Source organism: Dromaius novaehollandiae, chromosome 1 (genome assembly GCF_036370855.1).
Source record: "Dromaius novaehollandiae isolate bDroNov1 chromosome 1, bDroNov1.hap1, whole genome shotgun sequence".
Classification (NCBI taxonomy): domain Eukaryota; kingdom Metazoa; phylum Chordata; class Aves; order Casuariiformes; family Dromaiidae; genus Dromaius; species Dromaius novaehollandiae.
This window is the reverse complement of record NC_088098.1, coordinates 43,811,476-44,099,833: the sequence shown is the minus strand read 5'-3', so window position 1 is coordinate 44,099,833 and position 288,358 is coordinate 43,811,476. Positions and strand designations below refer to the sequence as shown.

At 35.7% G+C, this 288,358-nt stretch overlaps 1 long non-coding RNA gene across 1 annotated transcript; it reads left to right on the top strand.

The window, feature by feature from the left end:
* Nucleotides 1-71,948: 71,948 nt before the first annotated feature.
* Nucleotides 71,949-282,372, top strand: LOC135328489 (uncharacterized). Its single transcript, XR_010389410.1, has 3 exons — nt 71,949-72,177; nt 172,882-172,981; nt 282,304-282,372. It is a non-coding gene; the product is annotated as an uncharacterized LOC135328489 (long non-coding RNA).
* The last annotated feature ends 5,986 nt before the right edge of the window (nt 282,373-288,358 follow it).

Sequence of the window (288,358 nt, the reverse complement as noted above, 5' to 3'; positions counted from 1 at the left end):
CATGTTAATACAGGAAGGGGTTGGTATCAGGAAAATTCACCTTAAATTTGTAAGCAACAATTTATCGTACGTGTGGCCACTTTGTACAAGTCGATGTTTCCAAAACGCTCTGGCTATTTCACGTGGGGGGCAAGAGAAAGCAATTTTGCATTAGAACATCTGAATACAGCTCAGATGTGGTTACCTGTGAAGGAAAAACATGTTTAAAAGGTGCCGGTGAAACCATCAGGCACCGACAGCTTTTACATTTGCCTCTACCCAGCCTCCCTGAGACGGAGAGCTTTGCTGATGACAAAACCTGCTGCCCCGATTCAGCCTCCGATCTTTAACATCTCGGGCCTCGGAGCAGACCTGGCCTTTACCTTCATCAGCCTCTTGCGGCTCCTTGCATATGCCTCCAGCTTGTTATGGGGCTTGCTTCTAAGACCCATCATCCAGGGTATAAAAGACTATTTGTACGACACAAAATAATTTTGAATCATTCTCCTTAACAATCGGAATGACTACCTATGAAACCTATTTCGTCGCTTGGTTTTTAAAAAGTATACCTGGGAAACTTTGGAATCTGGACTTTGCAACAGAGCTTTGCTTGCAAATTTCTGGTTTCAGACTAACATCCGTGGGAGTATGATGACATTTTTGTCAGTAGAAGGTTTACAAATAGATATTTTAATGTAGTGTTGATAGTCAAAATATTAATATGAGTGTCTAAATATAATGTAAAAGAATTATATATACTGAAAGTATACTTGAAATATAGGGAAGTTAAATACAAAGAGCACTTCCTAGATTGTAAGAAAATATTCATTTCAGCAAAAGAGAATAAGAATTGGAATGAATGTAATTTTCTTTACCTATTAGTTCCTATAAATATGAAAATATTTTTCTCCAGTTTACTTCTATAATGACTAAAACTCTTTTAACCTGATTATCTACTGTATATCAGGAATACTAGATATTTCTGTATATAAAGCTAAATACTTCATTCTTCAGAGAAGCATCTAAGCTTATGTTTAATTCCTATTGTAACTAACAGAGTTAAGTTACTGTATAAGTTCAGAATATGCTTATGTGCCCTGTAAGTTTTACGGTCTGAGAGAAGCAACACTGAAAAGCACATGCAGAATCTTCTGAGAAACACCCAGTGAGGCAAAATCTGCTTTATTTACATTTCCGGAAAAACATAATTATGTTTCTTGTAAAGTTCGTACTCAATATCTTATGAGTGAAAAGTTATTTCAAATTACTTTGAAAAAGATTAGCTTGAATAAGGCATAGGAATAAAGCAGGATATTGAGGCATATGTAGAATGAGTGGAATTAAAAAATTAATAGAAGTATTTCTAGAAATTTAATAGAGATTATACTTCTAATATGTTCGATATTAGAGATGAAAAGAAAACAACCGAAAAAATGATAAATAAATAACAAGCTAAGTAGCAAACTTTTGCATCTGGTTAGATAAAAATAATGTTCAGAAGCACAGATGACTTGCAAGAGTAAATTTTACATTTCTGTATGGGTATTTCAAAGGTTGCATGAAATGAAGTTTCTCCTCTGATCCATATCAATTTGTAAAGGTACGCAATTCAGCTTGCTTCATGAAATATATTCTTATGAAGCATAACAAAATCCAATTTACCAGCAAAATCCATTTAAATTAAAATCAAAGTGTAATCTTCATACGATTCACTACTTGTATCATAATGATGAAATGAGATCAGATACCTATGCCGTACATTTCTATATACTGATTATTTTCAGGCCTATTCAGCAGAAATTATCCACAGTGAAAAAGCTGCAGAAAGGTCACAGTTCTTGGTTTTTCACTCTGCCAAACTGTTCAAGCAAGGAACTATACCAGGGGCTCTTTGACAGATTTGCCTGAAAACTGCTAGTGTTTGTGTACCCATTAGTGACAGGAATTTAACTCTTTCCCTTGAAGAGAGAATTTACCCCTCTTCCTTCATTTCAGTATCACTGAAAAATAATTAGAAAAGCTGTTCTTCACATTGCTGCAAGAAACTCTTTGGGATGTTCTCTAGTTGTTTCATGTTTGGTTGGGAATATCTTCTATATTAAGTCTTTGCATTAGTATTATCCAATAGAAATATTTTCACCCCAGTCGGACCTGATTTTTCAGGCGCACTGGGAACTTACAGCTTCGAGTAAACTAACAGAAGCTGAAAATCCTCCTGAAAGTCAGTTCAGGCCCAGAATTGAGTCAGGAACCAGTTTCTGGTTACCTTTTGGGCTGCGTTTCAGTTTTAATTTGACATGACTGCTAATAAATGTCAGTAAATGTGGACTGTAACGTGACATTTTCTGCAATAGGATCATACTTGATAAAAACTGGATATAACAAAACTTCAGTCCTGGTTCAGCAAAGTGGTTAAGCATATGCTTAGTATTAATATCTGTGGTCATAAGAAAGATTCACATGCTTGCTTTTACACATGTGCTTAAAAATTTTGCAAGAGTTTTAAGCAAGTGTTTGTGATGATCATCAGTTGTGTGCTCAAAATGAAGTACAGAAAGAACATTCTTTTCATTGAAATAGGATACACAGTTATAGATAGGCTAGCACAGTGTAGCAATGTAGAAGTGTTCAAATTTAGATGGATCCTCGCAACTTCTACCTGGATTAAATTTCATGTTGGGCATTCTAAAACATTTTACAAAGTCACTAATGCCCATCAGACATTCATTACTGGATCCCTATGCACAGCTTTACAATTTTATTCTGATCATGGTCAATCAGAAAGAGGAAATTCAGGTAATTACCTACAGTGAGAACATACTTGAGGGTACTTTAAGGGATCAAAAATTTTCAGAATAAAGCAGTTACAACATACCTGATTTAGGACTGCAAATGTTTTTTTAGAAGGAGATAGAAGGAAAGTACTCTTTCCACTTTTTAATCAGAAAGTAGAAGCAGAGTAAAGAACCTAACTTATGCAATGCTTGATATTGTAAGATATGAAGGTTTGCTAGAAGAAAAAGTGTTTTTTTTCCCCATTCTTTAACATTTTCATTGTATTTTAAAAATCCTGTATTAAAACAGGGTTTTTAAACAATAATCACACATTAGCATGTTTATTCTAAGTTATAAAGAGCTGTGTTTTTTTCTTTTCTAAATTTTAACAACTGTTTACAATTTGCAAATGAAAGAAAAGGCATATAATCTAAAAGAAATGTGCAGTTTCAAAAACATTAATATAATCAGGTCATTGTTTGGAGTTACAAAGCAGTTAAGGATTTGAACCTGCATGTCAATTAAATTTAGGAACACTAAACAGCTTGAAAAATGGAACTCTTCTTGATTTCCATGTGACTGCACTTTGGTATAGATACCTTGTTTAGCGCAACACTGTAAAGGTTATTAATTGTTTTTGTCTTAATTTAGGAAGTCAATTACCTGGTTTTATAGAACCAAATTAAGGAATGCAACCAACACATTTGTCTAAAGGCACTTATTCAACTAGAGTCCCTCAGAAGCCTGAAAGAGTTTCTGACAATGGATAATCCATCATGAGATAATATTTCATGGAGGAAAAAAACCCTTATCTCCAAACTGGCAAACTCTCTGCCTCGGTTGGTTGTGTGCTAAACACCATATAGGACTGCACTGATTCAGTGTCTCCCCTTATAGAAGTAGCAGGTAAACGTAATTCCTTGAGTCATCTAACTGGTTTCAATATTCAGAAGAAAGCAGAGTTTAAGTCTTGAGAAGTCATATGGGGGGGGGGGGGGACACAAAAGTAAAAAGGAGTTGTGTGAATCTCAGAATAGACTCACTTTGAATTTTAACTTTCCTGACATTTTACTTCAACTCTGAGAGTTCTTAGGTCTGCAATAACTGGTACACCATTGACAGTGCAGCCCCGGCTAAGGAACCCCAAATCTATCAGTAGGTTCAGAGGCTTGTCTTTAAATATTGTAGGGACAAAGGGGTAGTAAATTTTGGAAGAATGTATTTTTCCACTAAATTGAGGGTACTTCTATTTGCATATGGTTCAGGAGTATCTTCTTTGTTCTGTGTTTTTGTGATTTCCATTTTGAGTATGACTGGAGTCATAACCATGATGAAAAATAACAGGACTGGAGACAGACATTTTCTCCAACTGTGCTGATCATTTGCAAGATATTAACTGATGTTATGATTTCATCATGGTTTCTTGTAGAGAGAGATTTCATTTTTCATGAGCATTCAATGGTAAGCCTACTTGTACTGTCAAATCTTTCAATCAAATAGGTGGAATATCTATTTATGCTTATTCTTCCAGCAAACAGGAAATAAAGTGAATGCGTCAGAAAATAAATTTATTGAGAGCTATTTGAACAGCCATAACTGGAGTTTTCTCCAGCCAGGCCTTCTTTTAGAAAACATTGAACTACTGTGTGTAACACAAGATAAATGGACTGAATTTGAGCTCAGTCAGGTTTCACGTGACTATCCATGTCAGTAAGGATTGTGTCATAACATTTATCATGAACTCTAATGTTTTTAAAGTCAACTATGTTTTAGTTAGCACTTGTGAGAGGAACTCATTTTTATTATGCTTGTGAAGTTTTCTCTGTATATGATTATCAAATTCTGTGCATTCTCAGAGCCTTAGAAATTATTATAAGTGTTTTTAAGTGTAGCTAAGAGATTACCTTTTTTTTCTCTTGATAGAAGTACACCATATAAGGATTTTAAAATTATTTTTAATGTTTTTATAATCTAAAATGTCATTAGCCAGGATAATCTTTTGCTTCAGTGGTCATGTTTTTCCCCTGTTCAGTGTAAGGATTTATCATCATCACCTGCAATTTGCAATTTTTTCTATTTCACAGCCAAGTATGTCCGCCAGACAGACATACCTGTTCTCTCTAAACTGACTGTAAATTAATTTGGGTCAGTCTTTTCACAGTGCAATTCACCAGTCTGTATCTATGCAAAACCTGGTAGTTTAGCCGAACCTCCTAAGCTCTGCTATAAACAATGGAAAGCAGTAAGCATCTCCAGAGAGAGATTCTTCTCATCAATTTTTCTCTGTGGGAAGAAGTATAGATGACTGTCTTGGATTTTTCGATGTACAGAAGTTAACAAGCGAATCTCTCTTTTCAAATATGGTGGACTTCTGTCCTGAGATAACGGGATAATTCAGGCTGGAAGGGAGCTCAGGAGGTCTCTAGTCCAACTTCCTTCTTCAAAGCAGGGTCAGCAATGAGATCAGACCAGTTTGCTTAGGGCTTTCTCCAGCTGGATTTTGAAAATCTGCAAGGGTGGAGATTGCACAACCTCTCTGGACAGCCTGATTCCCTACTTGACTGTCCTCATGGGGAAAAACTTCTTCCTTATATCCAGTCAGAATCTCTCCTGTTTCAACTTATGACCATTGCTTCTTGTCCTCCACAGTGCACCTCAGTAATAGTTTGGTCTTTTCGGTCACTTCTTCTTAGGTATTGGGAGGCTTGAACTGACACCTACCAAAAAGAGTCCCAGCTATGGCAACCTCTTGTCTGCAACAAGAAAAAGTAAAATTACAGTTTGTGCAAGATTTCAGATAATAACGCAATACATTTTTAACACAACTTCAAGGGAGCATCAAGAGGGGGCTGCTCTGTAAGGGCAGGTGAGCCAGGAGCTGAGGGTGACAGCAAGGCAGGTAGGGCAGTGCCCTCTCTGAGTCCCAAAGTGCCTGAGCAAGAAGAGCAGAGCAGGCTGTGCCATATCGGAGCTGGTTTTGAACACCAGCAGCCAAAGCCCAGGTGCTGCAGAGCCTCTTGGTGTTCTCAGGGCCCTGGCAATAACATATTTACTGCTTTAAGTGTTTTTCCTGCCTACCATGAATTGCCTTCTTTGCTGATGAATCTGTTTCTCAAAGACTGAGGAAAAAAATATGTTCATCCAAGTAAAGCGCAATGAGTTGAATGTGTCACAAGCTGCTTCGCTGCTGCCAGGTGTACACTGAGGTACATATTGTTTACATTTCACTCAGAAGCAGGTTTGCAGTGGAGAAAATTGTATTCATTCTGATCTGAAGACTGCAAGAGAAAATCAATTTTGTTGGCTTTGCTTTGTCTGAATGGGCTCACACAACTCTAACAATTAAGTAGCTAGATATTAGTTCAATAAAGGAACCATTTCATTACCCCTAAAATACAGGCTGAAATGTATTTTGAAGATTCTTACATAGACTAATTTAAATCACCCCTAGGCAGCTTGTATTAGATGAATGACAAAGAAGTATGTTATTTCAATGAATGATTGATCTGAGGATTTGGTAAGGCCTTTCATTTAATGTTCCAACCAATACCCATTTCCATTAGTCACCTAAGAATAAATGTTCCTTTTCAATTTATTAGCATTTAAAGGTTATTACTTGCCACAGTAAAAAGTGACAACCTGTGCCAAAGAGAGAATACATAGTTTGTTCTCTGTGATTTCTTGTCCCAACCTTTTTTATTTTGTGGCTGTTAAATAATCCAGAGAGCATGCAAAGTCATAGCCTTTTAGGGTGGGGTTTTTTTTCATTAAACTCTACACTTTTTCATGACAAAAAGTATCCTGTTTCGACCTGTCCTCTATTCTGATGATAAGCTCAGTTTTACTTTGAGGTATGTTTAAAAAAGAAAAAAAGTGGGAAATTGTGTCAGATCGTTTTGACATAATATGTTTGAGACTGAATAGGAATTTCAAGTTAAAAGTTCTGAAAGGTGGATAAATCTTGTGTGTGCTTGTTGGAACTATGAAACAATATGTTTTATAGAATGTTCCCTAGAAATTAGTTAGCTGACTAGTGATTTAACCTTAGAAAGAAATTACAAGAAATTAAATAAATTATATTTTCTGTTCTTCTAAATTACTTTTCATGTAAAATTGAATGCTAATTCAAATTTTAATCTATTCAGAATACTGTGTATTTGGAAAAATAGTTATGAACACTAAAGTAAAAGAAACAGATATCTTTCTACTCGTGCTCACATGCCTATTGTTTGATTTGCTTCTTGGGATCTTTTGGATTTGTAGCTTGTTTAGTTTTGGAAGTCTTGGAAGTTTTGTCTCCTTGTCATCATTCTAATAACTCAATCAGGGAGGTCAAAAGCAGTATACAATATCATCACAGTAATTTAATGCACTGGGATTAAAATAAGCAAGAAGATTAATGATAATAAAGGCCTAGACTTATATTTTGGGGAAAAAAAGTGTGTGTGGGGGTGAGGTGGTCCTGCTGAGAATTTCTTCACTTTGTATCCTGAAATAAGTTTTTAAGCAATACTCTGATGATAACTTTAGATATTTTAATGATATTGAGTATGATTCATTAAGCCTAGCTGCCTTAAAATTAGCTACCTTTTTCTCTTGGTTCCCTCTACAGACAACTGACGGACAGATGGACACAGACCTCTAAGACAATTACATCCCAGTGTAACAGAGGTATCTGCAATTGCTAGGATATTGCTTGTATCTCTCCCCTGATTACAGAAGGAGCCTAAATGACTAGCTTAATCTTGATCATTACTGGTGGGTAAAAAGTTAAACATGATTAATCCTTCCTAACATACACATTTGACTCATTTCTGCTCTGCTTCCAATTCTTCACCCCCCCACCCCCCAAAAAAGTAAAAATTCTAGTATACGTTAAATGGAAGCAGGGTAAGGACTTACATGCTTTGACATTCAAACTTTACCATCTCATGTCAATTTTGTATTTTTAAATCTTCTAATGTATATTTCATCAAAAAGAACTGAAAATCAATTTCAAACAGACTGTCAGTGATTTCATAACCACAGGCTTCTTTTTTACAGCAAAAAATAGACCTTTGTTTAAACTCAGACACTGGACAGAGCCCAGAGATCAATACCAATGAGAGTACAGCGTGTCTTGTCACAGGCTGTTTTAGCAGAGATGAAACTTTATGGTAGCTTTGGTTTTTATATGAATTTGTATGTGTCTTCATGAGTAAAGTTTATCAGATTAGAAAGTTAGACTTGAAAAAGGTTATTTGATCTTGGGTCAAAAATTGCTGAAAATATATAGAAGTACAGGTGCTTGTAGAACTAAAAATGTTTGGAAAGTCTTCTCCATTTCTGCATATTTGAAACTTGATTTTTTTCTTCTTCCATTTCTCTCTTTATCCTATAGATGAGTATACATTTGCTTTTGCACTAGAAATATTCTCTTCGGTCATATGGCCCTTTAGGAACTACTAGGTCCACCACCACTGTAAAGAAAAGAGACTTTCAAATAAGGAAATGTATGCTGCTGATAAATGGTGAAGGAAAAGATGAAAGAAGGAAGGAAATACATGCAGTTACTACAAAGTCTATGTCTGCTAAACCAAATTTGTCACAACATTGAACTGTACTTAACATATCAATTGTCGAAAGATCTTCAGAGGACACTCTTCTGACCCACCACTTCATGGTACACTTATTGATCATCATAGTTCTCTCTTGAGCTTGATTAAAGAGATGTTAATAATTTTTTTTTTGTACATGTCTGCAAAAAATGGGAAAAAAAACGTGATAGTGAGTGGTAATGTATGATGAGGCAGACTATACAGAGTTGCAAGTGAAAAAGTATATACAGAAAATAATAAGAAATAGATCAGATTTAATATTTCTGTGCAGCTCATGGTTTTCTGAGACTTTAAATATTTGTAATTGTCTTTGGCAACTTTGAACTTTGTCACCTTATTGAACTTCAAAATTCAAGCCATAGTCTCTCTTAAATCGTTACTCTTTGTTCCCATTGAAAGTTCTTTCAGGAAAATAAAATAATGCGTACAGTGTTTAGGTCTAGAAAGTTGTGTATTATTGGCTAAACATCCTTCTTAGGACGTTAGTCATCTTACAACACTGAGTAGTATTTTGCCATCTCAGTTAATCCAAAGATAACTCCAAAGCTGTAGCAACACTCTCCACTCCAAACCTGGTAACTTTAGCAGCCATTTTGTCCTTCCTTTTACACATTGTTTTAAACTAAATGCATAATAGTTGTATTTCAAATGATTCAATGTACTTTTCATACATGTTTCAATGTACTTTTTTATAGCATTTTGCTAAACAGAAAAGATAGCAGGTAGATACTTATTCCAGAGTGTGCTGTTCTGTATTACAAATTTGAATGAGTGTTTTCAGTAGTGATACCTACAGGAGTTGATACTATACTCCAGTTTACTTGTGATGTCTTAACAAGATTGTGTGGGATTTTACCTTTGTGGCCAAATTTATTTTGTAAACATTAGCAGCAAAGTTTGATTTTGAGAATTTTATATATAATTTCTATATATAAAAATAACAATAAAATGCTATGCTTCAGAATTTAGCTGTAACTGTAACATCTAAGGAAAAAATGTTGTAATGGTAGGTTATTCACTGATAATATGTACTGATATCAGAAAGGCTACATAGGAGTTTTCCAGAGACAAATTATGAGATGTTTTTCCTTTAGAGCCTGGATATTTTTAAAGCACTAGAGCTCTCAGGGAACAGATCTGGCGTTTTACTTCTTTTCTAGTATATTTTGGCAACAGTTAAAAGTCAAGTAACAACACTGAATGGTTATTGCTCTTATACTAAACTGGACACAATGAGAAAGATGGAGCCAGCTGAAGGTTTAGAGAATGCATTTCACCATTTCATTCAAAAGGAGTAAAAAACTCCGGCAAGCCTACCAAGTCCTCACAGGTGTATAGGTGTACATTAAGTTCCAAACCACCCCTAAGAAAAGAATGAAGATCAGATCATCAGCTACGAAGCTTAGATACCCTGAGTACAAGAGGTATGAAAAGCTATGGATAACAGGAATAGGGGGAAGAAATAAGGATATAAATATTTTGGAAAGAAAACCAGAAGACTTTGCTTCCTTCAGTCTGCAAAGAATGGACATTTTCAAGAAAAAGACACCCTGCCACACTGCCTCAAGGGAAAAGTACTGGAAACAAGAGACTCTGTATGAAAGGCCTGAGAATAGAGCAGTTGTTCCGGAGGTGAGATTAAAACTACATTTATGCAGATGTGCCTCTAAGTCATTGAGCTCACGTGCTCTCTTAGAGGGGAATCAGAGAAGCAATTCAGTACCTAAAGCATGTGTTCCAAAACAAATTAAATTAATCTAACCAGTAGGCAAATAATTCTACAGTTAAGCTAATTTTCTCACTCTTTTTACACAAAGTAAGCTGCTGACTTTTGAAAATGAAAGAAATGAAATACAGTGAATCTCAAAAAATTGAGCTGTTAGAAAAATCCTGTAACCTAAGTATTATTGCAGAATGTGTAGAATTTGTTAGTTTCTAAACCGTGCTGCTTTCTCCTGTGACACTGTCTTTTTAGCATTTTTATCATTCCAACAGCCAATTGCAGGCAAAGTTTTAAATAACTTTATTGTCCTAGTGATAATGTGGAAACTTCTCACAGCAGGTGATAGAAAAATGAAAAATTCAGAGATGTTAAGTTATGGATTTGGACATGTATAACAGATGGTGAAAGGAGTGTAGTTCCATAGTACAGGGTAGTTTGGGCCTGGTTTATTAAGAAATCCAGATTTCCACAACTGCACACATCTGTCCATCTGTGAGCTGTGTCAATTACCCTTTCAGCAAATTTCAACCTAGATTTCACCCAGGTGCAGAGATTTGAAGTTGTAAGACTTCAAAGACTTGAAGTCTCTATAGATTTCAGGAAAGCCAATTATCTTGGGGAAAGGAAAAAAACGGTGAAACTACTACCCCATAGGGAATTACCAAAGGACAAGTCAATACCTGAATCATTCCTGGGAACAGCAGTTTGCTAACAGATGTATCGTTAAAGCCAAATCAGCTGCAGCAGGTGTTGCTCCTTTCTCAAGCAGTCAGGTACAGTTGGGAAAAAATAACAGGCAGCAGCTGTGAACAAGCGGGTTGGGCACTGGGAGAGGCTGAAGGCGGGTATATGTGGAGGGCATAAGAACAACCTTACTGAGTGTGAAGAAAAAAACATCTAGACCAGTATCCTTTTTCTGAAGTGGGGCTCCAGCAGTTTGGAGGGGAAAAAATAAGAGCAAGGCTAGCATATATAGCATATAAGCATATATTTCCTTGGGTATTCTCCCAGCTTCCAACCATTTCCAGCTCAGGGCATTTCCTGAATTGGATATGTGGATTTTGTCTAATGTGGATCTCAATGGATCTCTTCCAAAATCTCACCTGATCTCTCTTGAACTCATGTAAAATTTTAATACTCAAATATCCTTTGGCAAGGAATTTCCCAGGTCTTTCCCTGTAGCTCTAGCTCTTTTGCTTGTTTTTTACCTGGTTCCTCCTACATGATGATAGCAAATTATTATATTGGAAAAGACAAAGGGCAATATATCCTGTTTCATTCTCCTATGTATAGACTGTGGACCTTTAGCATATTATAGAATCGTAGAATAATTAATGTGAGAATTTTGGTCTTTGTCAGTCAGTTGTTAGTCTCTGTCAATCTGAAGAATCATAGTTTATTTTCTTATTCCTTGTACAGATGCTATTTCACACCTTTGATCATTGTTACTGATGCTCTCTTGGCCTTTTCCAGTTCTACTGTAACCTTCTTGAGACAAAGGGACAAGAACTGCATACTATCTTTAAGGCATGGATGAACCATGGATTGATACAGTGATATAATTATGTATTTATTTATTCTTTATTCTTTCCTACTTATTCATAATATTTGTTTTGCTTTCTTTGATACTGACTGAAGACTAAGATGATGATTTCATGGAAATATCTCCTCGACCACAACTTCAATTTGTGGTTAATCGTAGAAGACATAGATCTAGAGAAAATGAGGATTCACTAGCTCTGCTGCTTGTAGACTTGAAGTCTAGAGATGGGGACCACTTCCCCAAGGGCAACAAAGAGGCTCCAAGTGCTGGAACTGAAGTTTATTATACACTGGAGATTTTTACATATTAGTGAGGACTGTGATGTAAACTGTCCATTTAAGTAGACTAAGTGGGCTGGTCAGATCTGAAACATGCCTTTTTTAAGGTTTTGGAGGGGATTGTTCACAGTGGATTGCTTGTACCTTGTTTTCTACCCCTTCACAGTAGTATTTCATTGGTGAATTATAATTCATAGTGAAAATATTTACAGGAACGATGTCTTCAGATGTTTTGATTATATAAAAGGACAGTGAGTGACAATTTTTGTCCATTTAAAACTTTTTGTAAGAAAAAAGTCTGATCCAGTCTTATATTTTTAAGGTCCTGAGACTTTCAGTTGAAAGCACATTTACAGCATAGCCAAAAATGTGCATGATCAATATATGAAAAGTATTCTTTGAAGGCTTAGCAATAAGGTAGTACTTCATATGCAGTTTTCCTTTTATACACACACACATTTTCATCATCAGCCAAAAAAAAAACCCCACCTGAATTTTTGCGGATAAATCCTGCTAGAAATCCTCGCTCTTTTCAGAAAATGATATAGAAGAGGGCTCAAATTTGGAGGCTGTAGAAAGGATTACTTGAGGCATTCATCCTCATCTTTTGGGGTGTTTGCATATACAATGGAAAAGGCTGTGCCAATTGCCCTTAAACAGATGACTTTCCTAAGAATTTATCTTTCAAACTCCTGATGGTCCCTGATTCTATCACTGACCAAATATATTTGTGGGGAGAACACTGAGATATTGTAGCAGCTTTGCAATGAAACAATGAGAAGTGGACTTCATTTTCAGGATATGTGTTTTTTTTTCCTAAATAAAAAGAAAAACCAGATAGAGAACAACAGTTCTGCAATTTAAATCTCCACTTTATGTCGACCTGCACAGTCTTCAATATCTCACCTCCTCAGACTTAGGCCCTAGAGAATGAAGTGCACTGACTTGCACTTTCCTTCTGTGCTTCAACACAACAGACAAGTTACTATAATTTGGTCTATGCAGGGATGTTCGGGACCTGAAAATGTCCCGTGATAGGCTCCCTAATCAAATAAGCCTCCTACTACCTATATAGTGATAAAGAACTGCAAAGTGTAGTCCTTCCTTAGAGCTTACTCCCTCTTCAGGTAGGTACCATTTGCAAACCAATCTACACAAGTCTGTCTTCACTAAGTCAGAATGTTAGGTCTGCTTTATTTGTTTTGTTTTGTTTTTTTTTCACATCAAGAAACCTGCATAACGTAGAAAAGAGGTATATATGGCCTGGATGAACAATATTTACAGAAACATGTTCTTCCTGTTCCTGAATAATTTTTCACTTGCAGGAAGCAATTATTTTTAATATTCCATTAATATTTTTTCTTTTTTTATTAAGACTCTTCTGTGCTAGAGTATTACTTCATTATAAATAGCTAATCATGCAGCTAGAATTCCAGCAATCAGGGGTTTATTTAGGCTGTATACCTAGATATTTTTGACATCCTTTGAAGTAACTTCACCACATCTTTTTCTCACATATGACATTTTCAGATCTTCTTGGAAAAGTAAAAATTAAAAAAACAGATTTTGTATTATTTCTTATAAAATGTGATCTTATATTTCTATTAATTTTAGTGAAGCTATTCATGTGAGCAGGGAGCTCACAGCCAAATCCATGAGTGTTGTTGTGCACAGCGTTAAAAGGAAAAAAAAGTGGATGTAATTAATACAACATATAATCAAATTTTATCTTCAAATGCATATATACAGAGAATATATGTGTTAAAGTTGTGCAACTAACTTTACTTTAATCATCTTCTAGCTCTGAATGGTTTACCTTGCAATCTCAAAGTCTTTAAAGAGCTTTTGTATTGAATAGTGGAATTCACCGAAATGCCACAAACTTTTTGGAGGCACAGTTTCTCTTAGTTTAAAAGCTTGATCATTTACATTGATGACTGAAATGGCTGCATTATCTTTGAATCAGGACATGAATTTGGCACTAAATAAATACTTTTGAAATTCCATTGATATTATTCTGGCTGAATTTTTTAAATTTTATCAAATTATTCAATAACATGTAGAAATTAGCCAAGAATAAGATATTTGCTCATTGTTATGGGGCAGTCCTTTGCCTTGGTACCATAAACTAAAAATTACCTTAACATATAACTGTAGTGTACATACCTGAAAATTTAGTAGAATGATTTCATCTGTTAATACGCTAATTGATAGCAGGTGTCAAAGACAAGGGAACTACTAGTAGTACCCTGGGCCAAATTTATTCTCAGTAAAGTATGTGAGATTTGCTTCTTCTAGAAAGTATATGGAAATTAGCATTTGCAAGGGAAAAACACTTTTTGCTATCATGGTAGTCAAAACTTAACTGTGAAGTCTGGCATTTTCATGATTGCCACTGTTGTATATAGGGCATCTCCTCCATTAATGTAGGACAACAGAACAGTGTGAAGCATACAACAACAAATTATGTATAGACTTATTTAAAAAAAAATAGATTTATTTTTAAAATGAAATTTGTCCAACTTTATCTGAGCATTTAATAGAAATTGGAAAAAATGAGTTTGACTTTATTTTTCTGGTAAGGAGTAAGTAAACTGAATTTATTTTCTTTATTCTTTTGCTTAAGATAAGCACATAATTGTATAAAATAATGCTGTACCTGTTTGAAGAAAGCAGCATGAACACCTTATTTATTTATATAGAAATGTATTATTATAATGTTATTTAATACTTACTTAGCAATTATTATAATAAAGTTTAATACTTAGTTTTATACTTATTCACTTGATATTTGTTGAAGATACAAGCACTATCTGACATCAGATTATAGTGGTTATTTTTAGTATTTTCTTGCTAAAGTTTGTGTGTGTGTGTGCATGTATGGGTGTGTTATGTGCACAAATGTACAGCGGGCTTTCTGAAGCTAGAGTTGTGAGGTGTGCCCTCAGTCTTGGTCCCTCCTCAGAATGCTCTGCATGGTCCTGAGGCACTGAAAAATATTCTCCCAAAGGAGTCGAGTTTTGAAGGCATGTTTCTTCTCCAGAACTGTTTTTTTTTTTTTTCCCCCCATTGCTCTCTTTGACAGTGCAATATTTCTGAACTTCTTCAGTTTCCCAGTAAAGCCCTAGGAAAAAGGAAAAAAAAGAAAGAAAGAAAAAAAAAAGGAGTCATCAAAAGCAAAAACTACTTTACTTTGCCATTCTTCCCTGACCCACTCTTTGGCATTACCGATACCACATAATATATTTTTCTTAATCTCCTGGGATGTGCACTATAACCCATGCTTGTGTGGGATACTACTCTAACATCCATTGCTGCCACAATCCAGCAGCAGAAGGAGGATAATCATTTTTGATGACAGATAAGAACAGGAGGGCAGATTACCAGAAAGAAGATGCGGATTTGAACCGACCTCAACTGTATGCCATGGTCTTGGACTCCCTCCTTGAAACTATAAAGCCACCTTCAGCATTTTCCAGGACAGGAAGCTGGTTTCCTATCCTGGAAATGGGGATCTGGTATTGTTCAAATAATAGCCATCAGAGATTTAGCTAGGCTGCCAAATGTTAATTAAATGCAAATATAATTATTCAAATCCTTTTGCCTGTTTTTATCCAGCATTTTTGACAAAGATGTTGGAGAGCAATTTTATTGACTCTGGCCTTTATTTTATACTTACGGAAAATAAATCAGATTTTCTTTGTGACTATATTTGGAGGGCATGAAAAGCTTTGAGCTGAAAAAAAATCCAAACACACGGTTCATTTTGGCATACTCAATCCAAGTGAAACAATTTTCAAATAACTTATAAATAATTCTGAAGGAGTTCCACGCCATCCCCAGGAAAACAGCATTGGGGAATCTTCTACAATTACATGAGAAGATCAATATTGATACAGTATTAAAAGAAGCTCATAAAAGCAATAATACTTTTATATAGCTTTAAAGGTGTCTTGGAGATTAAAACCAGTATATTTTGTCTTGCTTACTCAGGACTTTTTCCACATTAGGCAGTCTTAAATAGATGACAGTCCCTGAGGCTAAAATTGAAAGATGTTTCTCTTCTGCTCTGCAGTGTCTGTACAGGGAGGAAAGCTTTCAGTATGTGTGTGTTCTGTGAGAGATTTACAGCTCTCCCAACATAGATTTCAAATATATACATACTTGTATATTTTTCTTTGATGGTGGTTATCTTTTAATATATATATATCCTATAAGGTAAAGACAGTAATAATTTGGAGCTTTTTAAAGAAAAAATCTAAATTATACTATACCTCACACAAAACCATTATGTGCTATTTACAGACCTCTAAGTGGTCATTTTCTCAAATGTCATGATTTTGCAGTAGCTTCTATATACAGATATTTGAGAAGGTCATTCTATTTATGCTTACAGCAGGATACTTGTGAAGTAATGCCAAGTACATCAGTTGTTTTTAAAGGTTCTATACCACTATGGAACTGGGAAATAATTGAGAATAATTCAGAATTTCAATGCTTTTATAAATAGCCCCTACTGGCTATTTAGCACAGAAGAATCTCTACCTCTTTTATGCAATAGGTAGTGGAATAAATAGAAAAATATACAGGTAGCCTTGAATGAAACCCACATACACAAAATTTGGCCCTGGAGCTGGAGTTTGTCCTTGCTGAGCACACAGAATTATATAATCTATAATGTGTTCTACATGCCTAATTCTGCCACAGTCACTCTGAATTCTTTAAAAACATTCACCTTATTTACAGCTTGATCTGCATTCTTTTTATATTATCCAGCATCCTACTGATACAGGAAACTGAAGCATTTTTACCAAAATAGTAGAAAAACAATCAACAATTATGAAACAATCATCAAAACTGCACTGTAAAAATAGGGTACAAAATAATTCATTGCAATTGTATCAATTTAATAAAATCAATGTTTCATTTCTGAAGGATAGGTGTGTCCAATACTTTCTAGGTCTCTGATAGTGTTGTGAGAAAAGCTTAATGTTAGAAATCTAGCTTGGATTTAGAATGATATCCTTCAGAAATTCTAGTTGTATGGATGTAATTTGTCCATGAAGTGAGCATTGTCTGCTTATCAATACTGAAGACTATGCTAAACACTGAAATTCTTACAGCAATCCTCATATTATTTCGTGGACACAAGTGAAGCTGTGCAGATTTACACTGACCTAAGAACTCACTTATTATTCTTTAAAAGACAGCTTGCATGTGTGAAAGGATGAATAGGACATAGTTCAAGAGTAGCCAATTTTTGCCTAGCAAGTATATTGCCTCATCATAGATGGCAAGGCCGTGTGCATTTACTAAATCATGAAAACAGCCCTTTTCTTTGCATGGGTCTATATTCTTTTTTAAATTCTCTTTTGTTCTTACATCAGCTTCTATCTATACTTTGAGGAATGCAGCAAGATTATACATCTACTCATACAATGCACAAAAATGGCAGGATCAAAGTATTTAAGTATAGGTCATAGGTGCTAATAGAATATACCAGCTTCTGTTTCTTATGAACTAATTGATTTTTCAATAAGGTGCCCATGGAGACAGATTTGACCAATGAAATTTTCATCAGAGTTTTCACTTTTATGTAGAGAAATAGTTTCAAATGTTACATCTTTAAATTATTATTATTTTTTAATTCTATTATTATCATGAGAGAGAGAGCAGAATGAAACCTTCTTACAAATCTTCCAAGAAATCTCAAGCTGAAAACTACATGTATTACAATAAATATAAAGGAGTTTAGTATTCATAAGTTATCAAAATACTAAAATTTCCTGCTAGTTAAATGGAAGTAAAGTCAGCCTTCAGTACACGAGTTTTCTTCCACGAACAAACACTGTCCTCAACTGTAGCAGAAAGTTTTTCCCAAAAAACATTAGTCAAGGACAATGAAGAATGTGAATACTTAATGTTGTAGCTTGCTACACAATAAAAAGTAAAAAAAAAAAAGATGCATATTTGGTCAAAAAACATGTTTTTAGGATGCTGTTAATATTCCTGAAAAACACTTTTCAGGTGTATTTGGGCCTTGTGCATACATAACTACTGTAGTTAGAGTACATTCACAGAATTTACTGGAATGTAAATTCTAAATAAATTTAGGAGTTTAGTAGTATTACCATTTTAGGAAAATGTGTGTACATCTTTCCTGGATTTAGAAATCACAGAGGACTATTATGATAATTTGGTTTGGCCTATTGCATAATGTGACAGGGAATTGGAAAAAAAAAAAAAAAAAAAAAAAAAAAGGTTATATTCCCAGCAGAAAATGAGTATGTTCTTTCAAAAGATATTTAATTTCTTTCAAGATTTGAAGTAATAGATAATTCAGTGCATTCCCTGGAAAATTATTCCAGTTGTGTGATCACTCCCACTGTTTAAAAGTTGACAGGGTATTTTTAATCTGAGTAAATTTGTCTAGTTTAAATTTTAGACATTGTTCTTCATGATGTCCTTTTTCCTATGTTGAAGAAGCTACGCAGAATCAGAAATTTTCCCTACATGTACATGTGTGAATACAGATCATAAAGCCCCTCTAAATTTTCATCTCCTTATTGTGAAGGGAGGATTTTGATAATTTCTTGCCATCTGCAACCCTGAGCAGAGAAGATTAGAAGACAGCATATTCTAGCAAATGGATGCAAGAGAAAGAGTCATATTTCCCTTAATGTCCACATTTTCTTGAAAGAATTCCTTAAAAATGGAAAAGTGAATTTTCAGAAACAAGCAATATCATTTCAATATATCAAGTCCATTCAGGAAAGGAGTAGAATTATTCATAGTCTGCTACTCCAGGCTTGCAATGACCCTGTTCTGCAATTGCCTTCATTGCCATTTACCTGCTTGTAAGTGGAGTCTGGCTTGAGGCCTTTTTGGACACTTAGCTGTGTAATATTCTAAAAACACATTATTTGAATAAAAAACATGGGTTTTTTTCAGTGGAATGGATAAAAGGGTTATCTGCTTTTAATGCAGTGATGTGCTTGTCTGTAACAATAGTCAAAATCTGATGTTTAAGAGAAAGGGGGAAAACATCCATAGACCTCAGCTATTTGTGCAGTACAAGTTTGGATGGGAAGAGGAGGTTAGGAAGGAGAATAAAATATACAGTTGGAAGATTTAACATATCACTTTAGCAATCCAGGAACAAATCAAAAATGGATCATTGTACTAGAGAAAATGCAAAATGTTTATGCTGGAAGTGTACCATGCAATTTTAAACGGTAAAAACCTGTTCCATTAATAGTTATGGTAAAATTCCCATCAGCTTCACCAGAGTATGGACTTCACTCTGTGGAAAAAGAGATTTCGCTATGTCACAGGATCCAAAGACTAGAATCATCTAACATACCTCACCTCCCCCAAGGTAACCTAAATACATTAACAGCTGCAGAGGAAGAAAACAGGTGGTACAATACAGTCTCTCACAGTTAATAGACTGTTTTACAGAACATATGTCCAGCCACAGGTTCACGGCTCCGTATAGCTGTTACGAGCCACAGATTCCACAGGAAGAGATCAGTGTTAGTTTAATCCCATGTTTGATGCGACACTTTCGTGATACCTTCAAAATATCTTATTAGCACCAGCCATCCTCATGGCGACCTACCGGAAGCATTTGGTTTCAAAATGGGAAAGGTAAAGAAGAGAAGTGCAGGAAGGCAAATGACAACATGGAAAACGAAGACTATGGTACATAGATGAAAGTAGAGACTAAAGAGGAAAAAGAATGTAGGAATGTAAGAAAGTATATATTTCTTCATTTTTTCCCCTTTCTCTTTCTTGTCCTCAGATACCAAACTGCTGTTCTTTATTTAAATGCAATTTGTACTTTTACCAGACCATGTCTCCAATGGCCAGCTTTACCTAGGTATCACATAGCTCTTTTCTTTTATGAAAACTGATATGCATGAAATTACTGAGTGATCATCAATACCAAAGCCAAAGCTTAGCCTGAGATGAGACTGAAAGGTGCAGAACAGTTTACCAAATTCCCAAAGAATTGTTCTCATAGCTTGAGCAAGTCTCACAAGTTCTGTGAAAGCAATGAAATGCAGTGCCTAAACTGAGCAAAACCAAAATTGTATGATAATCTGTTCTGACCCAAAGAAATGCTGACATTTTCCCATAATTCTTCAGTTTCTTTCATATTGTGCTTTGTGCCCTATTGCCAACAGAAGCTTGTGATTATGTGACAGTGACGATGGCTAGCCACAGTGGCACCGTGGACTGGGATTCACTCCTGGGCTTCCATTGTAACTATGCCCAATCTTGAACTTTTTCAGAATATCTTGTACTTGAATATTGTTGTGTAACTGAGTGCATTTCAAAGTCATAATAAAAACAGCAAAACATTTATGTCACATATCTTATTATTCAATTAAATAAGTTAGATCACAAAATTAGACAAGAGGTACCTATCTGTGAGTATATACTTTACTAACATATTTTTATCTCAAAATATGGAGAAAAGAAGTTCATTTTGACAGGGTACATGGCAGAGCAAGGAAAGCTGGTGATTGCTGGTGAGTGAGGCCTTTTGAAATTCCTTTAAGCTAATTTTTGTTTTATTAGTTGAAACAGTATTGCACTGTAAGAAGTCTAAAAAAGCTTATTTTATTTGAACTCAGGATGCACCATAATAAGAAGGATAATCCATAAAGAATGTAGCAGTTGTGATTATTCTGCATGTCAAGTTATATTTGCACAAGGTCAGTATTTCAAACCATTAGAGTCTTTATATATATATATGTGTATATACAAATATATATATATATATCTTTTTATATAAAAAGACTCTAAAGAGTCTCTTTATATATATATATATATATATATATATATATATATCTCAACCTCCTAAAGATCAATTTAAATGTTACTCTTACATCAAAGCAGTTACAAGAATATCAAGTCCCATCTGCTTGTGCCAATGAAAAGGACCAAACTTAGGCAGAAGATTCAAAGGAGTGGTATATGTATTCAGTCTAACGATTGTTTCAGCTCATGTGATCATTATTAAGCACGAGTGGAATTAATAATCCGTATTAACTCTTGAGCTATTTACTTGAACTGTGAAGATACTTTTCATGATATCACTGAGAAATTCAGTTTTGCTGGGTGAATAAAGGAGGAGTTAACAATCCTAGGAAAGACTATAAATAAGACTGTTCATCTGATAAAACAGCCACTTCTGTATCACCAGCTATCTTTTAAGAGCTCTTTTTGAGTCTTTTCATTTTTTGTTTGTTCCTAACAGCAACAAAAACATATGAGTAACCAACAAGCCCTTGTCATTGCAGCAGGAACATTATTTGTTAAATATAACTTCTACAAAAGCCTAAAATATTTCCCCCTGTGATTTTCTGAATTACACTAAAAAATATACATTTCAACATTAATTAAATTAACTGCTGTACTTGTATCAAAAGCAAAGGAAAATAAAGGGGGTTAAGTATCCTTTATGAAATAAGCAACTGTCTGTAGAATTAAAAAAAAAAAAAGATATTCACTCAGAAATTATTTTTTTCAATAGCATTATTATCTTCACCACAAAAATTTCCTCTAGAGAGTATATCCACAGCTTAGTACCAAGGTGTGTGAAATAGTATTTTATTTGATAAACTTTGAATTTCATATCTTTTCAATTCACTGGATATAATCTTTTTTACATTCTAAGAGAGGTTTCTTTACTTACTTTCTGTGGTTTATGTTTGATGCACTGTTCACAATTTCAGATACCTTGACTTGTTTCCTTCCCAATTCTTTTCAATTTCTTTTCATTTCTATATTTTTTAATTTTTTTTGTTCATTTCCATTTTGATGTGGGGATGACCAGTACTTCATTCAATAGTCCAGATAAAATCACCACATATATTTATACAGAATAACCATTATGACCATAATTTTAGTCTCAACCATCAAATTTTTGATCAATTTAAAAAGAAGCATTAAAAATAGCCACATATATCTGAAAGTGCTAACCGAGATTGCTTTATGCAGAGATGAATCTGTCATGCAGGAAATTATACCCCTCTTCAAAAGAAGGGGTTTGGTGGCTTTCAGCCAACATCATAATGTCAAACACAAAATGTAAGAAAGAGTTTCCTTAGAAGTATTTTCAGATTTTAATTTTTATCTGTTTGAATAAACTTAGATTTGTTATTATTATTACTATTATTATTATTATTATTGTAAACCTAAATCCGTTATAATTGTCCTCCAGATTTTTTTAACATAAAAACTTGCTGCCTGAATATATGTGTGAACTATTGATCATGATATGATGGCTTTTTAAGAGGTGCCGTCATGAAAATTGTCACCATTTCTCCCTGGTATTTGAACCACGGCTTTATCTCCCAGCTCCTCCTACTGGAATAAAGACACAAAGACTATGTCTGCACACTGCTACTTGCATTTTGTTAAAACCTGCTTTATTGAGCCATTGCATGCAGGAATTTGGATTTCCTTTCCATAGGGCGGAACTGCAGACAAAAAGGAACAGGGGTATATTTAATATTGGATGCATATTACATTCCCACAGCAGAGCCACATGCATATTTACTGACGGCTTGTGGAAGGGGGTTTCTGCGAAAAAACTTGATATTAGTTCCTCAGAGATGGTTGATATTTATGGGCAGCTGCCCTAAAAGTGCCTTCAGAGTACTCAGGACAGCTCTTTTCTGACCTGTGGGCACCTGACATCCCATGGGCATGGGTGGACAGAGAACTGGATTAGCTCCCTATCTAAACTTCCAGCGTAAGGTACAGTAAAATGTGGGCAGCTAGGTGGACAAACTGCCCATGACCCACTTTCATACTGGGATTGGGACACCAGAAGGGATTTTCTGGTAAGCAGAGCTAATCAGGCTACCTGAATTGTAGCTCTTCCAAAGTCTCAGATGCCTCAGTGTTTTACTGGTTTGTCAGTTATGACTGTAAAAAAACAACAGTTACATTGCTAACCAGCCTAAGGATAAAAGAAAGGTACATAAAGCAAAATAATCTTTTTATAACAATGTGACTTACCTCATTTGCAGAAGCAATTTACCTAGTCATCCATAATGGAACTATGCCAAGACAGGGATAACAGAAAAGCCTTTTTGCGTAGGCTAGCTTTTATCTACTAAGAGACTGCACTCTTCCCGCGTTATCTCTGTGAGATTGAAGATACTGAGACCACCACTAGCAAATAATATTAAGAGCACAAATTAGATAAAATATAAACTCCACACTTAAAAATTTATTAAAACTAATTTAAAAATCTAATCTTGCCTCTCCTCTCTTTGTAGTAGATCTCCTGAAGAAAAAGCCTTCATGGAGATACATCAAAGGGAATAAGCGTATTACTGTAAAAGTTGTTAAATAATGTTAACATAGATGATTGAGGATGTTTTTTGCTGTTTTGTTTTTTCCCCACAAAAAGCATGCATTTGTAACACAAACCCTCACTGATTTCTCAGCACAGAAATCTCTGCACATATTATAGAGAGCATATGAAAACAATGGTCTCTTTGTACTAAAATGCTACTTTAGAAAGCCTAATTTGTTGCAAATCAGACTAAATTAGAGTTTAAAATGAGAACATTGCTACCTTGCACTTCACGTAACAATGCTGCATCCTAACAGTGTGTAAGCCATCACAAGATTTAGAGCTCAGCTCAATCAGGGACAACAACATTAGAAATAAATAGAGAAGGATCAATACAACGTGTTGTCTGGCATAATGAAACAGCCCTTAGGTAGAAAATCTATTTTACTTCTCTCTCACCAGCTGTACTCCTTGACAATCTCTGCCCCTGTCCAGTACACAATAAAGTTATTTATTTTATTGAGAAAAAATATGAAGTTACATCTCTTATGTTAGAGAAATACTATATTGTTGATCAATAAAGTGGTTTAACAATTTAGTTTTTATTGTTAAAAGATACCTGTATTAACACTGCTGTTATTTGATACAGCATTAAGAATTACCTTGTACTTTATGCTGTTATTTTGACAATCGATGCTTAGCAAGAAATGCTATCCACCATGCTCTTGTGCAACATTAGAATTTGTGCCAGATGTTGTGGAGCAATTCTAATAATGACAGATGTAAATTATGCCTGATGTGATTGAACACTCAGTATCTGCTGTGGGATTCTCAATGCTCATCCCTTTCTTTTCTTTATTATTTATGCTAAGATCTAATAAGATACTTATCCGTCTATATTGGGCAAAAATTAGGTGTCTAAATGAAGAAGGTGTAATCCTAAATGCCCCTCTTTAGTAAGAGGTTGCTGAAATCTATTGGTGCTTTCTTACTTTATTTTCTATTTCTTATTTTCATTTTTTAATCTTAAAAAAGTGCCTCCCTCATTCCTCTTTGTGGCCCTCTTTCAGTGCGTCAGTGACAAAAATGCTGTTTCTGCACATGCCCAGAAATACTTTAGTCAATACTTCAAGGCTACAGAACACTATTTCAAACCTATTCCTATGGATGTTAGTTTGCTCCTATGGCCTTAAGCTCTTCTTAAGAGGCTCAGTCTGGCAGTCTTTCCAGAGAGCTATTTACTAGTCCTATAACTGCACTGTCAGACATGTTTCAAAACTGTGGGGAGGCTCCTGTCCCTTTTACATAATATACTAGCGTGAGAAGCTTTCTCCAATTTCCTCTCCTGCTAGAAGGCAACTGACACCTATGTCCCTGAAGTGGACTCTACTCACCACACCAAGCTGTGATAAATTTGAGCACCTTCCATCGTTCTTGTGAGAACTACAGAAAACTGAGATAATCTGAGGCAAAGAGGGTGTGTGCGTCTGTGAAGGAGAAAAGGTCTCCTGATTAGATATTTCTGTGAGAAGGTGAATCCTAGGTTTTGGCCTGTGCTCCAGCTACCAGTATTCTGAGTTTCTAGAGGAGTGTACAGCCACTGGGTCCGAGGGTCAGGCTCTAGCTAGTTTTGGAACAAAAAAAATCTCAAATTCTTCTTGGTACAAGTGTCCGTCTTCATCCAAAGGGAGAGAGCACTCTCACTCACACAGGTCTTGGAAGACCTCCACCCCAATACAAGACATCTGTCACAGTGGTGGGAGTCCTGCATCCCTTCCTCACCTCCGACAAGTGTATAAACACTAGAACATTGAGCACAGACTACAGTAACAATAACTGAAGAAGAAACTCAGAACAGACACCCTTTGTACGGGGTATGCTGAAATCATGGTTCAACAGAGCTTCATTTAGTCTCACATTCTGCCTCTCCTTCTCAATTTAAGTCACCTCTTATTGCTTTTTGGTGTAAAGTGGAATAGCTCTGTCTTTAAATTTCAAACCTCAGAGGGCAGAGGAAATTGCATTCAGGTTTACACACATTGTTCATGAGCACTTTAACCTCTACAATATAATAGACAAAGGGAAAATAATGAAATGGAAAGGAAGAAGGAAGCTTGAACTGAAAAAAAAAAAAAAAAAAAAAAGATATGAGTTCCTGCTTTCAGGGGATTCTGGAACATAAGATTCCAAGTATGCGAAAGTATCCTGTGTTTAGAATAAAGACATGTAATACCATACAGTTCAGAGTTTAAAATATGAACCATTTCCTTTTGACAATCTCTAGAAATTTCACATTCATAGTATATTCTGTATTCTGTGGCATCTTCTTCTGAGTGTGGGCTATTCTGGATTCTGTTGAGAACTGTCTCCTTATCTCCAGACGTTTTATAGTAAGTTTACCCAGAAAATATATATTTTGAATAACTTTCCAAGGGCAAGATATTTGCAATATAGGATGTTGCATCACTACCACCTTGATACATAAATCTATATCTTAGATTTAGCTCAAAGCTGTAGCTTTAGCTCTTAGCTTAAAGAAATCATTAAATCCTGACATTTGTGCATCAGAGCTGCCATGATAGCTGTATTAGAAAATCTGCTTGTGGGTGGGAAGAAGACCTTCTTCTTTACTTTTTCTTCTCTTCTTCAGGAAAGTTATGAACAGGTCTTGAGCCACCCACAAAACACATTAGTCAGTCAAACTCCCCTTTCCACCACCAGTATCTGAAATAAGAACAAGGCACAGTACTTTTGTAAGGTTCTGTAAGGTTTTAGTAGTAAACAATTTTTCTCCTACTGGAACAATTTGAATTTCTAATTTCTAATTTCTAATTTCTTATTTCTTAGTACAGTAAATATTTTAATATTCAGGTTGCTACTGTTCAGAAGTCTAAACTATTTTAAAGTTATGTGAATTTACTAGGTTGGCAGCAGTAAAGATTTTAGCTTGTGGGTCACAAAAGGTAAAGTTTCTGAAAGGGAATTGAGGATAGGTATGAATTCACTATGATTTTTTTAGGTGCTGATGATCTACTATACTCCAGGTTTATCTTGCACTTTGCAAATATGACAACTTTTAGGCCTCACACTACCAAAGCGGATGACAAATTTACATCCAAGACTATAAAGACAACCGTGCTTGTTCTAACTTTTTGAGTTATGTTTCAATAAAAGTGCTCATTTTGAGTAACTCATATTCTATAACAAATACACAATAGAATTATTCAAGGGAATGTTTTTCCAAAAACAGCATCACAGAAAATATTCATTTCTAATGATCAGCTAATTGTCTAATAATTAGCTGTGATTTTTTCTTCTGTATAACTTCTATATCCTTTATTACTCAGTCTAACAAATCTGGATGCATTTTTAATCCTTATTGCAAATATGCAGATTAGAAAGTAATAATATCTGATAATTCTAGTATCAGATATTAAGAGCAGAAAGTAATATGGCCAGCAGGGTAGAATTTATTCTATTCTGCTCCTTTCAGAGTCATTAAAAAAAAAAACCAAAGAAGAAACAGTGCCTAATTACTGTTTCAGCTATAGATGTGTTATGAAACAATACTACTGTAACACCTCTACTGTGGGTGAGAATGGAAAACATCTGCCTAATTTTCATTCTCTTTGCAAAAGCCCCCTGAGATATGACCTCTTCCTCAGCTATTCAGAAGCAGGTCATTGCTTTCTCTGATTTCTAAACCACCATCTGCTAAGAAATTCAGTCAAACTATCTATCTCTCTACCAGTCTGTCTGTCTGTCTGTTTATCTTCCCTTCATGGAAATGGAAGGGCAGGGAAAATATCAATCAACAATATTTGTCAGAGGTATCTGACAATTAGACAATTAGAAACCTGAAATGCAAAATAATGCCCTTTATTGTTTAATTTTAATGCTCCAAATGTGTCTCTGGATTTTACAGGAATTCTAAGAGATTAAATGTGTTGTTAAAACAGTATAAGATCTTTCCACCATGTGACATTCTCTCTCCTTCTGCATAGCTTATTATTCATCTTTCACATCTCAAGAAAGTTTTCTGTTGTTTGATAATGGCATGGTTTGGTGTATACTCAACAGTTTTCTCATCTCTACATTTCTGAACAAATGTTTCAGTCAAATTTTGTTGTCCTTGGCAGTCAGCTTTTCATATGCACAAAGCGAACAGAGATTTTCTGAGCTTCCACTCCACACACATTCATTGTCTTATAAGCAATGAAAATTTTATTTTAAAAAAAGTCATGGTTATATATAGAATATGCATGCAGGCAGGATGCCTATGTAATTTGAAATATAATTCTGCAGTTCCTTACTTTTGTAAATATTTTAACATTGATGTTGCTGGCTTGTAAGTAATCACATCATACAGGTTCTTAGGTTTAACAATATCAGGACCTTCACATATATCATTCCCATTAAGAATGGTGATGGGTTTGTTTACAAAGCACAAGTAGGACTCGACATTTTTTTATTCAGCTTCTTATTTTATATCCTTACTATTTGTTTCTGGAAGCACAGATAAAAGTTTCTACGGACTGTCAGTTGCATACTCTACCTCACTACCTGAAAGTAATTGAAATTTAGTTTACTAGAAATAAGTAAATTTACTGGCATATGGGATTGAATTGTTGCACTAATACTGAAAGTAAGTCACATTTTTTGTGGAGGTAAAATGATTCGACTACACTTTTTTTTTTTTTTTTCCCCAATGGCAGCATGACAATAAAAGAGAGTCCTACTATAATATCTTTATCTAACACACATGATTTCTAAAAAATGAGAGGTTTTGAATTTAAAGCAATATTTAAATGCAGAAAACAAGTCTCTTTAATATTCTCAATATGCTGTCATAACTTCAAGAAGTGACTGAAATTTCAGTTCTATGACTGCCAACAAGAGTTGTGTGGGCAGTTCATCCTTGTTGCTTTGACTAATTATTAATATATATTTTCAGTGATTTACCATTTATCTTATACACAGCCTGATTTAGGTCCAATTTTTATTTTGTTTTAATATAGATATTTGGTAGAAATTGACTCCACTACCTCCCTCTTGTATCAGGCTTTATACTTATTCAAATGAGAAAAAGTAGCTCAGTGTGGTCTGGCTAAGGAATATTATATTTTCTTTTTCGGTTCTGATATATACTCACATGATAAGCTTTTCAGAAATGTCGTAACAGAAGGAGCTCAGAGAATTGTGTTGTGAATACTCAGAGGCATTAAAAAAAGAAACTTGTGTCAAAAGACTGAAAATATTGGGATTGTTTTGGAAAAGATAATAGTAAATTGCAATTCTCTTATCAAGACGTAGATTGGAAACTTTTATATTCACCCTGTGTAGAAATAAGGAAAAGAAGAAGATAAATTAAACAGAAACACAGCAATTTTGCAGCTAATAAAAGACAAAAGTATAATTAATTGATTAAGCACCCACACTTGCATATGTGAAAAAGTTCATTTTTCATTAATAAATGCCTAATAATTTTTGAAATCTGACTTCAAGAAGGGATCAATGATATACGTGCACACAGAGATAATCCAGAGTGTCTAAAATGGCATACAGTCCACATGGTGAATATTGGGAACAAAAAGTATTTGAAATAAATATTAATTGTAGTACGTCTAAATATTAGTAACCTTCTAATTCATGGAGACAGTCCTTGAATCAATAGCTTTGTAAGTATCTTATAAGAGATTTTTCACATGTTCTCCTAATGCAGGTGGTGCAGAGTCTTGATGGAGACAAATAACTGGACTAGACTGAGTGGTGATCTAATCCTGCATGATGAATTATACCTTCCTTACCAGGATAATTATCCATATTAATACTGATTTTACAAAGTACTCAGATTTTTCTTTGGAAATTTTTATTTATCCCTTGACTCAATAGAATGTTACACATGGACCGGTTTTGGAATTATGTTGTGTGTGGGGTTTTTTTTTTTTTTTTTTTAAATCCCTAGTGATACAAATAATTGGGTCTTTTACAGAGACTCTTTGGTACTTTTCTGACAGTCCCCATCACTCTTAATACTTTATGGGAGGACATCATTTTTCCTCTATAAAATAAATAATACTGATACTTACAGTTTAATCTTTCAGATTCATCTTTCACTGTTTCTCTCAACTAATTTCAATGGATTTCATCATTTATAAGTTCCTATACATACGTATTTTCATTATAACTTTTGGGAAACTTGTCTTTTGATGGAGTGCAGTATGTGCCTAATGCATTTGAATGTACTTTATATTGAACTAGAATAGTGATGAGTTTGGGCTTTTTTACCTCATCCTTCAAAATTAAAACTAACTTGGTACTCCTTCTTTTGGAAATTTTAATATTCAGCTGCACTACATTCTTCTACCCTGGTTTTGAAGAAGACGACTCTTCCCTAACCATATTTCATAAGAACCTTTTCCTTCTTTCTCCTCTACCCACATTTGCACTATGTCACATTTTAAATGACAATTTTTTCCTTGCCTAGTCTTGCCTTATTCTATATATTTTTTAAACTCATAATTTCTTCTTCAGTATAATAGTTCACCACTTTTGATTGCCATATCTTTTTCTTCTTTTTAAAAAAGTAGTTGTTATTTAGACATTTTAGAACTCCATTGTGCATGCAACTCACTCTCTTTGTCTTTTATGCAATCCTATGCAATCCTCGTCCATGTTTTATAACATACAGACAAGTCTTCTGGGTTTTTTATTACTTTTTATTATTCTGCTTATGTTGAGATTGCAATATGTTACAACTTGTCACTTTTTTAACCTTTGATGTGTCAGAAATACTGTCAGAAAACAACACAGTGTTTACAAAAGCTGCCATAGCATTCCAGTAATTTCTTGTTTTATTTTCAAGGTGAACATATATCTGTCTTATCAAAGCACTTGAATTAGAGACGAAGATTTAGGATGCATTCTCACTGACATCACCAGCAACCTCAGCTTTTGCAGGTGGGTCACCAGAGAAACGAATGCTAGACCACAATTCTTTCATGGTGTAGAGAATTTTATTTCTTCCCCATTTCATGGTAATTCCTGATGATAACTTGATTTCAGAAAATTCATAAGCCACATGTGAATATATGTAGAGAAATAGTGTGTTGTTTCTCACTGGCTATCTTTTTGTCGAGGATAGATTATTTTCTAAAATATTTTCTACAGCTTAAAAGGAGGCAGTAAATTCATTCAGAAATTACTATGTAAGGTTTTGATACCTTTGATATAAATATCAAACCATTCTGCTAAAGTGGGTTCTGACCTTATAATCCATTTAATTTAATAATGAAGGTTGAATTCTGGACAGGGCAGCTGAGTCACAGGACCTCGCATACTAAAAAGAGACATCTCTGCTCATGTATCTATTCCAATAGTGTGACTGCTAGGCCAGCCGTGGCGTTTGGAAACTGAAAGTAGCTGTGAAGAATATAGAAAATCCCTCAATGTTCAATGTTTTCATGCACTACACACTGTGGAATTGTGCATCTGGGTTGAGGCAATGGGTAAAACACTAAATTATCAGTTCTGGGGGAATTTAAATGGCATGTGGAGATAGGGCAGTAGGAGTTTAAAATTGGATACTGCCCGCCTACCTTTCAACACTGTCACAGCAGATTGCATTTGCAAGTTTCATAACTATGCCAAGGTTGTATCTGTATGACCACAGCCTAATGCCATACTTTTGGATACCTGACAGTTACAAAAAATAGCTGTCCTTCACATTTCAAATGCACTTACGGATTACCTATGGTAATTTTTCTTTCTGAATGAATACATTGAGTTTTTGCTCACTGCTCACATTTGTAGGTGTTCTAACGAAGGACAGAACAATGGAAGCCATCAAATTAATGATGTGTTATCACCTGCTAACATGAGAAAGGTGTAACATTTTTAATAGCAGAGACTAGATTAATGTCGTTTCAGCCACAAGGAGTTGGGAATCAATTTCAGTGCTAATCAGTGGTTTAAAGAATAGATCAGTAATGCAGTAAATGCCATTAACCTTTCAAGCGCTGCCACTACATGAAGCTTCCTGCAGAGGCATGAAGCAGTGTGCAGCTGTGATGCAACCAGACAAAATAAGTACTAAAAATGTTATTGAAGACCTTCATAGTCTATATTACGGTAAAATAATACTCTAAAGAAGTCTTATTTAGAAAGGGCGGAAAAATCCTTTTAACCATAAAATTAAATTTTCCTAAAAAGTTTATTTTTTCATTCGAGTTTGCTCAAATATGAAGCACCTCTTAATCTAAACATTTCATGCAAATTATATAATTTTTATAGGCATGAAACTTCCTTTCCAAAACGTGATGGGTTTTGTACAACTTAATAGCAAATTGGCATATTATAAGACGCGTATGTTCCTTTTCAAACTCCTGTGCTAACATGACTGTTGAGAGGTATTCTAATGTATTATTTATGTGTTTTCTCATCTGTGTTGATGAAGACAGTCCAACCAATACACACGGCACAGATAGCACAGTGTTCCCTTTATTGATATCTCCAGTGAGCAAAACCACATTCTTAAGCATTAAAACAGTAAATAGAAAGTCCTATCCTCTTGCACAAGACCACAGCTTCCACTGAGGCTGGAAGAATTTGGTTGCTGACTGTATAACAGTCTGCTAGACTGATTCTCAACACTGGTGGAGAAGAGAGAGGTGTAATGAGCACTCAGAGCCAATTCAGAAAGGTCTTAAAATGTTTGGTCTTGATTATGACTTGCTCAAGTATATAGATAGCATGTAAACAGCTAAGTATTATTTTTTAAATCATTCTGCTCTATTTGCATTGGTGTGGAGTAGATATGGTGTATACAGACAAAGCAGTGGTACCCACTGATTTTTATATTAGCTTGGCAGTACCATGCACATAAGACAATTCACATAGTACTTTCCATTGTGCTCATTAAGCATTATTTCTCTATGTTCTTTAATTACTTAAAATGTAATATTGCTACTAACATTTTAATTCAGTGATCATATTGTTTTTAATCCAAAAATGTATATTTATAATGGTACTTTGCAACAACATAGATTCTATGTGTAAGAAATAGTTCTGTGATCTTGTAGAAGGGAACAGAAACTTTAATTCCCTTTGTATAAGGTAATAGAGCTTGGGAATAGAAACTTTAGTTTCAGCTATTCTTTTATCCACTTTTTAATGTTCAGTCAAAATGGTGAGATGATGATGCATGCTCCCCAAGCTGTTTTCCTACTGGTATTCCATCATTTTGAAAGCATTGTTGATACAATCAATGATGATAAATGATTCATCTCACTTAATTAGGCTGAGGAAAAAGTGAGATATTTCAAATGAAACTGTTTTAAAAGGCTTTAATGCTTAGATTTTTCTGGTCTTCTTCATTCTTACAAATGTTAGCATTTCCTCCCATCTTCTTGCCCATTAAGATAGACATATTAATATTTGATATGTTTAAGAGGAAAAAAAAAGAATTAGTCCCTAAAAGGCAGATTGTATGAAATGAAAATGAAATATGTTAAAATTGTAATCTTCTGATTGTCAGATATCCCTATAGCTTCAGTCACAAAATTTGAGAGAAATGGATTTCTTATTGAAATATAGTATTATAATTTGCACAACTATTATACATATAATGCAATGAAGAACTGTTTAAAATTATTTGGATTTTACAAACCTTGAGCAGGACAACTGTTTAAGGCAGTATAAGTAGCCTAAATATGAGTAGTTGGACTAAATTTATGAATTGAAAAAATATATATATTATGTCCTAATTATAGTATCTCTTCAGCACTTTAAATCATCTCTTTCCAGCTGATTAGATAATAGTATAAGTACTCTCAGGGACACTTAATTATCAAATTTGACTAAAGAAATCTTGTGTCTTATCATAATTTATATGGAAGAATGAGTATGTTTAAATGGAATAAATGGTACTCATTCTATTATGTGTGAGTTAGTCTATATTATGTGTGAGTTAGTCTAAATAATTTCATTGTTCTCCAAAATCATTTCCTCATGTGTAAAATGGGATCAATAATACTTTTATTTCCCCAAACATTGTCCGTTTTTTAATTTGTAAGGTTTTGCTCTGATATAACTGAAGAAAGTGTTTTAAAAAATGATTTTGCTTGGTTCATTTTGCTGCTCCAACTCAATGACCATCAAATACCAGCTTCATTAAACACTAGATATTTATATGGGGCAGATTACATATCAGCATCATAAAGAAATTAAAGAAATAACATACACTAATATCTACCTTTACATTTATAAAATGCAAGTAACACCTTTAGTGGACGAGGACAGTCTTGTGTGATGATATCAATTATAAGCCTTAAAAAGACAGCAATAAAAATCAGTCATATGAACTACACGACTTCTCTCAAAAATCAACTTATGGCATGAGAAAAAAGAACCCATAAATGAAATAGAAAACAGTATGCTCTAAACCACTGCTGAATCCTCTCCAGTAGCCAGTTCCAATGCTAAACTAAGAAACGTTTAATTAAGACATTAATATAAGTATTTACACAAGCAGGAAAACAGTGACCTGTGCAAGAAGGAGGACTACAGAATATATGATAACATATAAATTACTGAAAAGAATTATCTTAACTGTGGACAAAGGAAGTTGAACACAATATGGAATTTTAATCCTCGAAAAGAGAGAAATAATATTAAACCTGGATTTTCCATTCATGCTTCCAATCAGGAACTTTTTGTTTTACTGACTCATATAATGTAAAAATATTTTCTGAAGTGAACGACATTGATTAAGAACAATATCAGCTAAGATGGAGAGTTTTCCATCAATCAGATATATTCTGCACCTTACAGGCATTCAACACAGTGTCAAATGACAGAACCATGGATTCCATAGGATGATAATGTACTTTTTTATGAAAACACCTTAGGCAGATAAACTACCAGCAGTATTTTTGAAGTGATCAGTTACAGAAATAATGTTAAAAAATGAGCCAGACCGTTATTAAAATGCTGCAAATACAGAGAAAAGATTGGCCTGGAAAGGTTAGATTCTGACCTAGATTGGGATAGAAAAATTCTCTTTTAGGGAATTCGACAGCTTTTTTCCAGCCCTGCCCATCAGTGCATGATTTTCTCAGTTATTTGTCCTCATCTCCAAGGTCTTTTCCATTTGCTTTGTTTTGGTGTTTTTTTTTCTGTCAGCTGAACTTGTTTTGGAGCCAGAATTTTGAGCTGGGGAATCACTGATATCTCCCAGACAGGAAAAGAAGAGCAAAAATCTCCACTGTGGTGAAAGCTCTGTCTCGTGATTTTTTTTACCAAGGGAGTAAATTTGGGTAATAAAATGCAAACCTAAAGAAATGCTTGCTATGTACTCAGGACATAGAATCATTGCAACTACTTATTTTGAAAACCAGCCTTAATTTGTATATTTACTAATAGTACATATGATAGGATCAGAAAATAATCTGTTCCATCATTACTTGAATGTGTTTGCTGCAAGTGCACAGAATTGTGTAAAGCTAGGAGATGCATACAGATGTTTTTTAAAGAAAAGAATACTTGGAGATAACTGAATGCTGAGATAGATCACTCAGTCACTCTCATAAAAAGGTAATAGTGACTTTTTTCCTTTTGTAATAGTAATAACTTTTATTACATTTCCCCCCCCCCCCCTTTGGCTAAATTAGAGGCAGACAAAATATCTTTGCTTGCACACGAGAGACCACACAAATTCTTCTGCAGACCATTCTTCTCTGCATTGTCATAGTGGCATCTTCAACTGTATAATTTTTTTCTTTTCTTTACATATTTATTTATTATATAGTCCCAAATTAGGTCTAAACTAGCATAATTTCTCCAATTAGTTACATTTAAATGATTTTTTTTTTGGTTCTCAGAAAACATTAGAACTGCTTCCCAGCATTTCATATGTTGGTGGTTGCTGGGACTTAGCAGTTATGAATCTATCTCATCTCCTGGAAAAAATTTTGATGCTATCGCTTTTAATATAGGTTTGAAAAGCTTAACAATACTGTAACAATTAGATTCTGAGCATGCTTTAAAGATCGCTGGGTAGGTTAATAGGAAACGTTAGGACAATTAAGTGATGACAATACAAAACAGTGCACAGATGACATAAATTACACATTCTATTAATTGCTTTTAATGAGGTCAATGCAGAACTATAGTATCCACTTATCTTCAAGTCTTAATTGCTTGTAAATTGCCAAAAACAATTATATTTTAAGCATGCTCCTCAGAAGGTTCCTTTAGGTTTGCACATGATTTCTCCTAGCATTTTCAGTCAATGGGAATTATTCTTCCTAGCACAAAAACCGAAAGCATGAAATCAAAAAGCTAAGAATTATAGAAAATAGAATGGCTAGTAGGAATTATATCATATTACTTTTATGTAAAAGCCAGATAAACTAATGATGATCGTGTTTTATCACTGAATTAAAGCCATAAGATGCCGAAATTATCATAGGAAACCTGTTGAAATAGAAATGAGATATCAAAAGCAGAAGCATGCTTGATATTAAAGAGAAGGCATTCATTGTGATAAGGTTACAGGAATCAAATGATAAGTTAATGTGCCTTAATGTGCCATGTGAATGTTAAAGTGATGCTATTTGATATTACATGAGCTTTCCTTAGGGAAAAGAAGATAGTACAATGAATAGTTTTGTGGATTTGAGAAGTCAGTATGTGTTGAAGTCTTAATGGATGGTATTTACCTTCTGAGTAAGGACATTTGTTGTGACAGTGCAATCCATCTGCTTCCACTTTCTAGTTTTATCAACAGAAGAAGAATGAAGTTTTACGTTAAACTCAAATGAAGCAAACTAGTGTAAAAATAGTTGCCTATTTGGTGGATAAGTTGAGAAAGGATGACTTAAGAGCTGAGTCACATTAAAAGAATACAAAAACAAACAAAAACCCTGACCTTCCCACTCTACAATGTAAACTGAGTCTTTAGATATATCTAATGATGAGAAGGTATTTGACAAAATTAATTTTAAAACTAACTAAGGTCATTGACTATTGGCTAGCTAAGGTCATTATAATCTTAATAGAATTGGTTCAGTGCCTAGCAATAAAGGAAGGATAATCTTGTTTTTAGGACACTAAACTGGACCTCAAGGGGGTTCAGTTCTGGCTGTACCATAAACTTCTCTGTATAGCAACTGTCTTTATCTAGAGTTTGTGGGACCTTGGCCTACTTGAGGTCTTCAAATAAATGTGCATAATAATAGAAGTAACCGCAGAAATCATTTCCAGGAAAAAGGCAAATGTTTATTAACTCTTAAAAGTTTTATTATATTACCTCAAAATATTTCAACACACATCCTCAAGTATAGCAAGGATTTTATTCAAAGCCTGTTTACATCAATGAACGGCTTTACACTGATTTAGTGGATTTTGGATTATATGCTAGGAGATCATTTTACCAGAAGCAGCATCAAAGTGAAGCCCTGACTGTGATCTTTGAGTAAGACAGAAGTAAACTGCGATGTTGGCAAAAACTTTCAGACTGTCTAAAATTCCGTATAAAAATGCAAGATGCAAAATACAGAGAAACATTTCACATACCAGTGGAAGGCATGGTTGAAAGTCAATGCAGTTATTGCAGTTTGCATCAGCTAAGGCTCTGGCCCTTCTAAAGATGAGTACCACACATTAAGATTTGTGCAATACTGAGTATGTAAATTCTAGCTTTAATTCTAACTTTCAAAAAATACTTTGTGATAGTTCTATTAAACTAAGTAGAACACCAGAACATGTACATTAATTATCTAAGCGTTATGCTAAGTAGTGTTCGTGGTCTGTTTAGGAGTCTCACCATTTTTACGTCCTTAATGCAAATACAAACATTGAAGGTATTCTTATAAGTTCTGTTGATGAAATCCAGTTTCTCAGAAAATATTCCACTATGAAAGATTGTGAACAATGGATTTTAAGAACATCCTTTATAAAAGCTTAATAGTTTAAATTAACAGCTGCAGAAAAACCTTATAAAATGTGCTAGTAATGATCCTATTACTCTGGATACTTAGTGCTGAACACCACTTGTTTTTGCAAGTATGTGCCTAACACTATCCTATCTTGAAGTTTTCTGAATATGAAGTTGGAAAAATGGTTAATCTCAGAAATTCTATATTTCATGGTCTGTGAATTCCAACCACACCTGTTATGTCACATTTCATTTTTTCTTTACTTTTACAAGATAGCGATAACATGTATGAATAGTGCAAACAAAACATGCTACTGTAGGTTTAGACAGTTCCTAGAACGGAGAAAGGTTAACACGGTAGTGAAAACATTCTGTTTCAGCTTGACCTGACCTGCATGTTTTTTTCCTTTTTTTTCAATGTGTCCTTTGAAATGAAATAAACAAGAACATCCTGTTGTGAATATGGCTTTGAGATGCCCAAAGAGGTTCAAAATAAGATGAAATGCTTCTTCTTTTGAAGAAAATTATTCTTTTTAGTTCAAAGATATTTTTCTGCTTATTGAAATGTGTGTAAATTATCCTGTGCTTAAATTCTATCCAGGAAAACTGATCTTTTCATAAGAACAGACCACTTTTTAATTTTCATTCTCTCATCCTTAGATCCATTGGATAAAAAAAAATAACAGATTCACAGGGAGAGGCCTTTCTAAACAGTGACCAAAGCCTCTAATCAATTGCCACCTCCATCAGAATCATCATCTTGATGCTTGTATAAGTGACTCTGACACATTTCAAAGGATTTTTATATGTCCCTCATCCTTGCTGGCAAATGTTCAGTCTTTCTAGAAGACTGGAAAAACATTAACAATGACAGAAAAAGCAATACAAAAGAACATTCTGTTCACTTCCAAAGTATCCCTTACCTCCAGTCACCTTTTCTGCTTCTGTACAGAGATTCCTTTCATGAGACCTTTATTTCAACAAGTATTTTAGATCCTATTAGCATTCATAGCATTAGAAAAAAATCTCGTATAGTTTCAGGAGGAAGGATTTCACTCTTGATACTTTGATCTCACAGAAATTAGGTGGCGGACATTCAGTGTGAGATCTCAGGAAACTAAACTCTTTCATTTTATTAGTGCGAGGTTTGCCTGATAACTCCATTTTCCTTTCTTAGATTCTTCAAAAGGCAGAGCACAGAAAAAAAATGAAGATAATACCTCTCGTACAGTGATAGCTACCAGACTGGACATTTTCAACACAGAATGCTCAGACTGATGTCTCAGGGAACTGTCTTAAAAGTATCGACCAGCTGGACCATCTTGTAATCAATAGATGTGCAAAGGTGTGCCCTGTGTTTCCTACTAGGGAATGTCTGTCGGTCATGGCTGGGGCATGATATGAAGAGAAGGGGGTCAGTCTTTGGATTTCCACAATGTAAGGTGAGTAGCTGCATATGGAAATTCCACCTTCACATCAATGTTTTAAACTTTGGGAAAAATCTATCCTGCCTACATGGTTTTGTTCTACATTCAGGTCAAAGGCTTTAGACACAAAAATTAAGAAAACCACCACTGCATTTGTTAATAGGACAAGCAGATATAAGATCTGCCCCAGTAGGTGAACGGGCAATTTTTCTGCGGAACTGGTGTCAGTGGTCAGATGAGATTTAGATAAGATAGGACCAAATATCTGTTAATTCTGGCAGGTTTCTTTCACTGGGCAGCCTCAGAGAGAACTACAAGAAATCACAGCTTTATGATAGCAGAAAGTCAGACATTAGTTAACGTGCACCAGTCCCCTGGGTCTGCTTTTTGTATCCTTGTATTCTCTAGTTCAGAGAATCCTTTGGAACCTTTTCTTCGCTTACAACTTGTTAACATATTAGATATCTAGTTCTTATAGGTTATTTAAATTACCAAATTCCATTAGGTCAAATTTGTATCAGCGTTTATCATATTATCATAATTATACAGTTATGGTGGCTTCCTTATTGAACAAAATCTTTTCTAGCTAATGGTTTAGGTGTCCTAACCTCACACCACAGTCTTCTGCTTTTCTTTCATAATTAACAGATAAAGTCACTGTTAGTTAACTTACATAACAGGATACGTAAAACCAATTTTCTAATGCCAAGTAAACTTGTTAGATCTAATTTTTTTCTGCTTGCATTTTTCTAAAGGTTAAATAAAGAAACAACTAAAAGAACCTTCCCATGATCAGTACGGGTATGCATGCATCGTGGTTTAATATTAGCAATACATTTGACTTCAAAATAGCTTGCCAGACCGATCTCCATAGATAATGCTCTCAAATCAGGAAGAGTTTCTAAATTTGTCACAAGAATGATAATTTGAAATGAGCTTACCTCCTAGGTCCATTTGCAACAGAAAAAGAAATGGAACATCATTAGATGCTTAGAAGACAAAATCTCAATTATTTCCCATAAATCTTTTTAATTTCTTGGATTTAATTTATTTTGTCCTTATTTCCATAATCCCTTAGTACTGACTGTTTTAAAGAAAATTAAGCAAGAAAAATTCAGGTGCAGTTTTGAGACTGGCTCAAATAAGGAGAGTAGGATATCTTCCAAAAAATCCCTTTTTTCCTGACTTTATCAGTCAAACTATGTCCGCACACAGTCAAATTAGAAGGAAAGCTGGCTGTTAATAAAGCTGGTTTAGTTTAGAGAGAACTTACTTCACACATTTGGAGACTATCAGCTCAGGCCACAAAACAGACTAAGGAGATATTAGGCTGCAAAATAGAAATTTCTCTTCTATGTTCATCTAAGCAAATTTTCTCAAAATTTGAAAACTTTAATTCTTGATTTTCTAGAACGTAACATTTTTTATTTATTCTAGTACGTTAAACACATGTGCACTTGAGTGTTCCTGCATACCTCATCCAGTTCATCAGCATAAATTGTTTGCTAGTAATTGGATTTTTTAATGGGTTCATAAGAATCTTTTTCCAAGTGAGCAACTGTGTTGTTATGAGATTTGACACAGTATGTACCAGGCTAACAAACCCTTCTTTCAAAGTAATGACAAACCATTTGCTTCCTCACTAGTTTATGAAAGCATTGCTCTTTGTAGCAGCTAGCTCAGTTGACAAATTTGCTAAGTTACTGCTCTGATGATAGAGCCCTTCTTTTCAGCATTTCTTGAGAAGAAAGTCTGTGTTCTGTCATATTGAAGGCTTTCCATTACAAACAGTTTAGTTAGCATCCCTTTCTCACAGCCTAATTCCTGAACACAGTAGTCAGCAGTACAATTTGCACTGTCATGAGTTTTAGAAGTAATGAAAAATCTTCTACAGTGCACTCCCAATTCATTTTTGACATACACCTACTATGGATTTACAATAATTTATCTTTAGTGTTGAATAAACCTCCTTTCTCACACCTCACCATACCATGATTGTGAAGCTTAATTATAATACTGTCTCTTTTCCATTTAAATGTGTCAGAATTTATATTATATCTTTCACACTTAAACCAGTTAACACTAAATAGTCATGTCATCCAAGACAGAATTCTACTGGAGCTGAAAAAATTAATTTCTATTGCACCTAAGTCCAGCCTCCTGCTGTTTTCCCTTTCTCCAGGAAAAATATGTTACTATAACTTAACAAACTGTTGCTAAAACATGTAACTCTGAAGTGTTGAGATAAATACATTTTAGTGTTATGTGCCAATTAAGTTTAACAAATAAATAAATCTTAACTTTTTTTGAAAATGCATTCTGAATAGTTTAATGTAAGCCGACTGGTATTTAGGAAGTTCGCAGCAAGAAATAAAATGGTTTGTTTTTGTTTTTACAGTGAAAATTTGTTTTATGATCTTTAGATTAAATTATGTAATCCATACCACTTTTGCATGTTTATGTGTTCAAGCCAAATAGTTTCTTAGCAAGAATCAAAAGGATATTCCATACTTCAGAACTACTTACCACCTATGGTAATTTCTTTAATATATGCCTTTTTCCTGGAGAAAATACCAAGTGGGTGGTTTCCAGCACCCACACAGGTCTCTGATGATGCCATGGTTTGGGATTTATTTCTTTACTTTAATTAATTACAGAAACAAAGTCTCCAGGGAAACAGAGATTAAAACAGCATTCTTGTTAGCTCTAAAAAAACTGTCCTTAGTGGAACAGAAAAGGCCTATTTAATATAATCATTCAGCATTAGATGATATTTTCTTGGCAGTTGTGCTTTTACACTATTTTTTAGCACAATGAAATAGGCAACATTTTCACTGGAATATACTCAGTTATAAATATTTGAATCTTCCCACTTTTTGTCAAAATCCAGGCAAGCTAATTATCTTTAGCAAATGGAGAAAAAACATGCCTGTGCATAAGGATTTTATCAGCAATATTAAAGATTGTATCAACTCAGTTACTGATAGGTATCACAGCCAGAAATATTTTCCCTCACCACTTTTGGGGGGCAATTCTGTGCTGTGCACTACAGCTGTATCTCTGCTGCCTCAGCAGAGGAGATAACAGATACTGGGGGCTAAATACCTTGGTTTGCCCAGCCAGCCTAGCCTAGCCCCTCACCGCCAAACCTGTTGTATTTTTTCATTTGTATTTGGCAGCACGCACTTTGATTCTGAATAGTGATTTTATTGGATGGGGGAGACTTTGAACATTCACTGGAAGGTGCTTGGGCACTGGCTGACTGTCAGCAATTGGGTGATTTAATCTTAATAACAGATTTCAGCAACATTAAAGAAGATTCCATGCTCTGAAGCATATTTTTAGCTCAGTCAACAGCCTCAAATTTTTAATACTTCAAACTCTGGGCCAGAGCTTAGAGTATGGATATAGGGAATGTTGCATCTAATACCAGACTAAGCTTCTGGAGTCTATGTAGATACTTTAAGGGGTGAAGACAAGGAGGGCATGAAGCATGTGGTGTGTTGCATGCTCTGCCCCTCACACACCCTGGCACAGACTCACCACGCAGCCTACTGCCAAGCTGAAGGCATTATGCAGCTCAAACTGAACCAAAACAAACTCTACAGCTTCCCTTCTAGCATAAGATAATCCAATTGACGCTTTCTCCTATGATGAGTTTTAGATTAGGCCAGTTTTCTTTAAATATCACCCCTTTGCAAATGACATAGAAGAGTTGATCTCTGTGATTTACTAGGTCTAGAAATAGGAGCTTTATATAAATGAAAAGCATAAAATCCTTCTTTACAATCTGAAGTGTATGTTGCAAGTACTGTTAGAGGAAAACACCTCTACCCTCAATGCTCTGATATAACTATTAAAGCATTTCATCAGTAAATAGTTAAGTTGTCCAAAATCAACTGACTTAGAACCGGGGACTTTATTTTAGGTCTCAGAGAACCTAGCTATACAGGATGACGGAAGTTAACAACGACAGTAGAAATAGGGAAGCTGAACCGATAAACGTTTAACACTCTTCAATAATTCTGAAGGGTTTTCCCCCACCTCCCATAAGATGTAGTTTATAAGTGGTACGGTTATAATGGTTTCATTGATACTTCTGTGGTTTTATACAACATATGAGGTGTCTATTACAACTCCATTTGGTAAATCATTTATACAGCAACATATCATCTACTTGGTATTTGTCTTCAGCTCTATCTCTCTGTCCTGTTCTCTGTGTTCAATTCACTAACGTACAGATTTGTTTTTTGGCACAGACCTGGGACTAAGTTACACTTAGTAAATACTTGGTAAATTAGAAAGAAGTAATCCATCCTGGAGCTTCCAGGTGACCTACTGTGCATCTTTAAGATATACCATGGGTGACTGTCCCTTTCCTTTCACATTTTTGATTTAAGTGCATGGAAGAGCTGTCCTTGATGATCATATAAATGCATGTCCCTGCTTCTTCCAAGAGGTGAAGAAGAGAGAAAGTTTCTTTTATTTTCCCTTTTCTTCAGTCCAATGGTCTTTCCTCCCCCCATTAGGTAGAGCACAAATTTCTGTGTGTCTATATTTATAAATGCATTTTGGACTTCTTGATCATTTACAGTGTCAGAAGTAGGTCTGAGCTAAAACACGTACATATCCAAGCACGAAAAGAGTCAATGCTGGTTTACTTCATAATAGTGTGATTCCAAGAGTTCTCAGTCACTGCTGGAAGTGGGAGCAGTAAAAGCTAGCAATACATGGGAATGAAAAATTAATTTAAATATGCAAATGTTTCACATCCAAATACACTGTTATCTTAAACTGTATATGTTGACTCATCATACATCCATACTGAATGCTGGAGTTGTAGCCTTTAATGTGCAAATCTGTCATCCTACAAATTCACAGTACTTACTTTGCTAAAGTAAGTACTTGTTGTCTATAAACCCTGATACTTTTTGTTAAAGAGCAAGCTATTCTTATAAAAACTTTGAATAAGTTCTTTCTCGATTTTCTTAATTTTCTCTTTTAAATATACATGACTAACTCAACTATAACATGTGTTTGACAGAAATAATTTGAAAGTAATTATACAGAGCCAAGCATTTAGACTCATGGGTAATTTGAATGCAGCTTCTTTCACCCTTTATAATTATGTACTTCTGGTGTTGTGCTGTTCAGTGAACATTATCCTTTAAAAAATGCAGAGGAAGATGTAACTGTTCAGCATTCACCCTGCAGTATAAGACTTCAAGTTATCATTGTACAGAAGAGGAGTGTGGAACAAAGAAAGCCCTTCTATAAGGCCCAGTTACATTTTCAGCAGGGGTGTATAGCTCTCATAGCAGGTACGTGATTTTTATTTTCTTTCATAAAAACAACTTCACTATTTGGAAAGACAACTATACAGACTGTGAGCATACAGATGCATACATATCTGACAGCAATCACCCTAAGATATATAATTTTGATTTGCCTTTGAATTGATTTTCCTTCTGGTTTTTCATAAGTAGAGTGAGTGAGCTGGCTAACAAATTAATGGATTTTAAACCTAGCTGCACTATTTAAAATGCAGAGATTTTTTAAAAACAATAGAATTGTTTTGGATTTATATTGGTTTAATGAGAACAGAGTTTAAAGCAATGTCCCTTCTTCGGTGAGTTTGAACTCTAGTGATAGATAAAGGTCAGGTCTCTTACCTGATCTTAGTAAGCAAGTCAACATAGCATCCTTTGGTACTGTTGATTTCTTAGTGGTCCTCCACCGGTAACAGAAAAGTTATTAATACCAACATTTTGAGAAGAACATGGGTATATTGACCTTTAATTTTAAATCATATCAGAGGCTACTACAATGTACTGAGATTTCCTGATTTGCAGTGTTATCATGGTACAGGCTTCATTTAATTTTTCATTTTGTTCTGAAAAGATGCTGGCTTTTTTCCAAGTATTGGCAGGAAAGTGATTTTGGCCAAAAGCAAGTAGTTTATAGGAGTTAGGTGGTAAATGAAGAAAAAACCCCGTGGTCAACAGATAAGCAAGTGGAGATGATCAAAGAGAGAGTGCTTTCATATCTGATAGAACTTCAAATTTCAGTGGAAGCAGCAAGGCAAAAGCATCATACTGACATTAGGAAAATTCTAGAAATTGTCCTCTGCAGTTAGGTAGAAAACACATGCACTGGTGTGCATTATTGAGAACAGTCGTATCTTAGCAATAGTTTAGTTTGCCAGTCCATCTTTAAAAATGGGCTCACAATTCTGGAAGACGTTTTCAGGGCTCCCACTTGCTTTAAAACCACACTTGGTGGTGGCAAAAAGAATAACTAAATTTATTCTATTAAATTCCAGATCAAACATTTGGCTTCAGGTTAAAATAAAATTAGATGTTGCTGCTTGAAAACTTTAGCACTGTTTCCTGCTTTATCAGCTGTTGCCCATAATAATTTCTGCTTTTGTTGTGTCTAACCTGCATTTCCCTTGGCAAGATGCTTGTGTTGGAGATCCAACTTCTTGCTGTGGCCAGTGCCAACTATTTTAGTTGTTATCCATTCAGTCCAAATGAATTTGAAAGTAAATCTTGAACCTCAGTGTCTTATTTTCTTGTTGTATAATTGTATAATTTGAAAATTATGCTATATGCTCATTTCATCTTGGTGGCCACCTTTTTTGTTTTCCCTTCAGAAAATTTTCTATACATCGATGAACTACTAAAATTCAAACATGCATCATCACTATGTCCAGTCTTCCAGAATGCAAAATGTTATTCTCTCATGCTGAAGAATTTATCTCACTCTTATCATTTCACTATGTTTTTTCTAAACTAATGCATCATGCTTTCTTAGTCCCTACCTTTGTGAATTTCTTTGTGGTTTCCACAGTGCCTTTGCAGACCTCAAAGCAACCAGACCTCAAATGTACCCAATATTTTATGATGAGACTTTGATTTTAACTAGGCAACATAGAATGCTTATCAGGGAACTGCTAGGACTCCTAGGCCTGGTAACAATAATCTCCAAAAAGTGAAGGAAAACTGGACTGTTGTAAGTTCATGAAACGAAGCTGCTCTACTAGGACACTGACAGTATGGAGAGACACTAGAGGATTAGCGTAGTAAAAAATATATGCAAAGAATATCTTCTGAACTCTTCATAACTTCTCATCTTGATTGCATGGTGTTTATGTTCAGCTGACTTGGTGAGCAGTAATAGAATGATGCAATCCAGTAAGAAGAAAACATGTATTAGATTTTATTTTGAATGTGTAAATCATTAGGATTTCAGTCACTTGCATGTGATAGCCACATATGAAACTTCTGCCCACTGAAGTTACATTTTACATTACTAGACATGCCACACTATAATGTCCCTGTTATCTAATGAGCTCCAATATCATAGTTGCTGTTGTGGGGGGCAGGAAGCATTTTTGGTCACAGTTTCCAGCTTTCTGCAATAAAACTGGAATGGCTTAGGAATGGAAATGTATGAAAAAGTAGATAAGAGGCATGTGATGTGTCTCAATTTGTTTTTGTTTTTTTTTGGAAAGCTCTTGCAATGCATGTATTAATCTCCTATAATATAAATGAATACCCTAATCATTACTGTTTCTGAAGCTTGCAGTTGTTTATGGTAAAGTAAAACTCCAAATAGTTACACTTGATTTTCTTATAGTGTCATTTATTTAAGGATTTGAAAATTTTAAATGTGGAATTAATTATCCATAAGGCACATGAGAAATGGAAATGGTTTTAATAATGGTACCTATCGTTGAACAGCAGTCTGAAATCAAATGATTTTCAGAAGATTCCTGCAGCGAAGATATGCAGAACAGATTGTCAAACTCCTACTCTCATCTTTGGTAAATAAGGAATAGTGTTCCTCCCCAGGAGTTTGCCTTGACTCCATATTAAAACAGGGAACCTATTCTAAGTGACTAATTATCAGCTTAGAGTTCTATTTTCACTTTCTTTTTTGGTTTTTCCTTTTGAAATGTACCTAGGACACAAAGTGGAGCAGGTGGTACACTGAAACCCTATAAATGAAGTATACAATGCTGACAGTTTTGTTATATCTACCGGTTCCAGCTAAAAAAAGTAACTGATGAAATCGTATCTCAGCTTACCTCAGTAGGCTCCAGAGTCCACCAAACATCTATCTATTTGGGGGAAATTTTATCTTTAATCTCATTTAAGTGACAGGCAAGCATAAAATACTTCAGTCCCACTCCTAGTCAATCTTTTATAGTTGCTTTCTGAGCTTTACAAAAATGTTAGGCTATTAAAAAGTGTCTCCTGCAATGATTCTAACATGGTGCTCATTTAACACACAGTTCTAACAACAAACCAGTTTGGGGATTGAATGGACCAAAACACCTTCCTTGCTCACGTCCATAAACATTAATTCAATGGTGTGCATTGTACAGTGAAGCTTCTAGTGTCTCAGGCATCACCTCAACAAAACTTTTCATAACTATATAGCTATAATACTAACCTTATTTACTGTTTCCACAGTATTTTTATTCTCTTGATGCACACGATGAGGGAATATGGCCCTCATTTTCCATTCCTACTCATTTTTTGTTCTTTAAACAATGAAGAATTAAATATTAGTTTTGAGGTTATCTTGCTGGAGACAGGAAGAAACTGTACGAGTGAAAGCGCGAAAAACCAAAACAGTATCTTCACCATTCAAAATTGTTACAGTGAAAGTCTTTGCATATTTCTTTTACTCTGTGCTGAAAACTAGCGTATATGAAAGACATAGCACACTGCAACTAGTGTTTCTGCCTTCCTGAAATTTGGCTCTAGTGACCGTGCCTAATAGTCGCCTTACAATTAAAAGTTTTATCTGGCTCTCCATGTGTTAGAGCAATAAAGATATTTTCTAGACATTTTCTGAGAACGACTCCCAGGTAGGTGGGTGGGTGTTTCCTCCTTACCTGGAACAAGCCGTCTCCCCTTCAGCAAGAGCTGTTCCAGAATAGAAAGACCTTTATTCTGTATGAGCAGATCTAATACAAAAATCACCCCGTGCTTGTCTCACATGCTTTGCTGTATTTTCTCTTTACATAACAGGCAAATTAAATGAACAGAACACAGTGTCCCCTTCTGTCTTCAGCACTTTACCACATTTGGGGAATTATGGATTGTTTCCATTAGGAGGAAAAATCAAACACAGTGTTTCTTTGATGTGATCCTGTTTACAAAGATGGTACAAAATGCTATTTCTTTAAACACAACAGGAAGCAGAGAAGAAACAGCGGGATTGTCTTAGTGTCAAAGCTTTTTTTCAGAGAGCACTTAGTCCACATGTTCTTTCAGAGATGTTACCATTCCCTGAGCTGATGGTGTTCATGGTTTGTGTTTCACTGTTTTCTTTTAATCTCTGTGGATTTTTTTTCCTCCTACCTCTATAGAACAGCAAATTTTCACAAATCAACACCCAGTGAAATACCTTCTATCCACATTTGCCTACTACACACATTTTGTTTGGGAAAGGAGAAGAAACAGTGATCTCAGGTTAAAGATACTATTTATTTCATCGTTTGGTCCCACAATAGTGAAAAAGTGGCACATATTCTCTTCTTTCGAAAAATAAGGCAGTATGAAGATACAGAAATGAAAATGGACTGAAAATCTAGTCAGAATCCTATGCTCCAGTCCATCATTAAGTTTTCCTTAATAATTAAGTCTAATGTCTTCCATTTGACAGCAGAATTTCTATGAATATGGCAGGGGTAGTACAAATTTTAATGTTCTAAAAATTCAATTGTAATTGCATTTACAAATTGCAATCTAATTAAAGTCACCTAATTTTGCATTATTGACAGTTTTAGAAATGTGCCTTTTCAACAGAAGCGATGTAATTTAGCATCTGCAGACAACTCATGGTACAGTAAGATTTAGAGGATAACTACAAAAGCATTTATTCAGTTGGCAGGTAAATGGATTAGCAATATTAATGTGTGACTTGATGCCATTAGACATATAATATGACCCTACAGGTTACCAGTAATGACCTTACAGGTTGGCAGTAACTGCTACTTGAATGCTAATGTGTGATTGTGTTGGTGAAATAATGACATAAGATAAAACGAAAGCATATTTCAAAATTCAATTATTTTTTCATGTGGTTTCTTTTTAAAAAACTGTTCCATAAAATTACAGTATGTTTTATATTAATATTTTGGCAGAACATTTAAGAAAGATTAACATTTTTAAAATATGTGCCCTACTGAACAGAAGTGAGGACTGTTTGCTGAGGTCTACAGGGTGGAATTCATGTTGCATGCAGAGGAGAAGAAAGTAGGGTAAATAATGAAAGCAGTAATGGAAAAAAAATCTGTTATATAAAAACAGTGTCCAATATACCCTCTCAGTCAAGCTAAAAGATCTGTTCTACCTTTTCTTTTAAGCTGCATTCTGTCTCCATGAGAAAGAAGCTTCAAATAAAAAGAAATTTAGGTTTTTGAAGGAGGACAGTTTTATCAGTTTCAGTTTATCAATTGATGAATCAGAAGCAATCTGGCAAGCAAAACATAGCTAAATTTTATAGCTTTCATCACCCACAATTTTAGGCATCTAAACAACATTCAAGATGAAAAAATGAACTCACTGATCAAGAATTTTGCTTTTGATGTTAGTGGGAGCAAGGACAGTTCTTCCAAAAGTTGAGGCAATTGTTACTTTAGTTGACTATTGAGCTCTTCCGAAAAGCTGAGCTATAATGCACAGTTAGGATAACTTTTGACCTCAGACTCAAATTGTAGTAAAAATGAGCAAATAAAAATATGATATAACCTCACAAAGACATGATTGGAAGGAAAATTAAAAAAAAAAAAAAAGATACTTGAAGCACATTGTCAAAAGAAAAATCCATGGAATATATTAGTCACCGTTTTCACCCTATGTCAATGATATTTTATTTTAAACTTCCATAACATAATACAACACCAATAGAAAGCCTTGAGGGAACTTGTAAACATTCTTTATAGAGCTAAAGAAAAAAGATTTGGTATACAAAATTTACAGAATATATCGCTACTTGTTCAGTCGGTTTAGGAGAGCTTTCTTCTTACTTGTTTACTTAGGAAAAAAGATAAAGGCAGACAGCTTTAAGTCACCAGTTACTTCTGTGGAGGTTTGGTCTGCTGCTTTTCTGTTTTTCTGTCCTTCACTTGCCTTCCTCATCAGCTTCCTTGAAACTGTCGGTGAAAAAAAGTGAGTGAATTACCTGCTTGTCAAGCACTCTTGCATATGCCTCTCTCTGGTCTTTCTGCTGCTTTTGACATTGCTGACCATTCACTCCTCCTTGAAATATTATTTTCTGAGGATTCCTGAATTTTATTCTTTAACAGTTCTTCACTCTCCTTTCATTGTGCTTAGGCATTTTTTATGCTCCTTTCCTTCTTGCTTATTCTATATCGGTCTTTAACCAGGAACATCTTCAACCTAAAAACTTACTGCCCCTTTTCTTAATAGTTAAAATGGATTCTGGGCAAAATCATGGTATTTCTACCCATGAATAAAACATGTCAAAAATGTTCTTGCAACACTTTTCTTTTCAAAAAAAAATTATTTTTCTCCACTTATTTTTATATCTGTGTGTTAGCAGACAAAGTGCATGATGGCATGTTGTGCAAAAAGACATAAAACTACAGTAATACAGGCATTTGGGGTACTTTTTTGAAAACTGTTTTCTAGTCATAAGAGTCATTTCACAAACTATACTATGTGCAATTTTTTTCAAGGATTTTTAGGAACACTTGATTGTAAAATGTCAATGTAGTAGCATCCCCGTAATTGGTTTGTGTTTAATTCCATTGGAAGATGGAATTGTCTCAAGTTTGCCCACTTAGATGGGGCATAGAATTGACAAAGGCAGCATCAAGTCATTCACATCAATATTTCCGTAATAATAAAGCAAAATTGCATATTTTTGTGCTAAGGTTTTATCACGTTATATGAGTCATTAGGTAGTAGATACTGTTTTTAGAGAAAACATAGTGGGAAGGATTGTGGAGTGAACAGATAATCATTGCATACCTTGTTTCTATTATATGTTTAATAGAATCAGAAATACGAATCAGGAGTTGATTCTGCTTTATGCTTTGCTTTGTAAAATATTAAAATAATCACAAAATGGTGAAAGCCATGAATAGTAATTGTTTTACATGAGCTGTTTTTATAAGAGTACAGGATGTTAAAGTTAGCAAACCATCTTGGATTTAATCTAAGCACTCCTAAAGACAAAACTCTCATTGATTGCAGTCAGGCCAGGGTTTTATCTGCTCTTTGCATTTCTGCGTTTTGTATTTATCCTTCAGTTACTCAAAAGTAATTCTTTGCTGCTAGCTCTTATGCTTCTCTCTGTAATAGTATCATACAAATTGCCCATCGAATTTGGCCAGTCATAAATCTGGCTTAATATACTTTTTATATTTTTTCTCAACACTTACAGAAATTTATTCCTAAATTCTATAGTTATGTGTTGCTGTGTAATGTAATTGTTTATATATTTATATGTTTACATAATTTACAACTATAACTTTCTCATTTACTTTACAAGGTTCTATATGTAGATTTTTGAATCCTGCTACAATTTTTAGCTTTTATGATACTTTTATTATATACTTCAAAGTGTATGGTGCACTGTCTATGTATTTCCTTTTCTCAATTTTAAATTTGCTGTTTTCTAATTCTATGGCTTCTAGCACACATATTATAAGTATTATTAGATTTCTGGGGTGTACCTGTCAACTTCACCCTAGTAACTGCATGAAATTAAGAAAGACAGGCCAAAAATATCTGACATTGATAAAATATCTTTGAAGCATAGAAGTTATATTTTTCTTACTGCTTATGTGAACTGTGGAGATCTGGTAGGAACACAACTCATAGAAACATAGAGATGTTAGTTGGAAGGGAATTCTGGATATCATCAGGTCCAACTTCCCGCTCAAAGCATGACTAGTACAAACACTAGATCAGGTCAGCCATAGCTTAACATAGGTAATTCTTGAGCTTATTGCACTCTCTCACCAGTACTGGCCTATCCTCATAGGAAAATCATTCTAATGTCTAGCCTGAAACTCCCAAGCCACAGCTTTTAGCCATTGCCCCTTGTTGTTTCATTGGCTAGGACTGAGAAGAGTTTGGTTCTATCATTTTTAGTTGCAGGCTGATCCTACTTCTCCCTTTAGCTTCCTCTTCAGCTGATGAAAGAAACAGAGCTCCCTCAACCTCTTCTCAAATGTCATGTGCTAAAGGCTCCTGACCATCTTTCTACCAGACTTTACTCCAATTTCTCCACATCCCTAATGAACTAGGGGGCCCCCAAACTGGTTCCAGGTGCAGCCTCACCAGTGCCATGTAGAGCCCCTCTGACTGCTGGCTGCAGTGGATCCAGTTTGCCTTATTCACAGTGTGAGTGCACTGTTGGCTCACATTCAGCCCAACAGCAGGGCTGCTGCTCAGGCAGACAGCCCCCAGCCAGTCCGAAAACAGGGTTATTCTGTTCCAGCTGCACTTTTTTTTGTTGAACTTTATGAGGTTTCTGCTGGTCCAGTCCCCAGGCATGCTGTGGACTTAAGCTCTGCTGTTTCTTGTGTTGGCCACTCTCCTAACTTAGTGTTATCTGCAGATTTCCTAGAAGTGCACTCTGTACCATCGTCTAAGTTGTTGATGAGAATGCTGAAAAATAAGGACTCTAGTATTGAGCCATGGCATCCTCCACTTATTATAGGCCATCAGCTGGATGTTAAACCATTGATCAATACCCTCTGAGTGTGGTCTAGCCAGTTATCAACCCACCTAACCTTTAGCCAACCCCACCTTTAAGCCAAAAGGCTTAAAAAGGTTAAGGTATACTACATCTAGTCCTCTATTTTCATCCATATAACCAGCCATTTTGTTTTAAAAGGCAATCAGGTTGATCCAGCCTGATTTGCCCTTGGTAAATCCATGTTGATGATTCCTTATTTCCCTCTCTCCCTGCATATGCTTGGAAATGAATGACAAAAAGATGTGCTCCCTTCCAAAGCCTGAGATGACTGGCCACCATGTAGTTCCCTAGGTTCTCCTTCTCGTCTTTCTTTAAGACAGGCATAATGCAGTTTTTTTCTCAGTCATGAGGACCTCCTCCATGTGGCACTCTTTTTTACAGATGACAGACAGCATCAACCAACTCTTTCAGCACATTTAGATAGATGCTGTTCAATCCCAGGCATTTAAACACGTTCAACATCTCCAAGCAGTTTTAACCACTTGCTCACAACCGTTAACTGTCTCTCTCTTTCCCAGACTATGCTGGTAGGTGCAGAGGTCTGAGAGCAGGCATCACCTGTGAAGACCAAGGCACTGAGTTCTTCAGCCTTCTCTGGTGCTCTCTCACTTATCTGCTTCCCCTATCCATCAGAAGACCCACCTTTTCCCTGGACTTTTTTTCTCTTTCACGCTAGCATACCTGTAGGATCCTTTCTTGTTTCCTCTAATGTCCCTTGCAAGGTTTAGCTGCAGCAGGGCTTTGTTCTTCCTGGTACCTGAGAAATGCTTCTATACTTCTCTTTCATCGCCTGCCATTTCCAAGGCGTTTATTGCCTGCTTCTTTGTATTTTAGCTCAAGAGGTATTAATATATGTGCGAAAAAGTAGGTCAAACTCAAGGCAAATAGGTATTATAGCTAGATCAAAACTTATCAAGTTTAAATTATGTAAATATTTTGGTGTGGTAGGAATTTTGGCCTTCTGAGGAGATTTTTTGAAAACTCAATGTATTACAGAGACATTGGTGTATTTTACAGCCCCATATCTTTTGGCAGCTTTCAGTTAACACAACAACAAAACAAAACCCCAGATGATAGCCTACAAAAGCCTATAATCAAAAGGAAACCTCTGTATGCAACTGACTTAAAAAGAAAAAAATCAGATCACTCTTTATTTCAAGCACAGAGCTTTTTAATCAATTCTGCGTGGAAGCAAGAAGGCTGCCACACTGCCTGTCTGCAATGTTACAAAAAGTGCTGTCCTGTGTTGCCAGGCTCACTGTGCTGCCTCTATCTGGCACTGAAGCACTATCTTTTGCTGCCATGCAGCCTGCATTATGTGATAAAATGTAGTTCTCTGCCTTGCTGATTATCAGCTCTGCTATAGAAAGTGCTCCCTTGTGCTCCAGTATTTTGTTTTAAAGTGCTCTTGTCTGCTGCTTGTCTCCCTTCTGAAACACCCATCACAATCAAATTTTAGTTTACTCTTTTCCCTCATAGTTTTAGTGTGGTATGTGGTCTGTGAAGGTATTGTTGGTTTTAATTTTCATTTTATGTGTGTGTTTGAATAATAGGACACTGAAAGACTTGGAACTTGAAGATGATACTCAAATTTTATGTATAGAATAGAAAAGCACGTGTGTATTGCAAACAGTTGAATCAACCAATAAGCAGAGAATAGAAATAGTATTTAATTGATCTGATCCATTCTAAGTGAAATTCACTGTTAAACAAACATACAAAAAGGTAGCCACAAGGGCTTTGGCCCCCCCCCCCCCCAAAAAAAAAAAAAAAAAAGAGAGAGAGAGAAAAAAAAAAAAGGTATTGTAAAGCAAGATAACTTTTAGGTGCCTTACCTAAATAGAATCCACTATCCTGAATTTGGCAACTCAACTCCCTATGCAATGGAAAAGTTACATGCCAAACAGCAGAAATCACAATAGCCAGAGAGTAGACTATCACTTAAACTAGTCAATGTGAAATGCTTAAGAGAAGGTGTCTTAAATCCACCTCTCCCTCTCTTTCCAGGAGAGAAATTTAGTGTGGGATTCAGAGCTCAGAGGGATTCACAACCTAATCCCTGCCCCCCCCTCCTTCCCAAGTTAAATCTTCTTCCTTTCAAAATACAAAGGAGAGTAGAAGCCTAGTCTGGAATAGAAAAACTAGATAGTCTTCTTTTCTTTTCTTCTTTTTCTTTTCCTTCTCCCCCTTCCTCCTCTGCCCTCCACCCCACACACAGGCAAATAAAGGAGACCTGAATAGCTGCAATTAGAAATCTAGAGCACTCTTCTGGGAGACAAGGGTAGAAGTAAGGCTGTAATCCTTCTCAGCTAAGAAAGATATTGACTGTACCTCTAGTGTTTTTAAATCAGGCCTTTAATGAGTCAGTGACAAAAAAATGAAGGTCACCTGTGCTTCAGAAGTAAACACTAAACCCTGTTCAGTTAGTTCTAACAAATAAAAAAAATCAACCCCCCCAAAACAGACAGACACCCACCTGACCAACCCAAATTCAGCTTTCTAAGAAAAAATGAATCCTCAGTGAATGCTCTAACCGTTAAGCAAGTACATCCATCTTCAGTGTTCACTGGTGTGCCTCAAACTGGTCTCGCCAGCAGAGAAGTCCTTATCAAAATATATTGCTACTTGAACATACTTTTAAGTTTTGATACCAGCATTTTAATTGAATTTTATCTAGTTGAAAAGAACATCAGGCTGTTAAATTAAGGTGGAGAGCAGCAGGAAGCAAAGATAATGTTGTAGGTAGAATTGTGCAGAGGAGAGGAGTCAACAGAAAGGGCACAGGGTCTGTTTAGAGACGTTCTGAACTCATTAAATGCATAATATATCCCCGTATATACAAGAGGCATAGCTTTTACTTTCTGCCTGTGCCTTCTCCCATATTAGCATGCCCCTCTCTGTTGGCTGTGTTATAACAGTGGGCAACACCTAAAATAAGGATTACCTCACCAATTAGCTGAAAAAGTTGGCTGAGCATACATTTCTGTAGATGACAGAAACCCGAGCAGCAGGTCCTGGAGACAGCAGCTCGAGCTTGAGCCAGGTGGTACTTTACGGTTTATCCAGTTTGATTAATTTTAAATGGTTTGAACAACAAATGTGTCCTTGAAGAAAAAGGCTCAGAAACAGTCACATTAGTGAAACTTTCATTGATGTATTAGCTGGCAGGCTAATAAGATTGCCTGATTTGCACAGAGGAAAGCAACTGAAGCAGGGAAGAGGATCTGAGGTTGGATTTGGAAGGAACTTGCTACCAAGTGAAATAAAAAGATGTGCAGGAGCCCAGTGCTTTGAAGGGCAAACTGAAGTGGCTCTTTTAAGTGCCACTGAACCAGATGAATGTGAAATATCTCACAGGATCAAGACCTGTTTGAATAATCTTTTTATTTGCCTTTTTTAAATTATAAGAGCTGTAACTTTATATTTCATAGTAAATGAAATCTGGGATAAGAAAATTAAACTATCAGTGCTTAGGTAATGATCAATATTTTCATCTTTGAAAAGAGGAAAAACTTATTCTTTGCTTTTTTTGCCAAACCTCCTAATTTCTAGAATTCCATTTTAAAAAGGGCTGTTTGATTGAAATTCTGCACTCCTAATTTAAAGATTAGAATTAATGCTGATCAACTTGCTTTGTGCCACTAAATCTAAAGGAAGCCCTCCGAACAGCTGAAAAACAAGCTCCTTCCACAGCTATCCTCTTCTCCCTAGCAGTTTTACACTAATGCTGCCCTACATTTAACTTCCCTGTGGGTGAATTGGACATCAGTTCTTCAAACAGCTATGTGCATGAGTAATTCCATAGGTAAACACTCTTAATGAATTACTCACATGTTGTAAATCAAGAACACACACAGCTGTTTGCAGGATCAAGCAGAATAGCAATGTGCTCTAGGCCCACTTAGTCCCACTGCTTCAGCCTGGCTGTGAAATATGGAAGTCATATGTGGAGGATATATTTGCTTCCTTCAGGTAAGTTAGCTTTTTTTTGTTTTTTCTCTTCTTTGGTGGTGGGATTTAGCTTGTGTTATGCTTCCTGGACTGAATGATTGATTAGTGAAATTTAGTGCGTCATATTAAGGAAATATTTTTCACACCACATGAAGTTGTTTGTTTTACTTCTCTAGCTTTGCTTTGACAGTCCAGAGTACAGGTTCACCCAATGCATTTGTATTACTTTTTGGCAGTCTGACACTGATTATGATGATGAAGGTCTGATTAATAAAATGGCATTTGATTAAACTCTTGTGAGTTGTTGTAGCATATGTAATTTAAAGGCTGTGTGAGCTTCTTATCACATTATTCTTGTGTGAAAAGTAGTGGCTGAAGAATAAAATCAGTGGTTGTGGTCTGAGAATACTGCTGCTGGCAGAAGGCAGTATAATCCTTTTTAATTAGGGGGGGTGGTTGATTAATCTGTCAAATGCCTAAGTGGCATTGCTATCTAATAACTGTTCTCATTTTGTGAGGATCTACAGTGAAGAAGTTCCTAGTGGGAGAAATAGGATGAAAAACCACTTTATTTCTGGCTGACTAATTTAGATAAGTTGTAGCCTTCTTAATTACCTGTGTGCCTTATTGCCTTGCTCTTGCAGGTGGCAAAGCCTGCAATACTTAGAAATATTAACACCAAAATTAACATAAAATACTAGCTTGTGCAGTTTTACAATACACCTTCATGTTACTGGGCAGAGATTTTAGTTTCAGTTGCTGGTATCTGCAAAACCTGGGAAATCTGCCATGCAGAATTTTTGAGTGGTATTACAAGGAAGTATCCAAAATCTGTAAGCTTATTCCACTTTGATTTTTCAAACAGCTTTCACTGCTTTGACTGTGTCTCACAGTGGAGTTGATGTAGAGATAGAGCATGTAGAATCCCATGTTTTAGTCAAAGCAAATTCTGTATGCATCTATTTTGCATAGTCAACTGGAGAACTAAAAAAGTGATGAAGAACAATTTCTCAAACCAGTGTTTCTATTTTAGGGTTAATGTTAATATCCATATAGTATTTTTTTCTTAAACAAAAAACTGCAGAAGGACATGACAAATGGAAGAAGAAAATAGTAACAGCTCAGCTCACTTTTACTTCACCCCAGGTGCAAACTGTTACTTGTCAGAGCAATTCACAGCTGCATCCATTTAGTATTCCCTGAACTGCAAGAACTCCAAAATCAAAATGTAGTGAATAGCAACAGCTGGGTTTTATTGCTGAGCCAGATTTCCCAAGAGTTTTAATAATACAAACAAATCAATATTTTTAGTGGTACATTATAGTCTAATTAGTTTAACCCTCTTAAATTGGACTTTTATGAATGCCTCTCTCAATTTCTTCTGTGTGAGACATCATGAAGTGCAACAGTATTCTCACAAGACTAATGCTCTTTCCTCTTCTTTGAAACTCACAGAGTTCAGGTCTCTCTGTCCCTGTAGAAAAATGGGGAGGATTCAGACCCCCCTGCCTACTTGTGCAAAAGCACTGATGCTGTTCCCTTTGCAGGGCAGTTATGACTTGCAGAAACTGCTACCTGGTAAAGAGAAAAGCAAAAAAAGCCTTTAAGCTTTGTCATGTGAGATCTAAGCTATAGAATATTATGGCTGTTGCCTGTTTTTCCTCCCACATTTTTAATTATTACTGGAGGAAGAAATAGAAGCATAAACTAGTAGTGAGGAACAGGTAGTATCTGCATATCTTACTTAATTCTCGTGATAACCTACAAATGGAAGCTTTTAAAGTACACTTACCATTCTGACAGCTGATCTTCTTCTTTCTGATAAATGGCCTCTCACTTAACTGAAAACAAATAGAGTATATGATATTGATTTTACTATAGTTTGTTGGAAGTTCTGTGGTGTAGGTAATACTGTGGAATTGCTATAAGATAAAATGACTACTAGGCAAGAACAGTCTTTGTCACTTCTATCTCCTCAGTTTACTGTTATTTAATCTCTGCTTCGTGTGAATAAGCAGTCCCTCGGAAACCACATTTTTTGCAGTTCGAAAGCGATTAGGATAAATTTTGCAAACAGTTGCATGTATATTTAACATATAATTTCTTGATCTCCATAGAGCTCCTCGTATATGTCAATTTAATCATCAGCCTAAATATTTACATGTGTTATATATTTACATTTGCATAAAGCTTGAACATCTTATTAGAATACATTTCGAAAAAATATTTTCAAATCTGCCTTTAGTAGCTTAACATAAGATAGGTGTGGATGCATGCCATGGCATGACTTCAGAGTTTTGACAAATATAAGTCTAGTTACATACACACTAGTATAGGCCTATCCCAGTTTTCTACTGTGAGGAACTATACAAGTTTAAGAATAAATGGTTGCTTACTGCTATTCTCTGTCATTAGGAGTAATTTATTGTCATCTTAAGCGAGTGCGTATATGGCAAGGACAGAGCAGATTAATAAATAGAATGGGGCAGAGCTAAGGAGCAGTCAGTTTAGCTTGATATGCTGTATAGCAGCTCTTGAATAAACAAACACAACCTGTTTTTGCACTAATTCTTTTATTTGTTTTTGTTTCCCAGTGTCATATGATAATGGAAAGTATGCAGCTAAGGGTGAAATGTCTAAGCAAAAGGGTTTTAGTAGCAACTTTTACCTGTTGACAGCAGCAGTGAGTTTGCTTGTATAATCAGGATTTTGGGTGGCTACCATTGACCATCTGAATCATTCTCTTCCTCAGATCAGAGCAGGCATAGAACAATTGGTGGTTTATAGATCCCAATTAGTTAATCCCAATTCCTAGGTAGCATCAGACCTCTTGTTATTAAAAGTGTGATGGAGCTGTACTAGTTATGAGAATTTATGCAGAGAAGAAATTTATGTACAACATTATCAGAGCAAATGACTAAGTGTGCTGACAGGAAGAAGGGGGCAAGTTATTCATTGTAGTGTGTATTGTCATGTGATGCTTGAGACCTAGCATAACTGTCTTGTTGTTGATGACCCTGCTATATATTCTGTTTACTTCAAGCAGAAGTTTGAGTCAGATCCTGAATAAAATCTATGCAAGTTCTGGTGTAAATACAGTACTGTAGGAGTTATCTTCTGAGTCACTAAAGCTAGCTTCGCTTAGAACTGAATGGTAGGAATTTAACTTCCAAAATAGTTGTAGACATAGTAAAAAAGTTCATAAGCCTCTCCTGTGTACTTCCAGGTTTGTTGTTTTCTCCCAGTCTTGCTTTCAGTCCAGCAACCTTCACCAACATTTTGGATTACAGCATCTTTGAGAAAAGTCTTTTCTACCACCTGTGAGGCCAGGCCATGTGTCCACTCACTGCTCTTCTCAGGTTCCCCAAATCCCTGCTTGCTGCATCCCACTTGTTCTTTGTCTGCTTCCTTCTGTGCTCTGGGAATATCCCCAAATTGAGTAGTCTCCTCTGACCTAAGGGAGCAGCTGGGATATGGCAAACTGTTTTCTGCTTCTCCTTTTCACAGGAAGATATCATACGATACATGGTACACAACAAGGCACTAAAATGGAGATCATCGCTCTGAATAGTTTATATTTACAGTGTGTTTGTTATCTATGCAGAAGGATATTCCTTTGTAGTCGGGTAAAATATCCTAAATATACAAAGCAGTAAAAAAGAAAGGAGAACGTTAAGATATGAGGTTTATTTCTTTAACTACTTATCTGTGTTCTGACTATGTGTAGCACTTAGTGATGTAGGACATCACTGAAATCTTATTACTAAAAAATCTACCAGAAATGTTTGGAACACAGGGACTTAAAAAAAAAAAAAAATGTATCTCTAATATTCCTAACTTGCTCCCTTTTAGGCCTGCTTTATAAATTAGCTAATTGCTTATGTTTGTGTAATGGCTCAGATTGAAGTGTCATTTTGCTACCATTTTGAATGCCATTGTTCTTGTGTTCAGAACTGGTTCTGATGTCAAAATTGCAGGGGAGGGGGGAAAATATCCATTTATGCACTTCTCAAATGCTGTAAAAACTCAGCAAAACATTTTAACAAAAATATTGCGTAAGCTTTAGTAATTTCAGTAAATGCTGGAAGTACCAAAGTTATGTGAATTCTTCCAGATTTTGCATACAAAAGCCTTGTTGTGGTTTGCAATTTGAATGGGAGGAGAAAACCTTTATTTTTCTTTTTTCTTTTTTCTTCTCTTTCCCCTGTCCCCCCACCACCCCAGTCTTAGACTTGCTGAGAGCACAAGGAATGTGTCCAGGTTAAATAGTTTCTTTCCACTTTATGCACGTATTCTTGCCTAAGGCAAATAATTAGTTAGAACCATTCTAATTATCTAATAAATGAGTCACAGGAACCATCACTAAAAAGCAAGAAAGTGAATTTCTTTTTTTTCCCCTAAATCTGCAAATTTGGGGAGATATATTTGAATGAGCTGTTTTACACCAATTCCCAAAGCTGTCCTAAGTGCCCTTAGTGCAGCTAACAGTATAGAGAAGCAAAGGATTTAAATAAAATTTTGTGCTTTCATGTAGATGACAGAGGTCCAGCTCAATTCTGCACAACGTAAAATAGTCTTAAAGTTCCTCCAAATATATGAGTTAGCAACACCTCCAAAAGGACTTCTACGTTAGCTGAAAACACAGTAGTTTGGAAGTGCTTTGACAGACCAAGAACAAGCTTGCTGAGATAGAAAAAGGAGAAGGCAGCCACATTCCCTAGTCAGGGGCTGTGATTCAAGGTGAACCTGATATTCAAAAAGACACTTATTTTTTTATTCTATTGTTCTATTTTATTTTTAAAGCATGTACTGCTTGCATGACAAATGATAACTAGTTAATGCTCTGGCAGAACTCCTGTGCTGTGGGATGCACATGAGGTGTTGCAGCTGTCCATAGTGGCAAAAGAGTAGCTTGTATTTTGGCAGTATTCACTACATATCCAGGCAGTATGCTGTTGAAATGAAGGGTGTGTTATGAGGCCTCAGTTTCAGTGCAACAATTAGAAAGTCTTTGACTCTCTCACCTAGAGATGGGCACCTACAGATGAACTTCATGCTCTCTATCTCCTCAGCCCTCATATACCTATTTAAACAAAGCAGTAATCAAACTATTGCTTTAAAATTAGATTAAGCTATTCTTTACGCTATGCATTATATAACACCTAACATTAAATTAAGGAAAAAGTCCAGGTAGTGCAAAAATATTTTTCTTACTACATACATAGCTAAAGCATTTCCACAAAGCAATGTGTTTTTTAGGAAGATTACACTTAAAATCTTATGCTGCCTATATAATTGTCCGACAATTGTTTGTAAAAGAAGCTAATCAATATAATAAGCCAAGTAACACACAATATAAAATATGTTTATGTATAAAGCCAAATTTACATTTCATAGAACAATGAATATTGACTCCAACCCACATTTGTGTTAGCTATCTTTTCTGTTTTCTTTTTCTTTTTTTTTTAATAAAATCCTTATGTAAGTGCTTTCTCAGTAGAAGGAATGAGTACCAGGAGTTATCACTGCCAACAGTAACTATTTCTAACCACTGTTAATTAAGTAGAATGCAATATGTTCCATAGCTTAAATGTGCTGCATAATCTTCATGTGATTCATAGTAAAATGTAACATATGGACTGACACAAAAAAATGTGATTATGTGAAATTTGGTGTCGGCTGGACACCTATCTCCTTTATTTCCAGTCAAAAAGCCACCTTGTAAATGTATTGATCTACATGTGTGAGCTACTAATGGAAAGTCACAAAAGACTGTGTGGATTAAGTGACAGCCCAAGTTCGAATGTTCCAGTGTGGGATTATTTTGTTTGTTTGTTTTTTCTCCCTATAAGTTTTTGCTGAATGATTGAAAGCAGGAGTTAAGTTTAATAAAAAGGAAGAAGAACAATAAGATGTTTCACAGGCCAGTGAAGCCCAGTATACACTCGGTTACGCACTTTTTTTTTTTAATTTTCTTGTGTTGAAATGAGCCACCTGACAATTTTTGGTTAACATGAGTTATTCTAGGTTTACTCTAAGGCTCTAAGAATCTTTTCTAATTTGGAAGCTGCTTCTAAAGTTCCATTGCATTGTGAAGTTCCTTCCGCTGAAAAGGATGTAAGCAAAATGAAATGTTTTCATATGCAAATTATCTATTTAGTAAAGTTTGAATATGAAGCTATTTTTAAGGAAGAATATGGAATGGGGAAAGAGGTTGTGGCAAAATCATTTATCTCTGTGGTTACAACTGATCTAATTAGATGTGTTTGAACCTGGGTTATAATATTAATAGACTATTTAATCTCAAATACTTATTGCAGTTCTTTACTGCCCAAAGCAATCATTTGCAAATGATTCAAGTGTATGAATGTATGCTTAAATCTACCTAAAAGAAACTGCTTAGTCTAAATACTTTACATTCCTATTTATTTTGAAGGCATAGTCTCAAGATAGTACCTGGAATGTGTTATTAACTGAATAGATTTAGTCAAGAAAGCAGATGTGGGCTGGAAAAAGATTAGCAGCTTTGATGGCATTGATACATCAGATACATTACCACTCAGGTGAAAGAAGCAGGTAAGAAGATCTCCCACGCAAAGCATGTTATATTAACTGGAACTAAATGGAAAAAAAAGTTGCTTTAAAATAATAATAATCTAAGCTATTAAATACAGCAGGAATAAAGTGGCTCTGCTTGTTCAGTCTTATTGCTTTGTATGAAAAGTTTCAGAATAATGAAAGCTAATAAAATGAATATAATCACATGTATGACTTCTCTGAGATTTATGGTAAATACAGTATATTTATCCTTAAATATTTAAAATAGAATATCACAAGAATAAAAAATTGATTAAAAACTTTTTTTTTGTGATTACTGATTACAAGGTTCTTGTTAAAAAAGAAGCACAATTCCTTTCTTGGTCTAAAAGGAAGGACTTCTTCAGATAAGGTTACTTAGTGGCTTATGGTTAGTTGCTTTCATCTGTGCACTCTGTGCAGGTCCTCAAAATGATCGTGGAAATCTTCTACATGGGAGCTCCAGGAATGATCTGAGATGAAGGAAGGTGCAGAAGAGAAAGAAATGGAGAGAAAATATGTATAATATAAACAGTAGTAGTCAGCTGTTGAGCTGTTTCTGTGCATCTACTGAAAAATAACTCAGCTCCTTACAGCACACAGAAGATAAGTGTTGAAGGTAAGAGCCTGACTTGCATGGAACCTCTCTTCAGTTTTGCTTCCCATGCTGCTGAAGGGTGCAACAAAACTAAGTATTGAGTATCATTCAAGAAGGTGAAAGCTGCTTTCTTGAAGACCAAGGCAATGGGAAGACCATAGGGAAGATGTACTTTTGATAACTTGAAAAGCTGAGTGGGAGCACAAATTAAGCTGGGGAGGGCGGGGTGAGAGGCTAAGCCAGGGGCTGAGGTTGTCATGCGGGAGAGTTTGGAAGAGATTGTCATCTCTGGCACTGCTTCAGGGTCTACACCTCTGGACCTTGCAAAAGATCTCAGAAAGAGAGTATAGATGTCAGGAACAGCAGCATATTCTTGATTGTGAGACTTTCCCTGTGCGCGGGTGTCACTGGCTGCACAGAGCCAAGGGTCCTCTGAAGTGTAAAAAGCCACTGCCCATTTCAGCAAGCAGCTTGCAGATGGGATTGGCGATGGGTTGTTTCCCCCAGGAAGGGTTAGGGAGGATGCTCTGTCCCACTTGCCAGGATGCCATAGCTTCCAATGGAGTGCAAGGTCTGCAGCATGCCATTTCGTTAACTGGTGTGAAATGGGGGTGAGGACAAATTTGTGAGGACAAATTTGTGCACCAGAAGCAATTCCAGCGGGAATTTCAGCTGATTATGGTGGAGGCAGCCATGGTGCTCTGCCCAACTCATGTAGGACACAAGAGCCATGGAGTAAACATGAGATGATCCCATTGACCACGTGAGATACATTCATTTCCTCATTTTCTTCCTTATTTATTTATTTTTGTTGGAGGTTGAATTAATTTTCCCCAAGCAGTGGTTTCAGTGGCCTCACTACTAATGCTGACTTGGAGCATTAGTAACTGATGATTACTGTCACAGTGTTTACAGTTGTTTGTCTAAAAACAATTTACCTGTTTAAAAGGAAAATGTTCTAAAAGGAAAATGTTCTACAAATGCATCAAGGGCATAATGTTAAAACAGCTCATCAATAAACCTGTGAATTTTGAGGGATGAGAGAGCAGAGCTGCATGGCACTGATGGTGAAGAAGCCTTTTTTAAAATCTGGGAAGGTACAAAGAAAACCTATGTGTGAGGAAATTAGTTCCTTTTTAAATATACAGGCAATCTGTTTGTGAAAGAACCAGTTTGATTTTCACCAGTGAGACAGAAACTGCTCTATTAATTTATTTCATAGTAGAAACAGCACTAGGAGAATAAAATAAGCTTTGCTCCATGTTGCATTTAAATGAGTACATGTGCATGTTTCATTGGGGTATGTGTATGCTTTGTTATCTCATGTTCCCCCACATTCTTTAAAGAGAATTCCATTATAGTTAAATTTGATTTTTAAAAAATGTGGTTGTTGGGGGGGGGGGGGAAATTATACAGTCAAACTGACAGCTTTCAAAACTTTTTTTTTTTTTTGGATAAAGTACAATGAAGGTTTAAAATCAGTGATTAGGCAGAAATTATTTTTCATTTTCTTCTCTCTTTAGGAGATAAAACTTGCTCATCAAGAAATTCTTTATACACAGATGTAGACCATACAAATCGTAAGTGACTTTACATACAATCACTAGATATCATTGCAGAGTGCATGTGTGTCCACAAAACTGTGAATGATACAGGCAAAGCTGCAATTCAGCCCACAGAAGATTCTTTAAGTCTGATGCCTTTTTAAGATGATGACTTACCATAGCACTGCAAATAATTAAACCGTAGCTGAGGTAGGCATCCAGTATATTTTCTGATATTATTAGAATTGTGAATGGCCATCTCTTTGTGCAAGTTACTGTATCAAAATAAAGCATATCTAGGTTGAGCAGCAGTGATGTCAATGGTTGTCATGTTGAGTGAACAGGGACATGGGACACCAAATGATTCACTGATTATTTTCTAAAATCCCAGAAGTTCAACTGGGATAAGCTAGTTTAATTTCCTGCCTAAAAATGGGCAACAGCTCTCCCTACATTTTTACTGTCTCAAAGCCAACATACTTAGCTAGATATTAGAGGACTTGACCATTTCATTCATTTAAAAGCTGTAGTCTGTCACCACAAGAAAGGACTTTGAATTGACAGTCATAGGTGTATCACTAAGATTTACTTAGGTCTGTTCAGTTTTTCAGAGATCCATTTCTGTCTGTGTGCTACAATTTTCAGAAAAAAGCAGCCGGACAAATGCATAAGTGGGAGTGAGTGCGCACTTCTGTGAGTGTATGATTTTGTTTTTCCTAATGTAGACAAAGCCAAAAAAACTGAAATAAAGTTGCTTTGTTTTATGTGCCTTCTATTCTAATTTGTCTTAAACAATAGCTCTGAGAATTCACATGTGTATTCTGTATGGATGCAGGCTGCCACTTTGTTTTTGAAATGCATGACAGCATTGCTTGGATAGTTTATGGTTTTGAAACGTGTTCCAAAATCAAATCCAGGTACACATAAGGTGGGGGAACTATGTTAAATGTTAAACATGATAGACACAGTCTTATTTGGCCTGATGTCTCCTGAAATACAGCCAACGCCCTGTGTTTTCATAATGTGGTCTATATTAACAGGATGCGTAAATAGGGAGACACATTTGCAGAAGCAATTAGTATTCATAATCTGAAATTCTTGACTTTGAGAGAATTATTAGACAGTTGTCAGTAGTGGATATGTCTAAACATCCAAGGATTTCTGGTCACCTGACTACTACTTTTATTAAAGAGAGACAATTTCTCTTGCTCCAAAATTGTTATTTTTAAAAGAAATTTACTGTAAGTTCACAATAAGAACTGTTCTACCAACATGCCTGTTCTGTTTTCTCAGTTTTTAAGATGCATTTCTGTCTGTGTGCTATATGTAAAATGAAACATGAAGAATAATATCTGAAAGTTTTTGTATAAAAGTCTGAAAATGACTATTTTTATGTGCAATGTATCATCCCTTTTTCATTCTTCTGTTTCAATGGGAGGTCTAGAAATAAGATGTGAACCTTCCTATCATTTTCTCTATGTTCTCCTTAAAGAAATTTTACAAAATGATGTGCTATGGTAGGATAAAAGCAGATTTTTTTTTCTTGATATCTTATTTGTAGGATAATTTTAAGATTATATTTGATTTGAATAGAACAAATAGCCTATTTTATATATATATATATATATATATATATATACATACACACACACACACACACACACACACACACACACACACACACACACATACAAAAAAAAAAAAAATGAACAGAATGTTCAGGGTAAACCCACTCACCAGTACCTCAGAGCTCAGCACAAGCTTTCTGAAGAAACTAAAAGGTTTGGATATGCTTGAACGTGCTCTGAATTCTGCAGTGGGTTCCTAAAGGAGGCATGGTGGTTATATTCCATGTTTCCCCCTCCTCATTTTTCTAAGGCATTGTTAACGCTCCATTTGTACTGTGGTAGCATGTAAAAGCCCAGTCCACTTGGTTCAAATGCACAGGGTTTTTGTTTTGTTTTATTTTCCTCTAGTATCCTAATCAGATACTCTGAATTCACATAGCTGCTGAGGTTTCAGTCTGAGTAAAATAAGTTTTATGGATTTCAAGACAGGCACATTAAACTTGCCTTGAGCTTTTGAGATGAAAGGTGCTGTATGAGTTCAAAGTAAGACCCTACTCACTATAATGCAAATGAGAACTGAGGGAAACAAATATGTAGCTAAAAGGTTGACAGCAGGAAGTTTGAAGGATCTTTCATCACTGATTGCTGAAATTTTAGGAGTCCATGTGCCTTCTTGCTGTCTAGACAGTGGAGGAGAGAGGATGATAATGCCAGAACAGGTAATGCTTTGCCTATGAGCTGCAAACTATTCGGACACTTCTTGCTGAATAATTTAACAGACACCTATAATTAGATCAAAATGAGATGCTTTGAACCAGTGAGGTTCTATTTATTTTGTAATATAGATATTTAATTGCTTTCAAGAAAGAGCAAGGTTTTTGGTTTTCTTTTGTTTTTAAATACTAACCATTTAAATGTTTTTTGTTTGTTTTAATGTGTGACGTTGGTAGACTTCAATGGAATCACCTGAAGAAACAGAGGCCAAAAATGTGGCCTGGGAATGTTTATGAAAATTGAAGTTTAAAACAAATATTTTTAAAATAAAAGGACTGAACTCCAAGGGCAAGAAACCTAGAAACACTCAATAGTGGCAGCAGAGTTGGGTGCAGGAGGTATGCACTTGTTTGCTTGCGGTTTTATTTATTTGTTCTTTTGTTTTAACATCAGTAAGTGTTTTTTTTTTTTTAACCTCTTTGAATTACAGTAGAAAGAGATCATAACTCATCTTTTAGTTCTCATTTTTACCTTTTGCAGGTTTCAAAATGGGGGCATCTATATTAGTGTTTTGAAGCTAATGTCCTACTTTTCCCCAGCTTCTGTGGTACGATTTGCATTATGGAGAGGCCTCAGAGAGCATGATCTGTTTCCTTTAGGTTGAAAAAATAAATAAATAAAAGACTTGCTGCAGGAATGCACTTAATGCACTCCAACCATAAATGGGTATGCAGCACATGGAACAAGGCTAGATTAAATGGAAATAAAAACTCTGAAAAGTACATAGTGGGCAATGCAAGGACTTCAGAGTGGGCTGTTACTTTTTACAGATGATCTCTTTCCATTCTGCACATCTTGGTTATATTAGAATAGTCAAAGCTCTCCTCTTACAGCAAGCATGTGGTTGTATGTGTTGTTGTATGTATTTACCTGTTCATAATGTATTTGGTCAGTACATAGGATGACAAGAACATGAGCTGTGGTCTGGACTACGGAGATGAAAGCAGGGGAATTGTGTCTGCTGTCAGACAGTGATTGATAAGTCTGTATAAGGCAGAACTAGGACAAATGCACCATCATGCAGAATTTCAAGTAAAGAATTTCTAGAATATCTTGAGTTTTCCTCCCATCTTTTACTTACCTGGGGCCACCTTAAATTTTAAATTGTCTTTGGGATATGCTGCTTCTGTTTTCTTCCGTAAGTGTACAAGGAAAGAGAACCGGAGAATCTGTTTACCTATCTACTGTTTAATATAGTACATTCCAGTCTGAAAACTATTGCTTTTCTAAAAGGCACAGTGAAGAAGGTGCGAAGGCAGGAAGTTTATCAATAGTCAGATAGGAGAAGGAACACCAGTGTACTCAGGACATTTATTTCCTTCCTCCTCTCTCCTTACTAGGTCTCAACTGCCTTCTTCTGGGACTCATATAACGTTGCAGATTGAAGTTTGAAGAGAGCCTTTCAGCTGATGCTAACCTAAATCACTCCCTGTTCTAGGGACAGGTTCCTGGCGTAAGTAAATTCTCACTCTGAGGTTGCCTAGTCAGTCCCAAATAGCACACCAATGGCTAAATTTCCTCTTCAGATTTACGTGCTTCTTTCTCAGATGTCTTGTTCCCCTCTTCTATAAGTTGTTAGTATATGAAGGCCACTGGCAAAAGACTAGACTGTGTAGTCCCTGTACGTTTGATTAAGGTGAATTCATAGCGGGGGCTGTTATTTTCTACCATTAAATCTTAATGCTATAGAAAATATTTTTTTATTTAAAAACAGTTTTATCTTCAGCCAGACCTAGTCCTCCAGGAATTTATGAGAAAGAAAAGCTAACAACAAGACATGGTCTAAAAAACATGCATATACTAACAACAAAATAAAATGTGATACATATATAAAAAGCAAACACTGAAGAAGGATATGCTGCAGCTGAAATTGTACAAGAGTTCAATCCACGTGTTAGTACAAAGTAATGAAAGAGCTACATAGAAAAGTTTACTAAATTTTTCCATGTACTCTATGTTTCCCCCCAAAGTTGTTATTTGTGTATATGCATATGATACATAATATAATGTATAGTAGCAACAAAACAAACAAAAACAAACAAAACCCTATTGCTGTCTCTGAAGTTTTCATCTTTGAAATATCTATCTCTGCTCCCACTGGAGTTCCACATTACATGTTCTACTTCGCTACTATAATCTAATGCAAGAGAAGCAGGGTAAAGCATGAAAAAAAATATTCTGAATTCATTAACTACTGCTTTGTCTCCAGTGGAGAATGAAGGGGAAATAGAAGGGTTTTTTTTTTTTTTTTTCCCCTCATTGAGAATTACCAACTGGAAGGGAGTTATAGTTCTGTCAAACATAAATCATTTAGCGTACCCTATTATAGGGAGAGTTTTCTGATGTTCTTCAGGTATCTTCTTGAGTAACTCTTGAGTCAGACTCTTATTCCAAATTTAAAAACTAAATAGGTCCACTGTGTAAATTTTGGTTCTAGAAAGTAACTTTGCTAAAGCTCTAAGGTATGTAAACTTGGAGATATACTCAGGTCAAAGTTTTCTTAAAATAGTTGAAACTTCTGTTGCCCAGGTAGGTATCACATCAGAGTTGCAACAATATGCACCATTCCACAGTCATTTTTAAACCTCTGCCAATCACATTGGGTGCTACTCTCCTTGGAAATCATGAAAAATATTTCTGTGATTGAGTAGCAGGAAAACAGAAATATCCGGCATGCTTTGCCACTAGAGTCATCTCTCCTTCCAACCTGAATATCTAGGACCCTCTATTTCATTTGGAATAGGGATTAGACTCTATAAGTAGATAATTTGGGAGGACAGAAAGAAAAAAAACCTCATTCATTTTCCCTCCTGGTAATGTCTTAGAATTTCTTAGCAATCCATGCCCTGTTCTGAGACTCTGTAGGATGACAGACTTCTCCTTGCTGTGCAGCTTGGCTTTCCTTAAGGGATCGTTAAGCCTCTTTCCCTAGGAAAAAAAGAAATAGTTGTTAGTATTGAAGTTACCCTTCTTTTTTCCTTTGCCTTCTCCCCTTAGAAGAGAACCCTGAGGTGAATACATGATCAAAGCTGAGAATTCAGCTGAGACATTTGGATTACCTCGTTTTGTTGGCTAAATTGCTCCTCTACTTCCTTCCAGGTCACAGCCAAAAATCCAACAAAAAACCTCTTAGCAACTGAAATTCTTATATTACTGACTTGACCCATGACATATGAATGAATAATACCTTGCTGAAATAATAATACCATTACAAATAATAAATTACTCTTTTTGTTTTAATTTCTTCAAGCATTAGATTTTCTTGAATAGGAGCCAAGGTACTGATGTAGCTACATGACCCAAGTTACTGGGGCTCTAAAAAAAAGCAGTAGTTACATGAAGCTGTAGCTGCAGACAGAGGGGAGACATGAGTGATATTTATTCTAAAATTTATAAATGTCTCACAAACAAAGCCTGTCTTGGGTCCAGCAGGTGACTTTCAGCTCTGAAGACTACTCCATCAAGCCTTACCTTTTTCCATGAGAACGGCTGATTTGGGGAACTTTAGAGGTGGGATTCTGCACAGTGAAGTCTCAGTGAATCAAGGTTCTGACTTTTCCAGGCCATTTCTTAGGTTTCAGCAGCAGCTGCTGTACCCGTGTGAGCAGAAAGAGGAACATCACATGCTGCCCCCATTTCACAAAGTGTTGACAACCAAAGGCTAACAAAATCTTTACAAAATTAGGGACCATTTTAATGGAGGAAATCACTGGCATCATGAACTGAGAATAACTGGTGGCTGCTACACAGAAATTACTTTTCACATAACAGTTTGAAATTAGTGGTGTTGTCTGTCAAAAACTCCGGCTCTAAACTGGTATCTGGAAAATTTCTCCTTTATTTTCTTTGCAAGATAGTGTAACCAAAGAAGTGGCTCATAATTAAAGATCAGCAACCTGTTACAAAGTTGTGATTTTTTTTTTTTTAAACTAGACTTTTTGGAGGCATGACAAAACATCAAATACACATCTTTTTGGATTGTCATCCCCTAAGGATAAACATGTTAATTGTCCTGATTTTCAGCTGTTATTTCAATTTTTGTCAGCTAAAGGAAAATACTGCCTCTTTCTCTGCTGGAGCATTCAAAATGAAGGTAATTGCAAAGAAGTGATAACCATTAAAAGCAAAACAGAAAGAAGAGACAGTGGAAGGTTAATTTGAGTACAAATGGATACATTTCAGGAAACATAGCAAAAAATTTCCCTATTTAGATTACTGGACACAGCTATATCAAGAAATGTGCAGTCATTTATCAGCTAAAAAGTTTGGGTATTTCTTGCAGCTAGAAACCTCTAGGGTGGTAGTATTTTTTTTTTTTTTCCTGACCTGTAGCTTGAAAGAAAGCAACAGTGAGAATGAATTTTGTGCTAGTAGACACTCTTAAGACTAGATTTAGCTGCAGTCACATTAGCTTAGATAATGGGAGAATTTTTCTTCATTGAAAATGCTCCCTGTCGCTTAAGAAGAACTCACTGAGGCAGCCTGCCATCTAGCTTTTTCACAGCAAAACAGGCTTGCAGACTGCAGATGAGAGACTCGGGAGCAGAGACAATTTTAACTTAGCCATCCCTAATTTATCTCAAGCTTTTTCAATTCATCTTCACTGCTCTATGCACACTGGAACACCAGATTGCCAACCCCTGGGAACAGAATGCAACCAGGGATCTAGAGAGCTGTCACATCCTGAGAAATATTTAAATTGCGCTGATTTTCTTCTGGAGTGCTGAGCAGAGGGAATGAAACTCTCCATCAAGTCATAGCTTTGCGGGCAATAGATCAGAGGATACTGCCAGTTTTTCTAATGGATTATTGTTATCGGGCAGGTTCTTCCTGAAGGTATGTAGTTACTCTCTCCATTCATTACCCACACTATTTATCAGGTAATGATCTAATGAACTAGTGATCCAGCTACATTAAGGAAAATGTTAACTAAGTAATCTGTATTGATTGAATGATGGCACTTTATTGCAGCATGTTTGCAGGTAAAATACTCTGATCTACTTACTGTAGATGCGTTGTACCTACTGCCAAGTGCTTTGTCAGCAATCCCCCTAAGCAAATATCAACCCCTAACCTTTAAACAAACAAAAATCCATTGTGCTGTATATAACATTGCCACAAGTTAATGCTGACTGCCTGTCCAGAGAATGTTGTTGTTGTTTTTCTGAAACAATGAATAGTGAAGGGCAAAATCATACTTCTGAATCACATTCAGCTATTTGCATTTGTTATTGGTGAATATTTATCTCAAAAATAGCATATTTTCCAAATACAAGTCTGTGCAGAACTTCCCTTAAAGTAGTATAAATTAATTCTGGAGTTAGATATTTTTTTCTTTTGCTATGCTGTTCTACCCTTCACATGGGGGATTAGGGTATTTAATTCTGAAAATCTCCAATGTGAGATATGTGATAGAAGCCTGTTGTTGCATCTGTATTGCCAGACTCCAGGAGCTTCTTGATAAAGCATAAGGATTACATATCACAGACAGGGGTTTTAAAAACAAAATCTGTAAACAAGAATTTCTTGCATTTTAAACTTTTGTGTGTCTAAATGAGAGTTACAGCATCCACCTCCTAATCTGAAAGGTTTACTGCATATCTGTCAGTGTAGTTTGTAAGGCAGGCTGACCTAAAAATGTAAGATCTCTCTAAATTGCAGAAGCAGACAGAAATTTTTGAACTGTTGTAAGCGCGGGAGTTGCTGCAGATATGGAAGAAGCACTGGCACATTAAGGCTAAAGTCATGGCCTTGTTTCAGTCACGATCTGGCACTCTTTACTTGCGTATAGCCTCTGAGATTTGAATGCGAAGGGACAGAAGCAGGGCTAAGCAAGAGCTAAGTCCGGAAAAAAAGATCTTACCTTTAACAACTTTAGGATTTGTACAGTGCTCTTGCTGTCCTCCTGTCATGCTACTAAAAGTAAATGATGTATGAGCTTGTGTCTGGAGTACTTGACAGTGCAGTGGATACACTGAACTGGACATTTAGTCACAGGTGACAGACATTAGTTGTGTTTTTTAAGGTACTGTTGAAAGAAAGCAACATGGTAGTAACTGGTAAACAAAACAGGGACAGGAGATTTCAGAAGCCCATAAGGGGTTAAAATTAGTAAGTCTGAGATAAGAGCATTTTCTATTGTGTTTAGTATCCTTTATATAAGGAATATTTTCTTAATGTTCAAGGTTTAACCATAAGTTAAGGTGGTATGTGCTGCCCCTGTATGCAACACCTGAAAGTTTCTTTCCTCTAGAGCCTTGGAAAGACTGAAAGCAAAGGAAGAAAGATGGATTCTGTCCCATTTCCAGTGAAGTCTGTTAAAGTGCTTCCTTTCCTATGGACATCAGAAAGACTGAGGCAAAGAGGCTTTCATTAAACTCTCCCTACAGGCTCCTTCTATGAGCACGCTATTTTTTAAAGGGAGTTTGCATGATGACTCTGTTTTTCCCCAATCCCTCAAGCTTCTTGTTTAAATATGCAGAGCCCTCTTAAAATGCTGGCACACCTGGATGTTTCAGAATTTTATGCAATCACTTATGAATATCACAGCCTCAGAAGATAATATGGATATTTCTTATTAGAGGCTTCTTGTATGAAAACCTAACTTTTCTAGAACAGATTCCATTTTGTTTCCTTAGGGTCCAATAGTATGTTTGCTTTTACATTTTGGGTTACTTAAAACACTGGCTAATTAAATATAATTACTTCTAATATATGGCATTGGGGCCATATGCAACCAACAGCAGCATAACAATGTCTTTGATTATCTTTTCTTCAAAGTAAGATGAAACAAAACAAAGAAAAAAATCAAATGGGAGGGTGGCATTAAATAATAGGAAATAAATGAAGATTAATATCTTTGTCTTCTGTCTTTACCTCCACATTGCTATTCTTTCCTTCTCTACCACGCTGTTCAGCCATAGCTATGCCCCCTTTTCTTGGTAGAAATACACGGTATGCTCACATGTTATGCTATTTGCATCTGGAACTTTCTGCTGCCTTCTTAAACCTTTTTTAGGCTGCTTGTGTAAATACGTGTATTACAAAAAAGTGCCATAAAGGTGCTACATCCTCTTTAAAGTGTAGTCTTCCCCCTGTCTTGGCTCCACTAGCACTCCTGTTCCACCAGTATTGTTCTAATCATTCTGCTTTCCTACCATAATGATTTCCCTATGAACCTTTTTTTTTCCCCACAGGAGCTCACTGCAGCACAGCAAACTGGCCTCTGCTGTTCACATTCTTCATCAGCCTTAAGCTACTACTGCTGCTTATCTTCTGTGCTCCACTCTTCTGAGTGAAAAGAAACAGTTTAAAAACACAGAAAGAAACCTTAAGTGTTGACTGTATTCCTTCCTCAATAGCTTCTTAGGTTTAATTCCTGTCTGTTCTGCTGTCTGCTAGACAAGTAAAAAAAATCAAAGGATCAGTTTTGATCTTTTTGTGCAGTCGTCTTGGTTTTCCCATGTGCTTATTTAAAAGCCTTTTTAGGTTGGGTTTATTCTTTTTCCAGAGTGAGCCTCTAGAAGGTACATATACTGAATAGAATTTGCTATATAAGAGGCACCTTCTTCCCTCCCTTCATTAATTGTACAAAGTTATACAGGGAGTGGGTTTGTATATGAAAAAAGATATCTTGTGGATTTTCCAAGAAGTCATGACCATTTTACATTATCTCTGTTACACTAACTAATAGGTAACTGCTGGAAGAAGTGTTTAGAGAAAGAAGGGCATGGGGGATGGTAAAACAACAGAATTTGTGAAACCAGAATGAAATACCAGGCAAACAGTGGGTGTTTCTAACATTTATGATGTACTATGGACTTTTTTGTTTCTTCCTTTTACCTCTCTTTATAGGTTTTGGTACTGCCTTCTCATTATTTACAGCATTTCTGAAGTGCTATTCTTTTGTTTCAAGTGTCTCATTTACACAGACCATTAGCTAGGCAACATGATCAGTTATTACATAATAATTCTACTGAGGAGTTGAGTAGGACTAATGACATATGGCAAATCTGTGTTTTCATATACATCATTTTGTAATTTTGAGTGGGCATGACTGAAAAGATGGTTTCCCCTGAGACTCATATCTGATTGTTGTAAAGAACAGCAAGGAAGAGGGATGGAAAGGACACAATTAGCTCAAGTTTGCAAAGCTCTCTTATTTTGGTTGAAACTCTTCAGTATGTTCATAAGCAACTGGATCACAGCTTAAACAAAGGTGTCTAGTGTCATTTTCAGCACTGAGATATCCTGCCTGGCCACCAGGTACAAGTCCAAAAAGATGCAAGTCTTCTGCCCTATCTTCTGGCCCCCATTCCTCAGCTTCCCAGGGCATCTGACGTGTCAGTAGACACACATATTAAAACAACTGAGTATGTATTTATTCACCTTTGTATGGGGGAAAAAAATAAGTATTAGAAGTCATTTTTCATGCCTCCCTCTGTCCCTGTATCTTAAGAAAATTCAGATCAAGTAATATCTCACTTCTGGTCCCTTGATGTTATATTCTGCTAACCTAATAGATAAAGTTCACAATTCCAAAGTAGCTGGCATTCCTGTTTAAACTGATAGATGTCAAACACACATGAATAGGAATGCTGGATTAAGGGATGGCACTGTGCATTTATGCGGACTTGCAAAACTACTCTTTTTAATTGCATAACTAGTGAGGTATGTAGCTCTCAATAATATTAACAAGTCTCATGATTAAATTAGCTCTGGATTCAGAGTAATATGTTTCAAATCTTTAGACTATGTAAATTTTAAAAGTACATCTGAATTCCTTTGTTCTATGGCTGACCTTGGTTTGACAAATTTCAAACAAAGTATTTTGTTTTGCAAAGCTTCCAAAGGTTTGGGTTTTGTGTGTTTTTTGTTTGTTTGTTTGTTCATTTTCTCCTCCCTAAATGAGATGAACCATATTTGAACACCAGGAATAACTACCTATATTCCTGTTCTGGAAATTCCAAATTTTAGATTAAAAGGAAAGAAAAAAAAACCCCACTTTTCTGAAAACTTTTATGCACATGGCCTAAGGCTTATTTTGTTAACATTTTTGTTTTAGACTTTAGTCTTCATCCTCCTTTATGAAGGAAAAAGTTAATATGGTACAAAAAGTAGGAACAATACATCCTTAATCTTTTCTTATGCTTCTTTTTATTTCTTTTGTAGGTTGCTGAGGGTGGGAGTTATTCTGAGACACCTAGCGTCAGTCTTTTCTTGCCAATAAATACATAGAGTTGTCTCAGTATTTTTTTCAGGTACAATTAAAAATCTTCTTTGCATTGGGAGCATCAATATTGCTTTTCTCTCTTACTGCAGTCATCACAATTGCCATCTCATGTAGAGAGATAAATAACTTTCTCAAAGAAATTATAGTGCTACATTTTGTTCTGAATGTCAGTTAATATTCAGTTTACCTCTTTTTTACACTGCTGGAAGTCACTACATTGAAGTCAACAGAATAAATGTGAGTGGTATCAGGCTCGCTATGTTCAAGTATCCCTGTTTGCTCCTACACGTTGATCAGCATGAGGTTCCTACCTTAAACTGTGTCTATTTTTAAGGTATTGAAAGGTAGTTTGCTTCTTTGTATGTAAAACTACTTCTGTTTTGCTCTTCCAGCTTCTGCTGAAGACTAGAAATGCTTTATAACTGTCCATAACTTCCCAAATTTTGAAAAGCTGCTTCATTAGATTTTAAAGCAGATAAACAAAGTTTTAAGAGTTTTAAAAACTCTTTGGCTTCTTCTTATTAATGTGATGTCCCAATTATTTTATTTTATTTTATTTTAAGGGTATGTAATGCATGTATTTTACGTGAGTATTACTTCGGATATACTTCTAAGCTGTATTGTCATCGCACACGCTTTTCTTTAGAAGAAAGGCTGAAGTCCTAATTTGATTGCTTATTAAGCACCAATTAACATTATCAGTTTAAAGAAAACTTGGCAAACAGGTTTTCACCTGAACCAAGAAACATTTATAATTTGTGCTTCCAAAAGTGTAGCACACTACTGCCTAAGTAATGATGGAGAAGTTCTTGTGAAATCAAGGCACACTCTGAGCTGAGGAGGAGTTGCTAACCCCGTCTCTAGTTAAGTTTTGCCACCTTTCTCCAGTATTTCGTCTTACCAGTTTTGCTGAACTTTAATTTGTCTGGTTCAATTTTTCTGGTGCTGTATGATGAAACTGAGAGAAACACAAGCTTGGAAGGTTCTACTTTATAAGGCTTTTAGTTTAGAAGAAATATCAGGGAACAGTGTGCTTTTTCCAATTGTTTGTTTGTATGCAGGTTAGGAGAAGCGGTTCATAGGCCACACCATCTGTTTTCTGCTTGTTGTGAAGCACTTATGTAAACCCGGTAATAAAGGAACAGACATTGCCAAACTGAAAAGATAAAAAAAAAAAAGTCAGACTCCAAAAATATTCAAATAAGTGAAATGTTTTGGTCTGTTTTGTATTCCCAAAAGCATTTATAGATCTATTGCAATTAATGTAACACACTCCCTGATACTTACTGGTGATTTTTAGCCCTTTGACACTACTGAAATGTCAGTCCTGTATCTGGCCTTCTCTGCTCAGCAATTGATTCCATCCTTCTCCACCCCCTCATACGTTCCAGACAATATTCTCCTCACTCTAAATCAGTGTTAACCATCACAATAATTTTTCTTATTGTTTTATCAAATAATTCTCTGCTGCACCCCTCCTCCCCCCATCTGTTTATGACGTTCTTCAAAAGTATTTCAGTTTAGTTGGGACGGATGGTCCTCTTCTACCCATTACTGGAAAGTATGTGTATAAGGTTGGGAAAACAGTCTTCTTCCTTGTAGGAAGTGAGGGAGTGCATGAGTATAGTTTAGCTGAGCCAGTTTGGCACCTTGCTGGAGGGATATAGTGTTATACCTTCCCCTCTCCCTTCCTTCTTCCGGACAGGCATTTCAGACACTTGCTTTGTGCTGGCTTGTCAAACTCCTCCATAAAATCCCTCCTGGCTCAAAGCACAAGCCTGACAGCAAGGTAGCCCAGCAGAAAAAAATGGAGAGTTTTCCAAGAGATTAGTGAATTGCATCATGTCAGCTAAGGACCTGATGAATCTGAGACCCGACTCATGTCAGCAAAGGACAAGAGCTGGCTGGTCTGTTAGAGAAATGGTGTGGAAGGAGGGATATCCTCCTTTCTGCTGCAGTGAGCTGTAAGATTACATCTGCTATAACATTTCACCTCACCTGAAGGCTGCCTTGCACTCTCTCTCTGTCTCCCTTACCTGCTGTCAAAAAGTGTCAGCAGAGGAAAAGCAAGATCTCTGCTCACATTCAGAGAGGTTCTTATTACGCCGGTGCATGCCTCCCTGGGGAAAAGCAGCCTGGCAGCCAAACAGGGAGACTGAAATCGCTGAGAGCTTTGAAGCTTCCCCTGCCATCGAAAGACCAGCTGCAACACTAGTCAAAGCGGCAACTCAAAAAGGACCTCTGAGAGCCAGCTGTACAGGCTACCATACCTACTTAAACAGGGCCTGAACCTGGCCAGTTTTATAAAATATGGAAAATTAGGCTTGCATATGCTCCGTAGCAAAATTTTAATATTTTCTTTTGGTTTCTTCGAGATGATAATTGTTTTCCAAAAAGTTTCCTCCCCCTCCCCCCCCCCCCCAGCCCCCCAAGTCGTCTTTTCTTTCTGGCTGTCACTGCTATGCTGCAGTTTAAAGGAACTGCTTACACAAAGCTAAATATCTGGTAACTCTTCAAAAGGGCAAAGCTTTAGTTGTTTTAAAAACTCTTACTGTGAGTGTTGCTGCCTCTTAATCTTCATCTTCCTCAGGGCCATCTTTTTTCAGACAAAGCATAGTTCTTGAGCAGAACTCCTACCTAATACAGTAAAATAAATAATATATTGCTAAAAAAGATCATAGAGGTAGCTTTTTTCAAGCTACCTCTAACTTTTTGGGGCATCACATACAATGTAATTTCTGAACAATTTTCTTAAATCTGGACCTCTGCTTTGCCAGGAAGATCTCCAATATAATGAACATTCAAAAAGATTTACATTCTAATCTGCGGAAGTGTGGTAAAAAAATGGAGAAAGAGATGCTCTTTGACTGTACCTACTGGTGAGAAAGGAGAAGTGAATGAATAGGAAATCCACTGAATTTAGCAGCTTTGGTTAAAATTGCATTAAGGGTAATAAAATGCTATCATACCTTTTGGACAGTGAACGATATGCAAATGTGTTTAATACAAAACATCACCCCAAAGAAAGACTACAATCTGGATCATCTTACGAAAAGTAATGATACAAGCCTAAAAATCAGTAAAGGAGTAAGGGATTTCTATCAGGAACACCTCTGTTGTAGCAGTGATGTCAAGGGTTTTATTTAGCATGAATTTGTCCCTTAAGATCCTGAGGCCTCTTCAAGGTGACAGTGAGGCCTGAACAGCTGATGAAGACCTAGTAATCCAGGCAATAATATTATCTCAGCAGAAGCAATTATAGGAAATGGAGCAGTGTGTCTCAAAGCTGCCAATGCTTTGAATTCTACCACCCCATAAAAACAAACTGTAAGTGAAGAGTGCTGAAGGAAAGGAGAAGGCAAGGCTGAAGGTGCTGATATATGCAGCTATAAAATGATGCTAAGACAATCTGTCTGGATTGTTTGGTCAATCTGCTATCTTAAATTTAACATATTCTATTATTTCCCCCTCCCCGGGGGGGGGGGGGGGAGTGTTATTATTACATTGTTTTAGATCCTTACTTTGAGTGCTTACAAGTCAGAGAGTGTTATATGATGAAGACTATATGATGATATTTTAGTTTTTCAGGCTGTGTGTGAGAAAGCCAGTTGATAGATATGGTAAGTGTGTTTATTTGAACCGCAGGTTCAAATCAGGTGCCACTGGCTGCAAATCGGTCATCCTAAATACTGCTTTTTTTACCTATTTTACTGAACAGAATTAATGTGATTCCTTGGAAGAAGGGGGAATAGTGATTTAATATTGGAATACGGTTTTAAAGATTCCCTGTACTGAAAGTGAAACTAACTGTATGAGCCAGCATATTTGTAACAAGTCTTAACCATCTTTTGCTTCCTAAGCCGTGTGAAACACATTTCCAGACCTTACTGAGAAAAAGGCTATATAGGCCCAGATATAATAAAAAAAGACAGATAGATAAGTATTGCCTAAATCCTTTTAGAACCTTTTTTAAAATATTTTTTTCAAATCAAAATGAAGTATTTTGCAACAGCCAGTGATGGAAAAGGCAACAAACAGTAACTCCTTGCACACCTGATAGTACAACAACCTGTAGGCAGCCAGTATATTTGAAATACGTCTGCACTGCATGGTGCTTGAACTGATAAGATTATTCTAGTTTTTCTGGTAGTAGCCAAAAATAGTATACTATTTAGTCTATTATATACTATTTCATTTTACTTATGTAGTGGGATTCAACCTCCTGAGTTTCCTCTCCTCCAAGTATGAGTGATAATATAAAAGAATAGATAAGCTGTAGGACACTTCAGTATCAGACATGAGTAATAAAATGCTGAAATCTCCCAGGAGAGAAAAGATTAAACATGCATCTATTTGTCAAGAAAGGGTTATACAAATATCTGATAAGAGGGTAAAGTCACTAAATTAAAGCAAACCAAATGGTAATAAGCAATCATTGCCTGCTCTTATTTGAGTAATCTTGTTAAAACACTTACTACTAATGTTTTAACATTGATAGGATGAAACCCTATCAAAATAGAAACATGAGAAAAGGATACCATTTACCATGGAACTTGAAAACAAAGTCTCTTTGCATGGGACTCCCAGAATTGTTGTGGAGCATACAACACCAGCACAGCTCAGCGACAGGCATACCAGTCACACAAATGTCAGACCTTCCTGGAAAAGGATGATATATAAATCCAAAATCAGTGGACTAATGACAATTTGACTTCTGTGACTTCTGAACAAGTTTTACTTCTCTTCTGTAGAAGTAAACTACCAAAAGTAGTTGGTTATTGATTATCAGAGGTAAGATCAACTTCTCATTTAGTCTGAGTGTTAGGTAGGATCTGGTTTCTAGTGTTATTTTAATTAATATGAAAAATGTATTTTCTGTTTATTGAAATGAATTCCCATAAAAAGTCTGCAAAAACGTCTATTATAGTGCAGTCCTCTTCCTCTGCATTCCTGTGGTATACATTTACTGTTGTGTGCATACAGACTGGTACATACAGAAAAAAGAGATATTTAACATCCAGTGGTATATGATATACACAGAAGTAGAGCACAAAAATATGGGGAAGAATATGTCACTTCATGTGCTGCCTCTAGTTTCGTGAACCTTGTGCCATAACACTGAAATCTGCCTTGAAGCATCAGCAACAAAGGATTTCAAAGGCCAGATGACTTTATCTTACCAGTCAATGTTAAAGTTCTATGTCAAGAAATTCACTCGGTAGGACCATTTTGAATAAAAGGCTTATCGTGTCCTAACTTCTGTGTTAAATTTGTAATTTCTATGCTAACCACAGATTATTTTTTCATAAGATTTCACATTTATATCCTCCTTCAACTGAAGGCTCTGTACCATCATTGGGTACAGTAGTCAAGTTGTCCTTAAGGAAAGTTCATGTTTTTGTTTTTAGTTTTTATCATTGGCTTCCAACCATTGGATCAGATAAAGCTGCTTTATTTATTACAGCAAAGCATGTTTTCCAGACCTTCAGTTGTTCTCTGGCTTCTTGTCTGAGCTTTTTCCAGTTTTCCAAGAAGGAAAATAACTTATGTGAGTTATTTGAATATTTCATCTTCTCTAGACTAATCTGTACTGGCCACCTCCAAAATGTTATATGAAGTTAAAGTAAATAATTTCTCTACTCGATTCTAGAAGTTTACAACTCTTAGAGGATTTTCATTTCCCACCATTAACTACATGTTTCCCATTGACACATGCATTACTTTAAGCTGAATACAGTTTTATTTTGTTCTTATAATATTTTTGTACATTTTAATAGCATTTCTCTGTCATCACTGGCTTTCACTTCTCACTTTACTACTTGCAAAAGAAGCTATCACCTGTATACCACAAACAATTTTCTATGAAGATATCAAGTGAAACTATATCATATATAAATCCATAATATTCCATTCATTGCTTTCTTTAAAGTTATTAAAAGAAATAACACACTGGGAAAAATAGCTGAATTCTTACTTGAACTTGAAATTACCTGGCCACATTTACAAACAGTGACATATTTTCCTTATATTGATTTTGAATAAATGTGGGTGGACATGCATGTTTACAGAAGGAGTTCAAATTCCATACCAGAAACTTCTCTGCACATGTGTGAAATGAAAGAGGGAGTATAGAGGAAAAGAGGAAAAAAATCCAGATAAAGTTGTGGGCAGAAATGATGAACACATGATGACATTTGCTATAGTGAATTGTTTCATGATGACCTTGGTAGAGAAAACTGCCTGGATGTAAGTGTTGAACCATAAAGAACAAGCAATTCCATTTTCAGAAGGTCATTTACTGTTCACAAAAATTGTAGATGTGATACATTTATGAAAAACAAACGTTTACAAACAGCATGTCTAATAAAATAGTATAAGAATGGCAAACTTCCAAGAACATTTTGGGGAAATACCTGACCTCAGGTACTTTTTTAACTACATGCAGACAGGATCTATTAATTCTTTCCTAGAAATAACTATTCAAAAATATCCTACATTGATAAAACAGTAAGCAAACTCACTGTCCAGGAAAGATAAAAACAAAGTTCTCAAAACTCTTTAACCCTTGACTTTATCCAAGTATCTGACTTTACTTCTGAACAAAATCCCCAGGACGTCTTTTCAAATCCTGCATTCATACAAATAAGATCAAACTATTGATTTCTCATAACTTTAAACTTCCTAGGCCCTGGGGGGGGGGGGGGGGGGGGCAGGGGGTGTTCAACTTAGGGAATGCATCTTTCCTTTAGAGTATCCCTCCTATCTATAAGGAGGGATTTGTACAAGAGATTCTCTGGTACTTGGTCTCCTTTGTTCCAGAGCCAGGAATTCTTATGATTTCCTGCAGGTCATTTACCTGCTCTGGGGTGAGGATTTCCAAGTTTCAGTAAGGTCAGACACTGTAACTGGATTTCAAGAATGCAGAGCTGATATGCAGCACCCCATCTCAACCTGTATAAGCTACATAAATAAATACAAATTCATTTCAATGGCAAAACTATGTATCGAATGTCTCAACTTGAAATGAAACCTCCTTGTTTTTGCTTACCAAAGTAATACACGTACAAGGCTCATTTAGAGATGAACTCAATATAGCAGAAGATCTTAAAAATATTGTAGGTTTTAATTGTGTATATTCTTTTCAAAACTAAATTTAGTTAACTGCAATATAAAATATCATTTTATCAAGTGAAAATTTGTTTGGCTGAAAAATAGAAAAGCACTATTTCACCAGTTCATCATGCCAAATGAAAGAGTTTATCAATTCAACATTTTATTCTTAGTGACAAAATTATTGATCGAAAACAAGCTGTCTCATTTTTTTAGCAATGTATTACAAATTAACCATATAAAATTGACAATATATGTGCAATACTTTGACAGGGTTTACTTTTAAGTGTATTATTCTGAGTACCTACAAGTATGATGGTTATGTATATTTTACAGACCATTGTTGTATATCCTCTGCTGTTTTACTTTATCTAATACTCTGTTCTCATTTATAAAGGAGGAAAAAAAAGAAACAAAGGGAGACTTGCTTCTGAGGCTAGGCAACAAGGTTTGTCACATACATGATAATGAAGGATTTGTCCGGTGACTAAAAAGAGGTAAACAGCTTTGATACTGAAATGGAACATTTTAACTTCATTCAAAAATCTTTTTGAAGAGCCATACTATTCTTAGGTGCACAATTCAACTCTATCATCTATAATATTTGCATATGAACATTAATGAACCTATTTAAAACTTATGGCACTCTACTTAGCAATTAAAATACTGCTTAGCAGAGTCCTGATTAGTATTCTTAGACTAAGAGATAATTGGTTTATTTTACATAGACTGTGAGAAATTTTTCTACCCCACAGAGATTTCTAGTACAGTTTATCAAAAAATACAAACAGCCTGTTTTGTAAAAACACAAATTATGCTTATCTGCCAGAAAATGATTTTTCTCATTGGTGAATTGGTAATGTTTCACTGAATGTTTTTGGGAGCCAGGAAAAAGATCTTGATATATTTTTCTGGATAGGAATATTTGTGCTTCCAACACAAGCACACTTTGGCAAATGACAGGATGTAAGAATTTCTTAAGTACAGAAAGATCTATGCTTTTTAATATAAGATTAATTAAATTCCAACTGGCCTATTCCAAGTAACACTTTTCTGTCTATTTTCCCTTTTCCTCCATCTTCCCCCATTTCTTCCTTGGGCTGAATAACTGAACAAACAACATTTTGGCAGTAATGCTGGCTTAAGCAGCCCCCTTCCTGTTTCAAAATTCTTTTTCATGGCACTGCCCCTCTTATCATTATGGCACAAAAGTAGGTACAGCTAACTAAACTGGAAAATACCAAAGAAAAAATGCCTTCCTAAAGCATTTTCTGTTCCCATTTAAGTCATCTAATTGGATAATTGCTCTGGAATCTCAGGCTGCTTGATGAGCCTGTCTCTCCACCACTCGTCTCTTGCTACAGTGGATGTTTAAAGGGGCCCTGGTTGAGGCACCTTGTAAGTACGACTTTGTAAGTGTTGCTCCTGTCAAATCTAAGAGTTGGCTGGCAGAAAACAGTGAGACATCACACTTCAGTATTCAATGTAGTGTAGCAATCGCACTGTAGCAGCATGGAGATCAGCATGGACAACATCCAGAAGCAGAGCAGGTTACCGTGCAAATCTGTGTACAGTCCGTGTCGCAGCTCAAATTGCTACCGGGTACCAAAGCTAGTTCCAAGTATCTGTGTGCTGCACTGTAATCTCAGTGTAAACAAATATTAAGAAATGCATCTCCCTGATGCTATAACACTGCCCTTGCTCTCCTGACTAATCCTTCAGACATGACTGGTGAGGCAGCCTAAACGTAGCCTGTTGTTTGTTTAGTGCTGTATTTGTTCTATGGAAAGACTAGTACTCTGGTCACTCCAGCCACCACTGTTTTTATTAAGTTTCTTGTTCTGAAAATAGTTTTGTTCATATCACAATCTTGAATGAAAGCTTCATATACAGTAAGAGTTTAATTACCAAAGCAATAAGCTCACTTATCAATTTAATTAAGACCAGAAAAGAATTAAAAGCCGAGTAGTGTGTTTTAACAACAAACATATTTATTCATTAATGTATGTACTGCTTCAGGACTGTTGGCAGGTATATTGAGTGTTTTAATGAAATGAGTTTATGTAATGTGGGAAGAATGTTAGCATGGTACCATTTAATCCATTAGCAGAGAAGACAGCAAAAAATATCCTCTTCCTGCAGATGCTTGACCAATTGCTTCAAATGCTGCTGTTGGTGTAGATGATGGATATTTAATCCTAAATAGGTGCTCTGGTTTATACACTGAAATATTACTTTATTACTTAAAGAATGTGTTTATAGATCTGATATATTGCATTACTTTGTCATATTGTGTCAGCCTGAATTGACTTACAGTGTGAACTATGTAACATGATGTGACACCATGTATTTTGCCACAATTTGATATAATATAATTTAGGAGGTCAGAAAAGTAAAACAAAGAAAATTTTGTCCAGGGTGAAATTCATGCTGTTTATTTAGGCAATTGTGAAAAGAATTTTTGCCAGAAAATAGGAGTGTATTTCACATGAAGGGTATTTCCCAAAAAAATCCCTTATACAAAACAGCAGTACTGTTCAAGTAACAGAAATCTTAGAGCTGATGAATTCTTAGTCTCGCTGAGAGCTGATCTGAGGAATACCTTGATCAGATGACATTTTCTTTACAAGCCATTGCAATACACTACAATAGCCTACAATGTGGCTTTATATCTTAGCACAGTCCATATCTACATCACTTCACTGATGCCATTAAATAAAACAGATATACTGAAGACCAAATTTAGCTTGAAAGAAATATTTTTACATGTAGCAGTTAGTGGGCTTATCTGATAGCTTTGTATCTGATCATTAAGTCAAGAGATTTATGTATAACTTGGAATCCACATCAGCTGGAACTTACAGCATTAGGCAGGTGCCCCCCTGAGTATGAAAAGGTAATTGACCAAAACTTCATTAGTTGATTATGGGCTTAATTATTTTGCTTACTCAAAGGAAGCCCTTGTTATCAGCCTCAGGAACTCACCATGGTATAAAATGCTGAAGACTACAGAGGAAGAAGAAAACTTTTTGCACTGAGAACAAAGGAAATGATACAGAAAAAAAGAAATAAAAGTTATGCCATTTTCCATAAAGGAAAAATACTTTTTTTTACTTTTGTCCACATAAATGGGACAAAAACAATGCTCCAAATACAGCAGGAGAAAGTCACGCATGTGATTTCAAGCAATCTTTGGAGAAATTACTTTGCTGAGATACAGGTGTATGAAATAATACAAAACTGAAACTCATGCTGAGCTTTGAGATGCAGTAATCTTCAACATAAATCTACATAATGGCCAATCAAACAGGAGTACAGGAAAAAAAAACACTAAATACTAACAATGCATGTCAAGATTGTGTTTTTAAAGCTGTACCATAAAAGATCTATCATATTTGAAACCTAAAGATGAAAAATTAACTTTATAAGCATTTAGTATAATAAATTGCTAAAAAGTACTGAGAGTCTTGTTACCCACTGCATTTGATGTATCCCATTGTACTTTATATGAGAGAGTTTCTGGAAGGAGCAAAACATTTCAGTAGAATTTTTTATAAATATTCAGATATATTCTGATTCTTTTTTCTGTTCTATTATGTAATCTCCCTTACTTCCACGACCTGAGAAAGAATATAGAAAATTAAGGCAGATATTGGGTCTTTTTTCTTATCAGCCCCACAGATTGTCTACTTATTTGAGATGAGCTAAAACTGCATGAGGCAAAAATTGGCTCTCATTTTTAGGAATATTTATATCTAGAAACCTGATCATTTGAAACTTCATAGCTGTTCCTGAGGCTATAAAATGAAAACATATTTTGTAGGAAATTAAACCAGTCAGTGTCTCTGTCTCATAGCAGCATCTTTTAGTCTTACGACATGAGTGGGTACATGAAGAAAATAAGCATGCTCATTAACTGTACCTTCTTCCAGACTTTTCAAAGGACTTTTGACAGGACCACTTTAGTTTGCCATAGCATGGCCCTGCTCTGGCAGGGGGGATTAAGGCAAATAACCTCTAGATGTCCTTTCCAGCCTAAATTAATCTATAATTCTGTAAGCCTAGGTAATAAAATTATTTGAACATGCATGGAACTTTGAAAGAGTACACAAAGAAGCAATATCACAAAGTCACAGAATCATAAAATGGTTGAGGTTGGAAGGGACCTCTGGAAATCATCTAGTCTAAGCCCCCTGCTCAAAGCAGGGTCGAACAGGGCAGATTGATCGGAACTGTGTCCACCTGGGCTTTGAATATCTCCAAGGATGGAGACTCTACAACCGCTCTAGGCAACTTGCTACCATGTTCAACCATCCTCAGAGTGAAGAGGTTTTCACTCATATTTTTCTCATATTCTCATATTCCATTTCTCATGGCATTTCCTGTATTTCACTTGGTGCTCATTGCTTCTTGTCCTGTCACTGAGAACCACTGATAAGAGTCTGGCTCTATCTTCTTTACTCCCTCCCACACATTGATGAGATTCTCCCTGAGCCTTTTCTTCACCAGGCTATGCAGTCCCAGCTCTCTCAGATGCTCCTCGTAGGAGATGCTCCACTCCCTTAGTCATGCAGCCCCTTTGCAGGACTTACTGCAGTATGTCTATGTCTCTCTTGTACTGGGAAGCCCAAAATTGGACACAGACCTCCACATATAGCCTCACCAAGGCTGAGTAGAGTGAAAGGATCACCTCCCTCCATCTCCTAGCAATGCTCTTTTTAATACAGCACAGGATGGTGTTGGCCTTCTTCACCATAAGAGCTTGTATCCAACTTGTCTACCAGAACCACTAGGTCCTTCTCTGAAAAGCTGCTTTTAAGCTGATTGGCCCCCAGCCTGCATGAGGTTACTCCTTCCCAGGTGCATGACTTTGCACTTCCCTTCGTTAAACTTCATGAGCTTGCTCTGTGCTCATTTATCCAGCTTGTTGAGTTTCTTCTTCATGGCAGCACAACAGCCTGGTGTATCAACCACTCCTGCCAGTTTTGTATTGTCCGCAGAATTGCTGGGGGTGCACTTTGTCCCATTGTCCAGGTCACTAATGAAGATGTTAAACATTTTTGGCCCCAGTATCCACTTCTGGGGGACAGCACTAGTGACGGGCCTCCAGCTAGACTTTATGTTGCTGATCCCAACCCTATCAGCCCTATAGTTCAGCCAGTGTTCAGTCTTCCTCACTGTCCATTTGCTTAGTCCATACTTCAACAGTTTGTCAGTCAGGATGTTGCAGGAGACAGCATCAGAAGCCTTACTAGAGCTGAGATAAACTACATCCACTGCTCTCCCCTTGTCCACCAGACATATTATAGAAGGCCATCAGGTTGATGAAGCATGATTCTACTTCGTAAATCCATGCCTACTACCCTCTTGACTTCCATATGTTTGGAAATGGTTTCGAGGAGGATTTACCTCCATCATCTTCCCAGGGATGGAGATGAAGCTGACTGACATGTAGTTCTCTGGATCCTCCTTCTCACCCTTCTTGTAGAAAGAAGTGAGATTTGTTTTCTTTCAGTCCTTGGAAACCCCTCCAGATCACCATGACCTTTCAAAGATAATTGAGGGTGGCCTGGCAATGACTTCAGCCAGCTACCTCAGCACTTGTGGGTGCAATCCTATTGGGTCCCATGGAATCGTGTATGTCCAGTTTGTTTAAATGCTCTCTGACATAATCATCTTTTACTGAGGATAAGCCTTCCTTGCTCCAGACTCTCCCTTTGGTCTCAGGGGCCAGGGATTGCTGAAGACTAGTCTGAAGGCACTGAGTATCTTGGCCTTTCGGTGTCCTTTGACATCAGATCCCTGACTCATTCAGCAGCAGGCCCACATTTTCCTTTTGCTGGTGATATGCCAGTAGAAACCTGTCTTGTTGCCCTTCACATCCCTCGCCAGATGCAACTCTAGACGGTCTTTGGCTTTCCTAACACCATCCTTGCATGCTTAGATGGTGTCTTTATATTCCTTCTGGGTGACCTGATCCTGCTTCCACCTCTTATATATGTCATTTAAGTTTTGTCAGGAGCTCCTTGTTCATCTACACAGGCCTCCTGCCACCCTTCCTTGACTTCCTGCATGTTGGGATGGACTGTTTTGAGCTTTGAGAAAGTGATCTTAGCAAATCAATGAGCTCTATGATTCAGACTCACATTCTGTGTTAGCTGCCAGCTAATAGCTTGCTTAGATTTTTTTTCCCTAAAAGTGATTGTTTGCCTTCACTAAGGATATATTTTTGTAATATTCTTAGCATAATATTAAACATTGGCATTAAGTACAGAAAAGGATTATTTAAAAAGATGCTGTCTTTCTTGCAAGTGAAGACAAATTAAAATCAGCTGACTTCACATGAAGAATGGTGACCTTCTTATCTAAATAAAGAGCTTTCTATAAAGGCTTCCATTGTCAAGTTTAGGCATGTCCTAAAAGCAGTAACTGATTCTGATAAATAGCAGAAAAATTGTGGGTAACAGAATCAGCAGTATGCAAGATCCTTCATCCTGTCATTTCCTGACAATGTAAATGTCATTATGCAGTTTTAAGAGGGTGTGAAGTTTTCTTTTCCAGAAAGATCTTGCTTAAATATAATGCATAAATATAGCATTATGTTATATTTAAAAACCAAAAAGACCCACAACAAGTGCTATCACGTTTTAACCATAAATGATTTTATTGCCCCTTCATAAATATTTGCTTGGTCCTACGTGTACATATAGAAAATACTCTGTACATGTAGTATGCACTGTATATGTAGAATTGTCGTACCTCTGATTATTTCTTCCTATATCAAGCAACACATAATCGTTTCTACATGATGTAATATCTCAAATTCCTATCTTCCTTTTAATTGGTTTTGTTTGAATTCCTACCTAATTACTCAGTGTTAGGCAGAATGGCAAGTATTCAAGAAGAAAGAAGCTACTAGAGTAGGTACCAATGAAAAGAGAATCCCCATGTAGTTTGGAATTTGGGAATATTCTGTTTTCAACATGTACGCAACTTGTGGTAGGTGCTCTGTATACAGATAGCCTTACTAAGTTATTCTGGCACTCTGGGGCAAAGGAGAGCCAGAATTTTCTCCGTACTATTTACGTGTATGTGTACAGAGGGGTTTTTCTCAGGCAAACAGCTCCTGAGTAAGAATGATCACGTGAGTGTCTATCTTAAGTATCTCCATGGTAGCAACTTACAAAGTCTATTGCAGGGGTTTTCTTCTATCACTGTTTTATGTGTCAGTTATCTACCTTTAGCAATTAGTTCTCAGGCATTTCACATTCTAATCAAATTCCAACATACACAGTCTCACTAGAGAACAAATTTCCAAGCTGCTCATTGAAATTCATAGCTATATTTATGTATCAGCTCATAATGGTGTAGGCTGGAACATCTTAACAAACACCTTTTAACAAAAAAGTCTTTAGGCTTTCATTTTCTTTTAATAAGAATGAAAGTGTTGGATCTTCCATTCTCTGAGTTTTACCTCTCTTTCTCCAGCCACGTTTGTGACAATATTTCACTTACCTTGGTGGATTCTTTCAAGCTACTAAGTTTACTTGGAAATTTCCTACTGTGATTGTCATTCTTCTTCAGTCTCAGCCCTACATAACCTACAGCTGTGACTTCTGGAAGAGATCTGCACCCATTTTTTTCCCTGAGGTTCTTCTTTCTTACTCTCTCCAACAACTTTTATGTTTGAACTTGTCTTGAAGGAGAAATCTGGGGCTATTTAAAATGATATCTATCGTAGAGTAGCTATTTAACTGTTTGTTCAAAAATATCAGATAAAGGCATTTATTGGTCCTAATGTATTGCTGCACCACAAATGTCTGAACACATGTGAAAATATTTTCTTCCTGTAATGACTTCTATTAACTTGGATACAGCTCAAGAACCTTCTAAAGTTAAGTTCTGATCACCTCTTGGGAACAAAAGACTGTTCTCAGTTTTTCTTCTTCTTATCATTATTATTACTGAGCTTTTTGAGAAAACAGGAATCTAGTATTATTCATAAACTGATACATTATTTGTAGAACATTTGTCGTCCCAGTTTCTTCACCAATAGGAAGTTTAATATTTTAAGCAATTCATGAGTTTTTAAGGGACAGTAAATTAGTAGAACTATTATTTTCAGTGTTATTTTGGCTCACTTTTTAAGACTCGTTCAGGGCTTGTAAGCGTTAATATGATTTATGGACTCAGTTTTAAGAGTGGGCCATGAAAATAAATCCAAAAGTCTGATAGGGCAAAACAAAATTATACCAGTGTTGCAATTCTGCCAATATTACATTGATGTGTTACATTTTTACAGTTCAATTACATTTATAGACAAGTCTGTAGGATGTAATTGTATATAACGTCTATGTTCCTACTTAGCAGAATCACAACAATAGTAGAGCTGAGGTTACGTTTTGAAATACTTCTGCTCATTATGAATACCCTAAAATGAATTAATTAGAAAAAGCAAAAATGTTATCAGTTACTCTGTGACAATAACAGATGCAAGCTTTTTGGGGGACTCACAGGGGATAGTGTAGAATTTTTCATCCCTCTAAGTCAAGGGGATTTTTTGGAATGGAAAGAAAGAATGGAGAGGACATTTCCTCCTAGGAACTGGTGGATAGGGAAGGGTTAGTTCTCAGGTATTTCATTTAATGTCTCAGCCAGGAGGTCTGTATTTTATCTGTTTGCAAATTTATTTTGTTGAATTTCAGTTTTAAACTGTGGTTTGGTAAAACATAATAATTTCAGAGTCTACAAACCTTTTATTGTCTTTTCTCAAGCTCATTTCAAGAAAAAAAGAGGAGATGGGGTGAATATGCTCATGACAAGCCTGTGGCTGACTCATAAACCCATCACAGATGCATGTAAAAGTATCTTTTATAGAATAGTTCTGAAATACTCAAGAAAGATCAAACTGTGAAAGCTTGTTTATACTGAACAGAATTTTAAGTAGTGCATGAACAGGAAGACATTCTCCTGTCCTATAAAACTATCTGAAAATCAAAATAATAATTCTTTTCCACACTGGGATAAAATAAAGATTTTGATTAAGGTAACAGGATCCCTTCCAAAGTCTGATAGTTGATGTGTTCTCATTCTGAAAAAGGCAGAGAATAGGAGACCTTTGTTCAAATCCATGTTAGTATTCAAATTTCTTGAGCTATCTAATATCTCGGAAATCTCCCTAGTTCCCTCCCACCTCCTCCAAAAAATGATGGGTTTGATCTAAATGTGCATTTCTCTGAAAAAAAAATCAACACATTACTTTTTTTTTTCAGTGGAAGAAGTTTTAGAATAAGTTATTGACCAATTCTAAGACTAATTTCACAAGCTGCTGTTGCTCGACCTTACGGTTTAAGGCATGCATCTTGATTTCTTATGCAATTCAGGAGGATAGAAATCAGAGGGATGGGTAGATTCCTGAAAAAAAAAAAAATCTTATGGCAAAGATTTTCTGAAAGAAACTAAGACTGAAATTTAGTTTCACTCTGCCTGGAAAATAAAATCTCTTTAAGGGCTATTAGGGCTACAGAGAGACTGATGGCACAAGCTTGATTCTAGAGTAGAATCTTGTAGAATATTTTGAACTCCAGATTGTGTACCATTATCTAAAATTCAGCAAAGCTTTTCTTCATAATAAACCCATTCTGGTTTTATGCTTCTGATGTGGCATTAGCCTTACTCTTCCTTCAAAATGTCAGGAAGTGTGAATGTTGGCTTGGAGAGTAAAGCATCTCCAGTTCTAAGTGACTTTGAAAAATCCTGCTTGTTATGAATTTAGCCTCGCTCCAAAAACTAATGAAAAGATCAGGGACCAAAGCATGCATCTTTACAGATGAATTTGTGCTGCTAGACACATTTTAAAGAGTATTATAGGTGGCTAAAAGAATAGAATGATGTCATGGCAAATAAATGTTTTTAAAAAAATGACAGTGACAAAACCTTTGCTTCTGAAAGAAAACAGAAGTGTAACAAATCAGTAATGGTAAAAAATAAGTATTTGTGTGTGCTTAAAAAAAACCACTTTTACTTCATTTCTTTCAAACTAAGAATACCTGGAAAAACCTGTGTGAGGGCTTACATATTATATACCTGGAAGTACCCTAAGAGTTACACTCTTTTTGCATTGTTCTTTGCATGCTTGTTTTGATTTCTTGTTTAATTCTTTAACCTTTAACAGTTAATGTCCAAGTTCTCAAAGAAGAAAAGTAGCTATTTAGAAAGGGTGATTCAGCCCATGGGTTATGGATGATGGTTTTCAGAAGCTTAAATTCAATCAAACTGAAAAAAAAATGGCCATACTTCCCAAAAATCACCATTGACAAGATTCAATGAAGCAACGTGTTTAAAAAAACTCAGGATGGTAAGTGCAATATGTCATTATACATAATCTTATTGATACAATTGATTTGAGCTAAAATCTAAAGCTTGAACCTGCAGAACTACTTTTACCTCAGATTATTTTAAAAAATTACAATATTGCTCCTATGGGAAGACTGAGTTTTGGTATATAATCTACAAAAGAGTGATTTCAGTGGAGAAAACTTGCTTAAAAATAAGGTGTATATTTCCAGAATGAGCTACAGTAAACATAATTCTGCAGTGTAGCTTTTTAAAGTGTGATTTCTGATTTAAAATTACCTCATTTCAAGATTAGATCCAAGTACAGGACTGATATCCATTAAAAAGATTTTAAATAATTTGTGATGGATACAGGTGGAGCTAGCAAATGCTTCTAATATGCTTTGATGATCTTGAGAAATACTGTAATGACTCAGATTTGAAGAATGATGAGCTAGTGTACTTTCAGAACTTTCTGAGACTAACTGCACCAAAAATTAGATGAAAGCTTTTGCCACGTACAAGAAGATGCAAGTTATATTTCTGTCTCTTTAATCCATTGCTTGAATATTGAGCACTTTGTCTATGACTTCAGATTAAAACAAAACCTTGAATCTGAAATAGTTTTTTCCTTCTTTTTTCTCTCAGTACAAAAACCTGGTGAGGGGTGCAAAAAGAAGAATTTTAAATTTTAACAAAAAGAATGTTACAGACTTTTTAAATGTATTAAGATTATTTTTCTCAGTAAATGGATTCCATTATATGTTTTTCTCTTTAGCTCCTTTCCTTAATGTCTCTTCCTTTCATTGTATGATTGTTCACTGCCATCCATTCTCTCATCTCTTTCAAATATATAACATCTTTTTTTCCAAGCTGTGAACAACTAGAATTTCCATGGAAATAAAATCTACGGTAGCTGAACATCTTTGAAAACTGCACCATAACTAATTGCCAAATACAGTATTTAGTTATACCAGAAATTTTTTTCAAGATTCTTGGAGCTGTAGCCTTAAGAAAGCTATAAAGAAGTTGATGTCCTTTATTCTAAATGCATGTAGTGTCTACAACTTTGTAACTAGTTTAAAACAGAGATTCAACAATTAATTTTGTTATTTAACATGTCTGTGCTACCTTCACTTTAATCAGATGTATCCCATTGTTTGAGTGTAAGATTTTCCCAAAGTTATTATGTTTTCTAAGAATGACCCCACTTCTTGGTTGCTAAGTAAATTATTTTTTTAGTCTGATATATGTTATCCTGTCTTTTCCACAATATGCAATTGTCTGATTCCTTATTGTGAATACAATGCAATATGATGTAGAACTGTTGAAATAAACTTCTGAAATAGGACAAAACTATCATATCCTTTTCAACAGACCTGCTCTCACATTAAGTTCTAGATCTTGTATTATTACTCTCTGATGTTATCTTCATCTAATATACTGTCAGTGAAAAATAGCTGAAGAGAAAACTTAAACTTCAAGCTTTGAAGTACCTGGGATATGTTAAAATGAACCCTCCAAATAAAAGTGCTGAAGAGAATTATCCAAATCCAGGATTTCGTAGTTACTCCGGCATTCTGATCAAAAAGATCATTCTAAATTAGGTCCCTTGCCAAGAGAAAGTTGGAAGTGTGAGGTTAAGTTTAAAAAATAACAAACATACAAAAAGTAGGTTTGCAATATGTAAGGTCGAAGCAAAATTTGACAGGAAGAACTAAAATAAGCATTTAAAATGATTTAATAAATGTAGGTGTCCTGCACCCCAGCCAGAATTACACGAATACTGAATAACGGAAACTGAGATCAGAAGACAAGAAGAATAATGCAAAAGTTGCCAGTATCTGTCTTCTCTAGTATGCACTCTTGAAAGTGTGATATAAAAAAGAAATGTGAGAGTAATACACATAGGAGAAATCTAGTGCAGGAGGCTATAAGGTAATGAACCTGGAGTTAATGAAGAACAGATTCTAGAGCATCTCCTTTCACCACATCACCTGTAAAATAAGTTAGCAAGAATAAAAGGGAGAAATAAAACTAAAATAGCAAAAACAAGTTTATGGGTTTTCATTCATACCAGTCTTATAAACTGAGTTAGCAGCTTATGTTTCCTATCAAGTGTCTTAGTATTTTACTTAACGATAGTTGTAACAAAACACCATGTGAAAGAAGGAACCTGACTGGCCAATAAAGAGTCAATGTGCTTGAGTATCTGGATCGATTTTGTTTTGATATGCAATTATGATGATATTCCAGATCATCCAGTAGTGTTCAGTGAGTATGTCAAGTTGGGTTACCAACTACTTTGAAATGTTCAAAGTAGATTTTTCCTTACATTTAAACCGGTTCCAAGTAAGAATCTATTGCTGTTTGACAAATACAGGAAATATTTATGAACTGTTAAAATTTACAAAGCCCCCAGTATCTGAAGTTTCTTTATTCCAGTTTGATCCTACTTTTGCTTAGTTCTAAGATTCTAATGTTTTTTAGCCCCTCCTCTCACTTTCATTTTTAACAAACAATTGTCATTTATTAATGTTTTCTATGAAAGGTGAATGAATGTCAATATTTTAGAACAGGCCAGAAAACTGTATGTCTATTTTCCTTTAGCCTTTTTAAAATTATGTTTGTTTTGCCTACTTTTTTGTAGTAGTTTTTACACTTTTTAAATAAGGTAAATATTAATTACTTTTCACTTGTTAAGAAGAAATAGTCTTTTTTTTCCAGAATCCCTTTCTATTTCCATATGTCCTACTAATGATAGAATTTAACTTCCTCGACTACTGCAGTGATTGCACAGAACTGTTAAGTTTAGCTAGAAGAAGGTTCATAACTACAAATCAGTATAGTTATTTTATGTTAAATTAGAAGTCACTGTATCATTTTTTTCTTCAGGTCCCACGCTTCTTAGTACTTGCTTTAAGTAAGAAAATTCTGTTCTTTCATAAAATATCAAGATGGATTCATCTTTGAGAGAAAGAATATTAGACAGCAGTGTATTTTATTTTTATGGTAGCAGGGCCAAGAAGTCATAATATCTTGTAAGTTGTCTTTATTGTATTATATTGACTGGCTCCTGCGAATGAAAAAAAAACCCAATATATAACTGCATTTGGCATAACATGATTATTTATTTCTTGTTTTTTAATGAATTTTATTCTACTTTTGGTAAGATAAAACAAATATTCAAACACGGTTTATCTTCAGTCTTGCAACTTGCTTGCTTGCAGGCTAGATGAGTGGACTGTGAGGTGGATTGAGAACTGGCTGAACACCAGAGCTCAGAGAGTTGTGATCACTGGCACAAAGTGTAGTTGGAGGCCTGTAGCCAGTGGTGCAGCCCAGGAGTCAATACTGGGTCCAATCCTGTTCAACTTAGTCATCACTGACCTGGATGAAGGGACAGAGTGCACCCTCGGCAAGTTTGCTGATGATACAAAACTGGGAGGAGTGGCTGATACACCAGAGGGCTGGGCTGCCATTCAGAGTGACCTCGACAGGCTGGAGAGGTGGGCTGAGGGGAACCTCATGAAGTTCAACAAAGGCAAGTGCAGGGTCCTGCACCAAGGGAGAAACAACCCCATGCACCAGGGCAGGCTGGGGGCTGACCTGCTGGAAAGCAGCTCTGCAGAGAAGGACCTGGGAGTCCTGGTGGACAACAAGCTGACTATGAGCCAGCAATGTGCCCTTGTGGCAGAGAAGGCCAATGGTATTCCGGGCTGCATTAGGAGCATTGCCAGCAGGTTGAGGGAGGTGATCCTCTCCCTCTACTCAGCCCTGGTGAGGCCAAACCTGGAGTACTGTGTCCCATTCTGGGCTCTTCAGAACAAGAGAGACATGGAGCTACTGAAGCAAGTCTAGTAAAGGGCTACTAAGATGATTAAGGGACTGGAGTATCTCTCATGTGAGGAAAGGCTGAGAGAGCAGAGACTGTTCAGCCTGGAGAAGACTGAAGGGGATCTTATCAATGTGTATAAGTCTCTGAAGGAAGGGTGTGAAGAGGATGGGGCCAGGCTATTTTCAGTGGTGCCCAGGGATAGGACAAGAGGCAACAGGCACAGACTGAAACACAGGAAATTCTGTCTGAACATGAGGAAAAAATTCTTTACTCTGAAGGTGACTAAGCGCTGGAAGAGGTTGCCCAGAGAGGTTGTGGAGTCTCCTTCCTTGCAGATACTCCAAAGCCATCTGGACACGATGCTGGGCAACATGCTCTAGGTGACCCTGCTTGAGCAGGGGGTTGGACTAGATGATCTCTAGAGGTCCCTTCCAACCTCAACTGTTCTGTGATTCTGCATGTTTCTACCTATAACACACAGTTTTCAAACAGAAAGTAGTAGTAAAGATAGCATTGCATGCAACATTCACACAATCTCACTTAAGATGACTTAAAGGTTCTGAATTCCCCCCTTGCATACTTCTAATTCCTACCACTTTCTTTCTCCCCCGCCCCCACTCCCACTCCCACACCACCTACTTAACTATACAAGGACTTAGATTCCAGTCTGTAGTCTTATGAATCATTGGTGTGATCCCTACAATGTCCTGAAGCAGATGATACGAATACATCTTAAAATACTGAATCTTTTTGCTGTCTGTTCTTTTTGTGAATAGTTCTAGAGCAGGTCTAGTGATGATAATCCGAAGTCAAGCTAGGAGGTCAGATCTGCAGGTCGGGGTGAGGGTGAGGGTTGAGATTAGCAAGGTACAAGGCCAGGCACGGGCATGGTTGCAGAGTGACTGAGACAAGGACCAATGGGGCGTGACTGAGCTTAAAAACAGGTCCCAAGCTAAGGAGGAGAGGCCCCTGACAAGGCTTTTCTCTTACTCCCACAACTTGTTCCATGGCTGCACCATATTGGAGTTGGCCTCAAGCAGAGACAGCCAAACTGCTGTGGAGGGTCAGGGGCCTGACAAAGGATTGGAGTGACATCCTTTCGGATCTGATTCTTAGCTTTTATCACCACTGAAAGTTGGGAGGAAATGTGTACCATCATCTTCTCCTGTCATGGTATAGGGGTAGTATGAGAGGTAAACCCAGATATGAGACCTGTGAGGTACTTCCATATTCCATGAAACCTAACCAAATGTCTTCAAAACTACTAAGCTACTAAACTAATGCAGTCAATAATACAGTACTTTCCTAGGTCTCTTTCTGGTGTTTTATCTTCTGAAGCAGTAGCAATCATTAATCAGTCTTCCTTCATTGGTTTACAATAGAAAAGTATGGAGAAGAATATTAATTTGGGTGTAATATTACTATTCATCATTAGAAAGCAAATAGATCTACTGGTATTTCAAATAAATGTAGCTTTTTGTGCTGTAATTTGCTGCTTTCTCATACCTGAATATAAATAGTGCATAAAATGATCATATAAATTACACATCCACAAGTTGTTCCTGGTAGTAGCTCATTCTTTGTGTTTTAAGAACTGGTAAGAGGAAAAGAGATTTTTCTAAGAGGAACAGTTAAGAACAACTGACCTTCTGGCAATATGTTTCTATGAAGTTTCTGAAATAATGAAGAAATTGCTGCGGAATAACTTATCATTGCCTCATTAATAAGAAATAAAGCAATTGGGTTTGATACCATAATTAAAAATGCTGCAGACCCCAGAGATTTTTTTTAAAGAATTAAGTATCTGAAATCAGATCAGCAGAAGGAACCAGTTTGGAGCCAGTACTTTTAAGCTTGGTTTTCTGTTATTCATGTTAAGTGTTGGGTCTATAGAAATGGCAATGTCAGGTGTAGGCATACAAGAACATAACATTTCAGATAAGATAGATAAGAAGAGAGGACAGGGATGACTTCTCTGGAGAGACATTTGACTCTTGGATATGCCTTTTCTAATATCACTAAACTGATGATGCCCTTATAATTAAACTACGGTGGGCTGGTTATTACCCTGACTTTTTAAGTGATAGCAATTTATACAGAAGAATGCAATTAACAATCCAACACTGCAACTGTAATTTGGGAAAAAGTCTTTGCATTTAGTGAGTGAGTCAGGATTGAGTTCTAAAAGTCCATTGAAAAGAAACTAAAAATCATTAAATTTATACTCAAAATACAAAGTTATTCTATAAAGAACAGTTATGTCAACTGATAGGGACTGCTTTTGTCCTAAGGTTTTCTGATAATTTTTTGATTTGTTAACAAGTCAAATATGAACACATTTCAAATTATTAATTCTTTTTTGTTCTTATTCAAAAGGGATGATTATTCTTCTGAGCGATGACTGTATGCCTGTTGGACTTGGATGTGGACTGGGAATCAGAAGACCTAGAATGTAGTACTGACCCACTGACGTTTCTAGAAATTTTCCTACATGATCTTATACTGCCAAAGTTCTGTTTCCTGTTTTGTCATCCTCAGAAAAGACTGATTCTAGTTTTCATCTTGTCAGAGGAAATCTTACATATCAGAAAACCTCAGTGAAGAGCAGATTACATTCTTGGTTTTAAAAAGTTACTTTAAAAAAAATTGGCATATAATTTCACATTACAGGTCACAATGTAAAGTGACTTTGCAAGCTGTTCAACATTGACAGACTTGACTTCTTTTCAGGCTCCAGCTTCTTCCCTGTGTTCCTGTCTCCATTAGGATACCTCAACAGTTTAGGGGCCTACTTACCCAGAACAGCTTGTAGCATCTGTGTCCAGGTTATGTTTGGGTATATTTCCCTGCGGTCACATCCAGCCTTCTCCCATACATTCAAGCCTCGAAAAAGAAAAAAAAACCCTGTAAGATTATATGAAACATGCCTCTGTTTGTTACTGCTCTTAAGTTTTTGGTGAACTTTTAATGGCAATTAATATTGCTACACAGCAGAGAGATCAGTTCAGAAATCAGCGTGGCTATTTCCCAAATGCGCTAAATACATTCCTTTTTCAGAGGGATTGTTTTAAATCCTTGACTGTGTCTTCTTATCTCCACTGTGTCTTATGGTTTGGTATTTGCTGTAAATTACTCTGAATTTGATGAAGACATTTGAAAGAGAAACCTATCTGATGGTACCTGTTATATTTATTGACATCCAACACACTTACTTAAACTACTAGTTTTAAGAAGCTGTTCTGATCATACAGATGCAGTATTTAATAATAAGGCTAGGAGTTTTGAGTGTAGGAAAAGCAAATGCATGTATATTTATTTTGAATTTTTTTTCTCTAGTGCTACTTTGCATGTCAGTAGCAGTGTATCAGTTATGAGATGGAGAGTTGAGTGATGCATAACTAGAGAAAGAGAAATTATTTATAGAATCCAGTATCATAGAAAACTTTTCTGCTAAATTAATCAGAAATCTGGAAAGAGCATGTTTTCTGTCATGACTTTGAAAAGATAAAGTCTTCTATTTTTTGTCTGATTATTAAAGGAATGACAGGGTGGGAAGGGTTCAAAGCAGGCATGTTCAGTCTGTGTAATGTAGTGGGCCATTAAAAGTCATTCATCAAAATCAGGCCAAATCTGTCACACCTACACCATCTTGCCTTCTCCGTATTTCCCCCTACTTGTTTTAATACTCCCAAATTCCCTACTTTCCATGGTGTTATTTTTGGTTTTGAAAACCTAGAGGCAGCCAGCATTGTTAAGAGGCTAAACATGTTTATGATTGACCTACTTAGAAATACTGAGCTACCTGACATATGAAAACAGTTCTATGTCCATGTGTCATAATTTCTAGTCTAGTCTTTTTATACACACCTATATAGTTACGTATATATTTACATATTTATATATTTATCTTCCTTTTGGTTGATCTGGCTGGGTCAGTTAGCTCAAAAAGAGATTAGTTAGAATAATAGGAAGGCTGGCAGTGAGTTTATTTCTTCTCAAATTTGAATCTGAATGGCAATTTGTGAGCTTCTGTGGTAGCAAGACTATTTTTGAACAAGAGGAGAACAATTTTAGGATGGTATCATATAAATCCGGGCATGCAGAGAAGCTGTCTTTCTCAAGATGGCTCATGTGATTCCATGAAACATCCTTTTTGAGGGACAATGACCCTTTTTCGATCTAGCAATAGATTCAGACTGACCGGGATCCAAACAGTTATTACAGAATGCAAAAATGCTCGTTCCTAGAACTGATTCATACGGACTCATTAATGCTTCCCTATTACAGGCAGTATAGTAAAGACTAATAAGGGACTGTGGGCTACGGTTGAGATAGAGGAAGAAAACAGAAATGATTTTGTTAGAAATGGACATGTAAGCAGATATGTACAACATTGTACCAAATCTCCATGTACCAATGTAAGACTTTTCAGGATGGGAAGGTGTTTTTATTTTAAAGCAAAACTGATTTCACTTAATCACATTCACTCTCTCAAGCCCACAGACCACGAACACCAAGATGTGTGTGTATGTCCAGCAGGCAGGACAGAAAATATTTTAACTGCTCTAGAAAACCAAATGAGCATGAAATCTGATGATAAAAAAAAATCTTGAAGGAATGGGGAGGATACTAATCATGTTCAAATTGATAAGCAGTTGATAATTTTATGTCTATACTGAAGCATGATCAATATTTCTTTTAAAAAGTGAAAAAATTATGTGTGTAATTATGATCCCCAAAGCATCCAGACCTAGCTCTGCTGTGAGATAAATCACTTTTTGAATCAAAATATCAAATCCACTGTCATTAGCTTGTTCAATGTAATGTGTATACAGTAGTAAAGTGTATCATTTAAGTAAAAATCTGTTCCTGGCAAAGTGACAAAAGTAATTTAGAAGCTGTCTTTGTAATTATCTCACCCATGGTAAGCAGAAATATTTTACCTAAATACCATTTAGTAGCTAAGGCATATGAACATTGTATTATAACTCTAAAAGGCTATATTAATAATGAGTAATGTCAACGGTAATAAATGGCTACAAAAACGTATAGATATTAATTTATCTATCCTATATGGCTCAACTGAGGCTTCCAGCTGATCATGTGCTATGGGAATCTTCTGAAATAACCGGGGGATCTTCTAAATACACAGGGGGAAGGAGTTGTGTCTCCACAACCTACAGCTTGTAAGGCTGGTGGAAAAAAATCCTGGTGGAGCCATTGCTTCTTCAGGAAGGGAGTATTCCCACACTTTGCATGTAGATAAGACTGAACTTTGAGAGTGAATCTTACTTGAGTGATGTATAGGCTTCTAGTGTCCTTGCACTGATCCATCACAATGTATTCTTGATATAGATATGATCAGACAACCACTTGCAGCTGTAAGATGTAATACCTGGTAATGCTCACATTATTAGTTCATTGAAATAACAGGCAAAATGCATTACTTGAAAGAGTAGTTACCAGACTGCAACTGAGCAGGTGGTTTCTTGTTATACTTGTAATCAAGATACCTGGTGAATGTTTGATCAGACCTTTTACAATTACACTAATATGCAACCAGTTATACTGTAAGCAGTGAAGTGTTTTCTCCTTATATACTCTTAGGAGCCATTACCAAGTGCTCCTGAGTAAAAAGATGAACATGAATACATTTCTGCATTATTGTGTGGAAGGTTACATCATAACGAATATCCTGTGCTGAGTAAGGGAAATCTTTATTACGTACCCTCAGTAAAAAAGGCCTTATGAATATATATACTTTACTTTATATATAAATAGCTATATATATATATATATATATATATATATATACTCTATGTATACACAAAATAAGAATCGCTATCAAATACAATTTGCCATTCACTGCTCTTGTTCAGGATTCACAGAAGAGGTAAAGGCAGAGCTTGTAAACAGTCACATCATCTAACCAAATTAGATGCCAGAAGGCTAATCTTTATCTTCTTCTGTAACTAGTGATGTGAAAGATGCTCCTGCTCGTAATTGTCATGACAGGGGTGATTGCTCTCTCTGCTGAGTAGAGATGTCCACTAAGGTCTTTTAAGTATCTAAGTGCCTCAAGTTAGATGATGTACGTACACTGTTAATCTGTTTTAGAGACAGTTCTAGGCATTTTACCTTCTACCTAACCTGTACTGCTGAGTAAAAATGGGGAGGGAGGGGGCTCAAACGCTAGAACACTGATTATTCATTGCTTAATTGTTAGCGCATTCTCCTACATGGTTTTGGCCCGTTTCAGATAGGGCTCTCTGAGACATTTCCCCTAGGCAGTATTCAGGGGATGTGACAGAAACCATTCTCAGCAGGCAGTATAAAGACACTTGGATCAGGTTTGACTCCCTCCACCTTACATAGTCCTCCAGCACTATCTCAGCAGACTTTTTGCTCTCATTCTCCCTGGGAAGCCATCAAGTCAGACTTGAAAATGCAACACCTACCTTCCTTTTTAAGCTATGGGAACACCATGCTGATCAGTTGTAACCCAGACATTATTTTAGAGGCATTAAACTGGAAACAAACAAATAAACAAAAATGTTTTATTTCAGGGCAACAGGAGCAAACCGTAAATGGTAAGTAGTGTGGACATGAACAGTCCATGCCACTTGCCTCAAAGTCAGAGCACAAGCTCCTGACCGTGTTTGTGTTTAGCAGCATAGACGTGGTTTGAGTTCCTCCACAGACCGCTTTTCTTACTTTCTTCACAGATTATTATTCAAATGTCATTTAGACATTCTGCCATAGGTGACTTAAATTCCACAGGAGGATTTGTTATTATTATGCACAAATTAGGTTGAAGTACACAATCACAGCCCCAGAACACAGTGAGACAAAACCTTCAGAGGTTAAGTCTCAGCTCAGACTTATCTCACACCATAGAGTCATCCTGGGGTAGCTCTGTCTTCTAGCTTCACTTATGTGTAAGATGCTTAAGATTAAGATACTTAAGATATAAGAAGTTATATCAAAACTGACTAATAAAAAGTTTTCTAACACTTGTGTTTATGCTTTTTGAAAGCAGCATTTTTCTTTCATTCTGGTAATTTTGAGAAATAACTCTCAAGTTTTTTACACAGTATTTTAATGCATTTAAGAGGTAGTCCATGTCACTGTCATGACAAGTTTTTCTCAAACCATCATAAATATAAAAGAAAAATGATTTCAGCTATCAAAAGTTCTTTGCCTAGGTAAAAAAAGTCCAGCAGGGAACTACTGAAATGGATATGAATAAAAGGATCTTATTAAGAACAGAACCATGTTTACTATCTATAATAGAAATAAGAATGGAACCACACCCTTGTTACACAACAGAAAAGTGTATTGAGTACTTATATTCATTTATTGTTAGACCCAGTGACTTGGTTCTTATGACTGTAACACATTGAAACGACTTCAGAATGCAATGGCTTTAGATTTGCAAACTTACGGCATGTATATCAATTTTTATGGGTATAAGAATTGACTGAGCATATTACATATTTGCACTAGGAAAATGTCACATTTAAAAGTTTTCCAGAGAGAAAGACTGCTTCCAAACTTTGATTATAGCTAGATTTTTTGGTTTGAGAGATCACTTATATGATCCCTTTGGTGTGGAACAAGAGCAAGATATAAAATCAACTACACTAACAACACAGTTTATAGTAATATTAGTTAAGAGGGTGGATGATTACTTATGCAACCTTAACAAATCAAATAATGATCTCAAGAAGAAAATATCTCCCTTATTCTACTTTTTTCTAATGCAAAAAAGCAGATTTTATTGGATTTTTCACTGTCTCCTGCCCAGTCTTTGCACCTGACACAAACCTCCTGCCTGTCTTCATAGCTAGCAATAGTGTCCAGGGATGTTTAGGTACCACTGCCAGCTTGACTTGTTTCTTGCCCAGTCCCTGCTCTGTATATATTGCTCTGTTTAAAATAAATAAATAAATAAATGAAGAGAATAGCAGAAACAGAGAGAAAAAAGGAAGTGTTAAGTTTCTGTCTCAGACCAAAGTAATCCATATGAACTATCTCACTGACTTCCTGGATTTAGGATTGTGCAATTTTGACTATTTGACTACTGTAGTAATCTGTAGTAGGATACAAGCATGGAGTGTTTGATAAAGATGGGAAAAGAAAACATGAAGGAAAGGGGTTATTTAACAATCTGCCATGAAAGGTGGAAAATATGTAAAATCATTTGGCATGACAGCTTTTCCTATTTGCAGCATCTTTAATTTAAATAAAGGTGGAGTGACATAAATCAACATTTTAGATGGAAAAATAAAGAAAAATAAGGAAAGAATAGTAATTATTTTATTTAGTGACATCTCTCAGCTACAAATATCAGTGTCCTTAAACATATCTTTAGCTGCAATATATTTGTGTGCTTAAGTACTTATCCCAAGCACACAAAATGAGGTAAATAAATCATCTTAAGAATTTGTGATTTCATCTGCTTTTGATTCTACTTTTATATTTGTTATTTCTGGTCCTTTATATAGAACAGGTTTAAAGAACAGAGAGACTAATTTCTTATTTTTAAGTATACTTACATATAAAAAAGAGCTCTCTGCAAAATTTTTAATTCAGGCTTTAGGCTTTAATTCACAAACCAAAATCAGTAAGATTTTGTCATTGTTATTTGTATGTGCGATACTTGAGGAATATATTTAACTTGCATTACGATCTCCTCAGGTTTTCTAACAGTTAAATCCAGTATTCCATTTTCCATGTTCAGGAATGGAAGATAATTCCTCTTAGCTTATTTCAACAGTATGTATGTAGTATCTTTGATATACGGTAGTTCAGTTTGTCTTACTGTTACTTCATTGAGTAGTCGCTTCTCGTTGTATAACATCTTATTTTTGTGCAGCATTTCTTCCTGAAAGTCTTCTCTATGCTTGATGTTCCACTCTGTGACCTACTGAAAGATATATTTTTGTTCAATGTGTCCTTGTTTTTCCATCGTGTATATTCAGTTATTCTTTTTTTTCCCACCTTATTTTTTCTCTTGCATTAATTTGTCCCAGATTCTAATTTAGAGTTAAAAAGGTATGTGTGTTTTAAAAATTAAGAAATATGTTTTCTTGATACTTGCCCTGAGGAGGGTCCAAAGAGCCCTTTTTTTTCTAGAGATAAAATGTAAATTCTAAATGGCACTGATGACACCAGCATAAACTCTATCTAATATTCACTACTCGAATAACTAAAAACATAAAATAGGTCCTAACGTCTATCAAATTTTTCCAAAAAGACTGATGAATAATTTAAGGCTGCCTGAGGGAAGGTCCAATTTGTTCTCTGGCAGTTTGTTCATGTTTTCCTGACTGTTTGAATCACAAAGTGAATCATAAAATGAAATATGACTTTGTTTAATGTAGCAGTTTTTTTAATGTTTATATCATCTACTGGTGATATGTGAAAATTGGCTAGTATCCTTAAATACCTAATGCGGCCTTACCATGAAAGCTCAGCAAACCTTTTGCAAAAGGAGCAAACTATAGACACTAACATATGATAGTGAAAAATGAATAGACAGACTTTCTATTCAAGTGTGAACTCACTATAGGGGCTGCAGGAAAATCTCCCTAAGTTTCCTTAATTTCAACAATCAGTAACAGAATAAGGTCCCTCCTGTATAAGGTCCCTCTGGCGCTAACTAACAGGATAGGAATCACTGCTGTGTTACAAATCAGAAATGTCTCTAAAGATGGTTGACACTGTAGGAAGAGATCTTCTAGCTCAACTGCTGTGCTTCATCACCTTGCATTTAGATCACAGCAGACCGAAACAGTACTAGACATGCACAGCAAAGCAATAACTTATACAGACAGTGAAAAATTAAAAGATAACTCGTGTGACTGGATAGGACATTTGAGTCATGGTCTGTGAAGTTTCTTCTCTGGAAGAACATGCTAGGTTTCGGTCTAGAAAATCTTACATCAAATGACAAATCTGGATGTTCTTCCTTGCTGCCGCTGAAGAAGCCATAACAAAGAGTAAATGGTGTAGCCAATACGAAAGTTTGCTGCTATAAAAGCCATTATTCAAAATATATTTTATTATTGCTGGAATAATCTCTTCATAAAACTTGTCTAATAAAATAGGTAAGATTAATATTTAACTTTATTGCAAGAAGAGAACAAAATTATAATTTATAATTTACCGTCCTACACTGTTTAATAAGTATTCATCATGCAGTCTTATTTAGGATCTTGAGTTCCCAAAATATCAACTGTTTCATCTCTTGTGTTTGTGATAGTTTTTCAATATCTGTCTCTATAAAAGGACTGGCTATAGCTATGCATTGTGGAAATAGTGCCACAAAAGCTTTTGTGTTAAGCTTTGACAATATATTCTTTGGAGTATATTGATTCTTATAAGCTATCAATCATTACAAAGAAGAGGTATCTTGAAACAAAGGATGACAGTTTTGCCAGGTTGCAGAGTCTGGTGAGCTGACCGGTGTGCTTATTCAAATTATCCCACACAGGAATTCTGTAGTTTAATATAATTTCAGGTAATTTTTCTCTATGACTGATTGGAATGTAGTGTCAAAACATGTTCTACTGAACTGACCTGAAGAATCATCTTTCCACTCTTTTCTCCTGAAATATTCAAATTAACCTTCATTGATATATTTTCTGAAATAGACTTCTTCAGACTGTGTTTTACAGTTCATCTGTCCTTAATATCACAAATAATCTCACTGATGAAGTTGCTCACCAGTGGTCTTCCCTCTCAACTTTTTGTCCCTAACAACATGCACTCCTGAACCTCTACCTGGGAGATGATTTAATACACTGAAGAACTACTGAAAAAAAGGAAAGAAAGAAAAGAGACAGTTTTAACTTATATGACAAAGCAAACGATCCAAACCTTTACGTTTCCAGAATGATAGAGGTTTTAGAAATAACATTTAAAAATCTGTTGATAAGGAAGCTCAACTTTAAACATTTCTGTGCTATGACCAGCTTTCACATTTTTTGATCAGATGAATAATTCTTACACACATTGTCTGGAATACTAAAACGTACTTGGACAATCTCTTTTATTAATATCTTGAATTTACACTATTTTATACATAGAGAGATATATATATATAAAAGAAAATATTAAAAGAGTAATTACTCTGACTTCTGCATGTGCTCTTCTGATTTGATCTCACTTAAGCAGTATTATAGTGTAATTCAGCCTTGATTTACTATTTTAATAAATTCTGTATTTTTGTTGCTTGATGGATTTGAACTATTTATTTCCATTTATTTAGATTTAATTTTATGATCTTGAGGGCCATCAACTTTGTCAACTTGATGCCACACAGTTGAAGTTTAAAAGCACTGTTACATCTGGAACTGTAATTCTCTATGTCTGCTTTAACATGAATTAGAGTGTTTAAGAAACCAGTAAACATAAACAAAAAATTTTATTTTATGGTCAAGCTTTTTAGCAAGATTTTCAAAAATATCTAAGTGTTCAAGACTCCTAAGACAGGCAGTCTGACACACATACATTTACATATATATTTTAAAATAACACTGTTTTATTATGAAAAAAGACTTATATATATAGCTTGTTTATTTATAACAGTATTCAATTCATAACCCAGAGGTAGTGAATTAATTTTTGTAGGATTGCTATACAATTACAGTTCAAAGCAATTTCTTCCCATGGGACCATGAATCAGAATGTAAGTTAATAAGCTCTGGTTCAAGGAGGAAAATATCTACTTTAACGATCTTTCATTTTGGCTCAGACTGAAAAAAGCCACAGCTATTTTATAAAGAAGGAATAAAAAAGGACATTTTAAAATTTTATTTGGACCAACAAGAAAGAGTTGTTGATGGAAAGACTTTGTGTCAATGTGGCTAGGTACTACAACTGCATAATATAGGTAGGACACATTTACTTTATCTGACTATTAGAAAAAGAAAAAAAAAATGTTACCAAGTAGCTCATGTACTTTGTTGGCTCCACATCTTAAAAAATGATTGTTTTTCGGCCATAGAACTAAAAGTTCTCCAAAAATAACTTTCCCTCAAGTTCCCTCTTTACCCTTCCCTTCCAGCATTTTTATTTCACTTTTTTTTTCCCCTCTGTGCTTTGAGACATGAAATTAAGCCAGAATACACCTCTGCTGAGTCTTGGGCTTCTCACTTTGTTTCTTAAGTTTCAGTCTGATTTTCTAGAAATTCTTATATGTGGGGAATAAAAATCTTTTTTAGAGATTTTGATCTGAGTGATCATAACTTTTTGGTTTACTTGGTTGATTTGCTGGATTCTACACTGAAGAATGTGAACAGAAGACTCTTGTTATATGCTTGTGCACATATGCACTGTGAGAACATTTATTCAGAAGGATACCTAAGCTGATTCAGCAACAAACCTCAAATGAGTACCACCGTTTCAACTGAAGTACTGTTCCTAAGTAATTTCCCAAAAGGATTTGTTTCAAGTGAGCTTCTTGCTGCCACGATAATGTTGGTAGTTGTTATTAATGTACGCTTAAGGTGTTTCTATAGAGTTTGATTATTTCTTTTTTATTTTAATTTGTGACAAGTAAATATCTGCACTAGATTCAGGACAGCAGCACATGAGGTTTTCTAACTTTCACGCTAGAATATTTTTGTTTTTTTAAAACAACTTAATTTTAGACTTTCAAACTTGCTTTGTTGCTATTTTTATGAAAAGCAGTTACAATATTCTATCATAAATTATTCCTGGACACTAATGGTGATAGACTTTATATCCAGATTTACTGAAAAAGCTATCTGAAAGCTACAGAAACCTGAAAAATGGCTCCTATTTCTATCTCATTTATTCAAAACTTTTAAAAGTTTTCTTTTATTATTGAAATAAGACATGCATGACCTGATCTGATTTAATTTCCTATTTCAGGTTTCAAAACCGCTATACCAAAAAACCCTGTAATACTTCAACATAGCGCAATTGAGCCATAATAAATGTTGCTTCTTGAATAGCACTGCATGCGTAATCTTAATAAATGGCTAGTCCATTCTTCCAGGAAAGTTAACGATTATATCACTACACACACACGCACACTTCACAACAGAACATATATATCGATTCCTCAGGAGTGCTAAGAAAGCTGATCTGCTGAAAGGGACTCTCAAGTGTTCAGCTTTTCAATTCATACTTGGAGTACTATGTATTACAAAAAACTATGCCTTTGTTCTTGATAATATACTACTGCCATTTGTAATTCATAAAGAGAAATAAGAATTTCAGGTGTTTCAGTTTTACTGTTTATTTTAGGAAGACAAAAAGAAGACTTTCTGTTCAATCTGTTCAGCACTACTTCTGGGTGTGCTCTTCTGTGACTCATATCTGTGACCTCTTACTCTACCAAAACAAACAAACAAACAAACAAACACTTTCTTCTCTATACTTCTTATCTTTGAAGATAATTTATTGGCATGGATGCTGTCCAAGGCATATGCCTCTTGTGGATGACCAAATTTCTATTTTATTTACTATTACCGGTATAGCTCTTGGCCATTCCTCTGTGGTCTGAGCCTGCACAGTAGCGTTTACTATGCCCAGAACACTCCTGAGGAGCATGGGATCACCTCAAGAAAGGCATATATACTCTCTAGTTTGCTGCAGACATTCTGGTTGCTTTGGCTTTGAGAAAGTTTCATCTGCACAGTAGGACTTTACTCAGGGACCCCTCCAATTGTTAGTGTCCTCCCATGTTAAGGAGCCAGCCTGCACCAGAACCAGAACGGCTGTGACTGCAGGTGACAGTGGTAACTTTGACATTAATGCCTCCTCCATCTTGGAAGAGTGTTGCTTTAATCCCTGTAGCTTTCCCAAACAGGCCTCACCTTTGGCACATGTTTCTTTTGGTTGAAAAATGACAGGCAGAGCAGAAGATGAGTTGATTAGGGATAGCTTTCCTCAGAAAGAAAGGAACAAACTGACAGTTATGTCCCATAAGAATCAAATTAGGATTATTTTCTCTGTTTTCCTTATTCATGAGCAGGAAAAAAAGTCAGGGCTTCACTACAAGCTACATCATAGAATCCCAGGCAAACTGGCAAGAAAGGTTTGGCTGTTTTCTACATTCTCACTCAGAGATATGAAAAAGAGGTAGGCATATATATCTCTTATCTATGGAAATCCATATTTTTAATGATATATTTTGATTTTTTAAATTTTTTAATATTTCTTTGACGCCTCAAAGGAAAGGGGTGGTTAAACACATCTTTCAAGACGTGCACAATTATTTTATACTGATGGATTCCATAAACTGTTAGAGGCAATTACTCAGTCCAGGTCCTCTTCTCCATATGAAATCTTCACTTTCCCCTCAGAGGAAGCTGATCAGAGCTACTTTACTTCTTTATTTGGCCCAGCTCCAAATTAAGCACTGAGTGCATTTTTTCCTTGAAGTAGTATCTTTTTAGTTAATATGTAACATCACAGTAAATTCCTTTAAAAAATGACATCCATATGTATATGCAACTAAAACAACAAAATCTCTATGCAAAAATGGAGCTGTTCACCAATTGCTTTGAAAATTTTACTATTCAATAATGGTAAGAATAAAAAAAATTGTGCATCTTTGTATTAGTATAATGAGCTACCAAACCCATCAGTATAATTTCAGCCTCCTTATAGTATGTCTAGAAAGAGATACGGATTGAAGTTTGTCACAGTCCTTTTCTGTGTCGTCTTCTTACCCCCGTGACCCATATCTGTGATCTCTTATATTGAATATATCACTCATTTATTACCAGCTCTATTTTAATTTTCTCTCCAGCTAATTCTGCAAATAAAAGACTTCTAGCTGTTTTAATTTTCTCTTCTGACAACAAAAGACATATCTGCATGATTAAAATGCCAGATACCTTTATAACTATTATCAATTACATTAATTAATAGAAAATAGCAGTAGAATTTGTATCGGCAAAAAAATATTATTCTAAATCTTTGTTAATTCATAGGTGTCTATAAGCTACCATTTCTCCCACACTCCACTTATTTTTACCCTCTCACTTATTCTTTATTAATAACTACCTCTCTAGCAAGTATGATGGGCATTTGCAGTATGTATCAATAAAAAGTATAGAACCATTGGCCTAGTATTTCTCCAGCTGAGAAGAGAAGTTTTCTTTCATAAAGCAAATTAGCTTTTATGAAGTGGCTGAGACATGTGAAAGCAAATGGTCTGACAGTTCTATATAATTTCCTTAATTATTTTTTATTTAATGGACAGTCATGATATATATATGCACGCATGTGTTGACAGTATCTAGTTATAAGTTAGTTTAAAAGACAATTTAAGAAGAACAGTTATTTCTTGATTTCGTAATCAAAAAAAAGACAAGTCTTTATGGATATTCAAATTAATATTTATGTAGTTGTTTTATTTTTTTGTTGGCACCGAAGACATAACTTGATAGCTGAAATACAGTAAACTGAAATTTTACCTTCTGAATTGAAGGTTGGACTCCCCCTTTCCTGGAGGAAAACTGCAAAGAAGGGCTGGAGAGAAGGGGACCTACAGGAAAAAAATGTAACTTTCTGCAAAATGTTCTGTATCAGGGAGCAATGTTCTTTTCTCCCCTCTGCACCTTTAACACCTCTGCATTTCACAGAACAGCTGTTTGTCACAGAGCAAAACCACAAACTGACAAAGGCCATGAGAAAAAGCTATGACACTAGTAGGCCTTGTCTCTTATTTTTCATTATAGCTACTGCAGTAGAGCCAAGCTACAAGAACCATCTTTTCTTCCTTTTTCCTATAGAGGTGGTACAGCACGAGGCTGCTGCACTTTCCAAGTTTACCTCTTAACAGAGGATGCACACAAATCTCAGCCTTTGTTTTAATAATTAAAAAACAAACAAAAAAAATTGCTATTTTTCACTGTTAAAGTCAGATACATTTGCTTTATACATCAAATATCAGTCACTATTCTAGTAAAAGCAACACTCATACTATCATTTATTTATACTATTCAATATATCTCCAGAAAACTGAGGCAGGTAAGAAATCTGAGGAACTCAAAACAGCTGAACAATGCTGGCAGTCATTAATGGCACAGTATAATTACATTAACCTCAGTAGGTGTTGTTGCCAGAATGTCAGCAATGCCCACTAATTACTTGACAACTACAGATAAGAACTTTCAGACCTGGTAACTTAGGTTTTTTCCCAAAAAGATTCTCGTCTTTCATATCCTGGGTAGCTTTGCTTTACTACTTAGAAACCCCATCACTTCACCACATAGCATATATGTAGTTAAGTGTAGTGATTATAATCAAAATCATCTTTTATTTGCTCATAGTTCTTGACAGTTTATTTATAAATTCTCGTGTCCTGCTCTATTTTAATTACAGTTTTTTGTCTTTACCTCCTTTACCTGTCACCTCCATTACCTTTGCGTGCTGAAAAAAACAGCTGGGAATTTTCCAGTCTTTTTTTTCTTCTTTTTCCTTTGTGAAATGTTTTGTTAGAGCAATGTTCTTGTGAGTGGAAAAAAAAATGTGTACCAGATTCAATATTTTTTTGAACTTCTGGAGAGAGGGAAACTAGTTTTTGATTGCTCACCCTAAAACAGCCAATAGTCCATACAACAGGGTGCAAAATAATATTGAGATGAAAACAGAGTGGCTACAGCAAGCAACTGAAAGTGACTGTCAGACTTGGATTCATCTGACTAGGTGCAATTCTATGGCCACCTCTGACTAGATGTGATACAATGGCTACCTCTCAGCTAGCCATTGCAGGATCTCTTTAAAAACACTGGAGATCTAGCCTACAGAGTCAGAGGAGTTTAGGGAATGTATTCTCCCATCCCAAACTGTATGTCAGATGAATTGCATTTTAAAAGTACCTAATCTCTGCAGTGATAATAAATGAAGTCTGAGGTGACTTGCTCAGCCATACATGTCTGAAGTTATGAGAGATTAATTCCAGCCACAGGGACTGTCTCTCTGTAGCAGGAGGAGCTAGTTGCCTTGGCACAGCAAGTTACACCCAGAATCCTGGTACCTCATACAAATCCCACTCAGCAGAAGTTCAAAGGTGCTTTAAAGATAAATTATATTGGAATTTGCACTTTGATTTTATTTACTGTTACTCTCACTCCCCAGCTTTTGATGCTATATAAAACAGTATGAGTGTAAAAACAAACTGTGATTATTTGCCCATCTGCACTAACAAGAAACTCCAGGAAGAGATGATACATCTGCCCATTGCTGTGCCATGAATACTGCAGTGTTGGGTCAGCACTAGTTTAGGAATTTCCTCACCCATTTTGTCTGCCCTTCATTCTGTCTGGAAAATCTAGGGAAATATGTAGTCTGGAAGAGAGGGCTTTAATTATATGTTTGGTCTCCTAACTTGTTGGAAGGGAGTGTGAAAACTGAAGTTTGGATCTTCCATAGGATTTAGGCATGAGTAACTCTTTCTTCCCCTACTTCAAAAGGTTTTATATTCATCTCTAATAGAGCCATTTCTAAATGCCATTTTTGTAGAACTGTAAAATTGCTTTTTGCCCAGGTCTGCCAAAATTCTTTTAATCACTTTTGCTTAATTTCTCTTAAATTCACTAAAAGGAGACCTTTTCATATGGATTAGTAATTAAGTAGATGATTTCAATACTCTCTCATAAACTCTACACAAATATAAACAAGGAAAGATCCCAATTATTCTACTTCCTTCTTAATAGAAGGAGGTCAGTTCCCCCACCAGGTGATTTGCTATTGAGGAAAATATTATAACCTCAGAACCTTCACTATCTATGTTTTAAAATCATAACTGAATTTTGTAGAAGAATGCATAGACGTTTATCTGAAAAAGTCATCCTTTTTTTTTAACTTATTTAAAAAAATATTTCAGGCTATTAAACAATTTCTCTTTATCAAATTAAATGACAATTTCTCTTTATCATCAAAATATGATGAGCTGAGTATACTTTATAGATTTAGACACTTTTAGATCTGAGCTATATCAGCCACTCCCAGGACCAGAAATACAGAGCAAAAGTTCTTGAGCTGCCATCACAGAAGCCAGATATGAGTCTAGGATACAAGCTGTATTTGCTCAAATATACTACTGAATGAATACAGCTACACACTTTCCAGACCTGCTCTGTAGGTCTAGCACTGCAAAGAATTTTAACTGTACACACCTGGAGAAGAGCACATCTTCAGATTCAGAAATAAAACTAGTACAACATGTCAATACTGCATGGTCAGAAACCTCCAAACTAGCTCCATCCCCAAACTCAATATGGGCATTTTAGTAGATCAGCTAACTAGCTCTGCTGAGATTGCAGCTGTTAGAATTATGCAAATACACTTCCATTTCCTTTCAGACCCAGAGTTCATTTTTCTGTTTTCCACTGTTGCAGCATCATGTCAATACAACAGCTTTGTGGCTTTTAGCACAAGAATCTTTGTATGTTGTTCCATCCTGTCCTAAACAGTTTGTCTTCTAGGATAAAACAATTCATCAGTATAGTTCAGGGAACATTCTTCTAGTGCTGCCCAAAAATATAATGGTTCAGTCAATATATTTGACAAATTGAACACTCTCAAGTCATAGTATCAATCTGTGTATTTGCTCTGGGCCTGTGAAGAAAGAGTCCCTCACTTTTAATGAATTTATTTCTTAAAATAATTCAACCGTCAAATGACCTTCATGAAAGTTACAAAGCTTTTCTTTCCTCATGCTGCTGGAAATCACTGTTTTTCTTTTAGAACTGCCAACAACCATTAGTTAATCACAAACAGACCAGCAATGATGAATTAAGCATAAGACTTCTTTCTTTGCCTCTGGCCATCCCTCAAGTACCAACCTTTTGAGGACTAGTAATTTTGCATCCTCATGTTTCTTGATTCAGCTCTTGGAAATACATGGTTTTAGTCAGCTTCTTTAGTCAGTCATGTTCTTCACCTGCAGGCTCTCAGCTTGGCAACACAACTTATTTTTTGACTAGCATAACTTTATAAAATTATTTGCCAAAAAGATTATTTTAAAGACATGAAGAGCTGTTCCGCATACAGCTCACCCATATTTCAACCAGAGTGAAATAATCAAACTGCTACTCTTCAAAGACTGATGAATTAGGGCTTTTTGGCAAGAGAAGAGGCTAATTCTCTCATTCAGAACCTCATTTCAAGTTTGACTAGGTCTAAACAAAGACCACAAGCAATAAACACTTAGGGAAATACCTTTCCTACCCTTTCCCCAGGTTCAGCTTCAGTCCAACTCCTCCCCTCCCCAGTTCCTATTCTCCACTCCCCTCATTTTTGCCACACATCATACTCCCTCGCTCCCAACCCCTCCGGTGACACGAGGGGCAGCACAGGAGGGTGGGCTCCTGCCCATAACAGTGTTTCTGTCTACCGCTCCTTGTTCTCTTTTCTCCCACTGCTCCTGACTTTTTCCTTGTTTCCTCTGCTCCTGCGTGGGTCCTCCATGCCCCCCCCATCCCCCCCACACAGGGCACCCTGCCACCCCCGCTGCTGAAACCCTGCGGTTTGTGTGCGGGACAGGGATGAGTGAACGTGACTGGTTGGTCCTGATTAAAATGTTATTGCTTCTTTTTGCATATTTTTTTCAGAGGTACTTATATGGTGTTCGCTGTGTATGCTGTTTGCGGAGGCAATATTTTTTTTGTGAAGTACCTGCTGTAATTAGGTTTAGTGACTTTAACTTATGTGAGTTCATGTTTATATTAGCCAAAGATCAAAGTAATTATAATGTTTGCCAAACATTTGGCACTTTTTTTTTTTTTTTTTTTTTTTGCTTTTCAACTGGCCCAATTTTATTTCTAATACTGTTTTCTCCTATTTAAATTGGCACAGAACATTATATGCAGAATATGGCTATGAAGCACTGTTTATTTTCTCTCATGTTTTTTGAGCTTTCTCTGGATTATGGGGACCAAAGAGGCAGGTGGGAAATACATGATACATGGTATTCATCTATCTAAAAGTATTTGCCAAATCCACATAAATCTGAACCAAAAGCCTTGGGATTTTTCCTAATTAAGTAAAAAAGAAGTGAGTAAATTGAGTATACAGTCTTAAAAAGTTCTAATACCTTCACAAAATGTGGGAGGAGTTGATTTGGTACTCTTGTGCATGGAGTCTGTCTAATGGGAGTAAAAAGTTCACAGATCTACAAATATGAACTGTAATAATAATCAGTAAAACTGATGTTCATTTTGGCTTTATATGTTTGACACATTCTTTGATGACTCTTTAATGAAAATAAAAAAAAATCAGCAAATTTGCTTAAATTAAAGAATAAGAAAATCCCACACCAAAGAGAATCTTTGAATACTCTTTATACTGGAGTATCTGGTGATAAAATAGTAAGCTCCAGTAAAGATGTCTTTTTTCTACTAGGATTTGATAATAGTACTCCACTGTAATTGCACTAATGGGGCTCTCCTCTCAGCTGGAAAAATACTATTCCTTTGCCAGCATCATTTCCTCAGATGGAAATTAAAAAAACCCAGATACTTGACTATTTGGAGTATTAAATCCATCTTAGGTTGCCTCAGATATGTACTATGTAACAGTGGTGGTATAAATTATAAAGTTATAAATTATAAATTATGTCCTTTCAAATTATTTTTTTTCCTGGAAACAAACAGGTAGAATCTGAAGATTAAAATATAGCCTGACTTGTGATGCAAGGGTCTAGAGATTTAAGTATAGAAAAGCATAGAGAAACAGCTTTTTATTAAATATCTTTACCCTTGGTTATATACTTGGAATATATGCTTTTCGCAAGGGTGAATGAAGTTTCCAGGAGACTGGTGCGACTTAGAAAGATTTCTGAAAAGCTTCTACTAGCTCAAAAGCCTGCAAACTAAAGCTGGCACAGTAGCCTCCATGCTTTGTTGATTTAACATTTTCATTGCATTCTATGTTTTAAAGATAAAAATTCTCCACAAGTAGGAAACATAATGGTGGATATTTTGAGGTATTACTGATAACTGTAATTTTCTGTATTAACTGAAATAGTTTGTATTACCATTACACGTTTACATCTAAAACTGTTAAAAACATGTAAGATCATCTCGATATTAGAATTTTTGATATGAGATACAGGTATTATTTTCTTCTTCTATTATACTTTTAACATCTTTGAAACTTGATTTCAAGTTTCACCCTATGTTATGTTAATATATTCTTTTCTTAATTCTCTGTTCCTCTTTGGTTGTGAATAGAGAAGGCACATACAAATTCAATATTTATTAAGAGAAGAGTAGGTAAATCAGATTGCAATTAAGTTATATAGCCTTTCTTTTACAAGATTTTAAAAACATGTCAGGTATCATAAAATTAATCCAATCTCATAAAAAAAAAGTCTAACTGTGAGAATTTGAGATGACACTCTGCACTTCCGTAACTTAAGACAGTTGCTTTGGTTAAGAAATAGAGAAGACAAAGAATAATTTTAAAGTACTTTTAATTCAGATTTGTATTTAACTAAAAAGAGAAGGAAATCCACTTTAATTTTTCTCCACATGGAGGCTCTAATTCAACTCTATTTCTGTCTGAATATGCTTACTTGAAAGCTAACTGTATTTTACTGAACACTGGAGAGCTTGGATCCATTTTGTTTTCAGTGTCAGATATTGAAATTGGTTTGCTTTCTGTCCATTTCCTTTCTCTCTGCATTTATTCTTGTCAATATTATTGAATTTTACTTCTACTCTCTAGATCTTTACGTTGAAACATATAGGTTTTCAATAAGAATAGGTTGTAGTGAAGAAGATGTATATCAGCTCAAAGCCAAATTGTAAATACTGTTCACATATGACTTGTTCAGATGATGTAGAGTGAAGGGTGCCTCAGAGCATGAAGCCAAATCTGAGATTTGGAAGCGCTGTTAGCCATGGCAAGTCAATGAATTAATTTTCGTACAATAGGAGAATTAAAAACACTCATATTTTTGTTAGTCCATCTCCTGTCCCTCCTTCCTCTTATTCCTCCAAAAACAAAAAGAACCCCAACCTTTCTTTTTGTCTGTCCATCAGAGAGGATTACATACACAAAAAACAGAGTGAAAAAAGTTACATAAATAAGCACCATCAACATGACTTTTAAAAAATTAATACCATTGGCAAGAATATGTTTTTCTTCTAATTATTTGTACAAAAAGGTATTAGAGGCTACTATCCAAGGGTAAAAGCCTGGCCTTATGAAAATCAATAGGAAATTTCCATTAATTTTAACAGAACTAAGAATTTTATCCATCTGCACACATTTTTTATGGAAGTTCTTTATGTTCTAAGAATTCCAACCCACTTCCCCATAGCAGGTATAGTTAGGATATCTCTCTAAGTGTTTTATGTCTAGATATCATTTTGAACATTAACTGTAGTAGAAGTGGTATATAGTTAATCAAATATCAAGGAAAGGTGACCTTGTCTTCCTTTGTTTGATTCATTACCTGTCTGCTATACAAATTGTGAGAGCTGCAGTGATTTGTAATTAACACTCTGAAACGCTGTGGGCAGATAACATTCATAATCACTGTTGACCAGGTTGCATAGAACCCTGTTAATTACTATCATGAACAACAACTTTATATGCTTCCTTTTCTTTGAATTTATTTCACAGGTTCTCATGGCAGCAATCATTTCATGAAGCAACTTTCCTACTCTTGAATGTTAGTAGGGGGCAGAATTGCAGCTAATTATTGTAATTGTGTGTTTCAATCCATTATGAAACACCAGGAAGCAATCTTATATGAAATCTGATCTGCAGACAGGTCCCCTAGCTTGTTAATCTGCTACTCTACATTAAATATACTACTACACTAAATTAAATATTTTGTTTCACTCTTGATGCTTGATTCATTCTATTCTAGGCTTCAATAAGAGTTTATCTGAACTGTGTCCTACTAACCTGTCAGAATGAAAAATCAATAGTCTAATGCTACTTTGCAGTGGTAGTAGTTCAGAAAGATATTTACTTGCTGTGATTTATATATGAACTACCATTAATTTAATATAGATACTGTTTTAACAGAAGATGATTAATTGCAAAAAAAAATCATGAATACATCCTTTATGGACTGAGTTGATTGATATATACATGAAAATTCTGTGGATTTTCTAAGAGAATACCGATTCAAATGTCACAGAGAACTTTTCCAAAGGTAAAATACCACTAAATCCTTACTTAGTGTAAAATTAATACTGCCTTAAGAAGTCAATGGTAATATAGCAATTCATGGCATTTGAGCACCTGGATCAACAAAGGTATTGTCAGCTGTGAATTACAATGATTTCACAAACATCTTTATTAACGGCTGTTAAACTACTGCATGTGTTCTGTAAAGTTAAAATACTCCTTCCAAGAACAGGAATTTGATATACCTAGCTTGTTTTGGCAGTGATGGGAATGTACATTGTAATTATATGCCTCTGATCTCTAGTGTGTGAATTAAGTAAAGCAAGAATTTAAATAATAAACTGAAGTCTCAGAAGAACTCAAATTTTCACCTTAAATTTGTAATGTAGTGACCTAGTTTTTCAATACAACATCAAAAGCAATTGAATCTCATAAAATATTGTCCTAGAAAAATCTGCTTAATAATTACTCACCTAACCTTATTTTTAATTGCTTCATGTTCACTTTGAAATACCTTCCATAGAGTTAGGACTAAGCTTCCTTAGTCACCCAATTTATTTTCTTAATCCTAACATTATTCACTCTAAGAGCTGGGATGCATAATCCATAAGGACTTTTTCTTTCTTCAGAACTGTTATTTTAAAACCTACATTTTTCTGTCCACCTTAAAGGGTCATATTTTAAGTCACATAGTTAATATCATTCAAAAAAGGATGTAGTAAGTCACTGTTACTTCTTTTAGAATTTGCAAATAATAGTAAAAGGTGTATATGCTCATTTAAAATTGCCAATCCAATCAGAAAAAAAAAGACAACTTCCAGCTAACCTGTTATTTTAAAACTGGAATTAAAATTTGGTACAATGTATAATATCATAATTTCGGATGAAGGCTTTTAGAAATATGGGAATTAATAGTCAAAACTAGCTAAATATTGTTCTAGTTTTTGTAAATCTTTAACATATGTTCCCAAATTTAAAAGCATAAACCATGTCACTGACCAGTTCAAAAAACCTGTCTAATTATCTTAAGCCCATGTATTTTAGCACATAGTAGAGGTACATTCTCTTTGTAAATATTTCAGCCTGGCAAGTTCTGAAATCTTTGACTAGGTGTAAAAATCCAAAAACTACAATAATCATGTCTATTTCTGTAAGTTTTCTAAGATAAGTAACTGTAGCTTGTGTGGGAAAATAAGATCCAGGACAGGATCCAGAGGACATTGGTGAAGAAGGAGTACATATGAAGAGTATATAGGGTTAACTGCTTCAAAGGGCTGGTGGTGGGTCAGGAATAATGTGAGGTGTGCATGTGTGTCAGCTTTTCATCTTGCTATGTCATTTTCACAGGTTCATTGGCTCCTATGACAAGAATGCCCTGCACTTAGGAAAAATCATAGACACAGATATCATGTATTTTAATTGCATGAGGTGGGAAAGGATAGAACTAAACCTCTGACTGGATCACAGAGGGTAAGAAGGACAATGTTGGTTCCTCATGGATGCCCAGGAACCTTTCCTCAGAAGGCTATTTTAATTTTACCCTCTTGAGGAATATAAGAGAGAGACAAATTGCAGTTTTGTTTTTGTCATATAAATAGAGGTGGAATTGTATGTGCAGGTAAATGTGCAGCTACATATTTACTCATGTCTGAGAAGCTCTGAGTAGAAAGTGATTGGTGGCATGTTCAATGGATTGTCACTGTGGACTGGATATATCTAATATATTATAGGTTTCACAACCCTATTGTAGCCTTTTCAAACATTGCTGAAGCGAAGGAAGAAAGACATACAGTGTACAGTGTCCAGATAATTGTAGAGTTCATATTCCACATGGGAGTTTTGATCTGTGTGAGAGGGCAAACTCTGTAGCATGAAGCTGAGGTGAAGTAAAATTGTCTTATTTCATACATTTTTTGAAAATACATATAACTCTTGTAGTTATTTGCATATTGTTCTCTCTTCTGTTTGCTGATTTCCCCAATGAGTTTTAACATTACTGTTAGGATCAATCATAATTGTAAGTAAACGTGTTCTTTAAATTTACAGGATACTTACTTTCAACAGTGTGTGTATAGTATATATTTTTAACTGGTCTATATATAATACATTTTTCTTTCATAGATTTTTCTTTTCCATATTCACTCTGTTCTCTGCAGCTGATCCAAGTAATGCCTGAGAATCAGATCTGAGAGCTGATACGTACACCCCCACACACACACTCCCCCACACCCCAAAGTTTCATCTCTGTTCCCACCTGTCTCCGTGCAGAGAAGTGTTGAGAATATCTGTTATATCCATGAACATACTCGTAAAAGCAAGGCAACTCTCTCAGTTTGTCCAAAGACAGCCACAACTCTTCGTCTGGCTCAGATGATGATAATTTTTTGTTATCTAGAGCTTTCATGTAACTTTGAGAAATAAGTAACCATAACTTTTAATCTTTATTTTCTTCTTTCAGAATTGCACACACTTTTTACACAGGTTTATAGGATGTGTTTTCTGGTCTGTTTTACTCTTTATGAGATGTCTGAAAGAGGTTATGGGCATTATTATTATTATGAACAAAATCAATTGTTCTTTACAGTGATAAAGTCTAGGACACTTTTATTTGCTTTCAAAAATTTTAAATGAGTTCAACAAAATTCTAATCATTTTTGTATTTTTTCATGTAAAATTTCATTCAGTTCTTAATCTAATCACACAAGTTTGCCTTGCTACATGATACAAATGGATAATTTACCTAACTATAGGCATTGAACTGTGTTGTACATTTATAAATCTTTTTCAAAATATTTTTATCTTGTTCTTCAACCTTGTCTCAGTTTAGACAATTTCCCATATACTTTCTCCAAAAAAAGTTTTTTTCTTGCTTTTCAGAAAATTAAAGCAGAGGTTTCTTTAATAATACTGAGACATACCAGGGATTTCTTTTTTTAATTGAATACTCAAAAATTAAAGGGAATAGACACTTGTCTCATTGAGATTGTCAGTTGTCTTATGAGATCATTCAGTAGTATTTGGTCTAGTTAATAGGTTGCCTAACAGACTTGTGAAGCGTTTAGATGCCATGAAAATGAAGCAGGTATTCAAAACTGGTAGAGCAACGATAGTGCATTAAGTCTGTACAATTCTGACTCTTAGTGGGCCGGGAGAAAAATCATAACAAAAATCATGTGTTATTCAGGTTGACTCTTTTGACATACATGAAGTCTTGTTAGTCAAGGTACTTAGTGTCTCAGAGCTCAAAAAAAATACTGTTTTTTGTCTACAAATTCCCTAGCTTCTGTTTCTGCTCTTTATAGTTTTTTTTCATGAACGAAAAATTTGTTTCCACAGAGAAAATGTGAGTCAACCATGACTCAGAATTCATTACACATGCTTTCAAGTAAAAATTAAAAAAAGAGCAATTTCTTTTCTACTGATTACAGATGCTACTGATAATGCAGGTTCCCCATTGTCAAATGATGGCCACCTCTCACTGAGAGCTGCAGATGTGCCTCCAAGAATGTTTTACCACAGTTAGCATTTTAACCATACAGAAAAAAGACATATGCTGGTATGTGTGACCGTGAAGATACAGAGGGCTACCGTTCATTGCAACACAGAGAGTTAGCTCTGTGGTTTAATTTAATGGTAGGTTTAGAAGGTGTAATATTAGTATGATTAGTGACAACAGTCCTAACCAGGGTCTTACAAGTAAAATCATGATATTCTGCAAAATGATATTAAAAAATGAAAAAAAAAAAAAAAACCCACTCCATATCTTTTGTGAAAGGATCACTTTTGGATGGATCTAGGCTATTGATGGGTTCCTGTTATTCAAGATATCCTTTTGATGTCACCATTGAACATTAAAGCCTCACAAATCAACTTTTGAGGTACATAACTTGACACAATACATGAGGTGAACTGCTATTTTCCATGAACAGTCTAAAAGCATAAGTTGGAAACTGTATAGGTTGATTTATTATATAAATAAATTTTCCACTGAAGTGCAACAAGGTGTTAAAACTAGAATGCATCAGAGAAAAGATAGATTTCTAGCAGGGCTGGGAGCAGACTAGAGTTGCTGGCATTCTCTGGAAGGTGGTTCCAGGTCTATGAGAAAGTGTGTGAAAGATCAAAGTTATGTGTAATAGAGAAAATGGAGGGAGAGGGGATAAGAAATAGTGAATATCTAATACAGGAGAAAGATACTTCATTGAAGGTTTTCAGAAAGGGGGAAGCACGATCAGTCAACCTGAAATCTTTTTTACATGTCCCAAGCTAGATTTTTTAGAAAACTCTGTAGCCTTGTTTCCACATACAGTCATTGCAATCATAGTAAATTTTGTCTTTTAAATGGCATAGCTAATATTAGAGTATTTCATTTAACTAATTTTAGAACGAGATTTTTAAAATGAGGTAAGGTTGCTGGATTTGATTATTTTTCATTTTTGTCACAGGCGTCAGGTGCATCATGATGTGTTTATTTTTAATCTCTCAGGAATAAAATATTCTAATGATACTTAAGGAAATGCAATACAGCATAAGAGTCTGCAATATTTCTTTAAATTCTGGTGTCTATTTATTTTTAAGAACATCATTACCAGATAAACTAGCTAATTTCTTTAGTAGCCGGTGATGCACAAAGTGTGGATTATTGGGCTGAATATGCTGTGGTGATTCACATGTTCCCTTACCTTCGCTTTGCCAGCCATTCTTGTTAAATGCTTTGAGCTTGCTTAGGTTCCTTATTTATTTATTTATTTATTTCCTCCAATCAATTACCTCATCACTATTCTTGTCACTATTAATTCATTAATGAACCTTTCTTATCCATATTATTTTTGTCATATTAGAACTTGCCTTCTTCTTTCATTTTCATACAATTTTATCACAAATTCCCAGTTAATTGAACAGCTCTTCATCAAAACACAGAATGATTGATGTATTTTCTTTATTTTTTTCAAAAGCATTTTACATTTTGTCTCTTGATTCCAGTGTAATTCTCCATTTTGTTTGTTCATATTGTTTTCCCCTCAATTTTTAGGATTTTGAGGCCTAAGGTTTAAGATTAATTTTAAAAATATACCCAGGGCCCTTAATGACAGGCATGCTTACTCAAATAGTTAAAATAAAACGCTGAGAGTTTTTTTGTTTCTTCTTAATCCAAATTCCTGTGTATTTTGGCAAAGAAGATAAGGATGCCCAGTAGGATGCCTTCATCAGAACCTTGAAATATGTACTTAAAAATATTAAGATACCATGCTTTTGATTTAGATATAGTCACAGATCCCAAAAATATTTAAGAACATCACAGTCAGTGATGACAAGGTGCCAAACAATATTACTGTTTGACAACATTTATTATGAAGGATATTTATAACTACCTGAAAATTTGCACTAGCAAAGTATTTTAGGAGTAAAATATTCTGAAAATTTATCCAGAAAATACTGAACAGTTACAGATGACCACCTACTTGCTTATTTTTATTTTTCAAATTGCTTTATAATCTCATTCAGCAAGAAGATTCTTGGATTTTTTTTTAAACAGATACCAAATAGACTCATATTTGCATTACAGGTTTTTAGAGACAGCAGTATATTTGAAGATTTAGATATCCTGCTGTGTAGTATCCAGATTTTCTCAAGTCTAGTTCTATACTATTTATTTGGAATATCTTGAACTGAAACGTCTTCAAGAAAGGTTGTCTAATCTTTAATTTTTTAATGTAAGGCAAATAGCTTTACCTCAAATTCCATTTATTTTTCCATTTTAGAAAAAACCCGGCGTGTTCAAAGAAGCACACGGTTGAAGAAAGAAACAAAAAAGTATTCCTTTATAGAAGAGGAAAACATGTTTTTATTTCTTTGAAGTTTGATATTAAATTACATGCCAGGCTATTTTATTTTATTTCCATTGAAGATCCTATCTAGAAAATGTTTGTTCTGCACAGTATCTGCATTTGACAGTGAAGTTCTACCCTTAGGTTATTACATGGCTTAAGCTTATACAGCACTTACTTCTTTTCCTTTACCATGTACGGTGTGTTATTTATCTTTATAATGATCCTGTTGTTGACCATCATTTTTTCCGTGTATATGCGGAAACTGACAAGTACTTGGAGTAGATCTTACTCCCAAGTGAAAGAGAGCACGGGACCATTTACTTTGGATTGATTCGTATGTTTGGATGAAACAAGTGTTTCCCTCAGTCCCTTGACATTAAACAAATTTGGAAGAAGCAATAAAAACAAAGTCATCTTTAGGTTCTTGGTTAGTGTCAACATTTGAAAGCCATCTTGTATCTTGGGTTGGGATTCACAAAAAAAAAATAAAAAATCCCTGCATATTGTTTTTATGTGCATCATATATGTAGATAGTACAAGCTACCCTTTTAGCCAAACTTTACAAATTTCTTCTTTCCTAGGAGCAGATTTGCAAGGCCTCAGAATTCTGTTCTTATTCAGCAGTGCGGAAATGCAAATTTAAAAATAAAAAGTTAGTATCCAAAGCAGAAGTCAAAAATAGAGATGAGCTAAGGGAGCTGAGTTTGTCAGACCACTACTCTGAGTAGAGCTAAAAACAATCTCTTCTGAGACTAAATGATCTATAACACAGATCAAAGAGCACATACTATATATATACATTAATATAGGCAAATAAACAGGGTTCTATCTTTACTGAAATTTGCTAGTTATATGATGATAGTGCTCTTTTTGAAGCTGAAGGCTGTTGTACAAATAACATAGGAAAAGGTCATGTAGAAATCACGAAGGTGGAGAGAGCATTAAGAATTAGCAGTTTCTTATTGCATACCATTGCAGCAAATGGGCTGTAAGCATCACTGCTCTGCTACCTCTTCCCCACCTTGCCAGAAGGGGAGTAACTCAGGTGTTCATTATTCAGGTAGGAAACATTAAAGAACTTTTGGTCTTTAAAAAAGTTGGATATGGGAGACAAAAAAAATAGCTATCTATGACAAGAAAAAAAAATCAGAAACCAGGAAGGAAGTTTTACACCATGTCTTTCTTTTCTGTGCATAAAAAAGGAGAGACTTAAGTTGCAGAGAATATTTTCTGCAACTTATTTGAAAATATATTTTGAAATAGTGTTTTGAGTGGATGAAGTGCCAGTCTAGAAACTTTACTTGTTGTGAGTGTGTGTTAATTAGTGGCATTCTGTAATTATTCTGTTTTAAACTGGAAGGACTCTGAAGTGTTATTATTTAATATTTTTTGTGAAGAAGCAGAAAGCCACTTCAGGGTTTGTCAGTTGGTGGGGGTAGCAGGATCTCTGCTGCAGACAGTGATTGAAAAAGGAAAATAAAGGCAATACATGGTACACTACAAATAAAAGCGAAAACAGTGTAAATGCTATGGAGAAAATAACGTAAGTAGAGTTTCTAGAAGAGGGTCTGAATGCAAGTTTTGAAATATTTATATGTTCATAGGGTTGATCCGAGCTTTCATGCAATCAGAGCTGATCTTTTACACAGGAATTTTAGGCAGCTGATTGTGCATATTGTCAAATGAAGAAAAAGCTTGGTGACAGCTGACCAGAAAAACTCAGCTGATAGAAGAACTACAGTTTCCTCATTCGGTTGTTGTTTGAGATGCAAAGTGTTGGGCTTGTGAAAGAATCAGTGCTCAGCCTATTTAACACTTGCACAATAAAGCTGGTTATATCAACGTTGTTTCCTAGAAGATTAACAGATGGTGCACAGATAGTCATCATGTTACTAGCTGAACAGAAGAAACAATGATGTGCAAATGTATTTCAGTAAAAAAGTGATCAGTGATTCAGTGAGTTGATGATTTTAAATGGAGTGACCTATTTAAATTCTAACTCTTTGAAGATCCACATTTTTCTCTAAGCTTCTTTCTGCCTTCAAGGTTGCACATCAAACAATAAAGCATTTTTTATCCTCCTAGTAAACTGTGTTTAGCAGTCACCGGGCTGCACAAACTTGGTTCCGTTTTAATATTTCTGTGTTTTTATTTTATTGTATACCTTTCAAGATCCTATGTACAGGGCCCAGAGATAGTCACAGAAACTAGTTCCAGTATTTTTTATAACTCTAAATCTACTTTAAAATTAGGTTTGGTTCCTCTCTTTCTTCTTCTAAAACACGTGGTATACAGAGAATTACAACCTTGTATGATACAGAGTTCTCATTGGCACTCTTCTGAGATGACTCATGTAATTCTCAAGTGACAAAATCTGCAAATTATTTTTTCAGATCAATAGAAGCTTTTTTACTTATCAGCATAATCACAGGTAACTTTTATAGATAATAAATACTGTGCCTCAAAATATTCTATTTTCACATTTTTTTTTACATCTATTGCCATTATGTCTAAATGACTCACTCTTAACTGTATGTTTTTCTCACCCTATTTCTGACCACATCACGTTCTCCAATAGCTGTTTATTCTTTTCAGTGTCAGATGTAAGCATATGAGCATCCAGATTGAAGATATGCCACTGTTTTCTCTGTATCACATTTCCTCTTATGCCCATCCCACTTCACATCTGAATTTTTGTAAAGGTCCTGCCAGTTTGTCCCACGTTCCTCAAATTTCCAGTCTACCTTGCAAAAAAGATTCACTCTTTATTTTTCTCTCAGATTTACATCTCCAAATGAACACTACCCAAAGCTGAGTCGTTTCAGTCTGCCACTAAATAAGTACTGTTCACCATTTAAATATGTATTCAAAAGGGAAATAAAATAATCCTGTTGCACCATATGGTCAACATAATGCTTCAATCATTTGAACTGGTAGTGTATGTTTTCCTTGGAACTTATTTATACGAACTGACCACAAAATCACCTGTAATTCTATCCTCTCAGTTAAGACCTAAACATTTCATTTCTTGTCTGTTTTAGAGAAGAAAGATAGGCTGGATAATTTCCACTCTGAGATAAATAGCAGCAGAGACAGCATCATTTTTAACAGGAATAACAGTTTGATGATTTGAGGAATGTCTTGAAACTTCTCTCAGCTGTATAGAAAATTTTACCTAATTAGTTGTCCCTGATTTTCCTGTGCTGCTTCAGTAGAGGAATTTACTGGATCCACAGTTTTATGTGAACAAGGCACTCCCCTCTGTGATTTAATTAGGGGGGAAAAAAAGTGTAATTTCCTTCTGCATTGTAGATAAATGTCTGTCAAGAATTCCTGTCATTGGAGTAAAGTACTTTAAGTGCAAACATGGCCTTAAAGCTGTAACTGGGATGGGTTAAATCCATGGCATTGAACTTGCATTTAAGGTGGGTGGTCAAAATCATGACAGATCTAATAGTAAAAGTGAGATGAAGGCTTTCAGATCCTCAGGCAGCAGGTAACTACAACTGAGTATCAGCCTGTTTGGGGAACACAACAGTCACACATACAACATGGGAGAGAAGGGGTAAAAAGCAAAAAACCTTGATTCAAACTACAGTCTCTATCTTAGGCTTTGTATTTTTTCTCCTCACTGTAATTTCTGAGTATGTTTCAAATATAATGTTTTGTTAATAGTAGGTTCCAAAGATGCTCTAATTAGAGATAAAATTTATTATTGGGATTGGGCTGCATTTTTTGAATATGTGAACTTACGATACCTTTATAAAGCTAAGTTATTTACTTGATTCTAATAAAAATTGAAAAATGTATGTCCATTTCACCAAAATACTTTTTCACATCGTAGTACATAGTACCTGAGTCTGACAGCATGTTTACCACTTTTGGAAGTGGGCAGTTGATTTGTCTGTCTTAAGCATTTAAACAGCTACATAAACAGCATTAAAGAACTGATAATAAAAATGAAGCCAGAAAAACAGAATTTACATATACCAAAAGTTTCCTGAAAGGAGTGCTAAACAAGGCTATTCCCACTGGCAAAGAGTATACACTATATGGTTGGTTTACTGTGTGGCTTCTTTGATCACCAATGATATGTGTGTGAGTTTGGGCTCATTTCTGACAAACCCCCATGGATACAGTTTGGCACTATCCCTAAAGATACTTCAAAAATAGCTCATAAGAGAGAAATACTGTATACAATGTCATGACTTTACATAGTCCTGTTTCCACAGTCATTAAGATTTGCATTACTAATCAATTTTAATTTAAATTTATAGCCCATCATGTTCATTTGGAATTCTTTGTGCAAGCAGCAACAGCTGTGCTAATGAATTTTGTGCAATATCTTATGAATAAATAATTTCCCTTTCTAGTTTTGCTGAAAAAAGAATTAGCCCTATATCACTGCTGTTTGTGTAAGAGGGAATCAGACTGCAACAACTGAGTTTCCACAGTATTTAACAAAAGCTGCTGTAATATAAAAGTCTGATTTAAATAACATATAGGACCGCTGTAAGGCGAATAGAGCAAATACCAAACAAATCTTATTTCACTTCAACAATTTAATTTTCTACAAATAATCCCAAGGTGATCCACAACATGATTAAGAAGAGACATTTTGTCTAGACATGCATTCTATACTTGAATAAGAATAGGAAAATCTTCAGAAAATCTTTCATTGCTTGTTTGGAAAGAAGAACCTATAACTTGAGCCAATTTTCACTGTCTAAAATTAATGTGGAAAACTTCTGAGAACATGCCTGTAGTATTTTTGCATTCAAAATAAATTGAGAAACATCTGGTTCAATCCCCCTTTTTAGTGGGTCATTTAATTTCTACAGTGCAGTACATCATCTTTTGAAACTTCTTAGAACATGGATAGCTTGAAAACGGAACCCATTCATTGTTATATTTGGTTGATTGTTTACTTGATTTTATTGTATCTATTTCTGTGTTGTATTTTGTGTGTTTGTGAAAGGGAAAAGTGACCGGAGGTAGATACAACTGCTGTGATAGGATATAATGTTGCAGTTATTTTCAGTGCAGTAGAAATTGGTTTCCAATTCCTTTGTCCTGTAATAAACTAGCACATTATTGTATCAAAGGCAGATCAGTTCCTGCAGTTGTCATTTGAGCAGAAGTCTCATTGGGATATTATTCTCTGTGTTACAGCAGTCTGAACTTGGCGACAGTACAGCTCAAACTTTTCAGCAAAAGCAGAAACCGATTCACTGTCCATTATACACTGAGACAGAATATGAACCACAGCAGTTAGTCATAAGAAAATAGTTATTTTTTAATAGAAACATTTATTAAATGCTTTTTTAAAGCATTTCAAATTCCATTTATATAGTGAAAATTACAATTTAAACATTTGTTGCCATTATGAAAATGAATGTTAGTTGGATTATTGTTACATACTAGTTCTGCATGAAGATCTGTTGAAAAAAATACTACATTTGATAAGTATGAAACCTGCTAAAGTGAGCAACAACATTTTTGTGTCTAATGGGCAGCAGATTTGGGATTTTCAATTAAAAAAAAAAGATAAAAGGATCAGATTATTACATTTCAGGTTACATTTCGGAACAAAAGTAAACTCTGTTATCATCCAGCATTCAGTGATTCCTGAGTTTTGGGAACCCTGGTGTGTGGCATCAACTGTTGAAAATACAGTGAGACAACTCTGAAAACAATATGGTTAATTATGTAGTGGAGATAATGCAGTCCAAAGGGTTTTTGTCTTTTTTGTTTTTGTTTTTTAATGCAGTCCACAATGCTGGTGTTCTTTTCCTGAAGTGTGATTATTAAATATTCAAAGGATTGAATATTAAGTGAATTAGTTGTGCTAACTTTTCTATTCAGAAAGTTGTTATTTCCCTGCGTTTTATCAAGGTTGTGTGGATGAATATATGCAAAGTTATGAGGTAGACGGAAGAAACGTAGGTGGTCAGCAGTTACATAACTATTGTAATTGATGTTTCAAAGGCTATAGGTACACAGTATATTTGTAACAACTTAAACCACATTCATTTTCAGGAACATAAACTTACAGAATGCTTGTTTGTGCTCATATGGAAGAGTGAGTGACCAGTTTGGAGCCATTTCATACTCTGATCAGTGCTTCAAAACGGCAGGCCAGGCAGTTGGAGTGCTTTGAGATTTGTTTGCAGTGAGAATGGAGTTCCATAGGAGGTCGACTATTGAATATTCTTGTGAGTGCCTTTGAGTTTTGTTTTGCTTTGCGTTTTGCCTTAGTCAACCCGATGTGCTTATTGGTACCTTACCATTATATTGATCAGTTTACAAACAGCATAGTGAAGAGAAACAGGAATATGCAGTAGAGCTTTTATCTAAGTGATACAGGTACCAATTCCTGGAGAAAGTTTTAGTCCTTCCTGTTAAAGTATTTCCATTTTACCTGGAATTAAATAATCTTTGTACTAGAAAAGAAAATGTTGGAATGACACTGTAGTTCACTGAATATGGCAGTAATATGGAAATCTTGGCTTCAGTCCTACTGCAATATATAACTAGGTATATGTCAGTTGACTGATTATTTTAAAAAATACTGAGTGGGATGGATCAGTTAAAATTGTATGTGGAATGGTCATGGAGTCCTTTTGTTCAGCAGCAGGAGAATTTGCACATTCCAGTAAACATTGTATCCATACTATATCTTCCTATTCATTGAGCCTTTTCTTTCAACTGTTTTTCTTACAAGCACCAATTAACCTTTTTTTATTTTTTAATTTTCATTTAAACTAAGGCCACCAGATAGATTTAACACATAAATGTGAATAGCTTTGGTTATTCCAAACTAGCTTTTTGAGAATCTTTTATTTGAGAATCAAGTAATGGCATACATTATTAATACTGTTACCAGCATTTCAAGGTTGCTGAGTGTCCTCATTTAGGAGAGGGAACAACTTAAAAATGTAGTGGAGTAAGAGGGATTTCCTAAAATACAGTGTCAGTTAGATAATTACCCATATTTGATGTGATGAGTTTGAGAAGATAAATTTACAAGGGGTAAGACATGGGGACAATGAGAAACCACAGCACCCATTTGTTTAAACATCTACCTCTCACTCCCTTTTGGTTTTTTAAATAGCTCCGATGGCTTGATGGGTTATTCTTAGTGTTTCTGTCCTCACGAACAAGCCATAGAGTATTCTGAGAGGTGGCTCTGTCTGTTGTTGGGTCACTATTTAAATGGGAAGCATAGGACTGAAGACATTTGCTGAACGAAGAACTGCATAGAATCATCTGATAAGGGCAACATATTTCAGTTTACTGAACTGACTGGATTGAAAATTATTTTCATAGGTAAGCATCTAATGAAAGGAATGGTGGGTTTTTTCCAGCAAAATCTTTTAAATCAAACACCATCTTGGCAGGGAGATATTTAGGCTTTCAGCTTTCATTGACCTTGTGGACATTCAGCCCATTTGGTGTTTCTCTACCAGAAAATATCCTTTCCACCAAGTTACAGGGAAGTATGAAATGGAGTTATTCTGCATTTAATGTCCTGAAGCTGAGCCATGATGCAAGAAGCATAAGAAAAGAGAGAGAATAAACAATAGAGACCCTATGTCTATTATTCTGGGAAGGTTTTGTCTGAGAATGGAAATGCTTTATTTTAATTCCTTCTTTTGTAGATACTCTTCTGTCTTCTAATTCCTACTTGAAAAACATGGAGTCAGTCCCTGAATGCAAGACTAGGGCTAGGAATCAAGACTTCCTAATCCAAAAGAATGCCCTTCTAACTCGGTTTTAATGTCAGACTCCTATGAACTTTGTGGATTTTGTTTCACAGTGATGCATAGCCTTGAAGCCGAGGAAGGTCCCCATTCTATGGTAACCTGGCTCTTAAGACACCATTACGAGAAACTGAGCCTGTGGGGTCAAACGCTCCCTCTCACACAGACACTGAGGAGAGACAAGACACTGAAATTCCTGCTGCTTAAATGAGTGTGATAAGTTATTGTTCCAGAGAAGTCTGGGTCTCAAGCTTTAATTACTACAGAGAGGTTATTGGAAGTAAATGTTTTAGGTTTCTTAGATCTCTGAGGGCTACTACATATCAGCTTCTCAATGCTGTCAAAATGTAGTCATCTAAGGAAACCTGTTTTCTAGAAGGAGAGTCTTCCTTAATTTTGAGAGGAACCTGACCTATTACTACCTGAGGCTTTCTAAGTTAAGAGGAACTCTAGCCCATAAACTTGCTTTGTCCTCTGCCCAATATGATTAATTTAGTTTACATTGCCAAAGTCTGAGAGTTCAAGAATATTTACCTTATATCTTCTGGTCAATAGTGGCAGAGATTTCTAGGGATCTAGTATAATTACACTATTTCCATCTTCAAATATGGAAAGTAAATAATGTTAAGTAATTAATTAAAATCATCTTGAAGGCTACAGTATGAACATGACTTAAAGTTTTGTGTCCAAAGGGAAGATCCAATACAGATCTTGAGTCCTGAATGAATTTAGGCCTTTGCAGGTTTGCTTCTCTCATTCATGTTGAGGTTAGTGTGTAAATGAGTCCCACTTAGAATATAATCAGAACTAGGAAAAATGTACTCCTTCACACAAATTTCTATAATAACATTCTTTACAATCTTGGAAACCATCAAAACGTTCCTGTTACCTTGGACTGAATTTCCAGGTATATATTTGTTCTGGAGGGAACACTAAACCTGTCTTTGCTGCAGAGCTGTCAGAAGTATATAATTTAATGAGAAGAAAGAATGAAGAGAAGTAGGTGTCTTAGAATTGTGTGTTTATCTGCTCACTAACAGCTCATTTTGTATTAAGAGGATATCCACCTTTGGGTAGAAAAAAATCTATGGGCTCTAAATATTAATATTTATTTTAACTATAAATTAATATGCTAGTTAGTAAAAGCAGAAAATATGACTTAATCGTCCAGAGCATTTAACACACAATGCCACCATACCCCATTAACTACAAACACAGTTTCCCCCCCCCCCCGCCCCCCAGCTTGTTTTTCTAATCAAGGACATGCTTTCTCCCCTGAGGCATGTGGGAGTTTAACAATTACTTGCAGCTCTAACACCAGGCAATTTCTTCTGCGACTGCAATCTGTTAGAGTTCAATTTTCTCAGCCATAGATGAAATGATCAGAATGAATTCATTCCTTCAGAATGAAACAGAATGAATAAACTAAATGTGATTGAAATGAACTTAAGTAGCACCCGTACGTAAACCAGCAGACTTTTGCACATATACACACTGTCACGTACAAATACAAGTGCTGGAGTTTCAAATAGCTGCTGATACTGGCTCCTTTCTCCTGCTGCATTTTCCCTCTCAGCTCTGGCTTTTAAACAGGTGTCTTTATCTACAGAAATCATTAGGAATATTGTTAGGAATGCTAGAATTTTAAAGTAAGCCTTTACCCAAATATGACTGAAGTTTGGGACATTTTCATGAAGAGGAACTTCAGAGCATATAAAAATAAATTGACTTATATCAAAAAGGAAAAAAAAGCCCAGAAATACATCTTTCCATTTATTTAAAAATGAGCCATACCTTGACAGTGCTTTCACTAGCACTTTTCTTTTTATTTCATGAAAATTTGCAATTGATGCAAGACTTTGTTTGTCTTAGGAAAATCAGTGCTACTTGGAAACGGATGAATGTGGTACAACAAAGGTATGGTCAACAAATTTCTTCCTTTGGAAGTGATATGAAGTAGCTGAGACATGCAGCATTTCAGTAGCCAATAATGTTAGTTTCTTTCTATTATTTCCCAGAAACAAACAAAAAAAATAAAATTTGTGAAAAGAAAAAAATAAGCACTTTGCTTCAGTTTACTATTTCTTACTCCTCCTTTTTTCTCAAAAGTCACCATTTTCTGCTTCAGATTTCCTTGTAACTCACATCTGTGGCTGATGTCAAAGAAGCATCATAAAGAAGGACTGTAGATGGTTCTTGTTCTGCTTTTAAGATACTGAAGAGTAATCAATTCATTAGTTTGCATTTAATCACCTCTTAGTGCTTCTTTCAAGCTGGGCACAAATTTAAATAATTAAGAGACTTCCTTATTAGCAGGTGTAATACATGGTGTTATAAATTGGAAAGAGTTAGAATGATCAGCTGTTTTGCAGTGGCTCATTGGGATATCAGCCCTGTGAACTGTTGTTTTCCTATACTCTAATTATTTGTTGGGTAAAAAGTTAAGTAGAGAAGAAAGACTCTCAGCTTCATCAGAAGGGGTTCAAATGTTCTGTTCATGAGGGTTTTTCTGTACCTGGGTTCTTTACCTTTTTTTGAGAGTTATGCTTTGTAGGTGGACTGATAAATGTTTGGAATCCGTATTTTCTGTGGTAGATCTTTTACTTTTCCACTTTAAAAATGGCCTACTCGGTCTTTTCCAGAGAAATATCTTTTTTCCATTAGCCTCCAAAATATCTTATGTACATTGGTATGAATGACAATATTCCAAAGGAACTGCTCCTTTACTCAAACATTCAGGATGATGCAATTTAAAAGCAACTTTGTGCCCAGTGTGGACTAGAGTACTGAAAGTGGTATGTCCTGGGATTAGAAAAGACGATTGCAAGTTGGACAATTAAGTCTGAGGCAGTCACTGTACGATGGCTTTAAATAATATATGTTGCCTATCTTTCAGCACTGATGATTTTGCCAAGGATCGGTGGTATTTCCTAAAACTTCAGTCTAACGGGATGGACCTATGCGCTGAAAAAATGTTTATGCAAGTATTTCCTGTTAAATACTGAACAAATGTTCAAAGTGGACCTTATTTTTAATCTTTTTTATAGTACTGTAAAACATTTGTGGTGGGTGATGAATTACATGTGTTTTTTTATATATATGTGTGTGTGTATATATATATATATATATATATATATATATATCCCAGGGCCTGATGTGACGGGCATTTAATTCATACTTATAAGCTGTATGAAAACCAATATAGGTTAAAAAAGCTAAAACCCAGTAAATTAGCTACTTTTATTTTTGTGTCAAGCTTTATCAAATATCAATTACTTTTTCCTTCTAAACTGGCTGGCCTTCAGTTTGCCTTTTGTAGCACAGCCAAAAAGTAGAGTCTCCTTAATGCATGTATGTTAGTTATGCTAGTGCTAATAATTCTCTCTCATGTGCATGAAAAAGAGACTGGCTGACTTTTAAAGTGGTGGTGGTAATCAGCTGTACTAATACTTCATAAATTCTATTCAGCTCTTGCTCTATGACTCTGTGTAGCTAGTAACTCCAAATGAATGAAATCTAAGTATAAAAGAAATCTGTGATGAGTTCCTTCACTGAGCAGTGAATGTATTTTTTTCTGGTTATATGAATTATATATTATATTTAAATTATTCCATTGTTCTGTTGTATGGGTGCATAGGGGAAGCAGTCTCGGTGAACTTCCTGAGTGCTGTTTGATGCCATTTGTACCTACAACAAATCAGAGTTTTTTATGCCCTCAGAATAATAAATTCTCATTTTATCCCGTGGTTTACAATGCTGCTTAGAAAAAGTAAGACCTTTTAAAGTAGCGTGCTGACAGAATTTCTGGCTTTCAACTTGTTGATAAATTTATTTTGTTAATAAGACTGTAGACTCATAATAAAGTGCAGTGTCTTCAGTTAGCAGAAAACGTTTTTTAGTACAGCTCAGGAAAACTGAAAGATCCGTCTCTTCTCTCATCCTAAACTTCTAGAAAGTTTAGACATATCTTAGTATCTGCCTTTTAGAAATTCATTAATTGATTGTGTTTAGGTTTGTTGGTCCAATTGCATATGAACAAATCTTTTCTATCTTAATTTTTTTGTGTATTATGTCTTCCAGTGAGGTTTATATTCTTGGTTCAGTTTTTATCAAAGCTACTGCTTTACGCTTGACTTGAGTAGCCTTTACTGCAAACATATCTTTTCAAGAGGATGCTGGTAAAGAGAGTAGAGAAAGCAAGCAATTGAATGCATGCTGCATTCAAAACCACTGTTTTCTAGTATTTTTCTCATCTGAAGATGATCTTGATCTTTGTGCGACAAGGTGGAAACAAGCAAAAGTGTGTATTAACGTGATTGTAATGCCTTACAGATTGCTGCTCTCTCACAAAACCAAGCTGAATCCAAATTTACACACCAAATCTAAAGCTTTAGAACAAAGCAGTCAAATATTTTATGAATACAGGAAAACATCATGGCTTTTAAAAGGAAAAGAAGAATTACTTTTGTTAAGAAGACAGGGCTGCCACTAAGTTTACTTTTGTCTCCTTAAATTAGAGTAGTGCCATTGTCAATAGAAAGAATGAAAAAGAGTGAAAAGAGTGAAAAAAGAGGTGAAAATACTTGCCATTCATAGCTCATTCCCCATCTTCTAGGTCATGTTAATCTGCCTTCAGGTTAACTGGTGAGCTATGATATTTCTTCGCGTGTTGAAGCTATTTTGTTTGTGGTGGTGGTCTGACAGCTGGGGATACTTTTAAAGAATACTCTGTGATTTTTTCCGGTGTGCAATGTGGGTTTCTCTTCAAGATGCGTCTATGGACAACCCACACCCCATAGACACCTCCTCTGCTCTCCCTCCTCTCCCCCTCTGCTCTTTTAGAAGCACAGGTCTTTGAAAATGTGTTTCTGTAACTTACTGTCAACCACATCCTGAAGCAAGGAAAATGAGAGTCAGAAGGAGGTATGAAAAGAAGTGAGGGAGGAAAAGGCTGAGGTATAGGACATCATAGCAGGGGGCTGTGGAATTACATGAAGCCTCTATAAATTTTCCTTCTTATTACTTGCACATTTGTGCACATACCTGTGCTGTTGCTGAATTTCAGCTTTTTTTTTTTTTTTTTTTGGATACAGATAATCCACTGTATGAGGCATTAAACCTTCCAGTTATCAGTAAAATGTCTATAAATAATGAATAAGCCTGTGGTAGTTTATTAATAAATTTGTGGAGCCAGTGCTTCCTTACTGGTAAAATCAAACAATTAAATGAACGTGACTCTTCTGAAGGTTGAAGAATGATATGCTCATTCAATATATGCTCATGTGCCATAAAATGCTGTCTGGCTTCTTTGGGGCGTTTGCAGGCTCAGTTCAATCTTGTTGCCCTTCTGTTAACTGTGACTTAAAATTGCTTTTTTTTTTTTTTCCTTTGAAACAGTAAAACAGTGTTCTCATTCACTTATTAGATGCCTCTACAACTTGAGAGTCACAAACCAAAGGAATAAAAATGTTGATACTTTTAAAAATTAAGTCTTCATATTAGGGGTAATGATTATAGTGTCAGGCTGAAAATAATCAGACTCCCAGAAAGCCATTTGCATAACTGAATATTTCCCCTTATTTTCAAAATAATGGTGCTCTATCATTTCATATCTAAAATGTTCAAACTCTACACTGATAGATCTTCATTCAACTGGTAAATAGATCTCAGCTGAAAATAAGAATTTCTATTGCACAGAAAATTCCATGGGATATCCGACACCTGTTTCCATCTCAAATTGGGGGGGGGGGGGGGAAGTTTAGGTTTTTTATAAAAAGCAATGAGAAACTCTGATTTAGAAATACTGAAATGAAATATTCTTAAATTGAGATAGAATTGTGGATTGTCTAACAGATCTCTAAATGTGCATTACATATACTTACGTACAGACATATATAGATATAAAACAGAAAAACTTCATGTGTGAAAGTTAAAGATGATTATTACATGTAGAGTGATGACATAGGTGATATGACATGGAATGTACGGTTGATACGGAATTTTCCATTTGCCACTTTTGATGCTCATCTTATCACAGGATAAGGGGATTCAAATCACAGCTGAAAAACAATCTGGCCAAAAAAATAATTTATGTTCTTGTTCAGGTTAGCAAGGTGAACTGGATTGCAGTCAGGTAAATTGAAGACCCTGAATAAGAAGGGGGAATCTCATGCCTGGGAGGGAGGAACAGGAAAAGAGACTGGCAAGAGAACAGCATGGAGGAGGAAACACTCTTTTTGTATAAAGAACATATACAGTATGGAGAATCTAAGGCATGTATGGTAATGTTAAAAATATTACAAAGTATTGTTGTATTCTTTACTTAGATATGCATTCACTAAATGCATGGTGCTTATATGCTGCAGAGATGATCACAGGAAAAAAGTTCATAAGGAGAATTACCTTCTGAGAAGGCTGAATTATATGCAACAATTAAGACTGTACATTCAAGAATGAACATAAAACCAAAATACAGCAGTCTGTTAAAACTGTCCATCCTGTACTTCAAGTGGGAAAGGGATGCTGGGAAAGGTAAAGAGAAGGAAAGCGTGTAATTATAGTATTAAAGAATCAGTCGTAAAGCATACATGGGAAAGTGGAAAATTATGTTGGTTTTGTATAATCTTAATTTTGTATTTGACTTTGATGTCTTTTGACATCATTATATATGGAACATTTTAAAGTTTTCTTAAATTACTGTTTTGCTTTTTTACTGTTTTGATTTAATTAAATTCTCTGTTAGAGTATGTTTGTTCTCTATACCCAGAATCCCAGCCTCCTAACATCTGTTTTTAGCTGTTCTTCTGTGATAGTAGAATGCTCATTTCTCGTGCATAGACACAAACATATCATAATGGTAACCTGAAGGCCTATCTTAAATCCTTATTTTGGATATTTCCTTTGGCAAATCCTTTTTGCTTTTAATATTTGCAGAGTTATTTGTAACTGAAGCTAGCCAACACTTTTTTAATTACTCAGCTTTCAATCTTCTGTGTCAACTTTTTTGAAAATATAATTTTGTGAGGGAAGGAGAGAGGCTCCTTCCTACCTAATAGTCTGATGGATGTAATTGAGTTCTCTAAATGCAGCATCAGGATAATATATTCCTTCACTGAAAAGTTTTCATTCAAGATTTTCCTTATTCAGATATACTCTTAGCTATTATTCTTGTCCCAGAGAGGAGGAGAGACACTGAACATTCTTGGGTTTTCATGAAGATACTTTAAACATGTTTTGTTTTTACTTCACTGCAGAACAAAAACAAGTTTCAAGATTTTTAAAGTTCCCATGAAATTGAATAGCATCTTTGGTTCACCTCTGATCAGAGCTATGTCTGTTAAGGTTCTTTATTAAAACCCAGGCTTCATCTCTTCAACACAGAAACTGTTGGGAATGGGAGGATTATCAGGAAAGAAAGAGAGACTAGAAATAGTGCAAGAGCCAGATTAGTGTTCTGTATAGAACTGCCTTAGAATCTGTTCTTAAAAGGAATCTAATCACAAAAAGAAGTATAGTTTTGGTACTCATTCCAACTACTAAATAATTAACTAGTTTACTGAGAGGTGTGGATGGTTTGTCTGCTTAGTAATGAAATGGAGAACTTTTTACTGCAGGGTGACTGGTTAAAAGTCAAACTGTTGCTGTAGACATAAACATCCTTCCTAGTTGTTTGACACCATGAAATTTGACATTTCAAATGATAATAGCAGTTTAACACCTGACTTGTGGAACAGAACATAAAATTGTATGCTTTAGATATTTAATGCAGTAACTTGGTATGTGTATTTCCTTTCTCCCTCTTTAGAATACAGACAGACACAACTGATATATTTTAAATTGTAAAGAATTTGGATCAACTGCAGGTCTATAAAGGAACTTTGTGTTACTTCACTACATGTTGTACTTTAATTTCTAGAAGCATGAATGAATCACACATACACGTGTTAAATTTGCAGATACTTACAGACCATCTGTTCCACTAATCCAAGTGACCTAACATGCTGGCAGCTGTAACAATTCAATAGATACTCACAACAAAATCCACAGGTGAAAAAGAGGGAAGAAATTAGCATTAAACTGAGCTGAAAGTCAAGTTTTCTGAGCTCTTAGCACAAAGGTGGGTTACTGACAATAACAATGAATCAAGACAGCTAGATATATGAAGAGAAGGAATTTTTTAATTGCTTACACACAAGTACTGGGAGTCCAGACAACGTGAGAGTTATAGCTGCTCATATGTGAACATAGAATTTAACCCTAGCGTAACACTAGTGTTGGTATCCCTGAAACTTGCCAGAAATTGTGCATGGCTGGAAAGTTGAAATTAATGGAAGGAAGAAAAGAAAGAGGGACTAGAAATAATGATGATGTATGTAAATTAGAAGCTGGGGATGGGGGATTACTTTTTAAATAAAGTCAAAAACGCAAGATGTCATCTATGACAAGATAGCATTCCGTATGTATTTAAATTTCACGTACATTTTCACATTACACAGCAAAACTCTTCTATATTAATAGTAATACTGGATTTAGGCATTTATAAGTTAGTGAATCCAGATAAACAATATCCAAGAATTTGAGACAGACAAGTCTTTCTGCAGTCTCTGTGTTAAATGTGTCATGTATAACATGAAATAAATTCAGCAGAAATGGAGAAGAGTGAAACCGGTATTTTAAAGAAGGAGAGAAATCATAGGCCTAATATTGGTGCTCAGCAGCATCCCGATCTGAACAAATGATATTTGACCTGATTAAACAAGAGCTAATAGATGTTTAAAACAGCTCATCCGAATCAATACAGATATAAGAAAAATAGTTGTATCAGCTTTAGACATTTATCAATAAAAAACTTGGTACAAGTCTGATAATGTTTATATGAACTTCTCTGAGGCACTAGAGTTCATGCTGCAAACTGCTTACAGAAGCAGAACCATATCAAGTCCACAGGTCAGAGACTGAACAGGATAACAACTGGCCAATACGTCTTAAAATGTGTTTCTAAGCAGGAGTTGCTCTGAGTAGGTGTTCTACAGGATCACTGATAGCTTTGGTGGCATCCTCTGTTTTTTATCGGTTATCTGAAAGGTATGCAGAAGTGGTACTGATGAAATTTGAGTGTGAGTCAAAGGCTGGGGATAGATGTAGTCAATAAAGAAGAGAACAGAGTACACCGGTCACTGATCTGAATTGCTAAGCAGGCTGGATTAATGCAAACAGTGATAAAGCAGTGATTACAAAAAAACTTGGACCATGGAGGATAAGCAATAGACTATAAGCAACCCCATCTGATACTAAAAGCACTCCGTTATGTGTATTTCATTAGGTTTCACGACACGAAGATGGCCAGCTAATAGTTGCATTTGGTGTTGGTTTAACTTCTGCTGTACTTCTGTGTCCAGTTCTGGCATCCAGCGTTCAAAAAGGGGATTAATAGATCAGTGTTCATAATAGCCACAGAAAAAATAAAGACTTCAAAAAGTGTTCTGCAGTAAAAGATGGCCAAGCTTTTTAAAAAAATGTGAAGAATAAATTGATCAATATTTAGAATTAATATATAAGAAGGAAACTTTGCTCATAGAACAAGATTGACAGAGTTCTGTTAAGAGCTACTGATAGGTAGTTTATGGTAGATGATATTGGTGTAAGTGGAAGGAGCAAATATTTTAAGATAAGAATAATAAATTAATCCTGCCACAGCCCAAATTCTGAATAATTTCCTGTAGATTCAGATATGATGGTAGGTGTCTGGGCCATATCCAGTTTCCAGAGAAACTGATTAATCTGCTGTTACAGAAGTCCATAACTGAAGGAAGTGAATTCAGTAGACTGTACTCATTATCTATTTACTTTTGACCATGTAAAAGTATTTGGGGATAGTTTTAAAATGCTTTCTAGCATCTAAAATTAGAAAAATAATTTCTATGTTTGCAGCTGCCAAATATAAGTGAGGACCAATTAGATATGGGCAGAAGATTCAGGATGAATTTCAAGGAGCACCTTCCAAATCTTCAAACAAGATTCTTCCCCAGATTGTGAAAATCTTCTGTAATTTTTGGTATATTTCATGCTATCTAGCTATTCATCTGCTTTTCTCATGCATAATTTCTTTTGAATGTTGAAAACCTTCCATTTAAAAAGTAAGCAGAAAATCATAGCTCATGCATATTTAGTTTATTGGGATCAGCAAGCATTGGCTTGAAATTTGAATTTAGTGTGATGTATTTACTCAATCATATATCAGATTTTTCAAGGGAATGCATTTTTTTCAAAATTCTATACTTCATGGTTGTTTTTGTGAAAACCAGGAAAAGTGTTGAGCAGAAGATGTTTCTGTCAGGTAGAAAAAATGACCAAGTCTGCTACATGGTAATGACCTTTTCAGAGAAAAGAACAAATAGCTTGGAAGTATGATGCTCATATATACATATGGCAAACAATATAAAATCAATATTAACTGATGATTTTTTTTAATTGTCAGTTAGTACCAACATCCAGCTGCCACTGTAGTGTTATGGGAGACTATTTTTTTGCTACTATAGACATTTATGAGAGGTATTGTATGCAGTTGAAAAGAATTAGCTGGCCTAAACATTATAGCTGTTTTTGAATAGATAATGCTCAATATGCGATAGGTATGTTATATTCAATATATATAAAATGCTGTCATTTTTGCATTTGTATACATCTGAAGGTATTTGTCCTTGCTTTGCTTGTGCTTTGAGATCCACTGGAGAGTAAGGCTGTACGCAGTGATGTCATTCCTCACAATACTTGATGCTATAACCTTCACGCCCAATATGAGCTGGTTCCATAGAATCAATCAGGAGATTTATTTGAATAAGACTTGATACAGGAGCAGCAAACTAAGAGCAGCAGGCCCTTGGCATCTAATATCCCTGCTTTGACTGCCCCATATTCAGTGTGCTTGCCCTAATTTCTCGAAGACTTTAGGTCATATCTATAGCTGAGTGAAGATCTGATTCTTTTTGGTTACAGAGCTTGTAAAGAGTCAGACTCTTCCCCTTACACGGTAAAATCAGAATTCATACATCTATGTCACAAGGGAAATCCAGTTTCACATTTTATGTGTGTTTCTCTGTTTTTTCTGGTTTCTTAAATCCATGGGAATCTTTGAATGTGAATGAGATCTACAGCTGTTTCTTGAATCCCTCTGCTTCAGTTGCTTTTTCAATGGGCCATAACACTTTGCTTGGACATGCCAACTGGTTTCTGGAGAAATAACTACAGCATCAGGGAAGGCACTTATATCTGCATATGGTACAGACAGTTTTTATATAAAAGACAGATTGGTTTTAAAACAAACTCCTAGTATTGGAAAACAAAAATTTAAACAATTTGGTTTCAAAAGAAAGAGCTGTCATAAACTTTAAAAATGCTCTTAAAATGTATTGGGTGGTGTATGAAAGCACCTTTCTGATGGCTAGTCCCTATCTGCAGTTTCCCATATGTGAGATGGTTCTGCTTAAGACACCTAAAAGAGCAAAGGAGAGAGACAGTAATTTTTCTAGGTGAGGTCGTTTGGTTTAATTTCTCAACCAGTCTTTATAATGATGTCTTCAGAAATATAATTTTGATAAATTGTTCTAAAATCCTATTTTTAAAGACACATCATCAGTGAAAATAATATAAAATTATTCTTCAGGTGGCAGTCTTCATCTGCTTTCCACTTCCCTGTTTCAAAGATACGTGGGGTTTTCGTCATTGACTCCCTATGTATTTTATAGGCAAACTTTGTTGGGGAAACTTTCATCATATATTTTTATAACTTCTTGTTAGAAGAACAGATTCTTAGTTGAATAAATAAATCTAACTAGTGGTTTAGCATGTTATTTGTTTAGACTACATAAGAATGCTGGGGGAGGCAAGGTTCATGTTATGTTTGTCAGTCTGTGAATCCCGTGGCAGGGTGTCAAGACTGTTTGAAAAGATTGACAAAACCTGTGATACAGGAAAAGAAACAAAGGAACAGCACTAGTCAGTGTGATAGGCGGTAGTCCTAGGACACTGATGGCATGAGTCTTATCAAGCTTTTTGAAGGCATCATGGCAAAATAAACTGTAAAGGAGGAAGAGGAGATAATACTACAGATGCTGAATGAAAGGTTATCCAACACAGGTGATTTCAGGGAACAATCTACAATACAGAACATATATATATTTATAAACTTTATATAGAATATATATTGTAGGATATAGAAGCTGGCATTCTGGGCCAGTTCATATCTTTGATATTGAATAAGAAAGAAGCTATGAAGTTCCTTGAAATTCTTTCTTGAGAAGTAGCTTCTACTTGATGTAGCAACAGCACAATATGTTAAAAAATGTAATTGGTTCAAAACAGCAGTTTAGGTGGATGAGTTTATAGTAGAATTCTGAATGTATCCAAGGTAGGGCAAGGCTTCATCTGGTCTTGACAAATGCAAAGGTACTACTGCAGCTGGAAGATGAGCATGTAAGAGTCTAGATAAAGGAGCTGACTTACAGGAAACATTGTATCTCAGGTAATTTGCTTTTTTTTGTGTGTGTGTGGAAGGAATTATCAAGGTTTAGGATGTGGTTACATGCATGTAAAAAAAAAAAAAAAAGAAAGAAAGAAAAAACAATAACTAGTTATCTTTCTATGTTAAGGTGCTGAGATAGATGTTGAAAAGGAATCTTGTCCGTAGTAAGGAAAAAGGAGGAGGCAATTGTCAAAGAAGAAATGGCGAGTTTTATTTGAGCCATTTGAAGTGAAGTTGATGGCTAGTCAACAAAAGGAGAAAGCAAGTGAGTCAGAAGGAAATAGAGCACACTCTACTTCTAGAGAGGTTGTCCATGCTGTTGTAAGTAGTTCATGTTTTTAAATAAGGTGAAGGCTGAAAGGGGACCAAGAGCAGAGCTCTTTGGATTTTTCTGCAGAATTCTGAAGATAAGGAAGGAGAGTGAGGAGAAAGATTGTGTGGTAAAGGGTTAATTAGGAGATGGTACTTAGTCAAGGAAAAATTGTTCCAAGAAGAGTACAGTCTTTATTGTGTTGTAATTGGCAGGCCCTTGTAGAAGGATGAGGCTGGAATATAGTCGCTTTTATTTGGAGACACTACTCTGTTAGTTGTATGCCTATGAATAGTGTTTTATCAAGAGATCTTTACTATCTGTGCAAAATTGAAACTTTTCTGAGAATTGAACAACTCTGATGAGAGCTGGTATGTCAAAATTCTTACATATTCTCTTTATTTATATAGCAGAAACTTTTTGATGCAAGTTAGTCTCTTCTTTTAGGCTCCCTTTCTGAGGAGAACAAGTTGTCAAGCTACTGAATAACGTGTCTCAAAGTGGCAGGGCCTTCACCTCATATTTCAATTTTTACTTTTAAGTCATTTTAAAAATATGCTACAGGGTAATTCTAGTGCAATCTAGGGTGTTTACACCATAAGAATACTTACATTTTATTTCTTTTAAGCAAGGCTTTTGTCACTCTTCGGTTACAATTTTTGGTCTATAATCTGTGTGATATTTTGGTGGATTTTTTTTCCCCCTTCTTTCTAATCTTTCACTTCTCAGGCAGCCATCACTGTGTGTAAAAAATACATTTTCTATATGGATACAGAACTGAAATACCATTGTTACACATTTAAATAGATTATAGGATTTTTCTTAAAAATCCTTGGATTCATCAGAGCATTTAGTCAAGATTTTTTTTTTAATGAAAATTAACTTTTATCTGTGAAGCAAAAGCTTTTGTATTGATTGGCATGTTAGCTGAATTGGCTTTTCTCAATTTCACCCTGTACTGCTTAAATTCTATTACAAATAAAATAATGATTTGGTTTTTGTCCTCTAAGCAAGAAGTATTGGGCTTTCAGTGCCAACCTTACTTTATAAACTTAATCTTAGCCTAAGAAGCAGTGAAGAAAAGTGAGTGGTGAATTAATAACTTCTGTAGAGCTTCTCATGTGCCATGGATTTATTTTTAATTTGCAATTTATAACTTTTATTTCTGTAGTAGGAAAAGGCAGAATATAAACAGCGCAGAGTTACTGTCAAGCATTAAGCTAAAAAACAAATAAATTTAGAAATGCACAGCTGCCAAGTCAAAGAAGTGACAAGACAGAACTGATTAAGAACAGATACACATATTTAGGGCTTAAATTGAAAATAAATATATATATCATTTGGACTTAATATTTGCTCATCAGAAACTGAGTGGCTTACTGCTAAGGGCACAGAGCACTGGAACATTACGAAATGCAATGGTATCAGTGATTTAAAAAAAAGTGTAATGAAGAATGTTCCTCTAGTTAGAAGGAAATTTTTCTGTCTTTTTGGTTACATAGCGTAAGTTGGCAGATTGAAAGTAACTATGCGCGGAGTGGCCAGCTTGTCTGTGGAGATCAGCGCAGCCCTTCATGGGCTTTGCAGTCCCCTGCACTGAGAGAAAGGTTGGAAGAATGGAGAAGCCGGTCTAGCACTTAGATATGGTAAAGTTCAGCTACACAAGAGCTTCTTTGGGTTCTTTCTTTCTTTGAATTTTGAAAAACCTAATACTTCTAGTAACAGTTTTATTGCCAGAAATTGCTATATTATATTGCAACATGTTTGGTTCGAATACCAGGAGAATGATTTAACCAGATAAGTTAATGCCATGAAAGAACAAAATAAAGAGAAATGTCTGAGTTTTATCTTGTTAAAGTCTTTTGAGTAGTTTGAGTTTATTTTATTTAGTAAAGGAAAATGTTTCTTTTATGTTCAAGGGAGTCAGGCTGGAGATTTAATTATAATAATTTCTTAATTTTTTCTATTATTGATAAAAGCCTTTTAATTACATTACTGTTTCATTGCTAGTTTTTAAAGAGAGGGGTGTGTTACTATCAGATTTCTTATGAGATGAAAGAATTGGAATGATTTGTTGTTCCTGTCTAATACGCTGCAACAAAATTAAGCAAAAAGCTATAAAAGATAAAGAAATTCTGTCTGTACCTCATCAGTATAAATGTCTTATATTCATTCTTTTGATAAAATAACTGTTCTAGATCTTAGTCATAAATTCTCTTTAAGTGGCAAAAAATGGCAAGAACATCTCTCTGCCCCAGGAAAGTGCATATACATACATATATGTGTGTACATGTATACATATATACATATAAGCTTAAATGTGCCTTGCTTAATCAAGTCCAATGACAAATCACTATTCATCCATTGCTGCTGTTGTCATCACTTGCTTTTCTCAAATTGCATATAGAACTTCTGTCTTTTGATATTCTAAAGACACAGAGATAGCGATTAATAATACAACGCTCCTGTCACCCTTGTAAGAGATCGAACATACCTGATCTTCCCAGTAGGGATCTTGGGCAGATACAGCAATGATTTGTGTAGTTGGTTCTGATTACTTACATATTATGTTTTCCTTATAGTGACTCTTTTTTAATGAAAAAGAAAAGGTAAACAAAAGTGTGTGGTTTTTTGCAGCAGAGCTGCAGAGATACTATTCAAAGTATCCTGAAATTTCATACAAGTAAAGTCTTGATGTAAATTGCCTGAAAATTTTCAGCTGCTTAACCAAATCATGTTCATCTTTTGTGCTTTTCATCTAAATCTTATTTCTAATGTAAAATAAAAATAGTCAGTATTTAGATTTTTTTAAAAAAATATTCATTTAGAAACTCTGGCAGGTGGGGAGGAGGGGGAAGGTAAGAATTATTTCCACATTTAGAGTAAGATTCTTACCTGTCTGTGGCCCACAGTCTGGCACAGATGCTGTCCAGAAAGTACTTCAGTTTTGGACTCCATGGAATACTAGTATTACAGAAAAATGATTTAAATGAGGTCTAAAAATGTCATTAAAAAATCAATTATGGAGTTGTTTTAACTACAACTATGCCAGAACACTGTATTGGAATGCTACCGGTGTAGTGATCAGTGTATCCAGTAACCAGCTCTCGCTGTTTTGAGAAGTCATGGCAGTGACTCTCTCCTTTGGGCTGCCCAGGCAGGCTCTCTAGCTTCAGACATTATGTTTTCCTGGAAATGGGTCCTTGAAGTCTCTCCCCCTTTGGAATTGAGAGCCTCCGCTAAATCCTCACTGTACTAGTTGTTTAAGAGCACCCTTTTAAAAATTTCCAATATAGGTTCACACAAGTTTAAAATTAACTCTTCAGGAGTAGACACTACAGAAAACAGTTGGATACACAGGTTTTGTAATGCTTTCAAAAAAAAAAAAAAAAACATTGACTATGGTGACTATAACTGAAATAGACTTTGACTGAAATAGTCAAAATAAGAAATCCTATGAACATTTTCTGCTTCTGTTTCATTTATTATTCTTGAATAGTATCAGAATTATCTGAGAAGTCCAAGATTCTCTTTCTTTTTCTTCTGTGAGCCTCTTTCTTCCTCTGCAAGCAGCTCCTTCTTTTCCTAATCCTACAGTTAAATAAGGTCCTTTTGATAGACAAAAAAACTTAATGTTTTTACCTTGTGCTTTCTAACATGTGGCTTCTCCTTCAGAACACAAACTCTTTGGCTTGTTCTTTTTTAAAATATCTAGTGAAATACTCACCATCTTCAGTCCCTATAGTTCAGAACTTTTAAAACTGTTTGGCCTGGTGTAATAACTGTCTGGCTATATTAATATTATTTCATCTGAACAAAAGTCTGTCAGCATCAAGTGCACATCCATTATTAGTCTGATACGTATTTCAAGTAGTTTTCTTGCTATTTTCTGTGTATTTCAGCTCAATGTGGAAAAAAAAAGCGATAACAGAGAAGACATCAAACTAGAACTTTAAAATGAATTTGTAGTCTGGCAGAGAAGGCAAGCATTCCTAATAAAAATGTAACTTGTAAATTGTACATAGACTACTTTTTCCAAAACATCATACATACTAATTAAACATTATTTTTTAATTATTCATTATGCACTACAAATGTGTGAAGGTTTCATTCCAAATCATTTTAGTAACTAACATATGCTTGAAAGTAAATTACATGAGTGCCTTGAAGCGACTTTTGAAATTGACGTTTTAAACAATTGCCTGGTGGGTAGAGTTATACTTAATACACATGACAGGTAGAACTATATTGCTATATTAATGCTATGTCTATCTTTGAGATGTAGGAGAAGAGAAGGCAGTTTTTATATCCATCAAGTGAAAATATTTCTAACACCATATGAGAGGAAAAAGTCTCCTCTTGATTTTATAGTTGGTCCATAATTGAATAGCAGTATCTGTGAAATTGTATCAGTGCATAGTGTGCTTGTATGGCATAATTTCAAATATTGGTAGTATTTCTTATGACTTCCACTGAAAGATTCCTTACTATTTGGTTCCCAACAACAGGGTGATACTGTTGATACTGTTTAAAGGGTATTTTTATTATTTAATTTTCAGGAAAAGTATGAGGAGTGAGGAATCTTACCAGGTGAAACACTAAAACAGCTTATGTGTTTGTTTTAATATTCTTACTCCACATAGAATGTAAGTGCAGTTTATATATATTTATTTTATCATAAAAAAAGAAAAAGGCAATAGATGAGAATTTTTGGCACTCCAATTTGGAGAGTCAGGTCTTTGTTATTAAAAATGTGCAGAACATGTTATGCCAATCTTTAGGCAATATGTCAGCTATAAAAAGAGATTAAGGGAATGCCTCAATATGATAAGGGCAACCAACCTAAGGAAAGGATTAAAGAAAAGTGCAAGTAAACAGATTAATTCTGAAGGCAATTAAGAGTCCAGGCACAGATGAATGAGATGATGTCAGTATATATAGTATAAAAAGCAGCAATAAATGGCAGAAGGAACGACTGGTATGTGGAAATGGTTGTGTCCAAAGTCTTTACTTATGGAAAGCAAGGAAGACTGATCTGCTGTACACAGACTTGAGAGAAAGGGTAAAAGGTTGCTTTTACTTTTTGTTGTTGTTGTTATTCTGAAAATAATATCCTTAAAATTATATTTCAGTGTTGGTTTTATATCCAAGTATGATCCATGATGAAAAGTTCTGACTGGGAAGATTACTTCTCTAAATAAAAATAAATATTAAAGAATAGAATCCTCTCTGGCAGCTCTTCAGTGGGTGGGTATTTGTTGCTTGCTGGTATCTGTGCATAACAGCTCAGTTGAACAAATGATAGTTGCTTTAATTTATGTCTTTAAATTGGCTATAGAGTGATTAGAAAAGTGTTCACAGAACACCTATTTTTTTTTCTTTTTAGTGTAGTTGTAACAATTCAGCTCTTCTGCAGAAATAAGGAACAAAAGTTAGCAAGCAAACTTTTATTCTACTTTCCTCTTGAGATTACAAAACACAGTAGTGGTATGACAGAAACTGTTTTTCCTTTTTCTTTTCCTAACCCCCAGAGAAGCTTATCTTTAGCTGAAAAGATGTTCATAGAAAATAAACTAGTATTTAATGAAGAGGAGGGAAGGATGAATCTTTGAAAATTGGACCAAATTGTTTCTTCAATAGGCAGTACATATGTACTGAATTACATAAAATTCAAGTCTAGTTTGTTTTCTTTACGAATAGCTACAGAATTATTTTGGAAAAATTGTCAGGTGTTATAACTGCTGTTAACAGTACAATATTATGTACATTATTTACAAAAATCCTAATAGGTTAACAATTTGCTTAAAACTGAAACTACTATATGTACTCCAAAACTACTACATAGTTTTGGTTGCATTTGGCGTAACCCATAGCAAGAGATTTTTCAGTTTTCATATATTTGAAAGTTTGCTGTCCTCTCCAGCAACAAATGAGATCTCTGCTAACAGATATGCAGTATGTTTTCTAATCCATTCTCTTTAAAAATATATAGTGTCAAATAATAAGTAAGTGGATTATGATAAAGATGGACTATTTTGGAAAACTATTATTAAGACTATATTTGCACATTTTTTTCATTCTGAGTGGCTTCATAGAGTCTGTAGCCAGAAAGGATCATGCTGATCATGTAATCTGATCTCCTTTATAATGAATAAAAGACCCAACTATTGTTTCAAGTTTAATATTGCTGTTGAACTAGAGTTTTTACTGAATCTTAATTTTAAAAACTCCAGTCATGGAGAATTTAGCTCAAATTTAGGTAACGGCTGTAATGATTAAGGATGCATTACAAGCACATATCTTTTGTTGGGAGTGGTAAAAGCTCAAGGACTAAGCTGAAACATTAGACATGTTCTTGCTTAGAGTAACTCCAGGAGTTGTAGTAGTCCAATAAACAGTGCTGAAAATTAAATGCCAGATAGTACAGCTAGTTGTATCACTTTTATCTTAAAAATTCACCCTAATCAAATGAATACCTGACCCAATTCTCGAATGAGTACACATGGGAAGCATTAACTGTTTTATGTCTCTATTCCAGCCGGGCTAGCCCTTTCTTTTTTTCTGCATAACTAAGGTTGTGCATGAAGAGCAGTAATGGACAGGTTTCCTGTTTTAAGAATAGATTATGCTCAGTGAAAACCTAATCTTTGACAATTCGACTCTCCAAAGGAAGCATTTACCACCAGTAGGAGTATTATGAGCCATGCAGGTGTGCCAGATGAGCCAAATAGTGTCACTCCAGGAATCCACTTTCTTCTTCACCTCCTCTACAGCTCTCCAGCCACTGGTTCTGTGTCTGATTGGATGCGAGCCACCTCAGCAGCTGTCTATCCTTATTAATTGAGTAATATGTCCAATGTAAGCCAAAAAGAAAAAGAGATGTCTGTTCTAATGAAGATCAGTTTGCTTCAGAATTTAAACTATGAAAAGCAGACCTAAAGGTTCAGCATCTTCCAGTCAAGACCTTAAACATTATAGACATTGAGTCTGACAGGCAGAGGACTGAGGAAAACAAAAGGTTTTATTTGCAAAGCCTGCACAGAGCTGAAGCAGACCTGGCCTTACGTATCATTTGAGCCTTGCGCATCGTGATTGCATTAGTCTAAACACAAAGGTTAAGGGAAAATTTTAGATAAGCATTTCTGTTGGGCAAGTAATCTCAGGACAAGTGTTATAAAGCAACTTTTATATAATTCAGCTTCAGAAATTTCTGTTAGATTTAAATCACTTGAGTTTTGGTTTTCAATGACTTCCATCATCCATGCAAAATCTTACAAAGGCCAATTAATTTGGGCATATTTCCCTTTATAAGGACTGTTTTTTGTAAAATACAAACAGATCAGGGAGTGTGATTTATTTTTTAATATTGTTTACCTTTCTATGCTTTATATTTGTATTACCTGCGTGTCAGCTTAATATTTCATTGCATTAAAGAGAGAACTGCTTGCCTTAAATGCAACTCTTTTGGCACTTTACTCTCAGTATGTCCTCTAACACTAAGTTTTAGTTCCCAGTCCCCATAATACTGAAGAATATGCTAAACTGAAGTAGTGATCTGCTGGAAAATGTACCTAATCAACTCCTAGGAAAACATCAAAAGCTGATTCAGTTAATAATATTGTGTAAGGATTGAACTTCTCAAAATCCCCTGAAGGACCAATGCTTCTTGTAAGCCCCTTAGCGGTACACTAGCAATCGACATGAAATAATTTTGAGAGTTCCCTTGTGCACACTAGAAACCTATGGTGGTATTAAATCAGTCTTTTTACTCTAAGTGTCATTAAAGTCTGACGGTTTTGCTGGCATTTGAGCTTTGCTTGGAATGAAGTCTTACAGGGACTTTGCCTGAGTGAGAAAGGAAATCTCAGAGCAGTGTCTGGTACTATTAGCAATTCATCCTCTTGCAAAGTTGTCGGCCGCTAAAGGCCAGGACTGTAATTCCATGAAATGTGTCAATTTGAATGTGGGTGGTTCCCTTTTGATTGCCTAGTAGTTTTGAAGTCTATCTTAATGGTTCTTGTAAAATTGTTTGTTCCAGAGCTGACAAAATAAGATTTTTAAGATTTGAAAAATAATTCGAAATGTTGTCAGAGTTGATTCATGAAAGTCCTACAAATGCTTATACTACTTTTCAGTTCCAGTGTATCCCTTATTGTTATAGAGATGCATATAACATATAGTTCCACTACAAAGTAAATTTCTGTCACTTACTCTCTAAACAGAAAACATGGATTTTTGGTATTTGCTACAACTTTAGTGCTTAGTCTTGGGAAATGCTTGCCTTCGTTGTTGTTGAGAATGTATCTTAAAAATCTGATTTCCAGAGTCTAAATACACATCTACCTAAAGAATTCTGAAATATAGAAAACTGGAAGCATATTTGAAAGTATAAAGCTCAAGAGCATAGTTTAATTAAAATTGTGTCCTCAGCTTTAGTTCTTACCAGAGCTTGCCTTTTTCAGTTTTCTGGTCTGATGATTGAGGAGCAGATGGGCAAATCTTGTGGCACTGACTTCAAAATATTTTGGATTTTTAATGTATTTTAACTGCTTGTGTGTTTTGTCTTTTAATGTCTTGGAGATATGTCTCTATAATTTCTGATGACTCTCTGAAGCAGCCTAGGGTTTGACTCTGTAAGTTGCTGAGTATTTTTACCACTGGTAAGAGCCAATAAATGTTCAACTTCCTACACAAAATTTTGAGTAATGTGAAAGAGAGGTAGAGCAAGGAATACAAGACTGCACTTTGATTTAGTTGATGGTTTTTTTAATGGTGATTATGAGTAAGGCCGTGCCAATTTAAAAATAGATACAATTTCAGTATCCTTTGTGTTTCATAATTTACAACCAAGGCAGATTTACTGAGGAGGAGAAGAAAACCAAATTATCTGTAGCCTCTCCATTAAGCACTCCTTGATACAGGCGTTCCATATTATCTATGTTACATGGTACTTTAGGAATTATGATAAAGATACTTTGAAGGTTTTATTCTGCTTGTTAGGAAATAATCCAGTCCTCTTTACTCAGCGATGTTACTGTTGTGGCTGGATTCAATCACTGAGGACAGTGGGGTTCAAAAATCTGTGGCTTTACATGGCGACTTTACCATTATTCTATTCCCAAATCACACTTCTACAATGCAGACAGTGCATCTAACATTTTTCTTACACCCCAGGCCCTGAGTGTGAGAAAGCAAAACCATCTTCTCAGTGACACAAATATCTTTCTCCTAGACCATACTTTTACCTGCAGACTTCAGATTCAGTAGCTTGACACATCAAGAACTCTATGAAAGTGAGCGCTAGGTTTAAGACACTTCACAAATAATCCTGTTCTTTATTTCAAGGGCGTAGAAGCTATAGAACTGTGAAAAGGAACTATTGCCTGAACATACTCTTTCTGTGAGTCCTCTGTTTTTTAAATGCATAGATTTGGTTAAAATCCTTGAGGGAACTGATAGATCCTGTGCATTCACCTTCCTCTTTCGTTTCATCAGTAGCAGTACAGATTGCTCAAGCCATTTTCTCTATAGAGCAGGCTGCAAAGACAAATCAGGAAAATATCTTTACTGCAGTGGCCTTCTTGGCACTTACAAGCTGGCTTCTTTCTTCCTCTTACCCTTTTTTCTATAATCTCAGCAGCAGCCTAAACCACATCTTCATCATATCACAGCCATGATGGCAAGTCATTCTTATACTCATCATTTTGGATATGGTCATCGGTACTCAGTTGTCCTGCCCAAGCTCTTCTCCAAACAGTTTGCCTGGAATATGGTCTGCAGAAGAGTGAGTTGAATCCAGACCCCCTTCTTGTATGGCTGCAAACTGTAGCTTTGGATTGCAGTGTCTTGTAAAGGGGATGAACATGGGCAAAAATGGCATCATGTTTTCAAACCTTATAAAGAGTGCCATCTCTGTCTCTCAGATGTATCTGACAGCCCAGTACAGTAGCCCTGGCTACTCTAAGATTCTTTTCACATCTGAGGACATATAATTATTCATACCAAATGGAGTCCCCAAATGCCCTTGTGGCTAGCCTAATGGCTGGTGACTAGCCCATACAGAAACAGACAGCTCTGTGCCCTAACAGATAATAATTATCTCTTCAGGAAGCAGAAGATTACCAAACAGGAGAAGAACCAGCAGCAGCTGTGGGCTATTTGCTCTTTTGCTGTTTCTGACCCTTGTCTTCCCAATGTACTTGACGTGATGGTACCAAGCTTTCTGCCCACCACCCTTAGATGAGCAGGACCAGAGTGGTTATCAGCTCAGGAACTGCAGTTGTTGGCTTAGATGGGTAATGTCATGGCTGAATTAAGCAAGTCCTCACTACATTTTTATTCCTTTTTTCATCTTAAAAATTCTTATAATTTTTTGAACCTTTTTCATTTTTAAATATTTTTAATTAAGAGTACGGATGGCCTGCAAGTCATCCTTGTTTGATACAATGATAAAAAATAAATTGGAAAGCAAAGTAGCATGTTGTTGCATGCCTTTTGGAAAACTGCAGGGTTTGTTGCACAATTTCACCTCCACATCCTGCTGCACCACAGGATGATGAAAGAATTATTTGTGAGGCCAAATCAGCACACTGCTGGGCCTGAAACTTCATAACATAAGGTTCAAAATGTTGTAGTTGTGAGAAGGACATTATGTGTTTTTTTCTGTTATTTGTGGAACAGCTTTAAGAAGGTGGTGCCTGGGTGGAGGGAAGAAGAGGGGAAACAGAGATTAGATTCTAGCTGCGTTGTGTGCAGAGAGATGGACATAAAGTCTGTTTGAATGCTGATAGGGTCAGGCCTTGATTGGAAACTGTTGTCATGTTCGTGAGGGTGTAATGGAACTAGCCCAGAGGTGGTCCTTCAGATGGCCCCTCTCAGCTGTATGCTCTCTCATTTTCTATGTCCTCTTGTGGTGGCAAAGCACGCTTGAAATGAGGAGCCTAATCTTGCTATGACCACTCCATCTGGAATGACTTGTCTGTGTCCTGTTACAGCTTGTGTACAGGGTACTTATTACGCATAATGTATTGGGGATGCCTGGGTTTACCGTATCTCTTGAGGCTTATCTTTCATGGTCAGCCAGCTGACCAATTCACTGCAATCTTTTAGCAGTACTAGACCTATTGAAAGTGTTTGTGTGACCTGTGAATTTCTCAAAATGGCCATGTTTATCTGTTCCAACCATGGGTAGAAGCATCTACCATCAGGCTGTAGTGGGTACTCAGATCCTTTTCAGACTGACCTCTACAGGTTAGGGAGGAGACTTTTTTTCCTATCTTTTGCAAAAAAATGGTAGACTCACCGCAATCAAAATGTTATTCTGTGAAGTAGCCTGAAGTCAGCCATTCGCTGACTCCTCCTTTCTGGAGCCAAACAAGGTCTTCTTTTTACCTTCCTCCACTTCAGATAGGTGCCTTAGGCTGCCTGATTACTCACTGGAATTACAGTCAGGGCCTCATGTATAGATGAGGCTCACTCCCAGAATCTACCTGTCCTGTTTAAATATCATGTTCTTCTAGACTGCTCATCTGTAGGTATCCCATATGACCTGCAATTGACCTCCTGTACCTTTGGAAGCTCTAAGACTTTTGAGAGAAAAACTAGGCCATAATAAGCTGTGAAACTATTACAGTCTTTACAAGGATTTTTCTAAAGGTGTTACGGGTCAGTTCATTTAAGTTTTAGAGTCATGATCTGACTCACGTTATTCAGAATATGTTCATTGCTGACTTAAATTAACACACCAAGGAGATGGAGCATCTAAAAAGTCAACTTTATAAAAGAAACATCTCTGTAGGAGGTACCAAGTACAGATGTGAAGCTAGCCTGAGGGTAACTGCTTGGGTTTAGGTATATGAAACGTCACAGCTTTGACATGATAAACATGGGAATGAGAAGTTGTTAATAGAAACTTTTTTTTTAAGGAAAAACTCGTGTATGGGTTTTGGGAATTTGGAGAAAACTCAACTTTTTTTACTTGTTTTCCCAGTTCTTATCTTTTTGAATAGAACTCTGTTCATATGTGTAATTTTCCTATATATATATATTTATAACTACATTATTTAGGTCAAACCTTTAAATGACAAAAATAGACAGGGTTAAAATATCCACACATCAAAATAACCTGGCTGAAATACTTTTCTTTCTTTTTTTGTCCTTACTCCTGGAGTGATTTTAGATATTTTAAAATACAAAGTATTTCCAGCAACATGAAAATCTGAACAATGCAAAATGTCTGGGTTATGTTTTTGCAACACCCACTGAAAATTAAGGTAATCTATGAGGTTACTAGTCAAGAAGTCGTGCTTATCTAGTACATACACTTGCACTTTCAAAAAACAGGAAGACTTTTGACATTATTCAGAGCATGAAATTCAGAGCTCTTGCAAAAGACTTCCTGTATTTATTTTGATTTCTAAAAAACAGAAAATTCTGCATATCATGTCATTTAAGACATGAGGCAATGAGCAAATTTGTGTGATGAAAATTTAATTAGAATTTTGAAATAATTATGACAAGTTATTTACCAGTCAAGATGCAAACCCTCTATCCTTTAACAACTTGATATCCTTCCTGATGATCACTCTTTTAGTTGTCCCAGAAATGTCCCTGAACCCAGTTCTGGTCTGGCATTGTTTGCTTGTGATGTCCCTCTTTCTCTAATTCCTTGTCTCACAGCTTGCATGATTTGTGTAAGGGCTACTGAACAACATGGAATTTTTAATCTTTCCTTTTGTTTTTGTTTTGCTAAATAGTCTGTGGCCTTTAATTGATGTTGCAGAAATAACTGCTTAGGGTTTTGTTTATATGTTTGATTACAGTATGGTATAGATTTCTAGGGTAGTGGAAACTGCAGCATTCTATTTCAGGGACCTAGTTTCATTATATGCTAATGTATATGCATAAAGCATCCTGTTTACTTGTTGCTGGATGACAAGCAGCATGTCAAGTATGCATGACTGAATTTCTTCTAAGGATATTTAAAATTCCTCATATGAAGATCCTTATATGTTCTCTAACTCAATGAGGGGGGAAATCCCTGTATATTTATAGTTTGATGCCTAAGTATTATTTTATTGACTTTTGCAGCCCTTTTTTTCACATGGGTACTTAGCAATTACTGGCTGAAGCGGATCACTTAGGAAGTGTTGTTTCTGTTCTTCAAGTAGCTAAGTCTTTCTCTTATAGTAATAATAAAACAAGACTTAAGTCCTGGAGGAAAGTCCAGGAGGAAAGTTATTGTGGATATTACTCTGAAGTTTTGAAGAGTGCACTACAAATCTGTGGGGTTCCCTGCTTTAGTGTTTGCTGCATTAGATATCTCATCATGAGACAGCTATAACACCATGAATAACTGTAGATGTATATTATTCTGTATGACTATCTGAATATGTAGTTTTAACAGTTACTTTCTATAAGCCTGCTAAACTCAGTTATTCCATGATTGTAGAGCATAAAGAAAGTATGATTTGGCTGACTAAAAAAAATTATTTGAGAGCTTTTTTGTTTATACTCCCTTGGCTGTACATTCCAGTCTTCTACACTGCAGGGTCTGTTGTGAGAGTACTATAAATCCATATAGCTAAAGATGCTCTATGTTTGTCCTGAAGCCAATTATGTGACAATGCTTTATGATATCACTAGGCACCTAGGAGAGATCTTAATCAAGCATATTAACAAAGTATATTGTTATGGTAGGGTCACAGATTTTCATAAAAATATGTAGGTAAGTGCACTATTTAAGGAAAATTCTCATGAGTTAAGACTAAGTTAATATAGGGCAAGAACATCAATATTTAATCCACTTAAACTAGCATAATTTCAACTATAAGACAAATAAAGCGTGTTTTCATTTAGACTGAGAATGACTGTAGTACTGAGCTTTGCTGGCTGGGCCTAGGCATATTCATCTATTAGTCTCAAATACTTTGGAATCAAGGTGAAAATCTGACATTCAAGGCATCCAGGAGATAAACTACCCAAACCTTATGCTGTTAACTTCATCTCTATTCCATTCTTAATCCAAATGAAGTGTAACAGATATATTTAATGTTTACTGTATCAAGTACAAATAATTTAAGACAGAAAACTTGAACTATGTTACCAAAGTGTGGTGATGCCTTTCTTTAGCAAGTGCTTGGTGAGGAAAGGATTGGTTTTTTGTTTTTTATTTTATTTTCATTTCACTGAAGAAATGTATCCTAAGTATGCTTTTGAATCCTATGCCCCAATTCTAAAACTCTTCCAGAGTCTTCAGTAACTGAGGAAATATGATCCCAAATTTTACCCTAGGGCCCTAGAACACCCTGACCTTAATCTTCCCTTACATTTAATATATTATCTGAAGCAGCTTGACTATCTTCTTTCAATTGCATTAGTTTTGCCTACAGCAAAATTGCGCCAGCTCCCTTAAAGTGTCTCTCTTTTTTCTTTTAAAACTTCTTAACTTCTGTGGTTATTTTTTTCCTTAGAATGTGGCACTTTATTTATGTCTTTTCTTAGACTAGTTTTATGTGAAATTCCATCCTAAGTAACATAAATTATCTAACAGATGAAATTACTTCCCCATCTGAGAGGTCGCATGGATTAAACTTACTCTACTAAGTGCAGCCGTTAAACATAACGAATCAGGAACAGAATTAGACCTTTAAAATTGTATTATTGTTCTCTTCTCTCACTTAAGACAGATTTCTAAAGTTAATGATTTATTTATTTTCTTATGTAAAGTTTCTTGTTTTGTTTTAAAGTTAATTGCAATAGACTTGAAAGACTTTAAGACATTGATTATTGGAATCTCTAGAGTCCAAGTCATTAGAGAACTTTTCCTTTTGCAGTTCTTCATGCTGTTGTAAATCAGATTACTAGTGAATGAACACTGCTGAGAATAGTGGGAAATAATAAAATCAGCTAAATCCTGCTCAACATTCAAACAGTCTGAAATTAAATTTATCTTTCAATGAAATTGCTTCTGAGGCTCCTCACTGCAGGTGTTGCTTTGAATGCCCTGTGATCTTGTGTATTTTTCTTTATTTGACTGTAAGCTTGATGATCCTGACCCATTTTAAAATACCTGGAACAGGGATATTTCTTATATCTACCTGATGTTTCAAACTGTGGTCAAAATCTACCAAAATGAGGAGATACGAAAATACAGCATTGAGCTCAACAGGACCAAATTCACAAGCTACTTAATTACTTAATTAAAGAAGTGAACTTTGTTGCTTTGGAAATGTTATTTGTCTTTGTAAAGGAAGAAGGATTGTCAGTGAGAGCTTACTGACACTTCTACAAGGAGATACCAGGAAGAAATAAAAATTGCGTACAAAATTACAGGTTTTGTTTTTGTCTAGTGTGAAAATAGGCCAATGAGGACATGCTTACCAAACAGGTTAAGCTAGTGAATGCATATATTAGAAAAGTAACACACTGGAAGAACCTTATTTATCATCAAATTCAGTTCTTCATTGTTGCAGGTAATGACCCTTTTTTTTAACCCAGCTATATTGAGCTGTCTCATTGTCTCTTTAATTTAGTTACCCTGTTAATCCTGAAAACCTCTGTTTACAGTCAAAAGTTCTGATATGTTCTTTTAAGGTTAATTTTAAAAGTTTCAAAAGACTAGTTGTGTGGAAACTGAAAAAAAATATTTTCTATGCATGTAATTTTTATTTCTTGCTTGATTTTCATCTTTTCTTTATATGACCATGTTAGGTAAGGAAGTTGAATCCAGTTGCCCCATGGGGTGAGGATGCTGCAGCTGCATGTCTCCAGGTCCAACCAGTAGCAAGGCTGAACATGTATTCTCAGTAGGCACCCAGACTAGCACGCTTATATGACATATATATATATTTATATTTATATGTACACACACACATACGCACATGGCTGGTCATATAGGTCAACACAGACAGGCACTCTGAGCACTCAAACACAGACAGAACCAACAGCCTCATCCTGTTTCCCTCTCTAGCTGATCAGGAAGAAGGTCTATTAGTGGGACATATGTGTGTGTGTATATATGTGCGCACACACGTATACATATATATATACACATAGCTACATATATGTACACACACACATACCTATGTATACACTTGTACAGTGTGGGTACCTCTAGCAGCTGGGCTTAGACACTCAGTCCAGTAATTGGCCCTGGATTTCTGGTCTCCCCAGTTGCTGGCATCTGGACGTATGAGCCCTGGTGACCCGCAGCCCCACTCCAGTGGCTGGCACAGTCTTTCCCCACCCCCTATACCCACATTTTGGAGCCCTCCTGCAGCTGGCCTTGGACACTGTCCATCCGGTAACTGGTCCTGGATCCATGCTCTTCCAGGTACCTCACCCTTAGACACACACAGACACACCAGACACACATTAACAAACGGGTCTCAGTTGACCCTCAGACCTCACGGTCTCTCCAGCATTCGGCTAGAACTCCCTGGTCCCTCCAGTAGCCAACTCCACTTAGAGACCCATCCCTGGCTCCCAGGTCACCTCACCTATTGCCGGTGCAACTGCCTTAATGTCCCCTAACGATCGCAGTCTCCCTGGCAGACCCTCGCCTGCTCCAGCTGTGGCACCACAGGCACCTAGGCTCTCTTTCCCACAGTCCCAGCCAGCTGCAGGCACTCAGACTTCCACATGCACACAGGAGAGGGAGTTCCTCACCCAGGAAAGTACTTAAAAAGGAATTTAAAAGATAGGACAAACTGCACTAATTAGGCGCAGGGCATGGCCAGACAAGCTTATCGATCAGCCTCATTTGCACTTGTCCAGCCCCTTTTTATCACCATATCCATTTCTTTTCCCATGTTTGTTTTACCCTAAATCACTTAGACTGCTCCCTTTCTCCACCTTTAGTTCCCCCCCTAAGCATCCCACATCCATCAATCTTGTACAGTCCCAAAATGCTCTTCCCCAGGCAGCATCCTGCAATGTGTCCCACACCCCCAGGCAGTGACCCACCTCCCCCACCCCACCAGCCTGAAAGGTCCTCTGAGGAGCTGCTCCCATTGCCTCACTGTGCTGGGTGTCCCACCTTGGGCTGATGGTCTCCCAGGACAGCCCTGTGAGGAACTGAGTGGGGTGTCCCTTCTCTTAGCCTGTCATTTGGGTTCCCCTCCATCATTGTGCCTCTGCTTCTGTGCTTGTGGGAAAGAGCCCTTGATGGGCTGAGCACTCTCTTGTGAGGGGTCTGGGAGCAGCCAGGGCAGGGTATTATTTGGGTTCCCCCACATGCTGTCATCTCTCTGTGCTCCTTTGTGCTTGTGGAGATGAGTATTTTACTGCATAACTTCACAGACCATAGTTTCAATATAATCTTATGATTTAATATAGCTAGTCCAGAGTGCAAAATCTAGAGAAATGTTTCACTTTTGCTGCCTAGCAATCAGTTTGGTGCAAGATACGTTAGCACTGCTGATGTGACATGGACAACCAATTAACAATGGGTGACCTTTTTCTTTCTTTCTACAGCTGTCATTCAGCAGTGCATCTGCAATGAATGTCTTGAGTACCTGAGAGCCTCTACTAAAAAAAAGTATCATCAATTCAGATGAGCATGTTGATGGCTGAAGTAGGGCTTTTGATAAATGAATACCTTTTATCAACCTTGCTCTCTGGGACCCATTAAGGAAGGTTTTACACTGTATATCATTTAGAGAGCTTGTGATGTAGAAATACATTGGAATAAAGATAACACTGAACTCAGCTGAATTATAGGACCATGCCTTTGCATGTAAAAGTAATACGATATAAAGAGGACACAAGCAAATAAATAATGTAGCTCTGTGTAGCACTCAGAATGGATTAAGCGTTCATGAAATGTAGGGAACTGACAAAGGAACTCAATCACCTCAGTCTGCAAGAGGAAGCTCAGTATGGAGTGAGATGAGACATCACTGTTTCTCTAAACCACTTTATCTTGACCACAAAAGGGAAAAAAAGGCACGTATTCTTGGGGGTGTGCAGGTGGTTTAGGCATGCAAAAGTATCATAATTACAGCACCCTTCTGAGCATTTCAGAGAGTGTGAAATAATCCTTGTAGTGTTGTAAACCACATAAACAGTTTCATACTTTTGCGATAAGCTACATGAGAACCAGACAGATTGGTGTTTTGGTATATGACTATCTATCTGCAAGATTCATTGGGCTATGATGTGATAGGAAGAGCTGTAAATAATTTGTAAAGGATTCACAGAGAAGGATTTTTGCCACTAATTCTGTTTGTGAGCAGGCTGAAAATAACCTCTCAGGGACAGAGAGGAGAAATTCATTAGAATGAGACTGATGTTCAAAATGCAAAGGAAACTGGATAGCTAAAACAGACAAAGCTTTCACAATGGAGAAGTCATGGGTAAATTAGGAATAGAAAGTTAAATAGTGTGTGTAAATATTGTGTCTGAGGAGTTCTCGTGAAATAGGGGAAAGATATCTCCAGAATGAACATAGAATAGAAGATAAAGCTGAGCTGTAATCAACTTGAGAAGGCAGGTGTCTAAAGAGAAAGATGGTAAGGACTAGTGGATGAGTGGCGAAAGAGTACAGTACTTATGTTGTCTCTGATCTTTCAAACTGTGGCTTGGGGGAGGAGAAAAAGAAGGAAAATGTGTGGGGGAGAGAGGAATGATGAGAGATAAGTGATATAGATCTTTCCTTAGAGGCCTGAAGTTAATGAGCATATAATGGGCTTTTTAAAGTACATTATCTTTTGCTGACATAAGTAAAGTTAAGCAGTTATGTTAATAGGAAATAGAGTAGCAGGATAGACTAAAAAATGAAAAAGTCAAAAGTAAAATATAGGATATTGCACTGCTTTCCAGTTATATGCAGTTTGACCACAAAACAGGTATATTGCAGGATTGTGGGTTCTTGATATTTTCATTGTTACTGATTCTGAAAAAGAATGTCCTCTAAGTTCACATATTTCATACGCACAAGCACATAATATTACTTATATATGTACGCACACATTCACATAAACATACATGAAACGTCTATTTTTGGTAGTAAAATAAAAAGTGTTTTCTCTTTGTACTTTTTTCTTTTTAAAAAAGAATTGCCTGTTTACATATTTGGAAAAACTCTATGCTGGACATTTGTTTTGGTTCTGAAAGGAAGCAGGGAAATATAAACCCAATAAATAACTTCATTGGTGTAAATCATAAGATAGTTATCACCAAAGTACTCCTTACTGGGTAGTGCCTGGGGTTGGAAGAGGCTTTTGAGGTGGTTTTTTAGGTCTTACAAAACCAGTTGGTTGTCATGAGACAATGGGGCTATGTTTTACAAAGAATGGGGTCTGCCTTTATTTCTGCTCTGTTGGTATTTGCGAAACCACACGTTAGTCCATGTAGCTGGAGTTTAAAATAAGGTAATTAGGATGCAGTAGTTTAGGATGATGTTTGATTTGGCAAAGCTTCATCTTTGAAGGATTTCTCTAAAAACTTTTGGGGAGTAATTGCGTTCAGGAGAGTATTTTGGCAGAACTCTTCATCAGCCACCTGGTGCCTTGCAACACATCTAGAGACTCAGTGCTTCTGAGGTCTTGCTTGGAAGAAAGTTTGTAGGAAAGTTGTGCCAGCTTTACAAGCTGTTCCAGCTGAGCAACCAGGATCCAGTTGACTCAGAAGCATTCAGGATCCTGGCTGTAGGCCTGAATCTGTAATTCTGGGCCTGCTCCCTTTGGGGCATAATACCTTGGGATTTAGGGTCCACCACTGGAGGGACTTGCACAGTTTAGCTTGTAGGTCTCTCTCACCAAACAACGTACCTTGGAATCACAGAAGGGTTGAGGTCGGCAGGGACGTCTGCAGATCATCTCGTCCAACCCCCCTGCTCAAAGCAGGGTCACCTAGTGCAGGTTGCTCAGGGCTGCGTCCTGTCAGATTTTAAATATTACCGAGGATGGAGACTCCACAACCTCTCTGGGCAACCTGTTCCAATGTTTGACCACCCTCATAGTGAAGAAGCTTTTTTCTCATGTTTAAATGGAATTTCCTGTATTTCAATTTGTGCTCTTTGCTTCTTGTCCTGCCACTGGGCACTGCTGAGTAAAGTCTGGCTCTGTCTTCTTTATTCTCTCCCATCAGACATTTATACCTTACAGCTTGGTATGTCTATATTTACACCATCTAGAGCAGGAAACATGGCAATTCTTTCTGTGCTTCCTGTTGCAGAGCTGTAACTTAAACCTGGAAGTACTCTGATAGGATTTGCACTTTTTGGAAAATACTAGGATCTTTTAGTCATGGGAAGTTTGAGAGGAAGAAGATGCTTCATTCAATTTGGACCAAAATCAATTAAAAAGAAGTATCCCCCAAACTATAGGTAGAACAAGATCTTTACTGGTGCTTTATCTGCACTTGGCCAGACCAATTGCAGTTGCACACTTTTTTTTCCCCCTTCATGCATAGTTTTGCCTATAACTGCTCTTAAACTAGTTTGGCTACATTATTAAAGAACAGCTGAAAACAGCATCTGTAAAATCTGAGTTTGCCTTTCTAGCAGCAGGAATTACTAGTAGCTAGTAACTTCTTATATTAGCACGCATATGTAGTACATCAACAGTTTCTTGGTTTGTTTTTCCGTAGCTTTTATCTTCACTTTATACCATTTAAAATGAGGGTTAACAACTGGAGTGTTAGCAATATATCTTTTCCATGCTTGGGCCCCTAAAGTCAGCTCTTCAGCTAATGACACTTTCATTTTCCTTCAGCTTTCTTCTCTCACAGAAAATTCATTTACAATAACCTTTTTAACAGGATTTTTCAGCTTCTGTGATTACACTAGAGAATGAAAGAGACTCCACCTCTTACATTACAGCCTTCCATAGTCTCCTTGCACACGAAGGTTGCTGGTAGGTCAACAAGAAGGAGACCTGCTTGCTTCAACTTGTCTAATTGTCAAGTGTGTTTTCCATCAGAATTACTTTTCTTGTTTTTTTCCCATCTCTTAGAACAAGAATATATATCAGAAATTGTCACTAAGAATATAGTTTGCTGTCAGAGCCAATGTGGAGAAAGAGAAAAGGAAGTGATTTTTTTCTTTTATATTTTTCTGTCTGGAGGAATAAAAAACACATACAGGCATTTTTTTTTCCCTGTATGTATTAGCTGATATTTTACTTCTTTAACTAAAGAAATTAAAAAAACACGAAAACTAATACAAGTGTGTTTAAGAGCAGAACCCTAGGTATGCTGCCCACTAATTGGGCTTGTGTATCTGGGTAGTTATGCATACCTCACTAGGGCATATTTCATTCAGTTGGAAACCTCTAGGAGCTTAGTTTTTACAGTGTATATTACATTATAAAGTATAAGAACATTTTGAGATCCGTACTTCAATTTGGAGAATGTTAATTACAATGTTTTTTCTTAACAGCAAATAGATTTGATTGCAACATGATAATAATAGTGATTCAAAAATTAGTAATGAAGCTTTCCGCAAGAAAAGAACACTTGACTTTTTTTTGGCAGTATTTTGCTTTTGAAAACTGTTTTCATTTTGATAATGAATTCCTTTGAGGTACATAATTGACACAATAAATTTCATTTAAAGTATTTTTAGTTCATCTGGAAACATAGGTATGATAAATATTGTCCTTTCTGTGTTACTATAGTGAAAACTTCTCTTAGGTGGTTTTGATTACCTTGTGTGGAGACCTGTTATCATATGATGTTCATGTACAGTTTTAAGTGATTAAATCTGACTTTTCAGAGGTCACAAGCATTTCTAATGTACTTGTTTGCTTGGGAGAGCTCTCATCTTTAAAACACTGAGTCATGCACTGAATGAAAAATTTAGAATAAAATTTGTGAATGGAATAGGTATAAGAGGCCGTTGAGAGTTGCCTACCAAGCTACAAAGACCAGCCTGGGTACTGCAGGCACCAAATATGACGAGGCTAGCAGAAGCCTTAGGAGGAGTGAAATGTTTGATGATATAAGATTATTTTTTGATTCCAACATTTTTTTATGTTAGTCTCCCTGAAAAATCATTATTGCCATTTTTGAAGTCTACTGTCATGTATTAGGTTTGTTTTTTTTCATTTCTGATCAGTCTTTCAAATTTATGATTTCTACCATTTTGTTGCTAAGCACGTTTTCATTAATTTTGGCTTGCTGTTTAAAACCAAGTTAAGAGTTCTGTCTGTATTTGCAAATCGGCTATGCAAATTCAGAAGTTAGTCATATTTTGTATGTGAATGCTGATCAGATTTATTCATAAAATTGTTATATATTCACCTTACCATTTTCCTTTTTCATTTAAATTTAATGGAGTAACATTGAAAATCATAGATAGAACATGTTTAATTCTTAAAACTATGGTGAACTTTTGGCATTCAGAAAGTTTTGCTTGGACAATGAAAGCATGTGTATTTATGGAATAGAATTTATAACAGAACGCATTTATTTACATTTGTTAAATGAATATTTACCAAGCGGCTTTTCAAACTTGGAATATGTTTACTGCAGTAGCTTTGGGGTCAGGATTAATAATTGTGCCATATGCCTGCATATTTCTGAACCAGCTGGTTGGCAACCGCGTGCAGTGGTCTCCAGATGAGCAGAGGTTCAATGATAGCAACACCACCACCAACAACTCTGGTAATGCACACACATTACTGTGAGCAATCCCTGTTCTTCTTTGACTTTCTTGTTCATTTCCAGATACCAGCTGAAGATTAATAGATGTCTCATTCTTAGATGATCATTGGATAACTGGAAATTTTAAAATTTTATATTGAAAGGCAGCTGTTACTAAACTGAGAAAGAACCGCGTTATTAACACTATCTACCCTGCAGTGCTGGGTGATTTGCTGGTGTTACACAGCTCTTAAAAGAGCACGCAGACTAGTAGGTGCTGAACCACGTGCTGCCCTGAACTTGGACGTTTCTCTCTGGCGGAGCAGAGTCGTTGCCGTTCACTCTGCTTTGTCCTGCCAGCTGCCGTGCAGAGGCACTTCAGATGCTTCCATCCAGGCTAATTTCTTTTTGCACCTGTGGTGCACCGTCTTGTTTGGCAAGATCTACATTCATTTCCAGTCCCTCACTGGATGGTAAATAGCACAATTCTAGCTGTGATACTGTTGTAGCAAGAAAACTTTCTCATAAATTCATGTGATCAGAGGCTGTGCTTTATGCCTTCAGTTTTTCTGCATTCCAGCTTGCTTACATTTGCTTTCCTGAGACTCAGAGAAACAATCCCAATCAGCATATAGTGTTGGACAAAGTTATTCCCAGACTTTTCTTCAGCAGAGTATCTGACTTTATGTGTACTCATCCTTTCCTCACAATATCCAACTGCTAAGAAACAGGGAATTGGTAGGGCAATATGCACTGTGATTTACTCTTGTCTGTCAGTTAAAATTTCTGAGTTCCTTGAAGACGTTATTCTGAGCCTTTTTTCCTTCTCTTTTGTATAAATTATAAATACCCTGTGTGATGTAAACTTCTAATCCTTTTTTTTTGTATCTCAAAAAAACAGTGTTTAAATTCTGTCGGTGGGAGATTCATGCTCTATTCCAAACTGCAGACTTGTTTCTTTTCCTAGGAGTTTGAGAGGTGAAAGTGGCCCGTAGACAATTTAGCTAACTTGGCCTGTTATTTTTATACATACGTACATACGTACATACATACATACAGAGAGAAAGATCTAAGAACATGACAAGTTCTGATTTTAATGTAATTTTAGCCTGGGCAGAATCCTTGGTTTATTGCACTCATAAATCTTGAACTTAAATAAAACCTTTTTTTTTTTTTTTTTTTTAAAGAAGAGGTATTTTTCTTTTATGACTAAATTTGGATCAACACTGGTACATGTATAGTCCCTTGTGATTAGCCATACTATTTTCTCTTCTACTAGTTCTATTTTTCTTGTACTTTGACCAGAAAAACATTGGTTTGCTAAAAAACCCCTACATACCTACCCCAGTTTGGAACGTTCAAAATTCAGTACATTTTGTTATATCGTCCTCTCGTTGGATTTTGTTTTGCTGATTGGCTACTAAGTTTGTGGCTCACAAAAATACTTCTAAAAATAATTTAAAGGGATTTTTCCTGAAACATTTCTACTTTTAAAAAATTATTTCGATACATATTTGCAAATCTCTTTTTCTGTCTATTGAAAATTTATGTTTTACAGCATAAAGAGTCCCCAGTGGGAAAATAAAAATGAGATGTATCCTATCATCTGAGATCAGTCTGGGTAGTAATATTTCAGCTTGCTAGATTTTTTTGCTTGATTTGATCTGAAAGAAAATAAATACATTTCTGAGTGAATGGCTGTCATCTCATGGATGACATCTTAAAGCCTTATGATCCCATTTTTCCTCTGAAGCCTTATTTCCAAGATAGTTTTCAAACTCGACCGTGTACCAAAGTTTTATTATAGGGAAGGCTGTGGTGCATCATGGGATCTATATAACAGTATCTCTAACAGTATGCTCACATGACATATTTTTGCTTCAGGCACCATGTCATAGTGGAAAGGCAACTACTTATAGATGAAAAGCAATAAAGAACATCTTACTCTGTAACCTCTTGGTTCCTTAACATCTGAGTCCTCCTTTGCTATAGAGCAGAGGTATTTTTCTCCCCAAACAACACTATATTTTTTATGTTGTAGAAACAAAACAAAAAAAAATCAATTTGCTAAGAAAGAGATAAACAATTTATGATTTTCTAAAACAGATATAAACAACTTACATGGGTAATAATACTTCTTTACCATTTTGAAAAAATCACCATTTTGCATGTAAAAAGCTTTTACAGAAGATATGAGGTAGGTCTGTATTCAGAACCACTGCTTTAACTTTATTCGAATGCTTTGTTCTCTAGAAAAGTTTGTTCTGTTTTTCTTAGACTTTAAAGAAACAGTACAGTTGCACGATGTCTCCCACTTTTAACAACACTGGGATTTTTCTTAGCTGAAAAAGAATCCATGACTACAAGTCAGCTTTATGGTTCTCAATTGACTGTGTGCACATGTGTGTTGGCTAGACCACTAAAATACTTCATCATATACGTGAGAAACAAAAAGTAGCATGCAGCCGTGGTTTGTTCTACTCTCTTCTAGTTTTGGAAAAGGATAATTAAAATTTTGTCTTGCACTTTTACAGCTTTAATCTTTATATCCATATCAAAATGTCACTGCGCCACTGAAAAAATGAAGGGTAGGCATACGAATTCTCCCAGGATAATCACCATATTTAAGTAATATAAATTCTACAATCTTGCTTCCAGAATAGGTTTCCCATTTATTCTCTTAAATGTTTTTCTCCACATGAATTACTTAAAATGTGTGGATCATTTTTTGACAGCGCTAAGAAAGAGATTGTTTACTTGACCAGGTTTACCTATTTTGTACACAGTAGAATGATGTCCTAAAGGTGAACTGCTCAGTAAAAAGAGGGGGGGAAAGTATGCCAAAAATTCATATGGATTTCATTTTTCTCTGCAGGCTTTATTCAGTGAAGTGGCTGTAGCATGCGTTTCATGGTGCAGCCTTGACACAGTAATCCAGCCCTTCTGACAACTGTTAGATTCACTGAGGTTAAAGGGTAAGTGAAATTTTAAACATGGAAGCAAATCACTTTGAGAAAATGGAAACCTCTGTATTTACTGTATATTATTATTAATATTACATATTAAACCACTCGATGTCTGTGTGGAGAGGAGTTCTTTGGAATCTGTTTTAAAACTTATTATGTTGTTTAATTTGTGTTTGTCATAGTTTTTAAGTTACTAGTAAAAACAAACTACAAAAAGGAAATTGAAAAGCTGAATTTCAAACAGATTTTATCTTTATGACTTGGGAGCATTAAAACAAGAATTCAAGTTTTCAAATGTGTTAGATGTGACAGGAAAGCAAATAAAAGGTGAGGTGCTTTATATAACTCTAAGAAACCTGCTTCATCTGTGGATTTACAAATAAGATGAGTGTAGCTCTTCTTTGATATATTATTTTGTCTTCTCAGCAGAGAGCTAAGCTGGGACAGCCTTCACGCAGATAATCAAGTGAAATGCAGAGAGTAAAATAAGCATAAGTGGCAAAGCAATCATGTCAGCACTTGGTCATTTAGATGATACTGGATGTCTTTTGAGAAGTGAGTGTCAGTAAAACCAATCATCAAGTACAGATTTTGCACTAGATGGATTAGGGAAAGAATATCTATGTAATTGGTCTTTTACACTTAATATATTATGTAAAATACTTAGTTAAATCATTAATAAAAATCAAGAAGAATTAAATTAATGCCACATATATCAACATTTCTTTTATCACTGAGGAAGTCACTTTTCATCCTTTACATATTTGCAGTTCAGATACTGCCTCAAGGAGAAAGCTCATGAATAATTTAAAAATTTCCATTTTTGTTTCTTATCAGAGAAAGGGATTTTCAGGGCTAGCCATTTAAGTATTTTACAAGAAGTACTACTTATTTTAAGAAAACTTCTCTCTATTGTGTGTCTGTGTGTGTTTGTGTGTTTGAAAACACTTCAAACATTCCTCATCTTTGTACAGAATCCCCAAATCCTCCTGACAGAAACTGCTCCCTTGAGCATGTGAAAAATGTTGAGTAACTCATCAAGTAGGAGATGTTTTTAAAATAAGTTTTCTAAATTGTCAGCTGTTATTTACATAGGATTTTATCAGATTATTCTGAAATAAATGTATTTTTTTCTGAAATGCTCTATCAACATTATACGCACTCTCCGTCTGCTATTTTTCTTTAGATTGACTTTGCTATGGCATTAATAATAAAATCTTGCTTGAATGACTTTTCACACAGTGATATTGGAGATATGTTTTACTCTTTTTACTTTCCTGTTAACTTCTCCTCCAGCTTTAGCCTTGTACCATATCTGACTAAATCTCTCCTGCCAATTCTCTTCCTTATTGACATAGAAAAATCCAATTTCAATTCATAACACTGGTAAAATCAATTGCTGAAAACTTTACTTTTTCCCAGGAAAGTAATCTCTCATATCATGACTTAAAGCTGTAAAAGTGTCATTCATGTGTTCTCTTTTCCAACATACCAGTATCCTGCCATTATATTTACACAATAGGTTAATATAAGAAAGGATAGTCAACATTAGGAAACATACAGATCTGGAGAATAAGTAACTCTGGAAATAGGGTGCATCTATTCTAAGCAGGTGTAGTGCATTTAACCGAAAAAAGATGCTAAGTGGATCTTCTATTACTTCTGTCTTAACAAGAATCTTAAGAGTTTCTACTGGTGGTTTGATATCTAATTATATCCAATTATAATGAAGAAAAACAGGAAGAGTGTTTTAAACAATCAAGGACAAAACTTGGATAATTCAATGGAACAGAAATTAATTACTACGCAGCTAATATATCCACTCAGTCCATATTAGGTATCAGTATTAAAAAATAATATATTGTTGTCTGTCAGACTGTAATAAGCCTTGCTGGAAACATGGTTCATACTTATCCTAGATAGTGAGGCAATGTGACCCAACAGCCCTCTGTCTCATAAGCACAGTAAAAATCGTAATAGTGAAAGACTCAAATCTAGAACACCGAAAGCACTAATTGTGCACTAGGATTAGTGTGCAAATCAAGAAATTGGCCTTGGTAGTCCCTGGAGAAAAAATGCATCACCTCTACTTTACCAAACTATTAAAAAACCTGAAAGAACAGATATAATTTTACAATGCTGAGTTTTTACTTCCTGATTATTGTCAATCATTAGTTGCACTACTCTGTTGTATCTTTTTGAAGCACATATTAACAGCCCTTGTCAAAATTCAGCCTATGAGCTAGTAAGACTCTTGTGCCGTGATGACCATTATGCTCCAGATGAATAGCAGAACAACTCAAAAATTGAAAAATAATTTGCTGTATGAAGAAATGGCAACTACTAGTTAAGACCAAAGCATTTATTTAACCTTAGGAATAGTAACAATCATCAGCCTTGCTGTCTGTAGTAAGACAGGTATAAATTTATGATGTGATGGAGACATGTTTCTATTCTGTACTCTTTTTGCAAAATGTCTGTTTCCCATGAATAGCAGCTCATTCTTCAATTTATGTGGTTTGCAAATAGTTTCTTAATATTTGTAGTTAAATTTGTTTCCTGCAATAGTTGACTCGTAAAATCACTGTTAGCAATTAGCTGTCATGCAATGGTTTCTCGGCCATTGAATTTCTTTTATTCTTGATTTACTATTAGTCTATGAATAGAAAAAAATGGTGACTGTAATTCAATTGAGAAAACAATTTTCCTGAGATAATGATCAGTTTGGCAATATTTTGGCAATATCAGTCTTGTACTTATTTGTCAGGAACATGAGACAGACATTTTCAGGTGGTGAATTTTGCTATTCCATCTTTGTGCATGACAAAACTAAATTCCAGCTCATGCCCTCTTTGGTTACAAGAAAAAATATGACAACACATGTTTACATTCTCTGTATCCTCAAATCATGCAATTTTCCTAGTCTCTGACTACACATTATTTGCTTTATCTGCTGATATTGTATTACACCACATTTTGAATAAAATAACATTATGTGATGAGATCACAAATTCATCTTTTTGTTAAGCCCAGGAATTAAATCCATAATAAAGAGGATTTGGCATGAAAAATTGCTTTCTAGTACCTATTTTGATAGGATTATATATAGTCGCTAATAAAATCACTGACACCTATATCCATTTAATATTGCAAACTCTAGAGAGAAAGATATACAAAGTGAAAATGTGCAACATATTTTGCTTGATTGGCTATAAACTCTCTGATGCATTTCCAGGAGGTGAAAATAGTCTTCCTTGATGTATTTCAGGAATAAATCCTTTATATCTGATTAAAATGCAGATGAGCATCATAAACTATTGTAATTTGAAAGGGTTGATCTCCTCATGCAATCTGCTTCCATCTGCTTCAGGTGTAAAGCTTGGAGGGAATTTGCTACAATTACTGAATACAATCGGGGTTCAGATGCAGTCTCCCAAGCTAAATGTCCTTATGAATGAAAACTTCTTTTAAATACTTTTGACATTTCTCTAGGCCCCCCAAATCTCACAACTTTATAAGGAAATGATTGTTAATTATGATAATTATAGGAACCACTAGTGAAAATCTGCATGAGAACAAATGGAAAATCTGAATGACTGTGAGGCTAGGATCTCTTATATCTCACATCGAAAAATTCTCTTAGTGCTAGTTCAGTGATTTTTAGATCTTAGGTGGTTTACTTGATACATAAGGAGAAATATAACAAGCCAGTAGTCAATATATGTGTCTTAAAAGCTTTTATTCCTCTGTGCTAGAATCTTCAAGATTTTATTTCTTGCTAGCTAAGATCTTGTTTCACAGAATTATTTTATTAGACTTGTTTGGGGAAGGTAAAGGAGCCAAAACTCTATTAATTATCTCTTTGGACATTCGTCTGGTTGTGTGGACCTCAGAGTAGCTTGTACAGACTTTATCACATTAGAATGATCATTACATGTGAACTTTAACATACCTATGCTTAAAAATTAACAGGGAGACACAGATTTCTTGACGTAATGGTTACTAGCCAAAAGAGACTGAGAGGTGAAGAGCAATATTGATTTTACAGGATCTCACCCAAAGTATGTGAGAGAAACAGGGCAAGAATTTTAAAGAAATAATTTCCCATAATGTTGAAGAAATTTCCTGGATGTTGAATAAACAGAACAATAGTTACTTTTATTGTAATTATCTCTTACTTGGCAAGAAAGTAAACTTTTATATTTTGCTCTTCTGGTAAAATATTGAGCACCCTATCTGCAAAACAAATAGTCTGCTTTGGAAGCTGGATGGGATGCAGCGATCAGCAGAGAGGTCTGACATTGAGAAATTAAGTTCAGTTATTTAGTGGCAGGAAACCATACTCAATGAAGAGAGAAATACATAAATATAACACTCAGCTTGCAAAGGACAGCATTACTTTCTAAAATGGTTTCCTGTCGACAATGTCTTTCTTTATTACTTTTGTTATTGAAAAAAGTTATTGGATATTCTGTTCATTCTTTTTTCAGTTGATGTTTTGATAGCCTGAATGTCACTGTATTGTGAACACATTTCCCAAATGTGATTTTTTAAAGAATATCTGGATAAGTCCGTATCTGTCGTATCAGGGTTCATTTTTTCAATAATCCCTGGAGTTACTCAGTCTTGCTTATGTCCTGAACAAGAACTCGCCATAATAGAGCAAGAGAGACTGAAGAGATAATTAACACTGAAAACCCAAAGTAGATGCAGGACAGTAACACAACCATTTTTAAGGGTGAGCGAAATGAGGGTAAAAGACTAAGTGATCATAAAAACTTAATTTTTCAGAGTGTATTGCTTATCACGTATGTGTACTTCTGATAGCTACGTCTATCACAGATGACAATTAAGAACTAATACCTCTCCAAGAGGAGGAAATATCAGGAGACATCATCTATGCAGAAGACAAAAAAATCTGCATTTAAAGATGAAAGAATAATAATTGACAGAAATGAAGAGCTTTATATGGATGTGTACTTTTATGCAAGCCTACATAAATAAGTAGTTAAAAGTGGACATTTTTTCTCTCAGGAAAAAGTTATTTTATACAATGAACTTGTAATGGTACTCTTGCCACTGTAACTCCTATACACCTCATCTGGACAGGCCTGTATTTCTGATATGCTTAATTTGACACTATTTCTGTATGATTACAAATAATTTTTAGTTTTCTATGAACAGACGGGTACTTGAGGTCTCATCTTGGTCTTTAGACACCATCTTTTGGGGAAAATTTTTTCAACCTCTATCAAATAAAATATATTTTTTTCATAGTGACATTTCAAATTCTGTAATTTTTATTGCTATTTTTGTATCAACAGAACCAAGCACACAGGAGCACAGCACAAGAATTTTGCTGTCATACCTTGTGAAAAATTAACAAGGAAAAGTAACAAATAGTCAAATAAAAAATATTGCTCATCAGAGGAAAAAAAAAGTCCTTTAGTGTAATGACAAATTTTATTGGTTATATTGAAAGTCAACATTTACCAACAGTAACTGGTATAATATCTGAATGACTGCAGCTATTATTGTTAGTGTGGGTAGGGAAATACTGTAGCACAGGGAATTGCCAGAACAATTCAGAATTAGTTAATGGGAGCTAAATGTTTAGGTGTTGATGGAATGTCTTAAAAAAAAAAGAGAGAAAGAAATGTTAACAGAATCCTACTGACCTTTCTTTCCCTCCAAGTACACTTTTAGATGAAACATTGCAGTTTTAAAATTAAGAACATGTAAAACAAAGAAAAATAATAGTCTGTGCAAATCAATTCGGTTTTACTGATTTTATAGATAGATATTAGAAGAACATATAGCCATTCCTGGAAATTGTCATGCATCTTCTTAAAGCCAATCACTGTAATACTCATTGGGAATATATACAGTCAGTCTCACTGTAGCATAAAAAAGTTTAAGATAGACAGCAGGTAGGCTAATGAATTGATTCAGATATGGGAAAATGGATATACTGTTCACATAATATCTATGTTAAGCAGCTATCCAGAAAAAGTCAAACTGTAGCTGTGACTCAGCTGTGTACACAATATGCTAAACCTGATCTGCGCTATCATCCCCCCTTGCAGAGAACATATTCATGTTCCTAATATATACACCAATGAAGTGGGATGAAATTAATATTAAAAAATGCAGTCAAGCATAGAGATTGGGCTTCTCCATGGTGACTTTTTTTATTGGTGGAGACATATTGGCTCCAAAGCTATCTAGTGTACAGTCTCATTTTCACAAGAAACAATTTCAGCCTTGATTGATGCTGAAGAGTGCTTACAATCAATAAATACAAATGTGCGCTTAAAAAAGAGCAGAGAGAGAGACTAACCTCATACTCCTCCATTGGGTCCCTTGAGGAGGCTGCTGTTAAGTAGGAAGCAAAATAAGCAGGACCAAGGTGAATATTGGAATAGCCATTTTTCTCCAAGAGCACAAGGTGTCTTCTAAAAAAGGCATATAAATGACATGGGATAGTTTGGGATGCATATTTATATTTGATTAGTAATATACATAAATGACAAATTTGGTAGTACAGTTTCTTCAGGATCTTAAGTGTGTTCACATGACATACTAATAGTTAAGATGCACTTAAAACACTGTTGGTGGGCTGTGCAGTCTAAGAGAATTGTATGTCTTTAAACATGGGACTCCCAATAAATTTAACAGGATTTAAACTTGTGTCTTAAACCTGTATCTTACTTAAACCTGAATCTGTGAATGAGCAAAATAGTGTTTGATAAAGATGTAGAATGACTCCAAATATCAAATACCAACTGAAAAGGTCTGGTATCTGGTCATATAGATGGAGTATTATGCACTATTAATATATAGGACAACTGATCTATACTTGCTGAAAGCTCACTTCTGTGCGTTTACAAAGGAATGAAGCAGTGAGTTAACAATAATGACAGCATGAGCTCTGGGATCAACAGATGGCTCCTACCTTTTCTGTAGGTATTGATCCCTCAGGTATCTAACGAAAGCACTGCTGCGAAAGGGGAATGGATGCAGTAGTGACGGCTATTGCATTTTAATATTCTGAAATTCTGTCAAATTTAAGAGCAACAAAAAATCATGCTGTGACCAAGCATTCTTGATAAATTAGGATAGAGAGCTGCGCATGAAATTTTCTTTTCTGCTTTAAAAAGGTGGAAAATCAGATAGGTCTCTTAATTTCTGTGACAGTGAGGAAACAACCTGATTCCCCTAGCCTTTAACCAGTATGTGTGAAGATTAAGGAAAATTGGCAGTGTCTGTGCAATTAAGTTACTGGATGGCTGACAACCAGTGATAGAAATTACAAAGAAAAGGTGAGATGTGCAGGGTGAATTGTAACTGAATAATCGCTGATGTATTAGGAAGACTATAGCCTAGAAAGTAGTAAGTTTACCAAATTATGAATACATTAGAATAACTGCCAGTGTTATTGACTCACAGGAATATGTTCAGCTTTCTACTCAGAACAAGATACAATCTCTTTTCAGTTTGCATCTTGACGACTGTCTTAAATTTTGCTTCCCTGTTCTCTTACTACTTTTGTCATTTATTATTTTCAATATTCTCTGACTATTATTTGCAAAACTCCCAGGTTTTGCAGAGCAAACTGGAATTGTGCTGAACTGTCTATTTCCTAGCTTGTTGGGTAGAATTGTACTAAAATGAGAGCAACGAAGGTGCTACATTTTTTGTTAGGGAAGGGGTAACTTTCAGATAAGCATAAGGTGATTCTTTCCTGCTGAGGAGGTGGGAGTGTTCTTGGTGGTGTATCAGACCAGGTTTCAAAATAGGTAAGAATAAAAGAAATCCTTCTCACTCCACAAAGAAAATGCCTCTTGAAAAGGCTTCAATATTTTTAAAAGCTCTGTTGTTTTCTCATTCTCTTGATCGATGGCAGCAGTTGGAGATTAGATACCTCTAAAAACAACACAAATTACTAGTCATAAAAATACCTTTTTTCTTTATTTCAATGTATTATTTTCCATTTGCATGATTTCCATTAATGTGAACTGTAAAACCAACCTGTGTGCATGTGTGTATGTATGTATGTATGTATATTATACATATATATTATTCCCTGGTTGGAGAGAGATGACAAAGCTGAGTTGATGTAACAGCTCACTACCGTTAACATGGAAATACCAGTCGTTTTCCCTTCCTACCCTTTGCACTCTCTGCTTCACGTTACTTCTAGCTCTGTTATACTGTTTCTGGCACTCATCTGACCACTTCATGAGTTAATTCAGCCTACTAAACTGAAAGGATATCACAGGCAAAAAAAAAAAAAGTAGTGAATGATTTTCTGCCCACACCACTGATCTGAATCACATCTCAGAGGGGTCAGACTAACGCCAGAAGAAATGAGGAGGCATACCATGCAGCATGAGTGTAGGAGGGAAAGGGAAAATGGAATTGGGAAGAAATGAGTAGGATTGCTGCTTTTGGAACAGCCATCAGTAACAATCATTTTTACCACTGGGCATACAATATTATTAAAAATGCTAGAATATATTCTATAAAAGTTTTAATTAAAGAAAAAAAAACTTTATTTTCTTGAGAAAATGAAATGTTTGCCAATTCTCTGTCAGAAAGGAGCAGACTTTGTTTTAATCTCTGTTAAATGGCCTTTAATGGTTCTGAAAATTTGAACTGTTCAAAGATTCAAAGAACAATCTATATGTCTACAGTTTTATGTCATAAATATTTTTCAGATTAGTACTGATCTTATAAAAATAATCTTAAATTAATGTAGTTGTTTTGACTTTTCTAGTAATTAGCACATCTCTTCAGGTCCCATTGAAATGTGTTACTGGTTCAAAATAGCAAATCACATATTCATTAGATTTCCAAACAATTAAATTATTAAAATATCCTGTCTTGCACAAGGATTATACCAATGTTTTGTTGACTTCAAAGTTTACTGAAAAGTGTAAATGTGACATCAAGTCTTTTATCTTGATAATTAGTAGTTATTCCACTGTCCTCCTGTTGGCTTCATGATCATTCCTATCTATTCTTATCTAGCTGTAATCTGTAAAGTGATGGTGATATGAGTGCTCTTTATTATTTCCATTAAAATAGAATTTACTTTTTCAATAGTAATAATTACTTAGTAATACCGAAAGGTAAGAATCTCATTCTGTAATTTGGTAGAAATAGAACATTTTTATTCACTTTACCTGAGTTCTGCCTTAGTTTGTAAGTCGTTCTAATTTCTCAAATCTTTTCATGTTTAGCTGTAAATAGGACAGAAAGATTTTTATGCAAGAAATAAATCATTGAAAATTGCTTAACTTTTTGGTACTTGATAAAACTGAATCCTATTTAAGTCATTAATTCCAGTTAGTAAAATGTGTTCTAACAGTGCAATGTGTCAGTAGAGAAAACTGTAACAGAAAAAACAGAACAGATTTTTCAGAACTTAATCTAATGTTTTTGAACTAATATACACATAATGTTTTCAATATGCCTTTCTTGCTTGGAGAAATCTGCTTTCAAAGCTATTTGTGGAACTTCTTAGTTTAGAAATGTCATCATTTACTTAAAACAATAAAACTTAATGTAGTAACATGAACATGGGCCTTCAAGTGACCTGACCTTTGAGTTTGCAAACATTTCATTTTAATCAGCGCATGGATACAACCTTCTAAATTAAGAAAAAAAAAGCACAAAATGTGTGAAATCAACTTGAGCTCCAGAACCATATACTCCTATACTGTTGACTAAAATCTAACAACAGCAGGGCTTAGTGAGTTGTGATTGATAAGTTGTCTTAAAGCCAAAGATGGCAATCCTCTGTCACTTTTATCCAACTAATAGTTGCTGCCATCATTCCAGTGTACTTCTGAGGAGCTAGCTAGTAACTATGTTTAAACTAGGTTTAAATTAATGCTTGCTTCTTTACAGTTAGGCTATAGTTTCACAAATATTTTTAACAATATAAGATTACCAGAAGATTTTATTTGGGTCAGCTCTGTACAGTTCTATAGTAGTTTTAAAGTAATAAGCTACTTGTAATTTCTTTCTGAGATAATAACTATCTCTCAGTTTCACCCAGAATCAGAACCACAGAACTCAAAGGTGCAATATAATCCATTTCCCATCTAAGGGCAGGATTGATTATATATCTCTTAGGTGTATCACAGGTTTATCTAATCTTTTCTTAGAAACTGACTTCAGCATCCTTGCTTTGGTACTTTTTCTCACATTCCAAATCTTTTCCATTGCAAATCAAGTCCGTTATTGTTTGTTTCATTAATCCTGGTCATAGGAAAAGATAGTATTTCTTTTCTCCTTGTAACAGCATGCTTGAAAACTATTATATCTCCTCTCAGTCCTCTGCTGAGAGGCTAAGCCAGCCCAGTTTTTCAACACAGGACCTGTAGGTGAAAGCTTTGTTCATTCCTATTATTTTTCTCTAACCTCTTCCCATTTATTCATACTCTTTTAGAAGGCAGTCCCCAAACCTGGGCCTAACCCTCCATCGGTTCTTTCCAATCATAGCTAGAGTTAAGTGATGACCTTACATGTCTTCCTAGTTATGTTCCTCTTCATACAACTTCATCTAATGTTCAGAAATCACTGAGAAAAGGAGGCAAACAAGTTGCTCCCCATCTTGTATTTGTGCAGCTGATTATTCCTGCACTAATTTTTAGCAATGCATTTGGATCATTTCTGTTTAAATGCATGTATCTCTAATAAATAACATTCTGTCTTTCTGGACTTGTTCTGCAATTTGTCAAAGTAATTTTAATTTCTGTTTTTTTCCTAGAGCGTGCTTGTTGTCCAAACAACTGTTCTCTGAGTTGTCTGGAAACTGAATATTCATATTCCTTATTATGTTATACAAGTAATTTATGAAAATATTGAACAGAACTGTATTCATGACAAAGCACTGTAGATCTCTACTTGACAAAGCAGCCATTTCAACAGACCTCTTACCTGCATGTGTCATTGCCATCAAAACCTACTTGACAAGAGCACCAGGAACACGAGTGTAGCTTAATTCTGATTTTTTTCCACCGCCTTGTCCTTGGTACGAGTTCCTGTCAGAGGACACTGAACTTGCAGAATTAGAGCCCTGAAACCTGCAGTACAGCAGCCTTCATGTGGCTGCTCAGGGGAGGGAGCATGACCATCTTGCCTGACTCTTCAGTTTGGTCTTACAAATGAACATGTTTAAATTTTGGTGTCAATTTAAAGTGTGCTCAGTCAATTTAGATTATAGCGTAAGCAAGACATTTACTGGTTATCTACTGTTAGCTAATGATGAGGTTCAGCAGTGTTGGGAGGGAAAACTCATTTTTTTTTTTATGTTATTTTTCAGTCTCTCAATTAAATAGGCATCTAGTGCAAGTTGATTGGTTAACGCAGTTAATGAAGCCTCATTAGTTGCTTCTTCTGAAATAATCTGAGTTCTGGGTTATAAAACAACAATTTTAATGACTGGACTGATTACGTTAAGAAAAGAAAGCAAATATTTGATGAAAGGAGAAAGAGTAATACTTTCAGATATTGAATAGAAGTGTTATAGAATTACTCATATTTCATTTATAATGCATTTATATCTAAATTTTCTTCTAATTTTCCAAGGACATGTTTTTATTCAATTGATTTAAAATGGAAAAAATGTTTTCTATTTATCCTTACCTGTACATTTGTGTATTTAGGGAAAGAATAATGCTGATATCCAGTATGCTGAAGCAATCTTATTTAGAGAAGGCACTATCATACATTTCAGGCCTGCATAAATGAAAGTCCATTCTTAAGTCGTCTTTTAGAATGCACTGTATATAATTTGATCTATGTGAAGTTGCAGAATAATACTGTGGCGTACAGATGAATGAATTTTTTGCCTTCAACATTTCTTGGTGCATGGGGTGCAGGCAGGCCACAACCCCAAACAAGCCATCTGTCCCTGGCGGAAACAGGACTGGGCTGCTGCGACCCCCGAGATGGTCTCCCTGCGACCACCCAGGACACACCGAGCCTGCACTGAACGAGACCACAATCGGGCAGAGACTTTGGGATCTGGACTGTAAATTATTGTCCGTCTTTAGCATAACTTCTATAAAACCTGCTTGGCATGAGTGGCTAAATTTGCTGAAGCCTTAGGCCGCACTCCCTAGTACAGTGAGAAAGGGCCCAGAGCTGCTGCAGGCGGGAATGATAAGGGCGTTACCAGCAATTTGCATTCCTGTGCACTGCTGAAACAGTGCTAATTGCTGGAGTTATCACCTTCTTTGTCAGGACCTTGAGAGCTAATGGCTGGACCCAAGAATGGAGACACACCTGTCAGCAGAAACGGCAACAGTAAACGGCCTACCTAGGGACAGTGATGAGACCCAATAAGGAGCAGGAGACCCCAGACCCAAATATTACTATTGGTCTGAACTACCACGTGAGGGGTGGGAAAACTTAATTTGAAAAAGCTATAATTGCCGAGGGATTTCTTTGTTTGGCCCCCCCCCCTTGCTCCCTCTCTCGGCCCTCGCTCCTCGTCCCTCATCGGAGGCGCCCAGCTTGAGTTGTGATTCGAGCGGAGTCAGCTGAACATCATCGACCTCGGAGTGGTGGTAGCTAGCTTCCTCTCTACTTTTCCAACTTTTCTCTATCTTTTCCCCTTACCCTTGTTCTGTTCCCTTTTTCCCTTCGCCTCCCCTTCGCCTTCCCCCCCCACACACACCTTTTCTCCCCACTTCGTGGAAAATAAAGGTAAAAGGTTGTACGATATTTGACCGGTTTTAGCGTCTTAATCTCGTCCTTGGGATCGTAACGGAACCCTCCCGATATTGGATCGGGACAAATTCAAACTAGGGACTTCTGATGATGATCAGGCTTTTATCACTCAAACAGATTTAGATAATGAAAATTTTACACTCCATTAGCTTACAATTTAGAGCTCTCTTTCCTTCTTCCTTTCTCTCCACATGAAAGGATGCCATTTATTAAGGTTCCAAATACAGCCAGCTTTGATACAGAATACAATTTAATGTTTTTAACATATTAAATATAATACTTTAAATGAAGTAACCATTTAAGAAAATTTTGAAGTTGTACAAGCTTAGAGGCCAGCAAAGTTAAAATGGTAGGATTACACAGTTAAAAAGGGTGCTTGAAGTCAACTAACATCTACATGAGTGAAGAACTGTTGGCCTTTAACTGAAAAACAGATAATTTCCAATATGTACATTGTCTTTAGAAGGGTGATGAAAATGATTTTTCATTATTCAAGTTATGTATAAGACAGTGATGCTAAGTAGGGCCGATGCAAAAAAGGGAAATTAACTTTTAAAATTCACTTTTTAAGATATGAAAGGCAAAACAAACAGAAAAGGGCAACATTTTAGAGCTGGGGAGAGTTTCTGAAATCATGCTGTAAAGCAAAATCTTGACATAAGCGGAGTGTTTCACAGAATCACAGAATGGCTCTTCACACCCTCCCTTATACACATTGGCAAGATCCCCCCTCAGTCTTCTCTTGTCCAGACTGAACAGTCACAGCTTGCTCAGCCTTTCCTCACATGAGAGATGCTCCAGTCCCTTAATCATCTTAGTAGCCCTTCACTAGACTCACTCCAGTAGCTCCGTGTCTCTCATGTATTGGGGTGCCCCCAACTGGGCACAGCACTCCAGGTTTGGCCTCACCAGGGCTGAGTAGAGGAGGAGGATCACCTCCCTCAACCTGCTGGCAATGCTCTGCCTAATGCAGCCCAGGATACCATTGGCCTTCTCTGCCACAAGGGCACATTGCTGGCTCATGGTCAGCTTGTTGTCCACCAGGACTCCCAGGTCCTTCCCCACAGAGCTGCTTTCCAGCAGGGCAGCCCCCAGCCTGTCCTGGTGCATGGGGTTATTCCTCCCTGGGTGCAGGACTCTGCACTTGCCTTTGTTGAATTTCATGAGGTTCCCCTTGACCCATCTCTCCAGCCTGTCGAGGTCTCTCTGAGTGGCAGCTCAGCCCTCTGGTGTATCAGCCACTCCTCCCAGTTTTGTATCATCAGCAAACTTGCTGAGGGTGCACTCTGTCCATTCATCAAGGTCATTGATGACTAAGTTGAGCAGGATTGGGCCTATTATTGACCCCTGGGGTATACTGCTGGCTATAGGCCTCCAACTACACTTTGTGCCAGTGATCACAACTCTCTGAGCTCTGGCATTCAGCCAGTTCTCAGTCTACCTAACTGTCTGCTCATCTAGTGCACGCTTCCTGAGCCTGCCTCTGAGGATGTTATGGGAGACAGTGTCAAAAACCTTCCTGAAGTCAAGGTAGACAACATCTGCTCTTCTTCCCTCAACCACCAAGCTGGTCATCTCATCATAGAAGGCTATCAGGTTGGCTAAGCATGATTTCCCCTTTGTGAATCCATATTGACTATTCCTGATCACCTTCTTGACCTTCATATACTTGGAAATGGTATCCAGGATGAGCTGCTCCATCACCTTTCCAGGGAAGGAGGTGAGGCTGACTGGCCTATAATTCCCTGCCTCCTCCTTCTTACCCTTTTTGAAGACTGGAGTGGAATTTCCTCTCTTCCAGTCCTCAGGTACCACTCCTGATTGCCTTGATCTTTCAAAGATGATTGAGAGTGGCCTTGCAATAACATCAGCCAGCTCCCTCAGCACTTGTGGGTGCATCCTGCTGTTTATAAGTCTCACAGAAGACATTGTCTGTCTCCTGTGCTGTAGCAATGCTGTGTCCTATTCATAAATGTTTCTAATGGTATCTTATTAACTTATGCTTTTACAGTGAGAGTTTTTTGCATTTTATTCTTGAAATGTGTGTGTTTAAACAAAATAAGAAACTTGCCAAACCAAACTTTGCAGTTTTGCCTGTTCATGGTGCTATGTTGGCCAGCAAAAATTAAAGCTATTTTGAATGTATTGAATTTAATACTGCTTTTGAGGATCTGATTACATTACACGATTTCATCGATTAATTGTATAGGATGATCTTATAGATAGACTTCTGTAGTCACTTAGCTTTGCTACACACTTCTCTCTTTCCCAGTGGACAACCTCTTATTTTTTCTGTCCCTTATTAACTTACTAAGTGGAGGCAGTTTCTCTACCTGCTGATAACATTTGTGGGATCGAGTTCATGTTTTGGACGCTCGCATCTACTACTGTGACTCGAAATCTCATAGATTTGTTATGTCATTAATATCTTTTATGCTTTTATTTACCAAATGAAAGATGTGTTTTTGCCATTTTTACTCTGCTTTTTTTTTTTTTTTTTTTAATTCCTTTTAGTATTATTTGGGGAAGCAGACACTGCTGCTGGACTGTATGGTCACCAAAGTGTTACTGTGAAATGCACTACCTCAGGCTACTTGTAAACCTTTGTCTGAGAGTTAGTGTTTTCTGGAACTGTTATGTATTTAGTGCACAGCTAGACTGGGAGAGGAAGAGAGAATAGTTGGAGAATATTTGTAGTGCATACTTTCAGTGCATATTTGTTAATACACTTTTAATTATCCGAATGGTTAATAAAAGCAGTATCTAATGTTTTTGTGTTTATTAAGAGAGAAATCTTCCTGACATTTCTCTTGCAGAGAGTGATACGTGCAAAATTAAATTGCTAATACATTAAGCTTGTAAATAAAATTAAGCCATTTTTAACCGGTGAATTGCAATGTAGTGCTTTAACCTCTCTTCATATATTATTAGTTAATTTGCATGCAAGAGTAATGTGTTAAATCAAGTGAAAGCAAAACAGATACCTCACCAGTTCTGTACTGAACAGTCAGAAGCACAAAATCAGAACATCTGCAGAACCTGCAGTGAAAAAAAATATACCATGCTGTGTCAGTGCGAACTGAAAGCAGTGGGAAAAGGGGAAGAAACATTTAGGTATGGAGGTGAGAAATGTTTTTGCTGTGACGCTAAACTCAGTAAAGCAGAATTCCTGGTATGAAGAGATTGAGGGAGATTCTTACTAAAAAAAAGAGAGGGAGGGAATAACAATATCCATCTTTCCTTTTTGTTTATAGAGTAATGCACAGTCTTTCCATTCTCTGTTCACGTGAGAAATCCAGAAATCTGTCAGTACTTTGGGAGAATCAGGCTGGATAAAATCAGGTGTTATGCAGTAAATATACAAAAGCATGCTTATATAAAATACAATTTTAACCATTATTATCAAGAAGTAATCTTTTTTTTCTTTCATAGCATATTAGCAGAATTATTTGGGGTATTTTCTTTCTCAGTACAGCTGTTCATAGCACACAGGTAGAGTGACAAATGTATTCCCCCAATACAGGTACCATGGCTGATGAAAAGAACACACAGTCTAGGAAGTCTTAGCTTCAATGGGAATTGATTTAGAGAGTCCATTTTTCAAGTTTTTGTTATATTTCTGAGATAATTGGTCATCTTGGGCTGTTGTGATGAATTCTGTTTTTGTGTCTCAAGAAAGCTACATGCAGGCAATTGTTTTCATATATCAGAAGTAACCTAGAGGGGCTGATTCATTTTGGCAAGGATGATCTGCTGGGGATTGCAACAGAAATTCAATCTACCAGGGAGGAATAAGAGATGTGGTATATATTGTAGCCCACATGCCACAACATTTATCACTTTGAATAAAATAAAGGAAAAGTGTTAATGTGGGTGTTGCACATCCTCAGTCAGTATTATAAACTCTGATGCTTTTCCTTCTCCATGTTAGTCCTTCTGTGTCCCATGCTGGTAGACTTAGCTTACAAAATATTCCAAAAGACTTTACACTTAACATTCAGTCCTTAAAACAAAAGGAGATTGAAGGTCATGACTTCAACTGATTAATTTTTACTTCACTTTCTCTTTCAGAGAAATTCAGGCCTGGCAATTTTAAACTTAGGCATAGTAAATTTAGAAGTATCATGTAAGTGGTAGTACTTGTAACTTATTACTCAGAGACCTTGTGATTTTGATCAGCTCATTCATTGGGCTGCCCATTTTAATGATAATTGCATACATGTGACAGCATAAGGTATTTTTATTATATCTTCACTTCACCATCACTGTATGCAATGATGTAAAAATGAAATTAAATGATTAACACCATAATAAGTATCTAAATTTCTTAATTTTGAGAATATAAATGTCATTCATGGGGTTAATAAAAAATAAAACTCTGAATAATAAAATATGTTTTTATTAATTAATTGTGTTTATAACAGGCCTTTAGCTTGAAATTATTGTGCTCTTTTAAAATGGTAGGATTTGGATCAGTAAAATGTTCTGCTGCTAAACTATTATGGAGAGAAGAGCACATACTTCAGTGTCAGAGGAATTAAGAAATTGGTCTGCCTTTCAGTCAATGACATTTTGGAGAGATATACTAAGAGAGGAAACCATGAAAGATGAATTCTTGTGTGTGTTTTGATGTTATCTGTAATATATAATTCTTCCCTTTGCTCTATTTGCAGTAACTTTGCAAGTAATGCAACTACACTGATAACACTGATCCCTAAGAATAGCAATTATAGAAGTTTTAATGGTGAACACTATGCAGAATTTAAATTGGAAGGTGAGAAACAGATCTGATTGACTGTTAGAATGACTGGAAAACAAAATGATGGATAGAAGTAAAGGACATGACCAGCATGTTAGTCATTCAGGAATCCGGGTACAGTGACTGTGTTGGTATTATATATAGAAATATATTCAAGTGGAAAGGCAAAATCACTTTCTTTTCCACCATAAAAGAAGGAGAAGGGGTTCCTTCTACACTAAGTACATGTGAAAATGTAAGTGATGTATGGGAACCTTCCAATTTCCTGTGTTTTAATGACATGCCTTGATGGAATTCACAGCTTTTCCTTGCCCCTATTTGTTCCTATGTCAAAATAACATAGGGGTAGTGAAATGAGAATAGCTGCATTTCAAATTAAATCTCACTGGAACTTCCACAGTTTTCAGTCATTCCAGTATTTCTGGTCATGTACATCTTAAAGTGAGAAGAATAATTTGATTGAGGCCCATAGCTTGATGGTGATGCAGAATAGATTCCCCTCCCACCCCTGTGAAATGATTGAACCTCATGGTAAGTTACCACGTACTCAAAGAACATTGTAGAAAACAGATGCTTTTCTCTTTCATAATATCTTTGTTTTTGCTACAGATCTTTGCAATTGGGCACACGCTGTCTACCGGACATTGCAGTGTGTGCTAATACGTCAGTATAATGAGTTCTGTAGGTGGCCAGTGTTCCTAGCAAGCTACCAAACATTACTTAATTGCAAGAAGAAAAGGTGTTTTACTTGATGCAATGGTAAATGTATGAGGAGCTTTCTCTCTCTTTTGACTTGTTTTCTGATCAACTACTTTTGATTTCTGCTACTAACATTACCACTGGCTGCTAAGCTGTTTGAAGCAGTATGGATTTTGTGTTTGATTGATTTGATTTGATTGATTTTGATTATTTGTAAAGTAGAAAATGTTTTTACATTATTAGCCTGAGTTCCATAACATGGATATTATTTGGAGGATATTTGTAAATGGCATTTAATCATTCTTTTATTCTTCATCAGTGATTTTTATGTAATGTCAAGAGTTGAAATAATGTTTTCTAATTGATAACACTAGTACATCTGCACGGTGTTCATAAATTAAGTTGGGTTCTTCATTTTAACACCATCTCTGGAAAAAAAATACTGATATTGTGATAAGACCTCAGTACAATCCAGTTACTTAGCAGACGTAAGTTTTCTGCTTGTAGAGAATAATGCAGTCATGAGTTGCCTGTTATTCTGGATCCAAGCCCACATCCTTGTTTGCTTCCAGTTTACCACCCTTGTGACCTGTTCTCGTTTTCTTCCTGAGCAGCTCTTTCATAGTCATATGAACAGTGGATAGAAGCTCTTCCTAATCACACTGACATTTTCTACTTTCCACACAGCACTGGGAAAATGATTTAGTCTTTGATTCTTTGGACCTTTGATGAAAGTTATGCATAAGGCATTCACAGGTATCACTGTTTTTAGTCTACAAAGTAGTGCTTCCTTTAAGCAAATTCTATATGTGAGCATAGATAACAGCCTACATGCTCTACATATATCTGATAATGTCTGATCAAAATATGTGCATATTATTCTAATATGTATATATTATTATAATATGAATACATTTTGATCACTTTTTGTGTGAGCAGACTTTAGTAGCTTCCATTCTTTCTCTACATGAATTTTCTATTAAATTCTGTGGTCTCTTTTCATTGCTGTTTGTTTTTTTGCAGTATTTCTCTGAATGCATGACTGTACTCCCTTCATTTTTACGAGCTTCACCTTAAGAAGCAATCATTTCCTTTTCATTCTATATATAAACATGAGGCCAAGTTTACATTTTATTACACTGTGCTGCTCCAGAAAATGTCTGGTTGATGTTGCATTATTTTTCAGTTTTCCAGCATACTGAAGCTCATGCTTCCAATTTTAACCTTACTTATATACCAATGAGGAAGTGTTAACTATATCAGAGGACTTCCCTACAAATTTAGTTATGAAAAGCAAGAATTTTCTGAGAGCAAACTAGCATTGTACATATAATTTGTCCAGGAATTCACATAAGTATTTTGAGGTAATCAAACATGCTAGGGAGCAAGAGGATAAAAATGAATGAAAAAAATTACATCGGAAAGAAACAGTAGGGACGATCTGGGATATCCTTCCGTTCTTCACTTCAAGATTTCTTAAATAATTGAATTAGATATACAAATATGAGGCTAAAAGCATATAAAAGAGTGTATTTTAAAATACTCTACAGTTTCAGCTGGGTTCTCCTGAAAAACAGTCTCTGAAGGTAAATCATACTCATACTTCCTATTTGTTTTTTCTTTACTTGATCAACTTGAAATGTTTCTTTTCTTACTGTGAACTTGATCCAGAGCTTTCAGATTACAGTACAACTAACACAAAAGACAATACATTTTGTACTGAGTTGATATTTCAGCAGTTCTTCATACAGACTGTACAGTGGTTATCTGGGAAGTGATGATGTGACCTACATCAGAAACCTGCTTTCTTTTTTCTGGTAACTTGTCTCTGAAGCTGCTATTTAATATACAAAGTTCTTCTTGCCTAAAATACACAGGAAGAAATCTCTCATAATTAACTTTTTTCCATTTCACTAAAAATGCATCAGTTAACATCTAATACTTGAAGATAGTCTTTGCTTTCATTGTTTATAACTCTGTCTATAGTCAGATCCATCGTGTTTTTTTCAGCATGTTTTTTCCCTTTATCTACAGGTTATGGAGTTTTCCTTTTAAACTGCTTATACATTAATTTTTCAATATATATTTTACCACAGCTAGAGCATTTTTATGAGGCTGCTTTCATGATGAACTCCCTTCCCAGTTATGGGAAGTGACAATAAAAAATATGCTAGCTATCCTTTTGGATTGTAGCCTGTATTTAGGCATTCTCATTCTTAATGGCAAGTGAAAAAAAAAAGAAAAAAAAAGGCAAAAATAGAAAGTCCCGTTAAAGTTGTAAGATGTTTTTAGTCTGAGGTGTCTAATTCACAGGCACTTGAGGCACTACTCCCATTTCCTGTTACCAGTTACCCTCCTGAAAATATATACCTATACCCTGATGAAATGGATATACATACATATGAATATATATGTACATATAGATATATTTAGATTCTTTAACCGTACTATTTTCAAATTAGAGAAAAGTTATTCCACATTATATATGTGTAGGTATGTGTATGTGTGTGTATATGTACTGTTTCAGTTCTGTGGAATGCTTTTCAGAGTCATTAATGAACCAAGAACATAGTGACACAATTGTAAAGAATTCAGACGGACTGTAAATATCTTCATGTATATAGAAACCCTCATTTGCTTTTGTTAAACAAGGGGGAAAGCTGCAAGGCGTAGAAAGAATATGAAAGCTTATGCTATTAAGGCTGAGGCATGCAGGTAAAAATACCAGTTTGTGAGAAATTGCCTCATTTTCCTTGGATATATAAAGAGTATATGTAGGTAAGGAGTCTCTGCCAAGAACCTGAATACTGTAAGCAACTCTGCAGTGCTTACCGAAACTCATTGGCTTCTCCCAAAGATTTCACTTAAAAAAAAAATTTGTTCACCAACAAGATCGTTGCACCAGCTAAAAATAGAGAGAGTTTATCTGGACCAAAAAACACTAATATCTCTAAAATACAGCTCATACGTTATGCTGTCTTTACTTTTTTGAGCCCCTCCCTGTAATGCGTGTAATCTGTGATGCCTCAGCTTTACTGCTTCTCCAGGTTTATTGCTTTAGGAGAATGAAAATTGAATGAGTTGTAGTAAATTAGTTGTAGACCTGTACTTTGGGACTATTATTCAAGTCTTTATGGCTTACCACTCTCATTTACTATATATAGAATTAATAATTTACATAAATCGGCATGTATTTCAGCAGTTCCTGATGACAGATACCTGCTCATATGTGTTGATACATGGTGATATAAGTATAAATATAAATCTATGTATACACACGCACAGAGTAGTTGTGCCTCATCTGGCAAACAGGAGCTCTGTAGGTTTTCAGATGACAAACGCTCTATGCGGGAAGAGAGTTGAATTTCTGTACATAGCTTGCAGGTGTCAGCTGGAATGCCCCAAGGGCTTTTGCTGGCCTCCAGCTGCCATTCCGGGCAGGCAGGAGGACTCTGGCTCTGACAGCACATCTGCCCTCCCTACGCAGGTATCTCTCATACCCTGGGGCATCTCAGGTTGCTCTGGAGGGATGCATTTAGGCACCTGAATTACCCTCATTTTATCACCATTGCTGAATGCAGGATTTGCGCTGGAAAAAAACATTAAAATGGGGTGATAGATTACTTTAAGAAGCTACAACAGCAATTACATTTTTGCTTTCCAATGTTTATTAAGTTGAAAAAGGAAAATCACAGTGATGTAACCTTTATGATGGGTGGTACTGTATACCAACATGATGCATTCATTTTTTGATGTCTGATAAAAGGAATAAGAGTGAAATCGATGACTGATTTTAGAGTTTTTGCTTACAGTACCTCATTAAATCATTTAATTTGTATACACTGCTATCACAGTAGCCTTCCACTTAACCTAGAATGAATATCCATGCATAAGATAACAAAAAAATAAAGTCTTGAAGCACACTGATCTCATGTTCCTATTTGTATAAGTGAGTAATCTAACTTCACTAAATCCAGAATTAAAAAGGCATATTGTCTTTGTAACACTGGAACAACAAAGCAGAAATGAAAAATGAGGAATTGTTCTGCTATTATTACAGATCTCGCAAAAAAAGAAAAGGAACCCACATCAAATATTATGTCCTTGAACAAACTTTCATCTAGAATATCTAAATAAGCATCCAAAGCTTTCTGCACTTCCTAAATATATATACCAGAGCCGTAAAGTTACTGTGGCTCAGTGGAAGAAATTTGATTGTGTTCTATTGTTCAGTAATATCCTTTAATATTCTGCTTTATGTTATACTATTGTGATGTGGATGAATGGGTATTTTCATATTGCCTTTGTTTTCTAAGTAATTTCAAAGTCAGTCAAAATGCCACAATTCCTTTCCACTAAGGTTTGCAGAAACATTTTTGGATTTTTTTTTTTATTATATCTGAAGCTTACATTTATACTTCAAGCTACTCTGAAATAAGCATGTACTCTGAATGTATCAAGACAAGGTTTCATACTGTAGTCTTAATTCTAGAACAAATCTTTTGCATATCTGGTGATTGCAGAAACATCATCTGGTACTATAATAACAGGTTATTATATCTAGGTATCTTGTCAGTCTGGGTTGAATGGTTGTCACCTGATCTGGGAATTATATGTGGTGCTGACACATACTACTCTTACAATGTATTTCTTTTCTATTGTGTATGAATGCTTACACTGACTATAAACAAACATGTTGCATGAGATAATTATATTTTTAGCAAAGGATCTGTATTTTTCATGTTTGTGCTAAGCCTATTATAAAGTTGCCCTTAGCCTCAGACAAGATAATTTAGACATTAGTAAATGTATTATATTGTGACTGAACTATGTGAGGAATTTTGTCTGAATAAATATATTAATGTTGCATAGTGCTCATGTGAAAAGTCCATGATCTGGCATGAACTGTAATCCATACTTTTCATTGTAAAATTAGGAATAAAATAATATAAAACAGCAATTATAAACCTCTTGATATAACATCCCTTATTAAAAACAAGCTTAACTAGATTTAAAATGCAGTAAGTTATGTACATACAATGGACAAGATACTGGCTTATAAGAGAGATATATGAAGTGAATGATGCTTTTACTGGGACTGCATAAAGGCAAAACAGCTCTGGAAACATAAAGGGTTTTATTAAAGCTGTGAACATTTTTGATACTTCTAGTTTGGTGGTTGTCTAGAAGGCAAAAAACTCACCCTTCTGAATGCTTCTTATATTTAAAATATCTAGCCAAACAAAGCTAATTTATCTTTTGGAAATGGAAAATTATTATTTGTTGGAAAAGTGTTGAATTCTTCTTGGTTTCTCTCTTTTTCTCTTTTGGGGAAAAAGGAAAGGCTTCAAACAAATGACTGAATTTAAATTAATTTCACAGCTTTTGTTGTCTTGATTTAATAAAGTATTTTTACATAGCCTTATAACCAATTAAACTAGCAAAGTTCAATTCAATCATCTTGTCTTTTAGGTAATTGGATTAAGGAAGTGCGATTTTGTAAACCTCTGATTTTTAGTAAGCTATAATGTTGTGCTAAAGTTTAAATATATTGATCTGTAAATCACCTTTACCTTCAATTAGATGACTTTTATTGTCTTAATTATTCGTGACTGTTCTTCAAAGACTACTCCATTTTAATGAGCACAAACTGAACATTTTTTCTTGGCTGTTCCCTACTTTTGAGCTTTAAAGATCTGTACTTAAGTTGTATGATGAATATTTCAGGTATTTTCAAGTGTTACAGACTTATCTGGGCTATAGACAAATGCTTCTGCCATACTTGGATAGCAGCTGGAAAGAAAACTGAGCTTTAAGGGAAGAAAAAATGTACAAAGAAACTGAAAAGAAAGAGATGTATAAATGAAAATCTACTTATACATATATCATTTTATAGATCCTCATTTTGTGTAGGTGACACGTACCTTTCCTGAGTGGTGCAGTTTAATTTTATACTATTTTACGTGTGAGTTGCAAATTCTGCTGTGTTTACGGATTATTTCCTTTAAGGTAAATCGATAGTAATATAAGCAATGGATCTTGTAACAGAAACATTCTCAACCTTTAGCTGTTTTTTTTGGAGTCTGTACTAATTTGCCCAGAGCTTATCAATATTCTCAGCAACAAATTGCAGTAATATGTGGACCTACCCTTGTTTTTGATGACTGTTATCTAGCTTTTCATGCCACACAATATATTGTTATATATTATTATAAAATATTTTGGGACAGTTTAATGTTTTCAGCATATTTTCTGAGTGTTCTGCTACACAGTTACTTGCTTTGGACAAAATTAAGGACTTTATGTTTGGATTCTCCTCTGTGAGTCTCTACAGGTAAAAGGAAATGTGCCCATTACCAATGCTCTCTTCGTTAAACTGTGTTTCCATTATAGTTGTTCTTACAACTCCTGCTGTGAAATGATAAACCGATTAATTTGCCCATTGTGTCCTTCCTATCCTTGACTTCCCACTTATCCACTTTGGGAAAACACCAGGTCTGGCATTTCTCTTTCTAAAAAAAGCAGTTTGCAAAAGATAAAAGCTAAAACTCTAAAAAGTCAATATTATGCTAATAACACCATCTTCACCTGATAGAATGTTTTCATTTGATTTAACTTCAGATTGCATTAAAACTTGCAGTTTATTTGGATACAAAACCTTATACTCCCCCCCCCCCAAATGCATATCATTTTAGTTTGATGCCTTCTTCTACTAAATTACTGAAGCCAACTGTGCCATTGGCAGAATCAATAACTGTAGAGCCTCTTTGGTCCTTCATAATATTTTTATGTTGCTTGTTCAAGGATATGGTGAGGCAAAAAAAAAAAAAAAAATCTTGGGCTAGAAGGCAAAAAGTCCTTTTGCCTTCAAATGATATATGAGGCCTACACTAGTTTGTGCTGTGGCACCTTTTGGAGTGTGAATGATCTACCAAGAGGAGCATGAGGTTGTTGTTCAAAAGCTGGCTCCAGTCTGCTTGAGATCCAGCTTATTTTGGGCTACCCGTGGCAAAAGACTTCCACATTTTATTGTGCTGTGTACTGTATTTTAGTTATCCTTTTTTATTTTATATGATCCATACTGAAGGCAATTGTATGCAAGATTTTCTTCTGTTTTCTAATAAGGTGGGATATGAACTGCTTTGTGTTTACAGATTTAAAAAAATCATTTTGACTTTCTTTTATGCTTATAGCCAGAGCTCATAATACAAATGGGCAATAATTTGGGGGACCTCTGGAAGACAAAGGAGAACTGAAAACTCCACCGTACGCCATTGTCTAATGTACTGAAGAAAATGATCTACTTAGCTGCCTGAACATTGAGAAACTGCTTTACAAGACTGTAGCTTGAAATAGTGTTTACTGGGAGGATTTTTCCATAACCTTTTGACATTTCACATTTTTTACAAGCTGCAGCATAAATTTTTGCTTACCATTCCCCTTCATTTCCAATGTATTATTAATACCAGAATATTGCAAACTACTCAGTCCCTGTAGTACAAGCAAAAAAAAATACTGTGTCTTCATAAGCCAATAAATCAATATCTAGCCCCTGAGAATAAAATGGAATATCTCTGAATATTTTTTAAAAAAATCAAATAATATGATGTGTTTTTCTTTAACCAAGTCTTACCAGTATGAATAATTGTTGACTATTTCTTCATTAAAATAAACACAATATTTTAGTGAAGAATAAATGATAGGAAAGAAGTTAACTATGGATAGGTTTAGAAGAAAATGCACTAACCTAAAGTGGAATATTCACAAAGGATTTGTTTACGTACGTATTTGCATTTCCTGATGCCTTAGTAGTAACTTCAGTGGAAAGCTTCCAAAGGATTAATTGCTTGGTTTTGCACAACTTCTTTATTTATCATCATTAACAGGCTTGTTTGAAAGTGGTTTTTTGTGGTGTAATGTATCATTTACTGAAATTCTCTTTCTGGCAAGCTGACAAAAGGAGTATATTAGATGTTATGCTGTCTAATTACATGGCTTGATTTTAGCAATCATTTCCAATTTGTTGGTCTCAAGACACAGGAAGACAGAGGAGCAGAATATTGTAGATCAGATCTTACAGCTCTTCACACCAGAGCTATATCTAAGATGGAATAAAATGGTTGATAGAATGTATTTAGTAGAAAAACTTGTGCTGAAAAAAACTAAGCCATTGGAGAAATGTTCTAGATTGTCTTGAGCAGGGAGAAAATCATTAAAGAAATGAACATATCACAAAATGTTTGCTGTGAATAATAATAGTACCATGTCATAAGGCCTAACCTATTTAAAATTGTGGTACTAACATAAATTGAACTGGCCAGAGGTAGATTATTACATTTAGATTCTTTCCTATAAGAGAGTACCTTTCTGACCAATTTTTATGATAAGATTTTAATACAAATAGTAGTAACAATACATTTTCTATAAGATAATTAAAAACAGAAATTAATATGCATTAATATGCAAAACATCTGTACACTGAATTTCTGCTTATAAAACATTAAAGCTGGTAGCTAATTCACTTCTCAAAATGGTGAAAATATTAATACATTAAATTGTTATTGTGAGAAACTTCTCATAAAATAAAAATCTGCCAATCTAAATACTGTAATATATTAAAAATACTACCAATTGGTGATCATTTTTGAAGATATTAGAAGAAAAAGACTAATTTTCACTTTCAGAATATGTTTTTCTACAGAGATACTAATTACACCAACAAAAGAATTCTGACTACCATTTTTTTCTCATATAGAGAGATATTAACAAATTAATTAAATAAGAAATAATTGAAATAAACTGTAAACTTCAATTGCACTATTGTCACTTTGTGATTTTGTGGGTTTTGAGCTAAAAAATAGTATGATTAGTACGTGAATAAATACTATGTTTTTACAAACGTTTACTATTTAAACAGAATGTACTGAAGAATTTAAGAGAATTAATTTTTGGTTAAACAGCAAAAAGTAGCTGACTAGACTTTCTCTGTATTGGATTATTAAGATTTCCTTCCTAGCATTCAGAAACAAGTACTTTTAGGTAAAATAATATGGCATGTTAACTCATGTTCTCAAGCTTGTGAGTACTTCAGTTCATCAAAATACCGTGTTTACATGCTTTATGTTACCACAACTTCTGTTTCAGTGATACCTCAGAAAAGCTGTTTCTGATTAATCTCTTCAGTTTCCCCAAGAATGAGTGCATCAGAATTTTCAGATCCCCATTTTTGCTTGATTCATGCCCCCTTTCTGTGAAGGGAAAAGGAAGAAAACTTGAAGTCTGGAAGCAAGTTTCAAGGAGATACAAGTACCATTTAAATTAAGACAATCTTAGCATAGGAAAAAATGGATTGGTATTTAGAAGGAAATGGGCGAATATTAGACCCTCACACAAAAGGAATTCTGGGACATCTTCCTAAAATAAACACTGAGGGGAGCATCCTCACTAATTTTAAATTGTATGATAACATCAAAAGGACAGCTATACTGGGTCAAACCAAACACATTCACTATTGTCTCTCCAACACAGATATATACTGAAAAGATTATATAAAATAAAGCTAGTTATGCAGTGATATTTATGCAGGATCCAAAAATCTGTGACTCAAGAACATCACAAAGCATAATAGATTAAATCAATCATATTAAACTTTTGATGGTGACAACATGATAAAGAGATGAATGAAAAAATACCATTTTCTTAAGCTTTTTTTTTGGTTACTTCCAACTTGATAATTCAATCTAGTGTCCTCTAGTAATTCTATGAGGAGAAGCAGTTTCTCTTTTATTATATATTCTCATTCTGTTTCTCCCCTTAAGTCATTTTCTTCCCAGGATTTTCGTAGTCTAGTCGCACTTTGTAGAGAAGCTGTTCCACAGTTTTGTCATTCTTGTTGCATTGCCTACTTCTGTTACACTTTTTTATTTTAAATGAGTGAATCAATTGCATGAGATATCAAGATGAAAATACACAACGAAGGTACAGAGTAAATCCCTGGTATATTCTGTCACCTCTCAGCAGTCTGTGGCTCAGCAACACCCTGTGCCACAAGCAGCATCTCCCTGTTAAATGGCTCATGATACATTTCTTTCCCATACTGTTGTCTATTTGCTTCCTCAGCCCCTCTGAATTTTTGATGTCCACAGCACCCTGAGGCAACGACTTCCCCAGCTTACTAGCATGGCCTGTGAAAAAGCTCCTCCTGCCTTTTCCTTGCAGCCTGCCACCACGTCATGCAAGAGCAAAACTCAGCCACAAGACAGAGCAAGCTATGGTTCCCCTTTCCCACCTGCCCGGGGTTATACAACCGCAGTCTTCCTCACTTACTTCTTTTCCAGCCCACGAAGCTCCAGCCTGTGGAGCTGATGTGGTCTTCAGAGCCTATTTCATTCCTTTCTCATCTTCTTGTGCTCTTCTCCGTGGTTTCCAGCTCTGCACTATACTTTTGAGGCGTGATGTTGCCTTCTGGTTGATGCTGCAACTTGCTGAGCACCAGTGATGTTTGGGATGGACCAAGAACCAGTGTCTCCAAGATTTCCATTTTGGAGTGGAAATACCTATTTCCAAGCCTGGCATCACACAAGTGAAGTTGGTGGCACCTTAGCCCCATACACATTATTATACTGGAGTTAGCAGCAAGGAATGCTGCTCACTCCCCACGCCACTGAGTATGGAGAAGGACTGCATCTCTTCACAGGTGGCTACTGTTGTCACCTGCCAGATTTTGTCACCACCCACAGCAAGTTTGCCCATTGGACTCTCACGTCCTTTTCCAAAACATTAATTCAGATCAGAGAAAGGTTCAAGCCTAGATCTGTGGCAGGCTTCACCATGCACCACCCTCTAGGTGGATGCTCGCTCAGAGTCTTTGTTTCCAGAGCACTAACCAGTCACCGGCTCATGGGAGGACCCTTCCTCCTAGCCCATCACGTTTTGGTTTCTTTAGGAGCCTAAGAACCTTGTCAAAAGCCTTGTTAAAATCCAGCCAGACTTTTGACCAAATATCCCATGCTCAGCATCCCTGAAAAGAACTTACAGATTTGTGAAGTGACTTTCACCTGCCAAATCTGTACTGAGTTTTCATCTAGAAAAATACTCTCCATTCTTTATTAAAAACAATTCTATACCGCAGTACTTATGCTACCATGATCTGTGTCACATAGAATATAAAGGGTCTAAATGTGTGCTTTAATCTTCTGGATGTGCTTTTAGTTTGGCCACATCTTGTTATTCCAAAATTGTTGCTCTAAAGTTTTGGCAGGAAAAATGTGTACTAGAAGATTAGGCCTCTCGTTCAAAGCATACTTCAATGATATTTTCCATAATCTTTTATTCTGCTACTTTACAGGCACACTACTACACCAAAAAGGTAACACATATTGCAATTCCAGTCTCCTCCTTCCCCTTATAATGATGTACGCCACAGACCATCTCCTTAAAATTTGTCATTGGCAGATAATTTTCCTCCACTGATATATGTGATACTGTCCCTCAGATCACTTTAGGCATCATCTGTAAGTACAGAACCTTTCACCCTCTCCACACTCTGAAGAATCTGTATGGGATCTGCTAACATTTAAAGTGTTTGAGTTAGGGATGTACACACTTCTGAGTGAGGAACACTTTTCTCTTAAACTGTAGTTAACCTTTAGCTCAAGTTTTAACTCAAACAAGTAGGAGTATTTATGGCATCAGAATATGCAATAAGTTACCACATTATAAAAGACATATATGAAAAAGCAGGCGAAAGAACATTTGATCTATTTACATCAGATTTAAATCTGAAATCTCTTCTATCCTCTTGAAGCCAGCTAAGTTATGATGAATGCTATTCTGACACAGACCTTGTGAGGGATCCTGTCTTTCCATAGATCCCATGTCTCAGATTATATCAAAAATACGCTTCTCCTACAGGAGCAAGTCGTTTTTCATACCTAAAAAAACATCAACCATCTTTTGGGGAGTTCTTTAAGAGATACGTATAGGTATAATTTCACCCTTTGTCCCCAAACTATTGAACTCCTTTTTTCCCCAAAAGAACTCTTCCAAATTACTTGAGAGCAAGACCAGTGTCAAGATGCAATTAAGCCTTGTTTTGTACTTCTGGATAAAAAAAAAGTTTCTTTATCAGAAGAGATGTGAGCTCCTGACCTTGATGGCAAGTACCAATTCCGTGACTCCACAGGAGGTAGTTTCGTCCTTAGTAAGGAACTCCAGGTGCACCTTCCAGTACGAAGTGTCTACAGTGACTACATTTTTTATCAGTCTGTACATTAAGTACTTTTGTAACAAGCTTCTAAATGGGATTGATACACGTAGCTTATTATATTCTGTTGATAAAGAACAAAAATAATCATATCAGCTCTTCGGCTCTTGGCTGTTCTGAGCCATACATGGGATCTCTGTACTTCAGCACTAAAGTAGAAACCTCACTAGCTTTTAGGAGAAAGCTGAAAAAAAGGTAGAGTTTTAAAAACATTTAGTCGTTGTCAGTGTTATATGTGACAATTTTTGATAATCCTTTCATTGTCTCACCATTATATGCTTATATCTGACTTTTATAAATCAGAGACACAGAAACAGAATTTAAAAAAATGTAGTAACCTTACACTTTGGATATGTTAGAATGACAAAATACACACCTAGTCATTTAAGAAAACAAATTTTGCTAAGCTTTTAAATATGGAATTAAACCTTTGTAAAACAACTATTTGAAATAAAAATCCAAGACACCTTTAGATTCTCAAGGCATAAATATCTAAAAGTGGACTTCAGACATGTATTTCCGTAGGCATCCATTTATGCATATGGTATTTTGTGCCATTAATTGCATTCATTTTTGTTTTAATATGAATTCCTGCTGAAAAAGGGAATTTCTGCTTATTTTCCTCAGGTCAACACTCTGAAATTTTCGTTAAAGACCCTTCTCTTTGAACATACGAAAACCTCATTTGACTTCCTATTTTGAAACTTCTATTTTCTGGAATGAAAATGAGTTCATGTTCTATTTTTAAATTACTCTATCATGAGTGACTCAGCAAAACATAATGGATATTGCTTATCTAGAATGCAAGCTGGGTCTCGTAGCCTTTTGTGGGGTATATCATATTTATAATTTCTGTGAGTGACTCGCACCTGTTTGACATCAGTGTTGTATCACCAAGGACTTTAGTATGCCACAAGCCAGGCTGGACATAGCACAGCCTTAAATTATCACAGCAGAAAACATTTAACTCATATACACACTTGCAGAATGTTGCAGTACATTCTCATCAGGAATAACCTTATTCCAAACAGAATACTGCATGTCCTTACTGAGCCCTCTGACAGCCCAGCTGCATTGTATACAGGCTCCTCTAACCTTTCAGTAACCTTTCATTTTTCTATCATTGACATTTGTAGGCATATATGAAATCATTCATTACAGGTGGCTGCAGCGCTATGTACTAAATGTTCTACCCAGGAGTTTTTTTCATGCAAACTTAAATAATCATGTCATCTTTATATTTTTGTGCAAAAGGATTACAAGATAGGTAGACTGTTTTTTCCAGAAATTCAGACAGAAATATCTTTGGGAAATTACATATTTAATAAAAATGGAAAGAAATTATCATTGTGCTTCTAAAATACATATCTGGACATTCTTCTCATAGATACTGTAATGAAGGAATGAATGATAGGTTAGCAAAAGATGTCTGAAAATCAAAAGCATCATCTCAGCTAAATCACTACATGTTCTTTTATTTCAAAAGGTATATAAAATTTGACGGTTCTTTCAGAAGCTTAGATACCAAGATGTCCTGTTTTATTCTCACATGCTGTTCTCGTTTGTTCTGAATTGTTCTGAGATATGGAGAATATTATTGTATGCAACGACAGTCAATTTCTTAGGTAGCTACATAATAGTAAAGCTCTTGAGTAGAGATCAGCCTGTCTTGTGCAAGCACCATTGCCTCAGGGACACATCGGTGTTGTGTGAACTTGACTGTTACTCCCAGGCCTTCAAAAACAAGATCTGGACAGCAGCATGAACACCACAGGGCAAGATTTTCCTCAGATAATAGAGATTTTGCAGGCCATTGCAAGTTTGTTTGGTTTTTTTTATTCATAATCTAGTTCCCTTAGTCTTAATGAGACCATTTTGACAAAGAGGAACGCATTGTTTCCTTAGGTCAACACTCTACATGATCTACAAGATCTGCATGAAATATTCATTAACATATTCTGTACACAATATATGTGGCCTAACAAAAAACAGTCTAAACCTCCACAACCCCCAAAATACAAACTTTTAATTGGGTAAACATTTGGGATTCAGAAAAGCTACGCAGCACCAATGGGTTTCATCTGAAGCAAAATGGAAGAACACAGCTAACACTTAAAATTCAAAAGGTCGTATAAAAGCTTTTAAACATGTTAGTATTTAAGCTGCGATTGTAGGGAAAAGCCAGAAGGCACAATAGAGCACAGGGTTTGGTTGCTCTAGGAGTGACCAAACACACCACAGAGAGTAGCACAAGAAGATGAGAGAGGATGAAATGGGCTCTGAAGGCACATCAGCTCCACAGGCTGGAGCTTCGTGGGCTGGAAAAGAAGTGTGTGGCGAAGACTGCAGCTGTGTAACCCTGGGTGGTGGGAAAGCGGAGCCATAGCTCGCTCTGTCTTGTGGCCGAGTTTTGCTCTTGCATGACGTGGTGGCAGGCTGCAAGGAAAAGGCAGGAGGAGCTTTTTCACAGGCCATGCTAGTAAGCTGGGGAAGTCGTTGCCTCAGGGTGCTGTGGACATCAAAAATTCAGAGGGGCTGAGGAAGCAAATAGACAACAGTATGGGAAAGAAATGTATCATGAGCCGTTTAACAGGGAGATGCTGCTTGTGGCACAGGGTTTTGCTGAGCCACAGACTGCTGAGAGGTGACAATATACCAGGAAATATCACTGTGGGTTTGCAGCTTTCCTATGCATCTGTCTTTTTCCTTAGACACCTGCCACTGGTGGCTTTCAGACATACTGGGATGTCTTCCGGTTTAAATGGGTTTGATCTATTGCATTTGTTTTTCTAGGGAAAGCAGTGTAAATGGTATGTTTCTTCTTCCTGCATATCTCTCATAAATCTGAAAAATAGATTTATGGAAGGAGGCATACTTTGAAGAAGTGTGTTATAGTGATGCTACCTAACTCATAAGGTGCTTTAAGATGTCTCAAGGCTTCTGAGGGAAATTATTTTTTGACCCTCTCTAAAGAATACTTAGAGGAATTGCTGGACGATCCACTGTGAACTCCAGTTCTTCCAGAACAACTTGTTTTGTGGCTAAGACTTGAAAGTGCTTTCCAAGGAAGAAAGTGGCTAGAACATACACTTCTGCCATCCTCTACAGGGATGATAATGGCTACTACACAAATAAGAAAATGGCCCCTTCTGTACCCCTCATAGCATTCTTTTATATCATTGTGTTAAAAGTAGGATTAGGGAGTTCGAAATATTGTTCTTAAAATGCTGGGCCATTCAAAAAAAAGTATTACAATATAGAGCTGTCAGCTTCCTGCTTAATGCTGCTTAAGTCAGTTTTCTCCCCTCTCTCTTCAATGACTATGCTATGCTTTTAATCCTCTTTGCTTCACGTACAATCTCAGAGCTCATGCTAAGTTATAAATGTGATAATTTACTGAGTTTCTGACAGCTATTCCTACATTTTCTTATACATCAATGGAGTTTGAGAAGTGTCCCAACTATGTAGGAACCCACTGAGGGTAAGGGGCTTTGCATTGGTGATACTGAGAGTATACTTTGGAAACTGTTGTAACGGAATCTTTATTAAGACAGATGGAGGGTGTTAAAGAGAGAATGTGGCTTAAATCTCAGAGCTAGGATGAATTTTCCAATCGATAGTTGGGTAACAGGAGAATCTCTTTATTTCTTAATTGCATGATTTAATAGGATCTTTATTATGAGAAAATGACATTGGAACTTTATTGTACCGTTTTTGCACAGTTCAAGGCTTACAGCTTTTAGTTTACAACTTCTGAATCTAATAACTCTAAAAGCTGAAGCGAAGCTCTAAAAGTGAGAAAGTCCTCACCAAATCAAATAGAACAGAAGTCTCAAGTACAGGAAATCTCAAAATATTGAACTATTGAACAATGTTTTCATAACTTACCAAATGAATGCCTTCCTTGATCTTGCCCCAAATTTGTGCTAGGAATATATATAGCAAAATCATAAAATAACATTTAAATGATAACAAAAATAATGATAATGTTCCCTGGAAAACTTAAGCAATTTTTTTCCTGCTTAACAGTTCAAATGAAAAAGTTGTATTTCTTATGCCTGTTTCATTTGTTTGTGGATGTTGTTTCATAAGCTATTTCCAAAGTTTTGTTTTGTCTTTATATAAGAGATAGAAGCAAATTCAAAATCAATAAACATAAATTAAACATTCCATTTCAGCAATAAACTGGTTGTTACTGGGGTTATAGTGACAACTGGCTAGCTTTTAAATGAGTATTTGTTTTTGTTCTCTATAAAATTAATTCTGAACATACAGTTGGCTGGAGGCCCTTGGTACTAGGTGATGGCAGCATTGTAGGATACTGTAATAAGATATGGCAGGCTGAATAAGGAGGTGACCACCGGCTTTACTGAATGCTGTGTGAACCTGCGGATGCACAGTTGCAGATAAATGACTGTAGGCTACTCCACCTTACGAACTGGTTGGACATCTTGGTATCTCTGATTTGATATCCTTATCTTAAATGAACAAATCTTTTCCATATTTCCAGCATAAAGCTTAGCTATACATAGTTTTAGAAGACAAAATTAATTTTAACTTTAGCATTATATATGAGAAAAATAAGACATGAAGGGCAGGTTCCTAGCTTTAAGAAGCAACTCTTGTAAGATATTTCCAGTAATATGCCTTGTTGTACTACAAAGGCACTGCTATGTGGAAAAAAATCAATACTTTTAAAAATATGCAGAGTTTTTTTATAACTGATTACACATTTGGGGGTGGTGTGATGTGGAGAACAAACTGTTACACTTTTCTTCTGTTTGACATGTAAATCTGTGTTGAACTGGGATATTTGATTTTGATTCTGTAAAACCATCTTCAAATTTTATTTCCCATCCTTTTCTCACCACTACTACAGTCTGTCTTTCAGGTTCTCAGTGACTTTTCATGGGCTAGCACCTATTTATAAGAGAAAAAAAAATATTCAGGGGAAAAAATATCTTTTAAAATATGGATTACTAGCATATCAAAAAATCCTGAAATAGGTGATATACTGTTTATACAGAAATAAGCAATGATTTATTTTTCATGGAGAAGAAATTTAAACATATTTTGTAAGTCCTGTACAGATTTTAGTTTCTTCACTGTCAATAATCATTTGGTCCCAGCGGAAAAAAAGCTTAGCATAATACAAAAAAATCCATTATTTTTTACTGTGATTCATACCTACAGGGTAATTATGATTAGTCATTTTAAGAAGCAGATTGTCTATATTTTAAGCATGCTGTTTAGACTTCCCAGTATAGCTTTAAACCCACTTTACTTCATCTACTTGTATCACATGTATGCTGCTTGTATCACTGAAAAGTAAAACTATTATGTAAAATGTTTTTAAAGTGCTTCCTTAGAAACCTTGATACATTTTTTTAAAGTTATACAGAGTTAGTGATTGTGACAAATCAGATTTTGGAAAAGTGCATTCACTAATTGTATGCTATATGGAGCTTAGCTCAATCAGTGTTTCTAAGCTCAATAATCTTTAAGCATTGCTTTTAAATATTCCTCATCTAGCACTTCATTATCAGACTTTTCAGAAGCCTCCTTAGACCTAAAAGGTCAATAAGCCTGCCTCAGTTGAAAGAAGGGGATAGATCAGATTAATTTTAGGTTATCTTAATTATTTGTGTATTGGAGAGTAAATTTGCCAATGTTTCGTAAGTTCTACCATCTGGTGGCTCATTTCTTCATGCAGTTTTTTAAAAGACTAGCTACTTTAATGAATTTCATGTATAACAAATGTGCCATTTAGCTGCTTCTGTTTTTTGGAGGGCCTGTCATATATTGTATACTTTTATGTAAATATTTATCTGATAAGGAACTTTTCTATCAGTTATTGTGTCCTTTTGCATTAGTACAGGCCAGGAGTGTGCTTCTGAAGCACACACATTTTCATCATGTCTTACTGCGGTGTTCAGGAAGGGTGGGCTTGGTACAGGTGAACAAATTCCTTTTGAATGAAACCAGACCATAAGACTGGTCAGGAGTGTGAAAAATCTCCCAGTATGTACTAGCAGACATGTGTTAACATAAGATTTTGAAAACATCAGGGTGCCATGCCACATTAACAAGTACCTCTTGTGCCTGCACCTTCATATTTGCTGTTGACCTCAGCCCCCTTAGTGACTCCTGTTGCTCCCTGCTCATCTCTCCAGCCTTCCTCTTCCCTCAGTATACTTTCTTTTCTTTACATGCCCTACCTTCTGTTGCCTGTTTTCTGAGTTCCTGGTCTCCTCTTTTGGTGTCTCAGAAGATCCAATGTGGTACTGTTTGGGACTCCATGGAGTGCCTTAAGGACAAGTTCTTGAGTGCCAGGGTAAGATGAAGGTCACCAGGAGGTTGTCCACCTGCTGCTGAGTATAGGAGGAATGTATATCAGTGTGACTTTAAAATGCAAGCTGTTCCTTGAACCCCTCAAATGACAGTCAGACACTGTTGGCTCAGCATATACACTCTTATTATGGTAAGAAATTTTTGGAGCTCACAGTCCAATGAGGCAAAGACTTTTCTCTCCTGCAGGTTCCTCTGTGAGAAAAACAGGGGCACAGAGTCAGAGGCTCTCCCTCCCTTCTCCTCTTTTTGCCTTTCCAGCTGTCCCCTTGTCTTGCTGCAGGGAAGAAGCAACATTTGCTGCAGGACACTACCCTAGAGAGATATTGCAGTATTTACTCTGTAGTGGTGCTATGGAGAGAGGGTTGGGACCCTGGATATTGTCATTGAGACTCATCTAGGATTTTGACTCAGGTCCAGGGCAGTCTGAGAGCAATTCTTCATTAGCTAGATGCCAGACAGAGGATCTGGAGTGGAGGCAGGAGCAGCAGATGTTTTGGGATGACCTCCAGAGTATCTATTTCATGGTCTTGGTCTGTTGACAGGTGGAAGTCAACTGCATGAAGAGTCAGAGAATGAGAAGGAAGGTGCCTGGCCTTCTGATCACTAAGTCTAAGAAGTGACTTCTCCAGTATGTGCAAAAAACTGAAAGTAGTTATGGAACTGAGTGCTAATATCTAGCTCTACTATCAGTCAGATGCTTTATAAATATCTAAGGAACATAATGAGGAAAGGAGTGAAAAATAAAAATGTATATCTAAAGGACATTTGTGCTGCTTCTGTTTTTCTAATTTCTTTCGTTCTAATTCCTTCAAATAGCTCTTTCTGCTTTTTGTTTATACTATGGCCAGCTCCCTTTGTGTAGTCCAATGGATTACAATCTTTACAACACAGAGGGCCACACTGGCAACTTTTCAGGAACCAGAGGGCTACAACTAATTTACATATCTTTTTACATGAAATTACTTGGAATTTGCATCAGCTTGGCTTCTTCCTTGCTTTGGAATAAATAAGATTTGTTTAAATTAGCAGGCAATAACTTTACCCTTAAAATACCATATTCTCATGATTTTTTGAACCATCTTATTTTATTTGAATTGCCCATTTCTTCTTCTTCTTTTTTTTTTTTTTTCCCCCCCCTGATTATGCTAGTCTTCAGTAATCTAGGAGGGGGATATTTCAGATCAAGTCAAATACAAAAAGAAATGTGTCTTAAGCTGGCATGATAAAATATCTAAATAACGTGATATACCTTGTTTGATACATCAGCATAGGGTTATTTTTACTGTCAACATATATTTATTAAAGAAATGATGTTGCAGAACTGGATACTTAGAGATTTTTCTTTTTTTTTCTTCTAAAAGTAAAAAATATTCCTGAAATAATACTACATCTAAAGTGCTTGCTTGTGCCCATCAGTCTAAGTTTTCGTGTGTAATGAGTACCCACAGAATGAATTTTTCATATCATTTCTTTCATTTAATAGAATCTATTTTAGTAGAAAACATAGTTGTGTTAATGACATAAATGATGTATTAAAGATCTAAGTATCTCTAAAACATTTACAAGGAATAATGCATGCAGAGCCCTAAACAGTAGTAATCCATGACTAATCATAATGAGATGGTAATGGTTAATGACATTTTTTCTACTATATTTTCTTGTGATTTTTTTTCTGTATTTCAGACATTTTTACTGATAACTCTTCAGACTGGAAGACAATACTCAGACTCTTATTAAAAAATATTTGTTTTTAAAACAAATAACCTTAATGAATGACGCATGAATGGAGGAGCTGTAGAAATCTTTTATCAGTTTACTACCTATGATACATGAAAATATTTGAAATGCAATCATTCAGAGCTAGTGTTCGATAGTGAAATGACTACTTGAAGCTAGTAAGGCAAGGCATTTTCTTGAAACAGAGTTAAATGAGAGCCTTGAAGAAGTACCAAATTACCTTTGAGTCTGACATTCCCCAGTATAAATTGTGAATGTCTCCGCAATCCTGCTCTTATAGAAATGCTCTTTCATTTCTATAATAAAATCAAGTAAACAAAACTTGCACAGAGATATATCTCAAAGCACATATCTTTCCTGGAGGGAATTTTGCTCTGTGCCTGTATGTGAAAACTGTTGTGGAATGTTCAGAACAAGAACATGAAGTACGTGGTTATTCTTTATATATGCATATGTGTGTATATATACATACATTTTTTTTCCTCACTCTGATTCCAGTGATTCTTTTATGGTGACTTTACTTTTCCTTCCTAGTCTAAAATATTATTTTTACTAAACGTCCTGCAATTCTTTTAATACACTTTTCTTTTTTTTCATTATTAAATTAAAAAGCATTGGGCAAAATCAAGCAAATATCTCCATTAATGTTCTTAAGGATATCTGAATATATTTTCAGTGTGAGAGGTTACTGTGTATCTTTCTGTGGAACCAAAGCATTGTGTCTCTTCAATGGTGCTGCTATTGCACTACATCAGTATCATTACTATTAGCTGATTAGTGCAAGTGCACTAATTATGCTCTTAAAAATTTAACTAAAAATTCTATAAAGGTGTTGTGGATTTTTGTCATTCCCCTGAGTGTAGTTTGGGAACCAGCATCTCTGAAAAAGAATGGATGAGGAATGACATTTTAACTGAAGTCCTGACTTACTCTAACAGCAATTCCTTAAACTTCTTGCTGATGCTGTCTTTCCTTTTTTCCCTTCTCTTGTTTTTTTGAAAATAGGACCTCTACTGTTAGTTTTTTATGCCTGTATGCATGTTAGTGTGGCATTTTTGCTTTAATGATCTTGAGGCACTCTTGGTCATTACCAGGAATTTTAACAAGGATAATCAAAACCAGAGCAGTTGAGACAAGGTTGTTTTAAGGAAGCTGTTCTTTTTTTCATATACTCGAAATATCAGCTATGGAGAAACAAAGAAGATCCTCCTTCTCCCCTTTCTGAGGCCCCAACCACTGCATATATTGTGAATGTGCCCCAGCACCTGCTCTCCCTCTGCAAAGGACAACCTTGGGTTATTATTGATAGCAACAAATGATATTTCATTAGTAGATTTTTCTAAGTAACGTGATGGAAGACACTGAAAAAAAAAACAGAAAAAAAAAATCAAAGCCTTCTGGGAATTCCACCAATTGACTTTTGTTGGAAGAAAATCAAGGTAATCTTGTTATGTGTTAACTAGAGCTAGAAAAGTGGAAGGATGTGGCAGAAAAAGGAATTTGCAACTTTAAGACATGAACAAATAACAAAATTCTTCCCTTCCTCTCCTTTCTGAGAAGTCTCCAAACAAACCGGGAAGACTTCTGAAGATATGTAACAGGTGGAAAAGCATGGTCCAAATATGGTGCACATCTCTTCCTTTACAGTAGTTTTTCTTTTCTCTTAGATTGGATCTAGTCTATTCAGTGAAACTAACATGAATAATTTAAATGCACTACAATTAATCTCCCTTAAACTAATGTCTTATAGTAAAGGATATTTGAAAAGGAAGAACTGGCTGTTCTTACAGCATGATAATAATAAGATTTCCATCTCTTAACTTTGCTCTGAATCCTGTGCTTTTTATGACTGATTGATTATGTACTTAAATATGAGAAGTTTGCAAATAAGAAATTCCCTGTAACTTCAGGTTATGGTATTGTTATTGGAAGGTTAATAAAATGATATTGCAAAGGCTGCTATTTTATTTAATGAGGTAATTTATATTTTCTCTAGAAAAAGAGAAGTCTCAGCCTAAAAAAGATTCTGTAACTGTGTAGTCTGTATCTTTTTTCACAGAAAAAAATGAACAAAAATGGCTTTAACTTTCAGAAATTTTCATTGAATTTTAAGGGATCCAAATTTTACATGCATAAAATAGAGCTGCATGACAAAAGAAATAATGGTTTGTAAATATTTTGTGAAGTCTTGCATCAGTTTAGCCACATACGCTCCTTTTATTAGCTTTATAATGAATACGTATCTCTTATTGAGACTTATCTTATTATACTTATCTCTTTTTGAGTGAAGTAGGGAGAATACACACAAATGTAAACTTTCATCTTCTCTTGTTTATTAGTCAAAATCTTTCTTACTGCAAAGAAGCTCAAAACTGGACACAGTTCTCCAGATGGAGTTTTACAAGTGAGGGGAATAATCACGTCCCTTGTCCTCCTGTCCATCCTCATACTAACACAGTCCTCCAAGTGGTTAGGTGTCATTGTCACAAGGGCACGTTGCTGACACACGTTCAACTTTTTGGCCACCGGGACAGGCAGGTTCTTCTCTGCAAAGCCGTTTTCTAGCTAGCTGGCCCCCAGCCTCTACTTCTGCGTGGAGTCATTCCACACCTAAATGAAGGACTCTGCATTTTCATTTGCTGAACTTCTTGCAGTTTGTTTCAGCCCTTTTTTCCAGTCATTTCTGCCCTCCTGGTTATTATCTGCTTCCCTAGCTTTGTGCCGAGGGTGCACTTGCTGTCTTCCATCCTATAATCCAGGTCATTAAAAAGACATCCAGCAGTATCAGCTCCAGTATCAGCTCATGAGGAATGCCACTAGCAACTGGCTGCCAGCAGGACTTCAAAAGCACGGGTCACAGCCCTGTCTGGGGATCATGGTCCAGCCAGTTTTCCACCCACCTTATAGCCCAATATAGCTGCAAGAATACTACGGGAGGCTGTGCTGAAAACCTGGATAAAATCAATGAAAAATGTGTCCAGTATTCTCCCCTGAGCAAGTCACCTCATCATAAAAGGCAACCAAGTTGGTCAGGTACTGTTTCCCCTTCCTTTTTTCGTGTGCCAAGATAATGCTTCTGGAAGGATTTGATCCATAATCTCCCTGGAGACTGAGGTCAGCTGACTGTCCTGACTCCCTTCTTGCTCTTCTAGAAGATGAACAAGGTGTTTGCCCTTTCCTCCTGTTGCCATAACCTTTCAAAGGTGATGGAGCTGTAAGGATTTCTGTACAGTATATCTAATCTGCTTAAGATGACTCTGACTTGATCTTCCTATATTATTGGTGTATATTCATTCCCCAGACTCTGCCAAATTTAACAGGCGGCATAGGGGACTACTTCTAACATTAAAAAACCACAAAGCTTTATATATACAGAATACATTGCTCATCATATATTATTTATAAAACTAGTTTTAGTAACCAACTTCTCTATGTTTTTACTTAAACTAGTAACGAATTGCTAAGCTTAATCTTTAGCTTTATTTTTCACTTATATTTCTCTAAAGTTTTAAAAATACAAGGCTCATTACATTACTCATACAGTAACATTTTTCATCATGTTAAGGACGAGATGGATTACAGGTTAATAATTCCCAATATTGCTGTAGGAGATCATGAACCTCAGGGGTTCTGCAAGGAAAATATTGCAGCTTTTCCACTCCGTGTTATTATCCAACATGGAACAATCAGTTAGAAAGTTGCTGCTTATGAATACAAGTATTGTAATAAATAGTTTTTGTCTGTAATTCAGTACACTGGGGTTGAGTTTCTTGATCAAAAGAACCCATGTTTTGAAGGCAGTCTTTTGTGCTGTGAAGAACACTGGCTGGAGGATTGTTTATGTTGCTGACCCTTAAGAGCCCTGGACAAATGATTTCATTTCTCTGTCTGAATTCCTTTTTTTGTAAATTACAGACAGTAGAAGTATCTACTTCTGATGAAGATCCAGATGAAGAAACCAAAAGTTATATTTTTTCCTTCCACTTTTAATGAATTATGAAACAAAAAATGGCATTAAGCAATATGCCTGTTGTTTTTGCAGTTCATCTGTGAGACATAAATTAAAGCTGTTCCCATTATTTTTGATGCTTTGGTATTCTTTTGATTTTGCATATATGTTCTTGCCATTTTTGCGTTCACCGGTAGTTCTACACATCAAGAAATTATATTTTCTAGTTTTTTCCAGTTCCACTGTATTTATGAGACCAAATGTCTGTGATTCTCAGATTAACATAGCTCATACTGCTCACCAGTACTTGTCATATTAATTCAGGTCTAGTTAAAGCAAAGATGCAAAATTGCATATTAAAGAACAAGGCATTTAAACTATGAATGTATTTTGATATCAACCTCAGCCCAACATAAGTTTAACATAAGTGTTAATTACATTGTTCTGTGTTAGAAATAATGCTACCTTGCAGCAAGATGATGGCTGTTAAGCCATTGGTTGCTGCTAGAAATTGTACTTTTCATTAACAAAACATAAAAAAAAATAAATTTATGTATACACATATTTAATTTAAGGTTATACATAGAAATCTTGACTTAGCAGCAGTGCTTCTCACCAGATGAAATTCTAGACTTTTGGGCTAAATAAAACAATAACAATATTAATTTATTTATTCTCAAAAGGTCCCAGAAAGGAAGGTTGGTGTGATCATCCCCATCTCCTGGGGAAACTGAGACAGATGGTTGCCTTCTTAATAACTTTTTTACAGTGCAGGAAGATGATGATAGAAATTTAAATGAGTCATTTTCAGTTCTACTTACTGCTGTTGTAGTGAGAAGACATCTCTCTGGAAATGCACAAGAGCACATGAAGTACGAAAAGTAAAAAGTAAGAGTAATGATTAAAAATGAATAGTTATTGATGTTCATTGCTTTGTTTAAATCGTAAAAGCATGGATAAAATGAACAAATGTACCTAAGACTTGCGAACTTCAAGTTCATTATCTAGAAGTTTATGTCTTCCAACTCACTTATGAAAAGCAACTTCCAGTAAGTCCTCTTGCACATCTTATTCTTAAAACAGGTAAAATATTTTTTATGATGGTATGCAAAATTTAATATTCAATGTGAAGAAATACTACAATGTATCCAGATTTTTCTGTCTCAGGAAGAATACTCATTAAGTATTTGAATAACTATGCTTATTTTTTGTTGGTGGTGGTTTTTAGTGTTGCATTCATGTTATGTTTCAGTGTTTGCTAGGAGAAAAGATCTCTGTAAGGACAAGATACTGTTCACCAGAGGCTGATTGGTTTTAATATTTTATACCTGCCTTACACCCAGGATTTGGTCTTTTTGTTTGTTCTATTGCAAATATCCCCTTGCTAAGTGACATATTTCCATATTATTTCAGGATAAAGAAATTAACACTTCTTAGTAAAAAAAAACATATTGTAGGTTTCAGCAGTCATAATGAAGACACCAAAAAACATAAAATCATGAGACCATTGATGGACATGTTTCAAATAGTAAGGTTTTTAGCTCTATTCCTGTAAGAATTGGAAAATTCCATCATTTACAGAAATTCTTTAACAAATTATGATTAACTTGAAACAGAATGCAAAATGCAGCTCATCACAGCACATCCAAAGGCTCAGGTCTTTATAAGACACCAGTGAACCTTCTGGTTAGAACCTCAACTTTTTCTCTCTTTTTCTAGCTTTGTCAAATCCCAGCATTCACTTTCACTATCAGGGCTTCTTTTCAGGATGAGTTTTTGTCCATTGTCTGAAGTTAGTCATTTGAAAATTGACTTAATGCTTCCTCCTCCCTTAAATATTTGATATATTTATTTTATTGTTGTTCCTCTTCCCACTACCCCCTCATAAGTGACTTTTTCTTAATATATGAGTTTGTGGTAAGTAGCTGATTGCCTTTCACTGGATGGTGAAGCCCATGAGTATGATTTGTAGTCATAATTTGTACTTTTTTGTAGTAGGATTACTGAGTATTATTTTTATGGCATAAGTTAAAAGAGGCAAAACCCTTTTTTTTTTTTTTTTTTCCTCTCTGTTTTCTTCCCCAGTACATGGTAGTCATTTTTGTTTCCTCTGGTGTCCAGGTACTTTTGCTTTGAGAAACATTTGCATAACAGTAACCCTAGAAGTAGAATACAACAAAATGATCCATTTAAGTGTCTTAAGAAAGGCATGCATTTGCAAATACTGCATTCATTGACAAATATAATACTGGAAGAAAAATGCTGAAATCCACAGCTATAATACTGAAATAGGTGCATATGTGATTAAGAATCTTTTTACTGGCTCTAAACTGAAAGGTGTAATTGTTTGAAAGAATAGTCTACAGAATTTTAGAAATATATCTGATCTCTTCACAGTTCACAAGGGAGACATAAGCATAACATATTTTTAATAATACATTTCTGTGTTAAAAAAGTCTCCTTAGTTACAGTCAATGGAAGTGTTTGATCTTCTCTGTTACCTGGCTTGCAGTGGGCAGCAGAATGCACATTACTGTTTGATAGGTCATCTTTTGAACAAAGTACTGTTACACGCTCTTTCTGTAAATAAATTTGAATAAGCTTTATCCTCTGAAAAGGATTCATAGAAAAGGTTCATTTGGAAACACCACATACTTTTATTTATATTCTCCTTTCTGATATCTAGATTGCTACATGATATTTACATATTATACGATAATTTATTTTTCTGTTCATTTCTGTTACCAAATGACTTAAATGTTGGAACACCACTTCTCTGTGAGGGAACATGGGGAAAGTAGGGAAGGCAAGGTAGAAAAACATACTTTTCAAATACTTTAACAAGTAGTTTTAACCTCACACTCATGTAGTGTGCATCATAGTGGTTCCATTGCTTTCAGCAGAACTTTACTGCATTATGTCAACTGATACTAGACATTCACGTTACTTTATTGTTGCTGTCATGCATCACATTACATTAGAATGCTAAATGTCTTTAGGATAACTAAAGTGCTGTAAATAAAATAAATATCTACTTTTTCGTATCAAATTCTGTCATCTCTCTTTCATGCTTATTATTGTTTGTGTCTGCCTCTCATATTTTTTCTAGAGATCCACTTCTTTGAGGTGGTTTCTGAGTTTTTTCTATTTCTGACCTTTACTTCACTGGTATCTTCCACTACTTCATAATTTCTATTGGTGAAATTTTGCTCCTTCTTTTGTTTTTCAGAAGCTTTGAACTTGTGTTACACCAAAAGCTGTCTTTCTGATGATAGCCCACTGATTCCTGCTCCCACTCCGTTTCTCTCCATTTTCATCAAAGTGCCTGTCTATGATTATGTTCTGGTATCCTACCATTTTTCTGACTATTCACATTGAAAAAAATTTTCTTGTTATATCTTATTTACTTTATTATAGCAGCATATTCCAACACTTTTGTATTTCTCAGTATTAAATTAAAACATGTTCTTTGAGCTATTTTGACCAATGAAATCTGAGATCGCACCACAATTTTATTCTAGTGAAGCTTCATTGATTCCAGCTGAATTAAGTTTCTAAAAGAAGTACAATAGCATAGTAGCACAACAGTCCATAACGCTGTTACTGTGGAAGGCCAAGCCAAAATCCAACACACCTTGCCATTTTCATGCCTACCTGGTCCCTAAGGACCTCACTCTGTCCTCACTAGCTCTGAGAAACTGGTCTTCCTGGAAAGATTTTCTTTGCCTCAAATTAAACCTAACTCAAGACAGAGTATCTCTCTGATATCCAGTTTGGGGGGGGGGGGGTTTCTTTTTCTACAATATGTTATTTTAAAATCATGTCAGCAAGAGCGCCCTTGGAGTCTGACCTAGAACTTATTCTTTAGTCCTCCTCTGTCATAGCCCTTCTAGAAGGGATACTGAGCTTGTACCAGCCCCAGCTGTCTTTGTTCTGAACTATGGTCCTTGGCCCTTCAATAGAGACAGAAGAGTTGTTTTAAACCTGTCAGGCACATGCCCTTGCTATGGCTGCTCTGCTTGGAAGGAGGAAGCAGAGATTTCAACAGGCAGTATTTCAGTAATGTAAAAGGCATGACAAGCTATAAGGCACTGGGAAACTCATAAAAAGAACTTGACCTGCATGGCAGAGCTACTCAGGGCCTTGGTCTGAGCTCGCCCAGGATGCTTCCTGCTTTTTAAGAGCTATGACAGTAACACAACTTTTGCCTAGAGTTTTTTCTCTATTGTGGTTTGTTTTTATGATGATGATGATGGTGATGATTATTAGTCAGGGTATTTTCTTTCCTAGCTCCTCATGGGAAAATACAAATGTAAATACTTCCTCTGGGTTTTCTTTATTCCGCACAGTCACCCCTAAATGCCCTTCAAAAGAGTTAATCTTTCCCTTTTGATTTCTCCAGGTATACCTCCAGTACTTATTCAGTGGCTCGGGTACCATATTTGCTCTATATTTTTTTTAGCTTTGATGAATGAACATAAAGGTCCTTGACACAGACTAAAAATAAAACTCTATATTGTACCCTACACATTGGTGTTTATTTCTGTCAATATTCCTATATTTCCTACAGATTTTTTCCTCAACAAATTATTTGAATTTCTTTCTGTATGTAACACTGAGGAATGAATTAAAATAGCTTGAATGTCAAGATTTTAGATTTTATTTCGTACTTTCTTATACCTGTCCCTGTCAATATTCCAAAATGCCGTGATCTCTACTAAAAATGTTTGGTTTAGATTTATAGCTGCTACTCTCTCATTTGTGTAACTGCATGAAATCCCTTTAGAAACAGATCCATGGAACAAGCTTTTATGTAAACTGGCTAAAAAGGACAAAAATCAGTTTTTTCAAGGCTGCTGACATACAGATTCTTCATATCCATCTCCGATTTTACTTTTTTGGAGTTTCTTCCTGAGGAAGAACCATTGTATTTCTCGTTTCTGGACATCTTCCTCTAGTTTTCTCTGTCTCAAACAGCTGTTGCTCCTTGGGCAACAAATAGTCTCCCAGACTGAGCAGGCTGGAGCCTCAGCCGTTCCACTTCTTCCTCCTGTTACGTTTGCAGCTGTAGCCTCACATCCATCTGTTCCTTCTCAAGATCACTCCCTTTACCTTAATGCCCTGACTCTCCTGAAGTGGTTGTTCTCATTTTATTTAGTATATATTCATTCCCTATGTACACGACTTTTTGTTTGCTTCTATATTTCATGCTACAGATCTTTCATATCATACCAGCAAATATATCAGTTTGTCCCTTTCTGGGGGCGCATTTTCTTCCCAGTTAGTAATTCAACCTTCGTGGGCAGCTGCTTGCAAGTACCACACATTTCAGCTCGTTCCTCTTGCTTTTTTCAAAGCATTTGAAATACCGTAGCTATTTAATAGGGAGCAGTAGCACTATGTGAGTTACTCTGTCTTGGCTGCAGTGTGTTCATGTACACACATCTGCTAATGTTTTCCTACTGCTGTTTGAAAGGCTGATTTGAAATTGGGGCTATTTATGCTTTAGTTCACCTGGGACTGGCAAATCCACCCACCTAAGACTGTTCAGTTGAATCTACTTACGCTTTGTGTTATTCCACATGAGGAAGGAATATTTCTGGAGTAGCCAAGTTGTTACACAATTAGTAAACAAATGTGGCAGAGAGGCTTGGGGATTATTTTGGAGATCTGTTACGATGATCGTAACTGTTAAAACTGGAATCGAGTTGCACTGGTCAGATTCAATGCAGTTGAATTAGAAGGCTGTACTTCAAGTGATGCCAGAAGGCACCGCATAAGAAGAAATATCTTGAGTGACCCAGTGTTTCAGATTTCTTACAAGGCATAAGAGGTAGCACAAAGAGAAAGAACCCCCTGGATTATGGCTGACATCTCATCCATCTTTTTATCTCATACGATCCTTAAATGACAAAGGGACTGTAGAATTCTGTCTGTGGTCACGCTCCATACATAGCTCAATAACTATCCAGGAATATCCAAGAATATCCAGGATGCCTGATTAAAAAAAAAAAAAAAAAAAAAGAGTTGCAGCCTAACACTCAATTCAGTCACTTCAGAGTAAGTGTCATTCTTTCACCTCTTTCAGAATAATTTTCTTTAATCTAGGTAAATCATTATGTGATTTCCCCTGGACCCAAAAATGTTAACAGGATCTGTCATAGGGTAGGACTGTCTGTCAAGACTTTTGTTACTAAAGAGTTTTTCCCCTCAATTTTTATATGAGACAAATTAGTATTCCTCTGCATCATTTGTTTCTCTGTATATCCACATTATTAATTATATTAGCAGAGCTCTGGGAACAAGTCTTGTTAATTAACTTCCATTCCCTCTGATGACTATCTGCACGTGTGAAGTATAGACTGCTGCAGATATGAAACCCTGATTGTCTTTTTGCTTGTGAGTTCATGTTTGTTTTAACATTTTTTGAGTAACTTTTGGATTTTAGATAAAGTGAAAGTGAAAATTATATCTGCACTGTTTGATATCATTTTCTTGGCACTTCTTGCACATCTTAAAACTTTGCAGTAGGTAAATTCAGAATTCTTTTCCTCTGCTCTTCTTAAAATTGTAAGGTGTAATTGAATACTTTGCTTTATATTCCAATAAATCATATAAAACATACCTTGAAAATCAATTTTTTAATGAAAGGGAATACTACATTCTCTATGAATAATTCAGCAATAGTTTTTTGATAACTTTTGAAACCACAATTCAGTCTAAGAGAATTCCTTTTCTTCAAAGTACTTGCAAGACGGCTATGTCCACATCAGCAAATAAGAGTTGTACGGAGGATCTGATGTCATCACTATAAACATTTTGGGTGGTTTTACTTCATTCTAGCTATAATCTGATCCACTGAACTGAATGAGAAGTTGGAGGTCCTTAGGTACTCTGAGAACACATCTTCTGGTTCAGCTTCGTAACAAAAAAAAAAATCCAGTTTTGATGTCCATGTCTGCCCTCTGAACCAAAGTGCAGCAAGTGGGCATGACCACTTCAAAAGCACGCTCCTGATCTGAACTAAAACACTAATGTAGAGTTACCAGTGTGGCAGGAAAATAAGATGTTTGTGCAGCTCTCTTGTCCAGCTTTCCTTCATATTGTTTGGGAATGGAGGCAAGTATAGAAATAAGATTCAGCTTTTCAAAAGGTTTTAGTATTTTGAAAGATTCTACTTTAATGAGCGCATCACAAACACATCATAGAAAAAAAACCTACCTCAAAATTCACACAGTCCTCATTAGGCTAGTGGAAAGCAGAAGGAGTGGGAAAGGAAAGATGAAAGATGATATAAGAGAGCAAGCAGGCTCAGAAATCTATAGGATGCAAGGAGCACTGCACTTCTGCTGTAGGTCTGAGAACCATTTAATCTCCCTTTGTGATTCTTGTCAAAAATAATTCAGCTGGTTTTATATCATCTTTATTTTGTAATCAGTTTTAGATTAAGGAGAAAATTCTCCCTGTAGCCTATGAAAGCTCTCAGTGGAACTGCAGGGAGGCAAAGGCACAGTGCTACCAACAAGGCAGGTGATTCACGTATAGAGGCAGACGCGTGGTGAGGGATCAACACGCTCTGAATTACAGATCTGGCTCTCCAAATAGGAGAATGAATTTCAGATCTTATAAAACGCGGCATTAGCCAGTTTATTAAAAAAACTTGAAATTTATGAGGCTGAATGTTGTGTTTCTCTAAACTCTAAAGCTTGTCTGATTTTACTTATTTTCTATTTATTGAAGAGAATGATTGGAAAATACATCTGAAGTGCTTTTAAGTTAAGCAAACTAGACTGGTGTATGTTTTCTGTTGCATACTAGCTGAAAGTCATTTTTTTTCATACCTAGTTTAATATTTTTACTTCAGGGCTTTAATTTTTTCCCCCAGTTACATTTTCTCTGATGTATACATTATTTGCATGAGAGACAAATGTTTCACTGCTTCATTTAAATCTCAGGCATTGGGATCATTTGTAATTACCTGGCTTGGAAGATGGAATACCTTTGTTTCTGTTGATGTTAACATTATGCATTAGAAAATTCAGTTATTACTCTGTATGCATTAACAGGGATTTTTTTCATTAAACATTCATAGAGTGAATTTTAAAAGTTTTTAATCATACTGAGGACTGCCATTTTCACATCTTTGCTTGGTAGTTCTTCTTTTAAAGTTCAGAGTGCCTAATTGTCCGCAAATATTTTTACTCCTAATAACCTAAAGATACATCACTTTAAACTGTATTCTTGGGCTGCTACTCTGTTCTGAATTCTAAGTACTTTTATAAACATTTAAAGAGTATTAGTAGTATAAAATTACTCTACTTGTCTAAAACTAAATTCCCTCCGACGATCTAGTTTATAAAAATGTATGTCACTAGTTTGTTCAAGCAGTGTGATACGTAGCTTACACTTTAGACTACTGAGAATTCAGTTCTGTTGCAGGTTAAATAACAGCTTTGTTTATATGCTTATGCAATAATTTAGCTATAACACTGAACATTTTTTATTTCATTTAAGAAAATCCTTCATATTTCTTTCTTACAGCAGAACCTCTGCTGTATTTTGATTATATATTGGTCTCTGACTCAGCTACAATCCATTAGAACCTTTCCTTCACGTATTTCTTCACCTTACACATGCAGATTTAGCAGTCCCAGCTGACATTCTCTGCACATCACCCATAATACTGTACAAAGCAGATTGAACTGCTTAATTAATATGTCTTAAAATAATTAAAATTAAGAATTCCTGCTGCCACAGTAAAGAAGTCTTGTGAATACTCTTTCATTAGCAGAATTCTTTATAAAATAAACAAGTAAAAATGAAACAAAGATATCTGAAAGATTCTGAAAACTTTCTATTACAGAAATAGTGTTGGTATAGGACAGTCTGGATAGGGTAATTCTTCACTTGTTAGTCAAAATCAGTGTCCTGCTGGTCCAAAATTTACTGAATTTTAATTAGACTATTTGTAGAGGAAGGTTCCACTACAGATAATGACAAATCAGTCTGTCAGTGTCGTTCCTTAAGGCGTCAACAGCGTATCAGCACTGGATGAAATCCTGAGATATAAGTCAAACTGACAGTACTGCATTTGTTGGCTTATAATCAGCAAAAATACTTAATAATATATTGCATATACAAGATACGTAAGACAATTTGCACTCTGTTTTCAACTGTAATTTCTCTCTAACCCTTAATGAAACTGAATATAAAGTAAACATTTAGATGGAAACTTTTAGAGAACAACTAAAATATGCTAAATGAAACAAATCATATATCATTAGAAGAGCTGCAGGAAAGCATGGAGGAGAGATTGCTAAGTATACACTGAAGTAATGAAATTCATTTCCTTTCTTGAAAATCATCTGGTATTCCTAATAGCATGTGTCTTAAAGAATTTCATGTTATGTAAGACCAAATTTTACCATGTTAATTTGATATAATATGTAGATCTGTCTTATTTATTGCTTTATATAATTTACATATTGATTTATAAATCATATGTAAAATACTTCTCAATGATGAAAAATTTATTGGTCCCTCTTACAGAATAATGAACACTTTTATTTCTTTCTGTTTCCATTTTGGGCATGATGAATCTTTTTGCAACTTGCCTGCATATGTTACTATGTAAAGCTTTTTATTTACCTTTGATGCCCCTTTAATTCAATACTTTTCTTCCTTTCCCTATTTCTCTGAGGACTGACTGTTCAGAAGCACTGTTTGATGTGTTATGTTCTGTGTGCCTTTCTGTATTTATACTGACTGTGCTCTTTCCGTAAGAATACGAGAGCAGAAACTATTGTTTTACAGAACATAGCTGGATTGCAATTACAAATGCAGTCATGCTTTAGAAAACTGAAATGTGACCTACATCTTCTGAAAGTCATAGTCCCTCAGTTTTTGTGATAGTATTAGCAAATATAGGTTGCCTGGCTTTCCTGTTACTGTTTTGGAAAAAGTAACCTCATCAAAGCAGCATAATAGCTGCAAAGAAAATAGTAAATGGTGTTCTTTATTTTGATGTTATGTTGCATCCAAATTACAGCCTAGTTTTCCCACATTGTCCATCAGCTTTTGTGCTACAGCTTGTGCAGCTTATCTGGGCCAACAGAACACACCTTCTATACAAAGCAAAGAATTTAGAGTTAATCTAATTGAAATCTTAACAGTCAAAATGAACAGTTATTATTAGTCCATATCAGTTATTACAGAAAAAGAAAGTACAGAACATTACAGAAAAATTCTCAATAATAACAACAGTATGTTTACAAATGTTGTACACGCTCTTCCTAACAATCTACCCTTTTTCTCTGGTGTTACCAGAGTCACCCTTTCACTGTCCTGTGTCCTAAGGTCAACAATTTACCTGTGGGGCTTTGCAAAGCATTTGAGCCCCATTCTTAAAATGGGGTACAAGGATGTGGGTGCCGCTGTCTTTGTTCCATAGTTCTCTGCCCTGAAAGATAGGGATGATAATGTCCCTCACAATACCTTCGCATTACCTAAGTTCATCTGTAGTATTCGGTTGCTTCTGTGATCTGTACCCAAGAACAGCTAAAAGAACAATATTTTGGGTAGTCCACAATTGCCCTTCATAAAGGCTTTGTGGTGACTTTTATTAAGAATAAAGGCTTACTTTGGGCTTAAGTTTTCATTTTTAAGACAGTGCCTGCCAAACAATCTGTGCAGAAATGTAATCTGGAGACAACGGTGAAGTTTTATTACTCCATAATGTAAAGAAGTATTAGATCTAGTTCTGATCCAAAATGAGCTTTTATGTGTCTTCTTTTCTCTTTGCAGAAATTAGGGAAGCTTTTCCACTTCTTATCATTCTCTTTCACTTTGACTCATTTGAATATTCATTCAAAGAATTCAGAGGAATTATTTTTCTTTTCCTTTTCCTACTTTTTTTTTACTTTTTGTTGTTGAATTTGGTGGCAAAGCGGACAAAACAAGAAACTCAGAATATTAATAATCCATCCACTCCTTGAATAGTATCTCTGATACCACAGTAATTACATCTTTACTTCTTTTAAGATACATAGTTGGGGTGAAAAAAAAACATATAGCCTATTATGATGTGTGGCAGAATAAAGCAAGATCCATAGACATATACCCACAGTTTACTTGTTCCAAGAGAATGTATCCTCTTCTTTTCTAACTAGATTGTAAATTTCAACAAGGAAGGTTCTTCATCATGAATCTGTAAGATACCTATCACCATATAGTCCAGTTCTGCCTGGAATGTCTTAGAATATCCACTGTAAGACTAACAAGCATTTGGCTATCAAAAACTTACTAAAAATTTTGCGTTCCGTTTGTCTCTCAGCATTTCCCTAACACAAGCCAGAAAGAAAAAACTGTAATATTTAATGATTTTCTTCCCTCTTCTTAATCCCTGAAAGGTTTAAATTCCTAAATGATGCGCATATGCATTTGTACATACCTGTACCTGTGCATGACAGAAAGAGGACACACTGGAATACCCACTTCAATATTAAGCATTAGGAAAGATAAGGTTATCCATGCTAGTCAGAAGGGTCACCTGAACATGGTAATGTAGTCCTCTGAAGTATCTTTATTGTCTTTATAGAGTTTATCCATTTGTATTTTTCTTAACACTTATCTACTTAACAATAGGCCGTCAGAGATGAGTATGAACAACCACTATATTCATCCTCTGTACCAAGCTGGAGAACTTTTGTCTTTCATGTGACTTGGAAATCAATTTAAATCTCCCCTGTTAAAAATGTGCATATCTATAAAAGTGGATACTTAATTACTTCTAACCAAGAGGGAAATGCCTCTATCTCTCTGTCCTATTCTCTTTACCAAAGAAACAGATGTAATTATTTCAGTCTGCCCTACAGTGAACTGGTACGCGCGAGGGGCTGCAAGGGCTTCATGAGTTTTTCACGCAAAAGCGTAATGCAGAAAGAAAGGAAATTATGATCTTATGTACAGCATTAAGAAAGAAAAGTGTGTTCTCCTTCCCACAGTGATTCATACGTTTTCCTCAAGAAGTTAATGTCTATGTTTTTCATCGTCTCCTATCTCAGAAGTACTCACAAATTCTAATTGAAAATGTTGTCACATTGCTTCTCTGTATATTTCAGATCTGTTTTTTATTCAGATGACTTTAGTTCACTCGCTGTGTTTTGGAAGAACTGCTGCAGCTCATGCTGCAATATTGTGATATAGGTAAGATCAGAGAAAGTGTTTATTTCTGTTGCGTATGTGAGAAACTATGACATATTCCATAACTTTCATTAACTTCATGTCATTAATATATTTCTATCAAGCTAAACCGTATTATAAAAAGATGCTCTATATTTAGGATTTAGGATAAAAGTTTATAGTTATGACAAGAGGTAGGTCCAGGCCTTACTGCTGGTTCCTGTCCTTCCAGCTTTATGCCACACCAGCATGTTGTTTCTTGTATTAGGCTAACTATCTTAATATAAAAATCTCCCGAGGTCAGGTATTTCAGATTTTCACTGTCTTTTACTACACATCTGCTAGGGATTTACACTGATTCAGTAGAGTTCACTGTTGTGTTTCAGTTGGCTTATTACAGAATTCTAAAGTTGTGATTTCTGACTATTGTCTCAGTGCTAAAATCATACCTTTTGTCCCGATCCAGTATCAGGAAGGTTTCATTACGATCCCAAGGACGAGATTAAGACCCTAAAACCGGTCAAATATCGTATAACCTTTTAACGTTATTTTCAATGGAGTGGGGAGAAAAGGTGGGGAAGGGCGAAGGGGAGAGGGGAACAAGGGTAAGGGGAAAAGATAGAGAAAGTTGGAAAAGGAGAAAAGAAACTGGCTACCGCCACGCCGAGTCCAATGATGTTCCGCTGACTCCACTAGAGACCTTCAGTCGTGGCAAACAAGCCCCCCCATTCGCACAGTCTGCAGTTTTTATAGGTTCTTGCCCCCCTCTGGGAGGTGCTTCCTCACTCCCCATGCAGATTAGCTGTCATGCGCAGTCCGCCCTCTCGGAACCTTCCAGAAATGGGCTGGGGGCATCTGGGGGTCTCCTGCTCATGTGCAGATTGCGAATGTGTACGTGCGGTTCGTGCCAGATGTGCTCTTCCACTAGAGGTGACCTTCTGCCCTTTTCGCGCCCTTTTTCCCCCCGTGCAGGTGCACGAGGTTGTTTACCCCGCGGATGGCTCCCGGGTGCGCCGGCGCGGCATTGCCCGACACGCCTTGGCAGCGGCAGCTCTGCAGCAGCAGCAGCAGCAGTGTCGAGACAAAACCGCATTTAGTACTGGTTCTCTACACCTTTCGTGTGTGAAAATACTCATATTCATTTTCTCAACATCTTTTTCTTTTTATATTAGTTCTAGCTTTTTTTCCCTGTGCTCTACTGGATTTTTGCTGATCTTCTCCTATTTTTTATGACCTCCTAGAGACAAACTCCAATGGATATGATACAGTATTCTTATGCCATTCGCACTATCTTTTAAAGCAGATTACAGACAATAAACTAGGATTTTGAATATCATTCTGATAGCAACCATTGAACATTTCTGTCTCTGTTCCCATTTTCTTAATCTATGAAAATGGAAAGGAAGAGAGTTTGAGAAAAAAGGGGCCCTTGGGAGGAAACAATTCTTACCCAATTTTGCAAGATAATTTATGATTCCTATTGTTTTGCTCAGTATGTTTTTCTTGAGAACCCTTACAACTATGGGTAAGAATCACAACTACCTTTTATATTAAATGTTACTCATTTTATTATTCCAAACATGAAGTGGGAAGAAGGGCGCTGGATGCCTGAGAAGAGGTTTCAGCACAGAACAAAAATTCCCAGAATCCTAAAGGAGGCAAAAGCAGAGAGAATCCAAGAAGTCTGGGAAGAGTACAGCTATGATGGACATTAAAATACTACTTTCCCCATTGAAATAATTTTGCTATTTCAAATTTGTATGTATCCCCATTCTGAACAAAAATGCTCTTTTTGAAGAGGTTGTACAATCTTCTGAATATAAATTATATTGGATCACTTGTCAGTGGTTTTGCAAAATGGATCTGAGCTATGAGAGTTCAGGAACTTTTTATTTCTGGTTCCTTTTTAAATGTAAGATGCTTTTCTTTCATTTCCCCATTTCTGTGTGGACTGTTGACCTCTAATGCATGTAACATGCAGGCTGCTAAACAGGATGAGGAAATCAGAGGTTCAGTATTGACTCTGAAATATAAGCAGAAAATATTTAAATTAATTGCTCCTTCCTATCATTTACTGTAGAGAGAGGAGAACATTTTCTTAATAGTTTAGCTGGCATTTTTAAAGCTTATTTTCAACTATCAGTGAGATTATTTTTTTCAGACGTCAAGTAGCTGTTTCAGATCTTTGTGTATGTCCAAACATGAATTCTTCTACAAAGCTTTTCAATACATCACAATGTGAAAACAAACAGTATTTTTTCATAAAATAAAATTTCCAGACCATTTAAAAGTTCTGATCTTTTTTTTCTTTTTGTAATAATTATCATTATGGTCTGGCCTCATTTTTTGGAGTTCATTAAATTTTATTAATATTTGGATCCTTTTTTCAGGAATTTGACCATTTCACCAGTTACAGTTGTACATCCTGGTTAGTAATTTTTTGCATTGCTGAAAGACTAGACTGCCCATGCATGAAAGAACTTATTAAATCTTACTAATTCAAACTCAGCCTTCTGCTTGTTTGAGTCTTCTTTGGTTTGTGTGCTATTTTAATTACCTGATCTGAAATTCTAACAGCACTATTGTGCAGTACTTAAGTCTATGATGGTCTCATGATATTTGATGGACTGGTTGTGTTTCTACGACTTTCAAAGGTTTCTTATTGTGCAGTTTTGGTGGCTTATTTCCCCTACCTCACTTCTTTCAGCCCACTCTGAAGAACATCCAAGCCTTCCCACTTTGAGAGAAGTATCAGTGAACCATATTTTATGGTCCCTATTGATCCTTACGTTCAGATGAGGTAATATTATTAGTATTAACGTCGTTCATTGGGGGAATTTTAGAAGAGATTCCTCATTTAGTAACTTGTGATGTAGTTAAACATCTGTCCTACCTTTAAAAATATATACATTGATACATTGGTTAAGTGTTTCACTATAAGCAGCTGTTTGTTCTAATTGGATACATCACTTATATTTGTCATAGCTACTTTTGCGTATTTAAAATAAGAAGTTTCCTTTTGTATTAGTTTTATGGTGATTTTTTCTCTGCTTTTTTACATATTTTTGGAGTATTATGTTTCTAAATTTTTGTATATTTGTATTCTTTTCTGCTTTGAGAAAGGAGAATCATGTTTGGCTGTAGAAATTTAGATGTCAGAAAGCATCCAAAGTGCTAAGAGATTTGGGGTAGTTTTGTTTGAAATACTCCTCTAAAGATATGTTTATGTAAACTCTTGTTCATTTGGTACTGTTTGATCATTAAGTATGTTAGTGACAGTGATTTCTTTCCATATTCTATTAAGCAGTTCAAACTTGCAATTTCTGGTAGCAGTCTTACATTATCAATATTCTGCTGTTCATCTCCTGAATATTAAAATTTGCAGTCTCTAAATATTACAGAATAACTGTATAGCCTCTAGCTGGTAATATGCTAGATCCTATAACATTTCCTCTACCAGTGACAGAGAAATTTCTTTGAAGTTATACTTGATAATGATTACTTTTAGTGGTTGTTTAAGAGAGCTTTTAGCTCGGATCCAAAGAGATTCTTAACCGTTGTGAAACTTAAGAGTTTTACTGCCCAAAAGTGGATATCTCGTTCTAGGTGTGGAATGCAAATTAACAAGCTGGACTTCTACAGTAAATGTTTCTTGACAGGAGAGAGCTGAGATCCTTAAAAGAGTATTGCTAATATACAAGTTCCTTAAAAAGTGGAAGGATGAGGAGAAGGCAGACAAGACACTAAGGAATGTGCACAGAAGCTATCAAGTGAGAAACATTGGAAAAAAAGTGTATGTTTGACAGTTTGTCTTTTTCTGGACTCTGGCATCTCATTTCAGACACAGGACTGCTGTGCTGTTAGCATTCAGAGGCTGTACATACTTCCATGTGCTCAGGTATCTATGTCATTTATGTGATATAGCTGACTGGATTGCTTTTTGCTTTTGGAAACACAGCTAGAGGTTGTGCCGCTGCCAACCTTTTCTGTAGCACTCTGTGGTTAGACAAATTGCCCAAGAGTTGGGAAACCTAAGTATTATAAAGGCATACCTTGGAGATATTGCTGTTCAGTTCCAGACCACTGCGATAAAGCAAATATCGCAATAAAGCAAGTCACACAAATTTTTTGGTTTCCCAATGCATATAAAAGTTATGTTTACACTATACTGTAGTATATTAAGTGTACGATAGCATTATGTCTAAAAAAACAATGTAGATACCTTAATTAAAAAATACTTCATTGCTGAAAAATGCTAACCATTATCTGAGCCTTTAGCGAGTCATAATCTTTTTGCTGATGGAGGGTCTTGCCTCGATGTCGATGGCTGCTGACTGATCAGGTGGTAGTTGGTGAAGGCTGGAGTGGCTGTGGCAATTTCTTAAAATAAGACAACAATGAAGTTTGCCGCATTGATTGACTCTTCCTTTTATGAAGGATTTCTCTGTAGCATGTGATGCTGTTTGATAGCATTTTACCCACAATAGAACTTCTTTCAAAATTGGAGTCAACCCTCTCAAACCCTGCCACTGCTTTATCAACTAAGTTTATGTAATATTCTAAATCCTTTGTTATCATTTCAATGGTGTTCACAGCATCTTTACAAGGAGTAGATTCCATCTCAAGAAAGCACTTTCTTTGCTCATCCATAAGAAGCAGCTCCTCATCCATTAAAGTTTTATCATGAGATTGCAATTCAGTCACATCTTCAGGCTCCACTTTTAATTCTAGTTCTCTTGCTGTTTCCATCTGCAGTTACTTCCTCCACTGAAGTCTCAAACCCCTCAAAGCCATCTATGAGAGTTGGAATCAACTTCTTTCAAACTCCTGTTAATGTTGATATTTTGACCTTCTCCCATGAATCACAAATGTTCTTAATGACATCTAGAATGGTGAATCCTTTCCAGAAAGTTTTCATTTTACTTTGCCAAGATCTATCAGAGGAATCACTATTTATAGCAGCTATAGACTTACGAAATGCATTTCTTAAATAATAAGACTTGAAAGTTGAAATTACTCCTTGATCAGTGGGCTGCAGAATGGATGTTGTGTTAGCAGGCATGAAGACAACGTTAATCTCATTGTAAATCTCCATCAGAGCTCTTGGGTGACCAGGTGCATTGTCAATGAGCAGAAATCTTTTGAAAGGAATCTTTTTTTTTGAGCACTAGGTCTTGACAGTGGGCTTAAAATATTCAGTAAATCATGCTGTAAGCAGATGTGCAGTCATCCAGGCTCTGTTGTTCCATTTATAGAGCACAGGCAGAGTAGATTTAGCATCATTCTTAAGGGTCCTAGGATTTTCGGAATGGTGAATGAGTATTGGCTTCAACTTAAAGTCACCAGCTGCATTAGCACCTAACAAGAGAGTCAGCTTGTCTGTTGAAGCTTTCAAGCCAGGCATTGACTTCTCTCCTCTAGCTATGAAAGTCCTACGTGGCATCTTCTTCCAACAGAAGGCTGTTCCATCTACACTGAAAATCTGTTGTTCAGTGTAGCCACCTTTGTCAATTTTCTTAGCTAGATCTGGGTAACTTGCTGCAGCTCCTACATCAGCACTTGCTGTTTCACCTTGCATTTTTATATTATGGAGACGGCTCCTTTCCTTGAACCTCATGAACCAACCTCTGCTAGCTTCAGACTTTTCTTCTGCAACTTCCTCACCTCGCTTATCCTTCACAGAACTGAAGAGAGTTAGGGCCTTGCTCTGGATTAGGCTTTGGCTTAAGGGAATGCCGTAGCTGGTTTGATCTTCTATCCAGACCACTAAAACTTACTCCATATCAGCAATAAGGCTGTTTCGCTTTCTTACCATTTGTGTGTTCACTGGAGCAGCACTTTTAATTTCCTTCAAGAACTTATCATTTGCATTCACAACTTGGCTAACTGTTTGGCACAGGAGGCCTAGCTTTCAGCCTGTCTTGGCTTTCGACACTCACTAAGCTTAATCATTTCTAACCTTTTAATGTGAGAGACGTGTGAATCTTCCTTTTATTTGAACACTTAGAAGCCATTGTAGGGTTATTAATTGGTCTAATTTCAATATTGTTGTGTCTCAGGGAATAGGGAGGCCTGAGGAGAAGGAGAGAGACGAGGGAACAGCTGGTCGATGGAGCAGTCAGAACACACACAACATTTATCAATTAAGTTTGCCATCTTATATGGGCACGGTGCTTGCTGCCCCAAAACAATTACAATAGTAACATCAAAGATCACTGATCACAGATCACCATAACAGATATAATAATAATGAAAAAGTTTGAAATATTGTGAAAATGTGAAATGTGAAAATTACCAAAATGTGACACAGAGACATGAAGCGAGCACATGCTGTTGGAAAAATGGCACCGATAGACTTGCTCAACACAGGGTTGCCACAAACCTTCAATTTGTAAAGACTGCAATATCTGTGAAGCCCAATAAGGTGAAGTGCAATAAAACAAGGTATTCCTGTAGTTGTTCTGTAGTCTGAAAGGTTGAAACTCGTGTGTCCTATTTCCAAGGTGAACATCTTAATAGCCCAGCAGAAACTAGGAATATCTCTTTTATCTGATGAGGATCTCAAGAGGCAGGTAGAGTGTACTTTCTGTTTCAGTGTATGCTTCTTGTTTCAGAGTGTTGTGGTGGCAAGTGTGTTGCTGGTTATGTGCCTTATCCACACTTAGCACTGGAGCAAAATCAGATTTACGTAGGACTCCAAAGTTCTGGTAGGGAGGGACCCTGATATCCCCAAGGTAAGAGCTACCATTCCCAGAAATTATTCTTTTGCTGAAGTAAAGCCACTCTGAAACTACTGATACAAGATCCATTCATCCATAGACTAATATTTTGTTCTATTTTTAATCCAGTGATTGCCTAATATAAAATGCAGAAGTATTCTTTGGGAAGGGACAAGAACTCTCTTTTCTCTCCCACTTCCACCTACATCCTTTCTCTATATTATAAGCACAAAACTGGAGAGTCAAGTCCTTTTTTGTTTCCTTCCAGCCTCCTTACTTGCAATCCTGGCTACATAGCAAAGTTGATAACTTTGCTGGGTGAACATCAAGCAGCTTAATGTGGTAAGTCAACTAGAATTATAGCACCTGTGAACATGCACTATTACAAAAATTTGGACACCTAATTAAGAATAGTTGGATTTGGGGTTTGGTTTTTTTGGCTCCCCTCCCCGGAGAAATGTCTGTGTATGTTAGTAGTATCTGTGGGATGGCAGAATACTTGTTTTTTAAGCAGGTTCACAGCTGAATCCCATAAAAAGCTGACTGACAAAACTGTGGGGGGCAGTTCTTTTCAACCAGGAAACGGGAGCTAGTAGCAGGGACTGAGAAACGATCAGGAATGCATTAAGCTGGAACTTTGGCCAAGCACTTCATAATGTGAAACCATGCCTTAGGCAACAGAATACATTAGTGTCTTTTTCTGAATCACTGTCATTAATTTAGGTGCCTAAATTCCTCATAATTTTCAGTTAAGGCAAAAAAATGCTACTGAAGATCTTACCCATAGAGAATTTCAAAATACAGATATATATTGCTCAAGTATATATATCTAGCAATTAATTAGAATGCCTCACAAACTCCTTTTCTATTAAACTAAACTGATGTTATACAGAAAATTGCAGGTAATACAGGTTATTTTAAAGCCAAAATTAGATTAGACTAAGCTTTTCACCATCTGTTCCATATACTTAGTCTGAATGCAAAAGAATGTCATCCTCCAATTGCCATGAGGAGTAAGGTGTAAACAATTTAAATACAGCTGTATGTTAGAACATCTTGGAATACAACTAAAAATCTCTTGTGTTAAATGCATTAGTCACAGGCAAATGTGTTTGTATCCTAAGAAAAGACTGATTTAAAGACAACCGATGTAATTATAAAGACTCCTGTTTGCTTCACTAATCTTTTGATCAGAACTAAAAGTACATCTCCAGCCTAATAATTTTCATGTTAAAATAAAAGTATTTTAAAGTTTATATGAAGCTACAAGTGCAATACTATATTCTGCATCATAGGCTTTTTTTGTTTGGCTGATTGATTTCTGCTTAACTGCATTTTTGACTCCTTTGTGAATTGCCAACATCCTATCTTCGGTCTCAGACTTCTAGTCAACACCGTTCCCAAGGGCTGATGATAGATAGGGCTTAAGGTTGTAGACTCCTGAGAGTTCACTGTGATGACCTCATCAGAGCTGAAATTAGGTTAATATGGCAGCTTTGCTGTTTCTCTGAGTACAGAGGAGTTAATGAAATTCAAGTTAATAATCAGCCATTTTTCACAAGGCATGTTATTTAGGACTCAATGTTAATAAGGAAGCATGGATGATAAAGCAGTAATTGGGATCAACTTGATAAAAGTTAGCTTGTAGGTAAGGTATCTTTCATGTAAGTCCCTAATATGGCCAGTCTCAAGTCCCTCAGTTCTTTGTTCTTGTTCGCTCTTGTAAAGATCCTTTTCTGTAAATTAAGGTTGTTTCTTTGCTTTCTTTATCAGCTCTCTTGAGATTGGCCAAAACAGCATAACATGACCTTACCGCTGCAAACATATATTACCCTTCTCTTCTCATGCATACTTTGGAGGGATATTTCCAAAGACTTACAGCTTATGCTACTGATTTGCACTCATGATTATCCAGGAAATTCAGTGTCCCCAGGAAATAACACCCTGTGGTACAGGAACACAATGATACATGTAAGTAGGTGTTAATATGTTGAGTAGTCTGTGTATTCACAACATCTGTAGTATAAGAAAACTTTGAAATTCCCATAATTCTAAAGCATTATGCCTGTGACACAATGTGCAAACTTTGCACTTTCTTTCAATTATTTTGGGGGCCTAATAAATATTCAAATAAATAATTGCATACCTCTTCACAAAGAATGACAAGATGGAAAAAAAATGAAGCCTTTTTGCTTTCTTTGCAAGATTTTTTGCATTGGAAATATGTTTTGATTTTATCAGAGAAATCAGCATTCCTTTAGGGGTGGAGAAACTGTAGCAATTTTTTGACAGCTTCATCACAAGCAAGAGCCTCTAGAGTCTGAAACCTCTGTCCAGAGTGTCTGTTACAGAATAAATTAACATATGATTTTCTTTCTCTTTGAAGTTATGGCAATATTTTAGGTAGATATGATTGAAAAGAACGTAAGTGTTACAAAATAAGAAGATATCCAAGCTTTCTTGAGCATGACCCAAAAATGTAGGGGCAGCAATTAGCCAGGAAGAGTTTTCCTGCCAAAAGCATTTTCAAATTCAATTTATATAAAAAAAATATGTAAGTAATAAAACTTTTTCTTAAAGATCATTTTAGTCAAAGTAACTAAGACATTGTAAAATGATCTCTCATTGCTGAAGCTGTTTGCAGGGAGATCAGCTCTATTTTATGAGTAGTCCAATTACCTGCATGGAACAGTAATAAATGTATTCAGCACTGTGTTTTCTCTCTGGTAACATCTAACTTAATGTTAGGCTAGTGAAGGAGAGTTTCCCATGCAGCTATTAACAAGTTCCCAGGTACACCTGTGAAATTTGTTAATCTTACACCAATGATCCTTACTAGGGGAAGAAGTTTTTGTGTATTGGGTAAGATGTCTGCAATTACTTTGTTTCAGAAAAATATCTCAGTTGTGGAACCAGGTATTTCAATCAGTGTTAATTCTGGAAGAAGGCCACTGACTTCTGTCCTTCTCATGTACTACAACAAATTTTTTCTTGTTAATCATAATCACTTGTCAGGGATCCACTTATATTTCAATGGCATCTTTTCATGTTCTGGTGCTTGAATCACGTTCTGCTGCTAGTACTTTAAGTGTTTAAAATAGACATTTAGTTAAAGTTTGATAATGTAATTATATGTTGAAGAAACACCATCTAATTATTTTGAAGTATTCTGAGAAGACTGTGTTAACTTCTCGGAGAGAACAAATGAAGTCTGAAGGATTTATTCAGAGTATGTAAGTCTTAATAAAACCAAATTTTTAATTTAGCTTAGTGAAGAAGCCAGTTCTCTTAGGTAAGCTATCTAATAGATATTCTTTTAACTACATATGATTTAAACTAATAGAAAATGTAATTCAGAGTAGTATCTTTATCAGTACAGATTTTAAAAGGGGTGGTTGCTTGTAAAAACTTGCAGTATGCTTATACATGAATGATGAAAGGCCTTGTTACCACAACAGTTTCCTTGTATGTGCAAAATAGTGTACAGTTGTAGACTCCTGGCACACAGTGTTTTATTCTTTATATTCCAGTCAGGTCCAATCTCTTTTACTTCTGCTTTTATCTTTTGACAACAATAAAAGTAAAGGACAGTAGGTAATTACATAGTTAAGTATATATTTTGAACCAGAAGCCTTGCACATCCAAAAAAAAAAAAAAAAAAAAAAAAAATTACAGACAGTAGAGAATTCTATTGCACAAAATGTTTTACCATTAGAAGCACTCAGACAACAGTTTTTAGGAGCTGATCTCAGTGAAAGAAGATGTACTTGAGAAAGAGCTCCACTTTTACAAGATGTCATTGCAGGAGTTTATCTGTGCATCAGGCACTACAAGAGACTTGCAGCTGGCACTAGCAAGGCTATCAGGATAAGTGTGAGACCATAAGTAATTCTGTAGGTTTCCCACATCTGCCTCTAGGAGTGTGCTGCATCTGCCCCTCAACAATGTTTTTTAGATTAGCTAATAACTAGTGTTGATTGCTTTAAGCAAGACAGTTACCTTCGCTGCAAGCTAAAAAGTCTTTATAGTGAGTTAAACACCTGTAATTAAATCAATGACTGTTTCTAGCTCTTTTGACCTGCATCATGCAGGCTGCAAAACTTTGCAGCTTTTTCATGTTCTGATTAATAACTTCAACTAATAGTATTTCTTGTCTGCTGTGTTGTAAATGACGATAAGAAAATGATACCCGAAATCCCCGAAATCCCAAAGTGACAACACAAGGTGCTGTCAATTGGAAAGTCCAGAGCACTAATCAATGAAGTATAGATTTAAACTGCACTTAAAAAAATATGTATCAGATATGAAAATACAATGTGTGGCTATTTCTTTAATTCCTTGCTAGGATTTTTCTGTGAGCAAAACACTGCCCATAAAGGCAAAGCCCATAATATAGCCCATTAGGGTACTGCCCACAAGCTGCTATAAAATTGGTTGAAATACATGATTTTTTAAAAAATTATGTATATGTGTGTAAAATTGCATAACTTGAAACTTTTTTAAAGAAAGTTTGTAAAAAACATCTGGAGGAAAAGAAAAGATTTTTAGTGAAAATTTTCACCTAAAGTAATCTTGAATAACATTTATTGATTCCTCCAATAGAACCAGGCAATTTCCTACTTTCTATATATAGTGGGTGCAAAGCAATTTAAGAAAGGATCTGTAAACTGAATAGTTTTTCTCCATTTCAGTCAGTCAGTGGTGATAGTATATTTCCTGTTGCTTTAGGATTCATACTTTGAAACCAGCACAGAAGTGCACTCTCTGAGAATGGAGGGATGCTTAGTCAGATAGGGAAGGGGCACCTACTATTTTCAGAATGCTTTATTCCTGAACTCTAATGTGATGCACTAGTATCCTAATGGCAATATCTTTGATACAAGATCAATACCAAAAAATACATGTAGAGTAACCCTTGAAGTTAAAGCCTTGTTAGATGGCTCTCTGACAGACGGAGAAGTGGCTGCTTCTCACTTCAGCTTTGTAAATAAGCTGACATTTTGTTGGTGTTTTTTTTTTTTCTTGCTAATAAGGGTAACACTCTAAGTAGACTACCACTAGGACCAAACCTTTTGCAGTTCTAAACTCTGTGGCTTTAAAATTCATGATTGTCTGAAAGGCATGGTATTTGCTGTTAATGTTTTCTAATTTCACATACCCTTACTGACTGTTTTTAGATTCACACGGCATAGATAGCAGCCGTATGTTTTAGTGTACTGAAAAGCGTATGTGTGACTGGATGTGTGACTATTATATAAAAAAAAAACATTTCTTTAGCAAAAAAATGAAATTTGTTCATCACATTACAGAAGTGAAATTTGTCTTATTCTACATAAGATGTAAGAAATGTAACATGACCTATTCCAGTGATTACTTAAATGCAAATTGAAACTTTACTGGGAAATTTTATATTAAAAAATTGCCTCCCCTGCATCCTAATTCATTTTCTATTTCATCTTAATTCAGCTTTAATACCAGTTTTGAATTCAGCTCTTTATCTAATTTTATATATTCTGATTTTTTTGTTCCATTTGTATAGTTAAATCTTTGCAGGAAAAAGCACTGAATTTTAACCCTCAAATATCAAATTGTCATTCAAAATCAATTCTCAGTAAATTTTTATGGGTATATTTTTATGAGTAAATATCTTATGTGTAGTACTTAATAATCCCGTTTCATTCCTCTCCTTTCCTACTCTCAAATGATTGATTTAGAAGGGTTCTAGTTTCAAAGCAATTACAGACAAACCATGCTTGACTTTTTCAGACAGCAGAAATTCATAAAGTCGAATTAAATCCCCTGGGACTAGCTTTTATGGTTTGAAGGGTGGTATTATTTTTCCAAGATGCTTTATAAAGACATTTTACAAAGTATTTAGGAACTTGAATGGTAAAGATGATTTCAACTTTTATGAAATTTGAAGTTTTATCTCTTCTTTTTAGCCTAGTTTCATTTAAAAAGGAGGTTTATGCAGTTGCTTTCTTCATCTGTCCATCCTTTTCCCCGACAACTCTTTAACTGCTGCCAATTAAAATCAAATTTGACTAAGTGCAGATCTCAAAAACAGTAATTTCTTTAGATTTTATAAAATTCAGAGCTGGATAGAAAGAAAAAACAAAACAAAACAAAACAAAACAGTTCAATACTGGGAGAAAAGCTACAGGAGGAGCTCAACAGTTGACTGTTCTTCCTGAACTGCCTGGTCAGAGAATGACATGGGTCAGAAGGGACATCTGCAGTTCCTCCTCCTGATGCCCATGCGGAGCTCATGGAGCTCACACCAAGCCACTGTGCATGTTCCTCCCTGCCCAGATGGTGTCTGGGAAAGGCGCATGGAAGGAAGAAAAAATATTCATGAGGTAGGTGTGGAACAAAGATGTAAGCTGAAGATACCACAAGGGAGAGGTGACATAGGCTAAGGAGATGTTGCGCAGTTGTAGGGCAACAATGTAGGAAAACAATACAAATCTCTGGGAAACAAGTTTAGTTAGACTTGGTCATTAAACAGCATATCATAAATGGACGTTGTTTTTTAACTACCTGCTCTTTTGTAAATATTCTTTATGGAATGATTGACAAAATGTGATCCCTAGGAACTGCTTAGAACTTGGTGAAGAATATATGCTGGTAAATTCAATGGCGATATGATTATAAAAGGCATTCAGGTACAATAAACTGTTAAAAGCGAGACTGTAAATCAAACTTTTATGCATATTGGTGAATAGTCACTTACTAGCTGAAATTAGCATCTCCATTTCAGCACTGCATTTAAAATCTTAAATCACATTAGATTTCTGAATTTTAAAGAATTACTATAAACGTGTACACACATATGGATTTCCTGTTTGAAAGGAAATTCTGTGCCACCCTTTGCAGCTCAAAAAACGTCTGCCTCTGAAGGCAGAAATGACTGAATGATGAATGTAGATGTTTGGATTCCAGTTGGTTTTACACAAATATTGAATAAAGTATACCTTTTGCCTCCTATACCTACGCATCTGTCTGTCTATCTCTCTGTCTCTCTCTCTCCAACACTTGCTGCACTGCTGGAAGCTTTGACCAGAATTCCAGAATTGCAAAGCTTGCTAACAAAGCACTTCGGTGCATAGCAAATACAGGTGAGCTAAAGGTCAAAGTATGTTTGATGTGCACTGCCACGTAGTTGTGATGTGATGTAGGTATAAGTAAATACATTTAGGCAAAATTTAGCATACAATCAAAGTCAAATACAGATGGGGTTAAATTTTTTTGAACCTCATAAAACCTTTTTGGAAGTTCATAAAATCTTAATAAGCATTTCTTCCCTTTTGAGAATAAAGTGTTTTCATTGTGCTTGTTTGCTCATGTGAACACACCACTGTGCTTCAAATTTTTACTGCTCCCATAAGCAGCATTCTAAAACATTGTTACAATTAGGCTCATAATCTTGCCGGTCTTTCTGACAATAGCATGAGTTTTGGCTTTGGTGGGTTTAGCTGTCGTTCGATTAAAATCATTTTTTTCTGAAACAGACAATAGCTTTGAAATTGGAAAAAAATATATTACCAAATTAGGATTTATCTTAGGACTTTAAAGAGAGACCCATAGAAAAACTCTGGTTGGCAGAGACATCTAGCCATCATAATCAGGAGATCATCTAGTCCAACCTCCTGTTCCAAGTAGGGCTGACTTTAAAGCTAGTTAGGTTTCCCTATGCCTTTCAAAGCTGAGTTTTGAATACCTTTAAGGATGGAGATTCCACTACATGCATGGACAACATGTTGCAGTGCTTAATCATTCACAGTGTGAAGAGGTTTTTCTTTACATATAATCTTAAGTTCACTTCTGATAACATGTGCCTGCTGCATCTTGTCCTTGTGCACTTCAGAGAAAAGACTGGCATCTAATGGCAAGTTGCCTACTCTAAGCTAGTCATCTTAACTTCCTCTGATTAGTGGACAGAAATAGATATATGCATTCAGTGACTCAAGCCAGCTATCTCAGACAGTCTGTCAATGAGCTGAATCACCTCCTGAGGTGCCTATTTCTCTGACTGCGGTTGAAATCTAGTTTAGTTTTAGATAAATAACTCTCTGGTAGTATGGTTTTAAATTAGGCTGATTACTAACACTATATAGAGATCAGGAAGAGATCCATAGTTATTTCATCTTTGCCCACCCTCATACCTTTATACCTTTTTATATCTTTATGCCTTTTATACCTTACTTACCAGTGTTAGAGAAAGATGATGAGTCACAGACTTTCTTTTTTTATTATTTGTAGATTGTATAAGTATGCATTTATTTTAGTATTGATTTTCCCTTTTTTTGACTGTAAATGTTCTGACTATAGTTAACTCTGGTCTGGCAGTAACTTCTGAGAAGGGATTGTCAAATTTAAGAAAAGAGGGTCAAACTTATGATTAAAACTTCACAAGGCCGAGAAAGGAGGTTCCTTATCAGGCTAATAACTTTAACAAGGCTACTAAATAAGTAAATATTTTTAGCAGCTTTGGGTTTTTGAATCTTAGCAGATTACAACGGTTTCATGGAGGGCTTTCATGGTTAAGAGGCATGACAGATTTTGGAATAGAATTGCTGTAGCTGTGACAACCTAGAAAGACCTTGTTTTGGTTGGTGAAGAAGCCATAGATTCTGATGTCTTCAGTTGAGAAGTTGCAAGATTGTTGCAGTTAATGTGTTATAGATAGATTATAAGTATTGCAATGATGGTATGGGAGGACAGATAAGAGTATTAACCTATGCACAATAAGCAGCTTTTATTATTCACTATTTTAGCTCTGTATGACTGTGAAGTATGGAACTTAAGAGTGTTTGTAAATTTAAAGGGAATGTATATTATTCTGAACCTTAAGAAATAACCCATAAAATATTGCTTATTCTTTAAGAAAAACATTTTTGCTTTGTTCCATAATATTTTTACTATAATCATAGCTTAATTCTCAGCTGAAAAATTCAGGTTTGTCTGAATAACATCTTAACCCAGAACTCAGGCCTGATACATCCATGGACATTTTAGATCCGATACGCAGACATTATAATTTTGATTTTGTCAAAAGAGTGGTTTTAATAATTTCATTTTCCTTTTTTTGAAGTCTACACAATTACTGAGATGTAAGTCTTCTTTTCAAGTTATATTTTTTTGACAGATCAAAATTTTCAACTCCTAAACATGAGTTAAAAATTGCCCACAAACTCTAGTTGTGTCATTTAATGCAGCAATAGGAAGTAGGTAGACAATACAGGAAAAAGCTCAGTATAAAACCTATAAAAATAGAGTAGAATTAGTTCAATTAATATTTAGTGTGAACTTGGTGACATTTTTTCACATTATCTTTCTTGTTTATGGACACAGAGGTCTGATGGTGAAAAGAAGAAATATATGTTTATAATGGGTATTATGGTGTGTTTGCTTGTGACTTCTTAAACATGGGATGAGGCAGCTCAGATTTAAATTTAAATTTTATTTTTATCCATTGACTTGTGATGAATGACCTGGAGTGCTCTGTTTTACAGGAATATTTAAAAAAAGGGAATTTCCTGAGAACAAGTACTGGTTTGATTAATTTGATTTTTTTTTTCATTCCATCCTACATCCTTTCATAAAAAGTTCTTCTAAAAATAAAAGATATTTTAAAAATCAGAAAATAGAAGATATTTTAATTTATTGAAGAAAATTTAAAAAAAAGGATTTTGTTGGTTCCTGATAGACAGTAGATTTCAGTTTCCAAAGACTCTCTCAGACAGTTTTTCAGTGATGTGCATATTTATGTCCAAAATATTTCAGAGCCAGACAGTTATACTGACCAAGATGGGACTAAAATATAGAATAGGAAAGCATCTTTGAAATCATGATGGTTATGTTACAAAATGGAAGAAGTTCTTTCCTTTGTCCCAGTACCGTGATTTGGTCTCTCAACATATACTCTGTTCCCAGGAAACACTAGTAACTCTTACCGCTTTATTCATCCACTTTCATTTGACATTTTGTTTATTTATTTCTTGAAATAGATCTCTGCATCATCATATGCATACATATTTTTTGTGCATATCACAGAAAAAGATCTGTGTCTGTTGTTATCCTCTTTAAAGACATTTCATGGTCTTGGTACATAACACAAACATCTACTTTTAAGGAAGGATATGTACAATGGAAAAGTTTTCATGAACATCTGGTCTGCTATCTGCTTCTAGAACAACTTTGCCTTTTTTTGACAGAAACTAGAAATACTTTTACTGTTATTTTTCTAGTGAAGGACATGAGGCACAGGGCATAACTTTTTTTAGAGCACACTAGCAATTTTCTTGATAAATAATTTGATGTAAGAAGCTTCAAAGATGAGAGTGATCTGAAACTGAATGGTTACAATATATAACAGTATACAAGCACCACTGATACTGCAGATATTTGATTTTTTACAGAATCTGAATTCATACTAGAGTGAAAGTACCTAGATGCACTCAGATTGCATTTTCAAGGCTAAGAGAAAGAGTGCTAGTAATCTGTGTTTATGGCACATGAGAGGTATGTTTCAGCCTATTAATTTCAGTTGCACTTTTGATACTTCTGATTTGTTATGAGTTGTTTTTCATTTCTTTGCTGACTGTGCCTACCTAAAGAAAATGAAGGGAAAAGTTTGTCTTAGATTGAGGTAATAAAATAAACCTTTCTTCTTGTCTTATATTTCCCCGTCTTCCTTCAAAGACCTTTTGTTCAGTAGAAAACCTGAAGTAAAACCTTGTAAGAAAAACAAAAGAACAGCTAGTAGCACAGTCATTGCTGATAAAGCTTTTGCCGTCTTTCTTATATCTTAGTTATCTAGCATGGGGAAAACATGCATTCAGTTTTCTTTTCTGTTTCAGAAAGCGTGGATCTTCTACATTTTACACATATATTTTCATGTCTCCTCCTCATTTTCCCTCTCTTCTTCCAGTTTGATGACTGCGGTTCCCTTGTCCCTTGGAACAAATGACATTCATTCCAAAAGAACTATCTGGAGAAAAAAGACTGTATTTTTCTAGTAATTTTGAGATTACCTAAACTGCAATGTTAAAGAATTTATTCGAAACATTTTACCAAACACTTTTTTTTCCTTTTTATCTACTCATTTTAGAAAGGAGAGGGACAACCATGAAAATTTGTACCATTTTATAGTGAATAAAAACTTATTTTGGCACTCATGATGAGCTGGCTGGGAAGAGTGCCTGCTCAGCTGGAAACAACCAACCCACTGCAGCAAGTACCTTGGAGCCTTGGAGAGGCAGGTCGAGTTAAAATCCCCCAGTGATGCAGCAAAGCCCAATGAACTTAGAAATTGCAGTGTTTCCAGATTCTACTGACAGCATGATATTCTCCTCCAGAATCTTGCATTCTGTCTATACATTGCTTTGGACTCAGTAACTGTTAGATAGAACTAGGAAAACACTACATTACATTTGCAATTTTGGCTATGGGCTTTTAAATATGCTTTCATATCTTCTTTTTCTGTATGCTTACTTTCAGCTTTGTTTAAAAGAAAATATAGCAAAAAGCATTAACAGTTCATAAAAAAAAATTAACGTGAACTAGAATATCAGACTAGAGAAGCAGTTAATTCTATTCAGTTCATCCAGGGAGAGATTGATTTTTTTATTTAATATAACTGTGTGGATGATGAAAAAAAGATTTATGCCATTTAGATTTTTTACCATTTCAGTACAACAGTGATGCTTATTAGTAACATTATGCTTCTTCAATTTATTTCACTGTTACCAGGAACAAGTTATCAAAAGTATTCTGTGAATTCTTGGTAAAGCTGCTGCTTTCGAAATAAATGTAATGTTTCTGGACAAGTTTCTAATTAATGGAATCAGTCAATATTCCCCCTCCCGCACCCCGTAGACTGGCTCCCATTGCTTTTCTGTTTGAGCAGGAATAGCCATTTGGACTTCATTCTTTCAGGCACAAACAGAGAAATGTTAGTTGCAGTGGCTTAAGGCACAAGTAGGGCTGATCATCATATGTAGAAGGAGTTGAAAAGAATAAGGTAGATCATGAATAACAGAAGTTACTAAAATCATATTTTGAATTATATTGTCTTCACTACATTGTGCCAATGTAATATGGAATATTTAGTATTTCTTATAGATGGTAAGCTTACTTTGGGTAAACATTGAGCATAAAAGGTTATAAAATGGAGCTCTTTAGGAGAAAGAACAGAAACTCAAAGCTGTGCTCAAGGATTTTCAGAGCAAGGCTAATCTACTGAAATGGATTTTCTTTAGTCTCCAGTATTCTTGGTCAAGAGGTCGTTAAATATGGCTAAAATTACTGTTGAGTCTAAGGTAGCCTTTTTTTTTTTTTTTTTTTTTTTTTGAGGTATCTTAACAGCACAAAAGTTTCCTATTCACATTGTCATATGATTAAAAATTTTCTTTAGGTGTCAGATTCATAAAATGAATGAGAAGTAGTTTAAAAAAGCCCTAACATTTTTGCTTCTTCTAGCACAATTGCCAGAGTCTTATTTTGTTTTAACTTGTTTTGGTGTAATGTATTTATCAGGTGTGGTATGACTGAATACATTCAGGTTAAAAAATTAGTAAGTGAAAAAAACAGGAGAAGTGATTAATGAAATGAAATTTGGAATGCTACACATGAACAGACATGGAATACAATAGAAAAATTATGAGTTATAAAACAAACTGAATTTTACACCATCTTTTATGAGATAATTTTAAACAATATATGCAAGACTTTTTTTGAGACTGATTCAATTAATTACTGATGGCAGGACTCTTTTTTCTGGTTCACATTAGCATCACAAGACAATGAATAGAACTTTGCGGCTCTTGCAAAACCGTCAGTCAAGCTCACATCACACTGGCGAGCCATACAGTAATTTTTGAATTGTTAATGTCTTATCAGGTGTCAGTATGATGAATTGTCTTTTGAAAAATGTGGCAATGTCATCTTTAGGCAGACACAAGGTTGTGATGTATGTTGCACAACAGTATTTGCATAATGTTCTGCTATCAAGCTACTTTAAATTCAAGCACAAAAAATATAGATGATGAAAAGTTTAAGGTTTAATAAATCTGAAATAGATTTGTGTGAGCATCTGAAATATTGTAATTACCATACATAATTGTTAAAACTATACACTCCAGATTGTTCTTGAGCTTGCTCCTATGGCTGGCAAGAATCAGTATTAATTACCAGCCAGTTCGTTAATGGGATATACAGGGTTTCTTAATGACAGGCAAACTTCATTCTCATTATTCTTTAACTAAAGCAGTAACAAATGAGGCAGCAGTGAAAGAGGTTAGAGTATCAGAAAAGTGTTCCAAGTCCAATCAATTGCATCAGGAAGACATTTTATATTTGGTGGCCACGGTGGAGGCAAGGAGACTATGTTTTTTTCCCTGAGCTCAAAGGTCTGTGATGAGTTGGCATGTGGTAATGTTCCAACATGTCCAAGCCTGCTCACTGCACTGGCAGTCTGTCTGACACCACTGATTGCCAGGCCCCTCTCAAGAAACAGCGAATCTTAACCCTGGCAGCAGTTTAAAAGAAAATATGAACAGTGACATGGATTCAACAGCAGGTGGAAAATTCATTGTATTATGTAATATCCATATATAAACTGTAACCAGCTCATCTGTAGAGGATTTCTGTATCATTATCCTTGATGAGGGGAAACCAAATTATTTTCAGACAGGCAGGAAACACACTGAATAAACTAGAAGGACAGTTGGGTTAGTTTAGTGCAGGTCTCTGACGTGCCAGCAGAGGGGCATCCGGGATTCTTTCATATTTCAGGATTAGCTGCACTGAACTCGAGAGATCATCATTTGTCAAGTATGAGAATTTATTAGAGATTAAAGGTTATAACAAAGCTAAAAGTATCCTAAAGCTAGAAATACGAGAGAACTGAAAAGGTATGCACATATCAGAGCTCTACAGTTAAATCTTGGGTGCCCGGTACAGCAACCACTCTCGCCCCTTATGAGCCATCCCTCCAGTATTGTTTTCCCCGGCTTCTCCTCACTGCTGTTGACATCAGGAGCGTCCCCAGTGATCGGTGGGTGCTTGGGTCTGCACGCCAGCTGACCCTTGGTCTGAGTCCCACCAACCTATGTGGCTGCACAGGGCCAAGATGTCTATGGTGTGGGTTTGCGGTGTCACTTCTCCTCTGTCTGGACTTGTGAATCATGGGGTCGTTAGAGGGTGTGCCCACAGGCTGCAGCAACCCTACAGCGTGGGGTGGCTCTGGCTGTGGTGTACCGGGGGTTTATTAGCTTGGGGAGCTTGCCAGAGTAAAACTTTCTTCTAGGGACTGCACCATCCAGAGTCCTGTGCGGTGCCTGTCAGTCAAATCCCAAATCTCAGATTGCAGCACCCTGCTCAGCGATGTAGATTCTCAAACAAAGAAGGACTCCAGCTCAAGGTCTTCCAGTTCATTATTATCCAGTGCTTATTAGTGAGGAATGGTTCTTGTGCTCTTAACGACACCTCCGAATCCTTCTGCGCACAGTTTATCTAATAACAAGAACATGTATCTAATAACAAGGACATGTAGCCCCCATTAGGAAATGGAAAACTAACCATTCTCTAGTTTCACCTAGAAAAGGGAGAGTCTGAATTTTTTTCAAGTACAATTATTGTAAATAGTCTGGGATTAAGCATCCACTTATAGTAACAACAATACCTAAGAAAAGCAAGGTACTCCTAAGTAACTGGGCTGAGAAAATGTAAAGTCAGACTGGTGATTTTTCCCCATCCTTGAAACCATCATGTGTAAGAATCCTCTCCTTTGTGTCTACTTGGGTGATTTAAGAGACTTTTTACGGTGCAGTATTTCCAAAATATTGAAAATACTGCAATTGATACCCACATATATGTTTTGTTGTAATTGATCAGCAAATAGTGGATCTATCTACTAGTCGTTCTCAGTTCCTTTTTGGTTCAAATACAGGGAATAGTGTATTTGCTTTTAAGTCCTAATTGGTTCATGATGTGTCTGTCTCTAGAATTACCTTTTTACAAATGGTTAGACAATTGCAATTGTGCTGTGTTCAAGTCTTTTTACTGCTTGTAGCTTTACTGGGGCTATGTTGGGGCATTAGAGAGGCATTTTTAGAAGGTATCTCTTACTCCAGCAAAACTGTGATCTTTTTTAGAGTAAGACTTTTTTTTCACTTTGACTTTTCCTAGCACAAAGATAGTTCTTGGAAGGAATGTGGAAACATTGAGGGTTTAATTGCACCAATTATACAACTGGGAATGAGGTTGGGGTGGGGAGGATGGGAAGTACAAAAATGGGAAGAGAAAGGGAAATAAAATTGATTTGTAATTTCAGCTATCAGTAAGAGAAAAATACTTAAAACAAATTTCCTATAGCAATTACAAATAGCAATGTTACAAGCGTCGGTGGCTAAACATCTGCTAAAACCTTGCATCTATGCAAGTTTTAACAATAAAAATAATAAAGTAATAAAATAATGATAGAATACTTTAAAGTGTAGTACTTTGAGCTCTTTATGATAGCAAGAAGCTACTACTTGCTTGGCAAACTGTGATAAACATCTGCTATTTTAAATCAGTTTTTTATGCCATAGGTCCACCAATTTCCAAATGAAGTGCGAGATCTCTGCATACTGTCTATCTTCTACAGTATAACTGCTTCAAAGAAATCGTTCTTTTAGAGATGGTCACAACGTCCAAAAGAACAGTCTGGAAAATAATCAGAAATGCAGGACTCAGTTTTTCTTGAAAATAATTTATATAGCACTTATCTTTCTCCAGAGAACTGTAAACAGAGTTCTGGATGGAGATGTTGCAGGAGACATTTTACAGTGGATCCCTTCAGCAAAAGCTTAATAGATATGATTTGTCATAGTCAACACTACTGCTAATCTGTCCAGCCAGTGTCAAAACCTAGATGTAATCATCCATTCTTCCTCAGTGAAGTAAAGGCAATAAGATGTACAGGATGAGAAAAGTAATCTGCAAGGCAGATTTAAGAGAATTAAATTCAGAAGTTTTAATTAAATAATGAGATAAACTTTCATTAACAATTAAAATACTACATTTGAATCCTCAGCCATTTCATGGCCACCTGTGATTTACTTAATGTACCTGAAAGCCATACGTAGAAATATGTGTCAATGTACAAGATGAATGTATGTAACTAAAAATTAGTGCCTTCTGGTAAAGACAAAAAATGTATTAGGAGGATAGCTTGCTTCTTGCTAAAGTACATATTATATGAAGACAGAACTAAAAATGGTAAAAATCCAGTAATTCAGTAATGAGCAGGAGAAAACAGTTTGGAAGGAAGTTCAATCCGTTAAGGGTTGGAAATACCTTGGTCTCATGCATTCTGTAGGGCTATTGGTTGAACAGTTCTTGACACACACACATTTTCTGTTCATTGACAATCACAATAGCAGAGAAACTAATTTGCAGTCATAATTATTACTTTTACTTTCATGCTTATTTTAAGTGCATTTTGTGTGTGTTTGTGTGTGTGCCTGTGCATATGTTTATTAGACCCAAGTATACCTTACCAAAGAAATCCAGAGCTAAAATTGTCGCATTGTGACACCTGTAATACCCTGGAAATTGTCACAGCTATAAGTGAGACTTACTGGATTTTGTATTTATTACTAGTGCAGTGGTTTCTTAGTAAATATCTTAAAGATCATGAAAAGATATGGCCACAGTTTAATACATGGTATCTGTATATGTATTTCAAAAAACAGTACAAAAATTGAGAGACATCCTTGTAGATAACTGAGTGCAACCCCAAAACCCTGAAATGACTATATATATGTATAGGCTCTCTCGTAGTCTGTCTAGTCCATGGTCTATCAGCTTTCATCAATATAAAAATGTCAAAGTTGCTGTGTTGCCTTTTCTTTTCAACATGTGAATTTTGTTTTAGTAATGAGAAGTACATGATGAACTTTGTTTCTTAAGGAAGGAAAATGCTACATAATAAAGTACTGACTTGAAAAGGAATATAAAGAAATGAAATATGTTCATATTAAATAAATTCTCTCTTTCTAGCTGTAAAAGGAAGATGCTTTGTCAGGTAGTCATCTCCCTTATCATTTGAGAAAACAGTTGGAAAAAAGATATGAATAAGGAATCTCTTTGGACACTTTTATTCTAAATTATGTATCATTACTGGATTTTTTTCAGTGGAGAATTGGATAGAATTTGTTTCCCCTTCATGAGTGTGCCATATTTGTTTGTCCAGAGGATTCTGCAACAAATGAATTAATCATTAAAACTGTTTAGCATATATGGTAGTGTTCTAAACATCCATTTATTTCATTTATGTAGAACAGTGCACTTGGTAATCAAATCGACTGTTTAACCTCTTTTCCTGTTAACTATTTGTGATCTCTTATTAGTGAAAGCTTGTATGCCATTTTTAAGATGCTGCATGTCTTGTGCAAAGAAAATCATTCTGTTTATACTTGATAGTAGATATTTATAAAAAACTTTTTTGGAGAAATATATTATTTTCATTGGTTTAAGCTGGAAAACATTCCACATTTACAAAAAGAAATTAAATTGGAATTCATGTGTGGAATATGACTCTAATGTGAGATTCAGTTAGACTTAACCTAAATTTAGGTATGTGCAACTAGGTATCAACAAGTGAGCTTCATGCCTGACCACCTCTTACAGTCAGTGTTGCCAGTGGAGCCCAGAGAGCTAGCTCTCCTTGAAGCTGATGCCTAAGGCATAATGCAGCTATCTAAACATAATTTTAGATGAGCTAAAATGCATTATGTGGTCTCTGGCTACCATTCCAGTAAGCCATGGGTTCTCCCAAAGGCTCCGTGTCGTATCTGCCAGCCTTGTGATGAGTGAAAACCACTGAGTGTTGCAAATGGTACTTGACATTTCTGTTTAGGAAACTGCATTCCACCTATAACAGCTAGTCAGGCAAATCATTACTCTGTCTCTGTCGACTGCGTTTACTAGCTCTTCGTTCATTATTATACAAGGTTAGACACCAACCTTACAAATACATACCTATACTTCGGTGCTTTAATCTTGAAATGAATCCCATCCAAATGAATCCTATCCAACCACTTGTCATATTATCTCTGGATTTGGCCTGCATCCTTTATCAGCCTAGTCCCAGATGATGACATGTTGTTAAAAATCCATGTTATCACTCTTTTTTTCCTTAGTTTCCTTCACTCACACAGTTATAAAAAGGAAATTATTATATAGCAAACAGAATATCAAGAATAACACATAAAACAGCTCTAAAGAGAATTAGAAAATTGATTAGCAAAATGTGTAATTAAAATAGTACCGTATAAGATATAATGAATGTAATTATAGTAATTAGATAATAAATACAATTATTATCAGGAAGGAATTGGAGATATTGGTTGATAAATAATTTGGACACACATTAACTTATTACTTATTTTGATCAGAAAGAAGTAAATTAACAGTACAATGGTTAAGGTGAAATGGAGTTACTGATGATAGAATGTATATTTTGGAATATTCTTATACTACGAATATATTATTGTTATACTAATTATGCTAATATGTCTCTTAGTAAATTGTGCATTAAGCAGAAGGGAGAAAAACTATGAAAAAAGTGCTACATAGAAAATGGAAATTTGTTTATATTAAATACTGTACAACTCATATTTCTTTTGACTCATGAATTTTATGGAGAATAAGGAAATATAATAAAGTTTATATGAATTACATTGCTTTACTACCAGTACATATCCATTAAATAAACCTCTCCTTTGAGAAAATATTTTATGTATTAAATATATTATTGAATTTGATTCTTTTTCTGTCTTTGCCTTGTTAAGAATTTAAATATGTCAAATCTCGTGTTGCCCTTAAGGTTATCGCCTCCAGAGGGCTATTATTGTAGCTACCAACTGAAATGAAGCAGTTCTTTTATAGAATCTTTTCTCCACAATACTGCTATATTGCTGAACGTACTATATCTGTGTCACTTGGTTGCCTCAGCAATATATCTGCTAAAAATAAACTACTTTCATATAATCCCTATTAATATTTCTTATTACAGAGAAAATATTTTTTATCTGAAATAAAAAAGTGGTCTAAAAACATTAATCCTCAATTTAAACATAAAAAATGTCAGAGTTTCTACAATTTTTGCTCTATATCACTACTGAATCTGTAAATATTGGTGACATAATCTGCTACAATGCATATTAATATTGAAAACGTTGGCGTATGTGAATATTCCTCATAAACATATGTTAAATCGTGTCTCTAGCATCAGAACTGTATTGAAATATTTAAACAGGCATGAAAATTTTATTTAAATGACTCTCTAATCACTTCATTTCTAAGTATCTCTTCCTAATTCCTGTTTGACTGATAAGTTAACTGACAAAAGAAAGGAGGTTCTGAAGAAAAACAGTTTTAAATTGGATCCCTGAACTTCCACAAAAATATGAGCTTTACTCAATTGGAATCCTGCTGAGAATCACAGTCATTTACATCTTTTTGGTTTTGCTTGCTTTTAGCTTAAATCTAACAGTATCAGTAAAGAGTTCATCCCTCTAGACAGCTACGGTGTTACTGTAGCTATTGCACAAGGCAGAATTTTATTAGTTTTGTGTTTAAATAATCCCTGAGATCCTTGAATTCAGTGAATGCTGAGTGAGTGTTTGGATCTGAGGGCAGAATTTATAAATGTACATCCTGTGGAGGATTTTTTGTTAGTCAAGGCAGCTTCTTTCTTTCTGTGTTATCTCAAATAACTACCATTTTCATGGCCAACATCCCTAGAGACTTTCACCATTATTTTTGTTTCCAGGACGTGCTTATTCCCTCCTTTCAGCTACCCAAGTGTCTCTGTTTTTTCTCCCCATGATTTGGCTAAAGAACTGTTGTGCTTATGGAAGGTTGTTGAAGACAGATAAAAAACTACCAGCCAGTGTTTTCTCTTAACCTAGCTTTAGCCTATGAACCTTCCTCTTTTGCACACATGCCCTCAATATTTTTTTTTTCATTTTTCCTTCTCAGTCCTTCTCAAAATGAAAGAAATTCTCTCATCTTATAAGCCACCAGACTTGTCCCAGAGCACACTCATGCCTGTTAGGGCCTTTCACTTAACACCACGGTTACCACATTGAAGGCTGATTCTCCAGTTAAAACCTCCTATAGGAAAAAAAAAAAAAAAAAAAAAAAAGGCGAAAGGAATTGGCTGCATTTAGAATTGCTCTCAGGTTAGAAGACCTAAATGTTCAAAAGGGCTAAATATTTCTTAGATTGTCCTTAGCAAAAAGCAACAGAAAATTCTGATAAGATGTGCTATATTTTCATAATAGACGTGTGAGTCAAACAAAAGGGGTTATGTGACCACAAAACCCTCCCTATCCCAGTAGAGCAAAGTGGCATAAATTGCTTGCACTGACTGGGAAAAAACAAAAGCAAGAGTCCATTGTTCTCTAGTTCTCTGACATAGCCTTAGTATACAGGAGGCAGTACATCTGAATCTTACTTTTGTTAGATTATTTCCTTAGAATTTGTACCTAACGCAGACATTCTGAGCCTGGTCTCCAAAAGCTTATGTATCTTCTGCTTAAAGGAAGACAAGTGGAACTGCTCAGTGAACGAAGAATTCATTTGTATTTTGGACCCTGAGTAACTCCTCAGTAGTGCAGTAATGATTCCATTTAACAGTAGTGGAGCAAGGCAGGAAGTAAATTACCATGTTCCATGTTTTCCCAGTCTTTGTCTTTAGTTATGATGCTGAATCTAAGGTCCTAATGGCTAGACAACTTACCACAGCGTTTCAATGCATTGTGCACCAATATCCTTGAAGGGAAGCGTTTATGAATAACTGCCTCCTCTATATTGTTTTGAAATAGCTCTCAAAGAAAGGATTAGATACCTGCAGCTTAGCAGGGGTGCCTCAGGATCACAACGTTGGAGGACAGTCCGCAGCTTTAACAGGATAGTTTGCTTCATTTCAGAACTCATTTGTGTGTCAGCATCTCAGGGGCAGAACTTTTTTTTTTTTTCCCTAGGAAAGCATATTCCCCCCCCCCCCCCCCAATTAGGCAGAACAGTCGTTTCTGTTAAGTAGTTTAAGAAATGACCGTGTTTTGAGCAGCTCATGATTCTTCTAATATTTTATTTCTTATTTCTTTTAAAGAAAGGTAATTAAGTCGAAGTCCATTGGTTAGGCGTGAAGTTTTAGAGAAAATTTTGACTTTGTTAATTTTCAGATTTATGATTATCGATGCTAGTTGAGATTTCCGTTAGAGCAGTACCTGCCAAAGAAGTGGAGCTGGTTATGATTGTTACGTAAAAATGCATGCTCTTTATTTAACTATATTAAGGAATATGTATCCCATTGTTTTCATATGTTTTCCCCTTATTTTCATATTCACCAGTCACAGTTTCTCACATAAGAGCTCTAGCTCTATATCCTTTGTAGAAGCAGCTCTGAGCAGTATTTGTTCTTTGCTCAGACAGAATAACCTGAAGATCATTGCATTAGGAACTAGGAGTCTAGAATCATATTAGAGTAAGTGTAACAAAGGAAGTTATGGTTATATTACTAAATGCAGTTTCTGGTCTGATATAAAAAGAAAAAATACGTCGTAAAACACTTTGTGAACGCTCCATCTTTCATATTAGATATGGAAACACTTACCATCACCTCATTTAGAGAGCCATGTCACAAAGTATAGAACCCTGGGACTGAAAGCTACAGGAAGTTCTACATATTCTCCTGTCCAATATTGGCTGCAGCACTGAAGACAACCTCCTGAGTTCAACTGTTAAAGTGTTCTCAAATTTTTGTGTAGTGTTTTTTTTTCCAAGATGATGACAGTGCTATTAGTTGCTCAATAGCCTAAATAACTCCAAGCTATGAATGTGACCGTGATTCAAAAAATAATAATTCTCTGAATTCTTGATCTCAATTTTGGTTTTAGGTTTCTTGAAAATGTAAATGCTAAATGATATCATTGATTATTCAATAGGCTGCTAAATTAGAATTTCCTCAGTTATTTATCTCAGTCTTAGCTATGAGGAAAACAACAAATTTGTGTCTGAGTTGGGTAAAATTGAGAAACAAGTCCCTGGCATCTGAGGCATGCTGAATACTTACTATTTGTCATCGAGAAAACAGACAGACAGAACCAGTTGCAGAGAACTTATATTTCTGAATGGAATACACTGTTGAACTAATTTTAAATTCACTATATTTGTTACATTTTAGTAAATGTATGGATGCCTTTCTATAGCTTTACTTTTCTCGCCAAATAAGCATGTGAGATTGCAGGAAAAAGTGCATTTAAGTGATTTATAAAATACAGGATCAAACGATAGAATAAAATACAAAATGACATCTGCCTTGGTGGTAAACACTTCAAGCTTCTTGAAGTGTAAATTAATCAGAGATGTTGTAGCACAACCAAGAAACCATGAGAGAGCAGGTTCTTGGAGCTGGAGCAATGGTTGTTACAGGATAAGTTTCTGAGCTTTAGCAGAATATCATTAAGCTCTGTACACTTCTGTTAATGGTAATTCAATTTTTGCCTTGTTAGAAATAAATCTTAATGATGACGCTTATGTAGTACTTGTGCAGCACTTAGGAAAACCCTACGTAAAAAGAACAATCACAAACCTATAGTAAGAGAAAGAGAATGAAAATGGAAAACAAAAATCTGTCATAAATTGGCTGCATACAGAGGAAATGGTGATAGAGCTGCATCCTTTATTCTTACTCTTTGAACTGAGAGAGACAAAATGTGATTTCATCCACTTACAGATAATGATTGGCACTGTATCAAGAAAATTGCCCAGCTGCCAATATAAATCCACAAAGCACCATTCTTCTGTGAAAATGTACAATTTAACTTTTTAAAACCTACCACAAGTAAGTGATTGAAAGATGGTGCTTTCTTATGTTGTTTTGTGTACAAGATCTATAAAAATAGAATGAGGATCTTATGTTTAAGAGGATAACAAGATTATATTAGTGAACACATATATCCTTTTGTTCTGATATATTGCTAAAAAGTAAATTGCAGTGAAAAAGAATTCTAGTCCTATTCCCCCAGACATCCTTTTTTTTCTGGATACATATACTGTAAAATCACAGGAAGTGTATGTTTTATATGGGGAGACAAGTTGCCTGGCAACAACATCAGTGTCAATTTCTCTTCAGTGTGTAATATGTGTCCATGTCTAGAATGCTATTCATCTTCATTAGAACTAAGTAATTTAAGTTGTCAAGTCTTTGGTGACCATTGGCTATCTCATAACCATACATTTCGTGCTCGACTAGATTGCATTTACAAGCAAAATAAAAATAGCATAAACTCTCTATTCTGCATTTTGAGCTTATGGCATCATTAACACTGAGTGTTGCCACCCTCTTGCGTGTTCTGACTGGTGTCCGTTAAGAAAACTGTGTCGACGGAAAGTGGAGACAAAGCCTTAATTACTAAACCACCTTTAAGCAGTAGCATTGTTCTAGCTATGACAGCCATATTATAACCTTCTGTCTTACATTTAAGTTAATCAGTGTTAAGAGACTTTTTGTAGACTACTACCCAGTAAGACTGACAAACTGATCCAGATCACCAAAGGCTGATCTGGATTACTCTGTACATAATTTCCCTATATTATAATATACATACACATACACATATGCATATGCATACACATATACATATACACATAATCCTGGCATTTCTGCCCCCAAACTGTGCTCTAGTTGTAATGCAGAAATCACCAAATGTGTCAGCATCATCTTGCAGTGGTACATCCTTCTTCAGGAGAGAGAAAAACAAACAGAAAGGTATGCTGTTGATTTGAGGATTCTGAGGTGACAGAGAGAACTGTACCCCTCATAGTTATAAGATTTCCTAAAATCCTTACTTTGAAAGGATAGCATTCATGTTTGAAGGTGTTTCTTATGGCATTTCTGATTAGTTCTAGCTTGCAAAGGCTTAACACTACATATTCTTAAGAGATAATGTTTCTAACTGCAACATATGCCAAAGTGTGTACATAAACATAAGGTGGCTTAGTGTCACTTGAAGGGGAAGGGGAAACACACTTTATTCTTACTTAATCTAATCCTTTTACCCTTGCTGAATATGCTTCTGAAAAAAGACAGACTTTGTATAAGAATATCAATGCTAGCCATTTAAATGTTACTAACATATGTGTGGAAATGAGTTGTCTTCTTTATCCTTTGCAATATATATTGGGAAGCACAGTGACAGATGATGTAGTAGCAGGTTAGCTTTGTTCTTTTAAATAACCACATCTTACTTATGCATATTATGCCTTTGGAAATAAGCAACATGCCTGGTGATGGTTGCAGACAAATCATGATAAATTGTGGATTGAAAATTTAGATTAAAAATATGTGGTTTTTCTTAAGATTTGTTTAAAATTTGTCTCCCATTCTTATGTGTTTAATCTGAGCATTTGAGGTAATATATAGTGGCCTATCTTCAACAGCAGGTCTAAGTGATGAGGTTATCCTACCCTTGGTAATTGTTTAAGAATATGTTATGGTTAAGCAGATGTCAATTCAATAAATAAAAAAATCTGGAAGAAGGACAGAAATTACAATAAACTATGGGCATTCAGAAAGAAGGAAAAAGGAAAAAAAAAAGGTTCAGAGGTAGTTTAGGACACTATATATACAATTCAGATCCAGATTAAGACATGTTAATGTAGATATCTGCATGTGAAGTCAAACAGTGGAATTCAACATAGTGAGGAGAGTGAGGAACATGAGTAGCAGACTTTGGGACTCTGGAATTCAGGAGATGAGACTTGTTCACGGAACTGGTAGGAGGGATCCTGTGGGAGGCAGCTCAGAAGGGCAGAGGAGCTCAGGAAAGCTGTCAGGTCTTTCCTTTAGAGGAAAACATCCTTTAAGCGCAAGAACAGCCCATCCTGACATTCAAGAAAACTAGAAGATGTATCAGGAGGGTGGCTTGGCTAAGCAGGGAGCTCATGTCAGATCTGCAATACAAAAAGGCATTATACACGAGGTGGAAGCAGGGAGAGGCTACAAAGAAGGAGTACTGTAACATTGCCCAGTCTAACATTTTTATCAGTGACCTGGTAGAGAAGATGGAGTGCATGCTCATACGGTTTGCAGACAGCAACCAAATTTGGGGGACCACTTAATATGCTAAATCAGGGAGCAATAAATGGCAATTCAGAGGGACCTGGACAAGCTAGAGGAATGGGCCTACAGGAACTTTATGAAGTTCAACAAGAACATTCAACAGATGTGAAGTCCTGCACCTGGGAAGGAAGAACCCCTGGAATAGTACAGGCTGGGAACTAACTGGCTGGGGAGCACTTCTGCTGAAATGGACCTGGGGGCTGTGGCAGAGAGCAAGCTGAACATGAGCCAGTGGTGTCCACTGGCAACAAAGGTGGCCAATGGCATCCTGGGCTGTACTAACAGGACTACATCTAGAGGACTGCATCCATTTTGGGGCCCTGCAGTACAAGAAATATATCAATAAACAGGAGTGAGTTTTGTGACAGGCCACGGAGGTCGTTAGGGACCAGAGCACCTGCCTTGTGAGGAAAGACTGAAGGAGCTGGACTTGTTCAGCCTGGAGAACAACACATGTTAAGGGTGGGATTCCAGATCCAAGCATAGATGTTTAAGGTTCTTTGAAATGTCGTAATAGGAGTTTAGACACTTTTTTCATATGTAGACATCTAAATGCAAGTATTGCAATTTTGAACTGAATTCAGTCCAAGATTATATATATATTTTAAGAACAAAGGGAATTCTGACTTTGGAAATGAATGACTACACTTATAATTAAGATGAGAACATAGAATTGGCAATAATAGTAGTAATAGTAGTAATGAAAAAATTAAACTTTTCAATAAAAGTTATAGTCCTTATCTAAAAGTAGATGGTGACATATTCATATTCTACAATGATTATAACAAAGCAAAATTATGATAAAGCATGAAGAGATTAATTAGCCATCTAATAAATGATATTAAACATTATTCTGAGAAACAATAGCTCCGAAAATGACTTGGAATCTCACGATGACAATCTTGGAACTCATTCTGGTTGGTTTACCAAAAAGAAGGGGCAGTAAGTAGATTGCAGTCTGTAAACATGTACATGAGTGCAGGAAGCTGATAAGAAGGTTATTCAAACATTGGGATAAGGTTGTAAATAAGATCAAATGCTTTGAGAGTGAAACTAGATAGACTTTAAGTAGAGATAAGATTAAAAAACAGGTATAAATAACTGATGGATCAGCTAACCAAGTCCTTGGAGAATTCTTAAACACTTGTAATTTTTAAAGCAAAACATCAGTGCTTTCCCATAGAGATAAGCTTTCATTTAGATTAGAATTAATTAAGTGAAATCCATTGGACTGGGATTTAGATATGTGAGGATGTTCATAACATTCCTTCTCGTTTTATAATTCATAAATCAAGAAATATTTACTCTTTAGGCGTTGGTAAAAAAATCAGAAAACAAACAGAAGAATTTTTGTTGGGGACTAAAAAACCAATGTGCTGCTATTACTCTTTTCCAGCTGTTTTCATTAATTAAAGTACAAGTGATGTGTATTAGTTCTCTCAGCTTTATTTATTTGTCTAAGCTATTTCCTTAAACAGTTAACATATCGCATTGTAGATAACTTTTCAAAGGCATGGTCCTATTTCTTACAAAAAGCAACAGGAAGCTTTCAGTATACATAGCTTTGTTGGATCTTTATGAGTGGTGCTATGTACTGAATTCATCAGACAGGGACCTTCTTGTTCTATTTTGTGTAACAGTATGATGCATGTCATCAAGTCCATGCTATTACTTGAGCTTTATTTGGAATAGGCCCAATACTCTAGTTCTTCTACAGTATTTTCAGAATCGTGTTCTTGAAAAGTAAAGAAGCAACTTTTCTTATAATTCTACTACATTACATTACATTATGTGGTTATTTTGCTATGTGTTTTTTTAACTGAGCTGTGCATATGAACTTGGGAACTTTTCTTTCAGTATTGCCATCTACTGAGAGATGTAGTTTTAGCATTTTTGGGTAGATAGATGCTTCAGAATGGCAGCTGCCATATGACTACTGGGTTTTCAGCTATCCAGGGCAGGAATCACACACTTCTGGGGTTGGGCATGTACATTACAGTATCTTCCTCTTTTTGAGTTAATCATATCGTGTTTCCATGGGTCAGATTTCTTGTAAGATGGTGAGTATTATTCATGGATTTCTTGCATCAGATTAAAGTTGTTATTATAGGTAACAGCCCCACAGCTCATACTGACGTGTCTTGGACTTTTCTTGTCCTTGCACAAGGAATTACACAGAATACAAGCTCCCTTGGTGTCTGCTCCCAAACCTTAATGTCATCCATCCTCAGTTATGTTTTTTTCTCCCATACATATTTTTACTATTAGTGTCTCTGTCCTTTCTGCAACTACACAGCAAAGAGTCATGATATGAATCTGTGGAAACACTGTTATGTAAGTGTGCAAGCTTTTTTATATAGCCGTTTCAACTTAACTTTGGTATTTTGACATAGCTCCTTTTTCTAGCTTGCTTTCTGAGAAGGAAATATCCTTAATAATACTAAAAAGCCATTGTACAATGTTGTTCAGATGCATTGCACCATATACTTCAGTATGGCATAATTCTTCATTAATGTTCTGTTATACCTTGTTTATTGAAGGGTTGGTGTCTTAGAACAATATTAGCAGCTTCTTCTTATCTTCCAGGTCTTTTTCTTATCCAGCAAAGTCCTCATTTGGGGCATTTTTTACCACATTGGTTGTCTACAAACATTTTAGTAAAAAATGAACTATTCATGTGACCTTGATATAATAAGTGTGCATCTTGGAACCTGTCCCAAATAAGCTTGACCGTTTCCCATTTAAAATCATTTCTAATTTTTTTTTTAAAAAAAGCTTGAGTAATAGACTACTATGTAGATTTTCCTGACTCTCCTGAAACAAGGTAATGCTACTCTCACAGTGACCATTACCTGTTTACTCTGTCAATTATATACTAAGATAAAATTTTTCAGTGTAGGTGACCCCATGTGTCTGGTCTCCCTTATTTTTATGAGTCATAGCCCTAAAATATGTTATTTTTTTCCCTCGTTATCATTCTGTCCATTCACACATGTGACCTTTGAGTAATTTTCATGCTGTATTGCAAAGGGCAGTAGTATAAATTGACTAGATGGGATACTTTTGCACCCAGGAAACAAGACAGAGCCCTAGGTTTGATCATGGAGAACAGTTTGTGATTCATACAAAGGAAAGGCATGAAATCCAGTTCTCTCAGACTCAATGTAAATGACTTAACAAAGGTTATAAGAATACTTGCAAAAATTCTGGATATGGAAAAAATGTGAAAGTAATATATCTGATGTTAACATTTGCTTCTTCAACCTTTAAGAGCAAAAGTCTTCAAAAAGTAAATCAATTCAGCTCTCTTTGAGTGAAATAATACCTTCATTTCTTTTTAGATGCCCATGAATAAAACACACAGAGGTTGATACTTGTTTCCAAGGAAATGTGCAAGTTTTGGGAAATCTTTGCTGTATTGCATATGTTAACATTATGGTCACTGCTATTAAACTCAGTGTCATGGTGGGGCAGAAAAACTGGGATTTGGGAGGAAGGAAGAATAATACTTGGAGTGGTTGACTCACTTTTTCTATCAAACATTTATAGCAGCAACATCCAGGTGCTCTATATAGCTTTGTCTTCATAATTTTACCTACTGCAGAGCTGTATAGCACTGTTGAATTAAAATAGCTATGGATTATGACAGAATTAAAATGTTTTTATTTAAAATCCAATATTGAACTCGATCTTTTTGTCATCTCTTAGATGAATTCCTCTTAGATACTCTTAGATATTTTTCATCTAGAGAGGAAAATCTCTAATTTTTCTTAGATGATGTTTGTTTCATTAATACTGGCATACTTGATTTAATAATATACAGAGTTAATCTATTACTATTTTCATTTTAGTTAAAAGTGCATCTAGAGCTATGTACCAGGCAACATCTAAATGGGATTGCACATAATCTTGCTCACACATGTGTTAACTAGAAATAACTGTTTCCATCACCACACATAATCACCTAAAATATTGACCCCACTATAGACCTTGAATTATCATAATAAATCTTTGCAAATAAATGGAGCGATTACAGCATAGTCTGATTCTACTTTTCTCAGGTGTGGAGGAACCACATTTACAATTACGGTGTGTTTCAAGGGCAAAAAAATCCAGTGACTTTTTTGTAGAGTGATTATAGCTGCTGTGCTCTGCATAAAGCAAAAGGCCCAGTGCACTTTTCAAATGCTAAAAGATCAAAGCTATGCATCTGAATTCTGCTTCAACTTCTGTGCAATGGCATAAATTCTCAGCAGGTCGCAGCAGATGCAAAGGTTTCCCTTGCCGTCAAACCCTTTAGAGGTTGGCCCTATGGAGGAAAGGAGAGTAGAAGCTTGTTTCAGAGTCCTAAATATAGAGCAGGCAAAACCAATACTTTTCGGTTAAGAGTGGCTTTCTTACAACATGATCAAGAATAACTCAGGTCAAGGTGAGGTCTTGCTAGACTTGGCTCTGGTGTGCGTTTTTTTCTGCTGCAGTCTTAGAAACAGTATAGCAAAAGCCCCTCTGACTACTTTGCTCCTTAGGCTTAAATGATAACCATAGGCTTACATCTCCTGTGTGAACTATCTTTTCAACAGATTACAGAATTTAGATGATCAAAAGTTCCTTCTCATCTTCCACACGGAGTTTCCCAGTTTCCTTAGCTTGCCTGTGTTTTTGATCAATGAACAAATGGGGACATAAAAGAGGATAGCTCTTAGCTATTTTTTTTAGTGAAAAATAAATATCATGCCTTTACAAAGAAAAGATTTGGATAATTTCATAGGATTCTGTTATCATAAATAGTTGGCTTCAACGAGGAGCAAAGTTACATTTACGAACAAGTTATCCTCTTTCATCTTTCACTATTCTACAGCACTACAGTTGTGTGAACTTCTTACTAAGTGCATTTGTAATAAATGTTAACTAAGAACATTTCAGAGTGACAGTGAGATGCTTCTTTAACTAACTGCTACCCCCTTGAAAAGGTGAAATGTTGCAACCCTCATGCTAACCTAGAAATATCTTTCTGATATTTTTGTTTGTTTGTTTTTTAGGAAAAAGAGGAAGCTTCCTATTCATCCCTACTCAATCACTCCCATTGTCATTTTTCAGCTTAGTTTTAGGGATATAGCTTGAGTACAAAGCAAAACAGGATAACCACACTGGTCATTATAATCTATATTCCTTTCCTCCCATGTAACAGGCTCTTAGTCCACCTTTGCCAGCCAAGTATGGCATATTTGGAATACTACCTGTTGTAATAGTAGGTTTACACATATTTAGCCTCTGCCAGACACAATCTATCCAGACCCCATTAACAAAAATTAAACCTATACTGTGGCACAGAATATGCTCGGCTTCACCACTCACAGTGTGAGCTACAACTCAGGCCAAGACCTCCTCATTTATCTCTTGCATTTAACAGGCAGTTTATATATCAGTTTTCCCTCCTCCACAATCAGGAAATTCAAAGTAAAAGTGGATTCAAACAACTTTGTGAGCTGTCTTCTCCATGAGCTAGCAATAAGCTAACATGTCTATTGCATCGAGCTAACATTCTTATGGTGGCTACCTTGATATTTAAAATAAAACAAAACAAAAAAACCCTCTTACTAAGTAAAGATGTAGAATTGGGGTATTTCAACAAAAGAAATTAGAAGGCTAAGATAATTTGAAAGAGCATTGGATAAAAAAATAGAGCCAACAGATAGCAAAGGCAATTTCTGGCAACAGTGTTGGATGCAGAAAAGGAATGCAAAGACCAGGTGAGATAAGGCAGTGAAGGGGCTTGGTAAGCAAATGTGTGGTTGATGAACAAAGAAGAAAGCACAAAGGAGCTGTACACAGAAGCAGGCTTGTTGAAAACCTTGATAGTGGAAAAAAAAGGTCTTGAATATGAAATTGTCAAGTGTGACCCTTTGGTGCCTAATAGGTGTTACCTAGTTTCTGGTATATAAGATATCTCTTGAAGTAGAGAAAAATGAGGCTTCTGCTGGGCTCTCAGAGAAGTTAGCCAATGATGAATACCAGGATTTGCATTACAGATTGAAACACAAACAGTGTATAACTGTATGCTGTGAGAACAGAGAAGCAATAATAACATATAGGGAGGTGGTAAAACGGGAGCAATAAAAGGAAAAAAAAAAAAACCCTCCGCTACCTAGTTGTTCAAAAAGAGGTAGATAAGAGTGGCTCTTCAACTGCAAAAGAATTTATTTGCCTTTGGTGCTTTCTTGTTGAGCATCATTGTCTGAGGTGAAAGTCGAAATGGAAAAGGCAGGTGACCAGTCTGGACTTCAGAAGCCTTTGTCTATGCCAATGCCACAACTGAAGGAACGCCAGGAAGCGGGAACTGCAGGCGAATGGAAGAGTTTCCACATGGCCTGGCCACAGATGGTCTGGGTTAACTCAGAGCATTTTGTCTCATTACTGTGTGCTAATGTATTCTGGAGGTGCTCTTTCATCATAATACCGAAAGTTTATAAAATTTGATTTAATTTAGGGGTGAAAATCTGCCCTATGTCATAGGTTGTAAAAGCTGTGAAGGTTGTGTTTTCTCTACTTTATGCTGAGGTAACAACTGATGATCGTTTTCAGGTTAAAGAAAAGGGACCATATTTGCAACACACCTATATTTTTACTTTCAGTATCTCAGCAGTTCATTATATTTCATGCATGTTTCATTACAGAACCACGGTACTGAAGGAATATTTAGGTCTTTCTTTTCCTTTTTTTACTCTGCATTATTTTCTGTCACTTGTCATATTGGTCCATTGAGAATTGTTTTCTATAATTGGAAGATTTTCCTAAGTTGTTATTGCGTACTGTTTTAAAAAGTTGATACGTAATAATTGAATGCCATGCTGTAGTAATAATCCACACCAAATTTTTTTAGCAGTGATTTACTTGTTAACATCTCAGGGGATTTAAAGTATGCAAAATTTAGCCTTATGCTTCACAGTACACTTGACATGGTTGTTAATGAAGCAATAAGGCATGCTCTCATGTGTCTTAATTCCTATTAAATTGTTGGAACTATGTGAGATGAAGCCAATGGCAAGGTAAATAGTTATCATTAATGGTCTATGTGTATATGCATAAATAAATCTGCACAGTTATAGCTATATCTAGGTGCGTTGTTTGTCTTTGAATGTCCAGTAAGTTTTGATATTTAAGAATTTCTTCTCTTCCATCTGGGATATGAATACACAGAATTACACAGCTAAAATTAACACACTTTGTCCTTAAGTAATATATAATATACATATTTTTCAGAAGAAAAGAATTGTATTTTTCCCAATGTGCCAAGGATGTACAGAAATACAATCATCATTGGACTGGCATATCTCTGAGGTGCCTATATATTATTCCTTTTTTATCTGGAAATGTTATCTAGACCGTTTTTGAGGGTTTTGAACAGTTGCTCATACTACAGATAAATCTGTATATCATAGCACCTTTGTTTAAATTGTACTAGTAAATTTGACTGGGCTGTTGGATATCCAGAAATCTTGATCTGTATCTACTACATAGCCGGAACGAATTTGATGAAACATTTTTGATGCTTTTGTACAGAACAGCTGATCCAATAGGAAAACCCTAAATATTCACAATTTTTAATATGCTAAAGTAAGCCATATTTGCATTTCCTGTTAAAGGCTCCAACTTTGGACATTAGGGAGGCAGATATCAAGCAGGTATTTAGGCAGGAACTTACAATAGTTGATGGCCTCTCTCTTTGAAGAGAAGTAGGCTTCTTTGCAAAACTGAGACAAAAGGGATACTCTGCATCTCTCTGTTGACTAATGAGAGTCTAGTTTCCTAATATTCCCATTTGGATCTGCCTAGAGTTAAAGAGAGATATTAAGCACAAGAGTTTGTCTGAAGAGGTGGTTAAGCACAGGCTGCAGAGCAGGCATTTCCTTACTTGGAAAGGGGAACTACTTCTCTGAAAAGTGAACTATATCTTTTAAATGACTGCAGAGCACTTGCACATCTCCTCCTCCCTGCCACCCCCATCCTAAATTAAGATGGGTTCAAATTCAGATTCCTCAGTTGCCATGAAAGCATCCCAACTTAATCTAATGTTTTTTTAGGACAAGGACCCAGGATGTTATTAGGACACTTTCTAGGAAGTGAATTAGAGTGCCTCAGGCTGAGGAGGGCTAAGAACCTAGGCTCCCATTCCTTGGGCTTATGCTCTAAATTGGGCTGTTGTTAAAAAAAAAAAAAAAAAAAAAAAAAAAAAAAAAAAAAAGAGCAAAATAAACATTCTCCTCCTCAGAGTCCTAAAGCTTTTGCATCTCTTTCTGCTTTAATTCCCTGTTTTAAACACCATTTAAAAATGTGTTTTATGTTGAATTCCATACGTTCCAAGCACATGAAATAACTCCAAAGCCTGAGCCAGAGTCTAGACACTTCCCCACCATTCCGAGGATCACATTAAAACTTCAGTGGTTTCCTGGTGTTTGGCTGTTCAGATCACTTCAGATTTTAATTGTTTCATAAAAAGAAATGAAAATAAGGTGGAGAATATTTTCTTAGATAATGTTTTGCCTAACTCATCTGTTTATGAGATGAGTCATGTTGTTTTTTTCTTATTGCAACTTAAAAGTAATTTCCTTGTATTTCTTTTCCCCTGTTTTGTAGTACATGCTATCAATGGAGAAATTCCTTACATGTAATTTATTTAGTGTGTGGTCTTACCAATATTTCATGCTGAGTACTAACACAGTCTAAGTATTACCACTAGTGTGATAAAAGTATTGAACATGAGTAGGGCTAGCAGAATCTGATAGCTGAAACTCACATACTTTAGCCATATTTATTTATTTTGACCCTATTCCTTGTCATTAAATAAAAAGGATTAGTAGAAAGCTGAATCATTAGGCAGCCTAAAGAAAATCATTTCTAACCTTTAAAAAGGACATCTCACAATATACAAAGCTTTCTGCTTGATAGAGCTGTACAAGTAGATGTTCTTTCTTGAATTTTGGGGGCTAGTTCTGCTGACCTCTAATAAATAACTGCTGATAGAAAAAAATACTGTATGTTTATTTGGTGTAATTTTATATAATTAAATATAATCTAAAATATTTTAAATATTAAGAGTAAATTGAGAATGAAAAACTTCTAAATTCAAATATAAGATAGATGTTTAATGTGTTAAAGGGCAAAATCAAATATTTCAACATTAGAATTTTTGTAGTACTCCTAAATATTTTTTAAATGCAATTTGAACAAAATTTTCAAGATTTCTTGGCATCTCAGTATAATTCTTGATGTATTTGACTTACCCCTCTCCAGATCATTGGCTGAAAACATTTTCTCAGCAGTAGTTTTAAAAGTCTCCCCCTTGCTTTGGACATACAAAAGCTGAGGAAAAAGAGTAGTACCCTACATGGACAGATAATACATACAGATATTTAATTGCAATATTATTACCAAAATTTTGTTATTTTATGGGTAAGTAACAAGGGGAATATTTGGGGGATTCAGAAAAATAAGTTTTTCTTTCAAATTTTATTATGATCTGGACAATTCCTTTCCTAATATATAACTTAAGAATATTTTAATAGACAGAGTATGATTTTTTAAGCTGTAATTTCTTCAAAAGAACTGTGAGAATGATATATTGAAAAAGCACAAGCTGTCTTTAGTTCTCATGGGATTGCTTTTATTTGGTTATAAGAATGAAGATGTTTATGTGTGGTCTTGTTTGCTGAACTCAGAAAAATTAATTTACTGGGGGGCACTAATGTGTCTCTGATTACTTAGACAATTCCATTTAAGTCTTTCAGGAAAAGAGAATTGAATCACATGAAACTAACTGCAGATTTTTTTGAATGGATATAAAATCTACTTTTTTTTTTCTGTTTTTTTTTTTGCTGTTGCTGGATCACTACGAAAATAGATTTCTGAATAACTCTAGTTCACTCATCACCAGGTTTAGCACTTTGTGCTATCAGTTTAACCAGTTGATACATTTTTAATTTCCATCCTTATAAAAGTCCTGGTCAGTTAATAGGAAGTTGAAAGAAAAAAAAGAGTAAGTAGAAAACAATAAGCCTTCTTCCTTATTTCAGTATCTGGCAACAGAACTATATATGCTGCTCATCATGACATATTTCTTCATAAATAATGCACTGGTGACATTAAACTGAGTAACAGCAAAGGTGGAGAGTAGAGGAATATATCCCACAAAATTTGGGTTGGATTAATAAATTAAAATGATCTTTCAAAATATATATGAAATCATCATGATATTAGCACCTCTTAATCCTTTATGAATGCTTACAATGAGAAGAGAGGTAATTATCATCGATAAAGTAGAAGAAATTTATGGTCTTGAAAGGCCATATCATTTTTGTAATTAAACTTTAAACTTAATCTTTAATATGCTTCGGTTCTTAAAATTTATGAATAACATTTTCTCTTGCCTAGCAAAAGTTAATAAATATATCAAAAATATAGGGATGGAAAAACCTTGAGTCAGTTGTTTCATGAGTTTAGAATGTGCATATGTGAATTCAGTATAAGATCCCCTTCTGCCCAAAGTGTAACAGGCATCCTACTGCAAATTAAGTTAAAAGATACAGAAATTTGCCATTTTGTAATTTACATGAATTAATGCATTTTTTTAATGCAAATTCTTTTTAGTACAGAATAGAGTGTGGTTAGTTGGGAAAGCTAAAGGACTATTTAGGCAATCATGTGTGTTCTACACCCTGGACACTCAATGTTCCTTAAATTGAAAGAAAAATAAATTTCTGATTGTTACATTCGCGACAAAAATCTTGAAAACATAATCTAGTTAAGCACATTTAGCTATTTCTGTTTTGCATATGGAAAACATGAAGTCCTAGCTCTCCGATGAGAATGTTTGAGTTAATTTCAATGATACTTAAACAAATATAATTTTTAGCTATTGCCCTTTAAAGTGTATTAAGAAAGAGAATGATGTTATGAAGAGGTACACAAAATGTACTCCAAGTAATTGTTTTATTTAAACAAACAGTTACCCAGAGGAGATTATGATCGCCTTCATAGCATGATTCATTTTTTCGAGCAGGTCTTTAACAAAACATGATTTTTCAGAAAATGTCTAATTGTTTTTACTTTCTGAATGAAGGATCTTAGGGAAATTTTGAGACACTTCAACTAAAATATTTGTGATTTGCATTGAATGGAAATCACAGCTCTCTCCTGCTTAAGCTCCCGTTCCCAAATGCCACCTTCTCAGCTTCCTGGAGGAATGGTGCCTCACTGAACACCTCTTTCGCCAAGATTTGCTTAACTTTTAATCTTAACTTTTGAGATGGGGAACTATCTCAGAGGGATGATTCATACACAGTGATTAAGAGTTGCCCTTTGCAGGCATAATTTATCTGCATATGTCCAGTTAACTTTTTCAGAAACCCATTTTTGGCTGCCTGCTGAAGCACAAATACAGGAGAAGCCATATCCGATAAAAGAAGCATATGGGACACTGGCTTTGGCAGTATTATACAAGATACCCATTTCTAACATTAAACCTGAAACCCTACCTGAGTCTCAGAACCACTGTTTTCTTGTCTCCTCCTCTTTATCTAGATTAGCACTGCTTTTTCCCTGTTGCTGCATATGGGCTCTGATAGTGCCCTAATGCATTTCATCTATAAAGTGAGACGGTTTTATTATTTCTCCCTCACTCTAAGTGAGGCAGAAAGCTCTCCAGTTGGAAACTGGTGACAGTAGAACAATTAATGTCATAATATATTAATGTTGAGCGTAACTTCAAAACTGCTCACCTTTTCCAGAGTATCACCACAACTGGTACAAATAAACAGGAGCAAAAGATGTAAAATGCATTAAATAATCTTTCCGCCCTGCCTACCATTCATATAGCTTTAGCAGGAGTTTTGTGTTCAGTTTCAGGAAAGAAATAGGTATATTGGCAAAGGTCCAGAAGAGAACAACAAGAATGATTAGAGGTCTGAAAAACATGATCTACAAAAAAAGATTAAAAGATTCAGAGGTGTTTAGTCTGGGAAGAGCAAATTGAAGGAAGCCAGAATATACTTCATTTCCTTCATCTTTTGTATTTGATCTGTTCACTAGGCCCATAAAAATTTGGAGCAAAGAGTAACAGGTTTAAAATATGCAGGGAAGGTGTAGGTTAGTCATTAGGGAATCTATCACTATTGCTGCATAACTTCTGTCACTGCAGTTTTTTAAGAAAACATGAGACACTCCTGTGTTAGAGCAGAAGAACAGACTACATGACCCCTTGAGTTCCGTCCCAGATTATCATTATTTTAATTTAGACTTTTTATCCACTTTAAAAATGAAATTACAGAACATTAAGCTGTGTAGAAGTTATGGAAAATGTTACCAAAGCCTTTTCTTATCACAGCTAATAAACCTTTAGATTAGTATTTTGGTGCATCAAGAATTGGAATGACTTTCATGTTATCTTTTTTATACCCTTTAAAGTAAAGAATCAATGGTAGTAAGTAGTCAATGAGGTGAATGATTGTTGCTGCGCTATTGCTTTTTCTGCTTCAGTGTGTGTTAGAGAAGGTACCAAGGAAATAACATGTTTGGAGGGGAAAGGAACAGTGGCTGGGGAAAGGTTTGGTTTCACTGTAGATTTCATGTGGACAACTGTGTTTTCTACTAACCAAAGAGCACACTTTTATTAGTGAACTAGACACTGCCTGTTTTAGCTCTTAGCAAAATATTTATTTCTGATATTTCTATTATGATTTTTTCTCTTGAGATTATGATGCTTTTGGCAAATTACAGTAGCAGAAGCTTGACCACAGGGCTTACATTGTTTCATGATAGGCATTTGCAGTAGATAACTCAAGTTTTTATTTTAAAATTTCTGCATTTACTACTTGGATTTTTCAATTTTATGATCTGGACCATCAATTATTTCTTCTTTAATATATCTGAGGCAATATATATATACTTTGTATTAATCTCATCTTGAACTTAAATGATCTAATCTTACGGTAGCTGATAAGACAGTATCTAGTACATTGCTTTATGGCCTAGTGATTTTTGAATATGCTTTGCCCATGCTCTCTGAATTTCATGACTTTGAGCCAGGCCCTGTTGCCAATATTTAAGTGTTATTTGGAGGTTCCATGCTATTAGAAGATGAGCAGACTTCTTTGCTTGTCTAGGGACTGACCTGCTATAGAAAAGCAGAGAAAAGTCATCCTGATGAGAGTGTTTTACTAGTAGCTTGCCCAATATTTGTATTTGATAGCAGATGAATCTTCATTAGCATTTTAGTTTGGAGCAATAATACACTTTTGAAATCAGTCCCCTGGTCCTCCTCATTTATTGTGATTGGGTTTGACTGCAAAGAACATATGAACAAGTTTCCTTCCAGATGAAACTAGACTGAAAAATCCACTCCAGCTGAGTACCTAGTGCTTTCTCCTAGAACAGACAGGAGACTCCAAAACAGTAAGTGGGGCTGCACCGTTTACTTCAGTGACAACCAAGCACTCATATGCCAACAGAAAGCTGTGAAACCTTTGGGAATTCTCATCCTATCTGAAGTGCTATATAAAAAGCCAAAAACATCTGTGCCTCAGTGTTTGCTGCCAACCACTAGACCTCACTTTTGGAGCACGTTTTTTTGTCTTCTACAGAGATTTCTCTTGCCTCTGTATAATTTCCTTTCTTCCTTGCCTTTTCCTTGGCTGCTGCATGTTGTTACTGAAGCCCTTTTCTCTTCTTTCTTGCATTTTTTTCTTATTGCTTCCTCCCTTTCCAGCTGTCCTGCTTTTCCAACTTCTCTCTATTGGACTCCCCAAAGATTCAGTGTGGTTCCAGATGTGCTCCTGAGAAAGCAATGTTTCACATCAGCCTGTTCTGAGAGAAGGCAAAAAGCTACTCCCCTGGTGGGACAACGAAACTGCATCTGCACCTGTCTGTACTAGGGAAGCGTGAATCTCATGACAGGTGAAACCTGTCCAGAGCGGATTGCTGCCTCTGGCACTGCTCCAGGAACTGAGGAGCTGGACTTAGCAGAAGATGCCTACAAAGAAACATCAACAACGAGAAGCATCTTTTTTTCCCTGGTCTTCACTATGGCTGACATCAACAACCCCCTTTGCCAGATCCTAGGATCCAATTTGAGTAAGAATACCGGTTTTCGTATGTGTTATTAAAGCTCGTAGGGGCAGGAGTGTCATAGTCAAGGTGGAACAAAGGCATTGAATTTCTGTGATCTGACAACAAAAGCTGTTATATCTTTAAAAGGAATTCCTCCTGAGCTGCAAGAGAGTAGTGGAATGAGAACTTCCATAGAGTAAGCAGCTGTGTAGAAACCACTGGTTTTAACAGGCTGTGTAAGACCTTAGCTCTGTTGTAGTGACCAGAAAAGCTGTATATTTCTCCAGGTCTTGTTGTGCCCCCATAGCGTTCTGTGTGATGCCTATAGTCCCTGAACCCAGCTGTTCCTTGATCTAGATGGGTGGCAGCCTGACATGGAGCAGGTCACAACAAACCTTGATGGGATGTTCCTGCTGCACTCAATGGCCTCTTACACCAACTCTGGGACACTTTCAGCAGGTGCAGGCTCCAAAAGCAACATAAGGAATCAGACAGATTGTAGGAGCCCATTTCTGCTCTCCCCAGTCTTCTTCTGTGCCCTACCGCTCATTTGAAGTGCCTGGCATCTCCACTTCTCTGCTTTACCTGATGCAGAAGTTTGAATGGTTTTACTTCTGTTTATCTTCAGGTATTTTTGCGACTTAGATTTCTGGCCTTTGCCTAAAACTATGAAATTTCCCAGCACGTGTGCTCTCTGGGGTGGACTGTCAGGGAGTCAACACAGGGATCCTGGGCTACAGGGCCCACCAGGAGAACATAGTTCATGTGCTTCTGCCATAACCCTAAGCACAGGAGAGATGGATCAAATGGAAAATGTTTCTTGGTAATGCCTTGCAGATTTTTATTTCAGAAAATTTCAAACCACATGCATGGTGAGTGTCATGATCCTGAGGCACTGACAGGCCTTACTGCCCGCCCACCCAGGGCCTCCCCCACTCACCCTACTCCGACCTAGGCCCCTATTTCAGCCCAGCCTGGGGTCATCAGTACCTGCCCTGTGACACTGTAGCAGCGCCGGTCTCTAGTCCCACACAACCATCTGTTCTGGCCTTGGCTCGTCCCTGTCCCCCCAGTGGTGCCTGATGCCTGGGACTCAGGCTGCCCCAGCTGCCCACGGCTGCCCTGCTTCCTTGTGGGATGGTGGGATGGGCCCTGGCAGCGAGGCCTGGCCCTGCCAGGAGCACCCACCGATACCAGCCCCGGGGAGCCCCCAGCCCTCGCTGTGCCCAGACAGTGAGCCTGTTTAGTTCAGATAGTCAGACTAAGCCTAGTCTCATTCAAACCTCTCCCTCTTAAGTGCATATAGTGTAGATGTAGTGTCTACATCACCCTGATCTACTGATCCACTTGTAATGCATCCAACTACTTCTTAACATAGACACAATCAAAAATGTGCTTTAAAACTTCAGGGACCAGTATTGGCCAAGCTGCTGTGCTATTCCTTATTGTGCACAGTATAAATTAAGAGGACCACTGCATAATCATAAATGATCTAGCACATAGGTAAAATGATATCTGCTCCTACTCCCATTAAGATCACCCAACCACATGGAACTTTGGGGAACCCTCATTAATAAAAGATTGGGATCCACTATAGTCTTAGTAGACAGTCTGCATATTTAATGAGCTCTTTTATTTAAAATAGTCATGATAAAATATTTTTCAACAGTTATTCTGTTATTACAGCATTACATTGAAGAAGCTGATATTTTATTTTTCAGATAAGCCTAAGGAAAGAATAATGCTAACTACTGTTATACTAATTGCCCTCTTGGGTATCTTAAGCCAGAAGTAATTTCCCTCACCTTTTTAGGAGTATCAAGCTTCTAGTCATAGGTTTAGACTGATGAGGCTGATCTACCTTTGAAATATATGATTTCAGAGAAAATGAACAGCCCATTGTTCTGTTCTAAGTCTTCTGGAATCAAACAATGAAAACAGGAGAGGAAGGTCTCTACTTCATCCACTTTCTTGTATGAAAGATATTATTCTTCAGTCACTCTTCCCAATCTTATATTCAGATGTGGAAGGCTATGAAAAGTGATTTGAGAATAACCATCATTCCGGCAAACTGTAGAGCTCTATCTGAAGATGAAATATCTTCCTCATTAAGATAGTACAGTATTCTATATTGCTTGAGACAGCAAAGCTTATGTAGTTTATTTTAACTAATTTCATTCTTTTCTCACTTATTTTTTTGTTTTGTTTTGTTCAGAATTGTCTCACCTATTTCATTGAACCTTGAAATGGAGATGATATGAATTTATTTTAGAATTCACTTAATGTGGATGAGGAATCTAATTGTGCTTCTTCACACTTTCCAGATCTCCTTCTCACGTCTTTTAGCACTTTCAAGATTTTAGAAGATACTCAAGGGTATCTTGTGTTAATGATGGAGGCCATAGTGATATTTCTTCATGTATACATACAAACAAACAAATATATATATATGGGGTTTTTTGCTCTTTGTTGGCGGTTGAGACACTGAATAATACCCTCGGAAAGCTTAATTCCAGCCTGTTACCACGGGTTTCTATTACACTTATCCTCAAGAGTTAGATTTATGAAATTGAAATATGAGTAGCCATCTATTTGACATTAAACACAATTTCATAAGACAATGCTTTCTTGCAGATGGATACAGAAATTATAATAACAAACATGTTCACCAATTGCTGACAGTGACAAGTGACACAGCAACATAAATCCACGGGTTATTAGTTCATGCAAGTTAGTTTCAACAAAATTATCAGTTACTCAACTTGATCTTCATGTTACTTCCCCATATATACCCATGAATAAAATTAATGAAGTCCACTGCCTTTTTTTCCACAGATAAAGTACTTCTTACTGAATGTTCTTAACTTACATGAAATCTAGCTTTTTTCCTTTCAGTCCTAGAAAACATATATATATACATACTTATCTACATATATATATATCTTTATGCTTTTTAAGAAGAATAGAATTATCATTTTTTGTTTTTAAAGGAAAGCTAAAGTTCTTCTTCCTAAGTATGAAATGCAGTTCTTTTAAGTAGCAGCTTGTGTGACTTCCTGCAATACCTAAAATTCATCAAAGCTAGATTACATATTTATATGTGGTTTATATACTGTTATACACATTTCATACAGCTCTAATCTGAAATTAATCTTTAATAGCTCCCAGAAAATGGAAAATAACTGTCACAGAAGGTACTATTCACTTGCAAAAATAACAGACTGAAGCTTTATGACTGATCCTATTACAGTGAATACAGTTGAAGATTTGACAATTTTAAAATATTGCTTTTCCTCTAACAAATTGCTAGAGCCTATGCATTTTATGAATCTGTCACCTTTAATTTATTCCACAGAGTATACTAAAGCTTATTCTAGGAAGGCCAAAGTTTACTGCAAAAATTAGTTCTATGGGTAATTCTGTGGGTTATGGTGTTTTAAATCTCATTCTGTCTTATAACCTGAAGTATTATCTTTTATCTTATTTTTTATTGTGACTTTAAACATGATTCAAGTGTTAATTTTGATCTAAACAGTATTCAGCAAGTGAATTTTTACATTTGTAATAATCATTTTCTATTGGTTGTATTACATTTAGTCATGCTTTCAGCATTAAAGCATAAAAGCATAGTATTATAAATACTGTTAACTATCCTCTATCTTTATAAAAATCACCTTGTTTTCTTTCAATGATACTACTGTACGAATCAGAAATGTTCCTCTGCCACGTAGTGCTTGAACAGGAAATTAAGATGTCCCTTTTCTGTATTATGGTTTTAGTTAAGTTTTCCCTTTGATGGGACTGATGATGTCATTTGCAGACTTTTTATTTGTTATGGTTTTTATTTTACTCTTTTTGGGTGAATATACTGAAAATGAAGGATAATTAACTGTAGCACTAATGTAAGACCTTAGAAAGTGTTGTCCTCAAGATGTGAAGGGTCTAGTTCTCCTTGTGCTCAAACCAGCATTAACCATGAGTAATTTCAGTGAAGCTGATAGAAACTAGGTTGGTAATATGAAGGGAGAATTGGATGAGAAAACGGTTGCGGTCAATGTAAGATTTTCAGGATTGTCCTATCAGTGTCCCTTACAACAACCTATGGGGTACGGGTGAGTCGTACAGTTTGTAAAGTGACCTCCACAAAAACTGCCAAGCACAGTCGCAGTCAACTGTCCAGCCTATGATATAGCCAGGGATCTGCTGAGAAACCAGTGCACTTTATTTTTCAGAGATGTTCACATGTCAGTTCCATGCAAATTCAGTTAAATTTTGACTTCAAAGTGGTGAGATGCTTTTGAAAATAGAACTTTCCTACAGTGACCGAACATTTTTGTTTGAAAATGTTTTCTTAGTTTGGAAATCCTTAAATAATTGAAACTAAGATACTTCTGGCAGCCTCAGGTGGGAGACATTCTTACCAGTTACTATTTGGTTGCATCACTTAATGCTCATTACTACTCGCTTGTATCCTGTATGCTGCTATTTCAGTTCTTCAGATAGGTGAACCCAAAATTTATAGAAGATCAACTCCAGAGGAACACAGGGAGTTTGGTATATAAAATGAGAGAGAAATGATAAAAGCAGACAGGCTTGTTACGAAGTGTGGAAACAAGAAAAGAGTTCAGGTTTTCCGATATCTTAAAGTTCTTTAGTCAGAAATGGAAAAAAGAATTACGCTTACACTATCCAGGACAACAATGTGGGTTTCCTAAGCATGCCCTTAATTTCCACTTAAATGAATACAAGTTTTTTAAATGAAAAATCTATACATGGTGATACAAATCATAAAAAAGACAGTATTTTAAGTGCAGGTTTACATGACTGAACAGCCCTTTTGTAAGTATTGGAGAATTAGACTATATTGGATATAATTTAGATAATTGTCATAACATGGTCTTCTAAATGCCTGCGTGTGCAATCTGAGTATTCTTTACTGACCTGTTTGTTAATATACATGGAAAATTTCAAACTCTGCTTATGTTTCATGCCTCTAGTCTTGTAAGACACCTTCTTCAAAGTACTATGCCTAACTGCTCAATGTTAGAAAAGGCACACACTGAACCAGGCTGAATATCTTTGTAGTGTTGAGTAGGAGAAGCTGACTGGGGCAGGTAGAGGTGTGGGAAAATCTTACAACAGGCAGTACTGGGAAGGAAGCAGGGGAATGATGACTTACATCCCAATTATCGAAACGTAGTATAATTTTTAAAAGGCTACCGAAGTACAATAGCTTTTTATTACAAATTTTGACAATAACTGATTTTTTTTATTTTTATTTTGAGTCAAGCCTGAGAATGAGAGGTGCTGAGGACCCTCATTTCGTAGATATTTGAATGGAGATTACTGAGTTTGCTGCAAGAACTACGCAGTAATAACATTGCTACTGTGAATTCACTCTAATACATGTTTTCTTCATTCCAAGCTGTGTGTGAGTCATCAGAACATAGAATTTAATTGGAAAAGTTCGAGTTCATGTTTCTCAGCATTTGTTTCATCTTTCCCTATCACAGTCTATACTGAAGCTGAGAGTCTTTTGCTATAAATCAATTGTGCATTGATTCTTGAATCAGTTAACTGAGAAGTTGATTTTTCAGCCAGTGATCACAGTTGCATATCTCTTCTGTGTATGCTGCAACCTAAGAAAACATTTGTCATGGACATTAGCTAAAGCTGTGCATCACTTATTCAAAGACTTTAATTGGTCTGCTTTGAGCCACGTGCATTAAATAATAGTACTAAAAGTGAAAAGTATCAAGTTATCTAAAAATGAAAAAAGGATCCCATTAGGATATCATTACAACATTTATAAATACATTTAAAATGTTTTAACATTTAGAGATAACTACTTTTTTTATACCTGAATGTGAGTGGCCAATACTAGTAGTTTATATTCTAGTGATTTTATGCAGTCTGTTATTTAAGTATTGCTACAGTTTATCACTGCTATTAAGTGTTTGAAGTAATTCTGTGTATTGATCTTTACCACAAAAAGGAACTTATCTTTGTCCTTCGTTTTGATTAATATTTTTCCTAATTATTCTAGAGATATGAATACTTCTATTGAATATGTTTTGTCTTTTATGTTTATCTGTGATCAGAAGTTCTGGTTACTCTCTGTGTAGTTCTTACAGTAACCTTAGATGATTATACAATGCTTTCTTCTTTGCTCTGTACTTCTTAAACATCCCTTATCAGATATTTCTTTAAAACTTTCTTCTTTGTTTCTGTAAATCTCATTACTGTATTTCCTTTCTCTTGCGATGCCTCTTCTGTATGTCTGTATCTCTGCTTGCCTTGAATCTGTCATTTGCTTCTTTTCCCTCTGCCCCTGTGCTGAGCACAGGGTGGCACCAGGTCCTGTGGCTGCTGCACACAGCTGCCTCCTGCTCTTTCGCAGCCCCTTCCCTTACCAAGGGCAGAGCTCGCTTGCTTCTCAGCTCCTTGCTTGTTACTGGTCCTGGTGTACTGATTACTTGGGAAAAAAGTGGCACGGTTATGCAACCTTTATCTGCTGTTTTTTTACCTTCTGATGATGCAAGATTTGAAGGGAAACGTTCAAATCCTTGCAAGTGAAGACTTCTGGCAATGATGCTACATTCTATTAGTTCCCCTTTGGTCACCTTAGAGTGTATTAGCTTGGTCAGTATTAGCAAGCCATGGAGCCCAACAGGATTAACATCTGACATCTCCAAAGCATGTACAGTAAACGCTCAGAAGTTTAGACTATTCGTGCAGTCTGCAAAATTCACTGTTTTCCTGTTTTTCCTACAGCACCCAGGAACACTGAATTAGGACTTGATAAATGTAAGCAGTGTGTCCTTTTATGGCACGAAAGCCTTGCATGTATTTTCAAGGAAGCTAAGTGAGGTACTACTAAGGTGTTCCTTTTCTTTTTCTTTCTGCCTATGAGCAAAATACCTATTTGTATTTATGGCAGTAAGTGTGCATTCTACCAGTGAGGAAGCAATGTGCTATATTAATGATGATAGGAAGAAGTCAACACTTCCTTTCATGTTCCACACTCTAAATTCACGTGCGCACACACACATACACATATACGCATATTATATATACAAACACATGCATATATAATAAATGTTTGCAGGAAATTTTTCTACTTTTACTAGTGTGAAGTGCTCTCAAAATATTTCTTAGCATGATACAATGGATCTTGTCTATACTTTGAGAGAAGGCATGTTATGTGACAAAGCTGGAGAAGTATATTCTTTTTAATATGTATATGTATTTGTGCATATGTATACACATATATATATACAAACATATACGAGTATATTTATAATAGACCTTTTTAAAAAAACATTTTTGTCTACTTTCAGCATAAAATCTGCACTGTCAAAGTATACTTGTGAAATTCATTTATAAGTAAGCTTTGCGATGAATGTTTTAGAGTACTAAAATATCTGAAGCACATTTCTAAGAACCAAAATTGTTCAAAATTGTTTTATTCAAGTATATGCCTCTAAAGAGGGATCTGTTTCATGTGAAAAAAGATATATTTTAGGTACTCTGAGGAGAGTGCTCAGATTATGGAACTGAAAGCAATGTGCATTTGCAAAAGAGTACCTCTACAATCAAATAAGCCTAATCAATCAGCTTAGTGTTGTTGGTGATTGTGTAGTCTCATGCCCTTCATTTGTTGATTAACATTAATCCAGCAATTGCTAACAATAAGGATGATTCAGATTAAAGTATTTTCTATCTCTTTTAGTTTTTCAAAAAGTTCTGTTTAAAATGTATGTACTATATGTACATACAAAATTAAAGTAACCGATTGTACATGGTTTGGCAAGTATATAGTAAAACTCAAGGTATGCTAATTAATTCTAAGATAAATGCTCCCACTATTCAGTTTCTCTCTTCCTGCAGAACTAGTTATTTTGTCTGACATAGTTTAAGCCAATTGCTCAAATTTAAAGATATTATTATGCACTGTTTACCACTATTCCTATCATTATCTTCTTAACGTAGAAAAGATTGACAGCATAATGATAAAGAGAATGATGGCATATACTTGACGCTGTCCTTAATTATCAATCATAACAATCACAGAACATTCATCGTTTTCCATCCAAGCTTCCAACTTAAACAAGCAATTTATATTTCAGTCTTGAATACAAATAGCAAATCTAAAAATGAAAACCAGAAAAAAATCCTAGGTCTGTAAATAAGAACTTATTTCCTCATGCAACAATGTGTTGCTCAGAGAATACTCATGTGGCTGGGGACTAGATGGGAAAATTAGCCACATATGGTTTCAAAATACAGCATAGTAAGAAGTAACTAGCTACTCTCGCCTGAATCATGTAGGTTAGTATCTATAGGTTAATGTGGAGAGCACAAAATGCTGATACAGCTCTACATCTGTCTAAAAGCATTGGTCCTAGCAATGTTAAATGGTGGCTTACTTTAGAATATCATTTTAAATGATGTGTGCATCCTAATAATAGCAAGATAGTTACAGTAGACATAATCTAAATCAGATACGAATGGATGTGTATGCAGAAGCTAACTCACACTCTTTTTATACCTTTTTTGCTGAACACGTTATGTGCACAAAGATTAACATTTTGATAGAATGGCAAGCTAAGATCCTGTCTCTGTCTGCTTTGTTTTAACAGGGATTTGCATTGTGATTTTTCTAATCAGACCCCAACCTGTGCTTTGATTTGGTAACACTGTTGCTGGACAGCGTGAAAGGTAATTCAACTTTACCCTGTTGCTACCACTGATTGTGAAAAATTAAAGCAATAAATTTGCTAGATTAAACGCATATAAAGAAAGCTCTTTCACCTTGACACTTGTAGCATTGCAAACCTTGCTTTTAATGAAGCAAGCAAGAAAACAGTATATTTTTAATTGCATGTTATACCAAAGTGATTGAGCTTTTAGCCAAACGTATGCTTTTATCTGCAGTAAGCCTGCTTGATACAGGCTTACTGCCTGTACCTTAGTTTACAAAAATTTTATATTGATAGTTTGTGATTGACATGGTTGTTTTAAAAGACAGGCAGCATATTAGTTATGCATATTTTCAATGGTTCCCAACATAAATTATACTTTCTAGCATTTATATTATAAGGCATGTTTTAATATTACTTGCTTTTCCCAGGCTCAGATTCCAATATGATTTCACAACCAGCAGCAGCTACCAAGGTAAATTTGCTGTGATGCGGGCATTCGTCTCATTGTCTAGTGCTCGATAAACTTCCTTGTGTTTGGCAGCTTCTCCCCCTGTAACAGCCTCATTTTATAGCCCTGCTGTTGCATTCTTGACCTTTGCCAGGGCTACAGCCCTAGGGCATTTGAGCTGTCAGATAAAAGAGCGGAGAGAGAAAGAGGCCTGTGAAAGTTGTAGAAGGCAAAAAGCTTAGTAACACACTGATGAATTTCCTACCAGCAGATAGTTTTCACTTCGCCTTCATTGCTGTCACATTTCCTTAAATAATAGGGAGACTTTTCCGCTAATGGACAAGGGAGGCTGTTTGCCTGATGAGAACTTGCCGCGCGGCAGCCTGCCATGTGCCTTTATCTTCTAAACTGAGGTGAAACAAGCTTGCCTGGCTAGAGATAAGTGGCTTAGAAGCAGTCCTATTCACATGTACCTGTCACTAATTTATCTGGGAGTTTTGTATTCATATATACTGTTCCATGTGCAGCAGAGCATTAAATTGCTTTCCACTGGGAGCAGGTCACATTCAGGGGTCGGCAGAACCACGCGACTGGGTGCGACATGCTCGATTCACACAGGCTGTTTCCATCACGAAAAGCTGAGAAGTTCTTAATAAAATGTAGATAAGTGTTAACTGTTCTTCCATGGAGGATTTATGTACAGCTTCGATAAAGCCAAATGAGCGTCTGCTGATGGTTGCAATGTCAAGATTCATAATGAGACTCCTAGTCTTTCAATTTCTGCTAAATGAAGCTTTTTGTTGAAATTAGTATATATTAAAGACAGATTATTTTACTTTTTTGTGACCAGATGCTCTTTTTCTATTATTTTTGGCTGTTGGACAAAAGGAATAAATCCCAGGTTTATTTTTGTGGACATTTTTTCAAGCCAAACAGAGACTATCCTAAAATCTTTTGGAATTCCTGATACTGAAAGCAAATCATCCTGCAATTTTAAAATTGTGCATTTTTCTGAAAGTCTATTTGAATGTTAACAATGGACAAAAGGCACATTAACTCCAATTGTTTCTATTTTTGTTGCTACATAATTTCTTTCCCCTGGTGTGGGTATTAGAAAAAAGACAGGCTTTTATTTGCTGTTATTTTGCAATTTGTGATATGAAATTAATACAATAAAGTACATGTAGGCTATTATATATGAGCAATATTTCTGGGATATTAGAAATTTCACAATCGTTATAGCTATAAAATATGTCCATAATTTGATTCATTATTTTTAATTGAGAAATTAGCATTCTATATTGGGACAAAGCACAAACCAAATGCAATTAGTTTCTTTCCACTTCTACAAGGGCAGCTGATTATAGACCAAAAGGAAAACTTTACACTGCATGGATTAAGACACTCCTTTCTCTCGTCCCCCACCTCACCCACTGCTAAATGTTATTTTTATGGCATTAGCACTTATTAATGCTTTATGAAAGACAGCTTATTAGAGCAATCTTGTAGAATTTACAGTATTTAAATGAAAAATCCTCCACACCTTCTAACCTGTAAATTAAACAGTGAACTTCAACCTTGTGTGGATATCTAATAAGCAACAGTGGGACATACCGTTTGTGCATTTCAAAGCATTTATAGAGACAGAACTCTTCTTAAAAATATCTGTTCCTCAAAAACACAAACCCAACACTCATGTCTGCTTAAAACAGTATTGCAAGCCAACCATAAGTTTACTGAATAATGAATGGGAAATGGTGTCAAATGAAAATCCAACATTTTTCCTCCTTTAGAAAATACAAAATATTCTGTGTGAAATATAGATAAGTTTTGCCCATGTGATGTAAAAGGTGCTAAATTGTTTGAATACTGAAAAAATCTATATCCAGGGAGTTCACATTCAGAATCTGAGACTCAAAGTATGTAATTACATTAACTCATACAGTATTTTTCCTCTTTAGATGAAAATACCTTTGGGTAACATTTTTTATGTACATTTTTAATCTGTGGGAAATGAGACCTAAGTATCATAAGAGTTCTTTCAGTGTTCCTATCATTCTCTCCATAGTTATTTATATTCATAGTTAAATTTTCTTATCCCTGCTAGGTTCATCTCTAGGTAATGCATGGAAAGCAAATGAAAACTGGGCATGAGACAGAGAAAGTAAATCCATGTTAACTATAGTACTACTTAAGAACAATTCTTGCATGATTAAGAACATCGGTAGAGGTCTAGAAAATGAAAAATTTTGAGACTTAGTTCTAGAAATTCAAACTTTATTAATTCCCATTTTCTTCTGATGACCCATACATATACATAAACTGTAGGAAAGATGGGCTGTCTGATAATTCCACAACATTTCTTTTTTATTATTATTTTTTAAGCTTACTATGCCCATTTTTCCTTATAGGAAAAAAAGGCGAGGGTGTAAACCTCCTGCTGAATGAAGCAGATTTTTTCCTCTATAATTGCATATTTAAAAAACGCTTCCACTTTTTCATTTCTGAAATATTTTCATTTTGTTGGCTTCTGGTGACAAGCACATATATATCCTGCTGTGAAGCCCCTTTAATATTCTCTGATATGGTTGGCCATCTTTTGTAAACATTTAAAAATGTCTGTTTTGCTTAAATGTGAAAATGAAATGGTCAGCCAATTAAAATAGTATTGAATATTTCAAACATAAAAAAGTGTCGGTGATCTACCATAACAGCATATAGTTAGTAATTGTCAGGTAAATATATTGGTATTTTGATCCAGGCTGTAAGTAAATGTGGAAGACACAATGAATCCATTGTCATGACAGGAGAGGAATGAGAGGCAAACTGAATATCCAAATAAGGTTTATTTACAGATTTAGAAAGAACTTGTCCTCCACATTGGCTAGAAAGAAAGGCAACAAATAGGTTGGAGCCATAGCTGTGATAATAATTTTTCTTCCATTTGTATTTCCACATACTGAAATGATTTATTTCGATGCAACAATATGAAGAAGCTTGTGCTTTCCAGTGGCTTTTTTTCCTGTGTCTGACGGTGCAGCAAAGATTTGCCACTTAAACATTTCCTGCAAGTTTTGCTTTTTCATTATTAAGATGTTGTGAAAGCAACTTGCCATTGTGAAAATACACCTGAATGTTATAATTTCCTTTTACTGAGACTTGCAAGAATCTGTAGCTTGCTGAGAATCCAGCAACATGTTTACTCACTGATTTAAACCTGATTTAAACTGCTTTACACGTTCGTCGCCCTTCTGTAAAACTTTGGATCTTATACCAAACATTCTAGATCTATGTGTTATTATCTGATTTTTTACATACCTCCATTACCCGAAAATGGACAAAAATCTGATGTAAGAGGTTTTTGGGAAATCAGACCTTTGTGGTTAGTCTAAGTTACTAAATTTATCCCTTTTCAAATCTTTCATTAACCCTTCAATCCTTCACCTCTCCCATTTCCCTTCTTTCTTTGATATGCCTGAATCAGTTTTGTTTTGTTTTTTTTTTCCAAGTAAACAGACAAAAGAAAAAGGCCACACTTACCTGCACTTACAGATGTTAAAACCCTTTGTGCTAAGGCCGGCACACTGCTGTCTTAATTCAGCAGACTGTCAGAAACATAACAGTCCTTCATCCCATTCATCTTAAGGGATGCATTAACTCTGAGGGTGACACACTGCAGTGGAGATATTTATTTCTTTTCTTTAATTTCAGTAGATACTTTTCAACTTTGGCTTTTCTGAAACTGTGGCCATTGTTGGCAGCTAAGTAGCAAAAAAATCATCTTATTTATTGGAATTGGAGTTGCACCATAGTATATTATTTATATATAGGCTAAGTGCTTTATTAGATTTATTGCTCAGCACCCCGCAAGACTGAGCCCTTCAAAAATAAAAGCTACTGTTCCAGTAATACACAGAACATTATAAATATAAGGAAGAGAGGGACATTTTGTCAGTTCCATTTTTCCTTTAGATACACAAAGATGCTATTATACTGGCTAATTGGCTTATGCAGGATTTTAACAGCATGTTACAGCCTGTTACTTTATAGTAACAGACATAAAGCTTCTGTGAACTGTGACTTTTGTTTCATCCTCGTATTTGCAAATAAGACCATAGCACCTCTTCTCTGTAATGGATATCACTGCTGTATCCTATAAGATTTAATTAGAAATTGAGTGGTCCAGCTTTATACTAGGGCAGACCAGGATATGGGCATGGCAATAATGGTAGCTTAAAAAATATTCTTTCTTCCTTTTGATCTGAAAATCAGGCATTGTATCACCAAAAACAGTCATATTATATTGTGCAAACTATGTGACAGGGTAAGAATTTTGCAGATTTCTGCTTGTATCCAGTGTTTGTCTATTGCATTGCCAGGTGTGCATAGATCCCAAATCCAATAGGTAAAAGAGAGGTTTTATAGGCTGTTGTTGAACATGTTATTCTATATAACTGCCTAAATAGAGATTATGGAATTCAGCATCTCAGAACACGTCATTTGATTATTTTTTTCATGAGCTTCCTGAAACTTGGCAGAAAATCTGAGAGTCTGGTCCTAAGGTGAAAACTGCAGAAAATGCCTGTGCCTGAATTCATTAATTATTAACCCGTAAAGATATTTTTAATGCAAACAACACTGTGTGATGCACATAGCTAACTGACAGGGTGTGGATGTGTTGGATACTAAAAATGAGACAGAGAAGTTAGACTTTCTGACTCTTACAGAGAACCTACATCTCAAAAAAATACAACTAAGCCAAGTTTTTGAAAAAAATTCATCTTTTAACTAAGGTACTGGTCACATACTGAGAGTCCAAATGAGCTGAATTAAAACTGCAGTAAGTAATTTAAACTACACTAAGGGGTAGAGTGTTAAATAGGAGTAGAGCTTCACTATTACTATACTAGCTATAGGAGGAAATTTTCATGTTCTTACTAAAAAATGAAATGGAAAACAGAAGGCATTTTGCATATGCACAACCTTTGTTAAACCATACTGATAAAATTAAACTTTGCAGACCATGATGCCTGCCCCAGAAGTCAGATTCAGGTAGTTGGAATCAGAACAGTGACCTCTGAGTAGCAGAACTGCGTGCAAATTTGATCTGTAGCTGAGAACGTGCAAGTTAATTTCTCATCAGTGAGCGTGGATGGTTGTGATGTTTTGCAGAGAACAAATAAGGATGGGTTGGCTTTCAGTTTCATCTCCTTCCTATGTTCATCTCTCCATGTCTGAGGAGTGGAAGAGAGGCAGAGAGATAATACATCCAGTATGCTATCTCTAAGCTTACCAATGACACTGGTATATCAAGTATTTCTAAAGGTAATAATGTTTTTAATTAGCTTTCAGTCACTGGAAAGTCTTTTTGCTTTAGAGATTCCTATTTTTCCTAATAAATACAAAGGATGAACCAGCCTTTCGCAAAAAACAGTGTATGCTAAATAACATCTTCTGTTTTAGGTGGCTGAAAGTCCTTTTCCAGCTTTTCAGGAGTTTGTATGAATTTATTATGGTTGAGTAAAAAAAAACAGGAAACCAAAT